Source organism: Indicator indicator, chromosome 31 (genome assembly GCF_027791375.1).
Source record: "Indicator indicator isolate 239-I01 chromosome 31, UM_Iind_1.1, whole genome shotgun sequence".
NCBI lineage: Eukaryota > Metazoa > Chordata > Aves > Piciformes > Indicatoridae > Indicator > Indicator indicator.
Window position 1 is genome coordinate 2,591,769 of NC_072040.1, and position 267,390 is coordinate 2,859,158.

A 267,390-nucleotide genomic window follows, 5' to 3' on the forward strand; every position below is an offset into this window, starting at 1 on the left:
AGAAAACTGAGGTATGATTGTATTAAACCTTCCCTCTGCTCCAAGCCCTCCATCATGCTGGGAACAGCATGTGCTTGTGGGGTGCTGAGCACTGGTCCTTCTGAGGAAGTAGGCACCATACAAGATGAAAATCTGGCAGAGGGTCAGGCTGGGAAAGGCTCCTCTTAACTAAACTTACTATTTAAGTAATGTTTACTACTGCCCTTCTCTTGAGTTGCCTTCCAGGCAAGCAGGGTTACAGCTCCATGTGCTGGGTAGGTATGAGGCTTTTTTTTCCCTTTTTTTCCCCTTTTTTGCAGAAAGAATTTTGAGCTCAAGGAATGAAGAGAGGAACCTGCAATTCTCTCATGCAGGTGAAATTAGAGAGAAAGATATGACTCATTGGTGGGGTAAATTGAGCCTGCCAGCTGGGCTTCATTCAGCTGAAAAATATGCCCCCGTGGCTGCAGAGAAGCCAACCAGAACTAACCAGAGGGGTGCAAATCTTCCAGTCAAACTGCAAATTGGGAACAACAAAGCAAATCATTCAGGTAGAAGGCATGCAAAATGCAATTGGTTCTCCTGTGCTTTACCTTGAATGGATTAAATCTGGCACTCAGCGCGCGAACCCACAAGCGCTTGAACAGTGGTAAGCTGGCATGAGGCTGGCTATAATTAGAAGTGATATCTGCTCAGAATTTGAGTGCCAAATGTGCCTTCAGGTGTGTTCATTCTCCATCTTGCTTTTTAGTCCAGGCCTGACACATTTGGGATCCTTGCCACAGGAACGGTACCAAATGACTCACTCACAGCAGTCGTCGTGCGCTGAGGACTGCGTCCTACAGAACCAGTGGGCCTGGAGTTCAACAGGAGAGGCAGAACCTCAGGAGACTGACATATGGTCACTTGGGTCACACAGGCTCCTTCAGACCTAAACATTTACCTGCATTTTTGCTTGCTTGCTTTCCTTTCATTTTCTTTCCCTCTTTCTTTCTGTCTTTCCTTCCTTATTTGTTTTTCTTTCCTTCTTTCTTTTCTTTCCTTTTTTTTGTTTTCTTTCCTTCTTTCCTTTCCTTTTTTTGTTTCTTTCTTTCCTTTCTTTCCTTCTTTCCTTTCCTTCTTTCTTTCCTTTCCTTCTTTCTTTTCTTTCCTTCTTTCTTTTCTTTCCTTCTTTCTTTTCTTTCCTTCTTTCTTTTCTTTCCTTCTTTCTTTTCTTTCCTTCTTTCTTCTTTTCTTTCCTTCTTTCTTTTCTTTCCTTCTTTCTTTTCTTTCCTTCTTTCCTTTCTTCTTTCCCTCTTTCTTTTCTTTCCCTCTTTCTTTTCTTTCCCTCTTTCTTTTCTTTCCCTCTTTCTTTTCTTTCCCTCTTTCTTTTCTTTCCCTCTTTCTTTTCTTTCCCTCTTTCTTTTCTTTCCCTCTTTCTTTTCTTTCCCTCTTTCTTTTCTTTCCCTCTTTCTTTCCTTTCCCTCTTTCTTTCCTTTCCCTCTTTCTTTCCTTTCCCTCTCCCTCCCTTTCCTCTCTCCCTCCCTTTCCTCTCTCCCTCCCTTTCCTCTCTCCCTCCCTTTCCTCTCTCCCTCCCTTTCCTCTCTCCCTCCCTTTCCTCTCTCCCTCCCTTTCCTCTCTCCCTCCCTTTCCTCTCTCCCTCCCTTTCCTCTCTCCCTCCCTTTCCTCTCTCCCTCCCTTTCCTCTCTCCCTCCCTTTCCTCTCTCCCTCCCTTTCCTCTCTCCCTCCCTTTCCTCTCTCCCTCCCTTTCCTCTCTCCCTCCCTTTCCTCTCTCCCTCCCTTTCCTCTCTCCCTCCCTTTCCTCTCTCCCTCCCTTTCCTCTCTCCCTCCCTTCCCTTCCTTTTCTCCAGTTGTGGCTTCTCTGGACTGGTTCCTACCTTATTTCGTTCACCTCCTTTAGTCTTGGACAGTCCCCATTCTCAAATTCCTTTTATTAGCAGCAGGCACCACCAGCTCTCTCTTTTCTCTTATCTCCCTAACAGTGTCTGAGGTTTTACAGCCCCTCTGGAGGCTCAGCTGTAAAGACTGGAATGCTCCCTGCTCCTTTGCCTCTAGTTGCTCTCTTGGTTGCTGGTGTAAAATAAGGGACAGATCTACAAAACCACTTAGAGACTGCAGAGGTGAGTTCTGCAGAACCTGGCTGCGAGGCCTTCTATTGGGGTCCTTCTAGGTCTACTGACAGAGTCCTGCTGGGTCTCCTGATGGAGTTCTTCTAGATGCTCTGATGGAGTTCTTCTAGGTGATCTTCTTGTGGAGTCCTGCTGGTCTTCTGGTGGAGTCCTTCTAGTCCTTCTAGTGGAGTCCACAGCCCAACAGCAACCATCAACAGAAGAGAAGGTACAGGAGTTTGGGCTCACCTGCTGAAAGAGGTAATAGAAGGGAGCACAACGTCTCCTGCCTCATGGAGAGGCTTGTTTTTCTTTTCCAGGAAAACCCTGGGGGCCTGGGCTGGGCTTGGTTGGTTGTACCTTGATATGAAGTGGTTGGTGCTGCGTGCACTCAGCCCAGGGATTTACAAAGATGTGCTCAGATTCAGTGCCATCAATGAAACCCAGCTGAGCTGAGGTTCACTCTGACCACAGTCCAGATTGGCCAGCTTGATTTTAACATGTTAGGCAAATTAAAATGCAATTCCCTTTATTTTGTCAGTCAAAGCATCTTTTAACACCTGGTGGGGTTTTAGAAACCATTTTATGGTCTTTGTAGCATCTTGTGTGCTGTTGCACCTGGGATGTCTGGGACAGAGTGATCTACTCTTCACACAATTCCCCTCAGATCAGATTGATAATATGTATTGAATGATGTTGCTTAAATCAATGCAAATTGATTGAAGGCCTTAGAGCATCTGGAAGATAACAGGAGACCAATTTCCTGAAGGGATATTCATGGCTGTTTTTAGTGCTGCACAACTTCTGCCCAAAAGGGAAAAAGCAACAACTTGCAGGTTGTTTGAGAGAATGGCAAGGCTGGGATAGAAATCACAGTCACAGAGTGGTGGGGGTTGGAAGGGACCTCTGGAGAGGTCTACTCCACCCCCTAAAGCAGGTTCACCTAGAGAAGGGCATGTAGGAGCACATCTAGGTGGGTTTTGAATGTGTCCAGAGATGGAGACTCCGCTACCTCTTTGGGCAGCCTGTTCCAGGCTGTGTCACCCTTAAATTAAAGAAGTTCCTCCTCATGTTTAGATGAACTTCTGATGTTCAAGTTTGTGCCCTTGTCCTGTCACTGGACACAGATGAAAAAAGCCTGGTCCCATCCTCCTGACACCACCCCTTTAAATGTTGATCAGTATTGGGGAGATTCCCCCACTCAGTCTTCTCTTTTCCAGCCTAAAAGGGAGAACCTCTGTGAGATAGGCAACAAGACAGGCTCCCTGACTGCTCTTACCCCTCTGATTTCTTCTAACTCCTCTAACTGCAATAAATTCTGTTGACCATCAGATTATGACCAGTAGGGAGTCTGAAAGGAAAAAAAAAATGGTGATCTTAATGAGGCAGCAGGGAGGGGAGAGAAGAAGGGAGGGGTTTTCATCCTCCAGACATGGGGCTGTTTATTTTGCAACCAGATCATATGGAAAGCTGTCTGGCAGAAAGGGACCTGGGGGTTCTAATGGACAAGCAATTGAATATGAGCAAGCAGGTGGCCAAGAAAGCCAATGGGATCCTGGCCTGTATTAGAAATGCTGTGTCCAGCAGGGGTAGGGAGGTGATTGCCCCTTGTACTCAACTCTGGTGACGCCACACCTTGAGTATTCTGTGCAGTTTTGGGCACCTCAATACAAGAGAGATGTGGAGGTGCTGGAGCCAGAGCAGAGGAGGGCAAGGAAGCTGTGAAGAGTCTGGAGAATAAATCTGATGAACAGCAACTGAAGGAGCTGGGTATGGTTAGTTTGGAAAAGAGGAGGCTGAGGGGAGACCTCATTGCTCTCTACAGCTACCTGAAAGGACATTGTGGAGAGGTTGGTGCTGGTCTCTTCTCACAGGTAATTAGTGATAGAACAAGAGGCAATGGCCTCCAGATGCAATTGGGTAGGTTTAGACTGGACATTAGGCAACGTTTTTTCATGGACAAAGTGGTCAGGTGTTGGAATGTGCTGCCCAGGGAGGTGGTTAGGTCACCAGCCCTAGATGTGATTCAAGGTGGTTCGGATGTGGTGCTTGGGGCTACAGTTTAGGGGTGAGCCTTGTAGAGTAGAGTTCTGGGTTGGGCTTGGTGATCCTGAAGGTCTTTTCCAACCTGAATGTTTCTGTGATTCTGTGAAAGCCAGGGAATGGGGAGAGCCAATCTGCCCCCTCTGAATTCCCCTCCACCCTGTTCCCAGTCAGAGGCAGCTCAGGGAGCTGTCGTCGTGATAAAGCTTACAAGCAAATTGGACAGGGTGTCAGGCTGGCTCTGAAATATGACAAATTAACAGCCAGGGCTGCTCCTGCCCTGCTTACAGACACTTCATTTAGAAGTTATCATGTAACTGGATGCTTTCTGTAATTCCTGATGATGCTGATTGTGATAAATGGCAAGATTCAGGTCAGAATTTGAGGCCCTTCCTGAGGCTGAAGGTTAAGGCAGGAAACAGTTGTCAACAACGGCGCCGCTTAACTTCGGGCCCCAAATGAGGAAAGATCTCACAATAACAATAAAACCCTCAGTCACTGAGCAATGTAATTAAATTAAGCTAATTACATTACAATTAGCAAATCTTTAATTTATTTTTAATGCACTGATTAAGCATCGTGTGGCAACCATAAAGCTTTCTGAGCAGTAATCCTGTTGGGTAGGCATTGACACCAATCTGGGGGTCATGGCTTGATGCTGGAGCATCTCCTGAAGTAAGAAAGAATTGCTTTTTATATCTGGCTTGAAAAAAAGTGTCCATATGAGTATTTTGGGCAGGTGATTTATTCACTTCCTTCCCTTTACCTTGAGGGCTGAAAATGGGAAAATGAATGCTCCACACTCTAGCCCACTTTGCTTGTGACCTGGACTATTTGCCTGTTCATTGGTTTGGTTGGTTGGGTTTTACAGCTGGCAGTTGGCTTAAAGGTCCCAAAGGAGCCTGGTTTTGGGTATTCCATATTGCTCCTCATTTCTGTAGGACTTCCAGTGAGAAAGGGCTGGGGAATGTGGCTCCTTGCAAGCTCTACATCCCAAATGTAGCTGCATCTTGCACCAGAAGAAAGAGGAAAAGTATCATAGAAGCATAGAGTTGTTTTGATTGGAAGAGAGCTTCAGGGTCATCAAATCCAGCCACTAACCTAACACCACTAAACAATGTCCCTTAGCACATTTATACTTCTTTTTAGTCCCTTCAGGGATGATTTCACCAGTTCCCTGGGCAGCCTGTTCCAGGACTTGACAACCCTTTTGGAGAAGAAACTGGATCCAGAAGAAAATTAGGGACCTGAGTGTGAAGGTCCCTGAACTGAACCTATGTTCATCTCCAATATAGTCTTACAAGCACACAGACATTGCATGTCCTTCAGTCTTTGCTGCTGAAGCTCCTGAAGCATCTACTGCCATTTTGGAACATGCCTAACCAGTGCTTCTCCTTGACCAGGCTGTGCAGTGTGGTACTTATCTGACATGAAGTCAGATTAGAAACCATGAGCAGTGTGTCCCTCCACTTATCTTGCTGCAGGGCTCAGTCTCACAAGGACACTTCCAACCCATGTGCTGCCTTCTGCCAGATCTGCTCCTCCTTTGATTGTTAGGCCAAAAGCTTCTTCCTTCTTATCATGTTTTGTCTTTCTTAACCCAATATATATATTTCCTATCAAGTGTGACTGCATTGCGAAGAGGAGGGAGGGCAGAGTGTTCTTTCTACCTCAAAAGTCCTATCAACAGGATGCTGGAGAGCTCTCCACACAGAGGAGCAAATCTCAGGCAGAAAAGGGGACAAAGCATTCAGGATGGGACTGATCAACTGTTGCAAAAGCTTTCAGTGACCTGGATCCTTTTTCTGACCACCCTGTGTTTCCCTGCTCGGTTCTACAGGAAAGAGAGATCTTTCTGAAAGAGGCATCCAGACTGGGGAAGCACACAATGTCAAATAACTCAGCTCTGGAGAGAAGAGGGATTTGAATTGCTCTCCTGTCATCCATCCTCAGGGTTTTCCTGGATGTAGGCTACAGTGGCTCTGTGCTCAGCCTGCTGCTTTTAAAGCACAAGCTTGGAACTCTTTGGATCAGGGACAAGGGCTGTGATCCTGGAGGACAGAAGGCTCTGGGGAGACCTTCTGGTGGCCTTTCAGTGTTTAAAGGTGTCAAAAAAAGCTGGGGACAGACTTTTCATCAGGGTCTGTTGTGACAGGACAAGGGGTGATGGTTTGAAACTAAAAGATAGATTCAGAATAGATACAAGGAAAAAAAAATTAAGCTGAGGGTGGTGAGACACTGGCCCAGGTTGCCCAGAGAGGTGGGAGATGCCCCATCCCTGGAACCGTCAGAGATCAGGTTGCTTGGGGCTCTAGTTGCAAATGTCCCTGCTGACTGCAGAGGGCTTGGGCTAGATGATCTTTAAAGGTCCCTTCCAACCCAAACCATTCTATAATTCCAGCCTGTCCTCCAGCTGTGCACTTCCCTTGCCTGCTGCCCGGAGGAGGCGAAGGCGAAGGGGGTGCAGGAACCAGCACATCCCCTGCCCTACACAGCTACTCCCTCTCTGCTGGAGCCATGCTGGGATGGTAGGAGCTCAGCTATAGGGAAAGATTGGGCTTTTTGCCCTGTGTCAGCTTTACTAATGTGAAGCACCTTCCCAGCTCCCAGGACATGAGCTATTATCTCTGCAGGGCTTTCTGCTGCTCAGAGTAGATGTATCTGCTCCCCTGCCGCTCGCCCCGGGCTGCCTCGTGTGGCAAGCACCAAGGCACGGACACAGACACCTCTTGCAGCTCAGGTTGTTTTTTGGATCTGGTCCTTGCTGCTAAGGGACCAGATGTAAATTTCTTCACCCACTCAGCATCAGTCAGAGGCAGCCATTCCCTGCAGGCACCCTGACGCGTCACTGCCACATTCAATACACCCCAAGGAACTGGCTGAGCTGAAGGAGCTGAGGACAGAACCTGCTTAACATTGGGACTATTTGGGGGGTTACTTCCCCCCCCCTTGTATAAAATTACTCTGTCAGCACTGAATAATTATTTTTACAAAGGAAAAAAATGTGTTGCTTTACATCTCCCAAGGAAGCAGAGCCATTGCTCAGCTCAGTGTGTGGAGTGGTCCTTGTTTTGTTTGTGTACGACCTCAAACAACTGCTGTGTTTATTTTTTTCCCTGACAATCTCTCTAATAACACAGGAAAAAAGAAGAAAGGCACAGACTGTGTCCCCCTCATTTTTTGTGGGGGGGGGGGAGGGGGAAGAGGGGGAGGATTTTTCTTGTTTTGTTGTGAGAATTGAAATAATTCATGTTTCTCCTCTGTGGAATGAATTCCCAACCATAATACTGCACGTTGAGTGTATCTGGAAAGGATGCTGCCTTGTTCGATGAACTGAATTGTGCACACAGTTGGAGGCTCTGACAGTGCCAGCATCAGTGAATGCAAGTTGCATAAAAAAGAGGCAGCATCATTCATGACACTAATGAACAGTCCTCCCTCGTCTATCAGAGAAACCTTTCCCAGGGATAACACTTCTCCCAGCGTTTTCTTAGCCATGAAGGAAGAGATTGTGTCGGGTCTTTGCTTCTGGAGGGAACTACCAGGAGGATTCTGAGGCTGGGAACAGGAATCAATGTTTCTGTGATGCTATATTGGCTAAATACTTAGCCCACAGGAAAAAAAAAAAAAAAGAAAGAAAAAAGGGTAAAAAAAGAGAAAAGATTTTGTTCTGACTGCACAGTGAACTTCTTGTTTTGCTTTGCTGCTACAAGATTGTGAAAATGGTGTGAAATTTGAGGGGGCATATTTGATTCTGGGCAAGTCTGCCAGCCAGTTCTAGTCATTTATCACAAGGTAGCTGGTTCCCTCACACAATCCTACAGCTTTAAGTAACTGTAACTTCATTGATTTCAGTGGAATCTCGAGAGTAAAAGGGGAAAATTGGTGTGACACAGCAGTGATTCAGCTTTAATGTATTTCCTCATTCTTCTCCAGGTATTTATTATCCTTTAAGAGACATCCACTTTAAATCTTTCTTATGACTTGGGGGAAAAAAAATAAAACAAAAAAAGCCTCCTAAGATATGAACAAAACCAATGCACACAGCAGAAGGATCTCTGGGGGTCCATTCTAGCAAATGACAATTAGACAAGATCTAAACTAGGGGTTAGTGATTAAGGGCATGATTCTTTCCTTAGACTACTGAAATAAAAATCTAGATGCAGTTTTGTCAGGAAAGGATGGTTTGGCTTGAATAGCTTAATTAAAATGGTTGGTTAAATATGGCCTCTGCCTACTTATTTGTAAGCATATATTAAATCTCCCCTAGGAAGTCTCATCAGGGCAACCTTACTGCTGTAGACTAGACCTCAGCACACAGTTCCAGCTGGCTTTTCCTCCTCTTTTTCTGGGTCCCTTAAACATTTCATACCTCAATCTCTACCTATTGGAAGATAGGAGGAGAAGAAATTGTGCCAGGGGAGGTTTAGGTTGGAGATTAAGAAAAATTTCTTTATGTATATGGCGGTCAGGCTTTGGAATAGGCTGCCCAGGAAGGTGGTGGAGTCACCATCCCTGGAGGTGTGTGGCCATGGCACTTGGGGCCATGGTTTAGTGGCCACGGTGGTGTTGGATTGAAGATTAGACTCAATTATCTTAGAGAACAGAAACAGTTCTGTGATTCTATGATTCTACGATCCAGCTTTCTCCACCTCCTCAAGACATGCTGGCATCTCTGACAGAGATGGATTTAAGTAAAAATTGAAAAATAAAAGGGGGAGGGGGGAAGAGATCTATGTCATGACTGAAGAGCTTGATGTGAGTCATTTACAGCAGTGCATTTCAGGACTATGACTAATTTACAGGCTACTTCTCTTTACATTTATGACATACCGTGTGGTAGTATCAGGCACGAGGCTTTTGTCACTGGAGGAAATCTCTTTAAAGGACCAGAGCAAATCCCTGACATTGGTGCAGTGTCTGTAATTCCTGATCTCCCTCGCATGACTGATTCCTACAGGAGGGAAGCTTTTGTGATCCATGCATTAGCAATAACCAGCTCCAGCTCCAGTAATTAAACGCTTTAAATCTACCGTCCCCTATAGATCCACTTTGATTTCTTGCTTGCTTCCTGCTCTTGCTACTGGCCTCCAGAAATTAACACTTTGGTAGGCTGTGGAAAAACCAACTTTCCCCAATTCCTGCTGGAAAATGGACCCTTGTTAGAAAGCAAGCCATTTAGCAGCAGAGAGTTTGCATTAACAGAGTAATGATATTATGTTTGCAGTCACTGCACAGTGCGATGCCAAGTCCAGCAGAGCTGCTGCTTGGTGCTGTTTTCTCAGAAAGTTTTGGTTATTTCATTACAGTCTCACAGCATATCAGAGGTTGGAAGGGACCTCAAGAGATCATCAGGTCCAACCCCCCTGCCAGAGCAGGATCACTTAGGGTAGTCCACACAGGAATGCATCCAGGTGGCTTTTGAAAGTCTCCAGAGAAGGAGACTCCACAACCCCCCTGGGCAGCCTGTTCCAGTGCTCTGTCACCCTCACTGTAAAGAAGTTTCTCCTCTATGTTCAAGTTTGAACCCATTGTTCCTTGTCTTGTCACTGTGAAGCACCACCATTGAGTTTAACAGAACTAGGGGGTTGGTATGTATGAAGCATCTTCTAGTGGGTAACAGACATCGGTAGCTTAGAAGGTTGTTTCAAGTTGTGTCTTCACTCTCTGAGCAGTTAAGACCATTGGTAGCTCTGGAAGAATGTTGATTCATGACCTGGGACATTTTTGCTGGAGCAGGTGCTTGGATTTTGTCTGTTGTGTCAGAGGCCAAACTGAAAATCATTGTTGCCCCTCTCCAGCTTTGCAGATCAGCTTCATGTCTGGAGGAGAAATCAAGGCTTCAGTCTCTAATATGTTTGTTTACAAAAGGCACCAATCTTATCTTCCACAGGAATGTGAAAGCTTAAAACTCACTTTTTCTTTACCTTTTTCTTTTTTCCCCCCCTCCTTTGTTCCCAAACCCTGAGCTTTTCACCTGAGAAACCCTTCTAGGTCAAAGCTCCTCCTCTGAGACCATATGACCTTTAAAGGTGGGTTTGAACCTTTTTTTTTTTCTTTTCTTTTTTTTTTTTTTTTTTAGTGCAGCTGCTCTGCAATACAAATGAACCTCAAAGCTTTAGCAGCCAGACAAAGAAGAGGTCTTTAACCCACACAGGCTCTGTGAGGAGGGGGTGGGGGGGCAGTCATTTATGCTTAAATGACCCCTAATGGGCAAGTGATGAGTCCTGCTCAGCACAACAATATTAATGGGCAGGCAGGAGCACAGAGCAAGGGGTAGGATGGATGTTTGCATGCTTCCATACCTTACAAAGCAAAAAAGGGGTGGGCAAACTTAGCTGTCCCTTTCCCAGAGGACAGCCAATGGCAGCTGATACTTGGGAAGCAGTGTTGCTTTTGTCCATTTGCTTCAGTGACAAGAAAAAGGTTTCTAAATTAATATTCAATTAGATAAGTTTAGATTTATTTGGGTGGTGGAGCCCAGCTGATAGGAAGGTGAGGACAAGTAGAAAATTTACTTTATTACCACTGGTCTGGTGTCCATTTCCATGGAAACAGAAATGGAAGCAGGAACCAAACACAAGCAGTCACAGCCCTGGTTAATTGCCCATGGCTGCTTTCTGTTTCCACTTCTATGGTGCTGAACTCTGTTTTCTACTGACCCTGTTACTATAAAGCAGTGCATGTGAGAGGGGACTGCTGAGGGGAGACTGGGCAAGGGAAGGTGGAGATAGCAAAGATCTGAGCAGCAGTGAGCTGGCTCTCCAGGCTGATCAGTGGAGAAATCTCCTTTGAGGTTTGTTTTATCCAAGCTGACCACTGAAAAAAAAAAAATCTCCTTTGGGGTTTCTTATATCCAGGCTGACCAGTGGAGAAATCTCCTTTGAGGTTTGTTTTATCCAAGCTGACCACTGAAAAAAAATCTCCTTTGGGGTTTCTTATATCCAGGCTGACCAGTGGAGAAATCTCCTTTGAGGTTTGTTTTACTTGACTGGAAAAAAACCCAACCAAACAACCTGAGAAGTTACATCAGCAAATTGAGTTTTAATTAAGTAATTGCTATGAGCCTGGTGATGGAACAACTCATAATGAAGATGAGAGTAAATCTGGAATTGCTCCATGGAAGGCAGTGGCAGACTAAGAGGTACTAAGAGCAAAAGTATTAACAGAAAGTGGTTTCTGTGGTTGCTGGAGCAGTGACAGAAGTTTTTCCTGACTTGGCAAGCTCTGATAGGTCTGCCAAGCAATGACATCCAGAGGTAGGCCACCATATTCAATGATGAAAGTTGATTATGGCAAACAAACCACAAGCAAATCTATTCCCAAGCTGAGAAGCTGTCATGTGTGTTCATTAGGCACCTCTGAGCCACCAAAGCTGGCCTGAAACCAGGAGCAAAAATTAACTCTCTGTCCTTGATGTTTCTCCAACTAGATCCCTCAGCAGGAAGCAAAGGTCCCCAGAGGTTCAGCTTCATGGAAGCCAAAACAGGCCTTGGGTCTTTTGAGGTTTACCCTTCACTTGCAATCATAGAATAGCTTGGGTTGGAAGGGACCTCCAAAGCTCACCCAGTCCAATCTGCCTGCAGTCAGCAGGGACATCCTCTGCTAGATCAGGTTGCTCAGAGCCTTGTCCAGCCTGACCTTGAATACCTCCAGGGATGGGGCCTCAACTACCTCCCTGGGCAATCTGTTCAGGCTGGTGGCTGTCCTGTGACAGATTTATTGCTGATCTAGGACAGCTTGTTCTAACCTAAGTAGGCTATAAACTAACAGAAAACTGCTCTTTGGGAGAGTTTGAGAAGATTTGTGCAAAAAATAAGCAGAGGGTTTGGTGTGGGTTTTTTTTTCTTCTTCAAATGCTTTGTGGACAGACTACTGAAAACAATCCAGCATTGCCTTTTGATATGGAAAATAAGGAGAAAACAGCAGTGAAAAAAAAAAAAACCAAAGCTCTGTGTTATAAGGTGGATCTCCTTAAGCTATGAAACAAGGTAGGCTCAAAGCAGAGCAGCTTCTTCCTTCTGATCTCACGTCCCACCAGCCTTCAGTGACAGTCTGCAAACACTCAGTGCACTCCTGCTACTCTACCTCTCCAGGCTGCCCTTTTGAGTGACACTGCCTGCCTTTGCATGTTAAACTTGGATCCACCAACTAGCAGGAAATGGCAGTGGAATTGTCCATCAAAAATATCCCAAGCATCAAAACTTCTCGAAGAAGAGAGACAGCAGCTACTGGAGAGAGTCCAAGAGAGGGCACAAAGATGCTGAGGGGCCTGGAGCATCTCTGGAGCATCTCTTATGTGAAAGGTTGAGAGCCCTAGGGCTGTTTAGCTTAGTGAAGAGCAGCCTGAGGGGGAATCTACTCAATGCTCAGCAAGGGGTAAAGGGTGGAGGGCAAGAGGAAGGGGCCAGACTCACATCAGTGATGCCCAGTGCCAGGACAAGGGGCAATTGGGCACAAATTAGAACTCAGAAGGTTCCATCTGAACAGGAGGAGAACCTTGGGTGCTGGGTCCTTGGAGCAGGCTGTCCAGAGAGGTTGTGGAGTCTCCTGCTCTGGAGAGATTCCAAACCCAGCTGGGCACTGTGCCCCTGGGCAAGCTGCTGTGGGTGCCCAGTCCTCTAGCAGGAGGATTGGACTGGGTGATCTCCAGAGGTCTCTTCCACCTCTACCATGCTGGGATTTGGTGAAGCACAACCCTGTACAAACACCACTGTGCCAGGATGTGGGACTGGACCTCACCTAGTGTTTTCTTCCTCAGGTAAATCTTTTCCTCCATTTTAACACTGCCTGGGATACCATGGAGAGGGAATGGTGTTTTTAAGCCAGGCAATTTGTTCCTAGCTTTTGGAAGAGCTTTCCTGATAGTCCAATTTTATATTGCTTGATAGATTGAGAGAGAATTGTTTCAGGTGTGCAGAGTCAAAAGATCAGGTGTAAGTGGTGAGGGATGTCTGGCTGCAGCTGGAGTGTGGACAGGCCAGATGGCTGTTGAGGAAGGAGGTGGAAACCCAGGGAATTCTAATGATGAGAAACTCTGGGATGCAGAAAAGTGAAGGTTTCTGGGAGATTTAGCAATCAGCCTGCATGCAGCTAGTGCAGGACATTCTCTCTCACACACAGCTGCACTCTGTGGCGTGGCAGAGCTGAAGGATCTGTGGCACGTCTGTGAAATTAAAGTCAGAGCAAAAATGTCAGCTTGGAATCACACTGAGTGAAAGCTGTGTGAGGAAGAGTGAGGAACACTGGTGGTGCTGATTTCCAGCATTCTTAAAATGCCCACCTTAAAATCATGTTAGCTCTGAGTTGAAATCTGCATCTACAGACAAGCAAACCCCAGAGGAAAACACAGATCTCTGTGAGCCAGAAAGCTCACTCTCTTTTTTCTCCCACCTTATTCACCCTGCTGGCTTGGTGGTGCTTTACCATCCTTCTGCACACATGTGAGAGACCATTCCTGGCATAAGATCAAGCCAGGCTCAGTGTGTAAATGGCTTAGCTCTGTGCTGTCAGTTGCATATAGTTTTCTGTAGATTTTGGTTGCCTACCTACTGCCAGTGACCCTCAGTAGGGTGCAGAGAAGATGAGCTCTGACAAGTTGGTGGTAGAAGTCCCATCCTTGGAACCATTCCAGGTCAGGTTGTTTGGGGCTCTGAGCAACCCTAGTTGAAGATGTCACTGCTCACTGCAGGGGCTGGAACTAGGTGACCTATAGAGGTCCCTTCCAAGCCAAACCATTCTGTGATTCTGTGATTGCATGAAGTTGGGGCAGCCACATTCCCATCTAGGCTAAGTGAGCTATGGGCTGTGCTCTGGGCAGCACAAGCCCTCTCCAGCTGACACTTCATCAGATACATCCAACTCCTGTCTGCCTGTGGCTTTGCTCAGCAGACACATTCACAGAGCAGCAGCCTGAAGTGAAGGCAGGGGATGTCTTCAGTGAGGTCAGACATCTGGTGCACTTCAGGCATCAAGCACCATGGTGGTAGCTTTGGGATTGTCTCATGCCTAGAACAGATTGGGTTTCCCAGCCTTCCTGGTCCTTCCTCCCGTGCTCCTTGGCCATTTTGGATGGTTACTGCAGATGAGGGTCAGCTCAGTCACACTGACTGTTGATGAACATACAACTTCCTTGATGTTTGATATAAGAAAAAGAAGAAACCCAAACATGAGAGCTTTCCATGGGAAACTCTAGGTAGCACCTGGTACCTGCTGTAAGGTATGCAGTTTGCTGTGTGGAATGTGACTGAGCTCCTGGGAATGACAGCAATAAACCTAACATGTGGAGGCTGCAAAGTCCAAACCCTGGATTTCTTCTGAGTAGGAAGGCACAACCTAGGGACTTACTTGACTTCCCACATACTCCTCAAATATTGGAGTCCTGGAACACCTTGTCTCTCAGTGGCCAAGCAGTGAAGATGTTATTGAACCTTACACTGTGCTACTCAGACGTTTACTGTGAGGCCATATTGAATGAGTCTGGGTTTTCAATTCTTCACAGGAGCTGCTTCTGCTTTGTTCTGTCACTATGAAAGGACAGGAAGACTTCCAGAGCTGTAGAGCTCCCAAAACAGGAGAGTGACTTGATTTCAAAGTGAAGAGCAGGTAGCAGCCAGTACCAGGAGCCTTGCAGGTTAATTGGGTATCCTGACCCAGACAAAACTCAAAAGAGAGAGCAGTTCAATTCTTTCATTTGGTACATGGAAAAAAAATAAAAATCTGCTGTTTGTGTTGCACAGAGTTCAGTTTAATCAGCCCTGAAAGCTATTGTATCATGAAGTGGATCACCCCTTCCCAGGAAGGAGGAGGAGAACTATAGGGGAGGCTCATGAGAATTGAAAGGTGGTAAGTCTGGAAAAAAAAAAAGAAGAAAGAAAGAAAGAAAAAGGAAAAAGTGAAGTTAGTGATTTTGAAAGGCACCAGATTAGCAGCAGAGGAAATGGCCTCCTTTATTTAATCATTCCTAAGTGCTTTGAGATAGATTCTTATTCCTTTTATCTTGATGAGGAGCACATCTCCACGATGGGCACAGCATCTGCTGGGGCAGCTGTGCAGGAGAGATAGAGGCCAAGCCATAGGTAAAGCCAGCCAGACCTGTCAGCAGCAGGAAGAGGATAAGCACAGCCCTTGTTCCTCTGCCACCGTCTCCCCTATCTACACATCTCGAGGTCAGCGTAGGAGGAAACAGCCTGCAAAGGGAAAAGGTGTTCAGAGCAGTGTGCTGGAGCAGATCTGCAGCTGAAAGCTAAAATAAACTGAGTGCTACCAGAACACTCTGAGATGAATGCTGATGCCTTCCCTTGGAGGAGGAATGTTCAGGGGGCTGTCAAAAACAGGTATTTGGGATGCCATAAACACAGCCCATGCCATCTCCAGAGCCATCTCCTGGACACTCTGCTGAGACCAAGTGCCCAGCTGGTACCTGAAGCTCAGTATCTTTTGGAGAGTGCACTCCAGCCAAGCTCAGAAGCTGGTGCAGGGTCTAGAGAACAAATCTCATGAGGAGCAGCTGAGGGAACTGGGGTGGTTTAGTCTGGAGAAGGCTGAAGGAAGACCTCAGGTGTAGAGAGACCTCTCCACAGCTACCTGAAAGGAGTTTGTAGTAAGGGTCTCTCCTCCCTAGTTTTAAGAGATAGAAGAAGAGGAAATGGCCTGAAAGTGTGCTGGGGTGGGGGTTAGACTGAATGTTAGGGAAAGATATTTTACTGAAAGGGTGGCCAGGTGTTGGAACAGGCTGCCCAGGGAGTTAGTGGACCATCCTGGAGGTGTTAATAAACCATGTAGCCATGGAACTCAGGGACATAGTTTAGTGGGCATGGTGGTGTTAGTTCAATGGTTGGATCAATGATCTTAGAAGTCTTTTCCAGATGAAAGAATTCTATGATTTTATGTGCCTACAGACTTGTAGTGAGGACTCAAGCTGGTACTCTAAGTGACTTGGGAGGATCACCAGCCTGCAGTCAGAGCCCTTAGCTTTGGGCTTACTTCTGGTGGAGCTGGATGGTGCTGGCTCACTCCAGGTGAACTTGTTAGACCTTGATCCTGTGTCAGATACCACTGGTAGTTCACAGAGAATGCCTCAGCAGTGGTGCCAGAGCGATATCTGACCACCCTGATACCTAAATTAAGGATGAAGGCATCCAAGGTGAGACAGAAAGGGATACTTAGATGGGTGTGAGATGGCTGTGAGTTACTGCATTCTTTAGTCCCCTGGAGCTGGATTCAGGGACAGTGTTTCTTGGCTATCCTCATATGAAGAGGTTTTCCATTAATGGAGTGTTTGGGCTTTTTTTTTTCCACACGTGGGTGAGCACAAGACAGGAGAGGAATAATATTGGAGGGTGGTAAGAGCCCTAGGCATGCCTTCCAAAGTCAGGTATGTAGGAAGAGAGCTTTATGTGGAGGAAAAATGTGATGTCACTCTCCATCTTCCAGGAGTGGTTAATGGCTCTTACCTGCATGCTTTCTTCAAAGGACCTCGCTGACAGATTTGCTTTGGGCAGAAGCTGCTGTGCAGTTGGAAGTGCACTCCTGTGCTCCTCTCCCACTTTCGACCTTGCCTCGTCAGCCTCCTTGTGAACTGCCTCCAACCCTGCTCCTGGAGCAGGTCAGAGCTTGTTACCTCTCACCTCTCCTGCCCTGGGAAGCCTGAGGAGCAGCTGTAAGTGTGTGGTTGCTCTTCAGGGCTGTGTGAGAGTGGCTGTCACTTAAGGTGCCTATGGCTGAGTGTGGCTTGTTCAAAGCAGCAGCAGCAGCTCTGGGCTGTCTGCTTCTCGCTGTAGTTAGTCAAGAACAAAAAAAGAGTGGGTGTGCTTGTGGCTGTGGCTTGCTTTTCTCACCCTCAAAGGCTATGGGTAGCATGGAAACAAAAACTAGAGATTGTCCCATCTGCTGCTTGTACTGACCTTCGGATTTGTCAATTCTTGACCAAGGGGGCAAAAAAAAAAAAAAACCCCACCCAAACCAAAAAAACCCAAACCAGCAGAGTAGACTGAGGGCAGAACAAATGGGATCTAATGATCCTGTGTAAAAATCCTATGATTTGGTTTTGTTATAAACAAAAACATCTCTATGAAATGCCCAGTGGCAGGTGCCCACCTAAGACTATATGGCATTCAGGTGATCTAAACATGCACAGCTCTCTGCACCCCATTAGTTGTTGCTAATTCTATCTCAGCCCGTGGGGCTAATGACTAACTTCAGATCTAGTTCTTGCTTACTGCAGGGGGGGTTGGATTAGATGACCTCCAGAGGTCCTTTCCAACCCAGTGCATTCTATGATCCTAGAATTCCATGATTCTTTGATTCCAGATCAGTAAAATCTTAGCTCCCTGTTGGCAGATTTCCTTTATTACAAGTGCTTCTATTCCTGTGGGTATCAAAATGACTCCAACACCCCATAATTAGATCTCATCTCAGCCTAATATATGTGAATGTGCCTTATGGATTTCCTCTGCAGCTTCATTAGCTCTGAGCCAAGAGAGATAAGACGTTGGACAGACAGGAAGCTCTTGGTGCCACAGCTTGTTGCAGAACTGGCTTGGTGGCTTGAATGTAAAAATAAATGGGAAAGCTTCTCCTTGATAAGGTCCTTTCATCACAACCACAACATGAACGCATTAGGGGCTAATTTTCTTTCCCACCTCTGTAGGCAGAGAACTTTGGCCCAGGAAGGATGTTATGAAATTCCACACCCATTTCCTGGAGGTGGGAAATAGAGAGGTGGATCTGTGATCTGATCTCCAGCCTCAGCAGGATGACTTTCCAGAGCTGTGACACATGTGTATTAACGAAGGACTCTCTCCATGCAGGCTTCACACTCAGACCTGAATGACATCCACCTGAAGAATCAAAATGGTTCTGCATCTCCAGGAGCCTGAAAACACAAAATCCAGCAGCTCCCTGAGGAAGCAGTTTGTAAGTAGTAAATAAGGACTTGGTGGATGCAGGCAACAGAGAGAAGACTCCAGAACAGATTTGCTCTCCTCCTGGAACAAAAGCTTCTGCTCCAAGGAGGCCCAGGTCCAGGACTGTTATTGGATTGTTCTTCTCCTGCTGAGCCCTGTATTATGCCTTTCCAGTAGCTCCTCTGGTTCTGAGGCTAATCTGAAAGATCAAAAAGAGACAAAGACATGATCATCCTCCAGCTCTGCACTGGCCAAGACAGTTTTGGCTGACTGACTTAGTACAGATGGTCATCAGCCTCTGATCCAGCTCCTGGACTGCCTGGACCTGATCTCACAGCCCTGCAGCCAGATACTCCATCCAGAGTCAGTGCACCTGATGACACTGCTGTTGCTTGGCTGAGCAACACCGAGAGACACATCTGTAGGGATCCTGACACAGTGTAGGAAAACAGAGGAGGAAATATATTTGTCCAAGTAGAGAAAGTTTTCTTTATAGGCAGTCCAAACTGGACTGCTCTGACCTTGCTACCAAAGGCATTTCTCTGTGTTTGAAACAAGCTGCCTTTGTTCATCTTGGTTTGAACTGATTTGCACATGCCACCTGCTCATGTAATTATTCTTGGTCTTTTCTGAGAGCTCTTGCCCAGTGGACAGAGACAAAACTTTGGCTTTGTATCCAGAATTAATGTTCCCAAGACTCCTACAATACCTCTTGGAGTATTTTCTGTTGCTTAATATATCATCTGGTTTTGAAGTCCATCCTTCCAGCAGCTACCACCTAAACCACAAGGCTGATCTCAAGGCTCTCCTCTTAGCTTTCTCTCTAAATTGTATCATGTAAACTATTTCTGCAGACAGGTTTGATACCAGAAGAAAAGCTGCCTGTAAAAAAACAACAAAACCCAACAGCTTCTCACTGGTGGCAGCTGACTGGTGACATTCTGTCTTCCAAATCTAACTCAGCTTTCTTTGTTTGCTTCAGAAAAGAATCTAAATCCAAGGTTTGGCAAAAAAAAAAAAAAAAACACAACCCCAAACCTACTGAATACCACTCCCAGACATAACCTTCAGACCATGAATTTTCAGGAATAAGACTCCAGTTCTTTGGCCAAAGCTGAAGCAATGTCTAGTTATCCTGGTGCTCTATCTAGCATGTCAGTGACTCCTGTGTTATTGTGATGTTTTGGTAAAGGTGGTGCACCTCCAGGAGCCTCCATCTCTAGAGTCCTCAGCACAAGAAGGATGTGGACCTGTTGGTGCATGCGCATAGGAGGCCACAGCAATGCTGGGAGGGCTGGAAGCCCTCTGCTGTGAGGCCAGGCTGAGAGAGTTGGGGTTGGTCAGCTTGGAGAAGAACCCAGGGAGGTTCTTCTTGGAGAAGGGAAGAACCCAGAGGCTCCTTCTGGTGGCCTCTCAGTACTTAAAGAGGGTAGTCAGAAAGATGGGAACAAACTTTTGAGCAGGGCCTGTTGTGACAGGACAAGGGTTGATGGTTTGAAACTAAAAGAGGGAGATTTAGAATACACAGAAGGAAGAAAAAAAATAATACTGAAGATGGTGAGACACTGGCCCAGGTTGTCCAGAGAAGAGGTGGGAGATGCCCCATCCTTGGAACCATCCCAGGTCAGGTTGTGTGGGGCTCTGAACAACCTGATCTGGTGGAAGATGTCTCTGCTAACTGCAGGGGATTTGGACTGGATGACCTCTAGAAGTCCCTTCCAACCCAAGCCATTTTATGATTCTAAGGTTGTGTTTGATTTTTGCATTTGTGTGCTAGGACCTCTCTCACCAATTTGGAGTTTCCAGCCCAGCTGTCAACTACAGCTGCATTTTCCTGGTGCTTATGGAGGATCTGCAACAGCTTCTGAGAATGTTAATTGTGATTCTCACTCAGCTATATTTGAAGAAATCTGTGCTGGAATAGGAACTCCCCTGAGCTGTAAAACACTTAGGCACTGCGACTCAGCTCAGCCTCTGTTTGCTCTTCTGCTGTTTTGTTTTCTGTGGAGCCACACCAGAGTCAACCCAGGCAGAGGTTTTGGCCCTGACTATGTCTTCAGAGTGACATCCAGTTCTTCCCCTGGTGTTTCACAGGGAAAAACCACTCCAGTTCCTGCCTTTTGCTTTGTGGTTGCAGCTTTCTTGCTCTTTCATCTGCAAACTTTGGCTTGGTGCATTGAGAATGATGTCACCAAACAGGAGCCCAAGCTCCAGCTGATCCTTTTGTACAAACAGTTTCTGCTCTGGTTTAATTTATGGCAGTGGCTGAATAGCTGCTTTGGGTTTACCAGCTCTGCTCTGTCAGCTCTTAATGAAGGTGAATTTCATGGAGGGCTTGTTTTTCTTTCTGGCACTGGGACCTGCTTTGCTCAGTATAAACAGAATCCTTTTGTTCCCCAATGGGATTTCCATGGAATTATTTTTTGTGTTGAATGCTAAATATTGGAATGGGTGAAATTTGGAGATGGAGTTGGTGCTTCCTTTTATTTATTGCAAATGAGCCATCACTCAACCAGGGTAATCGATCAGCACTCCTGAATGGTCAGAGCAGTCACAGAACCCGGGATCCCAGCATGGCAGGGGTTGGAAAGGACCGCTGGAGATCTCCCAGTCCAACTCCCCTGCTTAAGCAGGGCACCCACAGCAGCTTGCCCAGGATCAAAATGCCCAGGGGGGTTTGGAATCTCTCCAGAGAAGGAGACTCCACAACCTCTCTGGGCAGACTGCTCCAGGGCTGCAGCACCCTCACACCAAAGGAGTTTTTCCTCCTGTTCTTCTGGAACTTCCCGTGCTGCAGTTTGTGTCCATTGCCCCTTGTCCTGTCACAGGGCACCACTGAAAGGAGCCTGGCCCCTTCTTCTTGACCCCCACTCTTCAGATATTTGTAGACATCAATAAGATGAGGGGTCTGGAGCACAGCCCTGTGAGGAGAGGTTGAGGGAGCTGGGATCGTTTAGCCTGGAGAAGAGGAGGCTCAGGGGAGACCTTACTGCTCTCTACAGCTACCTGAAAGGACATTGTAGAGAGGTTGGTGTTGGTCTCTCCTCCCAGGCAACCAGTGGCAGAACAAGAGGACACAGCCTCAAGCTGCACCAGGGGAAGTTTAGGCTTGAGGTGAGGAGAAAGAGTAATTGGCCATGGAATGTGCTGCCCAGGGAGGTGGTGGAGTCAAGGTCCCTGGAGGCGTTCAAAAAAGCTTGGATGTGGCACTTGGAGCCAGGGTTTAGTTGTCAGGAGGTGTTAGGTATTAGGTAATGGGTTGGACTTGATGATCTCTGAGGTCTTTTCCAACCTGGTTGATTCTATGAGTCTGTGAAGACCTCCTCTCAGTCTTCTCTTCCCCAGACCGAGCAGCCCCAGGTCTCTCAGCCTTTCCTCATCACACTCCAGTCCCTTCATCATCCTCATAGCCCCATAGTTTTTGAAGAAAGATGGCAGAGCCTCCCAAAGAAGGAACCAAGGAGCTGGCCTGGGTGATCTTATGGAACATCATAACCTGTAAGCATCAGAACAGCAGGGAGCATGTTCCAGCCCAGAAAATCCCCTCTGCTAGAGACTCCATTTGCACTCCAGCACTGTTCCCTTGCAGGGCCTATAAAGCAGATTGCTAACAAAAAGGTTATTCAGAAGGTTCCTTTCAATAAGCCCAAAGGTAACAAGTATCCACTGAGCAGATGTCATGAGACTGAGCCCCGCTCTGGAAAACTGCCGAGCTATTTCCAAACGAGCCTTGCTTATTAACCTAGAGCACAATGCTCAAAGTCTTCTGAAAGAAAACTTTCCAGATGCCACCTGCATCTGAGATGCTAATGGGATGAGTGCCAGGAAGCCCCCACTAATGCTGGAAATGCTCTTAAGGAGCAGCTACAACTGATTGGGCTGGCACAAACAAATCAAAAACTAATTTATGTATCCCTGCAGCTGCATCTCCAGCCAAAGCAGAGGCAGGAGTCAGGACCAATTCACAGCTGACTAATGTTGCCTCCTTCTTTGCAAGATTTCTGGCATTTAAGTGTAATTAAGATTTATTGTTTGCTAACTCGCAGGTCAGGACAAGCACTGCAACATGGATAACTTTTTGTTGACTAGGAAAATGCCTGCTAGGAGGAATCAGCAAACCCTCCAAGCAGAACATGACAGAAACAAATAACAGAGTTATCCTCATTTCTCCTGGCTGTGGTGAGCCCAGCAGGATCAGGAGAGGCTGAGTATGATAGCACTGGGGAGTGGGTTATGGAAAGCCTCTGCAGATGGTGGTGTGGATGTTAGGAAGAGTTAGGTTGGGTGTTAGGAAGAATCAGGTTGGATGTTAGGAAGAATCAGGTTGGATGTTAGGAAGAGTTAGGTTGGGTGTTAGGAAGAGTTAGGTTGGGTGTTAGGAAGAGTCAGGTTGGATGTTAGGAAGAGTTAGGTTGGGTGTTAGGAAGAGTCAGGTTGGATGTTAGGAAGAATCAGGTTGGATGTTAGGAAGAATCAGATTGGATGTTAGGAAAAATCAGATTGGATGTTAGGAAGAATCAGGCTGGATATTAGGAAGAATTTCTTTGCTGAAAGAGTGGTGAAACATTGGAACAGGCTGCCCAGGGAGGTGGTGGAGTCACCACCCTTGGAGGTGTTCAGGCAAGGAGTAGATGTGGCTCTGGGACATGGTCTAGTGGTCATGGAGGGGCTGGGTAGAAGTTGGACTTGATGATCTTAGAGGTGTTTTCCAACCTGAATGACTCTCTGGGGTAGAAATGGCTGAGTGTATGCAGTGTGGGTTATAGTAGGCATAAAACCTGTTTGGTTTTGCTCCAGAACAGAGTTGCTTGTCATCACCAATGCTATGCCCTTGCTTTTCTGCCCCCTGATTGGCGCCAGACAGAGAGGCCTCTGCTAGCATGACCAGGTAAGTGGGCGAAGGGACCCACCACAGCTTGCCATCTAACAAAGGAGATAAGACAGGGATCAGTTATTGCTGCAGCTTGGCTGCAGAGGTGATAAGGTGAGTCAGAAGATGATGAGTTAGACCACCACTGGTCTGTGGCTTGCATCAGCAGCAGGTTTAGTTTGTTCATTGCCAAAGTGATGCACTAGGTGATGGCTGGGCACCAAACGTGCTCAGGGCCAGAATCAGCATCAGGGATGGTGAACTCCTTTGGGATTTGTGTGGGATTTTGATTAGTACAGACAGCCTGAATTTGAAGCTCAGAGTCCAGCTATCTAATATTTGAGAGCAGTTCTCATTCTTAGAGCAGTACTTCATGTTTCTGTGTTCCTTACAGCTGAGAATTTCCAAGCACTTTTGGACACTGATAACTTCAACTTCCTGATGCACCTGAGAGTTACCTGTATGTGACCATCACTGCTTGGCAAAGGAGCAACTGGAGGCACAGGAGATGCTGGATTAGATCCCTTTTTGGAGTGCATCTGAAGTGTTTGTTGTCATGTGTGGAAAGAGGAGAGAGAGGTTTTCCCCTTGGGTTTTCAGTCTGCCTAACATTTGGGTTTGGGATGTAATGAGATGAGATTTGGTGTAAGGTTTGTCTCAGGATGTGATAAGGGAGATTTGGTGTAAGGCTTCTCTGGGGTATCACAGGAGCAGCAGAGCAAAGCTGGGAGCAAAGCTCAGCTTTCCTCTGCTCCTGCAGCCAAGCCTCATCACCAGGGATAGACCTACCTCAAATCTTTTGTAGTCCTCTACAAGAAACCTCCATCAAATCAGGGTCTCTACACCTCCATTCTCTCAATCCTCCTCCTTCTCTCTTTCACCTCAAATCTCTTCACAAGCAGAGTCTAACCTGCCGAGGGGGGACACAGGTCAGAGATGAAGCTGTGTGGATCCACTTCTGCAAACAGAACTGCCTGTGTCACATCCTGGCACCACAGGATGGAGCAGGAGCAGGTCTGAAGGTAATGGCAACCATCCCTGGGCAAGCTGCTGCAGGTGCCCTGCTTTAACAGGTGGGTTGGACTGGTTGATCCCCAGAGGTCCCCTTCAACCCACCACCATTCTGTGATTATCACTTTTGGCCACTTCAGCATCCAGCCAAGAGCTGACTAATTCCAGGAGCCTCTCCTACAGTTCCTTTGCTGTCCAGGAGGTAGTTGTGAGATGCTCTGAGCAGAGAGGAATGCACATCCAATGTTTTGATCTGTGGAGGAACATTTTTCCTAATATTTGTTCAAAGACTTTTTCTTTTCTTTTCCCCTCAACTTTGTAACATGACTCTGAAGCTGGCCAGGCCATATTTTTAAAGGAGACACTCTGTGTGTGTTTTTTAAGACCTTTTTTGGGAAGGGAGATGATGAAGGGTTACATATTTTTTAACTTCAAAACCCAGATGTTCTTTACCAGAGGAGAAACAGAATAACATCCAGTAATAGCTTGGGAAACAATGGCAATATTTAATTAACCTTTAGAAATGGCTAATCTGTGAATCTGCACGTGTCAGCTCATCTTTAGAACAGAGTGACTGTGTGTGCCTGGGCCAAAATCAACATGCTTGGTCGGTGGATTTCTTCCACTGGGGATTCACATGAAGAACACATAGGAAAAAAAAAAGGAAAGAAAAAATAAAGTTTGGGTTTGGGTTTTTGTTTTGTTTTGTTGGAGTTTTTCTGTTTGTTTGTTTTTTGTTTGTTTTTTTTTCCCAGTTGTTTGGCTTGCAGCATTCATGTGCTGCAGATGACCTCGCCGGGCTTGATGTAGGCTGGTGTGCCACAAATCCAAGATCTGCATGTTCAAGGCTTTGGCTCTTAGCCCTTAGTCATTGGACCAGACAGGCTGCAGGTCTTGTGGGACCATTAAAAGCTTCAGTTTAGCAAGGGGGCTGTTACCTCTTCATCACTGACTCCCTCTGTCCCTCTAGCTTGGCTGCCATCAGCACTTATCTTCAGCACACACTCCACCTGCCAAATCCTCTCTTTTTTTTTTTTCGAATCTGCAGGAGAGAGAAAGGGTCTGTGAGCATCCATCTCCTTTGGAGTCCCCCCCTCCCCACCTCCACTGCCTGTCTGATGGGAGTCCCCTGCTAAAATGGGATGGGCTAGAGCCCTCCTCCAGCTGGCTGCCAGGGCTGCAAGGTGCAGGCAGCTCGCAGGGTCTCTCAGCATGCAGGAGAGGTATCTGAAGCATAAGGCTGGTGGTGCATGCAGGAGGAGTGGCAAGTACACCAGAAGGTGAAGAGATGGCTGGAAGCAACACTAATGCCCCTCCATCTGGAAAGATGAGTGCTGTTTAGTACGTCTGGAAAGCATTATTTCTGCAAATAGCTCAACCTCTTTCAGCTCAGAGGCAGGGATCCCAGCCTGCTGCCAAGCTTAGATCTCCCTGATGGCAATGTGGCAGGGGAGACGGTGAACAAGTGTACTAATGGCATAAAGCAGGGGGAAAACAGCATCCAATACATCAGCTTCAGGTACATCAGGCATCTGCCCTTCTCCCAGAAGGCTGCCTGTGACTTCAAATTGCATTAAGACACACACTTGTGTTTTATATCACGGGATCAGCCCATATGATAAAAGTTTAATTGGGTGGGTGTGAAAGGGAATTTAGACGTGGCTCAGCTGATCCTTCCTAGTGATTTAGCCTTGCAGCCAGGGAGAGATGGGAAAGGACCAGCTCTAACCTACCAGTGCCCCTGAATTCTTGTCTGAATTGTAGTCCTGCAAAGATCCAGCTCCTCTGAAAACACTGAGAGCTGCTTTTTCATGCTGTTTTTTTCACATTGCTTTTTCATGTTGCTTTCCACCAAATGCTTGCCCCAAGCTTGTTCACAATCTTGATTCAAACTGAGAGATCACCCAGCAAACCTCACCAGGCCTATGGCTCAGGAGCAAACCCCCAAATCAGTCTGCAAGGCTTTCCTCTAACTATTTTTGAATGGTTGGGAGATGTGGGTGCAAGTCCCAGTAAAACACTGGCTTAGCTTTTAGCCGCATTAAGCCAACAGTCTCCACACATCTCTCAGGGACACATTCCTCATGTGGATTTCTTTTGAGCAGGACAGTTTCCAAGCTCCTTCTCAGCAGCCTGCTTTCCAGTGCTATATATTCATGATCAAACTGGGGATGCTGTGCCTGGTAATGAACAAGTTGTAATGCAGCTGATGTGTGAGGGTCTTGTGGGTATTCTCCTGGGTCACTGTTGACCAAACCATCTGATATGTGCCAAGTTTGGATGGGACATGTGGTGTGAAAAAAAAAAGCAGCTCATGAAGGCTTTCTGGAGAAGGTTGCTTTGTTTTTATTCACAGCAGATTTGGACCTTGAAGTTCAATAAATCACAGAATTGTGAGGGGGGTTGGAAGGGACCTCCAGAGATCCTCGAGTTTCACAGGTTCCCAATGCATTTTCAGACTCTCTTGGGTTGGACTCCAGGACCCTGAAATCCAGGTTTGGAAAAGCAATCTATTGCTAGACCATAAAAATAAAGGCACCATCCCCACTCTCTAAGCAGCTCCAGGAGAATTTTGTCACAGTGGTAGGTTTGTGCATTTTCTCACAGATTTGTAGGTGTTTACCTCAACAATTTCTGTATGGTGCTTCTTTTCCACATCTCTCTCCTGTACCAAACGTGAGCCTGTTCCAAAATGTGTGCTGAATTTTGTGGGACTTGCTGTTCAGTCTGGAGAAGAGAAGGCTCTGAGGAGACCTTCTTGTGGCCTTCCAGTATCTGAAAGGGGCTACAAGAAAGCTGGGGAGGGACTTTTTAGGGTGTCAGGGAGTTATAGGACTGGAGGGAATGGAAGAAAAATAGAGCAGGGTACATTCAGATTGGATGTTAGGAAGAAATTCTTCACCATGAGGGTGGTGAGACACTGGAACAGGTTGGTAGAAGCCCAGGGAGGTGGTGGAAGCCTCATCCCAGGCTAAGTATGGCTCTGAGCAACCTGATTTAGTGAGAGGTGTCCCTGCCCATGGCAGGTTGGAGGTTCCAGGTTGGAACTGGATGATCCTTGAGGTCCCTTCCAACCCTAACAATTCTATGACTCCCCGTAGATCCTGTGTGGGTATGGAAGAGTTTGTAGGTCAGGGCAGGTGTTTGTTTCCTTTTTAGACTCCAAAATGAACCTAAAAATTGGCTGTGGTGATTTAAGGTAACTGCATATGCAAACACATGTAGTCACTGGCTGTGTATCATGGGGGGTTTAATGGAAGAAATAAAAATGCAAGGGATGAGTTGATAACAGCAACAACCAAACCTTAATAACCTCATTTTTCCTTGCTTTAAACAAGGACTTTACTTTTTCTTTCAAACCAAAAAACCAAAAAACCCACCCACCCAGTGTTCACCAGCATTTTTTCTTTGCTGCTCAATTTTTTTGTTTCCTTAATCATAATTGTGGAGATTTTTACTTTTTGTTGTTGTTGTTGTTTTTGGTTTTTTTCCCTTTCTTTTTGTTTTCTTCAATATTTTGAACTGTGCAAGTGAAGCCTTCTGGTGAAAAATATGATAGGAAATCTCCAGTACTAAAGAGAGAGGGGGAAAAAAAGTGACTGAGGCATTTTGTGAAGGATTGGGGTATTTTTTTTTTGGTTCAAAAAGGGTTCTTTTCAAGTGAAAAGGCATGTCGTGCAAAAAATTCAATTAGTTCTAGTTTCAAGATCCCTATGGGCCATATCCTGAATAGTTATTGAGACAAAGCTCCCATTGAAGTCACTGGGCATACTTCCTGATTAAAGCCTTCAGGACTAGGTCAACTGGGAGTTTTGCCTGAGTAAGCACTTCAGGATTTGAGTGTAAACACAGCCATTGGGGAATAAATGGGTTAATACAGCAGCCTGGTGCCTTCCCTGCACTGGGAAGGTCTGCTTTACATAAGGGATGTGGGTCCCTCTTCTTCTTCCTCCTCCTCATGAGGATGGCAGACATCTTATTCTCCATCACCCACTGTGCTGCTGCCCTCTCCTTCGTGTCACCAAAGTGTGGTTGCCTGGTCCTGCTCCTTCCCTCTTCCCCTCCAAGAGTGAAGCCATTGAGGCCACCTCACTTTTTTTTTTGTTGTTTTTTTTGCAGTACAGTACCCAGGGAGGGATCCCCCTGCCCCCTCCCAGCCAAGCCCATTCCTCCCCATCCAGGCTGAGTTAGTCATGTCTGACTTCTCCTATTCACATTATGGCTACCCTTGTTGCTTTTTGGGTTTTGTTTTGCTTCCTTACTGTTGTTGTTTTTCAGCCAAAGCTGTCATTTATCATGAGAACAAGAGCAGCCATGTGTTGATTTTTCTGGATTCCTTTTGGACAGTGTCCCAGTGCTAATGAAGGCCCTTCCAAAGTGCTAAAGAGCTGGTGCCAAAATCAGTTACAGTGAAAACAATAGGGGAGTGGTGCACAGACAGCAGCTCCAGTGTGTGTGTGCGTGCATGCGTGTGTGAGCCGAGGGAGCACTTACAATTGTGAGTTTGGGGGGCGGGGGGGGGTGTGTGTGTCCCCCTCCTCCCCCTCTCTCCCCAGCCTAGCCCTTAAGGATAATGAATTCAACTGAACTGAGGGGCTTGGGTTTGCCTTTGCTCAGACAGAGTCTGAGGCATGCTGCAAAGGGAAAATAAATAAATAAATGTTCACACATTATGTCCTGGCTGGTCTGGGTAATCACACACACACACACACACACACACACACACACACACACAAATAAAATCAGTGTTGTACCTAAGCTGTGACAATGATGAGGAAGCTTCTGCAAGAGGACCTTGAAATTCAGAGCCTTAGCTCATTGATCTAAAAACTTTTATTTATTTATTTTATTATTTTTTAAAATTTTCGTTAAAGGGTTCCTGCAAATGAATGTAACAAACCTAGGGAATGGGTAAAATCAGGTTGGATGTTAGGAAGATGTTCTTCCCCAGCAGGGTGGTGAGACACTGGCACAGGTTGCCCAGGGAGGTGGTGGAAGCCTCATCCCTGGAGATTTTTGCAGCCAGGCTGGATGTGGCTGTGAGCAACCTGCTGTAGTGTGAGGTGTCCCTGCCCATGGCAGGTGGGTTGGGACTGGTTGAGGTCCCTTCCAACCCTGACAATTCTATGATTATCATTATTATTTTAAATACACTTTAAAACCAGAACTACTCTGCTTCTCAGACTTTACAAGCTGCTGCTTCTACAGCACAGGCAACATCCTACAACATCAAGCAGCAGATATTTCCTGCTCCTCTTCTGTTAAGGTGAAGGGCAGTGATGGAAATACTTTTGCTGGGACCCTGGAGGTGCGTGAAACCAAGACAGAACCATGCAGGAGGTGCCTAAATCTCCCCAAACTCTCTCCAAATGTGAGTGGACAGCTGAACACAGGTGGTCCCAGCACAGCTACTGGGACAGGGAGAATTTTCACCCCCTAGGAAGGTGACAGTCACTGCATTTTCCTGTTGTGATTCATCTTGGGGGATTTATGCCTTTTCTGACCCAGAACCGTGGGTGATTCTGCAGCCCAGCCAGCGCCGTCCCCCAGCCCAGTTTCTAGCCTTGTGCTCCATCTACCGGCTACCAGCCCCGGGCACCACCACGCTGCTTCTGCCTCTTGCTGCTGCTGCTGCCTCTTGCTGCTGCTGCTGCCTCTTGCTGCTGCTGCTGCCTCTTGCTGCTGCTGCATTTGGGGCACAGGCACCCAGAGCAGGAAACCTTTCCCTGCTCCAGAGCATCCCACAGCTGCTGGCCCCGTGGCTGCTTCCACCGCCCTGTGGGTGCTGAGCAGGGGTTGGAGAGCCCTGTGGAGCACATGGCAGCCCAAACCAGTCACAACGGAGTGGTAAGGCTGAGTGCTGGGTTCAGTTGTGGACTTCTTACTGCAAGAAGGATATTGAGGTGCTGGAGTGGGTCCAGAGAAGGGTAATGAAGCTGGTGAAGGGTCTGGAGAACAGGGCTGGTGACAGGCAGCTGAGGGAACTCCAGATTGTTTGGACTGAAGAAAAGGAGCCTCAGGGGAGACCTTCTGGATCTCTACATCTCCCTGAAAGGATGTTGCAGAAAGATGGGGGTCACTCTCTTCTCCCCATTTACAAGTGACAGGACAAGAGGAAACAGCCTCAAATTGAGCCAGGTTGGACATGAGGAACAATTTCTTCCCCAGAAAGGGTTGTCAAGCCCTTGGCCACGCTGCCCAGGGCAGTGGTGAAGTCCCCATCCCTGGAGGGGTTTCAAACCTGTCTAGATGTGTTGCTAAGGGAGATGGTTTAGTGGTGACCTGGCAGTGCTGGGTTAAGGGTTGGACTTGATGTGAAAAGTGTCTTCCACCCCAAACAATTCTATGATCCTCTGTGTAGATAGACACACAGATCTGTGTGTGTGTGCTGATGCATCTTGCAGCTGACAGGGATCCAGCCACTTTTGCTGTGTTTCTGCAGCCCCCATTTCTCTTTATTAAACCCCAAATGGTTTAATCAAAACAGTGTTTACTCAACATGGCTGGGAAGCAATTCTTTCATTACCAGATGCCAATCCTTCTTCTGTGCTTTTCAGTTGTGAGCAAGCCAGTCAGTGTTTACAGGCAGATGCTGGTGATTTGGAAAGGCTGTTCTGTGACAGTCACCACCAAAGCAAGCTTTATTCCAAAAAGATACAGATCTGGAGGGCTTTGATAGAAAATCTCCATAGTTTGGGCAAATCAGTTTAATTCTCCTCAGTATCAGGTGATGGAATGAGAAGAAATTGTCTGAAATTGTGCCAGTGGAAGGTTAGGTTGGAGATTAGGAACAATTTCTTTGCTGCAAGAGTGGTCAGGGATTGGAACAGGCTGCCCAGGGAGGTGGTGGAGTCCCCATCCCTGGAGGGGTTCAAGAAACCTGTGGCCATGGCACTTGGGGCCATGGTTTGATGGCCATGGTGGTGTTGGGTTGATGTTGGACTGGATGATCTCAGAAGGCTTTTCCAACTGAAACAACTCTGTGGCATCCACAGCTTCCCTAGGCAACCTGTTCCACTGTCTCCCCACCCTCACTGGAAAGAATTTCTTCCTAATCTCCAGTCTAAATCTGTCCTCCTCAAGCTTCAATCCATTCCCTCTCCTCCTGTCACCACAGCCCTTGTACAAAGTCCTGCAGGTGAGGTCTCATAAGAGGAGAGCAGAGGGGCAGAATCACCTCCCTTGTCCTCCTGCTCATACCTCCTTAACCCCCTTGGCACCACCAAGCTATGTCAGATGTGACATTAATGCATGTAGATGTTTCAGGAGAGCTCCAATTCCTCAGCTGTCTCCTTGCCTTTCACCTTCTTATTCCAGCATCTCAGCAGAGCAACAGATGGTCCATTGCAGGCCATTTGCAGTGACTGTGTGGTGTCCCAAAGTAGGGCCACAGCCTTAGAGCTAAAAGGGACTTGAAGTTTCCTCACCCCATAAGAATTTCAAATGATGCCTCAGTTTGCTCTGCCACAGAAGAAAACCTGTTTGCCCACAGCTGAAGGGTGAAATCTGCAGGCTTTAAAGATCACCTCTCACCATATGGACTATCCCATACCCTTATAATCAGAGAGCATGGAGGGTTTGAAGCACACAAGCACACAAATGTCCTCATTTTTTGTCTCTGTGCCTTTGGATCCTGAACTTGGGATGACTGAAACAGTGACTGGCTTGAAAGTAATCTCTCTTCTCATTATTCATTGCTATCCTTGGCACATTTAACCCTTTGTAGAGGCTGGTTTCAGTTGTGTGCTCTGTCAATGCACCTTATGAGCACAGGCATTGCAGGGACCAAAAGTTTTAATACACAAAAAGGATTAGAATAATAATAATAATAATAATAATAAAATCTCTAGAAGATTTTAACTCTCTCACTGAAGTTTGCAATGCTGCTGTAGGTGACCCTGCTTTAGCAGGCAGGTTGGGCTAGATGATCTCTAGAGGTCCCTTCCACCCTCCACCATTCTCTGATTCTCTGATTCTGGGAAACATCTCCATTTGATAGACTAACACAAAATATTTCTGAAGGTCTGAATCAAGTCTATAACTGCACAGAACGTTCTTTGGGCCAGCTTTTGTAGGCAGGACACAGTTTTACCTGGCTGCTGAGTGCAGATCTAAAGCTGTGTGGTTTCCTTTGCCTAAGCCTGCTCCCAGGGACCTCCATGCCCAAAGGTACTTTGAAGCTTGGACCCTAATTCACCTTGTGGACATCCATAACTCTTAGGGAAGTAAGTCAAGCACCTTGATCCTTCCTGCTCCTGGGTTTGTGTTTTTCCAGCGGACCAGCTAAAGTGAATTCTTCAGCATGGGCATCTTCCCAGGGAGAACATTGGCCAGATGAGAGCTGTGGCTTGGATCCACAGCAGTGTTTTGAGCTTGATGCATGGGTTAAGGCTTCCTGTACAGCACAGGAGGTCTTCTGACGAGTTTGTTCTGTCCCTATTTGATGTAAAATGGGTTTAAAATTCTCAGTAAAAGGGGATCCAATGAAGATCTTCCTTCCTCCTCTCTAATGTCCCTATGAGGGCCACTTTCTGTTGCTGTAGAAGATAGATATTTGCACCTTGTGTGGATGTGCTGAGCACTGAATCCCATCTGTATTTTGCAGTCCTCAGATGGGACTGAGAAATGGGTTTATTTGCCTTTTTTTTTCCCTAGGTGCCTCAGGTCCTTCCTTATCTACAGCTTTACAGCCTGCAGACTGGAAGTGATCCAGCCTCTTGACTCTAAGGATTGACTTTGTGCCACAGCCTCTTCACATCTGTCTTCTATGGGATGTCCAAGGTCACAGCCCAAGCAAAGGGATGATTCAAGCCTGTGATCTGAACCCTTAGACCAGAATTTGAGTGTAAAGAGTTACACTGTGTGATGGCAGCTTCTGAGGGGCTGCTAAATGTTTCCCCATGAGAAAGGAGGCAAGAGAAGGATACTCAGGTAAGTATCTTAAATATAGTTTCACATCACTTCTTTCATTCCTCAGCAGGTTGTCTGCACAGCTCAACATAGCCAGGTCCATGGATAAGGTAAAATGAACTGGGAGATTTCAGATGGGAAAGACTTTGTGGCAGGAGAGGAGATGGCTGAGGGAAATATGCTGATTGGGCCAGACAGGAGAAGCAGGTGTGCTAATTGAGAGAGTCTGGGCTGTGGGGGCAAACCCTGTCATTGGGAGCTGCACTCACCAGGTGAACTCATCCTGGAAACCTTCGGTCTTTCATGTCCTATCCTCCTGGGGAATTCGTAACCCAAATCAGCTGACAGACTTCCCTTATCTGATGCAGAGCAAGCAGGAGCCTGGGGATGGGTAGCTCAGACAGCAGCATGCTGAGCAGCAAAGCATGGGAGGAGAGCTAGGGGAAAAAGCTACTAAATGTTGCCTCTCCTTCACCTGGAAGTGCTCTCATTCCTGAAGTGTCTGTGGAGCTGATCACCCTTCTGCAGCATGAAGCTTCAGCCTGGGCCAGCTGTAAGGCAGGCAGGTCTGTGAATTCCATCTAGGAGCCTTAGGAGAGCCCTGGAAAGCTAGGGTGTGCCCAAGACTCTGACTGGCTTTGGTGGTGCCCATCCTTTGCATAATTTCTTACCACAAGGGCATGGCAAGAAAGTTCTCATCAGTTTTATGAGGACTAAAGTCAGGCTTAGAAGGGTGTAATAAAGACCAGAGCATGGGGTACCTGGTGTGACAGCACTTTCCTGTTTTCTATTCCTTTTTCCTTTCCAAGCTGAGTCACCACACAGCTGTGTGTGCAGCACTGGTGGGAACACAAACCACAGAGTGGTTATAGACCTCAACTGGGTTGGGTGATTTGGCTCAGAAGGTAGAGGCTAATGGGTTGTGCATTACCTGGGTCTGAAAACAAGTGAAGAACTACAGAGGGCTGTGGTGGGACTTACCTTGTTTAACATCTCTACTAATGGCCTGGAGGAGATGACAGATTTGCAAGTGATAACAAAATGGGAGACAAGGGATGGAACTGAGGACCCATTGATATGCTTGAGGTCAAGGTCACCATCCAGATAGACATAGACAGGACAAGAGCTCTGGCAGGGGGGGTAGGCTAGATGATCTTTGGAGGTCCCTTCCAGCCCCTAACATTCTGTGATTCTGTGAAACTTACGAAATTCAGTAAGGACAAACACCAAATCCTTCAGCTTGCAGGGATACTGGCTGAAGATGCTCCAGCTGGGGAACAGCTCTGCTGAGAAGGACCCAAAACAGCTACTAACCATGCTCGTGGTGGGGATGGCCACCACTCATGGCTGCAGGTCCTCTCCATGGTTAGTGCCTGCCCTTTTCTCCCCAAAACTGAGGCTGCTACCTCCTCATGGATTGGGAGAGTGGTTTGACTTTGAAGTTATGCCAGAGGATTGAGTAGGGGCTAGGTGGGATGCAGCCCTGCCTCCAAAAGGACTAGCTGCAGGGGTGAGTGATCATAACTTAGGGCTTCACCTGGGGAAATGGGAGACAAGAAAGTATTTCTTCAAAACTCTTCAAAAAATGTTGGAACAGGCTTTCCCAGAGAGGTGGTGGATGTTCCATCCCTGGAAATGTTCCAGACCAGCTTGGACAGGGCTCTGAGCAACCTCATGTACTTGCAGGTGCATTTGGAAGGAGGTTGGACTAGATGACCTTTGAAGATCCTTTCCAACCCAACCCATTCTGTGATAAAACAGGGTGAAAAAATATTTATACTTTTCTGAATGGTGAGTAGGGTGCCAAGTGTGAAGCCCAGAGGTGCCAAGGAACTGTGCCATTGGCTCTTCTACCTTTGCTGCACAAAGGCCTCTTCTGATCCTGCTCTGGCCCTTGTAGACCTTCTTGTGAGGTGGGAGGGAGGATTTTGAATGATGACTAAGGTACTAAATGTGAAGCCCAGAGGTGATGAGGAACTGTGTCGCTTGTTCTTCTACCTTTGCTGCACAAAGACCTCTTTTTGATCATGCTCTGGCCCTTGCAGACCTCCTCAGTGAGGTGGGAGAGGGGATTTGCTGTGTCTGGGCAGCCCACTTGGAAGAAAGGAGGGGCCTTAGGTGAATTGTCTTTAAGTGAATGAGGGTGGAAATGTGGCCTTAGGTGCTGAGCTAGGTCATTGTGTCCTCTGAGCAACTCTGGGCTCCTGTGCTTTTGGATTCAAACCAGTTTGCCAGTGGAGTCAAGCTGCTGAAAGTCAACAGGCTTGAAGAGCTGGATGCAGCTCCCTCATTTCCCTTCTCTCAGTGCCCTTATGTGTGCTGCTTGAGTCCTATGGGAGGGATTAACCATTTTTGCCAGGCAAGAGATCTACAGAACAAGGAAGGCTGATGGGGAGGGAAGGAGAGCAATATAATTTATAAAAAGCTCTTAGAAGCAACAGCCTTAGCTTTCTGCCACCATGGAGTATGGCTGGAAATAGCAGGTAATGGGACCAGTGTCCCTTTAAGGATTCTGGAGGTTACTAATGGATATAGGTCATGGTGACAGCCTTAAATAAACCTTCAGTAATAAACAAATCATTTTGAGTTTTCACAAGATTACCATCACTGGAAAGCTGCTCCAGTAGGGCTAAGAATGCGTGAAGGAAATGAGCATGAGAGATCATATACATCATACTGTCAGAGCCCAAGAAAAGGGCAAAAAAAGATCTTTCAAGGAGGCTCATCCTGTATTCCTGATAAAGGCTGGTAAGAATGTGCATTAATATTAATCCTCTATTTTACAATGAGCTCCTCACTGCCTCGACACAAAGTGTAACACTGCGTCGGAGGGGAGTGAAAACAAAACTTGGGAGGAGAGATCTCAGTGGGCAAAAGTCTCCTGCTCCCAGGATCTGGAGATTGAAGGCACCAAGAGGGCTCCAAGGAATCATCATCTGTCCAAAATCACGGTGAGAATGATATGGAAGCCTGTACCTGACAAAAATTCCATCTCTCCTTGCTTCCTGCAGTACATTCCTTATGTATTGCAGCTTTACTTTGGGGTTAGTTATTTACATTTAATTTAAATGGAGTTCACAGTTCTTAAATAGAGTTCATAGTCCTTACCTGCTCTGAAAGTGCTTCCACTCTGATAGCTTTAGTGCTGCCTTCTGGTGAAGGAGGAGGCACATTTAAGCAGAAATATTGCTGCTTCTGACTGGATGCTTCCGTATTTCTTCCTGTAATCAATGCCTGCACTTGGTGCTCCTACCACAGCACCTGGAAACCTGAACTGGAGGTCAGCTGAATCAAGATGTGATTAAAATAAGACTTCCTTCTTCAGTGGAAAAACAAACAAACAAACAAACAAAACAACAACAACGACAACAAAACCCCACAAACCCAAAAGCCTTCTCTAAACTGAGTACCACTTCATTATCTACATAAGTCGCATTCTGGAATACAAACATCTCGTGGATTGGTTTTTAAACCTTTGCTAGATAGCTCCTCAGAAATTCCTCCACCTCCAAAAAAGGAGGAAAAAAAGAGAGATGCTGTGGGTGCAGTGGGTAAGTAATAGAATGCACTGCTGGAGGGAAAAAAAAAGGTGAAAAAAGGGAGAGTTGAGAGATCTTTGTGGATAATGACCTGCCAATGATTGTAAATACAAGGTGACATCTTTAAAGATAAGGACATTCACACATCGATTAGACAAATCAGTTAAGCAAGGCCATGCGGATATACAGCTGGAGAGTGAGGACTGGAATATCCCACTGTATGGAGCACACAGATGAGTGCAGATGTGGTGATGCCTTCCTCCTGGTGTCCATAAATAACCAGCAGCAGCATAAACCTGCTCTTGCCCACAGCCCAGGCATCCCAGTAATGTGAATTGATTGTTAGCATTTTGCTTTGGAGACAGATTAATTAAGGCTGAATCATATGGCAGCCCTTACAGAAAAGTACTGTACCTGTGACATCTAAATTGATACCAAACGAATTCATCACCAGCAGGGTAATTGCAATGAGCATCTAATGAATTAATAACAGCTCCTTTATGATTCACACACACACATACACATGCACAGAGGAGGGCAAAGTTGCTGCTGCCACATGCAAGAGTGAGATCCCTGATCTTTTAGCTCTCTATGGAAGTCCCTGCTGGTTTCCAGGGAGCTTGTGCCTACTGCTGGGCAAAATGGAAGCAGAGAAACTAGAATCATAGAGTCAGTAAGGTTGGAGAAGACCTCTAAGATCATCAAGTCCAATCCAGCACCTCCATGACCACTAGACTATGTCCCCAAATGCCACGGCTGTTTGTTTTGTGAACTCCTTCAGTGGTGGTGACAAGGTACAGTAACACCCAGGTGGGTGTCTGGCACAAAGCTGTGACCCTTCCTTTCTTTCCTTCCTTTCCTTCCTTTCCTTCCTTTCCTTCCTTTCCTTCCTTTCCTTCCTTTCCTTCCTTTCCTTCCTTTCCTTCCTTTCCTTCCTTTCCTTCCTTTCCTTCCTTTCCTTCCTTTCCTTCCTTTCCTTCCTTTCCTTCCTTTCCTTCCTTTCCTTCCTTTCCTTCCTTCCCTCCCTTTCCTCCCTTCCCTCCCTTCCCTTCTTCCTTCCTTCCCTCCTTCCTTCCTTCCCTCCCTCCCTCCCTCCCTCCGTCAGAAGTGGGGACAACATTTTCACGTAGTTTTGAAGTCACTCTGGATGGACTTTGGATTCTTTTTTGGAAGGTCTACAGATGGGATGTGGAGGCTGGGCACCTGCATGGTACTTGTGCTGTAGCAGCAGAGCTCTCCTGTAAGGGGCTGTTTGTTCCAGGAGCCTCTTTTCAGTAGCAGGAGCTCTGAGTTCTCCTCTCATCTGTTCATCAGCCTCTGCAGGTTATCACTACTCAGAGGGAGGAGGTGGTCAGGGTTAGAAATGCTAACAGATAGCACAGACAGGCATGAACGAAGAACTGAAAGTGTTGGGCTCAACCCTTTCCTCCAGGTGACAAATAAATTACTTTCCCACCATTTACATTTCTTTTCCCTCTGCTACCTGTACCCATCCCTTATCTCCTGAGTCTCTTGAAAGCTAACCTAGACTTTTCCTTTCTCAGCAACTTCTGTCTGCCTTTGACTTCAGCCTCTGTGAAAGTGCCTCTGATGGCCATCACTTGACTTCCCTTGAAGGTCCCATCCATTACTTTGTTGTGGGACTGAAATAAGGCACCTTCACCCACTAACAAAGTGCTGGTCAAGGCCAGCATGACCTTCTCTGGCTGCTGCCAAGGATTCTTGCTATTTTCATTTTCCTCATTCTGCCTGTGACTACTGAGTTACCAATGATAACTCGAATGATCAATTTCTCATTGATTACTCCCTCCTGAGACATCTCTGACCGTGCTTCCTGCCTTCTCATCCTTCCCTTTATGGCCAGGCCTTCAGTGATTCTTTGTTATTTTGGCTCTGACTTTGGCCTGTTCTTGTATTCATCATCTGGTCATCTCCTGAGCTGTCCATGCTGATAGCTCATGTGGTCATCTCCTTGTCCTTGACCCACTGCCTGGCCATTCTGTTTCGTCTTCCACAGCTCTGGTGTTGCTGTGTTGTCCTCATCAACTCAAACTCAGCTTTGTGTCAACTGAATTCTGCTTTTATCTTTCACTTTCCTTCCCTGTCCATTACTAGTATGAATTCCCTAAGCTGCCTGGCAAAGTGGCATGACTCAACTCTCACCAGATTGTTGTGATAGTGCCCAGACTCTGGGGCTTGCAAGTTCTTATCTTACTGGGACTGAGAGCAGGCTAAACCCTGTTCCTGGCTTTAAGCATCTAACTCTGCATTTCAAGAGCAAACCTCATGCCTGGCACCAGGAAGGATTCCTCATTCTAAGTCTAGCTCTGGAAGTGGTCTTTTCTCTGCCCAATCCTTCTCAGCAGCTGCTATGTGTCCTTGTGTCCCACTGAAGGACTCTGTCTTCACCTGGTTTACATTTTGGTTCCTCAAGGGCACATGACAGATGCAGTCAGGAAAATAAATAAATCTCTGCATATGCACACACTGAGGTTGCTTAAAAGTCTGAAACCTGACTCATCTCTTCTGCATAATACCAGAACCATGTGGCTCTAGGTGAGGTTCATCTCCATCCATTCCACTGCCTCCATTTCCTCCTCCTTCTTCTGGCTTTGGGCTCTGTTCAAAGCCACTGAAGAACACAGGAAATATATTCTCTGCAGCACTGAGCTGTCTTTGAAACCCCAAGTCTCCTTCAGCTCACTTCAGTGCACTTGGTCTTGTCATAAGAAGGCTCTTGCTATGACAAAGGCTTCTCTCTTTGTTCCCATCCCTGCCTCTAAACATCTTTCTGCCATCTCAGGGTCTCCTGTGCACGTTCCATGCCTGATTCCTTTGTTTGGCTGTTGGCTCTTCTTCCCTCCCTCCTTCACCTGCAGACTAGCTGGAGTAAAGTGCTTCTCCTTGCTTCTGCTGACCCCCTTGGCATTGTGTGTTCAGAGCAGAGCCATGAAGATCTCTATTGCAGCTGGTGTGGGCTTGTGGCCTCCTGAGTGAATAGAGAGTGGCATTCAACGGCACAATGCTTTTCATAGGAACAATTTCATCATATCCAGCACAACTGTGAGTTTACACCTGCAATCTTTGACCCATTTTTCATCTCTTCTTTCTCTTGTCCCCCTCCCATGGATGTACTTGGCTGATGCTGAGAGGAACAGGCAGTGCAGTAACTCAGTTCTTCCTCCTCCTTCCCAGCTCTCTTGCGATACCTTAGCAGAGCTGTGCAGCCTGGGACCCTTTCTTCCTCCAAATCAGTAGCTCCTTATTCTGGGCAAAAACGTGTTCACCATCTGGCAAATTATCTTCCTGGCCTACCACACCCACATAGAAAACTGGAAGGGAGCTCAAAAGGTCATGGAGCCTATTGCTTGCCCCAGGGCAGGATGAGCCCCATCAACAACGTTCCCAGCAGATGTTTGTCTAACTTGTTCTTAAAACCTTCAAATGTGGAGCTTTGCTGAGCTCCTCACGCAGTGCTCAATTCACCTTGCAAATTCTTAATGATCCTCAGTGCCCTGAGCTCCTCAATTACAACCTCTCACATTCCCCCATTAAATTCAACCTGCTTATCTGCCCCTTCAAAGGCTCTGCACAGCTCTGGCTCCATCTGTCCCTGGTTCTTTATGAGAGTGTCTTCACAGGGTGTCTGGGTGCCTTTGCCCTCTTACTGATTAGCTATTTAAGCCTCATATCTCTCCTCACTTCCCTTCTCCACCCACCCATCTCCCTATCTCCATCTGTCTGGCATCCCTTTGCCCCCCAAAACCCCTCTCTCCATCAGGCTTCCATTTGCACTTTCAGGCACTTTCCCCTCAAACTCCTATCTTTTGTCCAGGAGCAGACTCTAGGCCACTTAAAAACGTGCTTTTTAAAGGACAACCCCCTCCTCCTCCCAGCCCAGGAGCTACCATTCAGCCTGCCACCCTGTGCACCCAGGCAAGTGGAGGGTTTTGTTTGCCTTCAGCAGCCTGTAAACTCATTTTGGGTGGGGCTGTTTGCTGCCCTTTGTTCTGCGCCGTGTTGAATGTGCTGACAGCGCTGAACTCACCATAATTAATAGCACAAACACAGCTTGGCAAGGGATGGATCAAAGGAAGGAGAAAGGGAAGGCAGAGGGAAGAGGAGGTTTTGTTTAAAGCAGCAAGGAAGCTTCAGGATAAATGTATCCCGTTGGGATGTGCTGAACACCTGTTAGGAAGAGGTTAGGGATGAGACTGTTGAGTGAAGGAGGTCTCTGCTTCTCCCTAAAATGCTCAGAATAAAAATCCATTTGACACTTCGCATGCATTAGTTTGGAGTGAGGGAGGCAAGCAGCAAACCAGTGAAACCAGTACAGAAAGGGTGGCTACCAAGAAGATGGAGGCTTCCTTTGATGAGGAGTCCCATGGAAAAGACAAAGGGTGATGGGAACAAGTTACTGCTGGGGAGATTCCCATTGGACTCCAGAAAAATATTCTTCACCATGAGAGCAGTCAGACACTGGAGTCATCCCCCAGGGGAAGCAGTGGAGTCCCCTACATTGCTCAGTTTCAAGACTCAGCCTGCCAGGGTGCCAGGCCAGCTGATTTCAGTTCCACCATCACCTAGGACCAGCTGATCCTTGGGGTCCCTTCCCACCTGGCATGCTGTGATCCAAATGGAAGCAGGAAAAGCACCACTGACCCTTTGCCACAGGGTTTGCCTGAGGCTGGGCATTCAAGCTGGCTTGCATGTGTCCACTTTGCTCTGCTTCTCTTAAGTTACAACCCATTCAGTGCTGGCCACATTCTCACAGTGCTAAGACTTCTGTAAAGCTGAAGCAGACCTACAAAGTATTTCAGACTTCAGGTGACAGCCTGCTCCTGGGTGGAACTGCTGAGCAAGCACAGGCAATGCAGGAAACATCATCCCATCAGCCTTCCTTCAGCAGCACCAAGATGGTCTGAGATGGGAGAGACCAAAGCTGGTGCAAGACAGGGAATGGAAATCCAGCATGGGACATGGTGTAGACTGCAGTTGTGAGGGTTTCAGAGTCCTTATGCACCAATCACTAACTGTGGAGCAGGAGCACAAGGACAAAATGGCTCAAAAAGGCCTGTCCTACAGATCTGGGAGGGCCAGGACCTCCAGGGAACTGTGCAAGGAGTTGAATCATCTTCTTCAGTGCTGGAACACATCAGTTCACATCATGAAACATGGCTCAAGAAGGGAGGGGGAGCTCCCACCAGGAACAGGAGGATTTAGATGGGGCAGAAGCCTGGCACAGGCAGTCGGAGAGTGCACCTCTCCTCACAGAAGCTGTGTCAGGAAAGCAAGGAGCTTGCTTTGTAAGGGAAAAAAGAAGCAATTTGGGGAAGTGCTGCAGCACACACATCAATCTGTCCCTTTGCTGTTATTATTATTAGAAGTTTCAGTTTACATTTCCTGCCCCTTTCTTTTTGTGAAGGATCACATCATCAGATCCTGCAACCTGCTGGCTTGGACAAACTCAGACACCACTGCTGCTGCCATGCAAGGAGCACCAATGTGGATGGAAGCAGTAAGTTCCATGGGCAAGAAGGGAAGGGGACTGCTTGGTTGTGCTTGCTGCCCTCCCAGCACTTCACTGACCCACTCCAGGTAAAAGAACCATGGAATCATAGAACAATTGTGGTTGGAAAAGACCTTGAAGATCCTTGAGTCCAACCACACCTAACTCTCCCAAGCCTGGTGCTACACCACTGGGTAAAAGCAGCCCAGAACCCAAGGACTGTTTTCACTTCTAGCTCTCAAGCAGATCACTTGGAGGTTGCTTTTGTTCCAGCAGGATCTGCCTCTTGGAGGTAACTAAAATTCCATGTGGGATGCTGCTTTTGCTTTTGTTCCACTGGTCAGAAAGTTCACCTCAGCATTTCCTAGGAGCAAACTCCTGATTTTTATTTGCCTGACAATATTTTTGCTTTGATAGGAGCACTTTGCTTTGACTGGAGCTTCAGTTTGATAGCTCAAAACATATTAAGGAATGAGTTTTAACTGCAAATGATTCAGACCTGACTCAAAAGAAGTTACTTACAAAAAAAGATTTGGAAGATAGGGGGAAAAAGAAGGCTAATTATTAAAAAAAAATATCATGTACCCCTCTGGTCAGAACTCAGAGTCTTTTAGTAAGATTTTCCACTGCTAAGTGTATATATTTGTGATAATGTTAATATAAAGCCCAGGTTTAGGTTCTCTCATCATTTAAATAACCATATTCAGGGCACAGAGACTTCCAAGTAAAAGACTTTTGTGCCTGGGAAAAAAAAAAAAAAAGGAGTTGAAAGACAATCTGGCTCACAGGCTAACTGAAGAGATGATGTGTTCCCAAAAGAGATGATGTGGGGAGGGGGAAATGCACAGCAGAGAGGAACTGGAAGAGAGGGAGGGAGAGGGAGGATGAGTGCATTAGGGAAATTGCCAATAGGATGGTTGGGAAAAGATTAATTACGGCAGCAGCAGCACAGCAAAGACAAAAGGACTGACTCTGCCCGATGGCCACATAAGGTGGGATTGTGGGGAAAGGATGAGATCAGATATCAAGTTCTTCTTTAAGGTACAGTGGTGGCAGCCTGTGCTGCTCAGCTGACATCAGTGGTATCCCTCCAGCTTTACATCTGCTCCAGGGAGAGGAATTTACCTCCCCTCTGACTCGTACCTAGTGTGTCACACTCCTCCAAGTCAGATTCCCCGCTGGGTCTGAGGTGCCTCTTTGGAAAATGGTGGAATTCTCCCAACTTCAAGAAAGCTGATGAGAAACTTTTTAAGGTGTCAGGTAATGATAGGACTAGGGGGAATGGAACAAAACTAGAAATGGGTAGATTCAGATTGGATGTCAGGAAGAAATTCTTCCCCATGAGGGTGGTGAGAGACTGGAACAGGTAGGTAGTGGAAGCCTCATCCCTGGAGGTTTTTAAGGCCAGGCTGTATGTGGCTGTGAGCAACCTGCTGTAGTGTGAGGTGTCCCTGCCCATGGCAGGGGGGCTGGAACTGAATGATCCTGGAGGTTCCTTCCAACCCTGACAATTCTGTGATTCTGAAAAGGATGGAGATTGTTCTAGTGACACTTGGCTCTGTGTTTAATTTCACCCTTTAGAGGCTAGATTACCTCTGTGGCTTTGTCCATAGCTTCTCAGCACTCCCCTGTAGTTTCCCAGGCATGTGTTCCAGAGAACATCCATGGGAATCTTGAGGGCCTGGTGTAGTCCTCAACAGCAAGCACTCAGTCAGTGAGCCACATGCCAAGTGGGCTTCATGAAGTTAAATGAGGAAGGAGCAGAGAGTTCAAAGGATGGCTGCTCTTCTAATTAAGGGTGTCTGTGGTGTCACACTGCTCCTTGGAATTACACCTGTGCCTACAGCTCAGCAGAGCATCCAGCCCTCCTTCACACAACTGATTAATGATTCTTCTGCACATGCATTTGAACCTTGAGGAGTTTCATTTCCTGATGATAATTTTCCTTATCTCTGCTGTCAGTGAGGGAGTGTCTCTTTGTCCAGGGCAGAACCTGGCAAGAGGGGAGGCAGGGCTGTGGGTGGCTGCTAGCACCACCAGCACATCTCAGAGAAGTCCCAAGGGACATCCCATCTTGTACTGCAGCAGCTTACAGCACCACTGCTCCCACCTGGAGACATGCTGGGATGGAGGTGAGGAGAAAAGGAACTGCAAGGACAGTGATGGTGGCTTTGGGCTCCTGTGTGCTGAAGGAGTTTGGAATTGTTGTGCCACTCTTTGGGGTCCATTTCTATCTGCAGAGCAGTCACAGCATGCTTCAGCCACCCACCACATCTCCACATTTGCAGCTGCAATCTTCCAAAGGGAACAGGATATTTAAACACAAGGACAAAAGGAAAATCTTCTTTGGTGTGAGGGTGCTGGAGCCCTGGAGCAGGCTGCCCAGAGAGGTTGTGGAGTCTCCTTCTCTGGAGAGCTTCCAAGCCCTCCTCATTGTGATCCTGGGCAAGCTGCTGTGGGTGCCTTGCTTTAGCAGGGGAGTTGGACTGGATGATCTCCAGAGATCATCTGGAATTCTGTGACATGTCCCTGAATGCCACCCCACCTTCAGAGACTCAGTGTTTGGGTTGCATCTTCTGAGTGTGTGCCCTGTTTGCACACCACTTGGTTCTCCCCAGGGCTGGCATTTTCTGCACATTTCATGCCTCTCTGCCAGGCTGAGTTTTATCTGCAAGCACATAACTGTGCTTGAAGTCCACCGGAAGCCAAGCCCTGCTCTCAGCCAGCCTCAGGCCCATCCATGGGCATCTGCAGGAGTCTTGAGTTGAGGATCCAGTTCTGCCCAAAGGGGCTGATGAAAAGTCAGAGGCTGACAGATGAAGTCTTTTCTCTTTTATTCCTCAGGACACAAAGAGTTATTTATTTAAAAGACAGGCTTAGCATTATTGTAATTAGTTTCACAATGGGTGCCTGGATGTTCCAGCCTGGACCAGGGACCTCTTGTTCTAGTCACTAATCTTGCCACTGTGACCTTTGCTTCATTTAATACCTGGGTGTAGCCTTCTGATGCTTCTTTCTCTCTCTCTCTTTTTTTTTTTCTTTTTTCTTTTTTCCTTTTTCTAAGACAAATTTACATTTTGGAGTCCATTCACATGTGCTAACCTAGTTATGAGCCAGTTTCACTCTTCATGAACTTCCTGCCTGCAGGCATTTTTTGGTAAATTGCTGTAATATGATAACTGGAAATCCTTTTTGCTATCTCCAAACAGGAAACAAACATCCTGTTGTGAGAATTAGAATTATGCATGATGCTTCTTTTGTCATTTACTCCATCTTGATAACATATTTGATGCAGGAGAGGCTTCTAGGGCACTGGCTGACCAGCCATAAATCAGCCTGGAGGAGAGAAGTGTGCTGAATCCCCCTTGAATAGCACTTAGATCATTCTTGTTCAGCTTGAGTGTTGCTAATCTTTTGCCTTTGAGACTGATGAGGAATTAGAGAGATCAGAAAACAGTTAGAAATTCGACAGCCTGCATTTGGTTGATTTTTCAGGTGGAGGCTCAAATAATTTGTACTTTCTGTCCCCTACTGCTTTGATTTCCTTAAATGTCAGAAGTGTCTGCCTCCAGAGTGCACCTGGGATAGTTTTCTGGGAGCTGGGCAGCAAACTCTTTGGTATCTGAGGTCTTGAGGTGTGTGCTCTGCTCCCCATCCTTACATTCCTCTCTTATATTAATAAAGTTCTTCTCAGTCTTCCTAACTTTCCATTTGTTTTTCTCTGTTGGAATTACAGATACAGGATATAATTTCCTCAAGAGAATCTTTCCCTCTTTGCTTTGCTTTGCACTTAATTTAAGGTTTGGTTCTTTTCTCCTTTCTTTTCAGTTGCATACATTAACCTCAAAACATTGCTGGAGGTCTTCTGCAGATGTTGTCATTTGGGGTGTCAACAGACATTCCAAAGGATTGCTTCTCATTTTGCAGAGTCAGTGATGAGCTTCATTTAAGTAAGGGAGAGGTTCAGCAACAGCTCTCTGATTTCTGAAGAGTGTCTTGATGGTGATTTGTGACAGAGGAGCTTTGCAGTCTCTCCCAGTTACATAACACCAGAGAGGTTGCACTAATGGCAATGTTTGGATTCCTGCCCTCATTACTGAGAGATCCTTGGACCAAACCCCTGGGGCAAAAAACTTTTGCCTGATATTCCTCTCTGAGTGAAGCTACAGCATTATTTATGGGTCTGGACTTCTTTGCTATACTAATCATAATATTATGAGAGAAACAATTCCAGTTTGGCATAGGTTTATAAACACTGCTGAAATGTTTTAAGTGCTTGCAGCAGCTGTAGGACTGACTTTTTTTCTTTCCTTTGGACCATTTCTCTCTATGGTTTTGTGTTTTGGATAGTTGAACAGAAGCAGCTTTCAGAAGAGTGAATGCAAGGCTGTGTGCTTACACGAGGTAAGATCTGAGCCTGGAGAAGAGATCACTGCTCTGCCTTTATTCAGATGATGCTGGTCAAACTGGCTTCAAGCTGTTTAAATCCTGCCTGCAAGTGTTTGCCCCCTCCCTGGAAGTGTTCAAGGCCAGGTTGGACCAGGACTTGAGCAACCTGGGCTGGTGGGAGGCGTCCCTGCCCCTGGCAGGAGGGTTGGAACTGGATGAGCTTTAAGGTCCCTTCCAACCCAAACCACTCTATAAAAACCAGGATTTTTGAGCCTGGGTAGGGCCCTTCAGCCGAACACTGAGGTGTCTCTCAAAACAGACTCTTTTCCTTTTTTACCTCCTCTGTTCTAAGAATACAACTGAAATATTTCACCCAGGCACTTTTTCTGAGAAGTGGCTGGTGGTTAAAGACCAGAGCTGTGACTCAGCTCCATGGGGCTCTGATCCTATGTCTGCCTTTGAGTCATTCTGCTTTGCCTACCCTGATGGGTTCAGGCAATCACACCTCTGCTTCACCCCCACACCAAGCTGGCCACATGTGGGCCAGCCCTGGAGCAGCTGCATTGCTGGGGTGCTGACCACACACACACACACACACACACACAAAACCATCTCCTGCCTCTTACTGTGGCTTATTACAAGCTCATGGCCAAAGCTCTGATTGCACAAACCACTCACTGCAACCTTAATCTCTCCAAAACCTGCAAGACACATCCCACACACCTTGGGGAGCAGGAGCTCTGGGAACACTTCATAGGAAGGAGGTAGTTATGACTTATCTCCTCACTCTGTTGCCAAAGGAAGCAGGTCTGGGCATTTGTCTGGTTCCCAAGGCAACTGAGCAATATTGACTTTATCATCCTTTGATGATTTGCTTATTGCCACAGCTGGGAACTCCAATTACTCGGAAGTCCCCATGGCTGGAGGGTCTTGCTGCTGATCATGAGTGCAAAATGCACTTGAGCTGATCAGGAACCACAGCTGGGCCACTTGGAGATTGTCACCTTGGACCTGTGCCTACAGAGCTCCTGGGCTTGAGCTGGTTCCTGTCCATCAGAAGGCAGGCAAAGCAGCTGTACAACCATCAGCACCTGTAGGTCCCTCAGCTCTCAAATCAGGCAAGCTACCAAGCTATCTTCCTTCTGGCACTGGCTTGGGAAAAGAGGTTTCTTACTCTTGAGCTTTGATTCCTGGTCTTTACTGCCCTAATCTGATCTTGAACATACTCTCCATTCATGTTCAGAAATGACTGCAAGAGCAGCATGCTTTAACAGCAGTTAAAGAAGAAATGTCTTTGCCTCAAAAAGCTTTCTGATAAGGCTCCAGTTCTGCATCTTGCTGCCAGTGGGCATGTCCCAACACCTCTCTGGAACCTCAGGCTTGTTCCTCCTTGTGGTTCTAAACCACAAAGTCTTGTCAGCAGAGCTTTGTTTTGCTCTTTGTGTAAGTGCACAGAGGAACACTCCCCTGGAGTTCAGCAGGGGTTGTATAGTGGTGAACACTCCCCTGGAGTTCAGCAGGGGCTGTATGGTGGTGAACACTCCCCTGGAGTTCAGCAGGGGTTGTATAGTGGTGAACACTCCCCTGGGGTTCAGCAGGGGTTGTATAGTGGTGAACACTCCCCTGGAGTTCAGCAGGGGTTGTGTAGTGGTGAACACTCCCCTGGGGTTCAGCAGGGGTTGTATAGTGGTGAACACTCCCCTGGGGTTCAGCAGGGGCTGGGGTTTCATTTGTGTAGTGCTGAACCTCCTCCAAGGAGCTCCTGCAGCTCTGTTCGTGGGGGTAATGCCACACCAGATATGTGCAAATGAGTTTTGATGTTTTATCAGCTTGCTTTATGGTTGCAGCTACTCACCCAGCAACTGTTTTCATCTCCACAACCATCTTGCTGTGGGACTGGCTTTGGCAGTGTGGAGGGTGGTGAGATCAGTCACTGGCTGGAAACCCCTGCAGCCTCTGCCTACTGGATAGGCTAAGGGCAAAACTTTCTCTCTTACTCTGAATTTCTCGGAATTAGTGCAAATTCATTTTCATTTTTGCATCCTTTTTGCATTTGGTTGGAACTTTGTCACCTTCAACTCCCACATCCCTTGTTCATACGTTCCACCTCAGCTTCTGTAGTTTTGGTGCTGAGAAAGAACCATCCTCCATCCTCACTGTGGGTACTAGCAGGAGAAAGTGCTGGTTGCTTTCTGTGGAAGTGTTAGAGCAATTCCAGTCGTTCAGGGAGAACACTGAGCAAAGAATGAGTCTGATTTCTTGAAAACAATTAGTGCAACATCTCAGTGAGGTGAATGAGGACACCACGATGAGGGTGCTGAGACACTGAACAGGCTGCCCAGGGAGGTGGTGGAAGCCTTGTCCCTGGAGGTTTTTAAGGCCAGGCTGGATGTGGCTGTGAGCAACCTGCTGTGGTGTGAGGTGTCCCTGCCCATGGCAGGGGGTTGGAACTGGCTGAGCCTTGAGGTCCCTTCCAACCCTGACAATTCTGTGTGACCTTTAAAGGTCCCTTCCAATCCAAACCAATCTATGATCCTAGGAGTCTAAATACGGATTTGGAAACAATGGATTTGGGTTTGAGGCCAAGTTTCAAAGGACTTTAGATGAAGAAAAGCACAGACAGCTCCCTAATCCTATTTTCAGTTTAATGGACACAACCATGTATATGTTGCCTTCCAAATGGTCAATTTCACAAAGCAGAGAGCTGCTCTGAGTCCCTAAACCAGGGGAATAAATGTGCACACAGGAAAATGAGAGAGAGAGCAGGAAGCCAGCCCCAGAAGTTCAAAGGGAGAACAGTAGAAGTATTCAGTAGGGAAGCAAAATGGTACAAGGAGAAATGCATAGAGAACAGAAGGAAATTTTGCAGGATTCCAGGTGTAAAGCCTCCCCCAGCTATGCTATTAATCCTTTGATTAGCTGGGAGAATTCTCAGCAGCAATGCAGGAAAGGCAGAAGTGTTCAATCAATACTTTTGTTGGGTATTTGGGGAGAAGCCAGATGATTCAGGACAGAATGATGATGAAATGCTTTCCCTCCTAGCAGTAACTAAGGGAATGTGTTAAACAGCAGATACTAAAGTTAGATACATTAAAATTAGTGGGTCTGGATAATTTGCATCTGAGATTTTAAGATCAATAGTGGAGGAGCACCGCAGACTATTAATTTTGATTTTTAACAAGCCACAGAGCACTGGGGATGGTTCTAGAGGCCTACAAGAAAGCTAATGTTGTGCCAATATTTTAAAAAGGTAAATTCAGTGACCCAGGTAATTATGGGCTTGTCAGCTTGCCTTCGATCCCAGGCAAAATAATGGAAGGGCTGATAGGGGCCTGAGTAATAAGGAATTAAAAGAAGGAGATAGAATTAATGCCAATCAGGGTGGTTCCTGTCAAACTGACTTGATACCACTCACAGTCAGATTTCACATGGGGGTGATTTCATTTACAGCTGTGGTGCAACAGATTTGGCCTCCTCTGAGGTGTTTGTGTGCCTTGAAACTTTGGTTATGCAGACGGAGGCCAGCTCCTCAAACAGTGGTTAAAGAGGGAAGTTAGGAGGAGTTTGGGCATCTGCATCTCCAATGGCAATCCTGAAAGCTCAGCTGGGTGGCTGACCAGAACTGCCTGCATCTCCTCTGTTTCCAGCTGGAGAAGTTTCCAAGGCAACTGAGGTTCTGCTTTTGTGCACTCCCAGAAGACATCTCACTCCTGACAGGGTCGAGTGGTTCACTGTCAATGTCATAACTACACATTTGTCTGCCTGGCTCCCCCACACAGAGCTTGGCCCAAGGAGTGTGCTTGTGGCACACTTGAAGCCTCAGCCTGTGCATGAAATGCAAAAGCAGCTGCAGCCTCCCTGGAAAGGTCTTTTCTTCAATTACTCTGTGGGTAAAACACTCACTTGCCCGGGTTAGAAAAACTCAAGATTGAATTCTTTCCTCTCTTGAAAATATTTCAAACCACTTATCTTCCCTGGATCTCACCATGTGCTGGTGGATGGTGGTGATGGAGAGAGGAGGCACTGAACACACTCAAACCAAAGCTGAGTCCCAGTCACAATTGCTCTCAACATGAGGACCAATGAATCTTGAGTATAAATTCTGTAAGGAGGAGTGATGTGAAGCAGCAGCAGGGTGGAGAACACCTTGTGACTGCTCCAGAATCAGCCTACAGGTGCAATGCACCCCAGCATGGGGGGGCAGGGAGGGACATCTGGAGATCCCCTGTTCCAACCCCCCTGCTAAAACACAGCCAGGAATCACAATGTTCAGGTGGGTTTGGAACCTGAGAAGGACTCCACAACCTCTCTGGGCAGCCTGCTCCAAGGCTCCAGTACCATCATACCAAAGAAGTTTCTCCTCCTGTTCAGATGGAACCTGCTGGATTCCAGTCTGTGCCTGGTGCCCCTTGTCCAGTCTCTGGGCACTGATGAAGAGAACCTGGCCCCATCTTCTTGCTCCCCACTCTTTAGCTCTTGCTGGGTATTGAGAAGATCACTTCTGGGTCTGCTCTTGTCCAGGCTAAACCTCAGCCTTTCCTACTCACAGTGACGCTCCGGTGCCTTCGTCTTCATAGCCTCCACTGGATTCTCTCCAGTCTTTATTGAGCTCTCCCTGAACAGTCTCTCTGTCTCTCTTGGAATGGAGTTCAATTTTATCCAAGGTTCATGCACAGTCAACACAGATCCTTACAGAAGCCATTTTGTCCTACCCCTTGAGAAGTCTCCAAGACCTTTCAGAAGAATTCCTGTGTTTGGGTTCTGTCACTGGCCAGCTAAGTTAAGAGTGCACACACAGGAAGAAGTCCCACCATAGACACATACACATCAAACAGAGGAGACTCTTGAGTTCACCAAGAGTAAGAGCCAGCAGCAGCATCATTCTAGTAGTGGGGAAAGAGTTCTAGACACAATCAAGCAAGGAATAAAGCATTGCCTTTTGTCAGTCAAGGATGCTGATCAATTGTTTACCAAAAGCTACTTTGGATTTGGGGAATTTTTCTTTATCTGTCTGTCTGTTTGTCTATCTATCTACCTATCTATCTATCCATCTATCTATCTATCTATCTATCTATCTATCTATCTATCTATCTATCTATCTATCTATCTAATCATCCATCTATCCATCCATCCATCTATCTATCTATCTATCTATCTATCTATCTATCTATCTATCTATCTATCTATCTATCTATCTATCTAATCATCCATCTATCCATCCATCCATCTATCTATCTATCTATCTATCTATCTATCTATCTATCTATCTATCTATCTATCTAATCATCCATCTATCCATCCATCTATCTATCCATCTATCTATCTATCTATCTATCTATCTATCTATCTATCTATCTATCCATCTATCTATCTATCTATCTATCTATCTATCTATCTATCTATCTATCTATCTATCCATGAATCCATGAATCCATGAATCCATCCATCCATCCATCCATCCATCCATCCATCCATCCATCCATCAATCCACCTCTCCCCAAATCAATTCTTTTGTCTATCACAGCTGCTGAAGCAGGAATTAATTCTGGCAGCTCCCAGGACCTGTCTTGTAGAAGAGGTCATGACCAGATGATCACCCTGGTTCCCTCTGGTCTTAAGAGATCCAGCAGAAAGCATTGAGGACAAACAAGCTGAAAACCCAAGGCCATGCAGTAAGAAGCTTTCCCTGCCCAGGAAAGCAGATAATCTAAATAGACAAGACAGGCTGGGGTGAGAAAAAGGATGTGTTATCTCTGTTTCACAGATGGGAAACAGAGGCACAGAGAGATTAAGTGATTTACACAAGGCTTGTGTCAGAGCCAGGAATGGGAGCCAGATCTCCTGCATTCTGTGTCACTACCTTAACAACAAGACCATCTTTTCTCTTTCTTACCACAGCCTTCAGAGGGAGAGGCCTGGACTCTCTTACACACAGCATTGCACCATTGCCTGCAGAGTAATCTGATAAAATACTTCCATGTAGCATACATCTGGTGCTCTGATTTCTCCTCTTCTGCCAGACTGGCTCCTCTTCCCTTCCTTCATCTTCCCTTTCATCCTCCCTTTCCTTTGTTTTCCCTGTCTCTGCTAGAGGAGAGTGGTGTCAATTACACCAGACAAAAGAAAGAGCACACCCAGCCTGCCTAACCTTTCCATGGACAGCCAGAAATATCCGTTGGAAGCATCTCTCCTAAGCCTGGGAAGAAGAAATAAGAACAAGGCATCTGAGATTTGCTGCTTCTATTATGCCCAAATCTGAGCACATTTCCAAGGCAGTCAGGAATGACCTCAATGGGGTCTGCTTAGCTGACTTGGCTGGGTTCAGCTATGCAGAAATCCTTCAATCTCTCCCTTCTCTATCTTCTCATTCCACACATGGTCCTGGCCTTCCTTTTCTAAGCCTCTTTTGGTTAAAAAAAAAAAAAAAATCCATTTTTGATACTGGTGGCAGGCCCCTGAGATGGGATAGTACCTGTAAATACCCAGACTGTTGTGGTGGTGCTTCTGAGGGTGCTGATTCCTCTCCTGCTCTATGAAATTCTTGGAATCAGGTCTCCTTTCAGCACTTCAAAATCTTGCCAGCTTGCAAGACTCAGGAAGAGGAGTTCATGGTGTTCATCTGCAGAAGAGAAGAATATCTGAGAGGGTATAAAAACACTTCCAATGTGGCTACAGATAGAGGAGGGTCAGCCACAGCTGGCTAAGGGAGGACAATTTGCCCTGAACCCTGTGTTTGGAGAGGTTAGAGAGGGCCCCAGCTAATTGCCTAATGAGATACAAGAGGTCATAACCTTCACTTCTGCCCTGGGGTCCCTGGAGCTGCTGCTGTTGCTTGGCCCAGCACTGTGGTCATCTCCATGGCATGGGGGACAACAGGCAGCCAGCAGTGGTGCTCAAAGCCCATGCATGGCAGCCAAAGCTCTCCTCCAGCAGGATGCAGCTAGGAAGGCAGAGCCTGACACGAATGTGTGCAGCAAAAGTGACCCTGCTGATTGATGTAGCTCTGGGCTCTGCTGTGTCAGAAAAAGTTCTGGTCAAAACTCAGAGGACCTGAACCTCTTTCCAGCTAGGTGCACAGTGGGAATGGGTTCCCAGAATCAGGTAATCCTCCTATTAAGGGAGGCAAGAAGGAGAGTGCTGTGAGAATTACAGTGCCTTTTTATGGGAAGATCAATGGCACGTGCTCAGCTAGAATGCTGGGTTTAGGGAAGGGTAGTTTCACCTCATAAAAGATTATATGGCTGACATATCTTTAAGCCCAGAGAAGAGCCACAAAAACCCATGATGAAGAGGAAGGGAAAGGCTCTGAGATGAAGATATGGACGATTGAGTAGTGGAAGGTGGCAAGTCAGAGATGTCACTGCAGGATATAAAGTAATGGATGGTACCAAGGGCTTACGTGGTCAGCCCTGTGTTACCCTCTCTTGTCATAAATATCAGAGGGACACTCAGAAATAAAAGCAACAGGTTGAAATCTGAACCACAAAATGCTTTTTTAACACAGTGTCTCTGCTGTGGTGGCCTTGAAGGGGGGAAAAAAAAAAACCTTCAAAGGGAGAGATGTTAGCAGCATTAACAAATGTTAGACACGGCGATCGATGCCGCCTACATCTGCAGTTAAACTGTGCAGGGCAAAAGTTCATCTCTTTGCTCATATTTTCATGCAATATCATTTTAATAACTCAAATCCCTGCTTCAGGGCTCGTGGCAGGGAATGCTTCCCCCCTGGCAGTGCAACTGGCCTGCTGGGCACCTGTTGGGATGGCCATTTGTCCTCTGCAGGAAGAGGGTCTTCTGCATGTGTTCCCAGCAAGCAGGATTTCAGGAGAGCTGGACCTCTGAGCTCATCTGCTCTGGCACTCCATGCTGGCATGGGGAAGCTGAGGGGTGGCTGGCCTAGGCCTGAGCTCCCCAGGCTCTTTCTGGTGTCTCTCCTTGCCAAAGCTGGGCCTTGCAAAAGGCAGGCTGAGCTTGGCAGCGGCACATGGCATGTTCGGGCAGCTTCCAGGCTTCACCCAAAGTGCCCTGCCCTGCCCTGCCCTGCCCTGCGAGGCACCACCTGTGCTAAAGCCACCCCAGGCAGGAAATGGAAGAACAAATAAGGGCTAATTCAATTAAAAACAAAAATAAACCCTTGAAGGGAACAGCGTGGAGTCTTCTCCACACGCCATCTGCGTAGGAGCAGCGGGGGTGGTGCGTGATTCCATACGGAGATTGGGATGGAAGCTGGAGCAAATTGGAGGCTGATCTGTATCAGTGCTGAGGGCAGGCTTTAGACAAGTGAAGAGCAGTTCCTGCAGCAGAAGCAGATAATGTTGTCAAGTTGGTTCCCCAACCAAGGATTCGAGCAAACACTCCCCAGACTCGAGCTGACTCTCCACAACCTGTATTGCTTCCTGCACACTCACTTAAATCTGCCCTAGCCCCTTCCTGTCCCACCACTGGTTTCCTCCTTCCTCCCCAGGGTGGTATTAGAGTCTGCCCACTAACCCATGCCAGCAGGTGGAATTTATAGATTTATCATCCTTTTGGTAACTTCCCTCCCTGCTCCCCATGAAATGCAATCACCTCCTGAGCACTGGAAACACAAAATCCAAAACATTGCTCTCCATAGAGCACAGGGAGGTGGCAATTCCCTGTCCCATGGCACTGCTGCAGGCACTTCAAGAGGTTTGCAAATGATTTGTTTTTTTTTTTAAAGAGAAAAACCCCAAACCACCATACACAGGCATTAGGAGTTTTATACAGGCTGTGCAAACAGGTCGTGGCCCTTAATGAGGCTCTTCATTAAGCAAAGTGGCCACAGTCACATGGAGAAACTGCAATGAGCATTTCCTCTAAGCATTTAGAGACCACAGAGAGCTGGGGCCATCCATGAGCAGGTGTGGATGAAAAGCTCGTGCTGCAGGGCTTCCTTGTGCCTGGCTTCTCCATCCTCATGTGCTCCACACACAGTTTGCTGCTTTGCTTTTCTTCCTAGCAAACAGCAGGTACAGATATTTTAGAGGCATGGAGCATCTCTGTGAGGAGGAAAGGCTGAGAGCCCTGGGGCTGTTTAGTCTGGAGGAGAGCAGCTTGAGAGGGAATCTGATCAATGCTCAGCAAGAGCTCAGCTGTGGGGGGCAAGAGGATGAGACCAGCTTCTTTTGAGTGGTGCCTGGTGGTGGGCACAAACTAGAATCCGGGAGATTCTATCTGAATGTGAGGAGAAACTTTGGTATGAGGGTGCTGGAGCCCTGGAGAAGGCTACACAGAAAGGCTGTGGAATCTCTTTCTCTGGCCATTGTGATCCTGGGGAAGCTGCTGTGGTAGCCCTGCTTTAGCAGGGGGTTGGACTGGATGATCTCCAGAGGTCTCTTCCAACCCCACCCTGCTGGGATTCCAGGATTTGAGATTTCTCAGGCAGGGAAGTACTTGCCTGTTCAGAAAGGAGTTGCCTCTTGCTCTCATTGCCAAAGCCAAACTGACCACCCCAAGGGTGCCTTTTCCTTGCTCCCAAGCTTGGGAGAGCCCTGTGTGGGGACAGGAGCAGGAACACCACTGCTGGGAACTGCTCCATGGGGCTGCCCTTGAGCTGCTGGGCAAAGTCACACCAGGGAGAGTGACAGCTTGGCAACTCCACTCCCTCCAGCTAGCTCCATTTCCTACTGCCCATGAGCTGACACCTGGGGGGTGACAGGAAGATTGATGCGTTTTTGTATATCAGGTATTATTCAAGAATAAATAAAATTTTTTGGGGAAAAAAAAAACAACCAACACCTAGCCCTCTGAGAACAATAGAAGGAATTGATTGAGGAATTATGTAGGAGGGACATTCAGGTCATTAGGCACCAACAATAATTTATATATTTATTTTTTCTTTCTTTTCATTGTTAGTTTCTCACTGGCAGAGAGAGAAAGAAAAATGGGAGTCACCCCAGGTGATAGAAGCAGCAGAGGGACAGTTTCAGGGAGGGTTTACTCTTCCTTCATTGATATGGTAGAGCAGAGCAAAGAGCCCCAGGGATTATGCGAGGGTTAAATACCTTGGGTGAGTTCTACTTCACAGACACCTTCAGGCAAATGCTGTTTCAGCTGGGTAGCCTGAGAGGGGCAAGTTCAAATGTGTTGCTCTGAGCACATGTCAGGCTCTGCCCTTAAACATGAAGCAACCCTGCTGGGTTGGTTCACTACGTGGGCATCAGAAAAACCAAACCACAGGGCTCTGCTCCTTCAGCACAGACAAATTCTTGTCTTGAGATACTCTTCCTTTGGTAAATCCAGGGTGGCTTGAACTTCCAGGGCCAGCACACACCCTCTGTCCCAGGGCATGCCCTGTGCTCCTGACTCACAGACTGGTGGGGTTTGGAAGGGACTCCAGAGATCATTTAGTCCAACCAGCCCCAGGTCTTTCAGACTTTCCTTGTCAGAGAGGTTCTCCAGTCCCCCCATCTTCATAGGCTTCTGCTGGAGTCTCTCCAGCATAGAATCATAGAATTGCCTGGCTGGAAAAGACCTGAAGATCATTGAGCCCAACTATAACCTAACTTCTGCCTGTACCCAACTGTTAGACCATGTCTGTAAGCTCCCTGCCTCTCTTGAGCTGGGGAGTACAGAACTGGGCACCACACTCCAGGCACAACCTCACCAGTGAAGAGTAGAGGGGGAGGAGAACCTCCCTGGATCTGCTGGTCACACTCCTCTTCATGCACCCCAGGAGACCTGGGCCCTTCTGGGCTCCAGCACTCGTTACCTACCAGCACTTCCCCAGAGAGCTGCTTCCAGCAGGTCAAGCCCTCACCTGCACTGCTGCAGAAGGTTCTTCCTCCTTGTGTGCAGGGCTCTGCACTTGCCTTTGTTGAACTTCTTGAGGTTCCTCTCTGCCCCAGCTCTCTAGATCTCACTGAATGGGCAGCAAAGGAAAGCTTTCAGCTTAAGCCAGACCTGCTCTGCCTGCACACCCACAGAGGAGTTTGTCTTCAAACCACCAAGAGAGGGAGTTTGCGAGGAAGTTGGACAAACCTGCCCACTGAGCCAGTTGTCTGCTGCCCTCTTAACATGGAAGCTAAAAAGATTTCAACAAACAAACTATTCTGGGCTTTAGACCTGACTCAACTTTTGATTCATTTCCTTCTTTCCTTCAGCCACTTCCAAACCCTCCATTCTCTGGCCCTGAAGTCAAAGGATGCTGCAGTGCACAGGAACTGTAAAATTTATCCCCTCAGTAACTGCTTAAATCTCATCTCTAATCCTCTAAACTCCTGGGTTGGGGGTAGTTTAAATTGTTGTAAATATCTCTGAGGTGGATTATGCTGCTTAATTGCTACTAAGGGAGTAATAATATTATGTGCATGTGCATATATAATATAATGTACATGGAGAGAGACACAGCCACAGACAGAAAATCTGCCTGGCAAAGAAGCTATTAAATAATAGTTTAAACTCCTCAGGATTTGGGAAAGCCTGTTAAAGGGATTAGACACTAAATCCAAAACTGGACAAGGGGTAGAGGCAAGAATTTCCACGGACACCAAGGGTGGCAACCCACCATTTCCTCTGATTCCAGGCAAATATTTTCTTTATTCATGGTCTGTAGCACTTCATGAGAGAAGCCAACCTTTTCCATTCAGTTAACCCCAATTATGTACAAGACACTTAGATTTGAGGAAGCCTGGGTGCTGCTCTCACAAGTAGCTGGAAGCAGAATATCCATCAGTAACATTTCTTCTGTTGCGGAGGAAATAGTTTCCCATCATCCAAACATCAGAGCTCTGAGTCCAGCTGTCCTAAGAAAAATAATTTAGATCTGAAAAAAAAAAAGCCAAACCAAACCTACATAAATAAATAGCTAAATATAACTTCCTACATGGGAGTGGTCCTGCTGAGTTAATTGGGACCACTGCACACGTGCAGATGCTTGGACATCTGAGGCCAAAGGTTTGCAGTCAGATACAAACCTTCCAAAGAAAGTATCTGTCAGAGGAACTGTTAATATATTAAGAAGATTTCAACTTCCAAAATAGTCAGGAAAGACACTGAGTTGTTGGAGCAGGTCCAGAGGAGGCCATGAAGATGATCAGAGGGCTGGAGCATCTGCCCTATAGGCTAAGAGAGTTGGGGTTGTTCATCTTGGAGAAGGCTCTGGGGAGAACTTATAGCAATCTTCCAGTACCTGAAGGGGGCTACAGGAGAGCTGGGGAGGGATTTTTTACAATGGCTTGTAGTGATAGGATGAGAGGGAATGGATTGAAGCTTGAGGAGGGGAGATTGAGACTGGAGATTAGGAAGAAATTCTTTCCAGTGAGGGTGGGGAGACTCTGGAACAGGTTGCCCAGGGAGGCTGTGGATGCCTCCTCCCTGGAGGTGTTCAAGGCCAGGCTGGATGAGGCCTTGAGAAACCTGGGCTGGTGGAAGGTGTCCCTGCTCATGGTAGGGAGCTTGGAATTAGATGGTCCCTTCCAACCCAAACCATTCTATGATTCATAAGAAGAAACATTGTGACAGTTGTTTGCCATGAAGATGGATGCCAAGAGTTCAAGGAATCCAGAAAACAAATCCAAAGGATTGGAAGGAACTGATTTAAAAAGAAGTTTAGTGAAAAGGTTGATTATTGAGCATAAAGCTGAAGGGAAACTTCTTGTGCATGACCAAACCCCAAACACTAGGATCTTACAGATGTAATGGAGAGAGATGCATCAGTGGTCAGCCTGTGAGGGCTGGTTCCTGCCCAAACTCCATTGCCTACATAGAAGCAAGGGGCTCATTGCACCTGTAAGTTTCAGCTTGAGCATGAACATGGATTCAGTTCCAGAGGAACTATGCCTTAAGGCACCACTTGTCTTTTATCATCTGAAATAAAGCTACTTTATTACAAATACAGTAATTGGGTGTGAATTATTGCCCTCTTCCTAGGCACAGTGGATCTGGTTTTTAGCCTGGTGCTTACATTGTGATTAAACAAGTTTGGTCTTGTTCTGTGGGAAGAAGAAGCAGCATCTCACAATGATTTCCAACCTTGCCTTTCTCATAAATAAAACACAAGTAGAGAATCTTTACTGCAGGAGTGGTCAGGCACTGGAACAGGCTGCTCAGGGAGGTGGTGGAGTCCCCATCCCTGAAGGTGTTCAAGAAACCTGTGGCCATGGCATCTGGGGACATGGTTTGATGGCCATGGTGGTGTTGGCTTGACAGTTGGACTTGATAATCTCAGAGGTCCTTTGCAAACCTCTGTGGTTCTAGGGATCTCCTCAAAGTGTGTAGCTGAACTTAAGGCAAGAAGAGATCAGAATATTAGCCCCAAAGCTAATGGCTGTGGCCTTTAGCTTTTTGTTGAGAGATTGTATACTAAAAAAGGGAATCTGCAGTGTGCTTGAAACCAGCAAGAACTTCTGTAAGGTTGCTTGAGGAGCCCATCCTAGCCTTGAGAGGCATTGTAGAAAGCAAGTGCACACCAATTCTCAGTCACAGGGCAGATGGAGTGCTGCTCCAGCTTGCATTTTTGAGGGGAAGGAGGAAGAAAAAGGGCAAGTATTGATGTTTGTGCAAGAAGATAAGTTAAAAAAAAAGAAAAAATAAAGAAGAAATAATCTTCAGAGCAAAAGGCCAGGTAGGAAAACAAATCCTTGATGGAAAATAACCTGCCCACGAGGCCAGGTGCAGTCCTGTTCAGAGCCACAGAGGCAAAGCAGAAAAGCTGGCCCACAAGCAGCCAGAGCAGGCACTGCTGCTGAAAGGTTATCAAGATATTTCCCAAGGACTGGGATGTCTTCCAGGCATGTTTCACCTTGAAATAGAGACAGAGATTCAGCCAGGATGGCACCTGGGCAGCCACTGCACCAAGGGTGAGGGGAAGCAGCAGCCAAGACAGTGAGTGGAGAGAGGAGGCAGCAGTGCTGCACTCGGTGCAGGGCCTGGGAGCCAACCTCCACACAGGCAAATGCTTCCTTCCCCAAAGCCTGAGTGACCTCTTCCAGGCACAGCAAACTGCCCCTTCCCAAGTGCCTGCAAGGAAGGATGTCTTACCTGGCTGCAGAAGCAAAAAATAGCCTCAGCTCCTGGTGCCAAAGAGAAATGTTGGGGAATGCTATTGGATGAAGGAAGGAACCAGCTCGCTGCAATCTTGGACACCAGCAGGTAGCTGCAGATGGTGGAATGTGCTGTGTTGGATTGAACCTGCAGTGGAAGAACACTTCTGCTGCCAACAAGATGTGCTAACAGGACTCACAGGGATCAGGGCTGTGGATGATGGCATCCTGCAGCAGAGCTGCAGAGGCACTGCAATGGCAGCAGCCCTGGATCACAGCCTTGTTTGTTTGCTGTCAGCAGCCAAGGGATTCGAGCCAAAGTCAAACAACTGAGAATGATCCAACCCACAGTAATGACAAGAATATTGCAGCAGGCTATAGCATCACACCCAGGACACTTAAAAGCCATTGTCCTGGTTTAGGTTGGACACCAGGAATAATTTCTTACCCAAAAGGGTTGTCAAGCTGCCCAGGGCTTGGTGGAATCCTCATCCCTACAGGGGTTTGCAAACCATGGAGATGTGGTGCTGAGGGTCATGGTTTAGTGGTGAGCTGGCAGTGCTGGGTTAAGGGTTGCACTTGATGATCTTCAAGGTCTAGTCTAACCAAAATGATTCTGACTTCTATTCCAATCAAAACGACTTCATGACTCTGTGACCTCCAGTTTGAGTGCCGCAGCTGTGGAACGCAGGCTGAGCACACCAGCCCACTGGTGAGCAGTGTGTAGGGCTTGGGGGAAGAGAAGTAATGCTCCAGGATGGTGAGGACCTGCTGTATTCCCACAGCTCTGGAGCAAGGTTGGAGGAGACTTTCCAAAGAAGCCCTCCTAAACTGCCCTGTCCTGGTGTGGCTTAGGCAGGGGACACATGGAGCAGCTGAGTGCCACCAAAATGAAACATTTTGGCCAGCTGAGGAGTTTCAAATCCAAAATCCCCATTTGCTTTCAAGGAGGGTTTTAAATTCTGCACAATCAGAGCAGGTCTTTGGTCATACTGTATCTTCCCCCATCACAGGCAGGCAGCTGGGAAAGTGGTTAAAATCCCCAGCTGTGGCTTTAAGAAGGTTCAAGAAGCAAACAAACATGCAGCAAGCTATCCTTGAACTCTGAAGGAACTCTGTCTAATATCAGCCCTTATAACACTCAATGTCAAGATGCATCTCTGGAGCATTGCCTATGGCTAGCAGCACTGGGTGGAAGGAAGGGGAAGAAAAGAAAGATGTGCAGGAAGGATATAGCTGTGTCCTGGTTTGAGATAGACCAGAACTGATTCTGGTCACTGCTGTCAGGCTCTGCTCACTGAGGCACTTTCTGAGGTTCAAGGCAGCTTTGCTCAGCCAGGGGCTGCTGCTAGCAGGGAGAAGCTGATGGGGACAGCTCCTGCCAAGGGGCTGCAGAAAAGCTCTGCCTAAGACTTGCTCTTCTGCACACCAAGGGCACTGCCACAGCTTGTGCCACACCTTGAGGGGGCAGCAAGGCAGAGGTGGCAGCTGTGGGGAGGAGCAGAAAGGACAGGAGGCCCTCAAGTGCCCACCAAGGGATTGCAGCCCATGGATGGCATCTTCAGGAGCGAGCTGAGGGTCAAGCCTCTTCTTCAGAGCAGTGATGGTGAATGTGACATTGGTAACTGGGAGGTCAGTGACTCTCTACGTGGCCAAGGGAAGGTCTTTTTACTTCCTTAAGCCTTCACTTCCCTGTCTGGAGAAGAATTGCTGCAATATTTACTATGCAAAACCTGCCCTTGCAAATGGGCATTATCATGGTCTGAAGTGAATGTGACAAGCAGCAAGCTGTGATGAACTGCTTCCTCATCCCTGTACTGGGAGCACAAGGCTGGGATTGTGTGGGAGCTGTGGGAACACAGCACATGACCAGAATTGGGTATGGGGAGCAGCAGTATGGGCAGGCAGAAGGAGAAAGCCTGAATGTTGCCCTGCCTGGAGTTCCTGCCTGAACACCAGAGAACAAGGTCAGCTGTGATTGCACCCAATGCAGAGGGCAAGTCCTAATCTCCTTCCATCTAGACTCTCTCTTCCTGGCTGTCTCATGTTGTCCTGTAGGGGTTTGGGGGGATCAAAAGTCACCTCAGTATGACTCTGTTTCCATTTCAGCCAGACAATAACAGGGACTGTGCTCAGGTGGCCAGGCTCATTTCAGGGTGGCTGTCCCAACGGCAGGCAGGGTGCCAGCAGCTGACGTGAGCAGGGCAGCTCCGTGGGGCCAGGCTCAGCACCAGGCGTGGTGCCGCTCGCCCTGTGGCTCTGCTTGGCACAGGGCACTGAGTCACCTCAGCACTCACCACTGCTCCACCCTTGCCATTGGTTTCTAACATCTTACCCTGGCAGGAGCTCAGGAATCCAGGAGCACCCAGATGCTGGTGCAGGCTCCTGTTCCATTTCCTTCCCTTTATGGCAGCCATGGATTTCCTGTGCTTCCCTCCCTTTCCTCCCCTGCTTCTTTATGGAGGTGACCATTGCATAGCTCTGAGAGAAGGGATCACCAGGCATGGCCATGGCCCCACAGCCCCTCTGTGTGCCTGCAGGAGCAAACTCATTAGGCAGAGGCTTTTAATTGCTGTGTTTGTTTTAGCAGTGCTACAGCAGGCCCTGGCACTGCAGAGCTCTGTCAGGCTGGGGAGCTCTGTGCCTGTCGCCTGCCTTTCCCCATCTGCTGCAAATCAGCCAGGGAGACTCTCAGTCTAGAGCAAGAGTCTTGTGAGAAGTGGCTGGGGGAACTGAGGTTCCTTAGCCGAGAATGAGAGGTTGAGGAGACATCTTCTGGCTCTCTACAGCTCCCTTGAAAGAGGTTGGAGCCAGCTGGGGGCCAGTTTCTTCTCCCAAGGAACAAGCAGTAGGACAAAAGGAAACAGCCTCAAGTTGCATCAGGGGAGGTTTAGGTTGGACATTAGGAAAAATTTCATCCCCCAAAGAGTTATCAAGCCCTGGACCAGGCTGCTCAGGACAGCGGTGGAGTCCCCATTCCTGGGGGGATTTCCAAGCCATGTAGGAGTGGTGCTGAGGGACTGCAAACAGACTGGTCCCATGCCCCTGACACCCACCCTGTAAGTAGTTGTAAGCACTTATGGGATTGCCCTTCAGTATTCTCTTCTCCAGACCAGAAAGATCCAACAACTCTCTCAGTCTCTCTTCATAAGAGAGAGGTTCTAGTCTCCTAATCATCTTCAGAGCCCTTTCTCTACCCTCTCCAGCAAGTCCCTGTCCTTGAACCAGGGAGGAACTCATCCCTGCTGCTCTTGCTTGTCCTCAATGCAATGAGCCTGGGCTAAGAGATCTCCTCTCCCACATGCAAAGCTGTGATTCCTCACCCATAAAGTCCACCAAACCATTTTAGCTGCCAGTTCTTTATTTTCTTTATATATATATATTTTTTTTTTTAATTTTTTTTTTCCAGGAAGGGAGTGATAAATCTGTAAGAGTGACAACAAATTTTTCCAGGACTACCTGCACAAGCATCACTCATGCCTGAAGGGCTCTCATTGCATTTGTTGCTGATTCAATTTAAAAAAAAAAAAAACAAACAAATCCAAATCTACACAGGGGAGTTTTTGGAGTTTAAAGAAATTGTGTTTTTTATTTACAGGCAAGGAAATGGATGCCTTTAACACTCTAACAGTGCTGTTTGCAGCAGCTGCTTTAGCTTGTGGAGTAGAGAGAGAGAGAGCAGTCTCTGAGACAGTGATTTTAGTCTCCAGAGCACCAGCAATCTGTTTGTCCTTGCTTAACTTCTGTGCCATGCCCCAGCTCACATTTGGAGCTATATTTTATCTCCAGGTTCCTATTATTTCTTACAGGTTAGCACAACATACGACCTATGACATGGCAGCTGTAAAGCAAGCAGCCCCCATGCGATTTTCCTCCTGGCTTTTCATATCTCAACACCCTGGCCCTTCAATTTAGTCTCCCAGGTGCTGACAGCTGGTAATGCTCTTAACTGCTCTCTCCTGTGGGTAAGTTATGGAGATTTCCTAACTGAGGTTTAATTGTATAACTTCCCTTCACTTGAAGTGCCAAAGGTCCCAGCCACCCCTTCCTCCTCCGGGCTGCTTACACTGCTGCTGATAATACTGTGTGGGGATGGTGAACCTAAACCCCTGCTGAGTGTCTTCTAAGACATTTATTGCCTTCTTCATTACAATCTGACCAACCAGAGCTGGCCCAGAGGACACAAGCACCCAGTTTTTAGCTTGCATCTTCTATATATATCACACCAAACAGCCCCTCCCCATGTTGGTCAAGTTTGTCACTGAGGCTGGCCCAGAGGACACAACCCCCCCAGTTTTTAGTGATGTCCAATGATAGGACAAAGGGCAAGGGGTGCAAGCTGGAGCAGAGGAGGTTCCAACTGAGCATGAGGAAAAATTATTTCACTGTGAGGGTGACAAAACACTGGAATGGGCTGCCCAGAGAGGCTGTGGAGTTTCCATCTCTGAAGACAAAACCCACCTGGATGTGTTCCTGTGTGACCTGCCCTGGGTGATCCTGCTCTGGTAGGGGGGTTGGACTGGATGATCTTTCAAGGTCCCTTCCAACCCCTAATGTTCTGCGATTTGTGCCCTGATTCCAAAAATCATGTCTGATCATGCTTGACTGCTGCTTTCTTGCTTCATTCTCAGAGAGTTTCAAGCACAGCCATGTCTGAGGCAGGCACTGGCTGGTGATGTGCTGCCAAACTGGGGCTTAGAGAGATGGCAAAAGTGAATCTTGCTGGCTCTGTGGTGATGAAACCTACAGAAAAGGGACAATGCAATGCTTTCAGCAAACCCAAAGTAGCATCATAGGATCAAATAATAGTAGGGGTTGGAAGGGACCTCTGGAGATCATCCAGTCCAACCCTGCTGCTAATGCAGGGTCACATAGATCAGGTTGCACAGGAACATGTCCAAGTGAGAAGGAGACTCCACAACCTCTCTGGGCAGCCTGCTCCAGGGTTCTGTCACCCTCAAAGTAAAGAAGTTTCTCCTGAAGTTCAAGTGAAACCTCCTGTGTTCTGGTCTGCACCTACTGCCCCTTGTCCTGTCACTGGCCACAGCCCTGTCCTCATGGCCTCCACCCTTGATCAGCACTGAGAAGATCCCCCCTGTCTTTTCTTCTCCAGGCTAAACAGCCCCAGGTATCAGCCTCTCCTCTTAAGAGGGATGCTCCAAACCCTTCATCATCTTTGTGGCTCTCCATTGGAGTCTCCAGCAGCAGATTCACCCCCTGCATCCCTCCTGCAGCTATGGGAGTGGTGCAGCATTTTGCTGAACTTCCCATCCTTGGTGCTCACACAGAAATTCAGGCTTCTTGCCTCTGTTCCAGTGAGTAGCTTCATCTTCTTGAACTGGGCAATAGGTGTTTGGGAGAGGTGTGCTGGGAATTGCTGCTGCAGGGGATCCACAGAGCTAACCTGCTGCTCACCCCCACTGCCTAAGGATCTCCTGATTAAACTCATGGCTTAAATCCTGTCTGTCTTGATAGACAAGGTCATGGTTGTGCAGCCTCAAGTGCCACCTAGAGTCTTACTCCATGTACCTTCTACCCACATGGCTCTTAAGACCGTGTGGGAGGTCAGGTTGGTGGGGCAAGATCAGCAAAGTGATCTTCAGTGGCCTAAGCAATGCCAACAGTGCAATGACCACAATGAACATTCAGTAGCTGGGATGAGCTGACCATCATCACTGGAAACCTCCTGTTTTCTGCTCCCATTTCCTCACCATCTCTCTCTCTCCTGTTTAGCAGACAGGAGCCAGAGGTATGCTAGCCACAGGTGGCTACAAGCAGAACTTTGGGGCCAGTTCTTGTCCCTCAGCTCCCACACTGTGCCCACCACCTCCTCTGAATGATCTGTGGGATCACTTTCCTTGGGGGAAAAGGAGACAGCTAAGGAAGCTGAAGGAGCATTTCACTTCTCCTTCTGGGAACATGCTGTGCTGCTTCAGCTGTTCCACTCACAATATCTCCTCCCTGCCAGGTCCCACTGGATGCAAACAGGAGGCCTGCTCCATCCCATTCCCCCTGCAAAGCTATGCTTGTTCCCTGTCCCTGTTCCTGTCCCTGCCTGGGGAGGCACACAGTAAGCTAAGATGGAGTTTCCTGTCCTGATTCCTGTCCCTCTTGGTGTGCACAGCTTCCTGTGCTCCTTCTGGCCCCTCACTCCAAAATGGCCATTGAGGGGCCAGACGAGGGAAACAAAGCTGCTGAAGGATCTAGAGGACAGGTCTTGTGAGGAGCTCCTGAGGGACCTGAGGTTGTTCAACCTGGAGAAAAGGAGGCTGAGGAAAGGCTTCTTCATTGCTCTGTACAACTCCCTGAAAAGAGAGTGGAGCCAGGTGGGGATCAGTCTCTTCTCCCAAGGAACAAGAGACAGGACAAGAGGAAATGGCCTCAGGTTACACCAGGGGAGGTTTAAGTTGGACATGAGGAACAAGCCCTGGACCAGGCTGCCCAGGGCAGTGGTGGAGTCCCCATCCCTGCATGGGTTTCAAAGCTGTGTAGATGTGGTGCTGAGAGAGATGGTTTAGTGGTGAGCTGGCAGTGTTGGGTGAAGGGTTGGACTTAATGATCTGAGAGGACTCTTCCAACCAAAACGATTCTATGCTTCCTTTCTCCTGTCTCTCCTGAGCTACTGCATTAAACTGGAAAGAGCTTTATGAGACCTAGGTATTCTGGCAGTGACAATGAGCCCCCATGGTGCCTGGAAGGGAAACCACTCCCTTTTTCTGGGTTCTCTGGAATTACAGTGCATGGGAATTCCTGAAATCCCAGGAGGAATTACACTGCTGAGAGCTGTGTGGAAAGGAAAAAAAAAGCTTCCTCCCACAGATCCTGGTATTTCCCATCTATGGGATTCCTCAGCATTCTGAGTCTGATTTTGTTTGCAGCTGCATTGCAGAGAAAAGCTTTTCCCTCACCTAGAAGAATCAGTGGGCCCAGAGTGGATCTTGATTCCCATTCCAATGAAGGGCTGCTCCACCCCCAAAACACACTCATGTGACTGGATTGATTCCTAGCTTGATTTTAGTTCAATGGGTACAGTTCCCTGCAGGGATACACTTAGATCAGTCCAAGAGTGTGTAAATGATGCACCTTTGGATATTTCTCCACCATTTATCTGAATAAGGTGTCAAGGGATCTCCCTTGACAGGTAAAAACCCACAGGCAGAAAGCCCATTCCTGGGGGTGCTCTGCAGCTCTCACAGACTGGGCACTGCAGGAGAGTACTGCATCCAGTTCTGGTGGCCCCAGCACAAGAAGAACAACAGACTGTTGGAACAGGTCTGGAGGAGTCCATGAAGATGATCAGAGGGCTGAAGAATTTTCCCTGTGGAGGACAGGTTGAGGGAGTTGTGTTGTTCAGCATGGTGAAGAGAAGGCTTTGGGGAGACCTTAGAGCAGCCTTCCAGTACCTGAAGGGGGCTACAGGAAAGCTGGGAAGGGACTTTTTGCAAGAGCTTGTAGTGATAGGATGAGGGGGAATGGATTGAAGCTGGAAGAGGGCAGATTTAGACTGGAGATTAGCAAGAAATTCTTTCCAGTGAGGGTGGGGAGACACTGGAACAGGTTGCCCAGGGAGGTTGTGGATGCTTCCTCCCTGGAGGTGTTCAAGACCAGGTTGGATGAGACCTTGAGCAATGTGGTGTAGTGGGAGGTGTCCCTGCTCATGGCAGTGAGGTTGGAACTGGATGATCTTCAAGGCCCCTTCCAACTCAAGCCATTCTGTATTTCATTATCCCCACCCCAGGAGGCAGTTCCATGCTTTGTTGTATGGGAAGGAGACATTTGCACTCAGCAGGCTGTGGTGCTTGGGAAAACTCTAATAAAATCAGTGGTATCATATTTGAATTGTGGTGGGGGTTTTTATTTGGGCTTTTTTTCCCCTTCAAATGGATAGGTTGTAAAGCTGCAGGGGCCAATCTGTGGGTAACCTCTTGAGCAGAAGCAGAAAGAGGGGAATGACCTCCCCCATCACTCAGGAATATGGATTTGGAAAGCTCTGTGACTATTTTATGGGGGATTATATGCCAATACCTGAGTTTGGGAGACTTCTGCTCTCTCACCATGGATGAAGGCCATGGACAGGTCTGCCACAGAGCAGGGTAATGGAAATATAAGCAATGGCTTCCAGGGTTGAGGCCAGAAGCCTGGAGGCTGTGGTCATTCTTCCAGGAATGATGTGCAGACTTGATTGACCAGAAACATCTCTGAGAAAGAGAGAGACCCAAAGAGGTCAATTCCCTCTCTCCAGTGGCTCTGGCTGTTTTCTTTACATTAAAAAGAAAAATGGGATGCTCCAGGCCTTTGTGTCATTTGATAGTCTAAGGAATCTTTCCTCAGCTTACTGTGTGCTATAAACCAGGATTGGGGGCATTTGGCCCCTGAATTTTTCACTTGGGTGTTTTGTTCTCCTGCTCACAGTCATTTACTGCACAATATCAACTTCTACATCCTCTGTGTGGTTTAGACTTTTATTTTCTTTTCTTTTAAATTGAGAATTTTATATTAATAAACCATGGAATCTTGATACCAGTGTTTGCTAGCACCACAGGCACATACAACATCACAGTTATATTTTCTGCTTTCTCTTTTTTTTCTTTCCTTCTCTCCTTGCTTCTCTCCTTCCTTTCCAAGCCAGTTATTATTTTTTTTTAATATATTTTTTTCCCCCATGCTTTCTTTAAACCTTTGAACACCTGGAGGTTCCCAGTCACCTTCAGGTAAGATCAGAGTAACTGTGTCGATTTAAAGACTCTGCAAGACAAAATGCAGCACCAGAAGAGTCTGATGGGAGGTAGGTGAAGAGAGAATATCTTTGTCTTTGTCTCTGTCTGTCTCTGTCTCTGTCTCTGTCTCTGTCTCTGTCTCTGTCTCTGTCTCTATCTCTATCTCTATGTCTATGTCTATGTCTATGTCTATCTCTATCTCTCTATCTCTATCTCTATCTCTCTATATCTCTATCTCTATCTCTATCTCTATCTCTATCTCTATCTCTATCTCTATCTCTATCTCTATCTCTATCTCTCTATCTCTATCTCTATCTCTATCTCTATCTCTATCTCTATCTCTATCTCTATCTCTATCTCTATCTCTATCTATCTCTATCCCATCTCTATCTCCATCTCTTTCTCTATCTCTATCTCTATCCCATCTCTATCTCCATCTCTTTCTCTATCTCCATCTCCATCTCTCTCTCATTTCTATCTCTATCTCTATCATCTCTATCTCTATCTCTATCTCTATCTCTATCTCTATCTCTATCTCTATCTCTATCTCTATCTCTATCTCTATCTCTATCATCTCAATCTCCATCTCTATCTCTATCTCTCTCTATCTCTCTCTCTATCTGTCTCTCTATCTCTATCTCTATCTCTATCTCTATCTCTATCATCTCCATCTCTATCTCCACCTCTTTCTCTATCTCCATCTCCATCTCTCTGTATATATATATCTATTATCTCTATCTCTCTATCTCTATCTCTATCTCTGTCTTTATCTCCTGTCATTATCTACCTTCATCTCTATCTATATCATCATTTATGTCATCATCCATACTATCTATCTCTATCTCTGTCTCCACCATCTCTGCTTCTACATCTACCCAGAACGGCCTAGGTTGGGGGAGACCTCAGAGATCATCTGCTCCAACCTCCACACCTACTCAGTAATAATAATAAAAAAAAAAATCATCATTTTGATGTCATTCAGCAGAAATGTAGGGTAAATGAGATTGGAAGGCTTAATGCACAAAGGAAATGTCAGTGCTAATCTATAGAGAGTCCCTTTAGCCCTGCTTGTCATAAATTCAGAGCAGGAGAGTTTGCAGGCTGCCTTGGGAAGGGGAAAATTGAGGGATTAAACCAAACATAACTCAATCTTTCTGTGCCTCCAATCCTTATTTTTTGGGGTATTTCCCTCTGTACAGTTTTATTAAAGGGACATATATCTTCAGCAAGAAATTGCAAACATCAGACCATGAAAGTTGGGCTGTCTTGCAGCCAGGCTTCCACAGGTGGGCTCTAACTCAAGTCAGCTGTGCTGGTTTAAAGCTGTGCTAGTGTCCTTTATTGCCAGCACTGAGCTGCTTGGATTACTCACTCTTGTGCCTTCTATGGGAATATAGGAAGAGACAGGCTGGCTTTGTCTGCCTCCTGACAGAGAGGCTCTGTATCTACTCGTCCTCAGCAATCAGATCATAAAATTAGAGCTTAGTGATTGTTGCTGCTCTTTGCTTTTTTTTCCTTTTTCTTTCCCCCTGAATGAACATTAAATTTGTTTTGCTTCCCAGGTTTCCAGCCCCAAAGGAGTGTGTGGATCTTTGGATAACATAAAGGGCAGCTTAGGTCTGATTTTTTTCTGGATGAAGGGTTTGATCTTGCAGCAGGATTCACAAGGGCAGTGCCTTCTGCTCGTCCCTTCAGACTGCAGCCTGCCCGGTGCCAGGTCCTGCCCAAGCTCTTAGCACAGGAAATGTGCATTCAACTGCATGTCTAATTTGCTCACAAATTTTCCACCAGTGTTGGACCAAATCACGCTGCAAACACCATGCCTAGTTATGTGCCTAACTCAGCATTTGCACACCAAATTGCCTAATGAGCATGTGCAATTATGGCAATTAGACTTGTGAATTAAGCATGCAAATACCCTAGCATTTGGGTTAGAGACTCACTAGAAGCAGCATCTCCTCTTTTAAATGGGATGGAAAAGGACATTCACCTTTCCCACTGTGACCACCTTTGGCTCAGGGAGGAAAGACTGGGAGCTGTGGGTGGAGATCTACAGATGTAATGAGGCAATGGTTTGAAACTGGAGCAGGGCAGACTTAGGTTGGACATCAGGAGGAAGTTCTGCGCAATGAGAGTGGTGAGATGCTGGAACAGGTTGCCCAGGGATGTGGTTGAGGCTCCATCCCTGGAAACATTCAAGATCAGGCTCGGTGTGGCCCTGGGCAGCCTGATCTAGTTAGAGGTGTCCCTGCTGACTGCAGGGGGTTGGACAAGATGCCCAAGGTGACCTGGTGCAATCTGTGACTCAGGCTTTAGGTGTTTCTGCTTTCCTGCCCCATGTGTCTCCTGCAGGTAATGAAATACCAGCTCACTCTCACTGAGCATATCTTGTCTTGAGGGCTTGGTTGTGCTGTGTGCAAGGCAGGGGCTGCTGTAAAAGTGGACAACTTTTCTTCCAGTATCATTCTTTCTTCTATAAATGAAGTGCAATGCAGAACTACCCTCCCTAATGCTGCTTGAAGGCTCCACAAGCTGCTGAAGGGGTTGTTTTTTTTATCAGAATTCCAGGATGAGGCATTCCCATCCTCCCACGGGAAGGCACTGCCCACTGGCTGCCACACAGACCCCGGTGGGAAGCTTGACTCTGGATGGGGAATTTTGCCTCTGTGGTGGCTGCTTGAGTGCAATAAGGTTTAACAAGCAGAGAGGTGAGCAGGTGGCCAGAGATAAACAGGTGAGGGAGCAAAGGCTTTGAGGGAAACCATCACTACCCCCTCCCCTTCAAATTCCTGCTTCATTAAGGTGATTTCAAACTCGCTGTGAAATCAAGGACTCGGTAGCTGATCAGCGCAAACAAAAATAATCCAGGTGGCAAGCCTGATGAGATATGACCTTGTTCAAAATCAATAGACTGTTCCCCTTCCACCCAGCACAACCGACTCTCGAATGAGTTTACTTCAACGGAGGCATTTCCCTCACAACATTAACATTTTAATTGCTTGTGCAGGATTCTCTGGAAAATTAACCCAGCGCTGCCGGTGGAGCGCTGGCAGAGGCTGCCGGGCGGCAGGGCTGGGAGCGGTGTGCGGGGAGCTGCAAACACTTGCTGCCACCTAAAGGAGAGAAACCTCCCGAAGAACACCGAAAGCTGCTGCCTCTGCCTCCTGTCACGGCTTCTTAAAACAAAGAGTCTTCCTTTGCTCTCCCCAGCCTGCCTCCTTGCTGCCTTCTGAAGGGCTGTCTCACTGCCGAAGCAGGACAGCCCCCATCAGCAGGGAATCGTAACACATCTCAAGGTGGAAGGCACTCCAGCATCATCAGGTCACAGAAGCCCAGGATTGCTTTGGTTGGAAGAGGCCTCAAAGATCATCCAGTCCAATCATTAACCCAGCACTGCCAGGTCACCACTAAACCACGTCCCTCAGCACCACATCTACACAGCTTTGAAACCCCTGCAGGGACAGGGACTCCACCACTGCCCTGGGCAGCCTGCTCCAGGACTTGACAACCCTTCTGGGGAAGAAATTTTTCATAACATCCAACCTAAACCTCCCCTGGTGAAACTTCAGGCTGTTTCCTCTTCTTCTGTCATTTGTTCCTCGAGAGAGGAGACCAATCCCCACCTGGATCCAGCCTCCTTACAAGCAGGTGTAGTGGCCAAGAAGATCTCCTCTCTCTTCCTTTTCTCCAGACTAAACACTCCCAGTTCCCTCAGCTGCTCCTCACAAGACTTGTGCTCTAGATGCCCCCTTGCCATCTTTGCTGTCCTTCTCTGGACGTGCTCCAGCCCCTCAATGTCCTTCCCTTAGTGAGGGGCCCAAAACTGAACCCAGTACCCAAGGAGTGGCCTCACCAATGCTGAGTACAGGGAGATTACCCTTGACCTGGTCCTGCTGGTCACACTGTTCCTGATCCAGGCCAGCATGCTGGTGGCCTTCATGGCCACCTTGGCACACACTGGCTTATATTCAGCCAACTGTTGGTCAACACTCCCAGGTCCTTTTCCCCCAGGCAGCTTTTTCCAGCTAGTCCAACTCCTTGCTGCTTGCAGGACTACCTCATACTAAACCAACTGACTGAGAGTGTCACACAGATGCTCCTTGAACTCTGCAGGGCTTGGTGCCATGACCAGTTCTCTGGGGAAGTCTGCTCCAGTGTCTGGCCACCTTCTCACATGTACTCTGCTGCCAGACCAGTAATGACATGGTTGAGCACACAGGAGTGGGTACCTGGCAACTTTGGAAGTTTTTCCACCTTCTTTGTGTGTCCACAGGGTCTCTTGTGGCAGAGCCATGAATCACAGAATCCCAGCATGGTGTGGATTGGAAGTGACCTCTGGGGATCATCCAATCCAACCCCCCTGCTAAAGCAGTGTCACCCACAGCAGGTTGACCAGGATCACATTCAGGCAGGTTTGGAATCTCTCCAGAGAAGGAGACTCCGCAGCTATAATTAGATGCAGCCAGGTCATGTACCAGAGATCTGCAGTGCTCAGGGAAGGCTCTGCCAGGGAGTGGCACCCCTGTGAGCTAAGCACCATCTGGGGTGGGATACAGGGCCATGGCATCACTCCTGCTGCCAGATCCTGTGTGGCAGGGCCAGCTGGAAACAGCAAGAAAGCTCAGGCTGAGACATCAGCAGTGGATGGATGGGGAGGGTGGGTGGCAGCTGAGTAGGTGGTCTTCAGCTCATGTCAGGTTTTACTTCATTATCTAATGTAGATTGCATAAATTCCAAGGGGACAGGACTGAGATCTGCTTCAGCCTGGCTGAATAGCTTACCTGCTGGTGTTAAGAAGCAGGCTTCTCCTGAACAGTCTTTTCCTGGCTCCATAAATCCCACCTTCCTGGCTGCACAGAGGAGACAGGCAGAAGAAGAAACTATTCACAGGGAAGATATTCCCACTGAGTATTCCAAACCAGTTCATGAGCAAAGCCTGTGAAAATAAAGGGATGGTGGGGAGGGGAAGGCAATCCCCCTGCCTGGTTCCTTTCTGCCCTTTACCTTCTGATTCTGAAACACCTTTGGAAGTGTTGGATAGTGTTTATGGCATAGGGTAATTTGGGTTGGAAAAGGTCTTCAAGATGACCAAGCCCAGCTGTAAACCCAACACTGCCAAGTCCCACTGAACCATGTCCCACAGCTGCCCAGGGAGGCTGTGGATGTCCCATCCCTGGAGGTGTTCAAGGCCAGGCTGGATGAGGCCTTGAGCAACCTGGGCTGGTGGGACGTGTCCCTGCTCCTGGTAGGGAGCTTGGAATTAGATGATCTTTAAGGTCTCTTCCAACCCAAACCATTCTATGGAAGTGCCACATCTACAGACCTTTGAAATGCCTCCAGGGCATTAATAACTTAGAGACAGAAGGTGTGGCTTTTCCTAAGGCCACTGGTGATACCACTATGAGTGTCCTCCAGCCCTGTGGAGGAGCAGGACTTCCAAACTGAGCTCTTCTCCAAGCAGGTGATGCTTGCAGGGGCAGAGGCAGTGTATTGTCTGGATGCCAGGTGATGTTGAGAGGGTGCTGTGGCCTCCTGTGAGTCAGTGCCTGGCTCCTCACCCCATGCACCTTGATGATGATAGTCCCACCTGGTGAATTCTGTGGAGTGACTTTGATGGACCGTGGCAGAGGGGAGAACCAGCCAGAACATTTGCCTTCCTTCTCTTTTCTTAGCATAAGGAGGCATGGCTGGAGCTGAAGGCTGTGTAAGGTGCTAACATACATCCCAGGGGGAAAGCTGTCTGTGAAGAACAGAAAAGGTGGGCTCAAGGGAATATGGGTCTGTGATTAATCTGTTCAGCCACTGGGTGCCAATGTTGGCTCATGTTTGATAATCTGAGACATTTTTCTATGAGAAGAGGACTTCCTGATATCTCAAAGAAGATGTAAATTTGTCAGGCTGAGGAGCCTGGGAAATGTCCCCCAGAGAATGGGAATTTTATTCTGAGAGGAGCTGGAGAGGCAGTGCCAGGAGGGTGACTGCAAGGTGGGGGGAGCTAGAGGAGCCTGGGTTAACAAAAGAAAAAGAAGGGCTCATAATGAAATGGACTTGCTGAGAGTTATGAATCTGCGAGTCTGTCTTGCAGCAATGAATGATGAACCACTGCCTTAACTTTGGATGAAATTATGGGTTGCCTCTGCAAAGGTTCATTACTCACCATTAGAAACAGGCCTGCCAAGTCATTACTGGGGTAGGCAGGAGCTGAACAGTTCAGCTTTGAGTGAACTGGAGGCAGGGGCTGGTTAAGAAGGGAGCTGAGGTCTGGTCTGTGCTGCAGTGAGTTGGGACTCACCAGAGAAGAACATCCTCTGATTGGAGGCTTCCTTTTCCAGCCCCTCCTCTTGAGAAAATCTTTTTGCTGACTGTGATCTGTGCATGATGGACTTAAAAAACACATTAGGGACCAATTTGTCTCCCAGATACCCAGAAATGGCCCCATCCAAACCCCTGAGGGCAGAGCATGGCCATGCTCAGCTGCCATTCTTCACTTGGCAGCCTTCAGCTGAGGCTGATGCTTTGCCTCTGTGTAGTTGAGGGCAGGAGAACATCCACAAGAAACACATTTACCTCCCTTTAAAAAACTTGCTGTTGATAGCCAGAAGCTTCTGTGCCTTTGATGTGATACAAGATTTTGAAGCCAACTGGGACACATTTTAATTGTTGTTGCAGGAAGCTAAGGGCTGGAGGAGGAGGAAAGGCTGAAAGACCTGGAGCTGTTTAGCCTGGAGAAGAGCAGCCCCACAGGGGATCTGATCAATATGATCATTATCAAGGGGATCAGAGTCAAGAGGCTGGTGCCAGACTCTTCTCAGTGGTGCCCAGGCACAGGACAAGGGGCAATAGGCACCAAGTGGAACCCAGGAGGTTCCATCTGAACAGGAGAAACTTCTTTGGTGTGAGGGTGCTGGAGGCCTGGAGCAGGCTGCCCAGAGAGGTTGTGAGGTCTCCTTCTCTGGAGAGATTCCAACCCCCCCTGGCCACTGTGCTCCTGGGCAAGCTGTTGTGGGTGCCCTGCTGGAGCAGGGGGTTGGACTGGATGATCCCCAGAAGTCCCTTCCATTCCCCACCATGTTCTGCCTCTGAGGTTCTGTGATGTTGGGGGATACCCAAGAAAGCACAGCTGATGCTCCCTGCCTGGGAAGAGATCAGCTCTTTAAAATGATGTCCAGATAGCAGCTAAAGGACACTCCATGGTTCCATGCTCTCTGCACCTGACCATACAGGACAGGGAAAGAGAAGGATGTGGAAATTAGGGATGGAATAATTATATTTGCTGCTAAATTGATTTTTCTCCCAAAACATTCATTTTGATCAAAACAAGAATACTTTGAAGGTGGTGTGGGATCTATCTGAGTTATTTTGGGTCAAAATCTTGCCTTTAATCCTATTAAAAAAAAAGAGAGAAATGGAAAGCTACTTGCTCTGCCCTCATCTCCACCCCCAAAGTCTGAAATGCTTTGATTTTATTTTTCTTTCCTTTCAGTCACTCCAACATTTGCAACTTTACATCAACTCTTATTTACTACAGATCTCAAAGATCAAACTCATCAGTTTTTCAGTTTGTCCTACTTGAAACATTCCCCCCCCCAAAAAAAAAAAAAATCATTGGCACAGTCTCAGTTTCCTGCAAAATATGAGCACTTCTGGTCAGGATTGACTGAACTTCCTTGAAACAAACAAAAAAGACATTTATTCACACAGCTGGAGATGGAGAGAGAAAAAACATCTGGGTATGAGAAGGGGGAGAAAATGTGCATTGGAAGGGAAAAAGGGAAAAAAACAGTAAAAGGACAAAAGGTTATGAAGTAGAAAAAGAAAAAGGATTGATATGGGGGTTGGAGAGTGTGTCCAGGGATTATGTGAGGAGGGCTATAGAAAGTGGGCCTTGAAAGAGAAATGTAAATATGGTGGTGGAAAGGAGGAGGGGAAGACTGAGATGAAACAAGAGAAAAGACATGGGGAGAAATGGAAATGGAATAAAACACAATAAACAAATGGGAAGGAAAAACAATGAAACCATCTCCCATTCAAATGAGAGAAAGCAGGGAATAAAGAAGGAGACATCTAGCCTAAGAACAAAGCTGAGGAAGCTGATGAGAGTGAGAGGTGTGCTGAAGAAGACACAGAAATGGAAAAATCCTGCAGAAATATATTGCAGAGAAGGAAAACAAGGTCCTGGTTTGAATCCTGACCCCTTCTCCCTCACGCCAGCAGAGCAGCTCCTGGCCCCTGTGGCTGCGGCGTCCCCGTGCTGAAATCCACATGTGGGCCAGGCTGAGGTGGAGGGAGAGCTGGAAGTAACATGTCAGCACCTAGGGCTTGTGTTAATTCGGTGCATCAGCACCTTGGCTGCCACCAGCTCATTGTTTCCAGATGGTGCCTGAGCTCTGAGCTGGTATTTAAGGCAGTCAGGGCTGCCCTCATTAAGCTTCCTTAGGGTAGGAATGAATCCACCTTTCATGTGTGCAGAGTGCAGTGGCACAGAACCATAGGCTGCTGTGGGTTGGAAGGGACCTTTAAAGGTCTTCTAGTCCAACTCCCTGCAGCCAGCAGGGACATCTGCAGCTAGAGCAGGTTGAGAATTTGTCAAGGGAGCTATGATGCTGCAACACCAGAGCACAGGGCTTGAAGAAATGAGAACAGGAGGTCTGTTGGCCTGACTTCAGAGAATGACACAGCATGGTGGGAGCTGGAAGGGACCTCTGCAGATCATCCACTTCAACCCTTCTGCTAAAGCAGGGCACCCACAGCAGCTTGCCCAGGATCATAATGGCCAGGAGGGGTTGGAATCTCTGCAGAGACTGAAACTCCACAACCTCTCTGAGCAGCGTGCTCCAAGGATCCAGCATCCTCACACCAAGGAAGTTTCTCCTCCTGTTCACTTTGTGTCCATTTGTGCTTCCTTACAAACACTGGAACAGAGTAGGAAGGAGAAGAAAAGTGCCTGAGCACAACATGGGAGCATTAGATTAGACTTTAGAGGAACCTTTATCTTGGCAAAGCCCAAGAGCAAGTTTCCCAGTTACAGAATAAGCAACACTGAAAGTCTTTTACCAAGATGGACATCTGTCAGGAATGGCTGAGTGCTTGATCCAGTGTTGAGGCAGAGCAGCAGCCAGCCACTCCTCCAGATGCTCCCCAAACTGATTTTCTCTTCGTGACACAACAGTCACCTTGCCATTTTCTCTGGTTTCAAATTTCCCAGGAACAACCCAGGAATTATCATTCTGATTCAGTTCATTTGCTTGTGGCCCCACATTTGACAATCACCCACCAGCAAACACCTTCCCTGTGAACTGTTACAAACCTGTCAGTAGTTATTACTGCCTTTACTGAGCCATGAAAAATCATTTCCTCTCTAATTCCACAAAGCAAATGAGCCTGAGGACTCTTCTTGCTTGCATCATGACGTGTAGATGAACACTGCTGGCTGAACCTCAGCTTGGCCCATCTAAAAATACAGAAAATGATATTCACATTCAGCTTTAGGCTGTGATTTTATGACCAGCCTGTGGGCTTTGCCCTCTGGCCCAGTGGATTTACCTACATGCAGCATTTAGCTCCTTATAATGATGCAGACACCAATCAAAATCAGATGTCATTAACCTGAGCAGACATGGGGCTTATTTTGAAGTAGACTAAGGAAGCCCTCAAAACGAATTTTCAGGACATAACTTTGCATTTCAGGGGGGGGCTAAAGTAGTTTCCTGCATTCAGACTATAAAGAAGTTGAGACTATTTTGGTTTTAAATATAAATTTCTGTTGCTTGAGTTCAAGTTGGTAACACAGGAGAAATTTAAGTCCAATGAAATCATTGGGAAGATATCACAGGCTCATCCATTTGCAAGTCCTCCTGGAAAAGGGCTAGGAAAGGACTACTGAAGGTAATCCTCCCAACTGCTTTCTGATCTCCCTCTGTACACATTCCTTGCTCGTAAGCACTGAGTTCAGTGCAGTCATCAAAACTGTGTCCTGGTTTTTTGAAGATGTTTTCCATCTCATCTCTTATCCAAAGCTTCCTCCCTATAGGCTCAAGGAGGGCTCAGCTCATTTCTCTCTCCCATCCTCCCAAGTGTCAACTTTGTCCTCAGCTGTTCAGCACTCTCTGGCAGCAGCAGCATCCTTCTAACTCTACATTATTCTTTCTGGATAGAATTTCTCAAGATCTAGTAAAATCTCTAACTGGAAATGTGGTAAGGAGCTGCCTTGCTACCATTTTCCAGTCCTGGACCTTTCTGCAGTACTCACCCAACCCCTGCCATGAAGCACTAGCACACAGCTGGGACAAGGGTTTGCTATTTACATAACCATTCCTTAACCCTTCCAGAATCATAGAATTGTCAGGGTTGGAAGGGACCTCAAAGATTAACCAGTTCCAAACCCCTGCCATGGGCAGAAATTTTCTTCTTTCTTGCCCTTTCCTTACCCTTGCAATAAATCACAAGCACAAACCCAAAAGCCTGGGGTAGTATCATGTATTAACAGGCAAGCCTGAAAAGGGAGGTTACAGACATGGTTTTTATTGCAGCTCTTCAGTTTGATCTAGAGTAAAGATGATGCCAAAAGAGAATTAAAAGAACAAATTGTTTGCCAGCCTTGAGGCTGCTTTTGTAAAAGGCAAACACATGCTTTGGAATCTCATGGGCTGAATTCTACACTGAAAGCAAGGTTTAACCAACCATTACCTTGCTTGCTGTTGCTCTGCAAGCCTTTGATTAATTGATTCAGCCCTCTCCTTACTCATGTGACTTAAAGCAAGGGATGGGGAGCAAGATCATTTGTTCTGGGCAACTGAAATGAAAGAGCAATTGTACCAGCAGAAGACAAACCAGGTTAGAATTGAGGGATAGATCATTATCCAAAGAGTATTTGATAATTTTGGGGCTTTGCATTGTAATTCTACTTTTGTCCTATCGTTAATGACCAAAAAGGTGGGGGGGGTGGGGAGGGGGTGGGGTGGGGAATAATAAATGAAGGATTTGTCTTCTCTTGGAGAAACTAACTCATACTAATAATGCTTCTGGTCTCCTTGAGAAGGAAGGCCCAAAGAGAATAGCCAAAATTAAACCAGAACACTAAAAGGTAACAGCAAAGGACAAAGATGTTAATTAGAGGTCAAATCCTGAAGCACTAAACTCATTAAAAAGTGTAGGCACTACCTAAGGGGCAACCACTGGATTCCAAGATCTGGCTTTGCTCTGCACAGGCAATCCTCAGGTCTTCAGCATCTTGGCAGAAAAGGTGCTGAGACCTGGCACCCAGCTCCTCACCAGGTTATTCTGAGGGGAGGTGAGGATTTCAGTTCCCCAAGTGAAGGAGACGTGGTGCTGAGGGAACGTGGTTTAGTGGTGACCTGGCATCGCTGCTTTACTGGGATGGGAAATGCTGGGAAACGAACGAGAACTGGGAAAACATCGAGCCTCGGGGAAGCACCAGCAGAGGTCAGCACAGCCGGGAGAATGGAGCAGACACCGCCGGGATGCTGCTGCCGCCGGGATGCTGCTGCCACCGGGATGCTGTTAGCACCGGGATGCTGCTAGCACGGGGATGCTGCTGCCGCCGGGATGCTGCTGCCACCGGGATGCTGTTAGCACCGGGATGCTGCTAGCACGGGGATGCTGCTGCCGCCGGGATGCTGCTGCTGCTACCTCCAGGATTTGGAGTTAGGTCCTGCTAAGTGACTTAACAGCATGCATCCTAGCATCATCATTTGGGCTGGAAAGATAATTGGGTCCAACCATTAATCCTACTCTGCCAAGTCCGCCATTAAACCATATCCCCTAGGACCTCATCATACATTCCTGGACAAACCACCAGCAGGTTCCTGTTTCTGACCTTGTGTATGTGCTTTTCCAATTCAAGCAACACAGCACTTTATATGAGGGAAAAAAAAATGCCTCACCTGAATTCTTTCACATCAATACAACTCTCTCCACAATCCATATAAAATGAAACCATTACATTTCTCACTGTGTGCTAAGCAGCCCAACCTGGTGCAGCTTTCTCTTTCAGGACACCAACTCACACAGATGATCACAGATATAAACTCCAGAACATCATTCATCAGATTTCATCAGTAAAACCTTCCTTCATGGAGCTGTTTCTCCCCAGGAAGCTCTGTTTCATAAATCATTTTCTATCTGGATTCCTTAATTTAAAGCTGTTGGAGAGAGCTGGATTTCCCTAATGCAAGGTGATACATCATGACTTTTTTCTCCTGAGAACAATGCTGAAACTTGGGCTCCTTCCAAATGATGGTAAATGAGAATAAAAAGCAAGATGTAAGGATGTCTGTGAGGTGCAGAAACATACAGAGAGCCTGTCTCATCCCCTTCTGAAGCAGAGCAGTGCAGAATCTTGGCATGTAGCAGAGTTGTGTGAACTTGGTTTCTTCCCCAAGAGGGTTGTTAAGCCCTGGCCCAGGCTGCCCAGGGCAGTGGTGGAGTTCCCACCCTCAGAGGGGTTTCAAAGCTGTGTAGATGTGGTGTTGAGGGACATGGGTTAGTGGTGGCCTGGCAGTGCTGGGTTAACAGTTGGACTTGATGGTCTGAAAGGTCTCCTCCCACCAAAACTATTCCATGACTCTGTGATTTCATGAAGTGGAACACTGTCTATGGTCATCTGAAATACTGGACAACTTGAAATGCCCAAGGGAAAGTCATCTTATAGCAGAGGTGCAAAGATCAGTGTAAAGTCTGGATGGAGGTCAGAGTGGCAGTCCTATGGCAGCAAGGCTTCCAGCAGGCATTGCAAGAGGCTGCCCAGGAAAGCAGTGGAGTCACCATCCCTGGAGTTGTGTTCAAAAGCCAGGCAGACATGGCCCTGGAGGTGTTCAAAAGCCATGGAGACATGGCATTTCAGGGCATGGTTTGGTGGGCATGCTGCTGTTGGGTAGAAGGTTGGACTTGCTGATCTTAGAGGTCTTTTCCAACCTTACTGATTCTATGAATAGGACAGAGTGCTGCAGGGGGTAACTGCAGTTTGCATTCTTAATCTGCTGGCTCTTGGAAAGGAACAAGGTCACACAGCAAGGAAAGACTTGGGCAGTTTGAGTATCTCAGGTGGGGATCCTGATACTCACTTTCCAATGCCCAACATGCAGCTGTTTCCCCCAAATCCATCCTTAGCAGGACAGGCAGGGAGGTGGAGGGTCAAGCTGGGAGTCCACCTTAGGTTCCTCTCATGAAAGGAGCTTGGGTTTTCATGGCATGGTACATCCTGCTCCTCAAAACTTGTGCCCCAAGTTTTGCCTCTGGGCCTTTTGGAACCTCTTTGTATCCCTGAGTCAAGTAACTCAGCTTCTATCATCAAGGTACCGCAGAGAAAATTATAATAGGACATCATTTTATAATTAAGAATGGAAATTCAGTCTCCCAAATGGTCATGAAATTAATCCCATCTCATCTAGGGTTTTCAGAATGAGAAACCCAGCCTAATGCATCTCCTGACAGTAGCAACAAAATCATCATCCATCACTTTGCACCAGGGAAGTCCCTTCATTTGCTTCATTTTCAGTCTGGGAATACCATCTCCCCACAACTGACTGAACACCAGAAAAACAGCCCTTCAGATAAATGGCCTCCTGGGGACAGATATCTTTAGATACTGCATTGCTTTCCTATATTAGGATTATATGCATTATGTTTCCCATAAGATGAATAAAGCCTGCATACAGCAGAAATCACCCTGTGTGTATCCACTTTATGATCAGGATAAACCTACTACATTAGCTTCAGTGTGGGAATTCTGCCTGGAGACCAGGAAACCACTGGAGGACAGGGGAAAATCTACTTTATTGCACTGCAAAGTAAACGTGATGGAGTATGCAGCTGACAGCCTTCAGCAGACAAAAAGCTGCTGGAGCAACCCTGAGCAAACACTGAGCACAGGATCCATTTGAAATAAGCTTGGTGTTGTCTCCAGATGTCGAGCACAACGATGCAGTGAATAAATAATATTGAGGTTGGGAACCTTTCTAGAGGAAGAAATTCAAATATTCTCCAGCAGAGAGATTCTCTGCCTCATGTTTGTGGAGGCAAAAAAAAATACCCCAACTTTACTCAGCTAATGCTTGCTTTTGTTGTCTAAGAAGATATCTGGAGAAGAGGAGGCCGAGGGGACACCTCATTGCTCTCTGCAACTACCTGCAAGGAGGTTGGAGTGAGGTGGGGGTTGGTCTCTTCTCCCTAGTATCAGGTGACAGGACAAGAGGAAATGGCCTGAAGCTTAAGTTTTATCTTGGAGACTTCCAGCTTCACTTAGAAAAAAGCAAGAGCATGTAGAAGCTGATGTTCAAACATCTGGCAGAGCTTGCTCAAGCCAGCAACAGGGCTTCAGAGCACTGATCCGAGGTATTGCAGGGACCAGCAATAAAACCTGGCTTCATTAAACTGTTTGTGTCACAGCAATGATCTTTGGTCTCTCCTTCTTGAATCATAGAATTATAGAATGGTTTGGATTGGGAGGGGTGAGGGATCTTGAAGATCATCCAGTCCCAACCCCTGCCATGGGCAGGAACATTTTCCACTAGACCATGTTGCTCAAAGACCCATCCAGCCTTGCCTTGAACACCTCCTGGGGTGGGCTATCCACAATCTCCCTGGGCAACCTGTTCCAATGTCTCACCACCCTCACAATGAAGAACTTTTTCCTCCTTACATCTTACCTGAAACTCCTTTTCAGTTTAAAGTCATCACCCCTCATCCTCTCACAGCAAGCCCTTGTAAAAAGTCTTTCTTGCAGACCCCCTTTAGGTACTTGAAGGTTGCTCTAAGGTCTCCCAGGAGCGTTCTCTTCTCCCAGCCTATCTTCACAGGAGAGGTGCTCCAGCCCTCTAAAGAACTGTAGTTAAATAGTAGCACCACTGCTAATCTGGTATCAAGGAACTCTCTTCAGTTTTCTCATTCTGTATGTCAGAAATGGATATTAAACATCACCACATCTCTGAAAAACACCACATCTCAGTTCAATTTAAATAAGGAAAATGTAACTCCACACTTCACTGGGTGCTGGAGCACCCCATGCATCACTGTAGATGGGGAGAGGTCAGCAGTTGCTTTTTATACTCTTTATTCTGGGGAAGCATTTCTCCAGACATCACTTTTCATTAAAGAGCCTTGGCCACATGCATCATTCTGCAAAATGTAGAGTGGGTGTAATAAATCATCCTACCAGAGGGAGATGCCACCACACATCACACTAAAGAAGTGCTGCCTCATGGTTTTGTTCAGTGTTGAGCAGAGGTAGATGTTGCACATCACATCACAAGAACAGGGCCTGGCAGTGATCAGCCTGGACTGGGGCAAGGATGAGTGTTTCAGATGCTGAGCTGGAATGGCACAGGACTAAAATCATCTTATTGCTTAGTGACAAATGTTTGTTAAATAATTCATCATTGTTACCCTCTCTGTGTCCAGTTAGCTGAGTCACACCCCCTGGTTTCTGCCAGAGGTGTAGCTGAGGATGGTGTTTTCTAAGGCCACCACGTAACTTCCCATGCTGATAGGGCACAGGATGAAACCTTGCTGCCCAGAACACAGCAACATTTCCTTCAGCTTTCTATCCCTAGCTTCTTTCTTTCCTTTCAACACTTTTAGGGGTCTTTCTTCAGAGAGTTCCAGAAGAAGAACTCTCTCTCATTGCCCTCTATAGCTCCCTGAAAGGAGGTTGCAGGAGGTTAGTCTCTTCTCTCTAGTTTCAGCTGATAGAACAAGAGGAAATTGCCTGAAATTGTACCAGGGGAGGGTTAGGTTGCAGATTAGGAAAAATTTCTGTCTGCAAGAGTGGTCAGGGATAGGAACAGGCTGCCCAGGGAGGTGGTGGGGTTACTCTTTCAGGAGGTTTCAAGAAAGGTGTAGACATGGCACCTGGGAGCATGGTTTAATGGTCATGGCTGGTGTTAGGTAGATGGTTGGACTGGATGATCTTAGAGGGCTGCTCCATTTGACAACAGTTGTATGATTTACAGATTTCCCCCACTCAGAAAGAAGGTCTCCCACTAACTATCAGAGCTGCTTGGAGATAAGCCATGATGTGATGCAGTCACCTGGGGAACACCTGGAAGGGATGTGGTGACAAAGTGCATGCACCTATTGGCTGAAGGTTTGTGACCAATGACAGGAAATTCCTCCACTTTTACACAGCTTGGCTTCAACTTCTCAGCAACATACAAACCCAAAGCTGAGCTGGCACCCACAGGGAAGGAAAAGGTCACACAAAATGTGGCTTTTCAGTCACAGCACCTTGCAGCCACAAGTGGATGGTCTGGCCACCACCTAAGCTTTTACCTAAGAGGGACAGCCCACAAAGAGTTCTCAGCTCTATTCCTTTGCTTCCACCTCCCCCTTTGTGTAACTTCAAGCCCACTGTGAAGCTGCTGAGAAGGAGAATTCAGTGCAGATGTGTTTGTTTTCCCTGTGGTCCTCTTCAGACCTCAGCAGCTATTCAGAAATACCTGATGGCCCACATTCCTGGCCACGTGGGAGATGGCCATAGATGTCTGCTAATGAGTTTATGATTTCAGATTTAGTTTCCATCTCTTACCTCTCTATCTGCTGCTCATAATAATGAGCTCTGGGACATGATTCACTGGGAGGAGAGGGAGCCCTTAGCATTTTTTTTCCTCATTCCCACTAACCAAAGTAGTACTGGGACACAATTGTGTGAGTAATCTCAGAGGTGCTTCTGCTGCATCCTTTCAAGCAGCAAAGAGCAGATTTTCAAAGATATGAGGAAGTCTCTACTTGTTTCCTACTCTGAGAGAGGCAAAATGGTCTGAAGTCAAAAAGTTTGTTGTTTTGTTGTTTTGTTTTGTTTTTTTTTTTTAACATCATCCCTTTTGGGGACACTCAAAGTAAATCTGAGGCTTCTTTGAAGTTTGAGAAGCATCTTTCAAAGGAAGAGGTCAAAACCAGCAGAGAGCACGAACACACCACCAATGTATAAATTAGACACAACTTGTGCTAAGGCCATGCAGGGGGAAACACAGCTTTCAAAAATGGCCTTAATTACTTCTTTCTTCATCTCAGATCACTTTGTATCCCTAGAGGGAAGAATGTCTGATATAAAGAGGAGGGCTTGTTGTATTTTGTAAAGATTGCCATTGTTTGGAGTGATTCAAAAGATGAAAAGGAGCCCAGTGTGAGAAAAACAAGGGAGATCAGGCAGCCCAAGCCCACTGAAAAGGCTTAGGGAGGCATCATGCAATTTCTGAAATAACATCTGTTCCAATTAACCTTTTGTCCCTGAGAGTCTGAGCTCTCCATGAGGTTGGAACACAAGGTAGTTATCAAACTGTCCCCTGGCTCACAGCCCGTCAGGTGCATGGAGGCCATGGAGGTGTTCAAAAATGTGTAGACATGGCTCTTCAGGACATGGCTTAGTGGGCATGGGGGTGTTGGGTTGGTGGTTGGACTGGATGATCTTAGAGGGCTTTTCCAACCTTACTGATTCTGTGATGCTAGGGTGAGATACAAGGCTTGGCATCAGTGAAGAAAACGGCAAGAGAAAATAGCAGCAATCTCCAAACCAAGAAGCTCCTCTGAAAAAGAAACCAGCCAAAGCTGTGTCTTCTTAACAGGGCTCAGTATATGTCAGGAGAGCATATTTCACAGAATCCCAGAACCACAGAATATTAGAGGTTGGAAGGGATCTCAAAGGATCCTCTAGTCCAAGCCCACTGCCAGAGCAGGATCACCTAAAGCTATCACACAGGAACGTGCCCTGGTGGGTTTGGAATTGCTCCAGAGAAGGAGAGATGATTTCAATGCTGTGTTCACTGAAGTTGGGACCATATGCAAGTAAGACGGCACAATACCTGAAGCTCAAATCCTACCTACATCTGAGGAGGCTTCAATTTGATCATCTTGAATCCCTTCCTCCTCCTGTGCTCAGTCAAAGTGGCAGCAGTCTGTCCAGAAAGCGATGCTTTCTCCATCCTTCTTGGTGGCAGTGCAGTATTTTTTGTCCAGTAGGTAAATATTCATAACAAGGACTTCTTCCCAGCTGAAAAGTCTAACCTCTAGACTGTGGAATATTTCCAACAGCTCCAGTTCCAGCACACAGCTTATTTATTTATGCTGTTCAGACTGGAAGGACTTCAACTGAATGACAGAGAGTCACATTCACAAGTGTGTTGTGTAGTCTGCTGATGAGAGCAGTTGCCCAGGAGAGATGATGTCAGGTATCTGCAAGCAAAAGAGGAGCTGAGATAAGTGTCCTTCAATCCATGATGTCCCAGTGTCTGGCTAACCCACTCTCTGTTAAACTACTTGGGTGAAAATGAATTTCATCAGCTCTGCCTCTTTCTTGATGGTCTCCAGAGGTCCTTTCCAACCCCTACCATTCTCTTATTCTATGACCTCTAAGACCAGATCTGATCATTCCTGTCAAAGCATTCCTATTGCCTTGTGCCTGCTGTGGCTTGGGGAGGAGTTAGGTGAGACAGCACTGAACCCTCCCACACTCATTTTTCAGGACATCAGTGGGAAATACCTTTGGCAGAAGCATAGGTGCTAAGCAACTGAGAGGTTGTTTTGCAAGCTTCAGATCTTACAAAGGCAGATGGAAGCCTGTGTCCCTTGGTGGCATTGGAGTCTGCTCTTCAAACACAACCAAAGGCTGCACAGCACGAGGGGAATGTCATAAGCTGGGTCCTGGCAAAGTGTGGTTTTGAGCAGATGTCTGATGCCTCCAGCCAAGGTCAGAAAGGGTGAATAAAATCACAGCATCTTTTGCCAGGTGGAGAAGACTCAATCTGGAGGCTGAGCAGTGCACAACACAACTCCATTAGAATCACCCAGTGTGAAAGCTACAGGGTGATTCAGTGGTGCCAGGAAGCACTGAAGAAAGGACAAAAAGCAGCCAAAAGCCACAGAAGGGGAGAAAGTTCCCAGAAGCACTCCAAGAAAAGTGCAGATGGGTTTAAGCCTCTCTGATTTCTGCATTTGAGTCACATCCTAGGATCTGGATGCCCTTGAGCCACAACACTGATGATTATTCTTCCTGCTGCTATCAGCACATCCAAGGTCACTTGCTCTGCTTCATCTCAGCTGGGTCAGGAAGGCATTGCTGACTCACCATGCTTCAGGAAAACATGGGAGGTGCATTAGAGGCAAGTGAAGTCACATCATCTATTACAGAAGCTAAAAACAAGACCCTCTGGTGACTGGTCAGTGATCCTCACATAGAACAATAGACTCACAGAATTGTTTTGGTTGGAAAAGTCTTTTAAGATCATCAAGTCCAACTGTCAGCCTAAGACCACCATGGCCATTAAACCATGTCCCAAAGTGCCACATCCACACACTTCTTGAACTCCTCCAGGAACCTCCACCACCTCCCTGGGCAGCCTGTTCCTCATGTCTATGATTTAGGCTGGAGATTAGGAAGAAACTCTTTCCAGTGACAGTGGTAAAACACTGGAACAGGTTGCCCAGGGAGGTTGTGGCTGCCCCCTCCCTGAAGGTGTTCAAGGCCAGGTTGGATGAGACCTTGAGCAGTCTGGTCTGGTGGGAGGTGTCTCTGCCCATGGCAGGGGGATGGAACTCAATGATGTTTGAGGTTCCTTCCCACCCAGACCATTCTATGCTTCTATGATGGAAGCAGAGACAGGGTGACCTACTCTTCATGCCAGGCCTCATACTGGTCCCTGATACAGGCAGTTTACATAACTTCTTATTTTGAGTACAAATGTTCCCAATGAACTGAACAAGAGAAGAATTAGGACAATGCTGAGGACTTGTGAGAATCCCACCTAAAGCATTGTCAAGAACTGACCATCCAGCATGAGCCAGAGAAAGAACAGATGACCTGAAATCTCATCACCAAAATCCTATTAAGATACAACACTTCTCCTGTGTAGCTGGAGAAGATAAGAAAGCAAGCCTGGAGAGAGCAAAATATGGCTCTGAGTGTTTTGTGCTTCCCTTTCTTGATGCAATTTGAAGAGCTGCAGAGAGAAAGACGCAAGAAAAGCCAAAGGGGACCATCTAGACAGAACTCCAGCCAGTAATTCTTCTAGGCTTTGCACTCCAGTTCTGCTCTCCAGTGTTTGTCATATCTACAAGTAGAGTGGGGAATTATTCATCTTTCTCCATGTTTTCCTCTCCCTATTTAGATGTGTTGATTTTTCTCTTCTACTCTTCTGTGTGTGGTTGAAAAATTACTTTTGCACTCTTATCCCAAAACCACAGCACCTCTGACTTCCACACTCACCAGATCAAGGTTTACAAGCCCATGCTGCTGAATCCTGCCAGAGGCTACAGAAACTCTGAGGGTAGCCAAGTTGCTCAAGGGGGAGGGAAGAGAATTTTGCAAGAATTATCTTGTGGGGGCTGTAGTTAGGGCTTGGCTGTAGGAGATACAAAGCTGCCAGCTCCTTTTGGACCAATTGCACCAACTGCTCCACAGCAAACACTCAATAAAGCTGTGATAGCTGCTGAGCTGCACTGCTGCTGGTGACACCACTCATCATTCTCTCCCTCTTACCACCTGCTGGTTCTATGGATAGCCTGCCTTTTGCTTTCCACTCAGGTTAGGACTTTGAGGACCCTAATTCTTCTTTGGAGCCATAATCTCTAGCACCAGTGGAGACCTCCTTGCTCTCTACAACTCCCTGAAAGGAGGTTGGAGTCAGGGGGGAGTCAGTCTCTCCTCTCAAAGAACAACTGATAGGATGGGAGGGAACAGCCTCAAGTTGCTCCAGGGAGGAGCAATTTCTTCAGAGAAAGGGTTGTCAAGGCCTGGGCAAGGCTGCCCAGAGCAGTGGTGGAGTCCCCAGCCCTGGAGGGGTTTCAAAGCTGGATAGATGTGGTGCTGAGGGACGTGGTTTAGACTCAAAGATCTGAAAGGTCTCTTCCAACCAAACCAATCCCATGATTCTGTGATTCCATGGAAATGAGCACTGACAGCCCTTTTGTGGAGGGACACACCTCTGCCTTCCATGGGATCTTTGCCAGAGGACAGACATCTCCATCACTCTGCACGTCTTTAGATCTGAAAGTTAGGAAGAGTCCAGTGCAAAGTCTGACTCTAAAGCAGGACCCCAGGGTGACTGATCCAGGCCAAACTGTCCTGCCAGGGGGATTGCCTTTCCCTGACAGCTGAGAGCTGCAGGCAGCAGCTGTATGGTGTAGAACCACAGCATTATGTCCAGCAGGCATAACACAAAGTGAATGAACAATTCTACTGACTTATACTGGTCTCTTCTCACAGGTAATTAGTGATAGAACAAGATGGAATGGCCTCAAGTTATGACTGGGGAGGTTTAGACTGGACATTAGGAAACATTTTTTCCCAGCCAGAGTGGTCAGGCCCTGGAATGTGCTGCCCAGGGAGGTGGCGGAGGCACCAAGCCTGGAAGTGTTTAAAGATGCTTGAGGATATGGTTTAGGGGTGAACCAGAGCAGGGTTCTGGGTTGGACTTGGTGATCCTGAGGGTCTTCTCCAACCTGAATGTTTCTGTGACTTTGTGATTCTCTTGGAGTGAATGAATGAATGAATGAATTGTAATCCCAGATCCAGGAAATGTGGAGCTGGGGAGCCTGCTGTGAAACTGTTAATAAAGAAATATGTTTGCTGCAAATGGCAGCATAGCCCTTCTTTAAAATCAAATGTTTGATAGATTTGGGGCTCAGATCTGATTTCAGACACAGAATATACATCACAACTTCTCCTGGAAAAGCAGCTGCTAAGCCTGGCCACATCTGTACACAGGGGTTGATTTTGCAACACATGCAGGGAGAGGCACCTGAGAAACTGAGAGCAGTGAAAAAACTGATAATGTGGTCTTGACACCACAGAGTGTGAAGGGAATTCAGAGTGAATAGAGGCAGTTAAAGTGAAAATGTAAGTGAGTGCAGGGCTCTGAGTTAATAGCCACAGCATCTTCAGTCCTTTCTTCCTCCAAAGTCAGTAGGTAATGCAGCAGCAATTCAATGTTTGCTGGAGAGCTCATTAGTGCTAATGGCATCATGGTATCAAGCAGAGCTGAAGGGTCACCTTCAAAGAAGTCACCACTGAAGGTGACTGGGAGGCAGTTTTATCACCTGGAAATAAAATGAAACTGAAAATTGAAAGCTCAGACTAGAAATCCCAAGGTATTTTCTCTCAGAAAGACAGGACACTGTGGTTTCCAAAATGAACCTTGGCCTCTGGGATCTCAGCCACTTCGTCTGTGTGAGTCAAACAGAGCCAAGCACCCCAGAAACTGCAGTCTGTGTCACATCTACCACTCCAGAGTCCCACCAGGAGCACCACGGGAGGACAAAAGGCATCTTCAACTTCCCTGTTCTTCTCCTGTCAACCTGGCAGGAGACAGGAAGGGTTCAACACGGAGCTGCCAGCCCTCCCAGCCTTCCAGGTCCAGGATTAGGATAGCAGATGGCTGCAAATGCAGAATCCAACACTGGCGTCCATGGTGAGGGCATCCAGGTCCCTGGTGTCCTAAGACTGAGACTCTGAGCTCAGGCTGCTGTGAGGAGCTACACATCAGGAAAGAACCTGGTCCTTCAAAGCCTGTCAGAGGCTGGTTAAAACAATACAGGCTGATTTTGATGAATTATCTAATTCTGATGAATAATAGGATTGAGAATCTGGCTTCCAGCTCAGTTTATGGCCCAGGGTATGATGTTCTGGTAGCTCAGTGGAGCTTACAAGCAAAGAATATTCATGGATTTTCTTTTGGTCAAATTTTATTTAGGATATATCTATTCATAATAAAAATAGAAACCTTGGGGATATTTAGGGTAAAAAATTAGAAAACTATTTAGACTATGCTCCTGGATTTCTGGCTCTAGAGGTTTGCTGTGCTCAAGGTTACTACAGGTAATAACTTTGTCCTTTGCAAATCAACACACCTATACCAAAACCCAAGGCAAACCAACTTCAGTTTTGTTCAACTGAAGCAAAACTGCAGCTCCTAAAAGATAATTTAAGTGCCAGAAGAGCACTGGAGTGATGGCTAGATAGATTCTGAACTCCAACCCAGGCTGGAGAACCTATTGGAATTGTCACTAGCAGGTTTTTTGCCAAGAAAGGCAGCAGCAGGGATTAAATTGTGACTCTGTTTCTTGTGGGGTGGTAGCCAGACTGAATTATTAAGGGCATCAAATCCCAGAGAAGAACAAAAATTGCCTTGGAGTAAAGGTGATCTAAATGGAGAGCTTTAATTTTAAAGCCTTTGAACTGCAGGGGTGGATTAAGGTCCTGTTTGAAAGATTAACTCTGCTGCCTCAGCTCTGGCTTTGTTTCAAACGACAGACCCAAGTGCAGGCAACTTCCAGCTCTAAGACAAGTGTGGGTTCAACTCATGGTGCCTGACCATGGCACCTGCTGCAAGCTGTGGGGACGTTAAATCTCCTTTTTTTTTTCAATGAGAAAAGGCTGCATTGGAAGTTGCATTGCCAAGATGATAAGAGCAGAGTATGGAAGAGCTGCCTGGGTTTTTTCCTCATTTGAAATCCTCTGTGCCTGAATATAGGAGTCCTGAATCTAAAGCAACCATTGCTTTTCAAGGAACAGGAGGGAAAGAGAACAAGATTATGTGGGTGGGAGAAAAAAAGAAAAGGATATTCCCAGGTACCTTACTCTCATCCATCCCTAACAGATCTGCAGCCCTTCCCAGCTCAGTGAGCCACAAAAGAACTCTGTGTCCTTCCTGCTGCCTCCTCCTTCACACTTCATTTGCTGGAGAGGCTGAAGCAACACAGCAGGCATCAGCACGGGCACCTCTGTGCCCAGCTTTGGATTTAGGGAGTGGTAAGAAGGAAGCATCTCTCCTAGCATCCTTGATCACAGAAATACTTATCTGAAAGGGAAGCAAATCACAGTGCTGTCTAGTCACACCTGAGGACACAGTGTGCAGCCAAGGGCAGGCAGGTCCCTGAGCAGCATGCTGAGCTGGCTAGGTCAGTGCTGTGTCTGAGCAGCTCACTGACTTGCTTGGTTTCCCAACGAGAAATGCCTCTCCCTGGCTTTGTCAGAGCAGGGCAGAGCAAGCTTTGTTCTGTCAGCCTTGAACTGCTCCCCATTTGGGTTCTTGGAGCTCCTGCTCTGGGAGATGTTTTTATGGTGCCAGGCATTCAGCTCAGGGAGTTCTGCACAACCTTGCAAATCCTGCATGTACAGTGGGATTGCTTGCATCAGAATTTCTAGAGTTTGAAGGCAAATGCTTGCTAAGAGAGCACCACCAGCAGCTAGACCCCAGCAGCTCTGCTCTGTCTGGGTTGGAGAGCCTGAAGCCTGTCTTTCCAACCTTGATAAATTCACTCTCTACAGTCTAAGAGAAATGTGCTGTCATCAAGGGCAGCTCTAAAGCCTCCTGTGCTGGTACTGGTAGTCTCCTGTTTTGTTGGTTTTTATTTTCCCTACTTCCACTGCAATTAGAGAAGACAAAGCAGCCTTCTTCTTCCTAGGCCTGCTGGAGGATCAGAGAGCCCAGTGGGGACACCTGTAGGGTATGCTGGCAGGTGACACAGGACTGATGAGCTCCACAACCAGCTTTGATTTTTTTTTCCTCATCTTTTCCTTATCTTTATGATTCTAAGAAGTCTTAAAATTAACATCACAAAAAGATTGAGGGACCGAAGCCTCTTTCACTGGAGCTGAAGACAACATTATGCTTCAGGATGAGGATGAGGACACATTCAGCTAGCCAAAGGCTCCCTGCAGATTCCTCTGAAGACACAGTCTACACAAACACTTCCTTGGAAGCAGTTGGGTTTCTTTCCCTGTTGGAAACAGGATGCTGTGCTAGATGGACCATGCCTCATCCACCACGGCAGCTTCTGTGCTCTTGTCTGCTCCAGAGATGCTTCAGTAAACTGTGTGAGGAATCTGGGGCCAAATGTGACAATGACTCCTAAAAAACCCAACCTGTTCTGCACAGATAGGTTACAGAATTTGCCTGTGGCCAGCACCACTGACCACAGTTCCTAACATGGAAAAGATGAATGCATAAATGCTCTGCTGGCAGAGAAAGAGGCATGCAGAAGCAGCACCCTGAATAGAAGCAGCATGGTGACATCTAAAGAGAAGAAAAGCAGGAGAGGAAGTCTGAGTAGAAGTGAATTAACAACAGCAGAACTTAAAACCTCTGCTTGTAAAAGCTGCTAACATGTCTGAGAGCTTCAAGCTTCCCACATCTCTTTGATCTCTTCCCTTGGTTGGTTTTAAATGTTTTAAAGAAGTTTTGTTGCCTCTATTAGAAGGAAGCTGGCAAAGATGTGTGTTCAAATCAAATTTTAAGTGTGTTTTTTTTTTTTTTAACTGGGAGATGGCTGTGAATTCAGATTTGGCTTTCACAAGTGTTATTCTCAGGCTAACATTCATAGCAACTGAATATTGACCCTTGCAAACAGCCCAGGCTGATCCTCTTTGCCAGGTTTAGAAAATGGAAGATTTCTTTGGGAAAATGCACCCAAATCATCTTCCTCATATCTAAATCTCCCACATTTTACCCACAGCCTGCCCTTGAACTTTGAAAAGACAGCATGCTGCTGTATTCAGCTCCTCAACCCACTTCCCATCTGCCACAGAGTCCAGTCTGGGACTTGCCCAGTACCTGTCCCAGCAGCAGTGGTGCCAATGGTGCCCTCATTGCCGTCAGGGGTTGGGTTCCACATGGGTTTGTGTCTCTGTGTCTCTATCCCATGGCATTGTTCTTCTTCCCATCCCAGTTGGGTTAGTTTCTTTCCCACCTCCTCAGTCTCTCTCCCTTCTTCCTTATCTCTTCCTTTTGGGAAGGCACAGGGATCCCTGGGGAGCCTCTGGCAGTTGTCTGGTGGCTGGCTCTACCCTAATCCATGAAATTAGTCAATAATGGAATTCAACAGGAGATAGTTCTGGAAAACTGGATGTGTCCATAGCTGTCTTCTGGTGGTGCAGAAGAAGGCAAATTACCAAGTCCATCCTTTTTCTCTGTAACAGGGTACCACAGCAGCCTTGATTGTGGTGTTGTTAGCAAACTCAGGCACAGAACTACACAGTGGTGATCAATGTTCAGCATCTTGAATATGATTAGAGGGGGAAAAAACCCCAAACCCAACATTTTTTCTCCACTCACTTTGCCATTTCCATCATCCCATCTCAGTCATCTGAGATTCTCTCCTCTCTTGTGATGAGGTGGCACCATGCCCAGAAAGGCAATAGCTCTTGTTTAGTCTTTTCCTTGCATGCTTTGGAATGAGGCCACAGATGAAGCTTGCTAATTTGCATTTTGATATTTCTCCTTCCCCCAGCCTTGGTTTTTTTTTTTTTCCCCTCCTTACCCCTTCTACTCTTCTTCCCCAGTCCGAGAATTTCAAGATAGCTTTTCAGGGGGGATTGTTTTCCATGCTTTCATCTCTGCCTCCCTCAGCTGCCCTATTGTAAATGGCTTTGTTTTTCTTTAATGGATTTTCTTGTAGTGGTGAATAATTGTTTGGTTCACTGCTTCGTTGTTCATGCTTCATTTGCCTCATGTTCAAACTTTTGCTCTCCCTTGAGCCATTCACTTTTGTTGCTTCTGCTTTGCTCTGCAGCCTGTGGCTAAGACGAGTGCTGAGCCTGGAGTTCAGGGCTGGGGCTTCTCCAGGCAGCAGCTGTGCCTGGCTTTACTTCTGGTTTGCTGGTTTCTATAGCATGAAAGCAGCATTTTCCCAGTGGTGTTTTGTACATCTAGCTGGTGAGAAGGAACATGGAGCAGGTGGCTTGGCCTGCAGCAGCTCAGGGGATTGGCAGCTGGTGGCAGTAGAACAGGCAGAAATTTTGTGCCTTTGTGATAAAAGCTGGAGCGCAACTGCAGACCACAGACAGGAGCTGGTCCTGCTTTGGGTTGGAACAGAACTGATTCTGCTCAGGGCTGTCCCTTCCCAGCTCAGCCTCTGCTCACTGAGGCACTTTCTGAAGTTCAGGACAGATTTGCTCAGCCAGGAGCTGCTGCTAGCAGGCAGAAGCTGATGGGGACAGCTCCTGCCAAGGCCTGGGCTGCACAAAGCCTCTGCCTGAGACTTGCTCCTCTGCACACCAAGGGCACTGCCACAGCTTGTGCCACACCTTGGGGGGCAGCAAGGCAGAGGTGGCAGCTGTGGGGAGGAGCAGCCAGGACAGGTGACCCTCAAGTGCCCACCAAGGGATTGCAGCCCATGGATGGCATCTTCAGGAGAGAGCTGAGGGATCCTCAGGGTCAAGCCTCTTTTTTCCTAGCTGGTATCCCAGGAGGACTCTGTCCCTTCTGCCTTCCATCCTGATCCCTGTGTTCCTGAATCCAGCTCCTCAATCCAGTTCCCATTTGCCACAGAGTCCAGTCTGGGACTTGCCCAGTGCCTGCCCCCAGCAGCAGTGGTGCCAGTGGTGCCCTCATTGCCATCAGGGGTTGGGTTCCACATGGGTTTGTGTCTCTGTGTCTCTATCCCATGGCATTGTTCTTCCCATCCCAGCTGGGTTAGTTTCTTTCCCACCCCATCGATGAGTCTCTCTCCCTTCTTCCCTTTCTCTTCCCTTTGGGAAGGCATAGGGATTCCTGGAGAGCCTCTGGTTTTCCTCTGGTGATCAGCCCTAACTCTTCACTACCTGCTGATTGAATCTCTCCTCAGCTTTAGGCTATAGTTCTTCAAAGTGTTCCTCAGTACTTGCAAGTCCTTGAGGCATGGCCTTTCCTCTATGTTTCTATTATTCTTTGGGGTGAGCTTTATTTCCTCCAAGGGCATAATACATAGAAGTGAAGGCCATTGAAAGATTTTCTTTCCCAATTTCCTTTTCCTTTTTTTTTGACTTGTTTGTTGGTTGGTTGCTTCCCCCTCCTCCCCTCCCCATTGAAAGTGGAAGGTGAGAGGGAATTGAAGGACAGAATCCAGAAGAGGGAAGGAAGCCTCTCCTGTGTTTCCCAGAGCGAAGCAGCTGCAAGTCTTCTTGACCTTCATGTGGACTGTACAAAAGAAAGGCAAAGTTGTCCCCCCCTCCCTTTCACCCTTTCAACACTGTCAATGAGTCAGCCCAATTAGTGCTAGGCATACAGAGTGGCAGGGTTCTGTTTAGTCACAAACATCTTCAGCTCTGCTGAATGAACAGCAACTAATTCAGACTTCCTCAGACTGCAGGACCAGCTCCTATTAACAGTAATTAGAGTGAAGTATGTGCAGTGAGGGACAACAGCTGTAAATGATGGTGAGATGGCAAGCCTCCTTTCAGTCCCTCCCAAATGGTTATCCTCACTTTGCAGCTTGAAGTATCTGCCTGCAAAACATCTTCCAGTAGCTCCAAACTTGGCTTTGAGGGGATAAAAAAAACTTAAAAGCACATCTGCTGTTTCAGGACACTTGAACTGACTGGAACCAACAGAATCTTCAGAATATGTCACCATGAACAAAGGAAAAAGAAAGGTAAAAGCCCCTGAGTAGAAGAAAAATCACTTTTTGGAAGCCACAAAGTAGGATCACAGATTTGATTGAAGTACTAAGAATGTATGGCTCCAAAAATAGCCAGAATCAGGAGGGGGGCTTAATTGTTTGGGGAACTTACACCAGTCACCCTATGAAGCTGTATTTCAGCTTCCTGATCACCTCTGGAAGGAGAAGGAGAAGGAGAAGGAGAAGGAGAAGGAGAAGGAGAAGGAGAAGGAGAATGAGAAGGAGAAGGAGAAGGAGAAGGAGAAGGAGAAGGAGAAGGAGAAGGAGAAGGAGAAGGAGAAGGAGAAGGAGAAGGAGAGGGAGAGGGAGAGGGAGAGGGAGAGGGAGAAGGAGAAGGAGAAGGAGAAGGAGAAGGAGAAGGAGAAGGAGAAGGAGAAGGAGAAGGAGAAGGAGAAGGAGAGGGAGAGGGAGAGGGAGAAGGAGAAGGAGAAAGAGAAGGAGAAGGAGAAGGAGAAGGAGAAGGAGAAGGAGAAGGAGAAGGAGGAGAAAGAGGAGGAGGAGGAGGAGGAGGAAGGATCCCACCATCTAAGGTGAAGATGGAAGGATGAATGACCCTTTGGACATCACAAATCAGAATGCTTAGCTTTTAGTTATTTTCTCTCTCCTCTCCCAAGCACAACAGATTTATAGATTCATAGAATGGGTTGGGTTGAAAGGGACTTTAAAGATCATCCAGTTCCAACCCCCTGCCAAGGACAGGGACACTTTCCCCCAGCCCAGGTTGCTCAAGGCCTCTTCCAGCCTGGCCTTGAACACCACCAAGGAGGGGACATCCACAGCTTCCCTGGGCAACCTGTTCCAGTGTCTCCCCACCCTCGCTGGAAAGAATTTCTTCCTAATCTCCAGTCTAAATCTCTCCTCACCAAGCTTCAATCCATTCCCTCTCATCCTATCACTTCAAGCCTTTGTAGAAAGTCCCTCTCCAGCTTTCTCCTCAGAGCCTTCTTTTCTCCAGGCTGAGCAGCCCCAACTCTTGCAGCCATCATTGAACAATCCTCATTCTCACAAAAGTGCTGTTTCACACAAGATCTTCAGGATCAATGAGAGATTCTAGGAGCTGAAATTTAGCCTGACAGGGGTGGGGGGGTGTGGAGAAACCACACAAACCACCACCACCCCCCCCCCAAAAAAAAAAGAGAGCTTTGCAACACATCCCCTTATTTCTGAATAAATGACCTCAATGCATGTGTAAAGCAGGAGCTGGCCTTGAAGAAATGGTAAAAGCACTGCCAGCTGGACTGGAACATGGCTCCTTTGTTCCAAATGTTTATTCTGGATCTAAATGAATGTAGGAGATTTTTTTTTTTTCCCCATCCTCCTAATAATGAAGTGAATATCTGCCCTCCCCCAGGGAACCAACAGTGACCAAGAGGCAAGCAGTTGTCAGACACTGCCTGCAGCAAAGCTTCCAGCTGCTCCAGCTCGAGGCACGCTGAAGAAAAGACGATTAGGTCTCTGGGGACGTGGATAATAGACAAAAATGATAATGTCTGTGGACAAAAGTAGAGGACAGTAGTGCTTTCTGGGATTAAGAATGAAAAAAAATAAAATAATGGTTTTGTTATAGCCTGCAAAATGGTTGCTGAGCCTGGTTTTAGGCTGACCCCTGACCTGGAGGGGAATAATGGATGGCCCATCTGCTTGACACGCAGGAATCCTCAGGCACCACTTTGTCCTATTATGTCAAAACTGGTGCTGGAATTATGAATGTGCTCCCATTTGTCTCTCCTTTGTTGCAGGAAACAAAGGTACCAGATACTTAAAACTCTCCCCAACTCCCTCCATGTATCATTCCACCTGCATAGGGGTGAAATAGAAGGAGGTCTTGCCCAGGCAGCCTTACCTCTGCCCCTGTTTCCATTACCAAGGAAGCCATCCATCTCTGCTCAGAGCAGACATTGCTCCAATCACCTATGGATGGCCTGAGAACTGTTAATAGGATGTGGAGCCTTTCATTACTGAGCAGGTCATCTGAACCTGGGCCAGCTGGGGAGAGGCTGAAGGGCATTGTTGTTTGTCAGATGTGTGAAACAAATGAGGGAATTCATTCTGCTCTGTTTCTTATCACCAACACCATTCTCAGCTCTCTCAGCATCTGGGGACATGATTGTGCCCTTCCAGTATCTCAAGCAGGGCTACAAGAATGCTGGAGAGGGACTTTTTAGGATGTCAGGTAATGATAGGACTGGGGAGAATGGAACAAAACTAGAAATGGGTAGATTTAGATTGGATGTTAGGAAGAAATTCTTCCCCATGAGGGTGGTGAGAGACTGGCACAGGTTGCCCAGGGAGGTGGTGGAAGCCTCATCCCTGGAGGGTTTTAAGGCCAGGCTGGATGTGGCTTGAGTAACCTGCTCTGGTGTGAGGTGTTCCTGCCCACGGCAGGGGGGTTGGAACTGGCTGATCCTTGAGGTCCCTTCCAACCCTGACAATTCTGTGATTCTATGATTTAAGAGAGTCTGACCTGTTTTGGCCCTACAGCAGCATTGTTCAGGTTGAGGTTGAACCATGCTGAACATGGAGATAGTGCTGGGGTTCCTGTGTCATGACTCTATTGTGCTACACAATTCCATGGCCATCAACCCCTACAGCTTGCATGTGAAACTGGAACCAAAATTCTGGAGCTGGGGCTTCCATCTGGCATTTCTTTCACAGATTGGAGTAGAACATCTGCAATCCCAAGTAATGTCACTGATGCCCAGGAGGGTTGCTTGGTTTATAGAGGTGAAGAGAGGAACCTAGAAATAAGAGAACACTTCTCCCTGGATCATAACATCCACCAGGAGCAGGAAGTGGTTCTTGTACCAGGTGGTTTTCAGTACATTTTTTTGTTTGCTTTTTTTGTTTACATTTTTTCGTCTGTTATGGGGAAGATCTTTCTCCTAGGCCTGATCCAAGGAGGTGGCATTGTTCATAGGGAATAGGACAGGGATCTGCAGTTGCTGGCATAAAGTCACCATTGCCTGAAGTGTCCCTCTGTTTGTTCTTTCTGTGCAATCTGTTCCTCTTGGTACTGTTGCTGGAAGCATTTATTCTGAGTATCTCTTTTATACAACCTCATCCTGTCCTTTGCCCTGCAGCAAGCCTGGGCAGGTAGAAGTAAATTGGCTCTCAGTTGTATTCCCAAGCCTTGTGAGTCTCCTCCTGGTTGCCCAAATGCACCCTCCAGCATCATCCAGCACCTGAGAGGATGCAGTCAAAGATTTCTCTCCAAGGAGAAGCAGCAGCAGCATGGATTCTAAAGGCATGATGAAATCTGCTGAGTAACACAGAGGGTAATTATTTCAATTCCCTTTTGTGTAATTGGGAGCAGACATCTTGCAGAAGACCTTTGCATGATGCACACCCCCAAAATCAGCAGCACATAATGTCCCTCATCATTAAGGAGCTGAGCTGGCTGGTGGTGGGAACGGGAAGAGGGCACAGGAATGCAGCTGCTGGGCTGAGGAGCTCTCATGGATGAAGCACTCATCCATGGTGCTTCCCTGTGCAATGTGAAAACAGCACCTGCTGGCTGGCCCAGTGATCCTTGAAAGCTGCTTGCAGATGACCTGAGAGAGAGATGAAGAAAGACAGAGACAGGAACAAAACCCAAACAAATGGTGAACCCCAGGGAAGAGTCCTCCATAACTGCCACTCTAAAGCTGAGGAAAAAGCTCAGCAGCAATGGTGGGATTGTGAGCTCTAGGAAAGCAGCTGGATGAGCTCAGGCTGTGAGAGCTGGGGCTGTTCAGCCTGGAGAAGAGAAGACTCCAGGGAGACCTCAGAGAAGCCTTCCAGTACCTGAAGAGAGCCTACAAGAAAGCTGAGGGCAGACTTTTTACAAGGGCTTGTAGTGATAGAACGAGGGACAATGGGTCTGAGCTGAAAGAGGGGAGATTGAGACTGGAGGTTAGGAAGAAATTATTTAGAGCAAGGGTTGGGAGACACTGGAACAGGTTGCCCAGGGAGGCTGTGGATGCCTCCTCCCTGGAGGAGTTCAAGGCCAGGTTGGACAAGGTCTGGAGCAATTTGGTCTGGTGGGAGGAGTCCCTGCTCATGGCAGGGGGTTGGAACTGGATGATCTTTAATCTCCCTTCCAACCCACACCATTCTATGATTCTGTGATCTCAAAGGTCTCTTCCAGCCTCAGCATTTCTATGACTCTATGCCAAGCAATGTCTGGGCTACCAAGTGACACGGCTGGGAGAGTTTCACTCAGATAAATGTCCCTAGCTATGATGTCACTGTATAATTATATTTATTTGATGAAGGGTGACAGCTAGAGAAATCTGACTCGCTTGTAGGAGCTTGAGAAACAAGCTCAGCAACAACACCTCGCATTTCCAGAGCATTTCTTTCATGTCTGGAAGACAGAATGCACTTAATCCTTTAGCAGCAGATGCATTCTGCAGGGAAGTTTGGATCCAGAGAAGTTTAAATGCCTCATCTGAATTCACACCAGAGTTCTGACTCAGAGCTGAGAAGATGATTTAGAGTAGCTGAGGCCTCACCTTCTTTTTAACCATTCACCTACAATCTGGTTTGAGAGAACAGTTTTGCCTGTGGATTAAAATACACAAACTCGGCTTAACATTAAACCACTCAACCTCAGTCTGACGTTAAACCACACCAACTCAGTTTAACATTAGAATATAGAAACTCAGTTTAAGTTATGCTACATGGCTAACTTGACTTCACACCAACTTCTTGGTGCCATTTGCTTGTTCAACTCCCTGAGATAAACAGACAAAAAGAAGCTCAAAATACTCCTGTCCTTATCATGGCTTATAGGGAGATGAATCATGAGTGGTAAGAAGGCGTGACACGTCTGCTGACATTTTAATACAACATTTCCCAGCAAATACCAAATCCTGGCCTCCAGATTTGTAAATCCAGGGACAAAAGCCACCAGGCCACTACAAAGCAGCAGCTTTTCTGTTCTAACATCTGCCCTTCGACCACAGCACTTCTGCTCCCTTCTCTATCAGGCCACAAAAGAAGAACTTGTCCTTGAGACCCAGCTGCCCTTGACTTGATACCTCAAAGCAGGAGGATTTGTAGCTCTTCTCAGGCAGTTGTCATCTCAGGCTGAGCTGCAGATGCTGCTCCTTTCAGGACTTTGCTAGGCTGCCTCCTCCAGTGGCATCCCGCAGTGATGAGCTGCACAGGTTAATTGTAACTGGGAGAAAACAGAGTGTTGGCAGCATTTTTATGTCTGTTACCTTTCAGTGTGGATATTTCTTGTCTTTGTGGTAATCTAAAGGCAAATCCAGGTCCCAACATCTGTTTTTTGTTTGTTTGTTTGTTTGTTTTTTGACCTTTTAAATTTTATGTGCTCAACACATTGCCTCTGTTAGTTGGAGCTTTCCCATTTAGAACGTGCTGGTTCTCCTCACAGCTTTAACCTTTGCTTTATCCTGCCCTAGACTTTTTCAGCATCTGCCAGGCCCTTTCTGAGACAAAAGTGACCAACAGGGATTCTGATATTTACCACAAAGCTCTGCTCATGCACAACTGTTCTAAAACCTGCCATTGGCTTCAACAGAGCTTTGACCTTGGCAGCTGCACTCAGTGAAACAGCATTTCCCTGCATTCATCTTATCTGCTTACTTGCTCTGTATTTCTTTTCCTAGGGATTGTAGAATCCTCTCTAACTGTCTTTGCTGATTTCAGTAATGACTGATATCTGTTCAGTTTCCCTTTTTTATGCTGTTATTGATCCCCATTCTCCAGATGTTTAGCCACGAGCTCAGAGAAGTAAGCTGCAGAGCATCACAAATGAGCTGGGGATCAGAACAGGTTATTGATTCTCACCCAAACGCTTTGCAGCCTTTAAGCAAACACTTATTTGGCCTTTCCAAAATGGTGGAAATCTTTCAGCTTAGCATGGAGGTGCCTTAAATACCAGCTGGTGTTCAGCCAGCTCTACCCAAGAGTGCATAAATGCAAACCGAGGGAAAATGACAAGGTCTTTATGGGGCAGCATGTGTCTGATCTTCAGCACGTTCAAGATGCAAGACTCACTAACCTCAAAGTGGCCTTTTGAAAGCTGTAGTTGTCTTGAAAAGCTTTATTAGATATTACTGTATGTTGTTTCAAGTGAGCCTCAGGGCTTTGCATGATGGTAGTGTCAGGCTAACCAGATTTATAGATGCTGAAGTCTCCAAACTCCTTTTAAATATGACAATTTGGCAAACAATCCAATCCTTCCGTCTTGTGTAGTGCTACCTTCTGCCAGCTGCTTAACCATTAGTGTGCTCAGAAAGATCCTTGCCCTCTTCCTCTTTAATTACCTGGGCTTCTGTAACAGATAATTCTTTCTTGGTCACAGCCTTGTTCTTCATCCAGCATATCATATGGGATGGAAACAGGCTCCTGCTTCCTTCCAAATGCCAAAGAGGAGCAGCTATTGAACATCTCCTGAGTCAGTATTTATGATTCACTGAGTGCAAGAAATAAGGGAGAAACAGAATGTGCTTGTTTGAAAGGAACACAGCCTACATTTGGGAAATCCAGTGATATTATTAGTGATAAATGGCTATTATATAAGATTTTTTAGCAGTTTGTCACTCCTAGCAACAGCCTGGCTGTCACAGTCTGATGTGCCCAATATGATACTAAGTTTCTGCAGTAGTACTTCTTTTCCTCTTCTCTATCCACAGCTGCACCACTTCTGGTTTGGTGCTCAATGCTGGTTTGTTTCTCAGCATGGGTTTGGTTCTCTGTGCTGTTGGTTTGGTGCTCAGCACTGATTTGGTGCTCAGCATTGATTTGGTGCTCAGCATTGATTTGGTGCTCAGCATTGGTTTGGTGTCCAATGCTGCCAGAACCTTCAGTGTGAGAAGGATCGCCAGTAGCCATGGTGGGTTGCCTGGTGTTCTCCAAAGCAATGCTGTCTCCTCCTAAAATAGCAGCTGTAAGCTTGATTGCTGACTTGAGAGTCACTCATCAGATTCTTCAGGCATGTTGATGAGGTCCTACAGCTTCATCAAAAGCCATCTCTGCGATATTCAAGTCTGTCACAAAGTTTTCAGAAGGAAAGTGACACAGAGGGTTCTACCCAAGGTTTTTACATGAGAAATCCTGTATGGGACACTTCCACTTTTTTCTCTTCTACTATTTTCCCCATGCTCCAGAACTCAGCATTATGAGTCTGCAGTAAGCCCTCATCAACAGTAAACTCTGCACTTTTCTGACTCCATCTGACCCCAAAAGCAGCAGCAACATTACATTATTCCTTTTGCTTAACACTTAATGGAGCATTTGAGCAGAATACAGGAAAGACAAATTGCCAAAGTATGCTTTAAGTGTCCTGTGACAGAAACACAAGTGACACTTGGCCAGGGCAGGCTTTTCTCTTCACTCCCCAAGAGATGTCAATCAAGATGTCTTGCTCCCTGACAGACCGTCCATCTACTGGAAATACTTAAGAAGATTTGGATCACTCTTTTCCCTGTGTTAACAGCATCAACAATGAGCTCTTTATCTAGGGGTCAGCAGGTCAGGAGCCCGTCAGCTTGGATTACTCATTGTCTCACTGCAGGGTCCCCTTTCCCTGCCCAGCAGCACAGCATGCAGCCTGCATTTCTCCTGGGATCTCTTCTGGAGGGGAACAAGTGGATATCTCCCAAACAAAACCCGGGAGTGGTTTGATGCTTCCATCAATCAAAGGCAGTTCCTGTGGGTGTTATGGCCAGGGCAGTGTTTGCCTTGCTACTCAGGCCAGGCTTCCAGTAGATACCCAGTATGATGGACCTCTTCCAGTACCAGAATGGGGCCTGCAAGAAAACTGGAGAGGGACTTTTTACAAGGACTGGTAGTGATAGGACAAGAGACAATGGCTTTGAGCTGGAAGAGGGGAGATTGAGACTGGAGATTAGGAAGAAATTCTTTACAGTGAGGGTGGGGAGACACTGGAACAGGTTGCACAGGGAGGTTGATGTCTCCTTCCTGGAGGTGTTCAAGGTCAGGCTGGATGAGGAATCCCCAGGGTCAAGCTGCTTCTTCCCTGGCCAGTGTCCCAGGAGGCCTCTGTCCAGGCTGCCTTCCATCCCAATCCACAAGTTCTTTAATCCAGTTCCAGAATCCAGCTCCTGAACCTGATTCCTGTCTTGCAGAATTTTCTCAGGACCACATTCCTCCTAGTAGAGGCACAACACCATCTTCCAGAGCCAGTGATTCAAGGTATGTGGGCTTGTAGGGGAAAGCTGATCTAGGAAAAATCACTGTTGAGTCAAGAAACCTCATTTGGAGTACACAAAGAATGGGAGTCTATGCAGTAGAGCCTTTGATTTCAGTTTGTAATTCTTGCTGCTTCATCTCTGGCCTTTATCCATCACCCACCCAGCACAAGCTCCATAGACTTAATCTGGGATCCATCACTGTCCCCTCAGTGGTGCTTTAGCTTGACAGCATTAGAGCCAGACACCTTCTTCTGTGCTGCCAGGTGAGCAGGGATGATGTAAGGCAGCAGAAACTTGTCAGATCCCATAGCTAAGTACAACTCAGATTTCAAAGCCAGGAAAATAAACTCCTGAATGGCTGTCATGCTTCAAGGCTGAGGAATACTGATTCCAGTTTAAAGCATCAGAAATGCTCTTGGCTCTGTCTCAATGCCTTATTTTGTGGTGTCACTTCTGACTGTTAGAAGACAAAACAGCCTTTGCTTTAGGAGGGTTGTTTAACAAGGAAAAGCCTGGCTTTCAGAAAAGTGAAACATAACTGGAGCCTTGGAGATTCATAGCCTATTTGCCATAATGATATTCTGATCTCCTTTTACACTTGCTTTAGACACCTCAGAAATCACATTAAAGAATTAGGATCTATCACATTTCCATGCTCTGGGCTATCAGTGCTGTCCTCCTTCTATGGAGCAGGAAACTTAGGGAAATCAGAATAATGATTTTGTTCACTGTCATTCAGCAGTTATGTGAAGTAAATAGGATAACACAGGATCCCAGGGTCACAGGATGTTAGGAGTTGGAAGTAAGCTCCAGAGAGCATCAGGTCCAACCTCCCTGCCAGGGCAGGACCACAGAATCCAGCACAGATCACACAGGAACACATCCAGATGGGTCTGGAAAGTCTCCAGAGAAGGAGACTCCACAACCTCTCTGGGCAGCCTGTTCCAGTGCTCTGGGACCCTCACAATGAAGAAATTCCTCCTCATGTTGAGGTGTGCTATAGTTTATATCCATTGCCCTTTGTCCTATCACAGGGTGCAACTGAGCAGAGCCTGTCCCCTGATAAATGGGAACAAGATTCAGACCTCCTCAGGCCCAGGACTGGGTTGCCAGTACTGCAAGATTCTCTTTTTACTATGAAAAGTAGTAACAACTGATACTGAATTAATGTAAAACTACCCTGAGAACTCACACATTCCATCAGGCTGTGGCAAGGCAGCAGGATATTGGGATAACAAGTGGTTGGTGCATTCTCAGAGCACTTCATCTGGGAAGTGTTGCTGTGCCATTGAGCTTCAAAGCCAGAGGAAAGCAGCTAAATTAACAGTGAGAATATTCATACCCTGGACATTAGGGTTCTCTGCTGAGAGGTGGCAACTTTCTGTGTTCATGGCATATCTTCAGCCATCCCTCTGGGCCTCAAAAAGAAACCAGGGATTTCATTTTGTTGCTTCCAGTGTGTCACACCAATGGGTTCCCCCCAGCAGCTTCCAAATGCCTAGGTGGTAGCTGCTGTACATGCCCTGTTCTCATGCCCTATGGTGAGATGTCTGCTCTAAGGATCTCTCTCAGAGCAGAGAGAAAATGTTGTTTCTGGGATAGACATTGAAAACCTCCTGTTTGCAAGCATGTTTGTTTGCAAACCTCCAACCCCCCTGTTTTGAAAAGGCCTCGACTGATTTTAATGAGCCCAGAAAAGGTTTGGCCTGATTTTAATGAGCCCACACTCCATGTGAGCCCATCCTGATCCAGAAATGCTTGCTCACTCTGCCCTCCTCTGGAAGCCATGAGCTGACACACAGGCAACCAGGGAATCTGCAGTCCCCTGCTCCCTGTTGTGCCAAGGCAGCTGAAGCAGATCCTGAGACCAGGCAGGTTTTCATCTCCCTAGATGAGGAAAGGCTGAGAGCCCTGAGGCTTCGTAGCCTGGAGAGGAGAAGACTCAGAGAGGATCTGATCAATGCATATAAATATCTGAGGGCTGGGGGTCAGGAAGGAAGGGGCAGGCTCTGCTCACTTGCACCTTGTGACAGGATGAGGGGCAGTGGATGGAAACCACAGCACAGGAAGTTCCACCTCAACATGAGGAAGAATTTCTGTACTGTAAGGGTCACAGAGCACTGGAGCAGGCTGCCCAGAGAGGTTGTGGAGTCTCCTTCTCTGGAGACTTTCAAGCCCTGTCTGGATGTGTCCCTGTGTGACCTGTGCTGGATTCTATGGTCCTGCTCTGGCAGGGGGGTTGGACCCAGACATCTCTAGAGGTCCCTTCCAAACCCTAATATCCGTGATCCTATGGATTTAGGAGTAGTAGTTTGGTCAGATGATTATTACACTTTTTGATACCAGAGATGACTAATTCTGTGTAAACACAGAAAGAAAATAGAGGAAAAAAACCCACCCCACACTAAACCCAAAGCTGAATCTCCTGTCTCTGTCTTGTAGCTACCAACACCTTATAGGAAATTATTATTTAAAGAGGTTCCATAAAGAAATTAGCAAGAAATATGAGTTTGGAGCAAGCAAAAGCAGAGAAACAATAATTGGTCTGGGAAAAACCTCCATTAGTGGAAATCCTTAAACATTTGGGATTGATTTTGTAACATCTTCATTAATGACTGTGGGCTAAGAAGCTGGCAGGTACTAATGAAGTTTGGTGGTGACACAAAGCTCAACAGAGAAGCAGGCTGTAATATCGTGCAGGAGAAAGCTAAATGACTTGGGGAGTAGAGGATTAGAAATGGGATGAAATTTAATTGCATAATGTGCAAAGTCATGCACTTAACGAGCTTTTTCAACCTGAACTTCTGCAAATTGGGAGTTTCAGATGCAAATGACAGAGAAAGAGGGAGACCCTGGGGCACTGGTTGATTGCAGGAGGATTGTGAGCCACCAGTAGAGTGTGGTCATGGGAAAAAAAAGGCAAAACAAGTGGCACAGCTAGAAAATACCTTTCTTGGTGTAACCAGAATCACACAGAATCATTCAGGTTGGGAAAAGACCCCCGGGATGTGTTTGTGTCATTGTGTGAGGCACTAATCACAAATCATGTCAAGTTTCCCAAACATTCCTCATGTGAAAGGGACAGTTTAAGGTAGGAATTGATGTCAGATCAGCTCCTGGGGGTTTGCAGAGACAGGAATTTTCTTCTGTGAGGATGCAAAGACAATATAACTACATGAAAGCCCCTACCAGAATCACAGAAGGGCTTGGGTTGGAAGGGACCTTAAAGATCATCTAGTGCCAACTCCCCTGCCATGGGCAGGGATACCTTCCACTAGCCCAGGTTGCTCAGGGCCTCATCCAGCCTGGCCTTGACACCTCCAGAGAGGGGCCATGCTCAACCTCCCTGGGCAACATGTTCCAGTGCCTCCCCACCCTCACTGTAAGGGATTTCTTCCTAACCTCCAGTCTAAATCTCCTCAAGCCTCAATCCTTTCCCCCTCCTCCTGTCACTACACACCCTTGTAAAAAGTAATTTCTGCATCCTTTGCAGTGATCACAGAACGGTTTGGGTTGGAAGGAACCTTAAAGATCATCTAGTTCCAACTCCCCTGCCACGGGCAGGGGAACACCTTCCATGAGATAAGGTTGCTCAGGGTCCTGTCCAGCCTGCCCTTGATCTGCTACTGTGTTGAGTGGACCCTTGCAGGGAGGAAAGTCAGCAGACATCTCTGGGCATTCCGAACCACAGTGCTAATTTTTTGGGGTGAGGACATATTTCTCCCCAAAGAGAGTGATCTTTTCACACCAAAAGAGGCAAACTGATTTTTCCACTAAGTGCTGTCAACTAATAATGTTTTCTTCACTAGGACATCAATACACCAACAAATGTTCTTTGGGAGACCTCTTTTGGGCAGATATATTCCACCAGTCCCATGGCTTAGAGTGGAGCAGTTTCTTTGAAGATCTAAAACATTGTCTTCCTTCTGATCCTGCTAGAGTCTGGCAATTTCTATCTTTTTGCTTGCGAAGTCCCTCTATCCAAATCCCCTCTATCCAAAGTCCCTCTATCCAAAGTCCCTGAGAACTTACTTCTTCTTGAAGACATTTAATTTCTTCTTATTTTTTAAATGCTTCCCAGCTCTTCCAGTCCTGGAATTTGAGAAGGGATTTGGTTTTTTAAAGGTGGTTGTTCTTTTTTTGTTGTTGGGTTGTTTCGTTGTTTTTTTTTTTTTTGAGTCCCTGCTGTTTTTTCCCCAGGTTTTCCATTTGTCTCTAGCATTTCAGAGGTGCTGAGAAGCACATGGTTTCCCACAAAGGCTGGGACAAGGAGATGCTTTGCCCTCAAACCAGCACAACCACAGTGCCATGGAAAAAAATAGAGGCGAGAGGAGAGATACTGCAACTTTGTCACACACAAGTGCCCATGTTGAGCCTCTCCATCACCTGGTGTTTCACCCATGCAGAGCACTTGACACCTCCTGAAGGGTGCTGCATGTCTGGGGCACCTCAGGTTTAACAGCTGGACTTGGCCAGCCTCTGCTCTGCAAGGAGATGTCCAAGCTATGGGGAGAGACTGCAATTTAAGGATGGTTTCAAGGCTTTTGTGCAATGCAGACACAGCAGGCACCACATCACAGGAGTTGTGACAGACCAATCATCTCACCTTAGCATCAGTCTGGAGCAAAGTGCTGCAATCCATGGGATGGATGGGCAGTCCTCTGTCAGGAAGGGCCAGTCGTCATCCTCCCTGGCAAATCACAGCCCAAAGTTAAATCTTGACCTTTTACTAAAGGAGAAGGGAGACTAATTGAGCCCGACTAGTTAGGCAATGACTGAGCTTTAACATCTGGTTTGTGAGTTTCTGAGGCTTGATGTCTCTCCTGAGATGGTGCCCTGGCAGCTGTCATAGGCTGAAAAAGTACATGACAGAGGGCTTGCTGCCAGGATCAGATCTCCTCTCTAGAATCCTAGAATCCTAGAATTGCTTTGGTTGGAACAGACCTTTAAGATCATTGTGTCTAAACATTAGGCCAGCACTGCCAGGTCACCACTAGCTCATGTCCCTCAGCACCATGTCTATGCAGTTTTGAAATCCCACCAGGGATGGGGATTCCACCACTGCCTATTCCAGGACTGGACAACCCTTTTGAGGAAGAAATTTTTCCTCATGTTCAAATTAAACCTCCCCTAGCACAACTTGAGGCTATTAATCTTGTCCTATCACTTTTTTCCCAGGAAAAGACCAACCCCCACCTGGCTCCAACCTCCTTTGAGGGAATGGTAGAGAGCCAGAAGGTCTCCCCACAGCTTCCTTTCCTCCAGCATGAACAACCTCAGTTCCCTCAGTCTCTCTTCATAAGGATCCTTTAGACCTTTCACCACTTTATTTTTTTTCACCTTCTAGCACTTTGCAAACATCTCCTGGAAGCACGTTTCACGTGCACACGCTGGAAAAAGGAAGTATTTGCAGCAGGGTGTGTGAGACATGCGAGAGTGACAAGGGAACAGATTTTCTCTCTCTTACAGGCACTCACAGGAGCACACACCCAGAGTTGGGTCCCAAAGCCATTAAAATCTCAGCCGTAGGGGGGAGATTTCTCAGGACGTGTGAAGTGACAGTCCTTGGCACCTCTCCAGCCAGCCCTCCCGCAGGTCCCTGCTGCATGAGAACAAGCTGATTAACACTTTTCCCTACCCTGAAGCTAGAGGCACTTAAGGGAAGGGGATGTTCCTTTCATCCTGCAGCTGCAGCGCGGGTAGGGCAGCGCCGCAGACTAGGTAATGAGAATTTTCCACCAGTTTCACCTTCCCCTTTCCAACTGTTTTTTCTCGCTCTTCATTGCCCCTCCTCTCTCCATCTTCAATGTACCCCCTCATTAGTGACCGAAAAAAAATCCAACAAACCACCAACCCATAGCTGGTACGTGCAGAAGTGCCAAGCTGCTGCTGACCAGACTCGGCATCCCTGGCTGCATCTGCTTGTGCCTCTGCCAGGCAGGACTGCGGCTGATTTAAGCAGCTTTCTTCTTGGCAATTGAGTTAAACCTGCTGTGCACAGCCAGGACTTGGGAGAAGGAAGATGAATGCACATTTTAATGACTGAATCAGCATATATTGGACATGGGGATAGCAGCAGCCTCCCCTCCCTGGGGGCTCCCCAGCTCTGACAAGCGAACAGTCTCCGCCTGTTAAAAGGCAGAGAATGGCTGCGTGTCCCTCTGCTTGATGTATACTGGGGCTGGACTGCAGCGGGGCTCCTCAGTAACATGAAAGCATGCCCAGTGTTTGGCAAGATGATGTGGATCCTGTTTAGACCTCGGTTCCAGTGCTGCATCCCAGGAGGGCTAAAGCCACGCTGTGGAGTGGCTGCATCCTTCACGTGGTCGCTGTGTGAAGTGGGGCTGGAAAGCATCAGCTGCTGACAGCTGGAATTGCTCTTTGCTACACAACACTTGCTCCTCTGGCTGGCTACTGGACATTAGCACAGCTCTGTCACAGTCAGAGGGGTTCTCCTGATTTGTATCTTGCCCAGGGTTGCAGTCATACTGCATTGCCTCTATTTTAGTGCATCTGTGCAGGTACATTCACAGCACAAATCACAGAATGGTTTGGGTTGGAAGGGACCTTCAAGATTGTCCAGTTCCAATCCCTCTGCCAGGGGCAGGAACACCTTCTGACCTGTTCCAGTGTCTCACCACCCTCACTGTCAAGAATTTCTTCATATTCTCCAGTCTAAATGTCCCCTCCTCCATTGCTCCTCATCTTATCACTACAAGCCCTTGTAAAAAGACCCTCCCTATCTTTCTTGTAGCCCCCTTCAGGTACTAGAAGGCTGCTGTAAGGTTTCCTCAGAACCTTCTCCAGGCTGAACAGCCCCAACTCTCTCAGGTGAGGTTCTCCAACCCTCTGATCATCTTTATGGCCTCCTCTGGCCCCTCTCCAGCAGTTCCATGTCCCTCATGCTGAGGGCACAAGAACTGGAGGCAGTGCTGCAGGTGGGGTCTTACTGGAGCAGAGTGGCAGAATCCCCTCCCTGTGCTGCTGCTCTCAGTGACCCAGATGCAGGACCTTGCACCTGGCCTTGTTGACCTGCATGAGGCAGGGATGGGCCCACATCCCAAGCCTGTCTAGATCCTGTCAGCTGGACCACACAGCTCGGTGTCATCTACAGACTTGCAGAGGGTGCCTCAATGCCCCTGTCCATGGCACTGACAGAGATGTTGACCTGCACTGGTCCCACTATAGGCAATTCTCAACAGACAGACTTCAGCTACCCAGAATAAGCCTGTGCCCTCCATCTGCTTTTGTTTCCAACAACAACAAAAAACTCCACCCTGCAGTTATTCAGCCACAAATGTGAAATTATTCTATAGCCTCAGTGACATGGAGATAATTGAATTTATACTGCACATATGCTTGTTTACACATGCAGGAGCTCACAGTCATTATTGCCCTTGCTGATTTATGTCACTGCCACCCCAAGCTGCATACATTTGTGTACATCACTCATTGTAAAATACTGCAGAAATAAATCATCACCTAACAAACCAAACCACCAGTGGAGTCTCCTGTTAGTCCCCTCGTCTCTAACTGTTCCAGTCAAACTGCCAACCTTCAAACCATTCTTTTTTAAAGTCACTTCACAAGTTATATTATTGCATTTTGAGCTCAACAGTTAAAACTGTCTTGGATAAATAAGAGCAAGCTGCAGTAGGAGGAAAATGGGCAACAGACTTTGGTAAGTGAAGGAATCCTGAAGTTAACACACTGGAGAATTAACTTTAAAGAGAAGATATATTTAAAGCCATCTAAAACCTTCTTGCTGGACACCTTCTCAACCATTTGCCTCCCTGTGAGCCTTTTTTTGCCACTCCTGCCTACCTTAGCTTAGGTTGTCTTACTTCTGGATCATGAATAACATCAGCTCTGATATTCAGTTTCTTAGGCTAAGTTTTGCCAAGCTGTTCTTTAGAGGTTGTATGTTTTGGGGTTGTTCAGCCTGGAGAAGAGATCTTCCTGTGGCTTTCCAGTACTTAAAGAGGCCAATAAGAAGGTTGGGAACAGACTTTTTAACAAGTCCTCTTGTGACAAGCCTAGGGGTGATGGTTTTAAACTAAAAGAGGGAGATTCAGATTAGATATAAAGAACAAATTTTTGACACTGAGGGTGGTGAGCCACTGGCCCAGGTTGCCCAGAGAGGTGGTAGATCCCCCTATCCTGGCAATACTGCAGGTCAGTTTGTTTAGGAATCTGAGCAACCTCTTCTGGTTCCAGATGTCCCTGCTGACTGCAGTGGGGTTGGAGTAAATGAGCTTTAAAGGCCCCTTCCATTCTGTGACTATGATTTAGGTACTAGCTATGCCAAACATGGTGTCTCATCATTTATTGCCCTGTGCAAAAGGACACTTAATGCTTTAGCAAGACAGTGCCTTTGCTGCTTAGACAGAGCAGCACTGACTCGGTGAGTTATTGAACTCAACAGCAGCAGGTCCCTGGGTGATTTAAATCTCAAGAAGCTCACTGAAGTCAGCACCAACTAAAGATGTGAGGCCAGATCTGCACCTGACTTAGACAGCACATCTGGACCTAAAGTCGGCATTTCCAGCACACAGATAATCAGGCCATGAGAGAGACACTTGCAGTTTGTGGAATGCCAGTTGCTCTTTAGTACCAAGTAACTCAGCCTGGATCTACACCATGAACTTCACAGGTCCCAGATGAACCGGCTCCGGGATTTAGCCTAGTTCAGAGTTAAGCAAGAGCCAATGGGGGGATTCTGGAGAACTCAGTTCTCAGAGATCAGCTTTACCTGACTTCTGCTGCTGGCCTCCAGGTCTGTGCTAGATCTCCTCACCAACTCCTGGAATTCCCAGGGAGTTAGGAACATTTCAGCTTCACCTCTCTACCTGCTCAAGGCCACAACTTTGCTGGTGTCCCAGTTACAAACTATTCTGAGAGTAGCAGAGGAGACAATTATATATAACCTCAGCATGAAGAGTGAATCCTCTCCCATCAAGAGTAAAAATGGCAAAAACTGGACCTTTCTCTTTAAATAAGTCATAGGAACAAGCCATTTGCATATGTTTTGCATTCCTGATTATAAATTTTTAAGTATTTTAAAGGTTCAGGAGGCCTGGGAGGATTTATAACATGAATCCCTCTGAACTGTGATCTAAGAGTTCCTTGTCCCTTAAGAATAATGATTTCTTGGGTTTAAGCGGTTTGAGCATTGTTATTTTTGAAATCTGCTGGGACTTCCAGTGCAGTTATTTTTCAAAGGCAATAATACCAGATGGTAATTGTGGATTAGGAAATAAAAAAAAAAAAAAAAAAAAAAAAAAAGAATGAGCTCCCAATTAATTATTAAAATTGGCTGTTAATTTTAGAAACTTGCAGCAAATTGCTATCAGAAGAAAATTTAAAGATGCAGGGTCATCCAATATTGCCTCCTTTCTCAAATTCCCTGTTCCGGCTGTAAAGAACACCTTAAATATGGGAGAAATCAGGTTGGGAAAAGAAAATGATACTAAAAATATATTAAATTGCATCAAAGATCTGTTCCCCTCCTCGTATATGAAGGCCATTCACAAACACTAATCAATATATTTCTGGGTAATGTAGAATCATAGAATCACAGAATTATAGAATGGTTTGGGTTGGAAGAGACCTCCAAAGAGCATCCAGCCTAACCCCCTCTGCAGTCAGCAGGGGATCCTCAACCAGATCAGGCTGCCCAGAGCCCTGTCAAGCCTCATCTTGAATATCTCCAAGGATGGGGCCCAACCAACTCCCTGGGAAAATTGTTCCAGTGTTCCACTACCTTCATGGTACAGAACTTGTTCCTAACATCCCATGTAAATCTGTTCTTCTCTCATTTCAAACCATTGTCCCTCATCCTATCACTGCAAGCCTTTGTAAACAGTTCCTCTCCACTTCAATTGTTTGGGGATTTGTGTGAATGAGAAAATAATATCAGAGCTGCAAAAAAAAATAAAATTCAAAGCAGCTCCTAGCTTCATGGCACTGCTTGGGAGTCAAAAATATAGCAGGAGGATCAGTGTTTAATGTCACTGAGTGAAGACAAAATGTTCTGCTGCAAAGAGAGTAGATTCAATAGGAACTATTTATCATACCCAGACCATGGAGCAAGCAGCCTCTCTGCCCTTCCCTGGCTGCTTTTATAGTTCATGTACACAGCTCCTTTCTGCTGTGCTGAAAATACACATTCTCCTCCCAAGTTTGTTATTTCACTGCTCTTCATTAAAGGCGAGAATCAATACGTGTGATGACAGGGAGGGCCAGGTTAGAATAAATTTAATAGCAAAGTTCTGTTTTACTTTCAGAAAAGGCTGAATAAAACATCCTCCCCCTTCCAAACTGATCTGTTCCAATGCCTTCAGTGACAAACTGTGGTTATGGGCACATTTTTCTCCCCTTAGCTCTGCATATTCAACACGTCAAATGAGAAAGGGCTGCAGCTCCAGCCTGTCCACATCAGAAAGGGAGTTCCTAGTTTCCCAGGCATGCCTTTGGGAGAATGAAGGTTTAGTACCTTCAGCAGCACTGTTTCTGAAGCCATAGCTTCAGAAGTGTAATGACCTCATCACCCTCTACAATTACCTCAAAGAAGGCTGGACTAAGGTGGGGGTTGGTCTCTTCTCACATACAACAAGTAACAGGACAAGATGAAATGGCCTCAAGTTGTGAGGGGCCTCAAGAGAGGTTCAAGTTGGATATTAGGAAAAATTTCTTCACAGAAAGGGTACTCAGGCATTGGAACAGCCTGCCTAGGGAGGTGTTGGGGTCAGCATCCCTGAAGGTGTTTAGAACATGTGTGGATGTGGTGCTGAGGGATGTGGATTAGTGGTAGCAATTGTGGTGGGATTGTGAGCTCTAGGTGAGTGGCTGTACTTCGTGATCTCAGAGGTCTCATCCAAACACAACAGTTCTATGATTCTACAAATCCAGAGGATGAGAAAACCTGAAGCATGCTTTCAGAGTATAGAGTAGGCTTTGCAGAAAGAAAGTGATGATGTTGTGATGAGAAAGAAACCTCAGAATATTTGAGGTGGGACCACTATAAGGCTCTGCTGTAATGTGTGTAGAGACTTGTTTCTGCCATAGGATTGCCCTACATAGAGTCATAGAATGGTTTGGGTTTGCAGGAACCTTAAAGATCATCCAGTTCCAACCCCCTTGCCATGGGCAGGACACCTTCCACCAGCCCAGGTTACTCAAGGCTTCATCCAAGCTGGCCTTGAACACCTCCAGGGAAGGAGCATCCACAGCCTCCTTGGGCAACCTGTCAATGACCTAACAACAACAACATTAAGGGGGAAAAAAAAGACCTCCCAACCTTAATTAACAAACCAGATAAAAATAGGAAATCTCTAAATATTAAGCATACATCAAATTTGGCAGCTGCTTTGAGTGCCTGAGGCAGTTGGTTTATAGAGTAATGCTCATTCCACTTAATGTTATTAACAATTCCCAGGGAAGCACTGCATAGTTACAGTAGCTACTGCATTAATCTTTATCATATGTGCAAGGGTGGAAGCTTGCCACAGGATGATGAAAACAGAGTCCATATTAGTTTATTTCCAAACTGATCTCTCTGCAGAAAACCAGGATCTAGTGATACCACTTCCTGGCTGACTGCTAACTTCCCTGGGCCTGGGAGATCTCTCCCATCAAGTGCTGGGACAAACACTCTTGTGAGAGTTTGGAGGAGCACTCTGCCTCGGAGCTGTTGCTTCATCTCTCCCAGTCAGTGAGACTGGGTCACAGGATATTAATACTACATCTCCCAGTTTTAACCATGTGAGTGGTTTTGCATGCAAATCATTGTTAAAGCACAATCTTCTCCGTGGATTTCCTTGGCCTTTGCTCAGGAATATTGTGGGATTTCCTCTAAACCCAAGTGACTCTGTCTGCATGTAAACTCTTCCAGATAGGACGAAACCACTCTTCCTCTTCCAAAGCCTCTGGCTCTTCCCCTTCCAAGGGAAAGCAAAGCTGAAAGTGTTCCTCTTGTGTTCACCTTCTCCAAGTCAATACATAAAAACATAAGAGCAGCCAGTACTGGATCATATCAAAGGTCTATCTAGGCCAGTGCCTATGTCCAGCAGTGATCAGAAGTGGAGAGCTAAGGAAAAAGTATAAAAGCAGGGCAAGGATATAATCATTCTTTCCCAAATATTCCCCCAGCCTTCAGCAATCTGTGGAACAGGGACTTCTTGAGCCAAAGGTCATGACTTGGTGTTTAAAAGTCCTTAATGGATTTTTCCTCCAACAATTTTCTGAAGCCTGAATTCCCATGGAAATGAATTCTCCATCTTCACTAAATCTTTTATGAAGAAGGATGCCCTTTGGTTTGATTCAAACTAGCCCCTAGTGGGTTTCATTTCTCTTACTCCTTGAGCTGGAAAGGATATTGAGATACTGTTCCATTTAATCTTCCCCATGATGCTCATAATTATGAGGTATTATAAATTATGATGAAAACACACCACTATTTTATCTACATTTACTCATCTCTTTTTTTTTTCCCATGGTGAGGACTCCTGCTGTCCTCAGCCATTTCTTATTCAGATGTTGCTCTGTATCTTTATCATTTATCACCCAGTTCTTCACTATGCAAGATCCTTCAGTAGCTGACTCAAAAGAGGTGTTCAAAAAAGACCAAGCCAGTCAGCTGACTTTGATTCAACACTTCCCAGGAATTATATTCCACAATGTATGGGGTAACAGAAGAAGAAATGCATTTTGCTGGTACATTTAGTTTGGCTCACTGTGTTGATAAGAGCATCTGAGTGTGAATTTGGTTGCCAAGGCCAAAAGTCTTCCATGTGCAGTTTAGCACAGGTCTCATGATGTTCATACAGAAAGTGATTTTTCAGGACCTGATTTAATGAGAGGAGTTGTCTCCTCCTGTCCTTTCTCCAGCACTGGCTAGAGCTCACAGATCCCTGTAAAGAGGGAGAGGTGATAGCTTGTGAAGTAGACAGATGGCCTGTGGAGCTCCTTGTCAAAGAACGCTGCATTATGGAATGATCTAAAAGTGTATAGGTGTTCTAAGAGATACTATGAAAGTTCAAGGAGGACAAACTCATCCTAAAAACACAGGCACCACATTGCTGGAGAAATCCCTGAACTTAACATGTTTGGGAGAGGGGCTGAGGGAGTGCAGAGGTGAAGCTTGTCTTTGTTTTATGTCCATCACTAGACATTTGTTGTGACTGCTGGTGGTGACAACAGCCTGAAGCTAGATGTACCTGGAGTCTGACCCAGATGAACTTCTCCCACCTGCCCAGGCTGCCATGTTCATTAAGGGAAGCCATCAATAATGCATCACCCACGGAAATCGCCCTTCCCGCGGCTGCTGCCAATGCTGCAGGAGGTTGTGCCCTCCTCGAGCTTCACCCAGAGAGGGATGATGCGAGAAAACAAGACAGGGAGGACCCTGGCACCCGCTGAAAGCCTGCTCTGCTGAGCTCGCAGCGCCTGGCGCTGCTGCTTTCCCGCAGCTCCTTTGTCACCACTCCCTCGGCGCTGGAGGGGCCGGGGGGCCGAGCCCGCGGACTGGGAGCGCTGGGAGGCAGCCGGGCGGGCGGCAGGAGGGTTTAGGACCCAGGGGGACGGCAGCAGCCGAGTGGAAGGACCCAGGCTTTGGCGCACACGCCTCCTACCAAAAAAAAAAAAAAAAAAAAAAAAAATCCAAGCCAAGCCCAAGCCCCGCGGATGCCGCTCGCTCATTCACAGTTTTCTAGAGAGATCCGAGCCCGAGCCGGGCAGCCGGGAGACCGCTCCTCAGCCACCCAGCTCAGCAGCGAGGACAGCGGCAGGGAACAGCCCCTCCCGCCCCGCAGCCCCGCCGGCTGCCGGCCGTTCTCAGGTATTTCCTCCGCCTTTGCTCGGGTTGCGGCCGGGCTCCCCGGGACCCCCCCCCACCCCCGCCATGAAAACCGCCGCCGGCAGCGTCGGGCCCCAGCTGCGGCGTTTCAGCACCGCGGGGCGGACAGCTCCGGGCCGGCCCCGCCCGGCTCTGCTGGCTGGTCCTGAGTGATCCTCACTGATCCTGACTCATCTCTGCCAGGTCTCTGCCTGACCCTGCCCGATCATGAGTGGTTTTGCCCGATCCCTGCTGCGTGGTCCTGAGTGATCTCTGCCTGCTCTACCTGATCCTACCCGATCCTGCTTGGTCCTGCATGACCCTGCCTGATTCTGCCTGGTCCTGCTTGATCCTGAGCAATACTGCCTGATGCCTGGCAGATTCCTGCTGCCTGGTTCTGAGTGATCCTGCCTAGTCCCTGCCTGCCCTGCCTGATCCTGACTGTTCCCTGCCTGATCTTGCCCTGATCCTTCCTAATCCTGCCTGATCCTGCCTTGTCTTGCCCTGATCTCTGTCTGATCCCTGCTTGTTCCTGGCCTGGTCCCTGCCTGCTACCTCCTGCTTGCTGTCTGCCTTGTCTGTCCTAGTCCTTGCCTGCGCTGCTCCCTGCCTGTGATGACTCTGTCCACCCTGCCTCCTGCTCCCTGCCTCTCTCACCTCTCCTGCCTCAGTTTCCCTGCCCCCTGTCTGCTCTGCTTGCCCTACCTGCCTCCTCCCCCTGCTCATTGCCTTCTCTGTCTCAAAGTCCACTGCCTTCTGCCTGCCTAGCTCCCTGACTACTGCTTTCTCCCTACTAAGCTCCCTGCCTGCCCTGCCTCAGTTTCTCTGCCTCCTGCCTGCTCTAGTTGCCCTATCTGCCTCCTTTCCCTGCTGATTGCCTCCTCTGTTTCCATGTCCTTTGCTCCATTCCTTCCTGCTCCATTCCTTCCCTGCTCACTGTCTCTTTTGCCTCTTAGCTGGCCTGTTCCCTCCCTGCTTTCTTATTCTGTTCTCTGCCTCCCCTGGCTGCCTCTCCTGCTTGTCCTGCCTCAATGCTCTCTACCTCCCTTGTTCTCTCTGCTCTGCCTCTCTTCCTTGTGCTGATCTCTGTATGTCCTACTTCCCCTGCCAGCCCTGTTTCTTCTCTCTGCCCTGCCTGCTCTACTTCACTTAACTCTCCTTTCTCCTCAGCTTCCCCTGCCTCTCCTCCCTGCTTCCTGCCTCCTATTTGCCCTGCCTCTTCTGCCTCCAGTTGTCTTTGCCCTGCTGCTCTGCCTTATGCCTTCCTGATTTATGCCTTCCTATTTTATGCTTTCTCCGTCTACTCTCCTCCCTGCCCTGCTCCCTTGCCTCCTTTCCTCCCTGCCCCTTTTTCCTCCCATTCCCCATTTTCCTGCCCCCTTTTCCCCCTCCTGTCTTCCTTCTTCATCACCAGCCTCCATACTTCCCAAAAGAGAACACTGGGGGCTGGAAGAAATGAGGTCAGCAGCCCAGGATCTGGGCAAGTAAGGGAAAGAGCACAAGTTGAAAGGGCAATTCCAGATCCAGTTTGAGAGCTTGGGACATGTGGCCAGGATGGAGGGGAAAGGGTTAAAAGTGGGAGTTAAGGAACCAAGTAAAGACTCCAGCCAAGTGTTGACAGATAGGAGCTTGCCAAACAGCAGCAGATACCTGTTTGCTCCTAAGCAAATTGATGTCTGTTTTGACCAGGGTCATTCAACCCAAAGTTGGGGGAAGGGTTAAGGGGAGGGGGGAATATACCAGAGGAGTTAAGTGTTTTGCTTTCTGATGAGTAATGGGTAGAAGGAAGAAGTGAGGTGATTTACTCCTACCCTGTGACTCCTCTGCTGCAGGAAGTCAGGAATTAAGTTGTCGTCTTTGCAAGCTGTGAGTGACGCTCAGAAAGGGTTTCATACAAAAAATAAACATGAAGCAAATAATGGCTGGAGAAACACCATGTGTGCTGCTGGCCTGACTTTAGTTCTATTTGCGATGGTTTAATCCTGGAAGGATGGAGAAGGTCACAGGAAAAAGGGAGCTTTCCCTTTGCAAAATGCTGATTCCTCAATCTACACAAGCTCCAGGAACAACAAAGTTAAGGAGCAGATGGCTACCTATTGTCCATCACTAAGCAGTGACTGGATCATATTTGGAAGGGAAAAAAATTAAATTACAGGGAGGCTGCTTTCATGTGCTTTTGGAGTAAATCAGATCTGAGCAGGGATTTTCTCCAGCACTGGGAGTTAGTGCAATGCCACCATCCAAACGACACATTACGTAACAGCATTATGCCATGCACTGCATAGCAAAGGTAAAGCTTTGCTTCCTTATGCCATGAGATAACCTTACAGAGCTCTCCACGGCTTGCAGCTTGAAGTTTAGAGGTGTTTAGAAATGTCGTCAGCAGAATCAGGTCTGATGTGCATCGGTTACAAAACACTGCTGATTGCTGTAGGAATTCTGTTGACTCATCCGGCTCGGAACTCTGGAGTCTTTTCTACAGAAGCATTCCTACCAAAGTCTGTTCTTGTGAGGCACATGCAAACCAGTGAAAGAGATTGCAATCCATTGCCCAAACCTTCTTACTTTGTGATATCATCATTCCTAACTGAAAACCTGCTGCAGAGAGTAGATGCTCTTAAACTGAGCAGCCTTGAGTGCTGCTCAGTAGTAGTTTGAGCAGTGCAATTGAGTTCAGCAATGGAGGAGCTGCAGAATCCACCCCAGAGCACTGAGTCATAATTCTTTAACCTCTGTGTGCTTTGAAGACAGAGGATGTTTCTTTGAAACATAGAACAGCAGCCTCCTCATCCTCCAAAAGAAGAGCAGGTCAGTCAAAACACAAATGTTCATAAGATGATGGAGAAAATTTCCTTCAAACTAAGTCTAAGCTAATGCAATCATCAATTCCAGTCTGCTCTTGATGAAACAGTTACGCTATTTTTTGTCTGGGAATTATTATTTTCTCTCTCAACCCATTGCTGTGGTGTCTGGCACATACACAAACAAGATATGACATCAGACCTTGCTATTAAATAAGAAGCAGCATCAGTCTTTTTTAGAGTGGGAAGTTCAGTGAACAGAATTTCACACAGCTGTTGGGAGAGGAGCTTTAAGTCCCTTTGTTACTAATGTTACTCTGAGGATTTAGTTTGGGGATTTCCAAATAGGGTTTGGGGTTTGGTTTGTGGGTTGCTTCTGTTTGGTTGGTCTTGAGTTTGTTTAACAAGACTACTAGAATAGAAATAAACTCCTTAAGTCTGATTTGTTCCTCCACTGGGAAAACAAACCCAATTTGATATTGTAATATCAAATTACAATAAACTGAATTTCTATGAGTTAGGGATAAATGTCTGGGTGCAGATCTCAAGAGGGTACAGCAAAAGGCTACAAAGATGATTAGGGGGCTGGAACATCTCTCTTATGAAAAAAGGCTGAGGGACTTGGGGCTATTTAGTCTGGAGAAGAGAAGACTGAAAGGGAATCTTATCAATGTTTATAAATACTGAAGGGGTGGGTGTCAGGGGGATGGAGCCAGTCTTTTCTCAGTGGTGGCCAGGGAGAGGACAAGGGGTAATGGGCACAAATCTTAACATCAAAAGTTCCATCTAAACATGAGCAGGACCTTTTTTATGTTGAGGGTGGTGAAGCACTGGAACAGGCTGTCCAGAGAACTAGTGGAGCCTCCATCTCTGGAATCAGTGAAAACCTGCGTGGACATTGTAATCCAGGGCAACCTGCTGTGGGTGACCCTTCAAGAGGGCTGGACTAGATGGTCTCTAGAGGTCCCTTTCAAGCTCTATCATTCTTTGATGAGAGAAAACATAACAGTGATGCTTGTTAATACCAGGTGAGGATCAAACCCCAGTGCCCTCCCCATTTGAAAGGGTAACAAAATTCCATATGGCTTACAGCTTTGGAATGAAGGGAAAACACTTGGTGGAAAGAGGCAACTAAAATCCTTCTGGAACTGGAGTAGATGGGGAAGGGCCAAATGGGCATGAGGAGAGTGCTTCAAGAGGCAAATGGTGTTGGAGGAACAGCCAAGAAGGCAGGAACAAAACGATCCAGACAAGCTTCATAATTACTGAGAGCAGGTTTTTGGCCAGGGGATATAGAGCAAATAGAGGGTGAATGCTGATCCAGAAGCTGTCATTGAAGAGGGAGAAGTAAAGCATATTGAGATCTTTGGATAGGAAGTGCTACATTTGCTTCCTTCATTGGTTTCCTTGTAGTGAATTAGTGTTACTAGATAGTTTATTATTAACTATATTTAGTTTTTGAGGACCAGGCCAAAATAGAAGTTGTTTTGTCTGGAGACTGAATCTCACTTTTAATATTTTACCCATCCTAAATCCATTGTCTCTCTCATGTCATTCTCTGGTTGGGACTGAAATGAGTACGTTGAAGTGGCATGTGACACTACAATTTTAGGGGAAATTTTCCTTTTTTATTTCTTTCTTTTTTTTTTTCTGTATTAGTACATTGTGATTCAAATCTCTGTTAATTATTTTTCCTTGTTTAAAGCTGGGGCTTGTTCCTTTGGAGGGATGATTTATTGTAAGTGACTGTGAAAAGACGTCAGGAGAGCAAATAGTCCTTTGGGAACAGAGTCACAACAGAGAAAAACAGCTGTTGAGACTGTAACAAAGAGTCTAGTGTGCCAACACACAGCAGTGAAAGTCAAGATAGGAAGAAAAAGGCCAACATCTTCATCAGGAAAAAAAGGAAAACAACAAAAAAAACCCAGAGCAGAGATGTAAACATCTGAAACATTGGCAGGTGGATGAGAGCTATACTCAACATCAGAAGAGAAGGAGAAATTGCTGTGTGTGGGAAGGGTTGCAAATGGAGAAGGTGCTGCTCTACCTTTGGGAATGAGAATAAATCAGTACCATTTGAGGAAGCACAATGACAATTTGGGGAGCTATAAAACGTTGAATTTATTGTCAAAGGTAAGGAGTGGGAGAACCAAATCATCCCCTGATGTAAATCAGACTCCTTGAAGCCAGTTGTGCTCGAGTGGCTTGCTAACCCCGTGATTTGTGTTATGATTCAGATGGCAACAACATTGTTCAGACATAGTTTGGATTCTTTTGCAACATAAAACATCACCTCCATAAAGTATTTTAGGGCAGGGTAACCTATAGATGCTCTCCTGCAAGCTCTAACCCATGGCTGCAGCTCAGCTCACTACCAGAAAACACTGAAATCCACTAAAATGTGCATCTTTTGTTAGCCTGAGCATTTGTAAGTTGCTTTTTTTGGCAAAAATATCTGGCAGGAGAGGATTGTACCTCCCTCATCTTGGGATTGTCCTGGCCATGAAGGATGCTAATCCATTTAAATAAAGTAAAATCAGAAGGAAACTTTAAACACAGACTGACAGAATGGTAGGGATTGGAAGGGACCTCTGAAGATCATTAATGAAAATATGTAGCAATTTTTTTTTGTCATTAAATGCTTGGGGATCCTATTGAGAAAATCTGACTTTATCTCTTTGTTCTAATCCCATTTTCTTCTGGAACACACACAGCTGACCTTTCATGAATTTGTCTTATTTCCAAAGAAACACCTTGGAGGCGGGAGCCAGAAAAGGAGCAGAGGAAGGAAAGGTTTTACTCTCATAAAATCTTGGTGAATAGATGAATCCCACTGAAAGGTCACAGTTAACTGCCAAAGTTCTTGGACCTGTTAGAACAGGCTTAGAGGAGGCCACAACAATGACCTGAAGACTGAAACCCTTCTGCTGTGAGGACAGGCTGAGAGAGCTGGGATTGCTCAGACTGGAGAGGAGAAGGCTCTGGGAAGAGCTTCTTGTGGTCAGTACATAAACAACCCCAGTTCCCTCAGCTGCTCCTCACAAGACTTGTGCTCCAGACCCCTCACATACAATCCACCTTTAATCCAACTCTCATGTCTTCAAGAATTGAATACCCTACACCTAGAGATTGTGCCTCCAAACTTTAGGGCTTTTTTTCCTTTCTTTTTTTCTGGCATTATTAGCACTCTGTGGTGTCTTCTCCAAGGCAACCAGGCTTCTTTCCTCCCAGCTTTGCCCTTTCCCAAGTTTTCCCAGGCTAATCCATCAGCAGATACTCTGCCCTTCCCCTTCTCCACTCCAGCTCCACAATGAATAGAGAAAGAGGCTGCTTAACAAGCCCTTCTTTCTGTCACCCACCAACAAATCTGACTCCTATTGCTGTTAAATGAAAAGCTCCTCTCCCACCACAAAAGTCCTTTGAGCAAACTAGGCAGAAACTCTCTATTCAAAATTTGGGATCTTGTCCTGGGGCTGCAGCTGTGACACCTAAAATGCAGTTTTAATCCATGACCAGGGAATTTGGGCATCCCTTATCAGATTGACTTCCAGGTCCTACAACATAACTTTGAGGAGGAAATGCTGTGGCTGCTGCTCTGCCCCTTTGTTTGATATGAGAATGTTGGACCCAGGGGAGCAGCTGAGTGAAATGGTTGTTTTACTATAAATAATTCATAACTTTCCAAACAGCTTTCTTCAAATACAATAAAGTGTGTCTGTCACTGAGGGATTCCCTTTTAATTTTTAAACCCAAATATTCTTTTCTTTCTTTCTTTCTTTCTTTTTTTTTTTAAATTAGAGAGGGAGGTGAGTTGAGCAGCGGGGGGTTGTGTGTGCTCGTCTGGGTTTTTGGGTTGTGGGTTTTTTGTTGGTTTGTTGGCTTTTGGGTTTTGTTTTTTTTTTTGGTGATGGGTGAAAACTAGGATGGATCTTGATCTTTCTTCACACACACTTCACACTGGAACAGACTTTGATCTTATTTCACACAAGTGTAGCTACACAGCCTCTGCTGACAGCCTCTTGCTAATTATGTCACTGCAGCGTGAGGGATTCGCTGTACCGTTTTGCTCAGACATAACAGCTTAAGCAGCTTTTCTTCTACCACTTGTAAAAACAAATTCTAGGAAACCGAAGTAGAGGAATGACAATGAAATTCTGAACTAGGTACTCAAGAAAGCTACAAAATACTAGGAAAAATTTTGGAATAAAATACAACTTTTTTTCAATTAAAACACCAACCCTGTCGGTTTAGATCCATCAGAAGCCTTATTCATGACAAGTTTCCCATGCAGATGCATGAAGCCTCAATGGGAAATATTTCCAGTGAGGTTTTACCAAGTAGAAAGTACCCTTGATTCTAGTGGAGTTCTGGGGATTTTTAGTCAGATTTATGACCAGCTCAGGGGCTGATTCAAAGGAAGCTGCAAGCTGAGAGGATGGGTGATATATAAGGAATATATTTAGGTGAATATTAAGGACTGCAGCATCTCTGTGAGGAGGAAAGGCTGAGAGCCCTGGGGCTGTTGAGCCTCAAGAAGAGCAGCCCCAGAGGGGATCTGAACAATGCTCAGCAAGAGCTAAAGAGTGGAGGCCAGGAGGATGGGGCCAGACTCTTCTCAGTGGTGCCCAGTGACAGGACAAGGGGCAATGGGCACAAAACGGGAACCCAGGAGGTTTGAACTTAACTTCTTCGGAGCGAGGGTGGTGGAGCCCTGGAGTAGACTGCCCAAAGAGGCTGTGGAATCTCCTTCTCTGGAGAGCTTCCAACCCCCCCTGGCCATTGTGATCCTGTGCAAGCTGCTGTGAGTGACCCTTCTTTAGCAGGGGGTGTTGGGTTGGATGATCTCCAGGGGTCCAAATTGCACCATTCCATGATTTGGTGATAAAGCCAAATAAAAGAATTGTTATACTTCATATGATCAGTGTAAATCTGCATACTCTTAGAGGTCTTTTCCAACCAAAATGATTCTGTGAGTCTATGAGTCTATGATTCTATGATATGAAGCACACAAACCAGTTCTACCACTCTCTAAATCTCAGTAATGCATTCCTGTAGCTTTACATACGTATTGAATCATTCTTTCATGCTTTTTCTTTTAGTAAGTGATGGAGTAGCCACCACTTTCCTTTGGATGGATTATGCCAGATGTGAACTGCCTGTTACTCTTTCTGCAAGAATAAGGAAAGTTCTTCACTTCCATTTGTTAAATAGCAGTGAGAAGTTTCTGAATGGCTCAGGCTGACAGCAGACCATCAATTGAATGGGAGCAGCACTTCTCCTACTGACATACCTGAAGTTAAGGGTTTGGACACGAGGTTTGTGCAGAGATGACCCATTTACAAGCTGGGCTTAGCCCAGAAACTATAGAAAAAGCCCGCCTGGAACTGAATGAGAACCCAGACATTTTGCACCAGGACATCCAGCAGGTCAGGGACATGATCATCACCAGGCCTGACATTGGGTTTTTACGTACGGATGATGCCTTCATCTTGAGATTTCTCCGAGCCAGAAAGTTTCACCAAACGGAGGCCTTCAGACTGCTGGCTCAGTACTTCCAGTACCGCCAGTTAAACCTGGATATGTTCAAAAACTTCAAGGCAGACGACCCAGGAATCAAACGGGCTCTGACCGATGGCTTCCCGGGCGTGCTGGAAAATCGCGACCACTGCGGCAGGAAGATCCTTCTGCTTTTTGCAGCCAACTGGGACCAGAGTAGGTAAATGTAGATAGTGTCCTTATCTTCTTACGCACCCTCACTCTCGGCTCCCGCCGGCGTATTTCTGACCATACTTGAAGCAGCAAGGCTGTTTTGAGTCCAATATTTGAGTCCATTTCAGTTGGTCTTTCATCTGCTCTGATCACATCTCATTCTTCAGACATAACACTCCTGAGTGTGTCAGATAAGTAGCTCCCGGGTTTTTTTTTTTTTTCCACAAACATTCCCATCTTTTAGCCACATCATGTCTGTTTGCTGTACATACATCAGTGCCTTCTCTATAATTTCCTCAGCAGCACCACAGACCAACCAAGCAGGCTGACAGAAAGCAAGTGCCTCAAAACATATGGGGGTTCCTTATAGCTGTTCTGGTGCAGAAGGAACTGACCATATTTATTCTCTCTCCAGACTTCTTAACAGATCTCTTTTTTCCCCTTTTTTTATGTTTTAACCCTTTCAGGACTTACAGCCTGTGTTATGAGGTCTCCACAAGCTGCAGCAGAATTTCTACATTCTCTGCTTGCTGTACATTTGCCAGTTTGAGCAGTGGGAGAGCCATGCAAAGCTCCATATTTTCTGTTCAGGTCATTTCCTTACAGAATGGTATGAACAAAGATATCTCCCAGCCATTGTTAAAAAAACCAAAAAGATGGCCTGGAATGTTAATGTGATTAGTCAGCTTTCACTAACTGTTTGAGGTGGCAGAGAAAGGGGCTAGTCCAGGAACATCATGTTCACATTGTCCTCTTCATCAGAAGTTCTTCCATTCCATCTTTCCTCCCTCTGTGGTGAAATGGAGAAATTCAACCAGTGCCACATGTTTTAATCCAAATTAGACCAAAGAACAGAACTCAGATTCCAGTTTTGAATATCATAAATTCTGATGAGCTCCAGGTAGGATTTTCTCATGGTCTAAAGTTGTCCATGGAAGTGTCTCATCCTTAAGAGTCAACAGGTTGGAGCTTTGACTTTATGTTCTAGAAATGATTGGAGAACTGTACATAAAAGCCAGCAATTCTTCATGATAGCTTTTTTCTGGGAAAACCTTTCAACTCCACATGAAAACAGAGTTCAGAAGGGTTTCTAATTTTCCTTTGCCTGTGCAGATCTAGCAAATAAATGTTGTGGAAAGAGAACTTTGCATTAGGCAAAAGTATTGGGCGAAAACCACAACTGAAGCTGGTGCTAGATGTCCTATTGACTAGAAAGGGGCCAGGAGTTGACCTCCTGCCTTTCTTCCAGCCTCAAACCCATTCCTCTAGCAATTGGCCTGGAAAGAAAGAGGAATGAACAGGTATCCTGGATTAATTGAAGGTTTCAGCTTTAGAGGGCAGAAGCAATGAGGCTCTGCTAGCTGCATTAAGGGATTTTGGTATTATATAGAGCCAGCTTTGGGATTCTGATCCCTCAGCAAAATGAATCCTTGTGATTAACCTTGTACATCAGGTCCTGCTCTAGGAAAGATGAGACTGCTGCTGCCTAAGGCTCCTGCAAAGAGATTTGGAAAGGACTGGATTCTAGCTCAAATTTTCTCCATCTGTGTATATGTGTGCATCTGTGTGTGCCTGTCCCCATCCCTGGAGGGGTTTCAAAGCTGTGTAGATGTGGTGCTGAGGGACGTGGTGCAGTGGTGAACTGGCAGTGCTGGGTTAAGGGTTGGACTTGGTGATCTTAAAGGTCTCTTTCAACCAAAATGATTCTTTAATTCCTCTATGGATTCCAATGCCAAGAAGTGTAATTTCTGTGGGCTTTAGTAGCATTCCAAGTACAGCAGGGGTTTGCAATAGGATTTAGCCTGTAAGTAGACAGAGGGATGGCCTCTTCCTTTTTTACTGTCTGAAGGCACAGACAAGAGCAAAAGCTGTTAAGGACCAGGACATAGTGAGTGCAATGTCCCATCAAGCAGCAGGGAAGCAGGTTATGAATCAGAAGAAATATATTTTCGTGTATATTCCCCCAAAACCTTGAAGAAACAGGCATTGTGTATCTCTCTCTCACATGTGTCCTGAGGAACCCTTCTGGAGACATGTGTTTGGTGATGCCAAGATGTTTCCAAGCTCCCATTTCAGCTGAGTGCTAATGAAATCAATGCATACAGTGCTGTGATGCTGACATGCAGGAGCAAAGAGCTCAGCCTTCAGCATGCCTTTCTTAACTTTAATCTCATTTGCAGCTGGCTCTCTTCTCTTTCTTATGATTAAATCAGCATTTAGAAGGGGTGATTTACAAAGAAACCATAATTTGTAAAGGATCACTCTAAATCAGCATAGCTAGAATACATAAACTGATTTTCAGCCCAGACATTCTTACCAGATATATTCTTGGGAATAATCCTTACCAAGGAAACAGAAGCAGCATCAAAACTTTTTGGTCTTACAAATACATTGATTTTTGAAAGAAAATGCCATATTTGTGCCATATGACTGCTGGGACAAATCAAATTCAAGGTATTTTTAAGGGATCCCCTGTATCAAAGACAAAACCTCCTTTTAGAGGCTTTTAGAAACATTTGCAATTTCATCTTCAAGAATGTCATTGATCTCACATCTCTAGAAACCAGGTTTTCACAGAATCACAGAATTACTGACACTGGAACAGACCTCTGAGATCATCAAGCCCAGCCTATGACCTAACACCACCACATTTCCTCTCCAGTCTCACTGTTTCCATCTTCACCTTCAAGTTGGTGGGGTTTTATTCTTGTGTGTGTGTGTGCTGTTTAAAGGCACCACAAAAATATGACAGCTTCCTGTGTTTGCACTTTTGTGTCCTGACCACATCATTGTTTAACCTACTTTTGAATTCACTGAGGATGGAGCACTGTAGGGCACGTTACTGCCAGGCAAGAAGGCGATAGAACATTTGCTGCTCTCCAGCAGTGGTTCTTGTGCCCACTTTTAACCATGCTGAATGTTAACAGCCAACCCATGTTTCCCTGAGGACAAAACATCCTTGTGTTGACCACAAGGTAAAGAACATACTTGTGGGCAGCCAGCACAGCAAAGATAATGCTCTGTAAATGCTGTGCTACCTTCATGTCCTGCAGGGTATTTATGCTGCCAAGGCTTAAACAGATTGAACTTCTTTGCTCTCAGAATCAGGAAGATTTTGTCTTCATCATTCTTTTCTGGGCCTTTCCTGCCCTTTTAGCTTTCTTGCTAATGTGCAGATGGGTGACCTGAACATAAGCTTTCACTAATAAATCATCGTGTGGCAACACCATCTCTTCTGTTCTGTACTTCCCTGCTCTTAGAGATGATTGTCGCTGTTTTCTTAGCTTCTCTATCACATTTGGAACTCATGTTCAACTCAAATCAGCTTCCAAGTCACTGTTTCCTAAAATACAGACACCAGTGGTAAATGTGTCATCTGTTCTCACCCATAATGTGGGCACAGTCTAGCATGTGATTCAGGCTCTTCTGCAGAGCTAAAGCTGCCCTCCTCATCTCTTCTCATTGCATGGGTTTGTGACGTCTGCAAAGCTCAGTGACAAGAATTTAATTTTTGTTTCCACATCATTAAAAAAAAAAAATATATATATATTGACCATAACCTGCTTGATAATTAGGGAAAAGCCCACAAGGAATGATAATTCCTATGGCAAAATCACTAGGTGGGATCTGTCATGCTGCCAGGGTTTCCTTTGTTTAGCATGTGCTGCACTGGTTCAGTTTTGGTCTATTTTTAAGTTCAGCTTCTTAGAGATGATGTCAGCCCTTTCACTCGAGGCCCTGCACAGTGTATTTTGGACCTGTTAGTCAATGTTAATCACATGTGATACAGAACGGAAAACTTCAGGGGGACTGAACAAGTGGAAATGAGCAGATGGGCAGAAAAGCAAGTGATCAGATCACTTCCACACAGAGGGAGAGGGAAAATGTTGAGCTGTATTATTACTGCACACTTGAGAACTCACTTTGATCAGAGTTCAGTCCTCAGAGGTGCCCAACAATCCAAACACAAAGTGAGAACTCACATCCAGGTGGGATTTGAATGTCTCCAGAGAAGGAGACTCCACAACTTCTCTGGGCAGCCTGCTCCAGGGCTCTGGCAGCCTTGCAAGGAAAAAGTTTTTCCTTATATTCATGTGGAACCTCCTGGGTTCCAGCTTGCCCCCATTGCCCCTTGTCATGTCCTTGGACTTCCCTGAGCAGAGCCTGGCTCCATCCTCCCCACACTGCCCTGCACATCTCTATCAACAACAAGGGCAGCCCTCAGGCTCCTCTGCTCCAAGTTCCAAGCCCCAGCTCCCTCAGCCTGGCCTCACAGGGAGATGTTCCACTGCCCTCAGCATCTTTGTGGCTCTGTGCTGGACTCTTTCAAGCAGTTCTCTGAGGTCCTCCTTGAACTGAGGGGCCCCAGAACTGGAACAATATTGCAGATGTGGCCTCACCAGGGCAGAACAGAGGGGGAGGAGAACCTCTCTCAACCTGTTAACCACACCCCTCCTAAAACACCCCAGGGTGCCTTGGCCTTCTTGGCCACAAGGGCACATTGCCCATTGCCTTTTGCAAGAAACTGGTGATTAATTTCTGCCTTCATGTCTGGACTTCTGTGTCTTAGAAGTTGTCACATAGCTCAAAAAAATCTGTAAGTTAGATGAATAAAACTGGCTGCTAGCCATAAATTCTCTTTTATTAACCAAGGAATCTCAAATGTCAGTTACTCACCATTCTGTAGGAAAGTGTGCTGAGCCAGGCTAAAGGGCAAGGGAACACTCTGAAATAGTGGGAAACCAACAGCTCTAAATACTGTAAAGGATCACAGCAGAAAAAATGATGTCCTTGCTGAGAATGCTCGTGGTGGTGTAATTACATGGATGTTAGCAGCAGCAGATCCTGTTGGTATAAATGAATATGTTTCAAATGCTGATTATTCCAATATCTTTCAAGGATAATCTCCAATGTTTAATAGAATATGAAGGAATAAACATCGGTTGAGGCTGATTTATGGTCACAGGCAAACTGTGGCAACAACTCAGCCTCATAGCTGTTTATTATGAGAGATTACAGCTGAAATATGGCCAACCTGACACCAGAATGATTTCTACACTGCAAGTCTTTGGGTTTGCTTAGAATCATAGAATCCTAGAATGGTTTGCGTTGGAAGGGACCTTTCAAAGTCATCAAGTTGAGTCCTGCAGTCAGCAGAGACATCATCAACTAGAGCGGATTACTCAGAGCCCCACACAACCTGACCTGGAGTGATTCCAGGCTTGGGGAATCTCCCTACCTCCAGGGATGGCAACTCCACCACCTTCCTGTTCCAGTGCCTGAGAACCCCTTCTGTGAAGGAATTTTTCCTAATATCCAAACTGAACCTCCCTTGGCACAATTTGAGGCTGTTTCCTCTTGTCCTGTCCCTTGATGCATGTGAGAAGAGACCAAGTTCCAGAACACTCCAACCTCCTTTCAGGGAGTTGTAGAGAGCAAGAAGGTCTCCCTTTAACCTCCTTTTCTGAAGATTGAACAACCCCAGTTCCCTCAGCCATTTCTTATAAGAATTGTGTTCAAAGCCCTTCACCAGCTTGGTTGCTCTTGTTTGGACATTCCAGGACCTCAACGAAGGAGCTTAGAAGCTCACTGTACTGAAAAATAATTCCAATTACATCAATAAATTACTGAGCCAGTCTGAAATGGCAGCAGAATTCAGGGTAGCTGAGGAAGGAAGCATAGCATGGGCAGAATACTCATTTGGAGGAGTAACAGCTGTGCAAATTAAATGTTGGACAAAGATGACAAAGAGGAGCTCTGTCTTGAAATGTTTTAATTTGCTTGGAGGCAGCAATTTAATTCAGTTAGTACCATTTTTTATGGAAGCTGCATTTGGGAAGGCAATTGCAACCCATATGAGTGGCAGAAGGATGACACACACAAATGACAGTCCTGGGCAGAGCTGAGGAGGGACTCAAAGGAGAGAGAAAATGTCTGAAAAAGAGAAAGAAAAACAACAGCTGGGGAAGTTATGAAGCATATGTTGAAAGATGAGAGAGGCTTGACTGAAAGGAGAGGGGAAAAATATCAGTGGAAGGGGGATAAAGCAATCAAGAAGCTATTGAGGAGGGGGAGGAGAATGTAACTGGAGAGAGTCAAGCAAAGAGCTGACTAAAGAGCTGTGGCCAATGTCCTGGGGTTGGGTTGGATTTGATAATCTTGAAGAGCTTTTCCAACCTAAATTATTCTGTGAAAGAAGTGGTACAAGCCCCTGTCTGCCACAGGGCAGAGCACACAGAGGTGTAGGGGAAAGGAAGGAGGAGTGAAGACATTCCAGTAAAACAGGCGAAAACCTGAACTGCTAAAGCTCTTCTGCACAAGAGCTTTTGGCCTCTTTTAACAAGGGGAGCATCATAATTAATATGCCATGACTGGAGACTGGATTCCTAAAGAGAAGAAAATGGAAACACTCTTTGAGGACGAGGAATTTTTTTGCCTTAAATCCTGATTGCACTCTGATGGTTTTCATGTTTAATAAGTGCAGCAACCACAGGGGCAGCAAAAACCAGCTATCCCTTGTCCCCAGACCATGATAATCTTAGCTCTGAAAACTTCCTGGAGAGTCCATTTGTAGCAGGGGACAGAGGGCAGAGGCAGCCAGTTAGCCTCCTGCTGGAATCGTTTCCTATCTAACTGCCTGTTTGCTGCTCGTGCTGAGCAAATCTGCATCAGTCCAGATTAATTTTTAAGGGGAAGGTAACATGCAAATATCTTCCTAGGTGCTTTCTCTTTACAGAAAGATGGGATCACTTTGCCACTTCTCCACTGCAGACACGCAGTGGTTGGCACCTTATTTGCATACATTAACATATTTGGTGCCAGTTATCTGTCACATATGAGATAGAAATCACAGCACCAAGTAATGTTTTGATGCTACATGATTAACAGCAATCTATTTGAAAAATAGATAGGGATTATTTGTATAACACCCCATAACATCTCTTTAGAGAGCCATAATTCAGAGTTTGATTGAAATTGTGAGATTCTAAGCTCTTGACTATCATAATAGAATGACAGAATCACAGCATGGTGAGGGTTGGTCCAACCCCCTGCTAAAGCATCCAGTCCAACCCCTCCACAGCAGCTTGCACAGGATCACAATGTCCAGGTGGGTTTGGAATCTCTCCAAGGAATCTCTCCAAGAGAAGGAGAGGGCACTCTCACCATATCAATATACATAAGAAGAAATATTTTCTTTTCAGAAGCAAATTAGCCCATTTTCTATTTTAACCTTGCCAACCTCCTGTGTATCAAACCCTTTGTTAGGGACCTGCAGTTGGCCACTGTTGCAACAAGGATCTGAGGTCAGAGGAACCTTTGGTCTGATCCAATAAAACCATTTTTGTGAACCCTTTTAAAACACGCAAACTCTCACATAATTCACTGGCTCCCCTTGCCAGTGCTAAACCTTTCACTCTTCCCTTTCTTCTGACTTCCTTTCACAGTAAATCCAGGAGATTCCAGCTTGGAGAGGAGAAGGCTCTGGCAAAATTTTATTGCACCTTTTCAGTACTTACAGGGGCTGATAAAGATGGGGACAGATGTTAGCAGGGCCTGTTGTGACAGGACAAGGGGTAATGGGTTTAAACCTAAAAGAGGGAGATTTAGATTAGACAGAAGACAGACATTTTTTACACTGAGTGTGGTGAGACCCTGGCCCATGTTGCCCAGAGAGATATAGATGCCCCATCCCTGGAACCATTCCAGGTCAGGTTGTTTGGGGTTCTGACCTACCTGCTCACGGCAGGGGGTTAGAGTAGGTGACCTTGAAAGGTCCCTTCCAACCCAAACCATTCTATGATTCTATATTTATTAAATATGCACAGATCAGTCTGCAGGCTATATGTGGTGGCCTTGAGAGAGCCAGGGTATGTCCTAGCACACATAATTTCTTTTGTATAGGTATTTCTAATCAGAGAAATCCACAGCAGAGTGTGATAACCTTATCTAAGGCATCTCCATCCTCTCTTGTTATCTTGGACCTGTGATCCCCTAAGCTGTTCTCTGTTTCTGAGTAAGAATGCATTGCCTTGTTTTCCCAGGGATAATCCTACCCCTCTGTCGTGCAAGTACAAAGGAGAAATGTGATTTATATTGAAAGGGAGAGAGGCTGCTGAAAAATCCTGCTTCCAAATGCATTGCAATATTCATTTGAGAATGGAGATATATAAAAAAAAAAAAAAAGGAGGAGGAATAAACCCTGAACTAGGAAGAGACGGTAGGAAATCTTTCCATTTCTGAGGGTCTCATTTACATGTAAACCACTTTCAGCTGGCTACTGCAATTTAAATTCAGTTTCACTCTGATAAAACCTTCAATTCTGTTTGAATAAGAGAGCTTTGTAAGTCTGGGGAAAATGGCAATTTTTGTGGGCTGGAGCTGCCTTTCCTTTTCCCAGCACCACATCATTGTTCCCTGCTAAAATGTGTGAACAGGTACAGGTACATTGGCTTTCTTTCAGAGAACATTTCCTATGACTCATTTAAAAGTGATTCAGGATCATTTGGGGGTTTACTTCAAAAAGAGGCATATCAGATGTAGACTCTGTTAAAAGCCCTCCTGAGACACCAGACATGCCTGCCATTACTGGTTTTGTCCTGGCTGACGTGTTTGTCCCTACTGGAATTTCCTTGCCCCTTGGTTTGTTAAATAAGATATTCACCACTGGTTAACAGAGAAAATACTGACTGGGCATTAAAGGATCTGGGGCAAGGGATGGACTCCAAACGGAATGATACAAATCCTCCTATAGCTAAAAGCTTACCTTAAGCAACAGTGGTAGTGAAAAGTTCCTTCCCCATTTCCCTGGGGATAAAAGTAAATGAAGTCATAGATTCACAGAATGGTTTGGGTTGGAAGGGACCTTACATATCATCCAGTTCCAACCCCCACCATGGGCAGGGGTACCTCCCACCAGCCCAGGTTGCTCAGGGTCTCATCCAGCCTGGTCTTGAACACCTCCAGGGAGGGGACATCCACAACCTCCCTGGGCAGCCTGTGCCAGTGTCTCCCCACCCTCACTGGAAAGAATTTCTTCCTCATCTCCAGTCTGAGACTCCCCTCCTCAAGCTTCAACCCATTCCCCCTCCTGCTATCCCTGCAGGCCCCTGTGAAATGTCCCTTCTCAGCTTTCCTGTAGGCTGCTTCAGGTCCCCGGAGAGCCTCTGGAAGGCCTCCCCTTATTCTGAGATCCCAGCTCTCAAACAGAATTGCATTTCTGAAAACCAGAAAACGTTTGCAAAGATCAAGCTGATTCAGGACCTGAAGAGGTAACTGGGGCACTCTGTGGAGCCCTCATCACTGGGGATTTCTTTGTTACTGAAGAAGTCAGAGACACTCATGCTGGTGCAGAGCAGGAGATGCAAACAATGCTCTCAGGTAACTTGGGCTGTCCAGGGAGGTGGTTGAGGCTCCATCCCTGGAGGTGTTTAAGGCCAGGCTGGATGAGGCTCTGGCCAGCCTGATGTAGTGTGAGGTGTCCCTGCCCATGGCAGGGGGGTTGGAACTATCTAATTCATCTAGATCATCTGATGCTTGTGGTCCCTTCCAACCCTGACTGATTCTGTGATTCTATGATTCTATGATTCTGTGATTCTATGATTCTATGAACTTCCTATCCCCCACTCCTAGGATTCATTTTGCTTTGTCAAAAGCCTCTGAGGAGGATAAAACTCCGAAAATGCTTTACAGCATCCTGCAATTTAAGAACATGAACATCCTGTCAGTAAGATCTGGCATGGAAAAGTCCAATAGATTCTTTCATATCTAAGAAACATTGTGGAAAAGCGAGGTTCCCATCTGGGATTCTGGATGTGTGCTGGGTCATTTGTGCCTCAATTAGAGCTGAAAATGGATAGTTCTGGTATTTTATAGCGTTCCATTGTTGTTGTTTCTTACAATGGAGCTGTGGTTCCCCCTCACCGTGTGCCAAGGGAGATAATGGTCACAGAACTTCTTGTCTCCAAGGTCTGTTGCAGCCTCCCTGCTGGATGAGAACCTCTGTGACACCACCAAATAAAGCAGGCATCCTGATTTGGTGTAAAGCTTGCTACATCCACTGGGATGGGAGCAGTGCAGGATTTCTAGGTAGGCAGCCCAGCTGGAAACAGTGGGAAATATTTGTAGGGTGGGTATCAAGAGGAAGGGGCCAGTCTCCTTTCAGTGGTGTCCTGTGGCAGGGCAGGGGGCAATAGATACAAACTGGAACACAGGAAGTTCCACCTCAACATAAGGAAAAAAATCTCTAATCTCAGGGTGCTGGAGCCCTGGAGTAGGCTGCCGAGGGAGGCTGTGGATTCTCCTTCTTTGCACACTTTCAAGACCCATCTGGGTGTGTTCCTGTGTGACCTGCCCCAGATGGTCCTGCTCTGGCAGGGGGTTTGGACTCAATGATCTCCAGAGGTCCCTTCCAACCCCTACCATTCTGTGACTCCATGATCCTCAGCAATAATATTCCTTTGGTGAGGTAAGAGATGTGACAAAAAAGGAAACAGAAAGTGCTGTAGGTTAGTGAAGGTCAGCCAAAAAATTATGGAAAACTCTTGAATGACCTAGAAGAGCAGAATTTATTATGCAAAAAAAAGCCTATATGCCCTGCAAGAACATTTTGGGGTCTAATATGTGGCAACATCTTGTATGCAGATCCTTTCTGCTCCCTTAGCTGAGAAGTCTCTTCTGTTTTTCCAATTATTTTTAACCTTTTAAGAAAAAAAAATAAAACAACCACATCAGGTCATTAGGGACAGCACAATTAAGAAGTGTACTTATTGTGCAGTGGTGGTCAGAAAAGTTAATTAGGTGTTCAGCTGCATTAAGAATGAGATGGAAAATAAATGGGAAAAGATAACACATTCTTTTAGCTATGCTGATATTCCAAACTCAACTGGAATACTGAATTCACTTTGCATTGTATCAGTCCAGGAAGAGGGGGATGTAAAAGATTAACCGTCCAAAATAAAAATATAGAACAATGAAAGGAATTCATTAATGTTATGAACAGGTGAGGTAATCACATCAGGAGGGAGCATAAGCTCCAGGATTATTTCAGATGGAAAGATGCTGAAGAGGCAGTGGAAACAGAGGTAGAGGAGATGTGAAGGCATCACACGGAGAAAACGTGACAGCAGGGAGACTGAATCGGTGGTGTCATCTGTGCCTCCTTCTAATAACAGAACAAAGAAGCTGTATAATTGCTTTCTGTGATTAAGCAGGAGCCTCATGATGTTCCAAAGAAAATCCTTTCCCTTTCTGTAACGAAAAATTAACTTGTGGAATGCAACAGTGCAAGAAATTGGGCAAATAGCTTAGTGTGATGCCAGGATGGATTGCAATGTCAAGAGAGAATAAGAAAAGGCTAGTGATCAGAAAATAAACAAACCAACAGAGGTCATCAATCCTAATGCTCCTTCCCATAACTCATTCATGTCCCAGCATTTGTTTTGCTCATGATTACTACAGTTGTGCTTCGAGAGAATGCTGCCCCAAGATTGGTAAAATCACAACAAGAGACTGAAAACTACATCTCAAACAGTGTAGAATGGTTTGGGTTGGAAGGACCTTTAAAGGTCATCTAGTCCAGCACACCTGCACTCAGCAGAGTCATCTTCAACTAGATCAGGACCTGACCATGAGTCTGTTCCTATGTGCCATCTCCTAAAATTGGAGACCACTAAGGGGAAACCCCCACAAGTTCCTGACTGGGCTCATGCTGAAATGTTCTCTTTGCCCACCTGCCCCATGCTCCTCCCAGGGCACCCTGCATTTGGGACTACCTAGGCAAATTACAGCAGTGACTCTGCAGAACTGATTTATTGATTGCATTTAGGGGTTGTAGTGTGAAGCTTTTAGTAATTTCCACAGCATGGTAACACACTCCCTGTGACTGTCACTTAGTCCTTCTCAGCACAGAAATAAGCACAGTGTGCAAGCTCTGGGTACTAAAAAGGCAAGAAAATAGTTAAACCCTGAAGAAATAAAACCAATCCACATCCAGAGGGACAATCATAATTGCACCTGAGGTTCAGTTCTGGCCTTTGCTTTCAGTAGCAGACTGCAGAGCAGAGCTGCTTGCTGCTCCAGAGAGGCTTCACCCTGCCTGGCACTGAGCTCTGCTGGAGCCCAGCCAAACCATTAGCCCCAGGGCTGGGCTGCCCTCCTGCACCCTGCTGCACTCCAGCTAAGCTCATGCTGTGCTGGGTTGCACTTGGTTTGCCTGCTCCATTTGGGATCAAGTTTCTGGAGATTGGGGAGGGATTTTTTTTAGAACTCTCAGGAGTGTAACAGTTTTATACTTTAACTGGGACTGATGCCCTGCTAGATGGTGAGAGAGGTCACATGCTCCCAGAATCCCAATATGGTGGGGGCTGGAAGGGATCTCTGGAGATCATCCAGTTAGATCCCTGCTAAAAGCAGGGGCACCTCTCTGGGCAGCCTGCTCCAGGGCTCCAGCACACTCACACCAAAGGAGTTTTTCCTCATATTTAGTTGGAACCTCCTGAGTTCCAGTTTGTGCCCATTGCCATTTGTCCAGTTGCTGGGCACAACTGAAGAGTTTGGCCCCATCTTTTCAGCCCCCACCCTTTCAGCCCCCACCTTTTAGCTCTTGTTGAGCATTGAGAAGATCCTCTCTCAGGCTGCTCTTCTCCAGGCTAAAGAGCCCCAGGTCTCTCAGCCTTTCCTCCTCACAGAGATGCTGCAGTCCACTTAACATCTTTAGAACCTCACTCCAGCAGTTCCCTGTCTCTCTTGAACTGGGGAGCCCACAGCTGGATGCAATACACCAGATGTGGCCTGAGTAGGGCAGAGTAGAGGAAAACAACCTTCCTGGACCTGCTGGCCACATTCTTCCTAATGCACCCCAGGATACTGTTGGCCACAAGACCACATTGCTGGCTCATGGGGACCTTGTTGCTTACCAGCACTTCCAGGTCCTTCTCCAACCCTGGGCTGAGTCAAAAGGAAGAGCAGATGTCACCTCCCCAAACCTGTGTGTATATCTCTGGTGGAAGCTGGTCCTACAGAGGTCTATAGACCCCCTCCATCTGCACTCTCCCTCCCCAAACACAGGAGCTGCAGAGGTTTTTCAGCTGATTGCTGACAAGAAAGGGTCCTTGTGCAGCTTCATTAACATCAGGGACAAAGCATTCATCTGGTGAGGGTGCCCACAGCATGAATGGGTCTGTGTAGGAGGAGATGCATAACAGACCTCCATGTGCAGCCTGTAATTCCAGGGCTGTTGGTTGCTATGGAGTTCAGCTGAAGTGGAAAGTGGCAGCAACAAAAAAAAAAAAAAAAAACAAACAACCAACCCCAAACAATTCATAATGCTTGGAGAGAGAAAACCTTCAGGAGAAGCATAACACGGGGAAGAAAGCCTCTGAGAGGCAATTTTTGCAGGGGAAAAAGAATAAAGTGATGCAGTTTTCCTTCTGCAACTTGGTGCATTTTCCTTTCACTAGCAGTGGCAGAGGCTCACAGGTCACTGCTAGCAGGAGGTGGGGATTGGTCTCTTCTCCCTAGGATCAGGTGATAGACAAGAGGAATTGGCTTCAGGTTGTACCAGGGGAGGTTTACATTCGATATTAGGAAGAGTTTCTTTGCTGCAAGAGTGGTCAGGGATTGGGACAGGCTGCCCAGGGAGATGGTGGAGTCACCACCCCTGGAGGTGCTCAAGAAACAAAGAAACATGTGGACATGGCACCTGGGGACATGGTTGGACTCGATGATCTTGGAGGTCTTTTCCAACCCAAAGAATTCTATGATTGAATGATCCTGTGATTCTATAATTCTATGCTTCTATGACTGCCCTCCATTCAGTTACAACCTAGGCAGGTCTCAACTTGGTGATTGGGCAGGTCTCAACTTGCATCATTGGGCTAAACATTTCAGAAACAAACAGCCTGATAGACTTTTTCTCTATCCAGTCTGTTAGCCTGGATGTAAAGTTATTTGGGATTTTTATTTACAGCCTTACACAGCTGCTGTGGAGAAAAACTTGCTGTCACTTCATTACAAAACAGGAGAGATGCCTGAAGCTGACGTACTGGGACAGCCTAAGATACCTACACTAGTTGTGACAGAGGAATAATTTGGAGCTCTGACATTAACTTGGTGCAATCTGTGTTTTACTCAGGAGGAGTTTTCTCTATATATATTCTGTTTCTAGACAGAAATGCAAAAAAATCCATTAACTTTGGCATGCCAAGGTGTTGGGTAAGAATTTTTTCCATGCTGGTGAATTGTTCATTTTTTAAATTATTATTTTAGTTTTTTGTTTTGTTTTAGTTTGTTTTGGTTTGTTTGGGGTTGGGTTTTTTTTAATTTTTTTTTTTTTCCCCCCAGAGAATTAGTGTAAATAGCTTGGAATTGTTCTAGGAAGGAAGTTATTCATGGCTGGTCAAAATATTTGTTGTGAACATTTGCTGTGCATGCAACCCATTTTCTCCCCGGACAGCAGACAAGCCTTGGTGATTTCTTTGCACATGGGAGCTATTCAGACCTCAGACAGATGAGGCAAACAAGCTCTTTTCAGCACGTGAATCAGTTGTGAGCTGCTCTCCTTGACTGTTCATCTTCTCTGCTGCAAGATCAGTCAAGTGAGTCACCAGGTCTATCCACCAGTCCTCATTCTGCAGCTTATTCTTCCTGGCTCTTCTTCAGCCATAGGCTGCCCTGTGTTGTGTGGGCTTCATATAGCATTATAGAATGGATCGAGTTGGAAGGGACCTTAAAGATTATCTAGTCCCAAGCCCCCTGCCGTGGGCAGGGACATCTCCCACTAAACCAAGATGCTCAAAAGGAGGGGTCACGAGAAGGTCATCAAACGTGAAGATCAGGTCCTGCAGTGTTTGGACTGACCTCCCTCTGATGCCAGAGAGGCAGGGGAGCTACTCCAGAGCATGAGTTTGAATCAAGATGTGGCTCCCCAAGGACTGTGTCAGTAATTTCCAGCACTGTTTTTTCAGCAGGAGGAAGTGCATTAAAAATCAGAGGTTTTCTAGGAACATGCCAGTGCTCAGCTGCTCAGAGAGAGCAATGTCAGAAGCCTTTGCTGATGCAATCTGCTCCAAAATGCTGCCTTGCAGTGTGACTTATCTGACCCCTTATTTTCCAGCAGTCCTTCTGCTTTGTTATCCATGTATCCCTTTAACATGACTAGTGGCAGAGACACGCAAATAGATCATTTAATTTCCCTTCAATGTCTTTATCCCCTTTAATTGTTCCCATTGCACCCTGGTACTCCACTGAGCCTTTTGGTTCTCTCACAGCCTGCTTACACCTCTTATAATTAAGTAATTTCTTCTTATTTATTTTCATGTTATGCCTTTGGCTAATCTCCCCACCAAATCCCTCAGCTGAACCATCTTCAGTTTTGTTCCTTACCACTGGCTTCTGTTGGGCTAACTTCCCATTTTCCAAAGGATATTTGAAGAACCCCTTTTGTGCTCCCTTTCCACTCAGCCAAAGCAGACAGGGCACTCTCCCTCCCTTCTTTTTGTCTTTCTGGGGCTTGTACAAATCTTTTGTAACTCATTAATAGGCTCCACACTGAATCCTTACAGCACCTCACACATTTCCCTCTGTGTGATAGTAATTTATTTCACGTTTGGAGTGTCTGAGAGGGTTAAATTAGTGGGGAGCAGGGCTGGAGGAGGGAAGAGGACATTTGGCAGAGGAACAAAAGAGATGGACTAATAGAAAGTGGTTCACTGTTCATGCATAGAAAATTATTTGGATGCAAATCAGTCCCACAGCTAAATGATGTGTCTCAAAGCCTCAGGATGAGGGAGCAGAGGGCTTCAGCCTCAAGTGGCACTCTGACTTCTCTCCAGACCCAGCATTCCCAAAGCAGTGTGCTTGCAAACAGCCCACCTGTGGAGGACTTGTGTGCTACTTCAGGTCTCATACTCATCTGAAGAACATCTTTGTGTTCTCTTTGAGTTATTTCTTACACCATGTCTTAAAAATGCAAATACATTGAGGTGGGGAGGGATTTGGGCAGATTAGTTACACCCTAAGAAGATGGTGTCACAACTCTCAGGCAAGTAATTTCTAGTGAAAGCACAGGGAAGGGCAGTTGACTAGTTGCTTGAACGGTGTAACTGATGTAGAAACCCAAACAGAGATTGGAATACCTCAGCATAGAGTCTGAGGGGAAGATCTTGTCCTCAGTCAGATGAAATCTTTTGTTGTGATTTAGAGTTTAAGCAGATTACAGAACTACTGGAGAGAGTCCAGCAGAGGCTCCAAAGATGCTGAGGGGCCTGGAGCATCTCTGTGAGGAGGGAAGGCTGAGAGCCCTGGGGGTCTTTAGCCTGGAGAAGAGCAGCCCCAGAGGGGATCTTCTGTACAGGGTGGGGGCCAGGAGACTGGGGCCAGACTCTTGCCAGTGGTGCCCTGGGACAGGACAAGAGGTAGTGGGCACAAACTGGAACCCAGGAGGTTCCATATGAACAGAAGGAGAAACTTCTTTGGTGTGAGGGTGCTGGAGCCCTGGAGCAGGCTGCCCTGAGAGGTTGTGGAGTCTCCTTCTCCGAAGGGATTCCAACCCACCCTGGCCATTGTGCTCCTGCTGTGGATGGCCCTGCTTTAGCAGGGGGGTTGGACTGGATGATCTCCAGAGGTCCCATCCAACCCTCACCATGTTGGGATTCTGTGATTTTATGAAATTTTGCCTAAAAATAAATAGCAGTTGTCAATCCAGTTGGCATCCCTTCACCTCGCACTGCTGAGCAAAGGACTGCTTCTGCTTGTCTGTTCAGCACAGCCTCCCCACATGATTTGGAAAGGTCAAGATCCTGTTGCTGCAAACGAGGGAGGAGTGGGCTGGTACCCAGCAGCAACAAAGTTCAATGTCTTTAAACTTTCTCTATTGCAAGTTGCCTCAGCAACTTTAGAGAAGCATCTAACTTAGGCAGAGCCACAGTTCAGAAACAGCACTTTCCAAGGGAGCATTCAAAGAATGTCCATTTCCACTTGAAGCTTGCTGAGAGAAAAGAGAAAGACTACGAAAACACTTCAACATTTACTCCTAACAGAAATTTACCCAGTGTTGTGCCATTGAGGGGTCGAGGTCTGGACAGCAGAGGTTTGTTTTGACTGCACATCTTGGGTCTGGTTTTGGTTTTGGTTTTTGCTCTCAGGCAGAATTTGAAACAACCCTCTTGTAGGCTTAGATGACTTGTTGAAAATTAAAGAAAACAGCAGAAAAGGATTAAAGGGAAATCTCCGTGAGAGCACATGGTGTGAGCTTTCCCTGTACCAGGCTTCAGGTCTCATCACAATTTGAGCTTTCCTTGTTTGCTGCTCTCTCAAAGAGTCTGTTGTTTGTAAATCATCTTAAGGGGAAGAACAGATGATGAGGGGCCTGATCCAGCTTATTCAGGTGTAAAGATGGAACAACTCATGAGTGTGTCCAGCTCAGTTCTGTAAATTCCAGGAGATGCAGCCCAGGCTCTTCAGTACAGACTTTCACCATTTTCTTCTCTATCTCTTGCTGTCCATTTGGGGCCTCCAAGGTTTCTATTATTTTCCCAGAGCTGATGGAAGCATTGCAGCCAGCCTGTGCTACCTGATAATTAATGAAGAGTTCCTATTTTGAGTGAATTCAACTATTTTCCATGTTGCATTTGTTTCCCAGAAACAAAGCAACAGCCAAACTTTCATTGTGCAAAGCTTTGGATGGTTCCCTCTGTTCAAGCAGGAAGCCAGTTCTGTTGTAAGCATAACATTTAGATTAACTCTGCACTGCTTTATTTCCTTTGCTGATTTTCCTCTTTGTAGTTGAGAGAAAAGAAAGGAAAACAAACAAACAAGCAAACAAAAACCTGGTACAGAACATCTGAAGGAGCAGGGAATTAAACTGATAGCCTGAATCTGTTTCATTTCACCACACAGAAATATTTTCCCCCAAGTAGTTTAGCTGCAACCTATTGTAAGCAATGCCAGAAGAATCAGAAAGATTTAATCCAGGGTTTATTTTATCCACCAGTGAGCAGGACTTATCACATCCAACAGAGGAATGTGAGTTCCAGAGCGGGAGAGCTTTAGTGACACCTCTGAAACAACTCTCTTTTCAGAAGAATTCTACCAGAATAAATCCCTGTCCCATCCCCAGCAAAGCTGAGCATCTTGAGGGCTGAAGATAACTGCAAACATTGATGATTTTGTTTCTTGTTTTTTCTTCTTCTTTGGCTTTAGGAACTCCTTCATCGATATCCTTCGGGCTATCCTACTCTCCTTGGAGGTGCTCATTGAAGATCAGGAGCTTCAGATAAATGGCTTCATTCTAATTATAGATTGGAGCAACTTCTCCTTCAAGCAAGCCTCCAAGCTTACACCATCTATCCTCAAACTGGCCATTGAAGGGTTGCAGGTAGGTGATGAACAACACATCTACACACAACCTGCCTTGCAGGCACTGGTCAGGGTGAAGGGTGGTGGAAGAAAATAATCCTGAATGCTGTAGTGTCCCATCCACTCTCAACCTAGATTGATTTTCAGGCACTTCATTTTGACTTCCTTGCTTTTATTTCAGCTGTAAGCCAGTGTAACCAGTCTGTGTGTTACTCACTGCAGCATTAAGAAGGAGATTGGAGGTTTAATCCACCAGAGAATTCAGAGGGATTAAAATCCAGCAGCATCTGCCTCCTGCAGTGTGCACTCCAGATGCAAGCACATCTGTCTGCAGAGGGAGGGAGGCAGGTCCCTCAGCAGATGGAAAAATGATGTCATGTTCACACAGATGCATTGGAGTTGGAGGGAAATGAGGAAGAGGGAGGACAGGCTCCCTGTTGTGTCCTCATTCTGACTGCCTTCATTTGTCACTCAGGATCCTGTTAGGTTGTGCCTCCAACTGCTCAGGGGCTGTGCATCCGCTCAGTGCTCACAGATAAACAGGAGCAAGCTCAAACCATGTGCTGCTAGGTGGGAAGTGAGGACAAGGCAGCTGGGGCAAGGACAAGTGGTGGTGCTTGGAGAAGACATCAGCCTTTTCCACAAGAGTCTGAGCCCAGCTCTGCTGGTAGAGCTGAAATGGATTTTTAGGTCTGAAGTAGACTGTTCCAACTTTATCAATTCAGAGAATCAGAGAATGGGTTGGGTTGGAAGGGCCCTTTAAAGGTCATCTACTTCAGCCCCTGCACTAAGCAGGGACAGTCCCAACTAGACCAAGTTGCACAAAGCCTCATTAAGCCTGAACTTGAATGTCTCCAGTCATGGGGCCTCTACCACCTCCCTGGGCAACCTAATCCAGTGTTCCACCATCCTCATAGTAAAGAACTTCCTCCTAATGTTCAAGGAACACTGAGGTTGAGAGGACCTCTGGAGATCTCCTTTCCCAACCTCATTCTCAAAGCAGAACTGACTTCAGTCTTAGATCAAGTTGCTTAAAGACCAGATTTCATGTAGCTAAATATTTTAAAGGAGAGATTTTATAAGTCATTGTTTTCCTGTTTTATTTTTAGTACTCCTCTGGTATCCTGCAGTCATAAACACCCCAGGAATAGTCTTCCTTGCTGCATGTGTATTTTAACTCTAATATATAGACCAGAAAGAACAATTTGCTCAACTAATGTTTTTTTGACTAACAAATTGTCTACAATTAGATCATGATTATCTCTATTTTATGCTATTATTCAAATGTGAGGTAGAGAAATCTGCCAGCAGCTTTAATCCTCTGTTCTCCTTTGTGGGGAATGTTCGTCTCCTCTAACATATTGGAAAGTCAAGCTGTGCAATTAGTCCCTAGGACAACATCTTGTCTTCTCCTGCTGCTGCTATCACTTCATCTGCTTTCCTTCACAGAATAACAATTGCTGGTTAAAAAAAAAAAAAACCAACAAAACCAAAAACCACCTTCCAGGCAGAACAAAGAGGGAAAGGCAAGGAACATTCTTCAGGAAATCAAACTCCAGCAAGGTGTCCTTGTGCCTGTCCAAACTGTGCACTTCCACCCCTCCAGTAAAGGCCAGTCCAGCCTTCATCCCATCTAATTTCTGACCATGGCACTGCCAGGGACATGTCCATCCTTATGGCAGCTTAGAATCATAGAATTGTTTTGGTTGGAATAGACCTTTATGATCAAGCCCAATCATTTACCCAGCACTGCCAGGTCACTACTAAACCACGGCCCTCAGCATCACATCTGCACAGCTTTGAAAACCCTGCAGGGATGGAGACTCCACCACTGCCCTGGGCAGCCTGTTCCAGGCCTTGACAGCCCTTCTGGGGAAGAAATTGTTCCTCATGTCCAACATAAAACTCCCCTAGCACAACTTGAGGCCATTTCCTCTTGTCTTCTTGCTTGTGAGAAGAGACCAACCCCCACCTGGCTTCAGCCTCCTTTCACAGAGTTGTAGAGAGCAATGAGGTCTCCCTTCAGCCTCCTTTTCTGCAGACTGAACAACCCCAGCTCCATCAGCTGCTTCTGGTGTCATTACTGGTCTTACGATGGTGTCATCAGCTTGACATCCTGTGCTGGGCAGTTTCAGGAGGTTGCCTTTCTTGTTGATGAGTGAGCATTCCATTTCTCATTGCAACTCACCTTAGTGTTGCCTTCTCCACAATCAGTAGAACTGTGAAAAGTACAGGTTGGGCTAATGTGTCCTAGACTTTTCCAACTCCTGGCAGGCTTGATGAGTTGTAGGAGTTGTGAATGTTGCACTCTGATTTACCAGGTTTGGAAGCAAGTCATTCATGCCTACAAAGCCCATATTTAGCCAGCAGTGTTGGTGGAGGTTTTTTAAGGTATGGGATTTTTGGCTCTCATCATTGCTGTTGAAATAGCTTCATTAAGACCTTGTTCTATTATTATTTTAAAAGAGCTTCTGCTGTCCTAATGTAAAATTGATGGAAAAATGTAACTGACATGCAGTGGAGACCTGCGCAGAGGGAAAAAAAGGAGTCAGAAAATGAGTGGCATATCGTGGTCACTGAAAGTGCTAAAGACAGGTTCTGCTCTCATGAGATGATGATGTCAGAAAGAAATTGAGATTGTTTTAGTTCCTTCTGGTTTTTCCCAGCTAAGGCACCCTGCACACCCTGATACTCAGCCAGGCAGATTACATGGCTATCCCAGCCCTCCTTTCAGAGAGGTTTTGGCTCATATCTAGTCCTGTGTGAGTCTAGTGAAGTGGATGGAAGGAAAATAATTCTCTCTTTCAGTTTCTGGTGGGATTGAAGCCATATGTTCATGTGTTGCTATCTGAGACAGGAAATTCTAGTCTCTCTGTCTGTAATGGCAATTTAAATACCATAGCTGAACCCTTTTCCCATAGCTCTGTAATCTCTCATCTGATTCAGTATCTCAGACCATCCCTTTCTGAAACCCAGAGCTCTAAACCAATAAGTAGTAGTACACTTAGTAATTTACATTTGTGCTTTTGGCTCTTTTTCTTACTTGCAAATTGCTTTAAGCCAATTAATATATTGACAGGTCATGGGTTTGTGGGGGTTTTGTGGGTTTTTGTTTTGGTTTGTTTAGATTTGGGTTTTTTTGCATTTTACTCAGTTTATTATTTTCTCCTCAACTTGCTGCTGCAGAGCATTATCAGTAGGGGAGGAGAACAAACATTACAGAGATATAAAAATGTTAATTTGTCCTGTGTTGCAAGACCAACACTAGTCAAATCAGATAGCCCTGGGTGCAGAGATAAGTTGCTATTAGATGCTCAGTTCCAAACGCTGTCAAGGGTGTGAATGCTCAGGGAGGGGAGGTTTGAGTTACATCACTGCGTGGCTGAAGTAGAGGTCAGGGCGAGGTCACATCTGGAATCTTGTGTCCAGTGCTGGGCCCCTCAGTTCAAGAAGGACCTCAGAGAACTGCTTGAAAGAGTCCAGCACAGAGCCACGAAGATGCTGAGGGCAATGGAACATCTCCCTGTGAGGCCAGGCTGAGGGAGCTGGGGCTTGGAGCAGAGGAGCCTGAGGGCTGCCCTCATTGCTGTGGATAGAGATGTGCAGGGCAGTGTGGGGAGGACGGAGCCAGGCTCTGCTCAGGGATGTCCAGTGACAGGACAAGGGGCACTGGGGACAAGCTGGAGCAGAGGAGGTTCCACATGAATATAAGGAAAAACTTTGTGAGGCTGCTGGAGCCCTGGAGCAGGCTGCCCAGATCTCCTTCTCTGGAGACATTCAAAACCCACCTGGATGTGTTCCTGTGTGACGGCCCCCCCCCCCCCGCTCAGGGGGGTTGGACTGGATGATCTTCTGAGGTCCCTTCCAACCCCTGACATGCTGTGTTTCTGTGAATCTGTGGCTGAAAGCACATTCTGCTGACTATTACTCTTTGTTCTGTTCCTCTTTCTGTCTATATTACATCACACAAGCCAGTTCATTAGAACTATCTCTGGAGAGAAGGAGGCTGAGGAGGCTGCTCTACAGCTACCTAAGCAAAAAACAGTAACAGGGAATGACCAAGATCATCAAACAGAGATTTGTCCCCAGATTTTCTTTGGTAATAGCCTGGCAGAAGTTCTGATAACAGTATCCATCAGGAGATCCATGAAAGTTCTTCTATTTTTTTACATTATCTTCAGTTTCTCATCATCCAGTGAAAATTGGAAACTGGTATATCTCAGAGGACAGGGAAATGAAAGGAAATCAATGATGCCTGACTTAAGGACACCATAATCAGAGAGTGATATTGATGAAATTCTTCTGGGGAGGGGGGAAAAAAAAAAAGAAAGGTTTTCAAATAAGGGAAACTTGGCTAAGCCTCTCTTACCAAACTGCCCATGGTACCTCTACCCAGAATAGCTCCAATGCTGAGATCAAGTCAGATAATCAGGCTGACAGCTTTGTTTGGACATTATTAGAGGTTATCCCACTTTAAAATCTGGGATGAGATACAAGATTAGGGAAAAATCTCAGCCTGCTTACAGTGATATGAAGCAGTTTGATCTGTAATATTAGCAACAGATTTAAAGAAGCTAAATTTGTATTATTAATTATTTTTTTAATTCCTTCCTGCTGTAATTCTGTAGGATTGAGAAACTTAATGTCAATTAAATTATAGCAGCAGATTCCTTATCTCTTGACATTAACTTACACTATCAGACATTTTTCATGTTGTGCTTCAGAAGGAAGAACTAAAAGAGGAAATATGCTCCAAATGCAGACAGAAATGTGGAGCTTGAAGGAAAGGCTGCATCAAGAGAGGTTCAGACCAGCGTGACCTGGGTTAATGGGCATGATCAAATCTTTGCTGTGGTCAAACTGGAGATCTGAACAGAGTCCAGATAGTCCTCATGGAGACTTTGTTGCTTCCAAATCCACTGTTTGTATGAAATGTAAAGATATTTACACAGATAGTTGGATGAAACCCTCTCCACTATTTGCCCATTCAAAACATGCCAATTCTTTTCCCATTAAATGCTGCCTCAGAGGTTCCCAAATCTGTTCTCCAGCTATTTTTTTTCCTCAATATTAGAATGTGCTTCTTGCTAGAAACTTTGGTTGATCTACTGAACATGAAGTCACTGCAACTGATGAGCACTTAGCACCCATTGAGAGAAGGTCACTCTGATTCATTCCAGAAACCCTCATGCTATCTGTGTCCAACAGCTGTTGGGCTACATGGAGCAAGTACCCTTGGAGCTGTCACTGAGGATGCCTTTGAAATTTTAGGAAACAAGAAAAGGGATTGACTCATTATGTATAAAATAAAGGTAGATAAACAGACTTTGCTCCCTGCAAAAGAAGACCTGTGCTCATTGTGTGCCTATCATCTCCAGGGAGCTGACTGCAACGAGGAAAAAGAAACATACAGGAGGCTGTAGACTCACATTTGTCACTTGAAAATTGGAATTAATTGCTTAGTAGAATTGATCAGCCCAGCTGTGTTTGCCAGTTGGAGGCTTTGGGGCTTTTGGCTGTGAGTAAAAGATAAACTGCAATGTGGGCAGCCCAAGAAGCTGGATGTGTTAAGTGGAAAGTCTTCTTTTAATGCCAGCTATTGTATTGCAGTAAAGGCCTCACTCAGCTGCTGATAAGAATTGGACAGGAAGAAAATTCTCATTGAGCCCTGGCAAGGAAATGGAAAAGTTTATTGCAGTAAGTCTGCTGAGAATTGAGAGTAGCTTTTTCTTACTGGGGGCCAGTACAAAGGCAGCTGGAGCTACCACCAGCCATGCTCAGTGGTGAGGGGTTTGGAGAGCAGATCTCACAAGGAGAGGCTGAGGGAGCTGGGATTGTTTAGCCTGAAGGAGAGGTGACTGAAAGCAGACCTCATTGCTCTCTGCAGCTACCTGAAAGGAGGCTGGAGTGAGGCAGGTGTTGGCCTCTTCTCCCAAGTAACTAATGACAGGACAAGTGGAAATGGCCTTAAGCTGCTCCAGGGGAGGGATAGGTTGGGGATTAGGAAGAATTTCTTTCCAGCAAGAGTCAGGGATTGGAACAGGCTGCCCAGGGAGTTGGTGGAGCCACTATCCCTGGAGGTGTTCAAGAAAGGTGTGGCCATGGCACTTTGGGACATGGTCTAGTGGTCATGGGGGTGTTGGGTAGAAGGTTGAACCTGATGATCTTTGAGGCCTTTTCCAAGCTTTGATTCTGTGATTCACTCTGGTTGGTTCTTTTTACCCATGTAGAGCTTAACACTTGCTACAAGCATTCCTGAACAGCAGGGGTTCCTTGATGCAAAAATGTCAGCCAGAAACATCTCAGATATCACAATCTTCCAAGGAAAAATGAAAATATCAAAAGAAAACTTCATCCTGCTTCCTACTCCCCTCCTCTCTCCCCCTTTGCCCCTTGCTGAGCTTTGATTTTGACAAATTGTTGTTTTCTGAGGGAAAAAAGCATCTCAGTGGAAATTCCTCCAGCAGCTGAGTGACTGCCCTGTCATCCAAACCTTCCTACCATCCTTTCAGGATGAGTTTTGCATCCCTTTCTGTTAGACACACACTAGAACATCTGAATGCCTACTCTCATTTTTGCTCTGAGCACACTCCCACTGCTTCCAACTGTTTGCAGCAGAACCAGTTTCAAGCACAGGCAAAATGCAATAAAGATCATTTCCATTTCAGAGGAGCCTGATCAACCCCACACTACTTGCAATGAAAATGCAGCTAAGCAAAAGCAGGGCTAAGACAAATACAATTACAATGCAAATACTCTTCAAAGAGCAGATACAAATCCCTTTCTTTTTGAGAAGAAAGGCAGCAGCATGACTATGTGAATGAATGCTTGTGCATTGCTTAAGAATTATGGAGGATAACAGGAGAACTTCCAATAAGCTGCAACTGGAATTCAGGCTTGCCTGGGCTTATAGAGTCATATCAATCTTATTTTATTTTCCAAGAGAATTTAGGAGCAGCTTTGAATTAGTAGGAGTGTGCTCAGTAGGATGTGTGCTCAGGGTCTGTAGAGATGGTTTCTGGTGGGTTGGTGGGAATGGGTGTCTGGAGTGTCATAGAAACACAGAATCCTAAACTTGTTTTGGTTGGAAGAGACCTTTCAGACCATCAAGCCCAACACTTATCCCAACACTGCCAGGTCACCACTGCACCACGTCCCTCAGCACCACATCTATCCAGCTTTGAAACCCCTTCAGGGATGGGGACTCCACCACTGCTCTGGGCAGCCTGAGCCAGGGCTTGGCAACCCTCTTGGTAAAGAAATTGTTCCTCCTGTCCAACCTAAAGCCCCTCTGGTGCAACTTGAGGCTGTTTCCTCTTGTCCTATCGCTTGTTACTTGGGAAAAGAGTCTGGCCCCATCCTCTTGCCCCCCATCCTTTAGCTCTTGCTGAGCATTGAAGATCCCCTCTCAGGCTGCTCTTCTCCAGGCTGAACAGCCCCAGGTGCCTCAGCCTGTCAAAGCACCCAGCCATTATTTAGCTTTTCCCCCTTCTCTCCCTCCCTGCTCTGTCTCTGCCTTTGCTAGCTCTTCCTCCTCTAAACACACAGAGACCAATAAAGCTGTGAGGCAAAGCAGGCATGCAAGGTGTGCTTTTTGTGGTGCTGAGCCCAGAGATTCAAACACCCCAGCTCTAATTAACCATTCCAGAAATTTCCCCCCTCCAATTTGTTATCCATGCCTGAGCGAATGTTAATGGGGTCACACAGCTCTTTGAACTGCTGCTGACAGAACAATAAAGAGTTCCTGTGGTTTTCAAGGAACAGCACAGGATAATTTTGCTTGCTTTGCAAGGGCATTTCTTAATGATATCATTATACCCTCTAAACTCCTGGTCCACTCTCTGAAACTCACAACACTTCAAATGACAAGTTCCCTTCCCTTCTCCCTGGGAGAATTAGATCTCAATTATAATTTATAATGTGTTACTTACTCAGTGAATATTCTTTTCCTGTGCCTCTGAGAGGTGTCAGCCATGGTATTTTAATGAAGCACACCCCCCCCTTTTATAGAGCCTCTCTCTTCCAAAACTGGAATAACAGCATTTAAAGGGCTAGACCTCTCAGAGAATCTTTTGGTTGGAAAAGACCTTTAAGATCATGGAGTCCAACCATCAACCCACCACCAGCATGGCCATTAAACCATGACCCCAAGCCTGGGTTAGTGAAGAAGGCAAGCAGATAAATTCCATTTGAGCTGGCTTAAAAGACAATGAAAATAACTTAGATTTGTCTCCCTTCCAGAGATAACTTATGCCTGAGCTGTATTGCCTGAGAACATATAAATAACCTCACTAGCAAATTCCTGCCATCTGTGATCAACTCCATTCAAATGTTTGAAGGATTTTACTTTGAGTGCTGACACCATTTTGAGGTTGTCTGTTTTGCAAAGATATTTAAGGCAAATTAGCTCAGTAATGTTGGTTAAGCTAACAAAAGGAGTGAATGTTGTCATTAGCTACAGATATTTGGTGTCTGACTCTCAGGATTGCTCAGCATTGTGTGTGTAGAGGGAAAAGAAGAACCACAGAATCATTCCAACCCCACCTGGCCATTGTGATCCTGGGCAAGCTGCTGTGGGTGACCCTGCTTTAGCAGTAGGCTTGGACTGGATGATTTCCAGAGGTCCTTTCCAACCACAGCAGTTCCACGTGGGGTGTGAGCCCCACAGAAGTGCAGTTATTGATGGCATGTTTAAATTCTAGATCTAGCAGATGCAAATCTTGGAAGCAGAATGGATGGCAAGTCCCCTCTCTGTGGGGCTGGTGTTATCAAGGGGGCTGTGATTGAAGTCTGAGAGCCATTGCTCTGAAAAATTAAAGCAGGACAGGGAATCATGATATTTTGCCACTGTCACTAGTGGAACCTGTTAGTCCCTAGTATGAGGGTGAGGAGGTAGCAGATGAAGCTGCTAGGAATCAGGTGTGGAGCAAACAAAGGCAGGCAGCTCTCCCTGCAGTGTGCTGGAGACCTGAAAGCCCTTGTCTGGAAGGATATGTGAATGCCACATGACTCCAGGAGATACTGGACAGGTTAATGCTAGAGAAATACTCTGAGGGTGAGTAAGGAGACAGGAATTACACCTGACTCTAAAAGCTGAGAACCACTGAAGGTTGGGAGTGTGTTGGGTGAAGACACATGTACCTGTTCCTCCTCTTCCCTCAGCAGCTGTGAGGGGCAGCTGGCCTACAGAGAGCACACAAGGCCAGCTGGCTCTTTGGTCTGCCTGGCACAGCTGCCCTCTGCTCCAGAAGGAGCAAAATTGCATCTGTCCTCAGTGGTTCCTTCAAGCCTAGTCATGACAAGAGGCACAAACCGTTTGTTTCATAGAGGCCAAAAGAACTAAGCAGAAGTGCTCCTAAACGTTGCTCTGGGGTGCAACCCATGTCAGGAGGGTGGGCTGCAGTGGTGGTACTGCAGGGCTAACCCAAATCAGGCCATGCCCTGCTGGGTTATACTGAAACACACAAAACCAGCTCAGTATGGACCCAATGAACAGCCATGCAGCCCCTCACACAGACACTGCAGTTTGCTCAGGCAGTCTCTCTGTCCATGGTGTTCCTGGCACAGCAGTGTATCCCTTTCCCCACCAAACACCAATTTATTTCCAATTTCTAATATGAGGGAGGGGTTTACAAAGATCATCTTCTGGCTTGCCTGGGTAAATAATGATCTGATTCTGTCTAATATGCTTTAAATGAGCAACCAACCAACCACCATCCTTCTCTGATCACTCACAAAAGAGGGAAAAAAACACATCCCAGAATGAAATAAAAATGTCTGAGCCAATGGTGGGTAAGGTAAGAGGAAATCATTAGATGTATACAGCCCATCTTCTCTGAGCTAGATGCTGCATTCTGAAACAAAGCTCTACTTGGAGGCATCAGTAATAATTTCCATTTATTTTCTGCTCCAGTGATATGTAAAGCTGCAGTTTTGATAAGGCTTGCCAAGTGCTTCTGTTGATTTACATAAAAGGTTCACAGGAGGCAGAAATATTTGCCTGAAGGATAAAAATAAACATATTCAAGCAAACAAGATGCTCGTAAAAATGTAGTTAAGGCTGAAATTTAGTGGAAGGCTGATTGTGTTTCTGCCTGTGCTTAGCTAAGCATGACCACAGCAGAGCTCAGGGGATCAAAAGCACGGAGCATCAGAAATCCCCACTGGTGGAATCACAGAATTGTTTGGGTTGGAAAAGCCCTCTAAGATGATCAGGTCCAACCATCAACCCAACACCACCACGGCCATTAAAGCATGCCCCCAAGTGCCATGGCCACAAGTCTCATGACCACCTCCAGGGATGGGGACTCCACCACCTCCCTGGGCAGCCTGTTCCAATCCCTAACCACTCCTTCAGCAAAGATTTTTTTCCTAATCTCCAACCTAACCCCTCCCTGGCACAATTTCTCTCTCCTTCTACCACCTGATCCTAGGAAGAAGAAATCAAGCCCCACATCACTTCAACCTCCTTTTGAGTTTGAAAAACTGAGTGTACTTTGGGTGCTGTGAGTTCCTTGTGCCTTGGGTTTTATTCATAGATTCATAGAATGGTTTGGGTTGAAGGGACCTTGAAGATCATCCAGTTCCAACCCTGAGCCACAAAGATGAAGGGCTGGAACACTTCCCCTATGGGGACAGGCTGAGAGAATTGGGGTTGTCCAGCCTGGAGAAGAGAAGGCTCTGGGCAGACCTCAGAGCAGCCTTCCAGTACCTGTAGGGGCATACAAGAAATCTGGGGAGGAACTTTATACAAAGGCTTGTAGTGCCAGGATGAGAGGGAATGGATCAAAGCTTGAGGAAAGGAAATTGAGACTGGAAGAAATTCTTTCCAGTGAGCGTGGGGAGACACTGGAACAGGTTGCCCAGGGAGGCTGTGGATGCCCCCTCCCTGGAGGTGTTCAAGGCCAGGCCTTGAGCAATCTTAACAACTGAGGATGAGAGACAAATGACCATGTTTATTTTAAAAGGAAACACATCTGCTCCTGTACTGGGACAAGGAGGTTTTGAATAGAGAAAGGTCTAAATGAGGCATCTGACAGGGTTTTGTTATCCAGGTTGTCCTTGTGCCTCCTCAGCCAGCTCTTTTATCATAACAAATGGATTAATAAGGAGTATTGATCCATGGCTGTATCCTACAGGAGTAGGTGCACTATAAATTAATGGCTGGGCTTGATGATCTGAAAGGTCTCTTCCAACCAGAATTATTTGGTGACTCTATAAATGGAGAATGGAGAGGATGGAGTCTCTTTTTCTAAGGATGAAAACAGGGCTAATAAAGTGATTAATGAAATAACCTCCTGCCTTTTGATTGCAATGAGAGATCTCAATGGGGGGAAAAGTGGTTCTGTGAGTATGAAGCAAACAAACCTTCAACCCTCCCAGAGAAAAGAAGAGATGAGGAGCAGCACAGAGGTGCTCATCCTGCTATGAGTGGAAAGGAGGAAAAATGAGTTTGAATTTGATGGGAATTGCCAGTGTGTCACCAAGGATGGGCAGTGAATTTGTTTTGTGCTCTGCCTTGTGCTCAGCCTATGAGGATTTTAAAGGCTCCTGCAGGCCCAGAGCCATTTTTGCTGAGGCAGCAGCCTGTCAGCAGGCAGCTGGGCTGCAGGGCACTCAGTCAATGGTACTGCAATTATTTACAAAGACGATCAAGTAACCTCTAATTCTTTGGATCTTAGTCCTTGTTCACCTCCCCCAGCTTCCTTTCAAATGCAAGGCTAAAGAGAATGGAGGTAAAGGTAGAAATGCTCTCATTGGGGGTTTAATCTCTTTGCCAAATAGACATAAAATATAAAGAAAAAAAATTACCTGGGCACTTTCTCCACTTTTATTTCCCAAATCCTAGACAAAGAGAAATTATAGATCTGATTGTAGGTGAAAAGTAAGGAAATAATGATCTAAATGCTTCTGCTTGTCCTGAAATGGAACTGATTTTTTGGTCTTTGCATCCTTTTAAAGTACATTTCTGGGAATCACAAACTGTGTGGAGGCTTTAGAAATCTCTGAGGTGGATTTTCCCTCTGGTGAGGGCAGTGAAAGAGGAGGTGATGTGGTGGAGGAGGGTTGGCTCAGCCACCCGTGGCAGCTCATTGCAGTGGTTGGGGATGATGTTGGCAGGTGGTTCAAGCAAAGGTGGTGGGTCAAGAGATGGAGACCTGAGCAGCAATCACTGCTGGGAGATCAGAGTTTACAAGTCCTGACCACAGAGCACAGAGAGCTGACAGAGGAGAACCTGGAAGAGCAGGGAAATTGGAAGATTTAGGGAGAAGGAGGTTTGGGGCTGGAAACTGGAGAAACTGCCAGAGCTGGGTGGACTTCTGGATGGCTTTTGAGGGTAGAGTGGTCTGGTATGCACTGGGAAGTTCTGATCTAAGATATAACCATGAATAACCATGAATTGGATTTTGGGAGTAACAACAGCTGTGGACTGGGGTGCAGTTAGACAAGAGACAAAAGACCTTCGAGCCTGCTAGACCAAAAATGACAGAGAAAGCTTCAGAGGAGGTGTGGAGATAACTATGGGGTATCACTCAGGCATTCTTGCTGTGAGCCTGGTTTGGGCTGGGGAATCTCAGGTCTACTGTACCACTCCATATCCTTCAGCAGAGGAACCTGCCTTTATCCACACCACCAGGACCACCTGTCAAGAGGCTTGCAAGAGGTTTGCAAGAGCAGTCAAGCATTTAGTCAAGGTTAATAATTCATGACACCACAGAAGGAGTATATCCATATCTCACTGGGAGAGCTAAATATGGAAGATTGTGGGGTTTTTGCAACAGAGGGAGTTAGCCTCACTTTTTCACTCTCTCAGTTTGCATGTGGAGCTGAAAGGATCTTCTCACTACATCCAAAGGGAAATATCAACAGTATGCTAGCTGGGTAGCATCCATATGATCAGCGGGGTCTTTTCTTCTCACTCTCTACATCTTGGTCTGGCACTATCTGGCCTTGGTCACTCCTGGGAGTGTCCTTCTAGTGCCCAGAAGAGGACAGTCTTCTACTGAATCATCAGTCGTTGGTGCAGTGTGTGTGTGTTTGCACATGACAGCTTTGCTACAGCAGGGCTCTGCTCTCAAGTTAGCTAATTGGAGTTGAAAGCAGTGTCAGCTCCAGAGCAGGTTCTGTGGATAACTCTGTGCCTGCCTCTGCTGCACTCTCCTGCCACTCAAGCCTCTTACAGTTAAGAAACCAGCAACTCCATAAGCCACTGAACATCCTAAGGAACTGATGTTTATCTGTATTTTGCCTGCATATTTATTTATAATTATAATTTATTTATAATTATCTATATATTTGGAAATTGCTGAGATTGAAAGGATTCCCTCTTTGGAATCTCAAACCCGACAATAAGTGGACAATAATTGCTCACTTGGATCAATAATTGCATGTCTAGAGCACAGGTCTTGTGAGGAGCAGCTGAGGGAACTGGGGTTGTTCAACCTGGAGAAAAAGAGGCTCAGGGGGACACCTTCTGGCTCTTTACAACTCCCTGAAAGGAAGTTGGAGCCAGATAGGGGTTGATCCCTTCTGCTTAGTATCAGGACAAGAGGAAACAGCCTCAAGTTGCACCAGGGGAGGTTTAGGTTGGACATGAGGAGCAATTTCTTCCCCAAAAGGGTTGTCAAGCCCTGGATCAGGGTGCTCAGTGCAGTGGTGGAGTCCCCATCCCTGGAGGGATTTCAAAGGTGTGTAGATGTGATGCTGAGGGACATAGTTTAGTGGTGACCTGGCAGTGCTGGATTAAGAGTTGGACTTGATGATCTGAAAGGTCTCTTCCAACATAAAAGACTCTGTAATTCTATGGTAATTACAGAGCTCCTGTTTGCCACCAGTCATGGAAGGTGCTTTGGGTCTTTTTTCCCCAGCTGAACGAGGTTCTAACTATGTGATAAAACCTGTGGACCTCTTCTGTGTAGGTTTTGTTTAGTAAGCTCTTCCTTTAACCAAAACTGCAAGATTTGGCCTCCTGAAGAAGCAGCAGAGTGGAAATTTTACAACAGACTTTGCAACAAACCTGCCCAGATCAATCACAGGCACATTTTGGGTACAGTTGCCCTGATTTCATTGAAACCACAGCTTTGCAGTTTCATGTATTTTGAAAGTAAGATGATGTGCACCCAGCACTCCTCAGGCCATCTACAGCTCACTCAGTCATTTCCCAGCTGTTTTCATTTCAAAAGTTCCAGATAACTCCACAGCACTTAATGTTTCCGGCAGTTCTTTTTTTGCCTTCCTTAAATATTGATCATCCACCCTACAGGGAAGGAAATAAAATAATTCATGAGCTCTATTTTGCAGTAGATACAGAAATATGAAAAAGAAATGTCCTATTTTTTAATTTAGAAAACCAAGGGTCATTTTCTCTTGGCTCCTTTTCCCTTCCATCTACCAGCATCAAGATTTTGTTTTGCCAACAGCAAGATCTGAGGAGCAAATGTACTGCTTACACCAATTCCCACAACTGACAACAAGGGCAAAAGCTTTTGCTGACTTCAGGCCCAAGAATTTCAACCTAGTGAGTTCATTTTGAACTATTTGCTCTTCTCAGAGTTTGGAATCACAGGGGGATTGGCACAAAAGTGGGACTCCAGAAAGCTGCTGATGCTGCTGCTGCTGTGGTTTTGAACTGCAGATCCTCATTTACAATTTCTTTGGGTAATGCATTTATCATAGACAAGAGAAGAGTTTTGCATCACTGAAGTTTATGCATTTTCCCTCTGTTGGCTAATCACTCTCCTTCTTTCTATCTTGAATCACCATTACCTGCAGCTTGCAAGTAAGCAAATGCTTCTGAAATAAGATTATTACTGCATTTCACACAGAGTCACACATAACGGTGAAGGTTGGAAGGGGCCACCCAGTCCAACCCTTCTGCTAAAGCAGGGTCACCCACAGCAGCTTGCACAGGGGCACAAAGTCCAAGTGGGTTTGGAAGCTCTCCAGAGAAGGAGACTCCACAATCTCTCTGGGCAGCCTGCTCCAGGGCTCCAGCACCCTCAAAGTCAAGAGGTTTTTCCTTCTGTTCTTATACAGCTATTCAAAAAGGTGTGGAAAGAAGCCCAGACCAACTGAAAGCAATCCCATAGCCAGACTTGTTAATGAGCTAAGAACAAGTAACTCTAATTAAACAGATGCCCTTTCTGCTGCAAAGATGTGGTGCTTCTCACTTCCTTAGCTGTGGATGTCTTGCCAGGGCAGGGTGGAACAGCAGGGCTGGAGAGGTGCCTGAGTGAAAGGGAGAAGTTGTACAGTGGTAAAGAGTTGTTTCAGATGTCATGGGAGGGACTTCTCTCTTTAACCTGTCCCTGTTGAATCATCCTGTGGGGGGTCCTGTGTGAATTTATGATGGGGACAGAGTTTTACTGAAGGGGGAGACAGGCAGCTTGTTGCTGATATTCAGCATGGAAACATTTTTGGCAGCTTTCTGCACCTAGGACAGGGTGTGAGGTTCAGGCAGGACTGGAAGCAAAAAGAACCTCCCCTATGGAAGTCTAGAGGAGTTCTTGAGAGACACCCAAGCTGCTCACTGCCTCTCTGAGCCATTTTCCCTGTCTGCCAGGGCACTTGCTGGGATATCTCACCTTTCCTCAGAGAGCAGGAGGACATGATTAAAAAATGTCACTCCTGAGAGCACAGATGCTCTGCTTTCACCATCCAGTCACTGGTGTTTCCACCAAATGCTCTGTCATTTCCTGGGCAGACCTCAAGAGGCCTGAGTTCTGCTCCTGTAGCCACGTTTGTGTTCAGTGCTCCTCTTCACTTGGGCAAAATCCCTCATTTTTTGCCTGAGGCTCATTAACCTGGGTTAATAAACTCTCATTATCCAAGGTTCCCTCAATCAGCTGCTGAATTGATGATGAGCCTTCCAGTACATGGCCACATCAGAGTGAGAGGTTTCACATCATGTAATTAAAATCCCCATTATTCTGGCATGAAGGTGACTGAGCTGACACAGAGCAAACTATGCCTACTAATTCAGAAACTAACGCTGCAGAGTGAAGCACTCAACACTCCTCTCAGCCAGAGGTCTTCCTCATGCCTGCACAGGACACAGCTAAACAACTCCAGATGCTGGAAGGGCCAAAACAAAGCATTTGAAAGGGATGAGTGAGTCAGGAGGTGCATAGTATAGAAGGGATAGAAGATGTCTAAGATAATCAGCTTGGTAGGGAGCTAAATGAGAGAGGTGTGAAGGAAGCAATTGGAGCACATCCACTGTGTTAAGTGGGCTTGAGGTTGTGTGCAGTCAAGGGATACACTCTGTGGTGAGGTGTAGTCATGACTTTGGTACACCTGGGCTTGTCTTGGTCACTCATTTCCTTCCCTTTTCCAAGTCAGGTTGTTTTTCTAAATATCTAATATGTGGAACTGTCTTGGGAGGTGCCACAGAATCATAGAGTCACTGAATCATTCAATCAGTGAATCATAGAATCATTCAATCAGTGAATCACAGAATCACTGAATCAGTGAATCATTCAATCAGTGAATCATAGAATCATTCAATCAGTGAATCACAGAATCATTCAATCAGTGAATCATAGAATCATTCAATCAGTGAATCACAGAATCACTGAATCAGTGAATCATTCAATCAGTGAATCACAGAATCATAGAATCAGTCAATCAGTGAATCACAGAATCATTCAATCAGTGAATCATAGAATCATTCAATCAGTGAATCACAGAATCACTGAATCAGTGAATCATTCAATCAGTGAATCATAGAATCATTCAATCAGTGAATCACAGAATCACTGAATCATTCAATCAGTGAATCATAGAATCATTCAATCAGTGAATCACAGAATCACTGAATCAGTGAATCATTCAATCAGTGAATCACAGAATCATAGAATCAGTCAATCAGTGAATCACAGAATCATTCAATCAGTGAATCATAGAATCATTCAATCAGTGAATCACAGAATCACTGAATCAGTGAATCATTCAATCAGTGAATCATAGAATCATTCAATCAGTGAATCACAGAATCATTCAATCAGTGAATCACAGAATCATTCAATCAGTCAATCATAGAATCATTCAATCAGTGAATCACAGAATCATTCAATCAGTGAATCACAGAATCATTCAATCAGTCAATCATAGAATCATTCAATCAGTCAATCATAGAATCATTCAATCAGTGAATCACAGAATCACTGAATCAGTGAATCATTCAATCAGTGAATCACAGAATCACTGAATCAGTGAATCATTCAGTCAGTGAATCATTCAATCAGTGAATCATTCAATCAGTGAATCATAGAATCATTCAATCAGTGAATCAGTGAATCATTCAATCAGTGAATCATAGAATCATTCAATCAGTGAATCACAGAATCATTCAGTGAATCATAGAATCATTCAATCAGTGAATCATAGAATCATTCAATCAGTGAATCACAGAATCATTCAATCAGTGAATCATAGAATCACTGAATCAGTGAATCATTCAATCTGAATCATTGAAACATAGAACCATTGATTCTATGAGACTATGATTCAATGATTCTATGATTCTATGTTTCATACAATCATAGCATCGCAGAATCATTGAATCACAAAATGGTTTTGGTTGGAAAAAACCTTTAAGATCAAGTCCAACCACAGTCCACCTCTAGTGACTCCACAACATTCTGTTGTTGTTGTGGTGGTCCTGCTGTTACTACTTGAAATGAGTTGGTGTCAAATTTTGTCACCTTGGTGTGTTAAAAACTGGACAGCAGTTGCTGGGGGAATGGAGATCCTTCACTGAGGGAAGGAGGGTTTCACTTTGCCCATGCTGTCAGAGAAATCCTTTCTTGTTTACCTATGTAAACAATTAAATGCTCCTGTAAGGATGGTGAAGTGTTTATAAAGGGCTTCCTGTGGCTTCCCAGTCTGGAGCCTCTTTACTTTGCAGCACAGATGGTGCTCCCAGGGCCAAAGCAGAGGAGCATTTAAGTGCTCCCTGCAGGCCAGACAACAGAGAGAAATGTGGAGGCAGGGGGTTTGCCTCTGGTGAGGATGTTCACATCCTGATTCCAAGGGAAGGCTGTGCCTGGGCCCGTTTACCCTGTGCAAGCAGAGGAGACTCTATCTCTTTGCTGGTTTAACCATTACCTTGTTTTAGCCAGGGACTTTTAAAAGCACTGCAGCCCTCCAGCATTCTGGATATCTGCAGTGAATTGCTTCTACTAGGAGAGTGAATCAAACTTCATGGATTTTATGGCTTGTTAGGGTTTTTTGGTTTGTTTTTTTTTGTGTTTTTTTTTCTTTGTTATTTTTTTTTTTTACCTAAACCCAAAGGGCTTTCTGGATGAGACTTTCTCTTTTACAATAGATTATTTTCTTTTAATGAGTGCTTGTTTCTATCTTCACCTGTTTTGATATTCTGTTGAGTAGCTCTCAACGTGCAGTGTTTGTTAGTCTGACACTGGGAGTTTAGAAAATACACTTTATGGCATTCCCAGGAGTAAAGACAGCTACAAAAACAAAGAGCAGTGGGATAAGAGGGGTATTGTGCCTTCTAGGAGGTACTGCAGTCCTCCTGACCTCTTCAGAGTCAGCAGTTCACCCTAGCACTCCAGACAGCTAAGCATAACAAACTGTAAAGGATTGGTAAACCTAAGGGAGCTTCAGTGCCCTTCTCATCCCTTTCACTCTACACTGAGTCCTGCTAAACTCTTGGCAGTATCAGAGGAGTCAGAATTACTGCTGCAGAATGTCACAGAAGGGGAAGTGCTGAGCCCTCAGATGGTGCTTCTGGAGCATAGAATTACAGAATGGGTTGAGTTAGAAGGGACCTTGAAGACTATTTACTTCCAACCCCCCTGCCATGGGCAGGGACATCTTCCACTAGCCCACGTGGCTCACGGCCTTATCCAACCTGTCCTGGGACAATTCCAAGGATGGGGCATCCACAGCCTCTCTGGGCAACCTGTTCCAGTGTCTCACCACCTTCACCATGAAGAACTTCTCCCTTACATCTACTCTAAATCTTCCCTCATTCAGTTTAAAGCCATTATCCTTTCTCTTATGCCCTTGCAGGAAGTCCAGGTAAAAATGCACAGGTGCTAGATTTTAACATTTTTTAACTTAAACTCATTAAAATAGATTTTTGAAGCAACTTAGAGAATAAACTTCTAATTTAACTTCTAATCAGTAAGACTTTACATGTTCTCATATTTAATTTGGGGGAGGCAAAAAGTGACCCACCAGAGCTCAGCTTCCAGCTGGCCCTGCTGGCTTCATGTTTCTCCAGGAGGCTCAGATATTTCTGTGGTATGTGCTATTTATTTAGAAGAATACTTCATAAAGCATCAGGGAGCAATGAAGCTTCTGACCTCTGCCTCTCAAAACACATGGGGAGTCAATCAAAAAGAAAGACAAAGCACACTTTGAAATGTATTGTCCAGGATTTTGCTTCCACAAACTCAGCTGAAGCCAGGAGAAAGCTGTGGGTGATGGGAAGGATGAAGGAATGGCAACAATAGGGGCGGAGAGGGCACTTTCTGAAGTTCAGGGCAGCTTTGCTCAGCCAGGGGCTGCTTCTAGCAGGGAGAAGCTGATGGGGACAGCTCCTGCCAAGGGGCTGCAGAAAAGCTCTGCCTGAGACTTGCTCCTCTGCACACCAAGGGCACTGCCACAGCTTGTGCCACACCTTGGGGGGCAGCAAGGCAGAGGTGGCAGCTGTGGGAAGGAGAGGACAGGACAGGAGACCCTCAGTTGCCCACCAAGGGATTGCAGCCCATGGATGGCATCTTCAGGAGAGAGCTGAGGGATCCCCAGGGTCAAGCTTCTTCTTCCCCAGACCTGCCATGGGGAGCTGAGTGCTGCTCCTCTGCTGTAAACACTGGGGCTGTGCCAGCCCCTGGCTGCACTGGCACTGAACAAGGCTGATGCTCTCCCAGGAAAGACTCTGCCAGTGCTTGAAACTCTCTTGTGTGGTTCCAGAACGTTTTAACTGCAGCTGTCCTTTATCTGTACTGCCACTGCTGGTACTGCTAACTTCTGTAGGGTGCTTGGTTATCTGTCTCGCATCTCTTTCTTAGAAGACAGGAGCAGGTTCAACTCTACAAACCACATCAAAAGGGGGTTTCAAAGTAGGGAGAAAGAGGATGAAAGATGAAACCCTGTTTACTAAACCCAGAGGCACCCTGCAGAGCTGTGATGTGGCTGGATGACTAAACCAGCTCTCCTTGCTTGCAGTGTGCTCTTTCCAGGAGCAGATGGCTTCTGATTATGACCAGGGGATCTGAAGCCAGAGAAAGGATCCAGCTGTGAGAATGCCCTTGAGGAGAACACATTTCCTAGCTTCTCCTTCCTCCTTCTTGTCTCCTTTTCCTCACTGCTGCTTCCTTCCAGTCTGGTCTCTGCAAGCAGTGTGGGAGATTTTACCCTGTCCTGTGCAGGGGAAAGAGGCTGCTCCTGCTGCTATTCAGGGAGATGCAGAGAAAATGCTCTTTCATGTTTCCACTCCAAGCACAGCAGCAGTGGGGGTAACAAACCGGTCAAGGCTAGATGGATGGAATCAGCAATTACTTACTACTAAGTTCTTTACCAGGAGGTTGGTGAGATGCTGGAACAGGCTGACCAGGGAGGTTGTGGATACCTCATCCCTGGAAGTGTTTGAAGCAATGCTGGATGAGGCCTTGAGCAGCCTGCTCTAGCAGGAAGTGTCTCTGCCCATGGCAGAAGGGTTAGAAGATGATCTTTAAGGTCCCTTCTAGCTCAAGCCATTCTGTGATATTTTAAGGTCCTCCTGCAAGTTTTTGATTTCCCCACAGCTTCTTTTCCTAGGCACACCATCACTGATTTTTAAAGGCAATTCAGAATCTCAAAGACCATCAGTTTCCAGTGCTCAGTGAACCCCTGGGATGTGCCTTGATGTCTTGCAGTCCCTTAGATCTCAGCTGTAAGGTCCATTTCTTCCATGGCTGTCACACACCCAATGGCTCAGGTGCCTCAGCTGCTCAGCCTACTCCTCTTCCCCATGTGTCCATCTGGTGCAGCAGTGTTGCTTGCACCCAGGATGAGCCCACTGCACATTGCCATGACTGCTCCCAACCTTCATCCCTGCTAGCATCATCTCACAAACCATACTGGACTTGCTGCTTTGCTCTGTCTGCCTCAAGACACCTGTGAGGCCAAAGTGACTCTGACAGTTGGCTGACAAGCACAGGCATCTTCTCCTCAGAGTTCCTGTGACCTCCCATGCATCACAACAAGGGACAAGTGATAGGACAAAAGAGCTTCAGCTTGCACCAGGGCAGGTTTAAATTGGATATTATGAGATATTTCTTTACCAGAAAGCTTGTCAAGGCCTAGAAGAGGCTGCCTAGGGCAGTGGTGGAGTTCCCATCCCTGGAGGGGTATCAAGGCTGTGGAGATAGGGTGCTGAAGGACATGGTTTAGTGCTGGGTTGGTGGTTTGACTTGATGGTCTTAAAGGTCTCTTCCAACTTAAAGCCATTCCACGATTCCATCACTGGTGCCAGAGTCACTTCACAACATTAAATCCAGACCTGGTTGTCACCTATAGTCCCAGAGTCACTTCACAACATTAAATCCAGACCTGGTTGTCACCTACAGTCCCATGCCAAGCATCTGAAAGGTGTCCAGCTGGACTATTAGCTTCTCACTGATGCTTGCAGACCCATGGTGGCTCTGGTGGCAATCTCCAATGGTTTTCCCAATTGCTGGATTTCCAGCAGGATTGCTTTACCTCCTGCCAGCAATCCCCTAGCACTGCTAGCTGGCTGCCCAGTGGGCAGTGTAAGTGCAGACCCTTCCCCCAGCTGCTGCCTTCCTGTGCCAGTTATGGATTTCAGCAACAGAGAGGTTTTAATTGAGTTGATGGACCTAAGTGGGATTAATATGCATCAGGGCACGTGTGAAATACTGTAGCAGTTAGCAGGGAATGCAGCCTCTCTGATGACTTCTGTTCACCCAGCACATTCCTGATAACAAGGAAATCCTTCATTCTTGGAACAACAGGTCAATGCAGGGAGTTAATGATATAGATTTTCCTCTCCTCTGAACAGATTATTTTCTTTTGTTTATTGCTGCCATTTATGCTCATAATATGGGGTTTGTGGCAAAGCATCTCATAAATAAGCCTAACCCTTCTGCCTCTTAGGCCGTAATAAATCCTGTGGCATATTTTAAAGATGATAAAAGCTTCAGCTTTAAATGGAAACTGCAACCTGGAGCCCTGAGTAACTAGAGATCAGGCAGCAGTGAGTGTGGAAGGCAGCTCAGCAAGTGGAAGGCAGGAAAAGTCTAACAGCTTCAGCCTAACTCATCATTGAGACCTTCTCACTCTCTAGGAGACCACCTCACTCTCAACAACTCCCTGAAAGGAGGTTGGAGTCAGGTGGAGCTCAGTCTCTTCTCCCAAGGAACAAGCAAAAGGACAAGAGGAAATGGCCTTGAGTTGCACCAGGTGAAGTTTAGGTCAGACACAAGGAACAATTTCTTCCCCCAAAGGGTTGTCAAGCCCTGGCACAGGCTGCCCAGGGCAGTGGAGGAGTCCCCATCCCTGGAGGGGTTTCAAAGCTTTGTAGAAGTGCTGAGGGACGTGGGTTAGTGGTGAGCTGGCAGTGCTGGGTTAAGGATTGGACTTGATGTTCTTAAAGGTCTGTTCCAACCTCAACAGTTCTGTGATTCTATGGTTCTATACTGACTCTCATTGCTGGATGTGCTCATTCTGCTGGTGGGCACTTGTTCTTCAGAAGGTCCCATGTTGTTCTTCAGAAGGTCCCACGTTCACGTCTGGCTAAAGGGAAAACACAACTTCCCTATCACACACACCACACCGAGAGCAGCTCCCCCACACACAACCCCCCACAGCTCAGGGGGAGGCAAACAGCACTGCTGTAAGTGCTGGTGTCAGGGGAAGGGCTGGAGGGATGTCACTTCTCTTGGAAACCTGCCATTGCATGGAGACCTTCTGGTGATGATGAGCAACCAAAAGCTTGTAGGTCACAGCCGGCCAAGGGCTCGGTATCCCGGGGAGAGCAAAGCATCACAGCTGACCTGAAGTGTTCACACACTTCAGCCAGCAACACCTCCAGGCCAGGCTTGCACATTTTACAGCTTCTAATTAAGCCCTAAACTGCTTTCAGCTTTGATGATCTCGCTGCTGCTCTCCCCTTCCCCCTGGCTGATTTCAGACATCCATGGTCAGTGAGAGACAGGAATAGAAGCGACTCAGCTTGCAGTCACCTCACCTAGGAGAGCTGGGTAGAAACAGGCTTCTGAGCTACAGTTTACACCACAAACCAGCACACTGGAGACAATTTAGCCTAGCTTGCTGGAGCTGGCTGCAGAGATCATAGCAAGTTCTAAACTAACTCTGAAAAATAGCCTCCAGCTAATTCATGTCCTTTCTTGTTCTGCTGCTTGATTCCTGTGACCCAATCCACCCCTCCTTGGCTTAGTCTCTGACTTTCTCTCTTCCTGCTCCACCAGAAGCTCCCTGCTCTGGCCTCATCCAATCCAACCTAATCTAGAGCAGAATGGGGGCATCCTGGTCACATGCATGGATGGGCTGCTTCCAGAGCAGTGTGTCTCTGCTCTTTGGGTTGCTGGGCTTTAAAAATCACCTTTTGAATTCCACTCTTAGAATCATAGAATGCTTTGGGTTGAGAGGGACCTTCAAAGGTCATCCAGTCAGCAGGGACATCTGCATCTAGAGCGGGTTGCTCAGAGCCCCATCCGACTTGACCTAGAATGGTTTCAGGGATGGGGCATCTACCACCTCTCTGGGCAACCTGGGCTAGGGTCTCACCACCCTCACTGTAAAAAAAAATTCTTCCATCTAGTCTAAATCTCCCTCTTTTAGTTTAAACCATCACCCCTTGTCCTGTCACAACAGGCCCTGCTAAAAAAGTCTGTCCCCAGGTTTCTTCTCAGCCTCTTTAAGTTCTGAAAGGCTGCAATAAGCTCTCCCTGGAACCTTTTCTTCTCCAGAGTGAACAGCATTTATCTCTTCTCTGTGTATCTCCTCAGCCAGGCTCCTGGATAAAGCTGCTGCTTCCCTCTCAACATCATTTATTCATCTTCTTTTTCAATTCCTTTTTTTCCCGGAGGGAGCCTCAGTCTGTACCTTAGGTGTGTGAAACACCTGGAAATCAACAGGAGGACACACCAAATGAAAAAGCAGCAGCTGGGATTGATGGCAGCCCAGCAAAGTTGCTGCCTCTGGGAAATTTTCTGTACCCAAGTTATTCCAAGCTGGTTCAGCAAAGGGTTTCTCACCAAAAAAAAAAAAAAGGTAGTGAAGAAAATCCCCCTTCTGCCCCAAGGTTACAAGTTATTTTGTCAGGCCAGACGATGTGACAGCATGATCCTTTCAGGACAAATCAAAGTTTACTGAGCAAATCTGTGTTCTCTAACCTGATTTATTGGTGCCATCTGCCAACACCCATGAACAGATGCTCTCCAGGACCTCACTAATGCTCAGTAATGACTGGGAGAAACCCACTGCGAGTGCCTGGATTTTGCAAGTGTAGCAGGAGGGACAACGAACAGCACCAAGAATCTCCAGGAGAAGACATCCCAGTGTTCATCTTTCAGTCCCACTTCTCTGACAGCACAACTTCAGACTGTACTCATCCACATACATGGGCAAGAGGTGTAAAAATAATACCAAGCATGAAGTGTCAAACCCAAGCACTCTTCTTTTCCTGGGGTTTTGCTCCCTTTTTTTTTTTTTTGGTTGGTTGGTTGGTTTGGTTGCTGTTTGCTTCAAAGGAAAGAATGTTTTGGTGTGAGCAGTTATGGCCACAGCTTACCTCCAATTAATGAGTTTTTCCCTGACTGCAAGAATTCTTGTCAGGGCTGTACTCCAGCAGGTCAGAGCTGCCATTTTTCTGGCACTAATATATTTTTTTTTTTTTTTTTTAAATGGTTTTCCCCTACTCTGCAGCTATTTCCAAGCCCTGGATACTCTGAGGGCATGCCAAGGTAGAAGCAAAGGAGTTTGCAATTATTGCCACTGGCAACATTCATTTTGCATTCCTGTCTCCTCAAAAACACAGGGGAGCAAAAAAAAAAAACCAAAAAGCTAAGGGAAAGATGAGCAGCTTGTCCAGACAGAGATCTGAAACGTGCCTGGGCTCAGAGCAGCCACCAGAGCAGGCAGCTGGGACCAGCCCTGGCTCCCACAGCCCCTGGGACTGCTCAGAGAGGCACAGGAGCATCCCATTCTCAGGTCCCTGTAGCTTCCAGCCCTCCCACTGCCTCCTGCCTGCAGGATTTCCCCAGCTGAGCCTTCACCTCTCAGCAGCTGAGTTAAAGCTAGAAGCTGAAGCTGTAGCCATGGGGGGAACACTTTGCCTTCTCTCCTGGTGCACACTATGAGACAGCCTGCTCCATCCTTGTGGTGAATGGAGATACATCTAGTTGGTGGCCAGTCACAAGTGGTGTTCTCCAGGGCTCAACATTGGGACCAGTTTTGTTTAATATCTGTACCAGTGATCTGGATGAGGGCATCAAGGCACCCTCAGTAAGTCTGCAGGGGATAGCAATCTAGATGGCAGTGTTCTGCTTGAGAGAAGAAGGATCTACAGAGGGATCTGGACAGGCTGGATCAATGGGGCAAGGCCAGGAGGTTCAACAAGGCCAAGGGCCAGGTCCTGCATTCAGGCTACAACAGCCCCATAAATGCTCCAGGCTTGGTGCAGAGCAACTGGAAACCATCTGGTGGAAAAGGACCTGGGGGTGCTGGTCACCAGCCAGCTGAAAATGAGCCAACATGTGCCCAGGTGGCCAAGAAGGCCAGCAGCATCCTGGCCTGGATCAGGAATAGTGTGACCAGCATGGGTAGAGCAGGGATTGTCCTCCTGTACTCAGCACTAGAGGTATTTGAAAGCCATGCAGATGTGGTGCTGAGGGCCATGGGTTAGTGGTGAGCTGGCAGTGCTGGGTTAAGGGCTGGACTTGATGAGCTGAAAGGTCTCTTCCAACCCAAATGATTCTATGATTCTGTATTGTGGCATTCATTCCAAGGTGCTGAGGGTTTGCAGCCCCAGAATTAGTTTGGTTCAGATTTCCCTCCACAGGAGATCTCCACAATATTTCCCTCTGATCCGCAAGCTTGGAGACATTTAGAATCATAGAATTGTTTTGGTTGGAAAAGATCTTTAGTATCATCAAGTCCAAGCATCACCCCAACACCACCATGCCCACTAAGCCACATCCTAAAGTGCCACATCCACAGCTTTCTGGAACACCTCCAGGGATGGGGACTCCACCACCTCCCTCGGCAGCCTGTGCCTATCCTTGACCACTCCTGCAGCAGAGAAATTTTTCCTAATCGCCAAACTAACCCTTCCCTGGCACAACTTGAGGCCATTTCCTCTCACCCTGAGGCCATTTCCTTTTGTTATTTCATCTCTGAGCAACATGCCAGCATGTCCAGTCTGGTTTTAGATGAAGTCATGGTAGTGCCCACAGATAATTAGACCAACTCCTGCACGCTGTATTTTCTTTATATCATTGGAATCAAATGTAACTAAATCCTCAGGACTGGGTAGTTTTTAAGAAGGAATCAGGTTAAGAAAAGGCTCCATGATCCCAGGCTCCTTTTCACAGTAGGCTCCACAAAACCATACCTCATTATAAAATGCACCTTCCCAAGGAATCACAAGCCATGAGAAATCAAAAGAGAATTCCTAAAAGCAAAAGCTCTCCAGCAGAAAATCAATTTCAGCTACTTTCACCTTGCCCCAGGGAAAGCAGCAGAGACACTGAGCAGGGTGTGGGAAATGTCTCATACATCTTCCTGGAACCTGCCAAGGCAGACCTCCAGATGGGAGCTTTCCTATCCAAGACAGCTCTGCTCTAATTAGGGACTTCTGCAGAATTGCTGTGTTGAGGTTCCAAACAGTGTCTGGATGATTCCCATATCAAATTTCTCTGGGTTTGGGAAAAAAAAAAAACATATCTATAATAAAATCAAAAGATTGTCTTTGTCCTTGCTCTAATTGACAGCCTTACAAACACAGGTAGACTAAGGGATGAAGGTCAAACTGATCTTGTTAACAGGGCAAGGAACAAAAAATGAGCAGAAATTATGCTGGGGGAGAAAAAAAAAAGGTTTTTGGTGGCTGTTGCCTTTGTGCATTTGTTGGGTGTGCCTTCAGCATGAAAAGAAAGCAACTGCCTTTAAATAAAGCTATGATGTGAGGGCCTTTTCCTGTAGCAACCTCCTGAGGTACCAGCCAGAATCTAGTGTATGGTCTCAGCAATCTCTGTTGGGTGGACAGCAAATTCTTTTTCTGTATAGGAGAGTGCTCCTTCTCCTTAGTCAATTCCAGAGGCACTCTGCCAGTTCAGAGAATCACAGAATGGTCTGGGTTGGAAGGGACCTCCAAAGGGCATCCAAGCCCTCTGCACTCAGCAGGGACATCCTCCACTAGAGCAGGTTGCAAGAGCCTTGTCAAGCCTCACCTTGAGTATCTCCAGGGATGGGGCCTCAGCCACCTCCCTGGGCAGCCTGTTGCAGTGCTCCACTACCCTCATGGTGCAGAACTTGTTCCTAACACCCAGTCTGAATCTGCTCTGCTCTAGTTTGAAGCCATTGTCCCTTGTTTTATCACCACAGAACTTTGTAAACAGTCTCTCTCCAGCTGAAACCTCTGGCTGGTTCTTCTAATCCTCAGCTTTCAGACCTTCCTGCCTACTGAGGTATCATTAAGGTTGGTCAACATGTTCTACAAAACCTAAGCTGCCCCTTGGAACTGAAGTCTGACATTTCTCATCAAAGACTCTGATTAATATGGCCTCTGCCTTCCAGGGGAAAGACAAAACAATTCTTCTTCCTTTTTTTCCAGGTGAACATAAATCTCTGTGTCTTAAAATTATTCCCTTGTTTCCCATCTCTCATTCCTTTACTGTTCTTTGCTTCAGACTCAGGCTCTGTATCTTCTGTGCTGACCTTGCTGCTATGGTACAACCTGGGACAGCTGCCAAAGAGCACAGGAGTCCAGAGCTTCTCCTTCAGAGATACAGCTTGTGGGCTGGCAGCTGGCTTGGCAAACAGAGAAATAAAACAAAACCCAAAAGGCAAATACTGGACATCCCAATGCTTAATTATTTATTTAGTTATTTGTTTTCAGACTATTCTGTGAAAGGTTTCAAATCTTCCAATTTTCATTCCCACGTGGGAGGAAAGCAACTGAAGGATTTTGCACGAGATGGGCATTTGTGGCTCTGCTTTCCTGTAATCCTCAATTTTAGGGTGAAAAAGAAAATCCCTTTGGGATTCACTGCACAGTTGTGTTGGCCAATGGTTTTTCTGGATGCTGTCTCAAACTCTCTGTAGTTGCTTCTCAGCAAAGCCTGCTGTGATCTGCAGTAGCTGACATCACAGAACCAATTAGAAAAGCCTCCTAGGATCAATTAGTCCAACCTAAGACCACCATGGCCACTAAACCATGTCCCCCAGTGCCATGTCCACACCTTTCTTGAACACCTCCAGGGATGGTGACTCCACCAGCTCCTTGGGCAGCCTGTTTCAGAGCCTGTCAGTCAGAGCTGGGTGGCTCAGCTCTCATGACTATTCCAGCAGCAATGGAGTACAGTTGTCTCTGTCACGAATGAACACCTCAGCAGAGCATGTGTCACCCTTGAAAAGCTCAGCCCACAGTTTATTGGGATCTCAAATGGGATGTCACACTGCTGGGCCTGCTGTGCAGTGGCCTGGCTACCCTCTAGTCATGTACAGATCCGCCAGTATGGAGATTTGGAATGGTTTCAGGACTCTGACCTGAGGTGTAAATGGCAAAAGGAAAACCATCACTTAGTGCCTGGGGTTGCTCACAAGCATCACCTGAGCATGGTTTGGGATGGATGCTAGGACAATCCATGGCCAGTACTAAAGAGCATAGCCATAGAGTCCTGCCAGTCTGCCCTGGGTGGTTGGAGGCAGTGGAATACCTCCAGAATTGCTAAATCCAGGGGGCAAAAGTGACCTTGAAGCAGCACAGAAGCTCACAAACCCACCCCACATCCTCACCAGCTGTACTCAACCTCTGCTGCTCTGAAGGAAGGTGAGAGAAAGCCCCAGGAGACCCTGTGCTAATTGTGGGGAAACGAAGCTGCCTGAGTGCCCAAGCCCTGAAGGAACAGACCTGGTTATGCTCTGTCTGCATGTGCTGAGCCATGGGGGTCAGGGGCACAGGCAGGAGGAAGACAGCTTCATCAGAATCTCCCTTCACAGGGCAGAGACAGGCAGCCCTGGTCTCACTGGAAGTGTGTAGGTTGCAAGGGAGAACTTCCCCCTTAGAGACACAGCTTGTGGGATGGCAGCTGGCCTGAGAAACAGAGAATTAAAACAACCCAAAAAATGGCAAATATGGAACGTTCTAATATTCCTTAATGTATATTTTTAGACTATTTTGAGTAACCCCCCCAATTCTTTACATTTTCATTCCCATGTGGGATGAAAGCAACTGAAGATGTGAAGAGTGGGCAGAGCACTGGATGGGAATGAGATTTATCAGAGCCCTGGAGCAGGCTGCCCAGAGAGATTGTGAGGTCTCCTTCTCTGCAGAGATTCCAACCCCCCCTGGCCATTGTGATCCTGGGCGCTTGGGTGCCCTGCTTGAACAGGGGGATTGGACTGGATGATGTGCAGAGATCCCTTCCAACCTTCACCATGCTGGGATTCTGTGTCTCTCTCCTTTCACCCACATTTTAAATCCTGGTGGATTTGCCTCGGTGTCATTTTCCTCTCTGCCCCAACTCTTTCACCACCTGGGCTTTCAACCATGCTTGATGTCCATCAGAATGAGTGCAGTGCCTGTCTGTGGAAACAGAACTAGCAAGGGAGATAGAGGTCAGCCAAGGAACATGGCAGATTTGGGCTGCAGTGGTCAGCAGCACTAATTAATTTTGTTTGGAGCTTAGCTTTTAGAAATTCCATTCCAACCCCCCCCTGCAGGAGCAGGGTCACCAACACACAAACACTCCCTGGCTCTTCCCTGCCTGCCTGCCATTTGTCAGCTGAGAGTGGAGGTGCAAAATACCCCTCCCCCCACCCCAATACGCAATAACCTCTAAAGCCCCACCAGCAACCTCCTCTTTTTGTTAAGCAGGCTGAGCAGAGCAGAGCAGGACACCCTTGCAAACACCTCCCCTGGGGACGCTACCTGCATGCTGATGGCAGGGGACTGAGCGCAGCCTGCGCTGGGCTCCGGCAGTTTCCATGGCGCTGTCATGGTGCTCCCTCCCTACACCTTCACTTATCAGCATTTCCCACCCATCCTCCTCCCTGCAGCAGGCTGCTTGCTCACCCCGAAAGGTCAGGCATTGTGAGGCTGCTTTGAGCAGGGAGGCCGAGGGGTGAAGAGGTGAGCTGTGTGCAGCCCTGTGCGTGGGAACCGGGGGCTCTGCCTGACGCCGCACAATGAGGAATTAGAGAGCTTCCCCTGGAGGGAGAGATGCTCATCAACACCCCCAGCCCCCTCCTCACTTCCCATCCTGGCCAAGTCAGATGCCACGATGGGGTTAAAAACTGCTCAGGCTGGGAAGCCTACTCCAAATCCTCAGTAATGAGGTGGCAGTGCGTGCAGGGGAGGTGGGGTTGTGCCTGCCTGGAAGGGGAGCGATGCAAACCTGCAGCAGGCTGCCCAGAGAGGTTGTGGAGTCTCCCTCTCCGAGGAGATTCCAACCCCACCTGGCCCTTGTGATCCTGGGCAAGCTGTGTGGGTGCCCCTGCTCCAGCAGGGGGTTTGGACTGGATGATTTGTTCCTTTCAACCCCCACCATTCTATGAGTCTATAATTTCCAGGCATCCTTCTTTCTCCATCTTACCCCCTCCCAGCAAACCCTTTGCAGATGGGAAGAGGCAGACTCCTTCCCTTGCCTTTCATGCTGTTGGCTGTTGCTGTAAGCACTGCACCCACTGACTGCCTCCCTTCTCTTTCTCTCCACAGGACAGCTTCCCTGCCCGTTTTGGAGGAGTCCATTTTGTCAACCAGCCCTGGTACATCCATGCCCTGTACACCCTAATCAAACCTTTCCTCAAAGACAAGACAAGGAAAAGGGTAATTAGCTGGGCATGGGGTGGGGGAGAGGAAGCTGGAGTAGCTGAGTAGCTGCTTGCTTTTTGTCCTGATTTTCTCTCTTCTTTATTTACTTTTTTTGGGTATGGCTTCAGAGAACTGCTGCTGTTATTAAAACTTAAGAGGCTGCAATGATCTGAGTTGAACCAATACCAACCAGGGACCAGAAAGTTGGTTCTTCTGAACAAAGCATAGGGGATGTTGGGTTGGTGGGCACGGTGGTGTTGGGCTGGAGGTTGGACTTGATGATCTTAAAGGTCTCTTCCAACCTTCATGATTCTGTGAGTCCATGTTTCAATGGGATATGCTCAGGAACAGAGAGCATGGCAGTGTGGAGGGGGGATCAGGCCTGGCTGAGGTCAGCTGCAGTGAGGGAAACTTCCCCTCTCTATCCCCTTGCAGTGGTAACAATCAGTCATTACTCCTGGTACTTAAGGAAGTGTCATGTGCCAAAAGCAAGCAAATTGGGGTGTTCAGAAGTGTTTAGTACCATCCTCAGCTGCACCCCCTGAATCTAACCCCCTTGTCCTGCCTGCCCATGCCCACAGTTCACCAATCCCCACCTGAAGGTGTAGTTAATGCTGCTCCACACCTCGTCAGCACTGCTGTTACTGCACTTAACCAAGTATGGAACCTGTGATGACTTGGAGCTTCCTTTCCCTTTGTTAAAGATCTTTCTCCATGGGAACAACCTGAACAGCCTTCACCAGCTCATACACCCTGAATGCCTGCCCTCTGAATTTGGGGGGACTCTCCCTCCCTACGACATGGGGACGTGGGCTAGGACGTTGCTGGGTCCCGACTACAGCGATGAGAACGAGTACACCCACACCTCCTACAACGCCATGCACGTCAAGCATGCTGCCTCCAACCTGGAGAGGGAGGCCTCCCCCAAGCCCATGAAAAGGTCAGTGCTGCACTGGGCATCCCCTCTTATTTGCCTCCCCAAATGGCTTTGGAATAAATGGAGCAGAAGGGCTCAGCCGGCTCTGGGAGTGGCTGCAAAATGCTAGATGTGGATCACAGGACGTTAGGAGTTGGAAGGGAGCTCCAGAGATCACCAAGTCCAACCCCCTGCCAGAGCAGGACCATAGAATCCAGCACAGATCACACAGGAACACATCCAGATGGGGCCTGAAATTCTCCAGAGAAGGAGACTCTGGGCAGCCTGTTCCAGTGCTCTGTGACCCTCACAGTGAAGAAGTTCCTCCTCATGCTGAGGTGGAACCTCCTGTGCTGGAGTTTATATCCATTGCCCCTTGTCCTATCACAGGGTGCAACTGAGCAGAGCCTGCCCTCTCCCTCTTGACCCCCAGCCCTCATATATTTATAAACATTTATTGAATCCCCTCTCAGTCTTCTCTTCTCCAGGCTAAGCAGCCCCAGGGCTCTCAGCCTCTCCTCACCAGGCAGTGCTCCAGTCCCTTCAGCATCCTGGTAGCTCTCTCTTGGACTCTCTCAAGTAAATCCCTGTGTCCCTCTTGAACAGGGGATGGTAAGGAGCACTTCACACTTATGGTGTGGTGGGAGAAAGCAGAGGGAATGGAGAGAAGCTTTTTTGTCCCTTGTGGTGGTAGGACAAGGGATGATGGTTTTAAACTAGAGCAGTCTTCCTAGACACTAGGGAGTAGCTCTTTGCTCTGAGGGTGCTGAGACACTGGAACAAGTTGCCCAGAGAAGCTGTGGATACCTCATCCCTGGAAGTGTTTAAGACCAGGTTGGATGAGGCTTTGAGCAGCCTGGGCTAGTGTGAGGTGTCCCTGCCCATGGCAGGGTGTTTGGAACTGGATGATCTTTAAGGTCCCTTCCAACCCAAACCATTCTGTGAGGAAAGGCAACTCTGTGAGGCAGCCTGTCTGTGGAACTGTAATTACTCCCTTGATTACTATGCAGGTACTATGCAGGAAAACAAGGGAAATGAATGAGCCACAGCACAGAGCATTCCAGAAGGTATCTCCGAGTGAGGTGCTCTGCTGCACGGCATAGTGTGGCCAGCAGCACCACTGCACTGCTGAGCCCTCTGACTTGCTGATGCTTTGCTGCTGGTGTCCTCAGTGTCAGCAGCAAGGTTTATCTCCTCGGAAATGCAGCTTCTGAACGATGAGCACCACTGCCCTCTAAAGGGAACATGAGGGTGGTCTGCTCGGCTCTTGCTTCTTCTGTTCCCTCCTTCTCCACCTGGCCCTCCTAAGGCAGCAGAGCTGCTCTTTTATGAGCTCTGATTTTCACATCTAGTGGTTGTGCATTCAGCTCTGGATGAACAAAACTACACCCCTTGAGAATATAAAATCATAGAATCGTTTTGGTTGGAAGAGACCTTTAAAAGAGCCCAGCATTGCCAGGTCACCACCAAACCATGTCCCTCAGTACCACATCTCCATGGCTTGAAACCCCTCCAGGGATGGGGACTCCACCACTGCCCTGGGCAGCCTGGGCCAGGGCAGAAATAGTTCCTCATGTCCAACCTAAATCCCCTGTGGTGCAGCTTGAGGACATTTCCTCTTGTCCTATCTCTTGTTCCTTGGGAGAAGAGACCAACTCCCCGCTGGCCACCACCTCCTTTGAGAGAATTGTAGAGAGTGATGCTGAGGGTACCACCCCCAGTAACCATGCAGTGGGCATGGGGGGGTGAGGATGGCTGGGTATCTAGCAGAGGGGTGTGGGTGGTGATGGCAGAGCTGGTGGTGGGGCTGGTTGCCCCGCAGGAGTGTGACACCCACCCTCACCTCCCCCTCCGGAGTGCTGTCCCTGCAGGCCCCCAGCAAGTGGCGCTCAGAGCCCTGTGGCAGGGAGCAGCCAGCCCTGTGCCACAGCACAACCGAAGCTGACAAGGCAGACAAGCCACGATGGCATGCAATGAATTTTAAAAGTCTTTCATCTTCAAAAGAAAAAGGAGAGGGGAGAGGAAAGGAGAGGAAAGGGGAGGGGAGGGGAGGGGAGGGGAGAGGAGAGAGGAGAGAGGAGAGAGGAGAGGAGAGAGGAGAGAGGAGAGAGGAGAGAGGAGAGAGGAGAGAGGAGAGAGGAGAGAGGAGAGAGGAGAGAGGAGAGAGGAGAGAGGAGAGAGGAGAGAGGAGAGAGGAGAGAGGAGAGAGGAGAGAGGAGAGAGGAGAGAGGAGAGAGGAGAGAGGAGGAGAGGAGAGGAGAGGAGAGGAGAGGAGAGGAGAGGAGAGGAGAGGAGAGGAGAGGAGAGGAGAGGAGAGGAGAGGAGAGGAGAGGAGAGGAGAGGAGAGGAGAGGAGAGGAGAGGAGAGGAGAGGAGAGGAGAGGAGAGGAGAGGAGAGGAGAGGAGAGGAGAGGAGAGGAGAGGAGAGGAGAGGAGAGGAGAGGAGAGGAGAGGAGAGGAGAGGAGAGGGGAAAGGAAAGGGGAAAGGAAAGGGGAAAGGAAAGGAAAGGGGAAAGGAAAGGAAAGGGGAAAGGAAAGGAAAGGGGAAAGGAAAGGAAAGGGGAAAGGAAAGGAAAGGGGAAAGGAAAGGAAAGGGGAAAGGAAAGGAAAGGGGAAAGGAAAGGAAAGGGAAAGGAAAGGGGAAAGGAAAGGAAAGGGGAAAGGAAAGGAAAGGGGAAAGGAAAGGGGAAAGGAAAGGAAAGGGGAAAGGAAAGGAAAGGGGAAAGGAAAGGGGAAAGGAAAGGAAAGGGGAAAGGAAAGGAAAGGGGAACGGAAAGGAAAGGGGAAAGGAAAGGAAAGGGGAAAGGAAAGGAAAGGGGAAAGGAAAGGAAAGGGGAAAGGAAAGGAAAGGGGAAAGGAAAGGAAAGGGGAAAGGAAAGGAAAGGGGAAAGGAAAGGAAAGGGGAAAGGAAAGGAAAGGGGAAAGGAAAGGAAAGGGGAAAGGAAAGGAAAGGGGAAAGGAAAGGAAAGGGGAAAGGAAAGGAAAGGGGAAAGGAAAGGAAAGGGGAAAGGAAAGGAAAGGAAAAAGGAAAGGAAAGGAAAGGAAAAAGGAAAGGAAAGGAAAGGAAAAAGGAAAGGAAAGGAAAGGAAAAAGGAAAGGAAAGGAAAGGAAAAAAAAAAGCAGAGAAGGAAAATAAAAGCATTCAGAAGCCCTCAGCTGCCAGTGTCCCTCCACTCACAGGGCCACCAGGACACAGGGCTCTGACCCTCTGACCCTGGAGAGGGTTGCAGTCCTGGCATGAAGAGAGCTGCCCAGCTGCACCATCACAAGTTCTCACTGCTGGCTGCCAGGCTGGGTTTACAGAGCCTGGCCCAGAGAATTGGTTTCACCATAACTATGTATTGATGTGTTTTCAGTATTAGCAATGGAATCATAGAATCACAGAGTGGAAGGGGTTGGATGGCAGCTCTGGAGATCTCCCAGTCCAACTCCTTTGCTCAAGCAGGGCACCCACAGCAGCTTGCCCAGGAGCACAATGCCCAGGGGGGTGGGAAGCTCTCCAGAGATGGAGACTCCACAACCTCTCTGGGCAGCCTCATCACCTCCACTCTTTAGCTCTTGCTGAGCATTGCTCAGATCCCCTCTGGGACTGCTCTTCTCCAGGCTCAACAGCCCCAGGGCTCTCAGCCTTTCATGCTCACAGAGATGCTCCAGTTCCCCTCAGCATCTTTGGAGCCTCCACTGTACTCTCTCCACCAACTCCCTGTCTCTCCTGGAATGGGGGAGCCCAGAACTGGACTCAGGATTCCAGATGTGGCCTCACCAGGGCAGAATAGAAAGGGAGAAGAATCTCACTCCCTGGCTACACACTTCTTAATGCACCCCAGAACACCATTTGCCTTCATGATGGTTTTGGAAGGTGCTAATTAAAGATTCCACTATTATTAATAATGAGCTGTTGAGAGTGTGCCATTTATGTGGCTTTCTAGAGAGAAACCTGCAGGGTTTTACCCTCTGAAGCCTTCAGAGCTGTCTCAGGTAAATCTTGGCTGCAGGTCAGGCCCTCAGCTGCAAAGAAGGGAGGATCTCAGCCTGTCCTCAGGGGAGAACCTCGGCTTGGAGAGGAGTTCAGAGCCAGAACCCCCTGCCTGGAGGCAAAGCCTCCTTTTGTCATCTGCTCACTCATAGTGAAGTGCATTAATACAAATAGGGTGAGGGGATGAATCCAATTTGTCATCTGGCCTCTGGGCAGGCAGGGGCTAACTTTTAGCCTAATTTGGTTACTGGGTGTGTAAGTGAACCATCTGATCTTCTACCTCCTGGTCATCACTAGCTGTTAGAGGTGAAAAGTTCACTGCCTCCACAGATTCTCTCCTAAGAGCATTTGCTTTGATTCTTCTCCCCCTGAAATTGCATTTTAGCCTAACTGGAGGTAAAAGCCAACACTTAGGGGGTAGGATTGAGGGCTTTGTTAGACTGATTAGATCAGATTCAGTTTCTGAAGACTGTGAAAAGGTCTACAGGCTTCTACCAGCATTTACCTCTCTCTATATATCCTCCCCTTCTTGTCTCTTTAGGCTCAGACATCCCTAACACAGGAGGTTTAGGTGGGACATGAGGAAAAATTTTCTACCCAAAAGGGTTTTCAAGGCCTGGCCCAGGCTGCCCAGGGCAGTGGTGGAGTCCCCATCCCTGCAGGGTTTCAAAGCTATGTAGATGTGGTGCTGAGGGCCGTGGTGCAGTGGGGACCTGGCAGTGCTGGCTTAATTGTCACTTCTTGATGTCTCAACTTGATCCCCAGGCCAAGGGACAAAGACTGTTCCCTGCCTTCTCTTGCTCCCTGTGCAGTCACTGAGCACAGCCTGGGGGCTGGCTGCCCCTCCTCTGCCCTCCCAGGCATCAAAGGAGGCCTCACTTTTAACCTGCTGCCAGTGCAAGCAGCTCTGAAACCCAAATGAGAAACACTGCAGAGAAAGGAAATTGTCCCTAACAGAAAAAAGAAAAAAATGTATTCTGGCCAAGCAACCTGTGCTGGTGAATCACATGGATGGAATCAAAGCTTAATTAAGGGATATTGCAATCAAATGTAGCATTCAAAATTCCTCTTAGGACAAGAGGGGTTGCAAGAACATTCCCATCACCAAGTCAAGCTCATGAGAGGCTCAGGAAATTCAGAGTTAGGGTAAACAAAACTTTTAAAGTAGAACTCATAAAGTAGAGCCAAGTTGTGAAAAGGAACAGTTCATGCATCAAGACTCCTTTAACCTCTGGTGTGAGGGAGAAACTTGGGCACCTAAGGGCGCGGTGACCTACCTAGGGCTCATCAAAGGGTCCCAGCTCAGGCATTCTGCAAACGCAGCCAGGAAATCCTGTTGGAATGTGCTGCTCCAGGTGGCTGGGTCAGAGCAGCTGCGTTGTCACATCCTAGAACAGAACAAAAGGATTTCAGAGTCCAGGTGAGGGCTCGTCAAGCTTGCCTCCTGCTGTCAGTGTTTTCAAAAGGAGACTGATTGTTGGGTCTCAGGGTCAGGGGTCAGGGCTGGGCTGGCTACCAGAGGCTCTCCAGGAACCCCTCTGCCTTCCCAAAGGGAAGAAGGGAGAGAGACTGATGGGGTGAGAAAGAAACTAACCCATCTGGGATGGAAAGAAGAACAATGCCATGGAACAGAGAGACAGAGACACAAACCAATGTGGAACCCAACCCCTGATGGCAGTGAGGGCACCACTGGCACCACTGCTGCTGGGGGCAGGCACTGGGCATCCTATGATTCTATTGGTCTGGAGAAAAGGAGGTTCAGGGGAGACCTTCTCAATTTCTACAACTCCCTGAAAGGAGGTAGGAGCCAGGTGGGTGCTGCTCAAGTGGTCCTGCTTTGCAGGGGGGTTGAAGTCCATCTCTGGAGGTCCCTTCCAACCCCTGGCATTTCGTGATGCTATGATTCTGATTCTGTGATGAGAAACAAAACTGATACCCAACAGACATCAGCTCCTGTGAGCTGATTCACTCCAGCTCAAGAGCCTTCTGAAAGCAGTGGAGCTAGAAGGCCTGCATCCAGTCCTCTCAACATGGTTTTGGACTGCACTGGAGATAGCTGCGGTAAAATGACCACACACAAAGCCATCTGCTCTGAGCTATTGGTGTTCATACCTCTGCAGTGCTGTCATTTGAAGTGTGTGGCTGACCTGTTGGAGAAACAGCTGGAGAATGTTGATTTTCCAGACTTCCAAATCTTCTTGCTGAACAGTAAAACAACCATGGGGGGTTGAGTGGTGCTTTAAATGGAGCACATGCAGAGGGGACCTCAGCTTCAGAAGTGAGGCTGAGAATTCACTTCTCCAGCAGCAGCAGGGCAGGGATCCTGGCCCTGTACCGGGCACTGCTGGGGCTGCACCTTCAATACTGGGCTCAGTTTTGGGCCTCTTGCCACAAGAAGGACATTGAGAGGCTGGAGTGGGTCCAGAGAAGGGCAGCGAAGCTAAAGATTCTGGTGAACAGGGCTGGGGAGGAGCAGCTGTGGGGACTGGGGATGTTTAGTCTGGAGTTAAAAAGGCTGAGGGGAGACCTCATTGCTCTCTACAACCCCCTGAAAGGAAGCTGGAGCCAGGTGGGGGTTGGGATCTTCTCTCTAGTAGCAGGAGGGGAAATGGTCTGAAATTGTGCCAGGGGAGGGTTAGGTTGGAGATGAGGAAAAATTTCATTGCTGCAAGAGTGGTCAGGGACTGGAACAGGCTGCCCAGGGAGGTGGTGGAGTCCCCATCCCTGGATGTGTTCAAGAAAGGTGTGGCCATGGCACTTGGGGCCATGGTTTAGTGGCCATGGTGGGGTTGGGTTGGGCTCCATGATCTCAGAGGGCTTTTCCAACTGCAACACTTCTATGACTCCATGCCTCTCTCTCCTTGCTCCCAGGTCCCAGTCTGTGGTGGAAGCCGGCACGCTGAAACACGAAGACCCTGGGGAAAATGAAAACACCCAACCCCTGCTGGCTCTGGACTGAGCTCCCACGTGCCCAGCACACACAGCAGATCCATTAACAGACTTCCCCTCTCCCAGAACCCCACAGAGCACACACACCACACACACATCCCTCCTGAGAACAAGTCCTTCATGTTTCTTGGCCAAGGAACAACTGCCACCAGCCACCTGTCCAGGCATCCAACCAAGAGACACTGAGACTCTGCTACTGAAGCAGGAGTCTGGGCCACATACAAAGAATTTGTTTCCTTTTTCTTTCTGTTTTCTTTGGATTTATGACACTAAAAGATTGGAAATGATGGGGCCGCATTCTCTGGTTAAAGAAATCAGAGTGTGTCACCAGTGCTCCTGAAGACTCCGGCTTCAGGATGGAAGGGGGGAAGCTCAGTCCTAGAGAAGCAAAGTTTAGAACCATAGAACTGCTGAGGCTGGGAGAGACCTTTGAGATCATCCCTGGAGATGGTCAAGAAATGCAGCATGGACATGGCATTGCAGGACATGGCTTAGTGGCCATGGTGGACTTAGGTCAGTGGTTGGACTTGATCTTAGAGGTCTTTTCCAACTGAAGCCATTCTACGATCAAGGCCAGCTGCTCACCCAGAGCTTGCAGTCCCAGCACTACAGCTAAGCCATTAAGGGTTAACCATTCAGGTTGAGGGTGTTTTAAAGAAAGGCAGCTGAAAACACCTCTCTGGCTCAGGAGGGCAGAACCAGCAGCATCCACAGTGCTCCAAGTTTTACAGAAGGAGTTTGCATCAAAAAATAGAGAGGAAAAAAAAAACAACCAACAAAGACTCAGTGCCAGCACGATGCCATTCAACAGGACACCTTGTGACCACCTCATCCTTGCTGCTCACAGAGGGTCACATTTCAGTACCTACCAAAAACAAATCCTCACTTATTGCAGCCCTGCTCACTCTGCCAGCTAAGTGGCAGGAGCTGTGCAAGGCAGCAGAGACAGGTGGTTTGAAATGCAATTATTTCAGTTTAATGATGCATTTTTCCACAGCAACCCAGGAGCCTGTTAGATCCATGTGTGTGTGAGGTGGGGGAGCAAGGGAGACCCATTGGACACATTCACCAGGGAGCAATGGTTTGGTTCAGATGGTTTCATGTAGGTGCCAACAGCAAAGGAAAGCTCTGCAGAGCCATTTCCCCCCCTTCCCTCCTGCAGGCAGTGGGAGGTGTAGCCAGCAGGGTTCCGCTGATTGCAGAGGCATGCTGAGAAGAAGGAAAACTTGCAGTTAACTACTGAGTACAAGCTTCTCCTAGAAGGAAACGTGAAGGGGCAGAGGAAGTGAAATGCCAAAGATCAGTTTGTTACCTCTCTGTTTGTTCCAGCTGCAAAGAGAGTCCCATCCCCTTCATTACAATGGAAAACAGATCAAAGAAATAAAAGCAACCTGGTTATCAAACTGCATGTGCAGTGACTTTATTGCCTACAACAGTCACAAACCACACCTTGAGTCTTCAGGTCAGTGGCCACACACTGACAATTTGCTAGAACAAGCAGCTGGCAACACCACATCAAAGGCAGCAGTGCAAACCATCCCTGTAAAGTGAGATGATAATGGGCACAAGAGCTCTCCCCCTGCCTCTGGAACCTCTACTAACTCCACAAGCACACAGGAGGGATCAAAATGTTCAAGTGGACACAGGCAGCCCCAAGAGGTTGACTAACAAAATCCTGTCTTTATCTACAACCACATTTGATGCTTGCACAGGGCAGAGAGGACTTCATGCCAGATGCTAATCAATACTCTTGGGACTCACCCCCTTGGTTTTGTGCAGCATAGCCTCACACAGACTGACCTCCTGCAGCACCATGTCATGGATACAAGGCCTGGCTTCTGTGACACAGAGCCAGCCTTTGAGGCAGTGGATGTCCCAGCAAGGCAGCACAGGAGTTAGAGAAGGAAGCAGAAGCTTGCAGGAACATACAATCATAGAATGGTTTTGCCTGGAAGAGAGCTTTAAAGATCAAGTCCAACCCTTAACCCAGCACTGCCAGCTCACCACTAACCCATGGCCCTCAGCACCACATCTACACAGCTTTGAAACCCCTGCAGGGATGGGGATTCCACCACTGCCCCAAGCAGCCTGGGCCAAAAACCCTTATGGGGAAGAAATTGTTCTGTGTCCTGGGGAAGAAACTGTTGTGTGTCCTGTGTCTAGTCTCAGTGTTATTTTTGATGCAGGCAACACATTCAAGCCCCAATCATCCTGGCTGTCTAAAAGTGACTCTTGATCAGAGAGGGCTGATCAGTCTAAGAGTCACAAAAAGGCAGTTAAAGTGCACCCCTCCAGGAGCTGGCTCCACTAACTGGTGGTACAAACCCACTGAGCATTAACCAATGCAGGTGACTCCTCAGTGTCTTCTGGATGATTAATCACAGAATAGGTTGGGTTGGAAGGGACCTTAAAGCTCATCTAGTTGGGCAGGGACACCTTCTACTAGACCAAGCTGCTCAGGGCCCTATCCAACCTGGCCTTGAACACCTCCAGGGAAGGGACAGGCATGAAGCCAAAGCAGTGGAGGCTGTGTGACCTCCATGCCTCCTTGCTTAGTGTTTGCCTCTCACAGGCCTCAGGAACGGTGCTGCTGCTCCTGAGGAGCCCTGAGCACCCCAGCACCACCTACCCCCACCCTGCTGGGTGCCAAACATCCACAGTGCAACCTCAGGTCTGTCTTGTTAGTGTTCTTAGAAGGTAAGGGGGTGGAGGGGGTTCCTGCACCTTGTAGTAGCCATTACACAGACCCCAAGGATCAGCCAACTGCTTCAACAGCCAACCAGGTTTGTCTCCTGAAAACAAAGCTTTTAACCACAAAGTCCATCCTGCATGGCAAGGACAGAGCACACTGCAAACAGTGCTGGGACAGGACCACTCCACACCTTTCAGGGCAAGGAGAACACCATGAGCTGAACTCAAGGATCCCTCCAGCACCCCATAGGCAGCTGGCAGCAGAAGTCAACTAAAGTTTAATAACCTGAAGCTCTTTGTTCTGCATTTTGGGCAGGAGACCAAGTCAGACCTTGTCCTCCTGCCCAAGGCACAAGAAATTCTTCATCTATATTTTTCTTCTGCTGAATGACCACCCAAGAGCAGCCTGGAAGCAGTCCCTGGCAGGGGGTGCCCCAGCCCCTTTGTGGCTGTCACAAGTGTTTGTAAGGACAGGAGAAGCAGCAGCAATCCACTGCACTCAAAGATCCCAGCCTACAGCAGTCACATTTGCTCAGCATCCTCCAACATCACATCACCCAGCTGGAAGGTGCCTGCTGACTAGGAGAACTATTGTGGTTCAGAAGAACAAAGCTTCACCAAGCAGCTGATCATGAAAGGTTCTGGTTGCAGCTCCAGGAAGGGAAGAGAATCAAGGCCATGCTTGGCAAGAGTGAAGTCTGTTCAGCTGTAGTGTTTTCCTTCTGCTGATAGCTTAGAGATGCACTTGAGGAGCTATTGCCCTTTAAAAAACAGTGGCTGGGTAAGGATTTGTTCGTGACTAGGCTAGAAAAATAGAGTTAGGTAGAAAAAATAATAACACAGAGCACAGAGGATCTGTTCACATTCTCCATGGCTGCTCAGAGAGGGCCACGTTGCATGCCTGAAGCAGCTGAGCCCACAGCTCCACCCTGCTCTGCAGAGCTGGCTGTGTGCAAGGCTCTGTGAAGAACTCCCAACTGCAGCCCAGATCAAAGCATTCCCAGATGGAGCACCCGGGCCAGGCAGGCTGGGGTGGTGCATTTCACACCAGCGAGGCACAGAGCTCTGCACCTTCCTCAGGCTGAAGCCTCAGCCCCAGAGCTCTCTGGTTGGCAAACTTGCAGCCACACAAAAACACCAACAGGTATCAGTGCTGTGTCAGTATGAAACAGAACAAAACATGGCTCTTTTTTGGCTATTTTCCTCCTTTTTTTCCCCCTTTCCTCTTTTTTTTTCCATTTTTTTCTCTTTTCCTCTTGTTTATGATTTTTTTAAATTTTCCTCTATTTTTTCTTATCCTCTTTACTTTTCCTCTTCCTCTTTTTCTTTTATTTTCTGCCTTTCCTCTTTATTTTCTCCTTTTCCTCTTTATTTTCTTCATTTCCTTTTTATTTCCTTCTTTTCCTCTTTATCTCCTTCTTTTCCTCTTTGTCTTTTTTCCTCTTTATTGCCTTTTTTCCTCTTTAATTGTCTTCTTTTCCTCTTAATTTTTTTCTTTAATTGTCCTTTCCTCTTTATTGTCTTCTTTTCCTCTTTAATTTTTATTTTCCTCTTTTTTTTCATTTTCCTTTTACATTTTTTTATCTTTTTTTAATCCATTTTCCTTTTTAAAAAAATTTTCTCTTTATTTTAATTTTCAAGAAATTTTCTCTTTTTTTTTTCATTTTCCTTTTTAAAAAAATTTTCTCTTCATTTTCATTTTCAAGAAATTTTCTCTCTTTTTTTTTTTCATTTTCCTTTTAAAAAAATTTTTCAATTTTTTTGGGGGTGGGTTTTTTTTTTTCCTTTTTAAATCAAGTCCTCTGTGAGCGCAGAGCGTCACATCCTTTGTACCTCTTCTAACCCTTATCAATGCTCATATCCTTTATATGCTGGAGAAATGTATCCCACTTGCACACTCCAGAGGGGTTAAAGCTTCTCTGCTGCAAGACCTCAGAAGGAAGCCCTTAAATAGCAGGCAGGGTTCTCCTCTCCTGGGCTGTCAGCTCAGGGTGCCACACGTCCACGATGAAAATCAGGCGAGAGGCTGCAGCATCCTGCCAGACTTCGTGTTCAAAAGAGTCATCAAAAATCAGAACTTTCCCTTCTTCCCAGGTCCTGCAATGTAAAAAAAAAAAAAAAAAATAAAAGAACAAAAAGCAGAGGCTTGAGTGGAGTGTTTGAAGCACTGTGGAGCTGGTAGCAGGCAAGCTGGCAGCAGCTCTGGAGCTGCTCTGTGATGTATGAGAATGATTCCAAGAGCCTGGGCTGCAGAGCCAGGGGTTCACTGCCCAACAGAAAGGATTCTGCAGCAGCTGAGTTTTAACTGAAATAAACTCCAGAAAGATCAGGCTCATGGACCTTCATACTGTGGAGGCTTTGTTTCCCCTCACTGAATCAGAATTGGGGATTGGAAGGGACCTCTGGAACTCACCCAGTCCAACCCCTGCTGAAGCAGGGCACCCACAGCAGCTTGCCCCAGATGGGAAGTGTACAATGGCCAAGGGGGGGTTGGAAGCTCTCCAGAGAAGGAGACTCCACAACCTCTCTGAGCAGCCTGCTCCAGGCCTCCAGCACCCTCACACCAAAGTTTCTCCTCCTGTTCAGGTGGAACCTCCTGGGTGCCATTTTGTGCCCACTCCCCCTTGTCCTGTCCCTGGGCACCACTGAGAAGAGTCAGGCCCCAGCCTCTTGCCCCCCACTCTATCTCTTGCTGAGCATTGCTCAGATCCCCTCTGGGGCTGCTCTTCTCCAGGCTCAGCAGCCCCAAGGCTCTCAGCCTTTGATCCTCACAGAGATGCTCCAGGGCCCTCAGCAGCTTTGCAGCCTCCCTTGGACTCTCTCCACTAGTTCCCTGTCTCTCCTGAGCTGGGAGTCCACAATACTCCAAATGTGGCCCCAGGGGGCAGAATAGAGAGGGGGAGAAGAACCTCCCTTGACCTGCTGGCCACACTCTCAATGCACTCTGCACAGCCATGACCATTCCCATTTAGAACCTTCATTAGTGATACACTTTGAATGTGTTGAGGCCCTATAAGCATGGGGAAGGTTTAATGCTGGTGTAGTCAATCAGCTTCCCTCAGCACATACCTGCTTGAGGAGGGATGGCAACTGAGAGCAGGACCAGCAATGTGGCCAGAGGGTTTGAAAACAAAGCACTGAACTCAGTCTGCCTCTTCCAAACATCAGCAGAGCAGAATTAGGCTCTGATCATGCTTCAGATTTCAGGGATGTTAACAGTCTTGGTCCCATAGATCCATTCAAAACACTGAGTCTAAAGATTGCTCTTCAGAAGAGTGGTTTTTAGGGGTCGCGTTTTTTGGGGGGGGGGGGGGGGGTTTATGAGTTGTGTTGTTGGTTTGGTTGGTTTTGTTGTTTTTTTTTTTTTTTCCCCAAGCCTGGAAAATCCTTCCTTGAAGAGCCTGAAAGCAGAACTCAGTTAAGGACAATAAAACCTCCAAGCAGGCAGATGAAGTAGCTTGAGAGGTTAGAGCCCAGGCTCTGGTGTTTGCATCACAAAGGGCTGGGCTGTTTTGCACAAGAAAGGAGAAGTCATAAAGCTGACAGAACTATTAGCCCCTTTGGAAGAGATGACATTAGCATGCCAAGAAGTGTTTTCTAGAAGCCTTCCTGGTGTGAGAAACCTCACAGGGGGACCACAGGGATGGTTTTATTCTGCTCTGGTGCTCAGCCACTTTGGGCTGGTGACTCCATCACCGTTCCAGGTGAGATCTTGGACTGGTTTCTGCATGAAGCTGGAACTCTGCACCTCAAAACAGGATCACCTTGCCTGAGAGAGATGCTCACTTTGGATAACCAGATGTGATTTACAGTATCCAGCACTTCAAGGGGGCTACAGGAAGCTGGTGATGGAATGAGGGGAATGGATTGAAGCTGGAACAGGACAGATTTAGACTGGATATTAGGAAGAAATTATTTCCAGTGAGGGTGGGGAGATGCTGGAACAGGTTGCCCAGGGAGGTTGTGGATGTCCCTTCCCTGGAGGTGTTCAAGGCCAGACTGGATGAGGCCTTGAGGGACTTGGTCTAGTGGGTTGGGACTGGGTGACCTTCCAGGTCCCTTCCAACCTAAACCAATCTGTGTTTCCCCTACCATTTTTTGTGCACTGTGCCCTACACTTCACAGAGCTGGAGCTTCACAATGGCTCAGTGACCTCCAGTAGCTGTAGCTGTTCAACATTGAGGTGAAGCAGCTCCCAACAGCTGCAAAAAGGCTCCCCTGTAAGTGCAGGAACCATCTTCTCATCACCAGCTGAGTTGTGCTGTGATAGTGCCCCTCTAAACACTGCTCTGGGTGGCACAGAGGTAAGCAACCACAAAACTCTCCCTGTTTCTGCTGGACAGGAGGCCAGGCAAGCCCTGTGACCTACACCACACCTCCCGTGTGAAACCACTGCTTTGAACCACCAGAAGGAAGGGAGGATGGCCAGGGCAGGATTTCCTCCTGGCACCATTCCCTTCCCCAGGAGTTCCTCACCTCCCCTTTGATGGGGGATGGGATGTACAGACCCCCTTCTTTGTCAGCTGGAGGAACACTTTCAGTGCTTTCATGGAAAGCCTCAACTCTGCCTCTGAATGCAGAGCCCTTGCCAAGAGCAACTAAACCAAACACATTCCAGCCCAGGCTGCAGTCAGCTCCTGAATGTTTTGCATTTCAAATGAAAGAGTTTGATGCATGAGGCTGAGCCAGGTTGAGGAGCCTGGACAATGAGGTGCTCTGTCTGCAGTTCCTCCACTCCTGACTCTGAGGGAGTGCTGCTAACAAGGGGGAGGTCACTGAGTTCATTTTCCACAGGACTGCCCTTTCATAGGATCACAGAACAGTTTTGGTTGGAAAAGACCTCTCAGATCATCAAGACCCCTGCCAGGTCACCACCCAACCATGTCCCTCAGCACCACATCTGCACAGCTTTGAAAGCCCCACAGGGATGGAGACTCCACCACTGCCCTGGGCAGCCTGTTCCAGGCCTTGACAACCCTTTCCATGAAGAAATTGTTCCTCATGTCCAACCTAAACCTCCCGTGGGGCCACTTGAGGCTGCTTCCTCTTGTCTTTATCTCTTGTTCACTAGAAGAAGAGCCCAACCCCCACCTGGCTCCAGCCTTTTTGTCTCCATAAGCTCCTGGGGCCTTGTTTGAGAACTGATACTGAGATGTTTGCACCCAGAGCTTAAACAGCACACACCCCACCTCCTGACCAGCAAAGCACACCATGGTTTGGTCTTCCATTGCATGCAGTGCCAGCCCTTTTCCAGCCTGGAGGAAGCAGGGCAGGAGAGGCCCCCAGGAGCCCCCCATACCTGTTGTGCTGGGCACAGCGGATCCTGCAGCCCTCCTTGGGGATCACCAAGCCCAAGTGCATCCGCAGCCGGCAGTTGGTGGGTCCTGTGTGGGGCCAGACGTGGGTCCCTGGGTGCATGACTGAGTATTTGATCTGCAAGAGAGAGGCAGGGCTGCAACACCTTCAGCTGCACCACCACTCTGAGAGCCTCAGGCCCTCATTGCATCTCCTCTCTGCTGCTGCTGGGTGGGAAAGAGCAATGGGACCTCTTGTTAAGATTCTCAGCAACAGCTGCGCTTTCTCACACCCCTGGAGGCACTGAGAACCACCAAACCCAAGTCTTGGGGGGTGGCTCTGCCTCCAGGGGAAAGTGCAGGGTCTTCATCTTGCCCAAAAGAACCACATTTCAACCTGAAAACAACCATCTCCTGTCTACAGTCAGCAGAGTGTCTTCTTCCCTAAGGAAAGCTCACAGCCACTTGTCATTTAGGAGGATGGACCACAGCAGGGTCCAAACCCAAGCCTTGTGGGGTGGGTTTGAACCAAGGGGAAAGTGCAGGGTCTTCATTTTACCCAAAAGCAGCAGCAGGATTCATATTTCAACCTGAAAAGAATGACCTCTTGTCTACAGTCAGCAGAGTGTCCTCTTCCCTAAGGAAAGCTCACAGCCACTTGTCATTTAGGAGGATGGACCACAGCAGGGACAAAGCTGAGCCATTCAGGCTCTGCTCAGACGACAACATGGCTGTGAAGGTCACTGTCAGCCTTGAGCAGCCAGGAGATGGTGGAGCTGAAGGTCATGAGAGGAGGGAGAAAGGCAAAAAGCAGGACTGCCACCTACAGCTGCAGGAGAGCAGACTTGGGCACCGTGAGGGCTCTGCAGGGAAAACTCCCATGGGATACAGTGCTGGAGGGAAGAAAGGTTGAGGACAACTGGTTGATCTTTAGGGTTCACCTCATCCAAGCTCCCAGCCATGTGCAGAGAGCATGGTGACCCAGGCAACACTCAAGCACTACACAGGAGGTAGAAGCAGCATTTGGTCACCCAGGAAGGCTGTAAGAGACTCTGAGCATGCCAGGGATGAGGTTAGGGAAGTCAGAGCTCTCCCAGTGGTGAATCTGGAGGTGGAAGGGAAGGACAAGAAGAAAGTTTCTGCAAGGACATCAGCAGTAAAAGGAAGCCTGTGGGGGAAACATGGACACATGGGGCTGCTGCTCTGTGTGGCAGGAGATCTGATGGCAAAGGACATGGAAAAGGCTGAGGAACTGTTTGCCAGCTTTGCCTCAGCCTTTGCTGGTATAACTGACCTGCAGGCATCTCAGAGAGTGGAAAAGATTGGAGCCAAGATGACCTCTTCAGTGGGGAAGGATCAGGTTAGGAACATTTACACTAACCACCAGCCTGCTCAGTGGGTCCTGAGGGGATCCACCCATGAGTGCTGTTATGAGCCCCCTCTCAATCACCTTTGAGAGGTGATGGCAACCAGCAGAAGTGTCTGAGAATTGCCAGAAAGCAAATGTTCCTGACTCCAAGAAGGGCAGGGAAGAAGATCTGAGGCACTACAGGCTAGGCAGTGTCACCTGGATTCACCTGGGAATGTGGTGGAGCAAATAATGCTGGGAACCACTTCCAAACACATGAAGGAAAAGGAGATGACTGGGAGCAATCAGCTTGGGTTTGTGAAAGGGAGGTTGTACTTCAGGAGCTGTCTGTGGGGAGAGGATGGATGAAGGATGAGTGGATGCTGTTCATCCCAGCTTTAGTAAGACCTCCAACACCACCAGAAACATCCTCAGTGACAAACTGATGACACAGAAGTGGGGTGAGCTGAGTGGGGAGGACTGAAAACTGGCACCTCAGCCAGGATCAAAGAGTTGAGCCCAGAGGCACAAAGTCCAGCTGGAGACCACTCAGATGAGGTACTGGGGCTCAGTGCTGGGCTCAGGACCAGGGCTCAGTACTGGGTCCAACACTGCTTAATGACTCAGGGGAAGGGACAGAGAGCATCAGCCTCTGCAAGCTTGCAGGTGATAGAAGATTGGAGAGGAGTGGCTGACAAACTACTTTCTTTTGCTGCCACTCCTAGGGACCTTGGCAGGCTGGAGAAAGGAGCAAACAGGAAGCTTGTGACATTCAGTGAAGAGAATGGTGAAGTGCTGCACCTGGGAGGAATAATTCCAGGTACCAATACAGGCTGGCAGACAGCTGCCTGGAAAGCAGCTTCCCAGCAAAGGACTGTGAGGCCCTCACAGACAACAGCTGGAAGATGAGTGCTGGCTCAGTGTGTCCTTGCAGCAAAGAACACCAACAGCCTCCAGGGCTGTGTGAGGGAGAGCTTCGGCAGCAGGTTAAGGGAGGTGACTCTCTGCCTCTACTCAGAGTTGCTGAGATGTGGCCAAGCTCTGGCACAGGCTGCCCAGGGAAGCAGTGGAGTCACCATCCCTTGAGGTGTTCAAAACATGAGCACTCTGGGCCATGGTTCAGTGGCCTGGTGGTGCTGGGCTGGACTCAGGGAGTCTGGGACTCTGTCTCGAGTGCTGAGTCCATTCCAGTGCCACCTACCATGAGGGACACATGGACATAGTGGAGCAAGGCCAGTGAAGGGCTGTAGAGGTGACCAAGGGATTGAAGCACCTGGCACACACGAGGGCAAGCTGAGAGAGCTGGGACTGCTCAGGGAGGGGATGTGATCAGAGCAGATCAATACCTGGTGGGAGCAGTGCAGAGGCCGCGGGCAGGCTCTTCGCAGCGGTGTGCAGTGAAAGACAAAGAGGCAATGGACACAGAGTGAATTCACACACAACAGAACATGGCTGTGCTGGACACTGCACCTGGGGGCTGCCCAGAGGGGCTGCAGAGTCTCTGTCCTTAGGGGCACTCACAGAGTCCTGAGCAAGCTGCTCTAGTTCCTCACCCTTGGAGCACAGTGTCAGATTCGGTGATCTCCAAAAGCCTCTTCCCACCTCAGCCTGTCTGTGATTGTACGGCCACCCAGCAGACACCAAGGGCTGGGTTAGAAGTGTCTGCATCTGAGAAATCTGCACAGCTGGCTGGGCTAGGGCACCTTTGGTCAGTCTTAGGGTCTAAGGGGTTGCCTGATCTCCAGCTGTAAGCAGAATCAGCAGCAGACAGCATGAGTCTGACTCCTCAGCTGTTGCCACCACCTGAGAGTTTGTCTTACCAGCAGCTTCTCATGACAGCAAGAGATCAGCTCCAGTGGTCCTGGTGAACACAGGTGCTTGAGGCACCATCACACAGAGCAAGGTCATGCATCCCTCTGTACACATTCCTCAGGATCATCTGCTCCCAGCATTAGGAATTTGCAAAGATGAAGGAATTTTCCAGTTACCTGCCCTCTTCTGCAGCCAGTAGCTTCTGGGAACCTTTCCAACAAGGCACAAGTTTTTGGCACACTTTTACAGGCATTCTCATTTTTCCTTCCTGGAGAAAACAAGGGACAGAACACAGGGGAGAGCAGTGAGTGAACATTCCCTTCTTTGCTGCTTTGCAGAAGGGTAGCAAAGCTCTCTGAGAGCTGAGTAAATGTTGAAGGCCAGGCTGGATGAGGCCTTGAGCAACCTGGGCTACTGGGAGGTGTTCCTGCTCATGGTAGGGAGGTTGGAACTGGATGATCTTTAAGGTCCCTTCCAACCCAAACCATTCTGTGATTCTGTAACACTGAGGATGTGCCTACTCCCCTGTTCCCATCTTCCCTCCAGCTGCTCTGTGCTCTGCCTTACCAGGCAAAGTGTTGCCAGCCTTGCCAGGAGGGGAGTGTTACCCACAAGGGATTCTTGGAAGTGCTGAGACAACATAGTTGAGAACAAAGAACTCTTATTCACTGCTGCAGAGCTCCCAGATGATCTTTTATCCATTGCCTCCTTCTGGAGGTTGAAAAACAGTTGAGGGGAAGATGGTGTTGCTGCTCCTTCTTATGCTGCATTAGCCTGAGACACTGGAAAGGGGGAAAAGACAGGAAAGAGAGGAAGTTTTACCTTGTTGCCACAGGGTGAACTGGCTCCAGTCTCCTTTCTCTCGCAGGTTCTCATCTTCAGGCAGGAAGAAGTTGCTTTTTTTATCCATCACAGCAAGGCCCTCATCCCGAATCAGCTTCCAGTTCTTCTCCAGGGACTGGTGGGAGAGCTGTGTTACTGCACTGGGAGGTTGCTGCATTTGCTTTCAGCACTGCTTTCATTTTCCCCTGCCAGTATTAACTCTTGTTTTGTTTGTTGTTAATTTTAAAAGCACTAAAGCCAAGTGTTCATCATCATTGTCAAGATCCTTTATATTCACACTCCCTTCTGACACATTAAGGCAGGGAAAAAAAAAACCAACTTCCACAGCATCCCTCAGGTTCAATTACATCAGGATCATAAAATTTCAATAATCCCCAGCCCCTCTGCAGACTCAGCCTTACCTTGCCTTGCCTTTTGATTAGCTGAAGGGCTCTTTAACAGATCACTTTGTACAGCAAGCTAGCAAAAGAGAACTGATCTGCTCAAAGTCAGGACCTGGGAGCTCTCCTGTGCCTAGGAAACCACCTGGAACTCCAGGCAAGAGCAGAGCATTGTGGTTCAGAGAGGACAAATGTAAACACCCAAGCTGAAAGTCAGGATGTAAAACAGACTGGTGGGGCCTTGCTGTGAGTAATGGGGAACTCCTGGGTTGGAATTCCTGAAGGGGGGAGTTCAAACACAGCTCTGCCTTGATCTCCCTGGTTTCACAGCCTCAAGCATACCTTGACTGGTGAGAACACTAAGCTCCACTAAACCATAATGACTAAGCCCAGGATTTGGACTGAAAGCTCTTGAGCCAGGGGCTGGTATCTACAAGATGTAAACCTGCTTAGCCTTCATCAAAGCAGGGATTCAAGCCTCAGGTTAGAGCAACAAATTCCTGCTGCATTTGGTGCAACATCCTGACTCCAAGGGAGGAAATCAGGTGGCAACCAGCAGTGGGTTCATGTGTAGCTGCCTCCCAGCAGCTGGCTCCCATAAACCTCCATATGGCTTGTTAGACACAGCTCCTAACAGCCAGGGGAGTTTACAGCTGCTTCACATCTGGCAGCAGTGTAAATTTTATTGGCAAAGATAGGACTGCATGCAGAGAGGGACTCCTTGGCACTGGTTCTGCCTTACCTTCACCAGTTCTGTGTAGCCAGTCTCCCTTGCTGTCCACCAAGGCTGAGCCTTCAGCCCCTTGACGTTGTAGAGGGAGCGCTGCCAGACTGATGCGAAGTGACCTCTCTGGTACCCAAGCTCATACCACTTGTATGCCTGCAAGATTGCAGCAGTTCACAACCAAACTCCTACCAGCCAAGCTCCCACAGAACAAAGGAAAACCAAACCAACAACTTCCTTTGTTTTGGGAAGGAAACAAACACTCTCTTTGGATGCTGGAGTTGTTTTTCTGATGTAATGTAGGAACGAACACCTTGAAGTAAAAATAAAAAAACAAGAAACAAGCCCCAAGCCCCCAGCTAGCAACCCCAAAATAGATCAACCCAACCCAAAATTAGCCATCCAGGGCAATATTCTCACAACAGTCACACCAAAGACAGGTCAGTAATCCAGGTGCTGTCCTTGGGAGGTCCCAGCCTAAGGTTTCTCACCTTGGCCATTCTTGTTTTGCCTGTTTCAGCTCCCTGCCTATGAAGTGAAGAAGGTGAGTGCCTTCTGCTGCCAGGGATGATGAGCACACTGCTGGCTTTGTGGATCTAAACTGTTACTTAATTATCTAATTCACTGGAGTTTCTTCAAGTATTTGTTGCCACACCAGAACTGATCACCTGAGAGAACCCCACTGAGGTTAACTCAAGCCCTTTGCTTGCTTTCCTCTCCCTTTCCACAACTTGCTTTGCCCATGCAGAGCAGCAAAACAAGGGCCTGCAAAGGAAGGAAATGGGATGCTTGGAAACAGAAGACCCAGCATGAGCAGCACTGTGATGAACCACAGAGAGAGAAGGTCACAAACAGCTGCCACCTTCCTGGCCCCCACTGCTGCTACATGAGAGGCCAGGACAGCTAAGCAGGGAGATATGAAAGATGAAGTGATCTAAGTAGGGAAATGTGAAGAAGTCCAGAGCAGAGGGACTGAAGCAGGCAGCAATCCCTGTCTGATCCTTAAAAATAGTCCAGGATGCTTCAGAACTCAGCCTTTAAAGCAAGGACATCTTAACTGCGTACATCTTTGTCTCCCATCCTCTGCAAGGCATCTCCCAGGTGAAAATAGAAGCGGCCATCATCTGTGCCAGGGTCACCAGACTCAAGCCCTTCCTGAAAAACAAAACCAAAACAAACCAAAAGTGTCAGAGAAACTTCATTAGGACTTTTCTGAAAGAGTTGATTGGATTGTGGCCAGCAGACTGCCAGTTCTGGGCAGGAGACAGGCCACAGAGTAGAGCCACCATGGCTGAATGAATACCAGCCTGCAGCAAAAGGCTACTGAGAAATGCTACCACTGGCCTCCCCCCTCTGTCCCTCCAAGACAGAGCTGTATTCAGAGACTGACACTTGGCCCTGGCCCTGTATCATAGAAACAATTTGGTTGGAAGAGACCTTTAAGACCACTGAGTGCAATCATTAACCCAGCACTGCCAGGTCACCACTGCACCATGTCCCTCAGCACCACATCTACACAGCTTTGAAACCCCTCCAGGGGTGGGGATTGCACCCCTGCCCTGGGCAGCCTGGTTCAGAGCTTGACAACCCTTCTGGGGCAGAGATTGCTCCTCATGTCCAACCTGAACCTCTCCTGGTGCAATTTGAGGCTATTTCCTCTTGTCTTATTGGTTGTTACTTGTGAGAAGAAACCAACCCCCACCTGGCTTCAGCACTCCTTTCCTCCAGGGTGAACACCCCCAAGTCCCTCAGCTGCTCCTCCCCAGCCCTGTTCTCCAGACCCTTCCTCAGCTTTGTTGCCCTTCTCTGGACACACTCCAGCCCCTCAATGGCCTTCCTGGATGAGTGCCACACAAACATCTGAGAAAGCTGGATGAAGGTTTTACTTTGTGTCCTTTCTCCCCAGACGCCAAACTGTGGCCTGTGCTGAGCATGCTTCTACCTTGCCATGCCTTACACATCACAGTTGTATTTTTACAGGTAAAACACTTCCTGTAGGTGAGAAAAATACCTTGAGATAGGGAATGCTCTCTGCTATCTTGTTCTCTGCCTTCAGGATGAAGCCATAATGCACCTTGGCAAAGCCATCGTCTGGAGCCAGGCTCAGAACCTGTTTGAGAGCAACGGAATGAAATGTTCATTATGGATCTATGGAAAATGACAGAGCTTCTCACTAATTAGTGATGCAGTGACACCTCCCATTGCAAACCCCTGATAACTTCCTGCCCTGGCTGTACTGATTTTCCCTCATTCACTTTTGTGCTCCTCCACAAACTTCTTTTATTAGCCAAACTTTAAAGACTCATATTGCTTCAGCTGGAATAATTCCAGCTCTCTGCTGTCCATCTTTCTCCAAGCCCTCCCTTGAGTTCCAACAGGTTACACTACAGAATTAACACCACTCCTGCACACTTCAGTTACAGGTTTGACTAATCTGAAGGAAAGCAGCTGCCCTGGAACCTGTCTCCAGCATGGTCACAGGAAGGGCAGTGCAGAGCTGTACCTGAAGTGGTTTCAAGTTTGATGGGTTTGTACTGGTGGCAAACTGGTGCTGGTAAGAGAAAACAGACTGTGCTGTGAAGGATGGTGAGTACAGGGCAGAAGGAACCTGTGCCATGTCTGCATCACATAATGGGAGGAACCATGGAAGCACAGAACATTAGTGGGTGGAAGGCACCTCTGGAGACCAGAGCAGGATCACCCAGAGCAGGGCACACAGGAACACATCCAGATGGGTCTTGAAAGCCTCCAGATAAGGAGACTCCACAACCTCTCTGGGCAGCCTGCTCCAGGGCTCTGTCACCCTCACAGTAAAGAAGCCTTTCCTCATGTTGAGATAGAGTTAGGGGTGCAAAGGGCTTTCTCAGCATGACAGTGAGTTACAGAATTCTCTGGAAGAACTTCCACTTGGCCTGGCCAAGAAAAGCTCTCAGATGGTAATGCAAGGCTTAATGCAGTAGCAATTCCCTGTGCTTTCACACTAGAAGGTGATGGATAAGCTTGAGAAGTAGTTCCATGTGAACATCATGGGGTCAACAAGGCCAACTGCAAGGACCTTCCTAGTATCAGGTGACAGAACAAGAGGAAATGGCCTGAAATTGTGCCAGGGGAGGGTTAGGTTGGAGATCAGGAAGAATTTCTTTCCTGCAAGAGTGGTCAGGGATTGGAACAGGCTGCCCAGGAAGGTGGTGGAGTCCCCATCCCTGGAGATGTTCAAGAAAGGTGTGGCCATGGCACTTGGGGCCATGGTTAGTGGCCATGGTGGTGTTGGGGTGATGGTTGGACTGGGTGATCTTAGAGGCCTTTTCCAACTGAAACAACTCTATGAGTCTATGGGTTGGGGCAATACCAAGCTTTGAATCTATCTGAAGTCCCTGAGATGACACACTGGGAGCAGACAGTGAGCCAGGCAAGCCAGAGCAAGGATGAGCTTGATCCCTAGCATAAGAATGTTCCCTCCTCATGCATCTTCTGCCTTCTGACCACAGCCTTCCGCCTGCAATTATTCTGAGCCACCAATCTGTACCTGCAGGGTGCAATAAATGACTGACAGAAATATTTATTAGCTGCATAATTTGCTTACAGCCCCTTTAACTATAGGATGAAGCTCTCTGATTAATTAAGACAGAGAGGAATCCTCTGCATCAGGACTCATTTCAGCTATGCCGACTCGCATTAAGGTTTGATCTCCACTCAGAGCCCCTCAAGAGAAGCAAAGAGATAACAATCAGCAGAAATTACCCTGGAAGTATTTAATGTAAATTGTCTTACTCCATGGCTGTTGCTGCATGCAATATTAATTATGTTTAGAAATAAGTTTTACTAAACTGCTCATAGCCCATTAAATATTAATCACGAAGAGAGGAATTAACCTCTGGGGCTATCAGTGGCTAATTAGCCAGGGCAGAGTTACTGGGGTGATGTGGATAATCCTGCTTTTGGTACCTGAGATAGCTCAGGCAGGGCTGTGCACTGAGCTGGGCAGACATGCCTCAGCCAGGCAGGCAGAAAAATGCTCTTAGCAGAGGAACTGCTCCTGCAGAGGTCTCTTCTGCTGTGTTTTATCATGATCTGTAGATACTTGGAAAGAAGAACACCACCAAATGCTACTTAGAATCATAGTCAAGCCCACTGACAGAATCATAAAATCAGGGAATCACAGAATTGTTTGGGTTGGAAAAGGCCTCTGAGATCATCCATAAAGTCCAACCATCACCCCAACACCACCATGGCCACTAAACCATGTCCCCAAGTGCCATGGCCACACCTTTCTTGAACACCTCCAGGGATGGGGACTCCACTACCTCCCTGGACAGCCTGTGCCAATCCCTGACCACTCTTGCAGGAAAGAAATTCTTCCTGATCTCCAACCTAACCCTGCCCTGGCACAATTTCAGGCCATTTCCTCTCCTTCTAACACTTGATACTGGGGAGAAGAGACCAAGCCCCACCTGCCTCCAACCTCCTTTCAGGGAGCTGTAGGGAGCAGCTAAAAATTCAGAGCAAGAAATCTTTAGTACATGAATGCAACTAATATTTCCCTAGGCTGGGAAAGAAACTCACCTCTTCATACACCTTCTTGGCCTTGCTGTTATCTCCTATCAAGAGGTAACCAACCCCAAGGTCATTCTTGAATGAGGTATCACTGGGAAAGAGTTGAACCAACTTCTGCAGAGTAAGCAGGGAACCCCTCATGCGACCTGGTGTGATGGGAGAAGAGAATTACAACAGCAGCCAGAACCTTGCACAGCATCTAAAAAACCACCAAGCTGGGGTCAAATGTTCCAGAAGCAGAACCTGAAAAGCCCTTGTGCAAGTCAGCCAGGAGCAGATTCAGCTGCTGGCTTGTGCCTGGGGGGTGCAGCTGTAGAAGGACTGATTTCAGCTGGCTGTGTGTGAGCATCATGCAGTGCTGTGGTAGCCTCTAGTGGAGAACTGCTCATAGTGTAGCAGTGACAACATCACCTCAGCTTTGGCTGCTCTTTCACACACAGACGTCAAAGGGCTTGGCCAAAACTGCACCAACACAGCCAAATAAACTTGAAATTAATGATGCATTGATTCAATAGTATCTGAAATCATGCCAAAGAATGCATGAGACATGAAATAACTGCAATAATAGCTGAAATGAGAGCTGAAAGAACAGAAACATGAAACAAGGGAGACATGAAATAATGGAGACATGAAATAACAGAGACATGAAACAATAGAAACTTGAAATAATAGAAACAAACACGAAATAATAGAAACAATAGAAACATGAAATAATAGAAATAAATAAGAGAAACTTGAAATAATAGAAACAAACATGAAATAATAGAAACAGAAACATGAAATAATAGAAATAAATAAGGGAAACTTGAAATAATAGAAACAAACATGAAATAATAGAAACAATAGAAACATGAAAATAGAAATAAAAGAAACAAACATGAAATAATAGAAACAATAGAAACATGAAATAATAGAAACAATAGAAACATGAAATAATAGAAACAATAGAAACATGAAATAATAGAAATAATAGAAACATGAAATAATAGAAATATTAAGTAATAGAAATGTGAAATAATAGAAATATGAAATAATTGAAATAGAAATATGAAACATGCAATAATAGTGCTTCTTGTACATTCCAGAATTGAGATCTGAACTTTCAGGTGCCACAGAATCATAACCTGGTTTGGGTATGGGACCTTTAGAGGTCACCCAGTCCAACCCCCTGCAGTCAGCAGGGACATCTGCAACTAGAGCAGGTTGCTCAGAGCCCCAAGCAACCTGAGCTGGGATGGTTCCAGGGATGGGACTCATGGGAACCCCATAGTTAAATTTGGACTTTGCAGGCAACAATGAAGAGACAGAGAGCATGTGAGGTGTCCTGAGGGACATCATTATGCAGAACCTTTGGAGGCAACAGCCACAGACCATGGGTCAGCCTACAGATTTACCCTAGATGGGGCATCCACCACCTCTCTGGGCAACCTGGGGCCAGTGACATCCCCAAGTTCAACCTCATTCTTCTCTGTCTTTACTGAACATTTATTCTGGGCATATTCACTCTGCATATGCTGGTAACTTCCTCTTGGTTTCTCTCAGCTTCAGCAGAGAAAAAAAAAAAAAGTAGTAAATTCTCTTCTTTTTTCCCTCTCAAAAGAAACATTTTTGGCCAGCTCCCATCACAGCTTCTCCCAGCACCCAGGCCACTGTTGTCCATGTGCACTATTTCCATAAAGGCAATGCCATGCACCAGCTTCCTAGGCAAATGTTCAAGCAGTCAAAACTGTTCTTCAGAAGCATGAAGAGATTAGGAACAGAAAAAGCCCTACTGAAACTCTGAGGAAACTGGCACTTTCAAGTCCTTCAGGATCTCCTGCAGACCTTGCTCACACAACTCACCCCCCTCACATCTTACCAAGGAACTGCTGCCTGTCTGCTTCTCGTTTCAAGCTCAGCTTTACCAGGTCTGAAGGGACATTTGGCAGATGAACCACCTCATCATAGGTGTTGATGGCTTTCTGCAGCATCTCATTGCTTCTCATCTTCTCAGCTAAGTCATCTTCAGACTGGAAAGAATCACAAAGCCCTGATTAGAACCCATCAAAACCCACAACACCCCAAAAGATCTTTGGTTTCCCTTCAAAGGCAAACCATGCAGTATTTAGACTCTGGGAACAAATGGAGAGTTTCCTTTAATTTGGATAATTCTGGCGTTAACAATGGAAGATCTTGTTGGGTTGTGCTTTGTGGTTAATTCTTGGCCTGCTGGAAAGCAGCTCCATGGAGAAGGATCTCAGAGTCCTGCTCCATCACCCTTAAAGAAGTTCCTCCTCATGTTCAGAAGGAATTTCTGCTGTTCAAGTGTGTGCCTGTTACACCTTGTGCTGGAAAAATCCTGGTCCCATCCTCCTGACACCCTCCCTTTAAGTGTTCATTTACCAGCTGTAGCAAACAGTAGGTAATAGCTGAGTTCTGCCTGTTGCATGAGCTGGGGTTGATCTCTGATTGTTCACCCAACAGTTTCCATGAGCTCTCCAGGATGGTTCTTAGTTTTGCCTTAACTTACAGCATTTCCCACCAGACTAAAAGTTGGATGAAAGCTTCTGAAGTAGCTGGGGAAGGACAGAGGACTGGAACAGATCCCCTGTGGCAGAGCACACAGCCCTCTGATTTCCCAAGGAAACATCCATAAAATTAGATGTGGAGTCTGAGTGGGGTTTGGAATTGTATTGTTGAAAAAAAAAAAAAAAGGTTGATTTAACCACTTTGAACATTTCTGGCTTTGTCTCAGTACCTGTGCTTTCCCATATCTTGCTCGAGGACTCTCTGGATATTGATTCACTAAAGCTTCAAAGGCCCTCAAAGCTTCTTCCACTTTTCCCTGGGAAGCAGAGAGATTTATCAACAGCTCTAGCTGACAAAAATGCTGCAGGATGCATGACCTAATCACACATTTGTTTCCCCAATTATAAAAACTCAACAACCAAAAGCAAGGCAGAAATGCAGCCTGAATTGACAGTTTGCACCCATTTCTGTTAGGATTGGCTGCTTATTGAAGTGATAATTCAGTATTGTTTTAATATTTTCTATGGTTAAAATGCCAGCTTTGGGTTTACTTTACCTCTTCTGAGGGAAAATGAACTGCTGAGGTGACACTGACCTGCCTATAACATAGAAGGGTTCTGTTGCTGAGAGCAAAATCCAAACTGACTGACAGAGAACAGAGACGAAGCTCTCAACACAGATGGAAATTTCCTCTCTGCATATCTCACATGAAGAACAGCATCACAACTGCAGTTCTTCCAAACTAAAGTTCTTCTGGAGTTCTCCTAGAGGTCTTCTAGAGCCCTCCTAGAGGTCTTCTAATTCTTCTTCCAATTCTTCTTCTAGAGTCCTTCTAATCTTCCTAAGTCTCCCTCTAAGTCTCCCTCTAAGTCTCCCTCTAAGTCTCCCTGAGTCCCTCTAGAGGTTCTTCTAATCCTTCTAAGTCTCCTTCTAAATCTTCTGGAGTCCTTCTAATCCTTCTAAGTCTCCTTCTAGAGACCTTCCAATTCTTCTAGAGTTCTTCTAAATCTTATTCTGGAGTCCCTCTAGAGTCCCTCTAATCCTTCTTCTCCAGTTCTCCTCCCAGCTGACTTCAGTACTCAAATGGACAACAGTGGCAGGCCAGAGCTGTCTTGCAGCCTTGTTCCCTGTGGTTTCTCTCAGCAGTTTTTGGTGACAGGAATTCATGGCTACACTAAATCTTTTCAAGGTGAGCAAACAGACATGGACAGACCTGGAGTTATGGTCCTTAAAGAACTTCAGCTGAAGCAGAAATGAACCTTGAAGGCCAAGCATGCTCTGAATATTTAAGGTTTCCAAAAGGTGGTTCCAGAGAAAGGTATCTTAAAGCAATTCTCCCCTTTTCCAGGTTCATTTTATTCATTTTTGTCCTGAGGGAAACACTCAAACCTTACCTTTTTCCTGAGCCTTTCTGCAGCATCTAGCTCAGCTTTAATGGTCTTGTCAAACTTGTTTAAGAGCTTTGGCTTCTTCTTCTTTTTAGCTAGAAGAGATACAAAAGCCACACAGTTGATCACTTCTGCTGTGGAGGAGGCTTTAACAAGTGACTAAGGCTGTGCTGGTGAAGTGTCTGAGTTTCAAACATGGCACTTTCAGCATTCACTGAAAAGAAATTGTTTCCTTGTCACAGTCACAGGGAAAAAGCAATCTGCAGTCACTCAAACTGGAATAGGCTGTCCCAGGGCAGTGGTGGAATCTCCATACCTAGAGTGGTTTCAAAGCTGTGTAGAGGTGGTGCTGAGGGCCATGGGTTAGTGGTGACCTGGCAGGGCTGGGTTAAGGGTTGGACTCAATTATCTGAAAGGTCTTTTCCACCCAGAACACCTCTGTGATTCCATAACCTCTTTGCCCCCCTCCATCACCAAGAACTATTATCTTCCCAGTTGCAGTAGAGTTCTCCATCAGCTTCAGAGCAGCAGGGGATCAATATGAAAAGCTGGAGAGGAGCTGTTCACATCAATATTATTCAGCTGCTAGGCACCACCACAAGACAGTAAACATTACATAATGAGCAACCATTTCCATCTCCCCACCTCTTCCTACCTTCAAGGATTCTCCAGGGAGCATTCAGTGCAACCATCAAGCATTCCTCTATATTAACCAGATAGCCTCCTAGCTCCCTGCAGGACTATGGCCATAAATTACTCATTGCCTCCTTCTAGTGTAATAATCTTTTAGCAGATGTGACCCAATACATTAAATCCAATGTTACAAAAGAAGCAAACTTGTCTGTTTTCAATGGAAAATAAAAAATTAAACCCCAAACAACATGACATTTTCCTTCAGTGACTCAGGGAGTTCAGTGTGTGGCTGGAGTTAATGCAGGAGCACACAACTGCTGGGGTGATTTGCAGTCTAGGACTGGTGGAGCATTAAAATGATGATAATTCTTTGATATATCCCACTAGGGTTGTGCAACAACACCACTGAGGATTTTTAAATCCCAGAATCATAGAAACATCTTGGCTTTGAGGCCATCAAGTCCCACTCTAAACCCAGCACTGCCAGGTCACCACCAAACCATGTCCCTCAGCACCACATCCGCACAGCTTTGAAACTCCACTAGGGATGGGGACTGCACCACTGCCCTGGGACAGCCTTCACAACCCTTTGGGGGAAGAGATTTTTCCTCATATCCAAACCTCTCCTGGTGCAACTTGAGGTCATTTCCTCTTGTCCTCTGGCTTGTTCCTTGAGAGACTAACCCCCAGCTGTCTCAAGTTTCCTTTCAGGGACTTGTAGAGAGCCAGTGCTGAGTACAGGCAGACTTTGACATAAGAAGGTGGATTTGAGTTCTCTCCTATTGTCATTTCCACCTTAAGGGAGCAGGGAGCATTCCCATAACTTGACAGTAGCCAAAACCCAACCATGCTGTGCTAGATTCACTGACCTGTTAGAACAGTAGAAGAAAATGTCATGCCTGGGGGCAGGCTTTTCAGCAGTGCCTGTTGTGACAGGGCAAGGGGTGATGGTTTAAACTAAAAGAGGAAGGATTCAGACTTGAGAGAAGGAAGAAAGTTTTTACACTGAGGGTGCTGAGACCCAGGCCCAGGTTGCCCAGAGAGGTGTAGATGCCCTGGAACCACTGTGGGTCAGGTTTTTTGGGGTTCTGAGCAACCTGCTCTAGTTGAAGATGTCCTTGCCCACTGTGAAGGGGTTGGTCTAGGTGAGGTTTCAAAGTCCCTTCCAACCCAAAGCATGATTCTATGCCAGTATCTGGGGGCAGAAAGTCAATGAGGAAAAATATTTCAGCTCTTTGGCCAAAGGGTTGCTTGATTCCAGCCTTTGAATGAAGCCTAAAAGACTTCACGATGAAAAGGGAGCAGCAACTAAATACTTCCCCAAACTGAAATTATCATTCTCTAATTGTTTCTTACGACCAACATCTCTACCCAGCCAACAGCCACTTCAGAGAGGGGACCCTGCAGAATACTTTTTACTGCAAGGGAAATTGTTCTGGGATAACTGCAGCTAGAGATTGATGATGGTCATTAGATTCCATGGCTTTATTAGTCCCTCAAATGCCCCAGATTTTATTGTCTGATTGCTTCCCTAGGTAAGTTGATTAGGGAGGTTTTGCTTGTTCTACCAGCAGACTTCAGAAAGATCTTTCAATTCTTGTGGTGCTGCTGCCTCTGAATTGTCTGGATGCAGTTAGCTGGGTTTGTACCTTCTAAGATATCATTTCTGGAAGTCCATAAAGCAAGTGGCTCCCTTGCACTCTGTCTCACCTAATGAGCTTCCCAAACAACAGGACAATGACAGGAGGCTTCCATCATCATCAAATTCTCGTTCAAGTGCTCACTGAGAGGCAACACAATTTCCAAACCTCATCTGGGTAATGATGTGGGCCCAGTATGAGGAAGAAGGACAATTGCTTGAGCAAATTTGGAATTCCAGGTAAAAGCAGTCAGTCTGCTAAGTGTTCATCTGTGGTTTGCAGCTCGTAACTGAAAGATTCCAACTTGGACTGGGAAGGTCAGAGTATCTCAGGGGAGGAGACAAGGGGAATCACACAGAATTCCAGTATGGTGGGGGCTGGAAGGGACCTCTGGAGATCATCCAGTTCAACCCTTTGCTAAAGCACCCACAGCAGCTTGCCCAGGATCACAATGGCCAGGTGGGTTTGAAGTCTCTCTAGAGAAGGAGGCTCCACAACCTCTCTGGGCAGCCTGCTCCAGGGCTCCAGCACCCTCACACCAAACTTTTGCCTCCTGCTCAGATGGAACCTCCTGGGTCCCAATTTGTGCCTGTTACCTCTTGTGCAGTCACTGGACACCACTGAAGAGTTTGGCTCCATCCTCTTGCCCCCTGCCCTTTAGCTCCTGACCAGCACTGAGATCCCAACATCATCATTGTGAGGCCAGTGCTGTTGGCAAAGCCACACTCCTCCCCATCAAACCTCTTCTGCATGCTCCTTCCTGAACTCAGGCAGGCAGAACCCCTCACTGGGTGAACACAGAGCTGACAAGGACTGATTTTGGTGCCACCTGTCTCCCCCAGCTTAGCCCAGCAGGCAGTGCTGAGCCCAGCTGTTGGGGCCAGGCAGCCCAGGTTGCCTGGTGCCCAGAGACACCAGAGGAAGGTAGTGAGGCTGTGACCTCCTGAACCCTAAAGCATGAGTAGAACACTGAATATTTTACTCCTCAAACAGCAGCAGCTCTTAAGAGCAGCCTGTGACCACCTAAGAGGGGGAAGACACTGCTGTCGGCTTTGGGAATGGCTGTGTGTTCATTTAGAGAGGCAGCTGCACTCTGGGTGCTTGCTCAGCTCCAGCTGATCCTCAAACGTCCTACAGGAGCTAAGCTTCACCACTATTCAGCCTGATTCAAGTCAGTCCTCGCAGAAAGCAAGCTTTGGACTTGCAGGATGTTACTTCCAGGCTTACCTTTCTCTGGTTTGTCTTGGCCAGCTTCTTTTTCACTTTTCCCTAGAACATTAAAAACATCATTTCACTGACATTGACTTGTGTGAAGAGAAACAAGAAAACAACAGCCTAACCTCAAAATAATTGGGCCAACAGGACTTTTACATTACTTATTTTTCACCCCCCCAAGCAATCACAGATTACTTTCTGAACCACAAAAAGCCTTTCTCTGTGGTTGCTTCAAATATTATGTGTGATTGCTTGTGGCAGAAAACAGTTCAGAAACCTTCCCCTTTAGATATTCAGTAGATTTTGGTGGTACACACATGATAAAAGCACAGAAAAAAATGTTCACTAATTAAAAAATTCTTGGAACTCTATTTCTCTCTCTTTCATTCTCTCTCTTCTCTTTCTTTCTCTCTTTCCTTCTTCCCCTCCTTCCTTTCTCCCTCCTTCCCCCTCCCTTCCTTTCTCTCCCTCTCTGTCTCTCCCTCTCCCTCCCTGTCTCTCCCTCTCCATCCTTCCCCCTCCCTTCCTTTCTCTCCCTGTCTCTCCCTCTCCCTCTCTGTCTCTCCCTCCCTGTCTCTCCCTCTCCCTCTCTGTCTCTCCCTCCCTGTCTCTTCCTCTCCCTCCCTGCCTCTCCCTCTCCCTCCCTGCCTCTCCCTCTCCCTCCCTGTCTCTCCCTCTATCTCCCTCCTCTCTCCTTCTCCCTTTCTCTCTCTCTGATTATGTGATTAAAAGGCAAAACATGTATGTGACTACAAGGTAAAAACCATGATCCAATATTCCTTCCCCATAAACTTAACAGCAAAGACTCAAAAAAGAGGCCAGGAGGCTTTTTAGCTATAGTTATTTGCATAGACTGAATGGTTTGGGTTGGGAAGGACCTGAAAGATCATCTAGTTCCAAAATATTTGGTGGTTTATATTCTAACCAAGTTTTCAACAGCTAAGTAGAACATTTAGGGGGGAAATAATGACAGTAGAAAGACAAGAGATATTCTTCTGTGTTTTATTGCAGCCAAACATTAAAACAGATTAAATACACATTTCTTTAATAGCCTGCTTGACCTTGCTCAGAGCTTGGCATAGTTTTGTAAACATGAAGCACATAAAAATCACATAACCCAGTTACAAAATGCTTAAAAAGTTTGATCACAGCATAATAAACTCTCACAGTCCCAGGATTCTACCCACAGGCTGCCACTTTGAAGATACAAAAGGGGAAAAAAAGTCCTGGATTCACCACTCTGAAACCACTCCCACAGAATATGGCTTTGTAAAGATTATTGCTCTGCAATTCACAGCTCATTTCACCAGGGACAGCAACAACGACAACAAAAACCCCACCCCGAAGCACATCACAGTCTAAGAGGATTATTGCTCTCCTGAAAAGTCTAAAGGACTCACTTTGGGACACCTGTGTTTGCTGAGCAGACTCTCAGCTCCACTCACACACAGCCCTGACTGCAACCCCAAAGGGAAAAGGCCAGCACAGGATCTCCCTCCCACTACCACTGCAAGCAGCTAAGAACCTGACTCCAGAAGAGCCTTAGAGAAAGGAGACAGCTCCCTGGCAACCACTGCCAGGCTCACCAAACTCATTTCTCTTCTGAAAAAGGATCTTATTTCCCCCCACCATTATTTTTAGTTCTCCTCACTATTATTTTTATTTCTTCTAATAGTTTATTTCTCCCCCTACCATGTTTATTTCTCCCCCTATTTATTTTTCCCCCTATTTCTTCTATTATTTTATTTCTTCCCCTCTTATTTTAATTTCTCCCCTGCTATTTTACTTTTCCCCTAATTATTTTAATTCCCCCCTATTATTTTACTTCCCCCCCATTATTTTTATTTCTTCTACTATTTGATTTCTCCCCCTACTATGTTTATTTCTCCCCCTATTTATTTCTCCCCATATTTCTTCTATTATTTTATTTCTTCCCCTCTTATTTTAATCTCTCCCCTGTAATTTTACTTTTTCCCCCATTATTTTAATTTCTCCCCTATTATTTTACTTTTCCCCCTATTATTTTTATTTCTTCTGTTATTTCATTTCTCCCCCTACTATGTTTATTTCTCCCCCTACTAATTTTATTTCTTCTATTATTTTATTTCTTCCCCTCTTATTTTTATCTCTCCCGTTATTTTACTTTCCCCCTATTATTTTAATTTCCCTCCTATTATTTTACTTTCCCCCCTATTTTAAATTTCCCCCTATTATTTCAATTTCCCCCTTTAATTTAATTTCCCCCCCATTATTGTAATTTCCCCCTATTCATTTCCCCCCTATTATTTTTTCTCCCTATTTATTTCCCCCCCACCTATTTTAATTTCCCTCCACTATTCTCTCTCCTTATTATTTTTTCCTATTATTTTTATTTCTTCTCTTATTATTGTATTTCTCTCCCTATTATTTTATTTCCTCTCCTATTATTTTAATTTCTATTATTTTAATTTCTAGGTTTTTTTTTTTTCTTCTTTTTCTTCTCCTATTATTTTTATTATTTTTTTTCCCTCCTATTATTTTATTTCTCCTAAGCTCCTGTACCAGGCTTGGAAATGTCCTTAAAAATCACAGCAATTATTCCTGAGCCAAAGAAAAAAAAAAAAAGAACATCTGCAAAACTCCAAAGGATTAAAATATGTCTTTGTCACTGTGGAACAGCAGCACAGAATGGGTTAAAAAATACCCCAATTATAGCAGGAATGGAAATCACACAAAGGCTCCATTCTGACATCCTTTTCTTTTTTTTTTTTTTTCCAATTTTCTTAAAACTTTCAACCTCCAAAGCTTTTTGCTTCCAAAGAAAATGTACAAGTCAAGTATTGGCACAAATTTGACTTCTTTCTTCAGCTTTGAGCCCATCTTACTGGGAGGCAAACCAGAAGGAATTTCCCTGAACTCAGTATGATCCCAGTGGTGTTGCAATCTACACTGACTCCCTGCCTGCCTATGGTGGGAGTTTTTAGCCATTTTTGCTTGGAAAAAAAAAAAACAACAAAACAATAAACCCACATCTGCCTAAATAAAAACCTTTTAGATCAGCTTTTTTTTTTTTTTTGCTTTTTTTTCTGAATGAAGTATTTTAGTAAACTGCCCTTTTCCTAGTCTCAACTAATCAAGTGATGGAATAAATTGCTTTTTACTAGTCTGAAGGAATGAATTCATTTAGTAAACTGCCTTTTAACTAGTCTGAATGAAGAAAATAAGTTAGCAATCTGCCTTTCAATAGTCTGAATGAAGAAAATAAAGTAGTAATCTGCCTTTCAATAGTCTGAATGAAAAAAATCATTTAGTAATCTGCCTTTTAATAGTCTGAATGAACAAAATCATTTAGTAATCTGCCTTTTAATAGTCTGAATGAAGAACATAAATTAGTAATCTGCCTTTTATTAGTCTGAATGAATAAAAGAATCAAGTAAACTGCCCCTTTACTCATCTGAATTAATTTAGTAAACAGCCTTTTAATAGTCTGAATGAGTAAAATCATTTAGTAAATTGCCCTCTTCCTAGTCAGAATTAATAAAATAACTTTGTCAACTGCCCTTTTATTAGACTGAATTAATAAAATAATTTAGTATCATTTGCCTTTTAATAGCCTGAATGAATAAAGTAATGTAGTAAATTGCCCTCTTCTAGTCTGAATGAACAAAACAATTTAGTAATCTCTCTTTTAATAGTCTGAATGAATGAAATAATTTGGTAAACTGCCATTTACTAGTCTGGATTAATGGAATAGTTTAGTAATCTGCCCTTTTATTAGTCTGAATGAATGAAATAATTTAGTAATCTGCCTTTTAATAGCCTGAATGAATGAAATAATTTAGTAATCTGCCTTTTAATAGTCTGAATGAATGAAATAATTTAGTAATCTGCCTTTTAATAGTCTCAATGAAAAAAAGTAATTCACTAAACTGCTTTTCACTAGTCTGACTTAATAAAATAAATTTAGTAGTCTGCCTTTTAACAGTCTGAATGAATAAGGTAATTTAGTAAACTGCCATTTAGTCGGAATTAATAAAATAATTAAGTAATCTGCCTTTCACTACTCTGAATTAATAAAATAATTCAGTAATCTGTCTTTTCCTAGTCTGAATGAATAAAATAGTTCAGCAAACTGCTTTTTCCTAGTCTGGATGACTAAAATAAGTTAGTAAACTGCCTCTTAATAGTCTGAATGACTAAAATAATTTAGCAAACTGCCTTCTAATAGTCTGAATGACTAAAGTAACTGAGTAAACTCTCTCCTTACTAGTCTGAACTAAACACAAACATTTTATCCCGTTAAAAACCAGCTGAAATTCAAGGAGTGTAACTGTTGACATAACATCAGTGCAAAGAAAACAAAACCCCAACCCCAACAACCACAAACCCCAAAGATCTGAAGCCAAACTTCACAGCAGGGTGTGTGCTTGAGTAGTGTTCAACAAGCTGCAGTTAAGATCAGCACTTACAAACCACTTCAAAAAAACAAAAATAAAAGAAATCCGTGATTAGCACAGGTTTTGTTTGACCAAACTGCTCTGTACAGAGACCACAACAACAGGTATAGATTAAAATAGGAAAGAAAAAACATCAAAAAACAAACAACCCTGCACTTGCTGCTGCTTTATAAATAGAATATTAAAACAATGGCTTGAACAGATGAAAAATGCAGCTCAGAATTGCAACTCTGCCACAAACACAGAAGATATAAAAAAAAAAAAAAAAGGAATTCACTAAACTTGACCAAGAGAAGGGGGGGGGGGGGGGGGGGGGGAAGAGATAAAATAAAATAAAAAAAAATCATGACAAGACTGCAAATTAAACACCCAAGTGTTAAAAAAAAAATAAAAGCTCACTAAAATGACAGTTGGCTACAACCCATTTACAATATCTTAGTGTTTGCTCCCCAAACCCTGAACTGCTTGGTAATTACAGCATAGGATCTATCAGAACCATCTGCTCCCCTTTTTGTTTTGTGTTTTTGTTTTTTGTAGAGTATGGTTTAGGGCTGGTCCTCCTGATGTAGGGATTTTTTCTTTTGAAGCTTTAAGTATCTGAAAAAATAAGGGGAAATCTCTATTAAAGGACCAACCAAAACACAGCTTACTCTAAAAAACAACAAACCTCCTCCCACCCCCCCCCCAAAAAAAAAAAAAATCCTAAATGTTCCAAAAAAATAAAAATAAGACTGCAACTTTGGAGCAGGAGAATTAATTTCTAAGAGCTAGCAGAATAAATCTACACAAAGTTGCTGGCTAAGGTGGGAAATGTCAACTTTTAAATATTTATCTAAGCACTGATTGATTTTTTTTTTTTCTCTTTCTTCAGCATATGGCACTTCCTTTACCTTGCAAAGGAAATCCGGGCCATGGCACAAATACATTAAACCAATTTTCTATTTTTTTTTAAATAAATTACAACAAATTTAAATTAAATTAAAACAAATACAATTTATACTGGAGACGAGGAAGAAGTTCTTTCCAGTGAGGGTGGGGAGACACTGGAACAGGTTTGCCCAGGGAGGTTGTGGATGCTCCCTCCCTGGAGTTGTTCAAGGCCAGGTTGGATGAAGCCTTGAGCAACCTGGGCTGGTGGAAGGTGTCCCTGCCCATGGCAGAGGGTTGGAACTGGATGGTGTTTAAGGTCCTTTCCAACCCAAACCATTCTATGAATCGGTGATTTTTTTTTTTTTTTAAGTCAAGGACACTTGGACAAAAGGAGGCATGGAATGAGGAAGGGACAAAGTTTTCCAAGTGAGTACTTTGCTACACATAAAAGGTTCCAGCAGCTGGTAAAGTAAGTGCTGGGGTATAAAAATGTCAAAGGTATGAGATGAAAAGGGAGGGCAGAACAACCCTTCAGTGGTTTATGTCTAAACACAGACAACAAGGACCAAAATGCAAATGCAGAGAGTCAAGGAATCCTCAAACCTGCAACAGGTCTCCCTTAAAATGTGTCTCCAACAAGCATCACTCCATCACCACTACAGCACTTTATGTGCCACTACAAAAGAGGATTCACCAAGAATCCCAAATCAGAGCAATTCCAAGCTGCTCTATCATACAGAAATACAAACTGCAGCTGAGTTACACCAGGAAAGGAATACTGGCCCTGGGCAGCCTGCTCTAGTTGGAGGTGTCCCTGCTGACTGCAGGGGTGTTGGACAAGATGAACTCTGAGGCTCCCTTCCAACCCAAGCCAACCTGTGAAGCTGTAACCTGATACAAAATGATTCCATGAATTGATACTGCAGGAGAATAAGGACTTGCTGATGACATAGTTGAGCATCTCAGATTGTAAAACACTGCCTCAAGTTATCACCCAGACCCACAGCTCATACATGTCCAGACTGCACATTTATAAAGCAAAAAGCTGCTCTTCACTCAGAAGACTTCTTGGCTGCCTCTACTACACTGAACTTTCATACTGCTGATGCTGAAACACCAGGAAATACCAGTTCTGAATACCTAGGGAAATGGCATCACATGGGCAAAGAAGAAAAGACAACCACCCCCCCACACTCAATCCTCCATCACAAATAATTCATAGAAATCCCTGGTAAATCCAAACTTCATCATCGTCTAAGAGGAAAATGTGAGAGTAAATCAATTTTGACTGGATACTAGGAAGAAATTCTTCCCAGGGAGGGTGGGGAGACACTGGAACAGGTTTGCCCAGGGAGGTTGTGGATGCCTCGTCCCTGGAGGTGTTCAAGGCCAGGCTGGATGAGGCTTTCAGCAACCAAGCCTAGTTGAAAGGTTGGAGGAGATGATCTCTAAGGAGATGATCCCTTCCAACCTAAACCATTCCAGGATTCATTTCCTGCAAGGAAAGCCAAATCCCCACAGAACTACCTATGCACCACACCACCTAAGAGCTTCTCCATCCTGCAAAGATGAACTAACCCAGGGGTCCTGAGGCTAATCAGAACAGAAGCCTAACTGCCAGGGCTCCAGGACTGCAGCTTCTGCCATGTACTGCCCAGAGGCACAACACACTCCACACAACCACCTCCTTAGGAAGAACAAAGCAGCATCTTGCAATAATTAACTCCAAAAGGCAGATGAAAATGTAACAGTATGCAGCCTGCGAATGTGGAAGCTATTTAGCCACTCTGCAAATCCCCTAGTTTGGCTGTCAGGTGACAGATGGAAGAGCTCTGACAATCAGTTGTGTCAAGAGAAACGTGATGGCATGGCAAACCAGCCCTGTCTGCACCTCAGTACCCACTGAGCATGCCACAGGCAGCCTCTGACAGATCTGACTGGTGCCCAGAGCAGTGCCTGGATCACACCCAGGACGGGGCACCTGCAAAGCAAGTACCTACGCATTTTGAGACCTCAAGTGTTTCCATTTCCCTTTACAGCAAAAGCACTCAGCTCTGACTGACATCACTGCAGGTTAAGTTGTACATTAAAACTACCCTCAGTTTTATTTGGAATGCTTCTACCCCTGACTCTTCTCCTTTCCCTGAGACCCTGAATCCCCTCTTCTCCTTGAGACCCTGAATCTCTTCCTCTCCTCTGAGACCCTGAATCCCCTCCTCTCCTCTGAGACCCTGAATCTCCTCCTCTCCTGAGACCCTGAATCCCCTCCTCTCCTCAGAGACCCTGAATCCCCTCCTCTCCTCTGAGACCCTGAATCCCCTCCTCTCCTGAGACCCTGAATCCCCTCCTCTCCTCAGAGACCCTGAATCCCCTCCTCTCCTGAGACCCTGAATCCCCTCCTCTCCCCCAGCCCCTGAATCTCTATACCCAGTAATTATTACAAGCATTTATCCAGTATAAGATAAAAATGTAAAACTTGTCATTCTTACAAGTATTGATCCCTCTAATATAAAATTTACTGCCTCAAAACCAAGCAGCAGCTTTAAATGACAGCAGAGCTATCCCTTCACTCCTCTCCACAATGCCAGTTGTTTACAAGCTTCCCAGCTAGCTAAAGATTCATTTTTTTGGGGAATGAAAAGGGGAAAAAAAAAAGCCAAGCTGAACTTACCCACTGCATCATCATTCAAATAATCCTCAGCTTGAGCAGGAATTTCTGTAAATCAGAAGTGCACAAACAACAATTAAAAGTGGGCAGGTATCTAAGGAGTTACAAAGAGTTGTGGGGTTTTTTTCATAGAAGCATGGATTGATTGGGTTGGAAACAGCACTGCAAAAGAAATCCTCAAGCTTCACACACCCTAATATGGCCAATTTTATCAGTATCAGTTTTTCTCAACTGGGAGCACACTCAAGAGGATGGGGACAGGCTCTTGTCAGTGGTGCCCAGGGACAGGACAAGGGACAGCAGGCACAAACTGGAACCCAGGAGGTTCCATCTGAACAGGAGGAGAAAATTCCTTGGTGTGAGGGTGCTGGAGCCCTGGAGCAGGCTGCCCAGAGAGGTTTCAGAGTCTCCTTGTCTGGAGAGCTTCCAACCCCTCCTGGCCATTGTGCTCCTGGGCAAGCTGCTGTGGGTGCCCTGCTTGAGCAGGGCTTGGACTGGACTTGCTCCAACAGTTCATGCAAGAGATAATTGACAAACCTGATTCCTCTGGTTCTGTGGCCACGTCATCTTCTGTATGCTTGCTTTCTACTGTGACAAAGGAAAGAAGTGGGGAAAGTCACACATGGTGTGGTCATCATTTTTCAGTTCTCTTCCCCACCAGCCACCCACTAAAATTAGAATCAAACAAGAAGGAAGACTTCAACTGCAGAGCAACCAACTGGGTTGATTTCAGTGCAGATAAAAGTTGAGCTCCTATTTATAAATGACTTCCATTGTTAGGACATCCCCCCCAGAGTGATTTTGCTTGCAATTGTTGTGTCAAACACAGAAGTATGGGATGGTCTGGGTTGGAAGGGACCTCGAAAGGTCATCCAGTCCAGCCCCCTCTGCATTAAGCAGGGACATCCTCAACCAGATCAGGTTGCCCAGAGCCTTCTCAAGCCTCACTTTGAATATCTCCAGGGATGAAGCCACAACTACCTCCCTGGGCAACCTGTTGCAGTGTTTGTTTTGGGGGTTTTGTGTATTAACAAATAAAAAAGGAAGGGAAAAAATGTTTTCTTTCACAGCCTATAAAAAGTCCTACCTGGTGGCTCTTTATCAACATCAAAATCTTCAATAATTTCATCTGTAAGATAAAGTGAAAGTACAGAATGAGCTTTCTTCTCTTTTCCACCAGATTTCAAAATGTCTTTATTTCATCAAACACTTTATGATCACAATTACAAAATATTCACCTGGTTCTGTGGCTTCATTCACCTCCTCTGGAATGTACTCAGCAGCTAAGGAAATAGTCAGTGATGAAGGAAACACAATGGAGAGAAATAATGAATCATGCAATCAGTCAGGCTGGAAAAAACCTTGAAGATCATGGAACACAACCCAACTACCATGACCACTAAACCATGTCCTGAAGCACCACATCTAGAGCTTCTCAAACACCTCCAGTGATGCTGACTCCACCACCTCCCAGGGCAGCCTGTTCCAACCCCTCAGCACTCCCTCAGTGAAGAAGTTTTTCCTCATGTCCAGCCTAAACCTTCCCTGGCACAGCTTCAACCCCCTGCCTCTCGTGCTATCACTGGGTACTTGGGAGAAGAGACCAACCCCAGCCTCCCTCCAACTTCCTTTCAGGGAGCTCTAAGATCTCCCCTCAGCCTTCTCCAGACTAAATCACCCCAGCTCCCTCAGCTGCTCCTCCAAACCCCTCCCCAGCCTCAGTGCTCTTCTCTGGACATGCTCCAGCCCCTCAATGTCTTTCCTATGCTGTGGAGCCCAGAACTGCACCCAGTGCTCAAGCTGTGGCCTCACCAGGGCAGAGTACAGCAGCACAGTCACTGCCCTGCTCCTGCTGGACACACTGGTTTTGATCCAGGCCAGGATGCTGTTGGCCTTCTTGGCCACCTGGGCACATTGCTGGCTCATCTTCAGCCAGCCAACCACCAGCATCCCCAGACCCTTTTCCACCAAGCTGCTTTCAAGCCACTCTGCCCCAAGCCTTTAGCATTGCTTCAATCTATTCCCTCTCATCCATGTTCATGCAGGTCTTTGTATTATTTCAGAACATAAACTAAAACACAGCTGTAATAATTTACTAAGGAAACGATGCTGAACGCTCAGTTCCAGTGGCTGAGTTTTGGGGTGGCATTTGTTTGTCTTGATTTGGGGTCAAAATTCAATGAAGCTTCAATAAAAGAAACTAAGGCTGTGGGCTGTACCTGTGTCGTGTTCCACTGCATCTTCTAGAGCCAGGTCAGAGTCACCTTAAATAAAAATATTTGGTATTTTATATTCTAATCAAGTTTTCAACAGCTAAGTAGAAGAGAAGTTAAAAAGGTCACAGATTTAGGTCCAGAATAACAGAACTAAACACAGGGATTTAATACTACAAGGTTTTACCGGGCACTAAGTCACACAATTGAATAAATTCATAGAGACATAAAATGGTTTGTGCTGGAATGGACCTTACAGATCATCCAGTTCCCAACCCCCTGCCATGGGCAGGGATACCTCCCACTAGCCCAGGTTGTATGATATTATAGAGTTTGAAAGAAACAAAATCATACCTGGAGTCTCATATGGTTCAGCCTCCATTGCTCCAAGATCATCACCCCCAAACTCAGCATCTGAGAAAGAAACAAACAAAGATATATTTAGAAATTTTAACATTATGGAAGAAGAGTCAAATTTCTAAGCAGAAATTTTAAGCAATTTTCTTCTAATGCCAGCCAGACGTTGATAGAGATTGGAAGAAGACTATTTTTAATCTGATTTTCATATAAAATATTGAGGCTTTCTCTACACACAAACTCCAGACATATTTGCTCAGCAAAAATGGTAAAGCTCAGTCATGGTTTTTGCTGAGACACATTTCCATCTGTCTGCTCTTATCTCTGGTCAAATTGAATTAATAGATTTAGTCATTCAGATACCTTTCTGAACTGAGCCTGGTGCTTCATATGCTTCTAGCACTTCATTCTCCAATCCCTGGAGCAAGTCATCTGTGGCAGGAGCTTCAAAAGTTTCTCCATGTATTTCTTCCTCTGCTTGCCACTGGTCATTTATGCTTTCCCCAAGATCTTCATGTCTCTCTCCTAAGCAGCGACACAGACTGTTAGAGAACACAAACTCTCTGGGACATTCTCCCACCAGCAAACAGTCAGTTTTCAGCACATCCTTCATGTTTCTCAATTAAGCTGCAAAAGGGATGAGGTGGGTGACAGGAGATGACTCTGTCTGTACCTGCCAGCAGTCGAAACCCAAAGTATCTGCACTGAAGCCATCTCTGCTTACCCATTCCTGCACTCTATGCTCAGGGCAGTGGTGGAGTCGTCATCCCTGGAGGGGCTTCAAAGCTGTGTAGGTGTGGTGCTGAGGGAAATGGTTTAGTGGTGACCTGTTAAGGGTTGGACTTGGGGATCTCAAGGGTCTGGTGATCTTAAGGGTCTCTTCCAACCAAAACAATTCTGTAACTCCATGATTTTGAGGAAGTTTCTGTCACCTGATTGATTTGAGCTACTGCCTTCAAACACCTCGGGCTGAAAGGCCACTGGGTTAGGATTTGGTGACTGAACTTTCTGAATTTTCTTGAGAACGAGAAATGAACTGATCAGAAGGTTTTGTGCAGGCAGAAGTACTCTAAGTGCACACCAAAGCCAGGCTCTGAGCTTCACCTAGCCTGTGGCAGCATTTATGAACTCTTCAGTGATTTCTAAGCATTAATGCATTACCAGGCTGGGAATGGAGATCTTCATGAACCACAGACTGAACTTCCTCCTCCAGTTGCATGTCAGCATTCTTGTGCTCTACAAGGATCACAAATTGCAGTGAAGGTAAATGCAAAAGGCAAAGTCGAAACATTAGCTCAAGGCTTGCAGCTTTCAGTAACCTCCATAAAATTCTTATTCAATTCATAAAGTTCCACAGAGATTGACTTTATAGAATGGTTTGGGTTGGAAGAGACCTTGAAGATCATCCAGTTCCAACCCCCTGCCATGGGCAGGGACACCTCCCACCAGCCCAGGTTGCTCAAAGCCTTATCCAGCCTGGCCTTGAACACCTCCAGGGAGGAAGCATCCACAGCCTCCCTGGACAACCTGTTCCTGACTTGGAGCAGCTGTGGAACCCATGCAATTACAAAAGCAGTTTGATTTTGGTTACTCTCCAAGTGTTGCATCAGTCACATCAGATTCATTATCAACAGTGATCCCTGTTAAATAAACTGCAGTGGATAAGCAACACACAAATACACAGCTTTATTTTACCACCCAAAGAACTAACCCAATGCATTCCCATGCTAAGGAAACCCAATTCCTGCTCAACACAAGCATCACATCTTTTGCTTCACCAGTGCTTTACAAAAGCCTTACCTGATTCCATGTAGGGCTTCTCATCAGGCTGGATGCTCTCCTCAGGTTCTGGGGATGCTGGCTGTGCTGGGACAGATCTTTCTTTAAGGCCTGCATTTTTCAGTCACAAAGTTAACTTCATGCTCTTTTGGATCTAACTCAATTACAAACTAAGAAAGCTGTTTCAATTAAGTTAACTGATGTTAAACTCTCCTAAAGGTATTCAAACAATGAATCCTAATTACAGGGCTGTCCTGACAGACACAGACTGAAGTGTATTCAGCTAGGCAACAAACCTGTTTTGAAGACAAACATATAAAGAAGGAGGAAGAAAGGGACAGAAAATGAAGCACTTGCCTTTATTTCAAAGGAACTGAACAAATAACCAGGGTTATTCTCAACATTTATTCAGTATCCAGAAGGAAAACAGACAGCAGCTTTTCATCACTGGCTTCCCTTTGAGCAAAATGTGCTTCACATGATCAATTTTATAGGTTTTTATGAAGAATTAATTGGGACTTCAGAACGAGAAGAGGGATTTCAGTTCCATAACTCTTAGATGATTTAAGAGCTCTGTAGGTTCTTCGAAACGAGGCAATCCCTCTCCAGTTTCTTCTGGCTACAGCAAAAAGTATGACTGATGGAATTTCACCAGTAAGATTCACAGAATAGTTTGGGTTGGAAGGGACCTTAAAGGTCATTCAGTTCCAGCCCCTCTGCCATGGGAAGGGACACTGGACCAGGTTGCTCAAGGCCTCATCCAGTCTGATCTTAAACACTTTTGGGGAGTAAGCATCCACAACCTCCCTGGGCAACCTGTTCCAGTGTCTCCCTACCCTCTTTGTCAGTAATTTCTTCCTAATCTCCAGTCTAAATTTCCTCTCCTCAAGCCTCAATCCACTGCCTCTCATTCAGAGTCTCTCTAGATCAAAACACAATGAAAAGCAAGCAACCAAACCCAGCAATGATCAACACCATGGCAAGAGGCAAAAGTAAGTCACAGCCTTGAAAGATCATGGCACATCCAACAACAGCACATCCTCAGGAAAGAATGTCTTGGCCTTAGCCTAATCCTCCTCTCAACTATCATTTAGGATGAATTCAACTTAAACAAGAGAGGTTCAGACTGGGAAAAACCCCAAATCACTTAGCCATCCATGTGAGCACCCACACCCCTACATCCCACCATGAGGAGAGTCAGATCAGAGCAATGAGGGCACAAAGAGCTTGTGTGTCCCCATCCTTGGGGGTTTGGAACACCACACTGAGTAATCTGGCCATACCTCTGAGCTGAGCCCTGCTTTCAGCAGGATGTTGGGAAAAAGATCACCTGATGGAACTCTCCTCTAACTCTACATTATTTTTCCTAGGTTTAGAATTAAGTCTGAGTTCCAAGGTTAATACAAAGCTACTTTCTTAAATAAAAGACACACATGCACACTGCCCAAACCCAACTAGCTTCTCAAGAGCTGTATGAACAGAAATAAAGAGGAAGAATAGCACTGAAAAAAAGCAGCAGCTGTGCTGTAAAGAAAACTCCTGTACTGCATTCTGCTTCAAGTAACTGAAGACTTAAAATAAAAAAAAAAAATCATGTTTCTATCAGAGTCAAACATCTCAGCACAAAAATCTCTTTATTGTGTGGCTATCTGAAGAGCCTGAAGGGCTACTCAAATAAAATGTTCTTTGGGGTAAAAAAAAAAACAACCAACCAACCAACCACCCTGAAACGACCAAAAAATCCCACAAAAATCCCAAACTAAACCAAAAAAAAAAATCCCCAAAACTCAACCAACCAAAAGAAATGAACAAAAGAACAACATAACCCAAACCAAACAGCAAAGAAACAAAAAAAAAAAAACCAAATCAAAACATATAAAAGAAAACCAAAACACCACACAAAACCCCAAAACTAAAACAAAAGCAGCCAACAAAAATAACCCACAAAAAGAACAAAACCCAAATAAAAACAAACAAAACCCACAAAAACCCAAACAAAACCAACAAAAACCCCAAACAAAAACAAAGCCCAAACAAAACAAAAAAAAAGTAAAAATCCCCGAAAAACCCCAAAACACCCCACAAAACCCTAAAATCAAAACAAAAAAACCCAACTAACCAAAAACCCCAAACCTAGAAAACCCCAAACAAAACAAAAATCCTCAAAACAAACCCAAAACAACCAAAAAGCCCCACAAAAACCCCAAACCAAACCAAAACCCCCAACCAACCAAAAAAACCCAAACCCCACAAAAACCAAAGAACAACCAAACCCAAACAAACCCAAAACAACCAACCCCCCCCAAACTAAAACAAGAAAACCCCAACCAACGAAAAAACCCACAAAGAACAACAACAAAACCTAAACCAAACCCAACCAAAACCCCCCACAAACAAACACCCACCCCCCAGATTTTCTTTAGAACCAGACAAACTTTGGGTCATAGATACAAGAAGAGATTAATCAGAAATAAAACTCATTGCAAGTTTGGCTCCCAGTCAGCTCCAAGCTTTGTCACATCAGGGGTGAACACAAAAAGTCATTTGCACTGCACCACTGTGCAACCCTTCTTGAGAAGTGTGATGTGAGAGGTCCTCTGTCAAGGTCTTAGCACTTAACAAAGATGAATGAACACATCCATCACCACCAAAACCTACAGGAGACAGCTCATTATGCAAGTTCATTTATTAGATCTCCATTCTGTCAGGTGTTTTGCTAAGCAGGATTGTGTTTAGAACACAGCAATCTCCTCCACAGCTTGGTGTATCCCCTCTGCTCACTGTCCCAGCCAGAGGCACAAGCTGCTGGACTATTTTCTGTGGCTTTCAGTTATGACCAACCATTCAAATTTCCTTGAGAACAAAATAAAATCAGATGGCAGCTTCCTCTGGTAGCACATCTTACACCTGTAGTGATCAAAGCATCTTACACAGACATAGATGTGCTGTACTTAAAGAGATAAGCACAATGTCAACTGCTCCAGCCAATACCTAAGCAAAACCACAACCAGAATCAACCTCCAGGGTTTTAACCTTACACCAGCATCCTGTGCTTTAATGCCCCTCCTTAGCTTTGCTTTCTTTAAAGCAGGACAACAAGAAATTTTCCACTTTCATTACAAATTGGGTTCTGAATCTTGTGCAATTTTATTGTGCAATGAATATTTCGATAGAAGCAAAATTATTTGTCTAGCAAGATCAGCAAACACTCAGCTCCCACATAAACTTGCAAGCAGAGATGCAATAACAGCCCCAAAGGATCTCTGAAGAAATGTTTTTGTGACTTGGTTTTTGTTCTAAAAGAGGCTGCTGGAGAAAAAATAAAATCAGTCCTCGGGGCTCAAACTATGGATGCTATGAGAGCAAGCTATCACAGGAGCTTGCTTACAGAAGTACCATGGGCTTCAAAAGTGGTGTTGGAAGAAAATGAGAGCTGCAAATGAAATACACAAGCTGGTCTCTAAGCAAGTTCAACCACAACACAGCAGCAGTTGCATAATCACTTCTTAAAATGGGATTGAAACCCAACCATTAATTTCCACTAGTATTCAGTTTAATTTCCAGTAGTATTCAGCTTAATTTCCAGTAATATTCATCCCTAATTTCCAGTAGTATTCATTGTCAGAGCTGCTCAGAAAAGACTAGCACACAGTTAACTGAAAAATTACAATGAATCAAGTTTTCAGACCTTAAAAAAAAAAAAGAAAGAATTAAGGGAAGGAAGGGAAAAAAAGCAGAATGTATTGTCACAGGATGAAGAAATAAAAGTGGTGTGACATTCTGGTTGAGTATTGATAGAATGGTTTGGGTTGGAAGGGACCTTAAAGATCCATCCAGTTCCAACCACCTGCCATGGGCAGGGACACCTCCCACCAGCCCAGGTTGCTCCAGTCCTCATCCAACCTGGTCTTGAACACCTCCAGGGAAGGGACATCCACAACCTCCCTGGGCAACCTGTTCCAGTGCTTCACCACCCTCACTGGAAAGAATTCCTTCTTAATCTCCAGTCCAAATCTCCACTCCTCAAGCTTCAATCCATTAACAGAAGCCTCAGCAATAAATGCAACACTGAAGTTGATTTGAGTTAGTATAAAATGATTTTCTCACATCTAATCAGGAGAGGAAAACCAAAAAATTTAGCAGGGAATAATCTACATTTCCCTGCTAAATTCCTATGACAATACATTCCACTAATGCTCACAGATTGCATCAGGTTGGAAGGGACCCTCAAAGGTCATCTTGTCCAAACCCTTGCAGTCAGCAGGGACACCTCCAACTAGATCAGGCTGCCCGGGGCCACATCAAGTTTGCTCCTCTTGGTTGTTTTTGTGTAGCAGAAATATTTCCTTGTGAGTTTCCACTCTTGTGTGTCCAGCTAATGCTTTTAACACTGCCTTTAAGTTTGCATTCGATACACAACACCACACTTTCACCTCTGGATCAAGAAAACAGCATTTGAATACAAGGGGGGGAAAAACAAAGGAAAAAAAAAACCCAAACCACCAGATTCAGAGTCTGCTTGGAGTCACTGGCATCAGTTTGACCTGGTTTCAGTACATATAGGTAGCCAGGTGCATGGACATCAGAGTTCTGCAGCAGACACCTTTGCTTTGTGTTTACAGCAGCACACACTCAAACCAGCCCTCAGAAAATGACTCTACAGAACCTTTGCTCACACTTATTGCCAGAGAACATTAGCTTCTTATTGCCATAGTTACCACATTCAGACCAATATGCTGAAGCTCTCTTTTCTTGAGGTCTGGTCCTCCTTAGCAGAAGCAGAGCTCTGGTTATTCCTTTTCTTTCTTGTCTTCCTTGGATGGGTTTTTAAGTACCTTTTTTGTCTCTTTGTCCTTCCCCACCAGGAGGGCACCATCCTTGTCACTGGTTGATTTTTTTGTAGTCTCCTTGGATTTGGCATTTTTCTCTAGGCCTTTTTCCTTCCCTCTGTCTCTTTTAGCCTTGTCAGAATCTTTCTTTCCTTTATCCACATCAGCAGCTTTCTTGTCCTTTCGATCAGTGGCATCCTTGGCTTTCCTGGCTTTCTTTCTTTCCACCTCATCTTTGATTTCCTCCTTCTTGGATTCCCGCTTCTCCCTTAATTTCTTGAGTGGTTCTTTAACAGCTTCTTTTACTTTTTTTTTTTTTCCCAGATTTCCATTTAAAAAAGGGGAAATGTTCAATAAGAGAACCATTCTCAGATCACAAACCATCTTATGAGCAACTATCTAAAAGTGCTGATCAAAATTCTTCATGTTAGCTGCCAGCTTAAACTTTGATCAGTAATTATTTGAGCTTTAAGCAATTCAAACCAATTAGTTTGGACTTTTAGCAGTCTTTCACACCATGCAGCCACCCACTGATGTCAGCTTACTGCAACTGCACCCAATGAAGCATTAATGTAGGGAGAAACCATCCCAAAGAAGCACTAATTTAGGGAAAACCATGCCTCAACTAGCTTACTGTTAACAACTTCTGCAGTTTTGTCTGTGAGCATGAAAATCTCAGTAAATGTGGGGTTTCTGACAATGGAGTGACAAATGGAGGCTCCAGAAACATCAAGAGCATCACCAAAAGAAATGTTTTCCAGCATTTTCTTAGCTTTCAAAAGCTATAAAGCATTAAACCAGCTCAAATGTACCCACATTTCACTCACATTGCTACCTGAGGTGAAGCCAAGACTTAATAATGTATCTGAGGTATGTTTTTTTTTTTTACAACAATAAGTACACAGGGATTAAGAAGAAACAGCAATGTCCTGGTGAGTTAAGTCTACTCCAAAAAAGTTCCCTGGGTTTGTTAATATTCAGTGAAACCAAAGTAAAAACTCCCTGGGCAACCTGTTCCAGTCTCTCACTCCCCTCACCTGACAGAATTTCTTTCCAAGTCTAAATCTGCTCTCCTCCAGCTTCAATCCATTCTCTCTCATCTATCCCTATACAAGCCCTTGTCAAAAGTCCCTCCCCAGCTCCCCTGTAGCCCCTTTCAGGTACTGGAAGGCTGCTCTAAGGTCTCCCTGGAGTCTTCTCCAGGCTGAACAGACCAAACAACCCAAACAAAAGAATGATTCTATGATTCAAACTGAGCACATCTGAAAAGTGAAGCACCTGAAGCCTGTTTGGTGCTTTGGTGTTTTGCTGGAGGCTAATTTGCCTTCTCAGTCTGTGTTGAACTGAACACATTTAAAGGATCTTGTCCTGTTCCTATAGGAATCTAAAGATAAATAAATATGTGGCATAAATCATCTTCAAGCTGTCCTCTTGCTTTTGGAAAGTTTCTAGTATCAGTCCTGCAAATAACACTACAGGGGAAGTTACTGGATTTTACTTCAGAAAGAGATGAAACTCTTTAAGTACAGACTTCAGCAGAAATTAAGGTGCTCAAGTCCAGTTATAACTTAGTAATGGCATCACGAAAGGTAACTCCAGGAGGATTTCACCCAGGGCAAAAATCTGCACACACATCAGAACCTTTATTAAACATGCAGAATACAAAGTTATCACAAACTCCTCACGATCCAAACTGCTGTAAAAAAAAAAAAAAAAAGATACAAACAGACTGAATCTCTAGTTAGGAAAGCACTCACATTGTCACGAAATTACAACTGGTAGTTAAAAAAAAAAAATCTTACTGAGCAATGGAGAGGAAAATGATTTGCTGCACCATCAGACAACAGGCAGTATTAGTAAACAGGATTACATCCTGCACTCTGTGCTTGCCAGGCACATGCATTTCAGACAGCATCATCTGCATAAAGTTCCACAAGAGGAATAAAAACCACATCAAAAAATACCTTTGGCTTTAGCTTTTTTCTTGGCTACCCCTCCTGGCTCCTCACCTGATTTGTTGCAAAACGGAAATAGGTTATGAACATATCTGTGGTGTTCAACAAACAGGACAGATTTTTCCAGTCTGCCAGACTACGGCAAAAGTTCTCTTTAGGTAGCACACTGTAGTGCTATGGAGAGATACCAAATGTTAACTGAAGAAGGACAAAGCATCCTCAGTAACCAAACCTCCACAGCACTGGGAAGGAAGATGAATCAAGACCAAAAAAAGTACCACATTACCATATTAACTTTGAGCTAGCTCAGTTCTCTCCAGCCAAGGTGATGCCATGTGATTATGACCAGTATCCCAGTTTATTCCTTGGGGAACGTGCCAGTTCCCTCTCCAACCCACTAATTTCCATTTCTACATCATTTTAGATTTCATAAACATATTAACTCAAAAGATCTTCAAGCATGCATGGATCATATTAATCATGTTCTTACAATTCATTCCAATCTGTGTGTCTTCATAGAGTGGGAAAGATGTGTTTGGGCAAAGGTTGCTCAGATTCCCTCATTCCACTGCTTTCCAGTTCAGTACTTACTGCTTTGCTTCAAACTAGTTAAGACTGCTGAAAGGTTTTATTAGAGAAATAAACTTCAATCTCCAAAGCCAGGTGCTTTCCCCATTAAAACTAACAGATTGTGAGGTCACTCACCAGCATGATTTTTAATCTAGGTTTCATAAAGCTTTTATATAGTTTTTTATACCTAGATATTTTGTACCTAGCTCCATAAGAGGCAAAAAGCCTTCCCCAAAACTGCAAATTATAATTAATCTCACCTTTCTGACAGCATAAAAAGAAGCTGGATTACCACCATCATGCTCTTGTGGATTAAGATTGAAATCACATAAACACAACACCTTGATCCACAAGAATTATGTACATTGATACCCAAAAACCAGCTGGAAATTTATGACAATTTTTTTTTAAATCATAAATAATCTTATTAAGCTAGAAAAGCTACTCCCATGTCTCTATAGTATATATATATAAAAATATACACACATATACATACATATAGAAAATATATATCTGCTTTAGACAAAAAAAATAATTAAAATAAAATAAAAACTTCACATCCAAGTAAGAACTTTTACGTAATGCTTAGTGGCATAGTAAGGAAGTGATTCTTTGAAGCCCAGATTAATACAAACATTCTATTTCTGCAATGAAATCCTGCCATTTCCTTGATTTTTCCTTCAAGAACAACCTCCACAAAAAGAAACCCCCAAGTGAGAGCCCAGCTTTGGAATTCTGGTATTGCAAGAAACATAGATGAACACTCTTTGTATTCAGCAAAATAAGCACAGCAAAACAAAAATAGAATCAATCATAGAATGGCTCAGGTTGGAAGGGATCTGAGAGATCATCTACTCCAACCTCCCTGCCATGGGGAGGGACACCTCTCAACTAGACTCAGCTGCTCAAGGTCTCATCCAGCCTGGCCTTGACCACCTCCAGGGAGGAGGCATCCACGACCTCCCCAGGCAACCTGTTCCAGTGTCTCACCACCCTCACTGGAAATAATTTCTTCCTAATCTCCAGCCTAAATCTGCCCTCCTCAAGCTTCAGCGCATCCCCCCTTGTTCTATCACTCCCAGCCCTTGTCAAAAGTCCCTCCCCAGCTCTCCTGCAGCCCCCTTCAGGTACTGGAAAGCTGCTCTAAGGTCTTCCTGGAGCCTTCTCTTCTCCATGCTGAACTGCCCCAACTGTCTCAGCCTGCCCCTATAGGGAAGCTTCTCCAGCTCTCTGATCATCTTTGTGGTCTCCTCTGGCCACAAGGAGATGTAACCATCACCCATTTCAGAAGCCCTTTTAGTCCCTGATACAAGCTGCAGGACACAATTACCAACTCCCTTTGCTGCACCAATAACTCTTTGAGAGCAGACAGAATTTGTCCGCATTAGCAATTTTGGGACCAACAGCCATAAAACAGTTCCACAGGAAGAAAAGAATCAACTTTTCAACTGCATTAAGTTCTTGAATTCATCAAGGAATAGAAGACATTAAAATTTAAAAAAAAAAAAAATCTAATTTCCAATTAGCCTTTAATACATTCAGGATTACAATAGAAATACATCATCACAGCTTCCCACTTCCATCAAAGGCCCACCTCAAAAAAACCCCAAACAAACAAAAAATCATTGAATTCAGAACAGCCCTTGTGGTACGATTGTCATATTTAAGAAAAAAAAAAAAAGACTGAATATTTAGCTTGAAGACAGAATAAACCACATCATGACAGCATAAATCTTCTGAATACAACAGCTTTTAGCTAACAGAAATAAATCTTTCTGCCAAGGTTTCAAGCACTTGCCAAGGAAGCGCTCTGATGTTGACAGCGAGAAAGAATCTAATCTGAGAACTCAAGGACTGACAAAATAAGTGATTTATTACAAGGTGGCTTTCAGGAGAGAATTATCATTGTCATGTCTCTAGTGAGGATTAACAGAGAGATGTATTTACAGGAAGCAGTCATGCCAGGGTGCTGTACAATCAAAGCTGGTACAGAACGCTCAAGGTCGTGTTTGCTAGGGGGACAAACGCCACCGGGTTAACAGCAGAGGTTGTTACACTGAGCTTGGTTAGGTTCTGGGCACAAACTGAAGCAACATACAGAAACCAACTACACAATGGCAGGTACAGGTTTTATTCTACATATTTACACAGCTGTGGGAAGATTTCTCATCCTGTCACGAAACAAAAAAAAAGAAGGTCACTGGAAAGCTTGCAACTAGCGAGACTACATCGCATGGCTGGCTTGAGTTCAAGCTTTAGAGCGTCCGCTTGGGAGTCTCCCCTCAATGCCATCAATTCCTGTCACATTAAGACTGATGGTTTCATGGACATTTTCCTTTCCAAAGCCAATCAGATTAGTCTTTCAGTCACTGGTTCTGTAAATCCAAAATAACACAGGTCTTTTTGCCCTGAACCCCTTCATTCTGTGACGTGTCATCAACATCATCTGCAGCTTCGCTCTCTTCTTCTTCTAGTATTTCAAAAGGAGTCAATACATCATAGAGAAATGAGAGAAAGCCATAAAACCAATCAGAGCTTTCCTCTGCTAAAATATTAAGGACTTCCTCAAGGGAATCAATATTCTCATTACTGCCATCTTTGGTCAGGCCTACACAAGAATAGAGGAAAGAGAGAGAGAGGGAAGGGGAAAAAAGAGACAGCAGTTAGGTGGAAAGAGGAAACTGTACAAGGAGGATCTGTGAAAGACATAAGTCTTTACAGGAATGCTAATTAGGAAATAGAAAGATGTTAAGAAAGTTGAACCTTTCAAAGTACAGACTGAAATTTGCACAATAAACATGCACAGTATCATGCCCAAAGTGGCATCTTTGCTTTCCCTGCTTCCTAGACCTAAACCCAAATCCATTTACACTCAATTCTCTTGCCACAGCATTTACCTTACTCTTTTTCATTCTTTAACAAGAATCCTCCACTACTTAAAAAGATCCAATTGCCCTTTTAATTTAATTTTTCTTCTTTAATAACCCCTCATGTTTAAATTTGAGAGCTTGCAACTGATAGCTGAGAACAACATTGAAAAGCAAATGGTATTCAACCAAACTCATCGCAGACATCCCATGCAGAATGCTGATTTTGCTTAGAAGTGAGAATTTGGATTGCTGGGGTTGGGAGTGGGGGTAGGTGGGTGTTGTTTTGCAGTTTGCTTGTTTGGGGTTTTTAACCTGCTTCTCAATCACTTTTTTTTCCTATGACATTTATTCTGTATGATGTATTTGAGCCTCAGGAAAGCTGGGGCTACACAGAAGAGTAGATAAAAAGGAACGGGCAGGCAATATAAAGGGTGTAGGAATACAAAGAACATCTACAGCAGGCTGAAGACAGCTGAGATGGTCAGACCAGGTCTGACCTGGCCTTGAACACCTCCAGGGAGGGGACATCTACAGCCTCCCTGAGCAACCTCTTCCAGAGTCTCACCACCCTCATTCTAAAGGATTTCTTCCTAATCTCCAGTCTAAATCTGCCTTCCTCAAGCTTCAGTCCATTCATCTCATCCTATCACTTGCAAGCCCTTGTAGAAGTCCCTTCCCAGCTTTTCTGTAGTCCTCTTCAGGTACTGGAAGGCTGTTCCTGGTCTCCCTGGAACCTTCTCTTCTGTAGACTGAACAGCCCCAACTCTCTCAGCCTGTCTCCATAGGGGAGGTTCTCCAACCCTCTGAGAGATGTCAGTTACTGAAGCTTTAAAGCAGGAAATGGAGGCAATTGCCCCACTTCTAACCAGAACAAACCTTCATTTATATTGGTAGGAGATGCAGAGGAGTGGGCTAAGGGTGAAGACAGATTGTTGAGACATAAAATTAAGTGAACATGTTGCACATGCAGACTACAAAGCAGTATTAGGTGCAGCTTGATGAAGCATTCCATAGAGGAGCTCATGGCAGAGACACTGAACACATTTCCACACATTTTTCTTACAGCACACTGTGAAAGCATCAATGATAATTCTGAGGAAACCTCCAAGTCCATGATGTTCCACATCCTTCTACCTGGATGTCCAGAACCTCTACTTGAGTGACCAGCCATTCTCTTTAATTTTTCACTGGATAGCTCAAAGGTTTAAAAATGACAGCCTGAATCCAGGAGGCAATCAAGGGATTATCAATACCTCTCTCCAACTTCTTCCATGGTTTAGTTCTATAAAAATTAAATTTTATAGACTTTACTTTATGCACAGTAGTCAGGCAGCATTTTAATTTCTGTTCCAAATTTGGCCCAAGCCAGATGTTAAAAGAGCTAACCCAAAGTGAATATATCGACTGAAGAAGGAAGTAATTTAAAGGATGAAAACCTGAATCTAAAATAAACAAACAAACAAACAAACCCAAGCTGTAAACATGGAAATATTTGTATCAGTCTAGTCTGCTGGAATCTGGCAGGGAAAAAAAAAAAATCAAAACAAACCCAGAACTCATAAAAGACCCCAAGCTTTAGATGGCATTTCTGCAAGCAGATGAAGAACCACACAGAAGCAAGCTCCTGCTCTTGCACCAAGTCAAAAAGAAGACTCTTGGGCAACCACCTTTGTCAAATCATCATAGAATGGCTTAGGTTGGAAGGGACCTTGAAGATCATCTTCTCCAACCCTCCTTGCATGGGCAGGGATACCTCTCAACTAGACTTAGCTGTCCAAGGCCTCATCCAACCTGGCCTTGAACAGCCCCAGGGAGGGGGCATCCACAACATCTGTGGGCAACCTGTTTCAGTGCCTCACCACCCTACCTGTAAAGAAATTCATGCCAAGAACTCGAGGTCCAGCAGGATGCAATAATGAGAAGACATCAACTGGGGCAAGAGGTGTTCTTTGATGCTCAGGGGTGGAGCAGCAGTGACAGAACCACTATGAGCTTCCCAAAGGCAGAGGCAATGTCTCATGATGGGCCTCTGCTGGCTTGGAAGGCATTGCAGAGGGAAAGGGCAAGGGCAGGTGGGGAAAGGACCTGCCTTGAAGGCACTTCTTGCACATGGTCTTAAAATGATGCAAATACCTCAAGAGAATTTAATCATCAAACCTCCTCTGACATCAACAAGTAAAAAGAACAAATTATCATAGCTTATAGGTACAAGAAATCAAAACCAGAAGAATAAAAATGCATTAGAGGAGTGCCTAAGGAGCACAGAAAACTGCTAAGCTACCAGCAACTAAACCACCCTTGGAAATGAAAAACAACCTCATGCTGGTAGAAGCATTTCCCCAAATTAACTTAAATTCCATTTATATTTATCATTAACATGGCAATTAAATCTTTACACTTGTAGCAAAACCTAAAGATTATGGAAGTGGACAATATTAAACTGCTGTACAGTCCAGAATTTCAGTACACAGGGGGGTTACAAAGAGCTGAGGAAAAGATTAAACCAGCAGATTTCCTCCTAGCATTAAATTTCAGAGCTGCCCCCTTTTTAAGTCAATATTAAACTAGGAGAGAAAATGGTGGTTTGACCCAGACATCACCTCAGAATGGTTTGACTTGGAAGGGACCTTAAAAGGTCATCCAAGCCCTCTGCAGGGACATCCACACCTTGAGTAGATTACTCAGAGCCCTAAAGAACCTGACCTGGAATGGTGCCAGGGTGAGGCATCCCTGACGAGGCTGACATCTGGGCAACCTGGGCCAGGGTCTCACCACCTCCAGTGTGAAAAATTCTTCCTTCTGTCTGGTCTAAACATCTCTCTCTTTGTTTCAAACCATCACCCCTTGTCCTGCCACAACAGGTCCTGAGAAAGTATCTGTCCCCAGCTCTTTTACTGGCCCCTTTTAAGTCCTGAAAGGCCACCAGAAGGTCTCCCTGGAGCCCTCTCTTCTCCAGGCTGAAGAACCCCAAGTCTCTCAGCTTTCATCCCTCCCAGCACTGCTGTGACCTCCTCTGGCCCTGCTCCATTAGGCTTCCACTTCTGCTGTGCTGAGGACTCTGGAGCTGGCTCCAGCACTGCAGGTGGGGTGTGAGCAGAGCAGAGGGGCAGAATCCCCTCCCTGCTCCTGCTGCCCACACTGCTGGGGACACAGCTCAAGGGAGGCCATTCTGGGAGGTGAGATCCTTGAACTTCAGTGAGATTAAATCACATCTCTAAGCATGCCTTCAAAAATAACTAAACCAACATTTTCATCCATGACCTTCTGACATCCCATTTGAAGTGTGAGGTTGAAATGCATGATAAGACCAACTCATAATAGAAACACTGTCACCAACTGGCAGAATTCCCAGAAGTATCAAGCTGCATAATCCAGGCATGGAACAAAGCAGCAGCATGGTTCCAGCCACCACCTTGGCAATCTGCATCCAACCAGTGTGACCCACAGGAGATTGATTGATAACCACTTTTGGGTTTTGGGTTTTTTTGGTTGTTCTTGGTTTGGTGTTTTTTTTTTTTTACACTACATAACAGACAAAGAAAAATTAAGGTTATAACCATCCAAAGTGTTATCTTATGCACCATTTATAATTAACACCCAGTTTGTAGTTCTCAAGTCACTCAGAGCACTTGGGAGATTCTTGGGGGTGTCTCTCACATTCACACCACTGCAGGCTGGGTCAGTGATTGTGGTTGCAGGGTTGTTCATGAACCATAAAGGGATTAAACAAATGAACACCCCTTAAAATAAAAAACCAACACTTGCTTATTTCTGCAAATTAAGTGGAGAAAAAAGGAAACTGATTTAAGGAATATGAGTTTTAAATAGCAAAGCAGAACATCCTGATATACTCTTGATATATTACAGATGGCTTTGACTAATCTGAGGCATTCCACTCTGCCCTCTGCTCAAGTTATTTTTGACCATGCTGGGGTTTTTGTTGTTGTTATTGTTTTCTTTATTTAATTTGAAAGGTTTGTGTGCTTCTACAGGTTTACATCTGAACAACTCAAAGAAAAGCAAATTTTCTAACATCAGGTCTTCAAGAAATATCTCCCCAATGCCTGATGATGAAGCTGAAGGTGGTGGTGTTTTAACTGCTAGAAGATGTAGGTAGAAGGACACCTAGTGATTGAAATTTCTGTTTTGAAGCTAAATAGTGAGCAGAAAGACATTCACCCAGACTACAAGGAATAGAAGCCTAAACCCAGTATTTCAGTGTTCAAGAAGAAAAATCCACCTCAGGTAGGATGTCTGAAGGACAAAGAAAAAGAACAGATTTGTGGAAGACTCAGAGTAGAGGAAAGACAGCACAAAACAGAGTCACCTAAAAAGTAAAAAGGCCTGTTGGAAGTCATCTTAAAATGAACCTGGCTTAACTTGTCAATAGAAACAATGCTTTTAACTCCTGAAGTACCTTAAACCCTGCATATGATCAATTTTCAACAGCCAATACAGCAGCAACCACCCCATTTCAAACCCATCCTGTGAGGAATTCAATGTTTTCCACTTCCTCTGTGAGGAGAAAGAACACAACTTGCTCCAAGTTCAGAGAATTCACAGATTCATAGAATGGGTTGGGTTGGAAGGGACCTTAAACATCATCCCGTTCCACCCCCCTGCCATGGGCAGGGACACCTACCACCAGCACAGGTTGCTCAAGGCTTCATCCAATCTGGCCTTGAACACCTCCAGGGAGGGGACATCCACAACCTCCCTGGGCAACCTGTTCCAGTGTCTCACCACCCTCACTGGAAAGAATTTCTTCTTAATATCCACTCTAATTCTCCCCTCCTCAAGCTTCAATCCATTCCTTCTCCTCCTATCACTACAAGCCCTTGTAAATAGTTCCTTCCTGGCTTTCTTCTAGTCCCCCTTCAGGTACTGGAAGGCTGCAAGTTGTAGATACAATCCTACAACTTGCATTAAGAAAAACCTCACCACACTTATGTCTGAGTTCTCCAACTCAGAAAGCACAGAAACCTTGTTCTGACATTAAACTAACCCAAAATACAGATGTGCCAACTCAACTACACAAATCATTCCAGCTGTTTGTACTTGCCTAGCAATACTTTAGCATCTTCCACATCAAAATCTCCATCTCCATCAGCATCATATATCCCAAGCTTGCCTGAAAATGCAAAGAGAGGAAGAAGAGGGAATTAGGGATGCAGCAATTTGTCTCCAGCAGTGTTTTCAACATGCAATGGCTGGCTGCCAAAGATCATTTGATATCCATGCCACCCTTACTCTTCTTCATCACGTTTTAAAGTTCCAGGAAAATAACAGGACTATTTTAAGTTCCTTTCTACATTTCCTAGACTTTAGGCTGGACACAAGTTAGTCTTTTTTTCCACAGATTTATTTTGGTGCTCACAGTCTGTAAACAAATCTGTAATTAATTTCTGTGCTTTATGCCAACTGGCTTTGCTCAGAATAAAACCTATGCTCATGAAGAACAACATTCAATATGTTTGAGGGAGAAGCAACAAACCAAGAAGTAATCAAACAACCCTTTGTTTTTCCAGTTATATGCTTCTTGACATTCTAAGTCTCAGGAAAAAAAAAGCAGGTGGATAATTTTTAATGTCAGGTTAGGAGAAGGTAAGTCACCTTTTTATGAACAACTGATTCATGGGATCACAGAAAGGTTTGGATTGGAAGGGACCTTAAAGATCATCCAGTTCCAACCTTCTGCCGTGGGCAGGGACAGCTTCCACTAGACCAGGTTGCTCAAGGCCTCATCCAACCTGGCTTTGAACACTTCCAGGTTTGGAGCCTCCACATCAACTCTGGGCAACCTGTTCCAGTGTCTCACCACCCTTATGGGATAGAATTTCTTCCTCATCTCTAATTTACATCCAGCTTCGTCCAGCTTGAAGCCATGATCCCTCATCCTGTCACTCCATGCCTTTGTACAAAGTCCCTCTCCAGCTCTCCTGCAAATTACAGAAGGCTGCTCGGAGGTCTCCCTGGAGCCTTCTCCATTCACTGCAGACAAAAGTTGTTCATCCTTTTATTGGTGCCTACTACATCATACTTCTCACTTTGATTTTTGAAACTGCAGCTTTGCCAGACCTAAGAATATGCAAAAAGAGAACCCAGTTTCTACTCACAAAGAATTTTTAGCACAGAACCCTGGATTCCAGGTTTAGAAGTGTCCTGGGATCAGCAAGGCAGCAGAGAGCTGCCTAATTAATTTTGATAAAATCCTGACATAACTTTTAATAACATTAAAACTCTGCACAGTTGGCAGCAGAACTTCAAGTCCTTGCACTTTGCCAGTTTATCCTTGTATTTGGTATTCTCTACATGAAAGGAGGACTTGGATTGCCATTAAAATAAAATTTAGTTCTTAATGCAATATTTCAAAAATCAGCTTCAAGGAATAAAAAGTTCAGATTTGGGTCTAGAATAGACAAAAAAACGAGACCATCAGCATTGTATGGAAGCAATCAATTAGAAAGGATCTTAACTGAGTTATGGTTCAGCACAAGACTGGTGGAATAAATGCAATTCTCTAGAAATCAGAACTGTATCATCTTCAAAACAATGACGAATGAGGCAGATGAGAAATGGCTAAGTAGGCAAAAATATTAATTCTCTAAAGAATTAAATACATAAAAAAAGACCAAAAAACAAAGCAAAAATGTTCAGCCAAGGGACTGTAAAGCAAAGTTATTTCTCCAGTATCCTACCTTGTAGGACCTCTGACAAGTTATAACGGAAATCCTTTGCCTTGGCTGCATGCATGGTAAAAATACAGAAACCATTAATTGCATCCCTAGAGCCAGTTACCTTGCAAACCAGAAGCTTCTCTTCAAGTCAGTCCAAATAGAAAAAAAAAACAACCAACCACAACCTATTTATCAAGAAATGTATAAAGCTGTAAAGCTTCTAAACACAGCAAAAGTGTGAATTGAATCCTGCAACATCAAGGACAACAGCTCTGCTCCTGGACACATCTGGAAATGGGGACATCAACTTTCACCTTTAGGTATTCTCTCAACAACTTTATCTTCATGTTGTCATGCTGAGGTACAGCTGGCACTGTTAAGCTCATAAGCTTAAAATTCATAGAATGGGTTGGGTTGGAAGGGACCTGAAACATCATCCAGTTCCACCTCCCCGCCATGGGCAGGGACACCTCTCACCAGCCCAGGTTGCTCAAGGCCTCATCCAGCCTGGCTTTGACCACCTCCAGGGAGGAGGCATCCACAACCTCCCTGGGCAGCCTGTTCCAGTGTCTCCCCACCCTTATTAGCAAGAATTTCTTCCTACTCTCCAGTCTGAATCTGCCCTCCTCAAGTTCCAATCCAGTGCCCCTTGTCGTATCACTACAAGCCCTTGTCAGAAGTCCCTTCCCAGCTTTCTTGTAGTCCCTTTAAGGGACTGGAAATGAGGTCATTCAACAGCTCATTCATGAGAGGATGAGTGGTCAGCTGTCCTGACTGTGCAGGCACCCCAGGCCACCACAGCAGTGCATTAGCTGCCATTAGCTGCCACTTCCAACCACTGCTGCAAGCTCCTGAGAGCTTTAATCAAATCAATGACATATTTAGCTGACATTTCAAATGAACTCCAGCAAACATGTCACAGACAGAGCCAGATCTACCCTTGGAGATTTCATTCTTTAATGCATGCAGGGTTTTAATAACCTTTTTCAGTCACAGGAGAATCCCATTTTAGCATCATAGATCCATACAGTGGTTTGGATTGGAAGGGATCTTAAAGCTCCTCGAGTTCCAACTCCTGCCATGAGCAGGAACACCTTCCACTAGCCCAGGTTGCTCAAGGCCTCATCCAACCTGGTCTTGAACAGATCCAAGGAGGGGACATCCACAACCTCCCTGGGCAACCTGTTCCACTGTCTCACCACACTGACTGTAAATAATTTCTTTCTAATATCCAATATCATGATAGAGTTCAGCATTAAACTACACTTTCTGAACTGCATTGCTTGTTCTTATCATGTAGCTCACTTGCAAACACTGATGTGGGACCCCTAGAAATTCAAAATGGTCCCCATTTAACACAGATAATAATCATTAGAAGCATCTTAAGGTTTAAAATTCTTACCTAGAACTTCTTCATAATCTACCAGTTCAAACCAGACAACTGCTACTGATGTCCAAACTCCCAGCAAAGCAATTACCATAAACCAGGTGAAAAATGAGCTTCCAGAGAACCCATCTCTCTTTCCATTCCTGCTTCCTCCATGCTTAGTCTCTGTTAAAACAGAAAAAAAATTAAGAATAAAGGATTTGTGAAAGAATTAGAAAATGATGGTTGAGGATACAATTATAAATCATCTTTTTTAGGACTACAGAGAATACAAGAGATTGGAATAACACTTTGTTCTTTCCTTTGTAAACTTCATAGAATGGCTCAGGTTGGAAAGGATCTCAGAGATCACCACCTCCAACCTCCCCACCACAGGCAGGGACACCTCTGAACTAGACTAAGCTGCTCGAGGTCTCATCCAACCTGCCCTTGAACATCTACAGGGAGGAGGCATCCACAACACCCTGGGCAACCTGTTCCAGAGCCTCACCACCCTCCTACTGAAGAACTTCTTCCTCAGCTCCAGTCTAACCCTACTCTCCCTCAGCTTCAAACCATTCCCCCTTGTCCTGTCTCTAGACACCCTTGGGAAAAGTCTCTCTGCAGCCTTTCTGTAGGATCCTTTCAGGAAGGCAGCTCTAGAAGACCCCCAGGGTCTTCTCTTCTCCAGGCTGAGCCCCCCCCAGCTCCCTCAGCCTATCCTCACAGCTCCAGCCCTTGGATCATCGTTGCGGCCCTAGTCCGGACTCACTCCAACAGCTTCACCACTGTCACTTTCCACATCACTGTGAATCACGGTGGGAAGCTCGATGGTTATCTGAGTAAAAGCTCCAAAATCCCACATGTCATTCATCTTAACAGCTCAGCTGGAAATCCCCCCCCCCTTCCTCCCCTTTCCTGTGTGTTTACGCAGAGCTTAACATTTTTGAGATGCTTTGCATTCGTGCCAGCAGCTCTCAAAGTGCCACCAGAGGGCAACACGACCAGCAGGAACAGACTGGAAGACGAATTCCAAAGCTGGTTGAAATGAGCTGATAGAATCCACATGAAAATTCAAATAGCCTGAGAAGGCTCAAAAAATCTAAACCATAGGAAGGATAAGACTCCAAGTTCAAACACACTGCCAACTAAACATCTTCCCTGTTGCTCTGAAACAAGGAGAGGTTGACTACGTGCTTAATACCTCTAGACTTCAGTCAAACGGAACATACAAGTAAAAGAATCACAGGGTTGGAAGGGACCTCAAGGATCATTTACACTTCTAACCCCCCTGCCATGGGCAGGGACACTTTCCACTAGATCAGGCTGCCCAAAGCCACATCCAGCCTGGCTTTAAACACTTCCAGGAATGAGGCTTCCACCACCTCCTTGGGCAACCTGTTCCAGTGTCTCAGCACCCTCATGGTGAGGACCTTCTTCCTAACCTCTAACAATCCGATTCTGTTACAAAAATATCACTCAGAACACAGAGTGAGGTGTTTTTATTCCTCAGTTTCCCATCTTAGAGGAACATTTTCAAAACCCTTGAAAAGTTCTGCTAAGAACCCAAGCACAGCAGGTAGGACACAAATGGAAGTTGCGTAACACAACCTTCAGCTGCAGGCTGCGCAGCTAACCCTGCACACAGGGTCAGAACAGAGCACTGCAAGGGCTGAGGCTGCTCAGAGCTCATGGCCAAGAGTTAATTCTCAATTCAAGCCCTTTCCCTGCACATGCTGCAGAAGTAGGTCACTTGCCATATCTGGTAAGCCTCTGCTTACATCGCCAGATGTCCTTCTGCAGACATCAGAGAGCCTTAAAGCAGGCTCTGTTCCTCAGTGGTGAATCCTTAAATGCCCCTCACCTCCCCCACCCCACATTAAGGTCATGAGTAGGTAGAAACCATATCAAAATCTTTTTCCTTTAGCTTCTAGGGGAGGCTACTAGTAATTTTACATGCCCCCCAAATAAAATTAAAGTCAAACATTGAAGACAAAACAACATCTCTTACGGTAACAGCTGCGCTCCTCAGGCTAAAATTAAATTACAATTAAGCACAGACATGAAAAACCTCTACTCCAGAGAGCACTGAATCAAACAGAGGCAAACCTGGAACAGACTGGAACAGCAAACTGGCTAGAAAACACCAAACACACCACACTAAGCCACTTGTCTGGCTGCTTACAAAATCAGACCTAGCCAAGTATTTGCAGCCATGCCTTTCCCTTCCATTCCCACGGAGGTTAGGAGGGTACCTGTGTCGTCAGCCATAACATTAGTGCTCCACTTCCAGGCAGAGAGAGAGGGTTGAGAGCTCCAAAAATGAAGGTTGAAGGCAGAGTGAGAAAGGATTTATCCTTGCTGTAGTCCTGCAGTGGGAGCAAACAAGTTTCCTAAAGCCAGCTCAGCTGGAACCCGAAACTGGACCCAGGAGGAACCTCTCTTCCAAATCTATTCTGGGAGCAGTTATCCTCAGGAGCCAAATGCTTTTCAGAACTCATATGGCAATCCAGTTCTGACGACAATCAAATTCACTCACTCCTCCTCACACAGCATCCTGGGTAGAGATCCTTTCCCCTCCCCTTAATCCTCCAAAGGCAGCAGCAAATGAAATGGAGCACACTGTGTTGGAGTATTTCTTCTCCAATTTATGCCCCAGTGCCTGAGCTCTAAGGACATTAAATCCACCAGTGTAAGCTGGAACACAAGTCTGGACACAGGGCTTGCCTGCTTGCATTTGTTAGGTTGGCCCTCACCCAGGAAAGTTTCTCCATGTTGGCATTCCTCTGCCAGGCTTCCCGAGGAGCCTGCACAGGCTACTCCTGTGCCACTCACCAGCTATTTTAAGAAGAAAAGTCAGCTCATTTCTAAAATGGAGTTTGGAGGCTCCTGAAAGAGTTACTTGAAACCAGCTGCACACGTTCTTGCCACAGAATTTGCAGATCAGAACTGTTCTCCTGGTACAGCTCACGTGTGCTCCCAGCAGACCCAAAGGAGGGTTACCAACTGTTTTGCCACAGCAAAGCCTGGAGAGCTACACCAGACCTTTGTCCTGCTGGGAGTCAGACCAGAACTGAGTCTGCTGACTGCTGTCCCTTCCCAGCTCAGCCTCTGCTCACTGAGGCACTTTCTGAAGTTCAGGACAGCTTTGCTCAGCCAGGAGCTGCTGCTAGCAGGCAGAAGCTGATAGGGACAACTCCTGCCAAAGCCTGGGCTGCACAAAGCCTCTGCCTGAGACTTGCTCCTCTGCACATCAAGGGCACAGCCACAGCTTGTGCCACACCTTGGGGGGCAGCAAGGCAGAGGTGGCAGCTGTGGGAAGGAGAGGACAGGACAGGTGACCCTCAACTGCCCACCAAGGGACCGCAGCCCATGGATGGCATCTTCAGGAGAGAGCTGAGGGATCCCCAGGGTCAAGCCTCTTCTGCCCTGGCTGGTGTCCCAGGAGGACTCTGTCCCTTCTGCCTTCCATCCTGATCCCTGTGTTCCTGAATCCAGTACCAGAATCCAGCTCCCGAATCCAGTCCCAATCTGCCATGGAGTCCAGTCTGGGACTTGCCCAGTGCCTGTCCCCAGCAGCAGTGGTGCCAGTGGTGCCCTCACTGCCATCAGGGGTTGGGTTCCACATTGGTTTGTGTCTCTGTGTCTCTATCCCATGGCATTGTTCTTCTTTCCATCCCAGCTGGGTTAGTTTCATTCCCACCCCATCACTCCCTCTCCCTGCTTCCCTTTGGGAAGGCAGAAGGGTTCCTGGAGAACCTCTGGCACTCACTTGGTGGCCAGCCCAGCTCTGACCCTTGAGTGACACACATCAAAAAAAATCAGAAAATGAACTTGGGAACAATCCACTCTTAAAAGAAGCATCACAAAAATGACTGCTTTGTTGGGTTTTATTAAAAAAAAAAAAAAAAGAAAATAAACAAAAACCAAAGAAACAACCCAGCAGTTTTTTATCTCTTAAACAGTCACGATTAAGGACAGAAAGCAAGTTAATGAGAATCTTTGTCCTGGGAGGTTGCTCAGCTTGGCAAGATGGCAAAGGCATTTTCTCAAGCACAGCACAACAGTGAATGCTGCTCCCAGCGCCGGCTCAGTGCACTTTGGAGAGAGCAGCTGTTGGCCACCAGAAGAGCTGCTCCTGTGAACAGCTTTCCTCTGGAGTGCTCTCTAGCTAATGGTGGCTGCTGAAGACAGAGGAGCTGAACACTGAATGCACAGCTAAATGTGCAAAGAAAACCCTGCAGCTGCACCTGCTCCTCTCCAGGCCAGAAGGATGAGCACTTTCAAAAGCCAGCCCAGTTTTGTCTGGTCTGTGTTTTGGGTGTCGTTTTTTGGTGGTCAGATGAACATTTTTGTAAATAGTTCTTCAAATTGGATTTGTTACAAGGGACAAAAAAACAAACCAACAACCAGCCACAGATGTGCACACAGCTTAAATAACTAAGAACAACATTTCTTAAAGCTTGAAAGTCATATAATGATCACTGGCCAGCAAGAGGAATGGATTTAAAGCAGTCTTTAATGCATCCAACGCATCCTATCTGGATTCCTTTTGTGTTTTTAAACCTCTTCTCCACAAACTTAGAGATAGCAAAGTGACAGGCACAGAGAGTTAACATTTGAGGACAGAAAAAAAAATACTGTAAAGACAGAACACAAAATATTTTGTGTTCTCTATTGACCTAATCTGGGCAGATGGATACAGCAAAGCACAGCTTCCCACATGCTGATGTTTGTCCCAAACACTTGAGTCAATTTTCTGACTAAAATGTTTTGTGTTTGTGTGTATACAAACACAAAATGGAATTAAATGCCCAGAACTGAAGGCACAACTTGCCTCCTGCAAACCTATTTGATTTAAACATCAAGTTAAGAAGCTCAGGGTTAGGACTAAGAGCTCATACAGAAATCTCAGTTTGTTTCCTGCTACAGGATCACAGATCTGTATCAGCTGTAACACCAAGGAAGACAAAAAAAATGAAGAATGATTTGAGCTGTGCAAATCCCAGGATGCCATCATGGTGGGGGTTGGAAGGGACCTCTGGAGATCATCCAGTCCAAACCCCTGCTAAAGCAGAGCACCCACAGGAGGCTGCCCACAATCATAATGTCTAAATAGGTTTGGAATCTCTCCACAGGAGACTCCACAACCTCTCAGGGCAGCCTGCTCCAGGGCTCCAGCACCCTCACACCAAAGAAGTTTCTCCTCTTGTTCAGATGGAACCTCCTGGGCTCCAGTTTGTGCCCAGTGCCCCTCGTCCTGTCATTGGGCACTGCTGTCAAAAGTTTGGCCCCAGCCTCTTGTCCCCCAGCCTTCATCTCTTGCTGAGCATTGCTCAGATCCCCTCTGGGGCTGCTCTTCTCCAGGCTCAACAACCCCAGGGCTCGCAGCCTTTGCTTCTCACAGAGATGCTTCAGCCCCCTCAGCATCTTTGCAGCCTCCTCTGTACTCTTTCCACTAGTTTTTGGTTTTTTTTTCTGTCATTCTAGAACTGCGGAGCCCAGAACTGGACCCAGCACTCCAGATGTGGCCTCACCAGGGCAGAGTAGAAGGGGAGAAGAACCTCTCTTGACCTGATGGTCACACTCATCTCAACACTCCCCAGAAGACCATTTGCCTTCTTGGCCAGGATGACTTGAACTGTCCTGCTGCTATTTTGCTTAACCAGCTCTTACACAGAACATTTGGAAATCTGAAGTGACAAAATCTACCTCTTTTGTATTTGAGTGATTCCATGCAGCCAATAATCCTACTGAATTCCTGGGATAATTCAATATTTGGTTGTATGCAGGACAGGGCAGAGTTCAGGAAAGGTTAAATGTGGAGAGGAAATACAAGAAATACTTAAACCCAGAACATGCAAATTTTGCTGGTGGTGACCTTTAAAAAAAAGTTTCTCTTACATAAGGTTGAAAATCCTCATCTGTGCAGAGCTGCTGGCATTAATTTTAGGTATTTTTTTTTTCCTTGTTCTACTTTCCTATCCTGTAATGTGGGTCACACCAATTTGTTTTAGCAACAAGTCCTAATTAAGCCACACACAAAAAAAAAATAAAAAGAAAAGAAAACAGCTGATGTTTCAGATCTTTCAGTTCTTCTCATCACAGGATGATGAAGAGGTTTGGGTTGGAAGGGACCTTTAAGATCACCCAGTTGCAACTCCCCTGCCATGGGCAGGGACACTTCCTGCTAGCCCAAGCTGCTCAAGGCCTCATCCAGCTTGACCTTGAACACTTCTCATGGTCTGAAAGAGTTTCAAATAAAGAAAATGCAACTCTGGTTGTCATGCAAGTGCCTACAGCTCTGCTATTCACAAGTGTTTGCTCACGGGGGGGAAAAACCAAACAACAACAAAAAAACATTATAAAATCATTTATTCAATGCCTAAAACTTACCAAAGTTTGAAGTCTGCTACTGAATCAATTTAATTGGGTGTTAGTTGAGAGAGGAGCAATGCATCTGCAGCTCCTACAGAACCCCTAAGAGATTATAGCTATCTTATACCTGCAGTCTTCTAAAATAATTGTTAAAACATGTTGCTAGGCGATCTCAGTTGCAAAATTATTGCTCTTTATCCAACTTTCTTGCTTCAAAAGATGGAGCTGTGTCCTCCTGTTACTATGGGAGGCAGAAGTACCACACTTACAAATGATGAGACTTTAGTTAACACTAAAACCAAAACCAAACCAAACAAACCCTAATAAAACCACTAGTGTAGTAAGTGAAAAATGTTGTATTAGTAATTCATGAATTAGCATCAAACAGACCTCAGGAAGTAAGACTGTGCAAGAACAACACTGCTACTCAGTAGTTACAACACCCCTAGCTATTAAATTTTCACACAAACAACTCAGTAGTAGCATTTGTTACGCAAAGTTAAGTCCATGCATGGTAACAGTGCAACTCCAGATGAAGGAGGCTTCAATCTGTTCAGGAGCTCTAACAGGGCTGAAGCACACACTGCAGCCTGTTCAGCCTCAGTGGATGCTCATTTGCATACTTCATTTCCAGCATGTTTAAAGAGTTATCATTTCCACTTCAAAGCACAGCTCCAACAACTCCTCCGTGCAAAGAGTGAGTCCCTAGGGTGCAGTTAGGAAAAAAGCCTGCTGCAGGCAATCACACAGGTTACCAGTTTGTGATCTCCACCAGGGAAGAACCACTCAGGGCAAATCAGAACTTCACAGCTCAAGTTCTCTACAATGAAGAAGTCAACACAGGAATTAGCACAGGAATGCTTCTGATGTCTTTCAAGGTGATTGAGAAAGGTCCAGCTGAAAAGGAACTTTTATTCTTTTCATACAATAAAGGAAGTTTCAGTTGAAAGACAGAGCAACATGAAAATCTCACCTCTTTATGCACTCTGTAGTTAGAAACCACCTTAACTTCCCTGCCTTCTACTGCTAGGAAGCCTTTACTGCAGCCCTTACACATCCAACCAAACCATTTGCCCTCTATGTTCACACCACAGCTCCATGATCAAACACAGAATCACACAATGGGTTGGAAGGGATCTTAAAGATCATCCAGTTCCAACCCCCTGCCATGGGGCACCTCCCACCAGCCCAGGTTGCTCAAAGCCTCATCCAATCTGGCCTTGAACACCTTCAGGGAAGAGGCATCCACAATCTCCCTGGGCAACCTGTTCCAGGGTCTCCCCACCTTTACATAAAGCTCTAGATTCAACCTCATCTATCCTTGATGCCCAAGCACTGTGTCACCTCTGTCCTTCCACCCAAATGACTTTCCATCAACCTGTGCAGAGCCAGTCTGGGGAACAAAGCAGAGTCAGCTTCTGGCTTATCATTTCCCTGGGGGGTTCACCTACACCTGCACAGCTACTGACTGTGGTACAGAGAAGGGGAATTGAGAAGAGGAAGCCCGAAGAGCAACCTCAGACTAGATTAAACTGCAGACCTAGAGCACTCAACTCTGCAAATACATCAACTCCTTAATCCCTCAAAGGGATAAACCTCCCTGGAGTAGCTACCACCTGGCTGGGGAACTTTCCTGTGTGTTCTCCAAGTAAAAGCCAAAAGCTAAGAAAACACAGATTGGTTTAAGATTATCAAGTCCAACCATCATCTAGTTCTACCAAGTCTGGTGCTTAACCACATCCCTCAGCACCACATCTGTATGTCTTGTAAACACCTCCAGGGTGATGAATCCACCACTACTTCAACTTTCTGTTTCTTGAGATGATTAGTGATACTTTAGGTCCTCAACCTGGCATTTTACACAATCTCTGTCCTCAGCAGGGAGTTGAAAAGGTTACTTCTTATTCACCATTTAAACTCTTAGTGAAATGCTCATAAAGTAGATGAGCACAAACATCCTTGTAGATGTCATGTGCAAGGCTCCTCCATGTCTGAAACAGCTCACCAGTACCCAGACCCCTGCCCTAGTCCTGCTGATAGAGACCAAGATGTTAAAATGTTCTGCAGAAGGGCCACCCTGACCAAGCCACGGGGCAGACACAGATGAGTCACACAAGAGGCTGCCTGGGTTTTGGTGGTTTTGCTATTTTTATTAGCACATTCTAGGGTTTCCTGAAGATTTAGGGAAGAAACACAAACAGAGAGTTATCATTTTGACACTCTGTCACTGTCATGAGTAATTCATACTTTGAAATGAAACTATGAAATCACAGTTAGCTAATGGCTTAGGTTGGAAGGAATCTCAAGAGATCATCTGCTGCATGATGCTCTGAACCCATTCCAGTGTCTCACCACCCTGGTACTGAAGAGCTTCTTCCTCAGCTCCAGTCTAACCCTGCTCTGCCTCAGCTTCAAACCATTCCCCTTTGTCCTTGTAATCAATGGAAGGATTAGATTAAGAAAGTTTAGAAGGCCCCAAAAAATGAGTCAAAGGAGTTGCATTTGGATATAAGGAGACTACATGGTTAAAGCAGGGGAAAGTGACATCAAACATCTTCTAGGACCTGGCAGAGAAAAGTAGGGATGTTAGAAGATAATCTCTAACAGTCTGGAAATTAAAGAAAATTTCTCAAAGCAACAGTAGACTTCTTGAACTTTAATCTGTGTGCCGACAGCACAGCCTCAGAACTAGCAGAGGTAGGATTTGGGGTTTGTCAGCTTGTGTTAGAAATCTGGGGTCTGGATGGTGCCTAGTTGCTGGAGTAGTGCTCTCCCCCTTGCCATTAGAAACACAAAGATAACAGCCAGCCACTGCTGCAGTGAAAATTTTATTTAAAGAAGTCCTTGCTTACTGTGAGACAAAAGACACCCCCACAGCACCACAACAACAGAGGCCATCCCCACAGCACCACAACAACAGAGGCCATCCCCACAGCACCACAACAACAGAGGCCATCCCCACAGCACCACAACAACAGAGGCCATCCCCACAGCACCACAACAACAGAGGCCATCCCCTCTTCACTCTTACTCCCACAATTCAGCACTGCTTACAAAATAAGCCATCTGCACTTCAGAAGTAGCTGGGCTGCTGACCTCACTCTTGCTGGAAGGATTCTCCTCCACCATCTGCTAATGCCCAAGACAGTTCCAAATTTCCTGTCTCATTAAGTATGGGGCAGTTAATTCCTGGCCAGGTGACATGCACTTGCTCCTGTACCACAACTGTTCCTCATCTAATGAAGCTTTAAAGTAGCATTCCAGCAGGTATCTGTTACTTCATCTGGCTTGTTTAAATTTGATTTTGTTTCTTTAGAGAAGCCAGTTCTTACAATAACTAGTGACAAGAAGCCAAACTTTTCCAGCAAAGATAATAACAAACATGTTTCCCTCTTCAAACATTCCCAAACTGTCTAATTTTGACCCAGTTTTTTGCTTCTGCTCTCCCAATGACAACGCTGGCACCTTCACACAGTTCTGTCAATGTCACTTTCGAAGAGGTGTCCATCAGTAGCAGCACAAAGCTTTAATACAAAGATTTGGGGGTTTATTAGGACTGATTTCACAGCTTCTAGTAAATGACTTTTGAAACTGAAAGGTGTTCCTGAGAAATACTTAGTTCCACATCTGGCACTTCAATGAATCTGAAAATACTGACACCAACTCCAGCTAGGACTCCTTCAGACTGAAGCTGCTGCTAAGATTACTGTCAATATTTTCTGAAGTGGAAACCCAAAAGCAGATGACTCCCTTCAGAAGCAGGCATTGCCTTCAGCTCACAGACTTTCAGATGTGCTGTCAACCTCAGTGGTTTCAGACCCATGAGCAATGCCTTGGCAAGAAGCCACATCCTCTGCTATGAACTGCTGCGAAAGTGAATACTACATTACCAAGAACTACCTCAGACTTGAGGTTTCCATACCTCAAAGCCATCTCAAATCTACCTCCCCTTGAACTGTGGAAGGCTTTGCTAGCTGCTGTGAAGACTCTGCTCCAAGCTTTTATTCCCCCAGGAGTAATCATCCGTTACCTCCTCCTGCAGCTGCAACTATGGAAACAGCATCAGCCTCATGCTGTAATTTCTACTTTTGTCCAAGGGATTCTAACTAGGAGCTCCTGAAACTAACACAAGAATTTAAGAGGTTACATCTTAGCAGAGAGCCTAACACATTACTCATATTGCTTCACCCCCTCAGATAACAGTAAACAGAGTCCCCAGTGCAATGACACAAAGCAGAAATCTTCTAGTACAAAGAGAGGAGATTTTACTCAGAGTGCAAATAAAAACCCACAAGATACTTTCTGATTTAGTAAGAGATTCAGTTTCCTGATAAAATCATGGTCTTAAACCTTGACAAATCTTTAACGTGGTTTTAAAAACACTAATGGGACCATGTTTAGTGTTCAAAACTACATCAAGGATGAATGTTATTCATCCATCATCATTTTATAGGCTTAATACTGCTTGATGATGATGAGAGCACCTCCAGGCCAAGTCAAAAGTCCAAGATAGACTCTAGATAGCAATGGAAAGATTTAAAAGAAACTAGACAAACCACTACTCCGAACACTGCAATATCATCTCTAAACTCTTTTATGCTTAAGTATATTTGAAATCCCTCTTGCAATTCATCATGTGACAGGTAAGCTAATCCTACATGGTTCATCCTTTAATCAACAATGTTCTCCATGTTATTGCTATACTCCAAGATGAGCCACAGATATTACTTCAGTGTTGCCAGAACATTTCATCACTGGAGCTCTGTGCATGTCAAGCTCAAAACCAAAGAAGTTAGAAGGAGAAAACACTCAATCTCTGATATGACAGCATTTCCTTTCTTGACTGCAGTGTGTAGGGCTGCAGAGGGGCTCCAGAAAAATGTTTGTGGTTTTTTTTTTCCCCTCTTTGAAGCATGTTTTGCTATGCTTAGAAATGCTACTTGCACAAAAGCTTGCTCTACCTTATCTGCCCACACACACAGCTGTTTATGAACAGCCAGGTTTGCTAAGTTGTTCTGTATTGGGGGTGGGGAATGGTTGTCTCAAAACCCCTTATGCTTCCATTTTTGCCAAGATTATTCCTCCTAGCTTCTAGACTCACAGCAACCATCAGCTTGGATGCTCCATCTACAGCAAATAGAATAGCTTTAGATCAGTGTTGATAAACAGGTCAGAACACAAGAGTAATGACTTCATCAGCATCAGATATAGGGCATCTCAGTTCTGCCCATGGCTTCCAGAGCTTTTCACCTCTAAGAGCACTTTCCCAGGATATCTACAAGGTGCTGAGACCTGCCCTGGGAAGATGACCTGTGTGTCACTCACCTCAACCCTTATGAGGAGCTTTCATGGAATCACAGAATGGTTTTGATTGGAAGAAACCCTTAAAATCACGGAGTCAAACCCTTAACCCAGCACTACTAGGTCACCACTAAACCAGGTCCCTCAGCACCACATCTCCACAGCTTTAACCCTCCCCCAGGGATGGGGATCCACCACTGCCCTAGGCAGCCTGTTCCAGGCCTTGGCAACTCTTTTAGGGGAGAAATTTTCTTTTTCTAGCATCCAACCTAAACCTCCTCTGGTGCAACTTGAGGTCGTCTTCTGTTGTCCTGGTACTTGTTCCTTGGAGGAGCCCGACCCACACCTGGCTCCAGTCTCCTTTCAGGGAGTTGCAGAGAGCAATGAGGTCTCTCCTTAGCCTCCTTCTCCAGACTGAACAGCCCCAGCACCCGCAGCTGCTCCTCACCAGCCCTGTTCTCCAGACCCTCCACCGGATTCATTGCCCTCTCTGGACAGGCTCCATCCTGGGTATCTCCATCTCCTAGGCCCGGCCACGCAAGCTTCTCCTCCACGTGAATCCCAGGAAAGGGAAGGGCGGAAACTGAAGGTTCAGACCTGGGTCATCCATCCCTGCCCCCCTGCCCGGTTCCCGCGGCGCCGGAGGAGCGCAGCCCGGCAGAACGGGAGGGGGACGCGGCGGAAGCTGCTCCACCGGGAGAGAACGGAACAACAGCCCTTCGCTTCACCCGGTGAGCGGCGGCATGGGCCCCATGGACGCCTCCACCGCCCCGAGGAGCCCCCCGCCCTTTATCCCTCCGGCTGCGGCTCCGCTCCCGTCGCCGCTCACCTCTCTTGGAGCCGGGGCTGGGGCTGCCACCAGTGCCTCGGGAGCTCTTGCGTGAGGCCATGGCACTCCTGTCAGGCAAAGAGGGGGAGGAGGAGGAGGAGACGCGGGAGGGGGGCGGTGGCTGCGCGCTCGGCGGTTACGGGGCGGAGCCGCGGCGAGAACGAGCCCGGGACCCGCCGCCACCACCTGAACCCCGCGTGCGGCGGCTCCCCGCGGCCACGGCGGCGCAAGTCCCGCCCGCCGCCAGCCAATCGCGGGGCGCAGGGGAGGAAGGGGGTGGGGCGGCTGTCGGCCCCCATTGGTGGGTGGTGCGAAAGCGGGCGGGGCTTTCCCGGTGCGCGCACCCGCCGCTTTCCCCGCCGCTTTCCCCGCCGCCGGCGCCTTTGAACGTGGCAGCGCGGGAGCGCGCGGAGGCCTCTCGCGAGGGTTGGGCGGTGGGGGTCGGTGCGGGACGGCGAGTTTGGGCCTTTCGCCCGCGGCCGCCACCGCCCCCCTTCCCCTCTCCGCCTCGCTCCGTTCCCTGCTCGCAGGGGAAGGGGCTCAGGCCCTGAGCAGCCCAGAGGGGAGCGGAAGCGGCTGCCGGTGTGGGGAGGGGGTCTGTAGTGGTCCCGATGCTTCGAGATCGGTGAGGGAAAGGAGAACGGAAAGCTGGGAGGGTGTTGGGGTATCCCTGTGTTGGCCCGGGAGGTTGGCTGACGGTCCGGTCGGAGCTCTGTGACCGGCAGGAACCGAGCCCGGTGGGCAAGGAGGAGCCGCTGGGGATGCGGGCGGACGAGGCCGGGCCCTCGGGGTGCGCTGTCGGTGAGGGGCCCCAGCAAGCCGAGGACAGCAAACCAGGGAGGGTAAAGCTGGCTCAAGGGAGTTGTCTGTTTCAACAGAAACTGCTGGAATCATCCTGTCCTGCTTCTCAGGCCGGCCTCTGCTGTGTGCAGGCGGTGGTAGTGCATCCAGTTACGTGCCAAAGGGATGGGCAATAGCTCCTTAGGCCGTTCAGAAAGGCCCTCTCCAGCCATCACGGTGAAAGAGTTTGAAGTCGGTCACATCAGTTCTCCACGAAGCTTTAAGAATACTTGCCTGTTGGACGAGATGACCTCTGAGGGTCCCTTCCAACCCAATGCAATCTGCGACTCGGAATCTTGTCACTTGTTCTAGGGACAGTAATGCTTCGTTTGCTTCAGATTTGCCAGGGTGGCTCTGGCAGCAGAGGCTTTGATGATCCCTGCTGATCTGAAATGTAATGAAGATTGATGCAAATCTCTAAAATGCCACTTTGGGAGAGATGATGGAGAGAAAAGCAAACACTGTGGGTAGGTGAAGGCACATGGGAATGGCTTGTCAGTGTGTCATCTGCTCAGCTGGTTTAGAGCTCGTGTTTGGTATGTTGTAAGGTTACACAGTAATCCATGAGAAGATAAATATATTTAGGGTTTTTTGTAGGAGGGTAAGGAGGCAGAAAAAGAATGTTTGCAAGGCAAAGGCAAGAAAACAAAGCCAGAAAAAACAGGATGAATAAATCATAGAATGGCTCAACCACTGCCCTGGGCAGCCTGCTCCAGAGGTTGACAGCCCTTTTGGGGAAGAAATTGTTCCTCATCTCCAACCTAAACCTCCCCTGGTGCAACTTGAGGTCTTTTTTTCTTCTCTTGTTCCTTGGGAAAAGATGCCAACCCCCACCTGGCTCCAACCTCCTTTCAGGAAGTTGTAGAGAGCAATGAGGTCTCCCCTCAGCCTCTTCTCCAGACTAAAAAAAAAACAGCTCCCTCAACTGCTGCTAGCAAGACATCCTCAAGACCCTTCACTAGCTTAGTTGCCCTTCTCTGGATCTGCTGCAGCACTTCAATGTCCTTACAGGAAGGTGCCCACAACTCAACTCAGTATTTGAGGTGTGGCCTCACCAGTGCTGAGTTCAGGGGGCTGATCCCTGCTGTACTGCTGGCCACACTGGTTTTGATCCAAGCCAGGATGCTGTTGGCCTTCTTGGCCACCTGGGCACACTGCTGTGGGTGTGTTACCCACTGAGTGTGTGTACAGAGCAGTCTGGGCAGGAACGAAGGCAAGCTCAAGAGCCATGGAAGGCAGGGCAGGGAGTGGGAGGCAGAGGTGTTTGGTGTGACCGGAATGGGAACAGGGAGCTGGAATAGGTGTGTTTGCTCAGAGCCTGTTTGCAGAAGGTCTTTGTGGAGCCTTGAGTTGCCAGCTGTCAATTCCATCTGGCAGGTGTGAGTGAGTGCCTTCCTCTGGGGAGCAGGCAGCAATAACTCACCTGACAAGGAGTATCCTGTATGTGTGGTGGTCACAATGGTACCTCCTGCCAGTTGGGAGGAGAGGCTTTGCAGCAGAAGTGTACCATTGGCCTGGTGAAAAGTTCTGGTGAGTGGATTTAGGAAATCAGCTGCGCAGGAGGGTTGTCATTCACTCAGTAATTCATACCACTGTGAACTTCAGCTCTGCTCCTTTCTCCATCCAGTTAGTCAAGCTGGTCAGGTTTAAGACTAAAGCCAGGAAGACTGGTGTTTAAAACAGCAAGGTCAAAAGCCCTAAAATAAAAAACTTCAAGCAGAGTCTCCCAACCTTACACCTGCTGAGGTTACTTCATTTTTGAGGGCGTTCAGCTTCTCTTGCCTTGCTTGGTGTGGCATGGAGGCAGGGTGCCAAGCCCTGTCTATTGTACAGTCAACAACAGACTGGCATTCAGAGTGTGAGTGGGGCCCAGCTCCACAAGCTGGCAGATGCCTGTCACTTGTCTGACATCTGACTTTGCCTCTCAGGATCATTGTTTCTCATCAGTTCAGAAGATGACTTCATTTGCCCATATGTTCCTGTTTATAATACGCCTTGGTGTACTTTCTCCCATGTTCTCCTTGCTCCTTCATGTTCCACCTCAAAACTCTCTTGCCCACAAAAAAAAACCAAAAACCGAAAAACAAACCAACAACTAGCTGATGGTGAGGGCTGGTGCACTGCTGCTGTTTCTTAGTACTCCTTGACCACCTGCATGTGGTCCTCTGTGCTTCCTTACAGTTCCTTTTGGACTGGAGCCCATCTTTTGTTGCGGTTGTGTAGCTCCTGTTGTTCTCAGCTGCTCCAGCAATATGGGTGAGAAATGACTGGATGGAGTACTGCCAGTGACAGAATTTAGCCTCTGTTGTTCCTTCTTTGTTTTCTGCATGAAATTCCTGAACCTAGTTCCTGTAGTGGCTCCAAGACAGCATCAAGCAACTGGATCATAGCAACTGTAACTGGTTGGTTCCAGTAAAACTTTGCTGATTTACCTCCTTAAAGTCTCAGATCCTAGGTTCACAGCGTTCTAATTCTGTTAGCTGGTGTGGAACGTACTCTTCTGGGGAGTCTAAGAGAAAACTGCCATTAGATCTTTCTTTGGGGTAAGAACTTAGATTTCTGGTGCTTTGTTCCTTAAGATTCATACTTGGTGTTTGATTTATAGAGTCACAGAATGGTTTGGGTTGGAAGGGACCTGAAAGTTCCAACCCCACCATGGGAAAGGACAACTCTGACCAGCTCAGGTTGCTCAAGGCCTTATGCAACCTGACATTGAACACCTCCAGGGAGGGAGCATCCACAACTTCCCTGGGCAACCCGTTCCAGTGTCTCTCCACCCTCTAAAGAATTTCTTCCTGATTGCGAGTCTAAATCTCCCCTCCTCAAGCTTCAATCCGTTCCCTCTTGTGATCCAAACTTGCACTCATTTGTTAGTGAAAAAAACTGCACCTACTTCCCTTTGTAAAGTCATTACCCTGGAGGGGTTTCAAAGCTTTGCAGATGTGGTGCTGAGGGACATGGGTTAGTGGTGACCTGCAGTGCTGGGTTAAGGGTTGGAGCCGATGATCTGAAAGGTCCCTTCCAACCAAAATGTTCTCTGATTTCACCAGACCATTGCCTTCTTTCTAATAAACTGCAAACCAGGCCAGTATCTGCTGCCAAGAGGTGGAAGATGGTGTTGTGAAGGTCCCATTATGCTGCAGTGTGAGACTGCAACACAGATGTAGAGCAAGATGATGATCTGAACCTACACCACCTATCACAACACATTAACTGAACTGAAGGAGTGGTAAGTCAGGTATTGAAAAGAAGGTTTCTTACTTCAGGAACCTGTTTGCTTTACTGATGCCTGGGCAATGAAATGGCATGAATGTTACTGCAGAAACACAGCCTCTCAACCTGTTGCTTCTTTTTTCCCTTTCTCTCCTACCCAGATCTGTAAAGTATCTAAGCATCCTGGAGAGATTGCAAAGCTGCTCCTTCTGCCGACCCCCAGGACTGTTGAGTAGCTGGGTTTTGTGTGGGGGTTGCTCATGGCAGTTTGTAATCTGCAGGGAGTGGGAGGGGCTGTTTACTTAGTCACTGAATGCTCTGGGTTGGTCTGGGGAGGATTTGTTATCTTACGTTTTATGGGCAGCTTGGAAAAGCTTATCAGTGATGCCTGCAGCATCGAAGGGTGGCTCTGGACTCATGTTCTCTAGCAAATAAAATGTAATTAAATGATGCAAGGAATCAAGTTGCAATGAAGAAAATCTTTGACATTTTTTATATGTTATAATAACTTTATGATGCTGAGCTGATTTGTAAGCTGTGCATTTTGATTTTGTGCTCATTTACAGTGTCTAATGGAGCATGAAGATATTTAATGTAAATGAAGTGACCTTGGAAGGCACCTGCATATTAAAGTCTCTAACAGGACTGTTTTTCACCAAAGAAGCATGGAGAGTAGAATAGGATTTGGTGTAGAGAGGCAGTTCTGTTGTGTCCCTAATCTAGAAATGCTGATTAAACATCTGCTGAAGGAAAAGGTTAAACCCCAATCCTCGGGATCTGTGTTACACAGAGCCAGCTGCCTAGGAGTACACATGTGAGGAACACTCCTTTCTCATCTTTGTAGGTGATCAGGTTGTGCCCTGACATGGGAGCCTGGAGTGCTCATATTACCTTAAGCTGGCTCAGCAAGTGACTGTTCTTGAGTTGCCACATAATCATTCAGCCCCTTAAAGAAAACCTTGTGGTCTGCTCATGTGGTAGGGAATGTGTTACTAATCTAAACCCCTATTACACTGAATTGGAGCTCTTTAGTTTTGAAAGGTGATTCATTACTTCTAGTTCCACAAAGCAGAAGTCTCTTTGTATTAGGAGCTTCATAATTTTCTGGAAATAATGACTTTTTTTTTTCCTCAGGCAGACTCTACTCTTCATTATTTTTTACTGTAAGAAAATCCTGGTATTCATTCCCCTGTCTTTGGTTTTGGTCTTTACTCCTATTGAGCACTTACTTACATAAACTGAAATAACCAAAATGACTCTGTATGGCTTGGATATTAATCATAGAGTGCCTGAGGTTGGAAGGGACCTCAGACATCATCTACTCCAATTCCCCTGGAGCAGAGTAGGTGTAGGTTGGACATCAGGAGGAAGTTCTGCACAATGAGGGGGTGGTGAAATGCTGGAACAGGTTGCCCAGAGATGTGGTTGAGGTTCCATCCCTGGAGACATTCAAGATCAGAGTTGATGTGGCCCTGGGCAGCCTGATGTAGTTGGAGGTGTCCCTGCTGAGTGCAGGGGATTGGACAAGCTGACCTTTCAGGTCATCTCCCTGCACACTCAGCCATTCTGAGAGACTTTACCTGATTGTCTGTTCTGAGAGTTTCAAGAACCTGTGCTGTCTAAAACCCCCACCAAAAGCAGAGGACTGCTGCAGTCACAAGGTTTGTATTAACAGGAAGGATTTACATGGGGCTGCTGAAAGATCAGGTGCTGTTCTGAGGTGCACCTATGTGGTGCTTGGGCATTGGAGAGTCATTCTGCACTTCCTCAGACCTTGGCTGAGATCAGAGGGGACATCTGCTTCTGGAGAAGTGACACAGAGTGCAGAGATGCAGGCTGACCTGGTAGGTTCCCAAATCCAGTTCAGCATTTCACAGACTTAGCACTCAGCTTTGAAGGCAGCGTGTGTAGAAATGAGCTTAGCACAGTTCCTGAGCTAATGAGCTCTGACTCTTGCTGCTGCACAATAACTGGGGCACAGAGCTGCACTAATGCAGCTTTGTTGCTCTGTGGCTTGGCCTTCTTTAGGTTTCTGTGTGGTGTTCTGGCCTCTTGCCATGTTCAGAACCCACTGAGGTCTGTCTGCACGCTGATTTAAAAGGTTGTTTTCAGTGTCCTTTGGATGAGTCCCACATGAGTCTGGCTGCTTTGTTCTACAGAGCTCCTCTTAGTAACTTTTTGGATAGGAAGTGTAGTTCTTCAGCATTTGGTAAAGAATAAAATTACTTTGCTCTAGACAAAGTTGAGTTACACCTTACTGTAGGCCTGCAGTGATAGGACGAGGGGCAATGGTTTAAAATGAGAGAAGAGCAGATTTAGGACCAAGTTCTGCACCAGGAGAGTGCTGGAACACTGCAACAGGTTGCCCAGGGAGGTGGTTGAGGCTCAACCCCTGGAGGTATTCAAGGTGAGGCTCAACAAGGCTCTGGGCAGCCTGATCTAGTGGAGGATGTCTCTGGTGTCTGCAGTGGGGGCTGGACTGGATGCCCTTTGGAGGTCCCTTCCAAACCATTCTATGATTCTGAAACAGTGACAAGAGCTGGTTTAAACTTTTGGGAGTTGCTTTGAGATTTAGTTTTGGGTGATTTTGGTTTGGGTTTTTGTGTGTTTCAACTCTCCTCTCAGATGTGAATTTGCCTTTTTGGCAAGGTGTCGTTTTCCAGTTCATTGCCTTGGAATGCCACGTGAGAAATGTGCATTCACATTACAAACAGCTTTCTCTGGGTAATTGGATAAGTGCAATTTAATGAGAGGAATGAAATGCTTGAAATCAATGTTGGTGTAATTAATCTGTCAAGAAATTAACCTCATGCTGTAACATAGCATTAAGGGAGACAAAATCAAACAAGGAGAGGAATAAATTATCACGTGCCAAACCTTTGTGTTAGAGGTGCTCTCCCTCTGCTAACCCAGCAACTCTTGCAAGCATTCCTGCTTGCTCTGAAAGGCTGAACTGTGTCAGGAAGAACTTTTGTGGATGCATTTCTTCTCTGTAAAGAGAGGCTTGAGGAGTTCAGGCAATTTGCTCGTTGCTCATTAGAGGTCAGTAGTGAAGCACGATGCAAAGTAAGATTTGAAAAATCCCTTAGAGAACTCACTTCTGTTCCAAAGTTATTTTACTGTATTTGAGACAGGAAAAAATAATCTCATTTCCAGGTGGAGAATTTCAGTTTCCCAGGTGCAGAATTTAAATATATTCTCTTGAGAGATTTCGAGTTCAAATGCATGAGGAGATAACTTCTGAACATCGGATTCAACATAAAAGTCACCAATCCCTTTGTAATATATCGTTAAGGAGCTTAGATGATTTTTACAGGCAGAATGAACAGACTGAAATTACAAATTAAAGGTGTGATAATTCACTCTGTGTGCCTCCAAACAGACATACACCATGGGAGAGAAGGTCAAAATGCTGCCTTAAGGACAGGATGTATGATTGTCACTTCAGCTCTGTCAAATCAGTGCTTCAGAGCTATGGTGAGTACAGTCTGGAAGGTTTAGATTTGATGACCTTCAGTTGTATTTTAATGTGGATACCAATGCAGTGCAACACTCACATGGTCATCAGTGTCTCTGATCTTCCAGTTTCAATACACATCATTGAGATCTCTCTCTCCTAAGGCTCATTATGGCCCCACTCCAAACCTTACCATCTTAAGGCTCCACTGCCTCCTACTGACCCTAAAACAGTAGTCCCCAAGAGACCAGCAGTGGAAATGGTGAAGCAGTTGAACAGTTTCAAACCAGTGCTTTCTGGCATTCCTGAATAATTAACATCACCTGAAAAAATGAAATTCCTCTGCAGACATCTAATTCCAGAGTGAGGGATGGCTGTGGCTTTCCCTTCAGTGGCAGGGATAGAATTATGAATGCACTAAATCAAGTAAATGAGACATCATGCAAAGCTGGGTGATTTGTCAGGGTTTAATAATGCAAAATCAATAGAAGCATTCACGTTCTGCTGCTTTCTGAGCATGAGGCAGGTTTCAAAGGATAGCTTTTCAGCTCTTGGGCTGAAGGCAAGTTCCTTTCAAACTGCTCCCTCCCTCATATTTGGAGTACCTCTAGGCCTGAAAGTGAAACCTTGATTAATAATCCATTGGAATTAATTACTGGAATTAATGGCTTTCTTGAATTGCTGACTTGAAAATGATCCAGAGGTACTTCCTCACACCTTCCTTGAGATGCTGCTAACTTGGTGTTGGGGACAATTTAACATCAGGAGTGGGTTTGCATCTCACACAAACACTTGAAATACTCCATAAGGCTGCACTGTCCTGTGGTAGGTGCTGTATAGGAACCTGCTACCCTGAGGTGCCCAAAGAAATAATAAGGTCAGAGTTGGGTTTGAGGAATTTGTTTATAGAAAGAGACTTTCCCCTCCTGAATTTTCTGTATTTCAGATGTTTAGTTCCCATTTGAAATGTTGTGTTGTGTTTGCTGGTCTGTGTCTGTTGCTGACACCAGGTGTCACACTAAGAATGTTTCTGTAGAGAACAAATCCCTTTGCCATTAAAGGAGAAGCAGCTCTTCCCAGCACGTCCTTCTCAGCCCTTAGGAGCTTTTGCATTGATCACTGGGCACCACTGACAAGAGTCTGGCCCCATCCTCTTGGCCCCTGCCCTTTAGCTATTGATCAGCATTGATCAGATCCCTGCTCAGGCTGCTCTTCTCCAGGCTTAACAGCCTCAGGTTTCTCAGTCCTTCCTCCTCACAGAGACGCTCCAGGCCCCTCAGCATCTTTGGAGCTTCCACTGGACTCTCTCCAGCAGTTCCCTGTCTCTCTTGAACTGGGGTGTCCAGAACTGGACACAGTACTCCAGATGTGTCCTGACTAGGGCAGAGCAGAGGTAAAGGAGAATCTTCCTTGCCCTGCTGGCCATACTTTTCTTGATGCACCCCGACACACCATTGGGGACACTGCTGTCCCGTGGTAAGCTTATTGTCCACCAGCACTCCCAGCTGTCCTGGTGCAGGGAGTTGTTCCTCTCCAGGTGCAGGACTCTACACCTGCCTTTGCTGAACTTCATGAGGCTCCTTTCCTCCAACTCTCAGCAAGACCTGGGTGGGCTGGAATGGCAGCACAGCCTGATGGGGTGTCAGCCACTCCTCCCAGCTTTGTATCATCAGCAAACTGGTTGGTGGTACTCTCCATCCCTTCAGCCAGGCCATGGGGGAAGATCTGTTCTAGCTCTATAAATAAAAGCACTTCTCCAAACAGCAGGTTCTGTCCAGCTTCACATGCTCTAAAACTTAGAGTCACAGAAGCAGTTGATGGACTCTGCCTGGAGGATGTGCATGATTTCATGCTGAGCCCTCAACCCCCCTGTGAACCCCTCCTTTGCAGTGAGTTTGATGGGGCACTCCTATGGCACATAGGGCAGTGAGAGAGGTGGAAGAACTGGGACAGTGGGAACAGATCATGCAGTAACTGCCAAGTGATTAGACACTTTGTGTGGGCATGAAAAGCCAAGTCTGTGCCTGAAGTGTTTGCAGTTGGGAGCAGAGGATGTGGATGCAACAGAGGACTTCAAAAGTTGGTGTTTATTTTTCATTTGAGCATTGCTCATCTGAGCAATTTGTTCACCAGCTGTCTTATGCTAGCTCTTACTGATACGTGCAAGAAGTTTGCTTTGGAAGGCTCTGAAAGCTTTCAGAGATAAAGCCTTTCATTCATTCTTCCAGGCTGATGTTCTGAGAGAAGGGTTTAAATCCTCAGCTCCTGCAGTTCTCCAGCAACATGCCACAGACTTGTGTTGAAGGCACTATAAAAACTTGTTTACAAGGACTCAGACAGTGAGAAATGGTTTCATTTGAAAATGCTGCAGAGGAAGTAGGATCTGACAACTCCAGAGCCTGATTTTTTTTTCCCCTGCCTCACAGCAGGGATAATCCACCAGCATAGACATTTCTGTCCCCTCAGAAAGCCCTTACACCTGCTGTGCACATGTGGGCCAGATAGCACAAGATGGATCCAAGGCAATGGATCAATCAATCAATACTATTTCCATCCCATCTACCTGCTCCTTCCTGGGGTTTGAAGGTTTAAATATCACAGAGGAAGGGCTGCTCCAGTTTTTCTTCCATCACTGGTGAGATCAAAGGTGGATCAGGCAGAGCTATGTCCTGTGTTCCTCCTCCGAATGCAAGGCAGGTTGCTGTAGTAGGACTGTCCCCCTGTACTGGGCACTGGTGAGGCCACACATAGAATTTTTGGTTTAGTTTTCAGCTTCTCACTCCAAGAGGGACATCAAGGTGCTGGAGTGGGTCCAGAGAAGGGCAATAAAGCTGGTGAAGGGTCTGGAGAACAGGGCTGAGGGGACTGGGGGTGTTTAATCCAGAGAAAAGGAGGCAGAGGGGAGACCTTCTTGCCCTCTACAGCTCCCTGAAAGGAGGTTGGAGCTAGGTGGGAACTGATCTCTCCTGCCACGTCAAGGCTCTGAGATTCCATTCCTGAGTGGCAGTAGCTACCTGAGAGCTGCTCATTCCCTTTATGATCTAGAATTGTTCTATTTTCTCCTGGCATTACTTCACATTTGTCTTTATTGAACTTCATTTGCTGGTTTATTGCTCAGGATTGTGAAGTCCTTCTGCAACTCCTCTTAGCCACCCTTCATTTTTACTCCTGTGAATGGTTTCAACTTTGTCACTTTGATAATTGTGATCATTTATGAATGTGCCAAGTCACATAAGCTTGAGTATGTCTCCTATGGAGACTCCCTTAGTGAGGCCTCTCTGTTGTGGAAAGAAACCATTTGCTGCTGCCTTTAGTCAGTCAGCTACAGGAAGACTTTTTCTCTTACTCCAAGGCATCTTTCTTTTTCTAGGACCTCTTCATGGGGGTCTTTGTGAATCCTAAAGGTCTTTTCCAACCACAATGGTTCTAAGCTTCATGTACCTCTCCCCAAGTCCTTCACAGAACAAGCAGAGGGAGATGAAGCATCACTTCCCTTCCTGGAGTATCATCTTCTTCCTTTATCAGCTCCTCTCAGATATGAAGATAAGCAACTGATGCAGGATATCCAACCATCTGCAGTGAGCCAGGTGAAAACAAACCAGCTATAATATCACGATACTGCATAACTAATGTAATGTTTGAAAACTTACCAGAAGGGAAGGAGATGTAATATGAATTTTTTAACATGTATTAAAACTTTTAAGAAGCCCTGACACGTGGTGACTGTTAAATATCACTCAGATAAGCTGCAAAGAAATGAGGCTGTCACCTCTAGAGGCAGGCACCTTGGTAGGAGGCAGGGCCAGAGGAATGCCACATGGGGCATCTCCTCACCTCTGACTGCAGGGGGCTTGAACTAGATGACCTTTGGAGGTCCCTTCCAACCCAAACCATTCTATTATTCTATGATAGTAATAAACTAGCACTGTTACAGCTGAGTGCTGCTACCAGCCAGAAACATGTTCTGGGCTCCTGAAGTCTTCTCCATTCCCACAGCACTACCAAAGTGCAGCCTGATTTGATGTTTCTTCTCTGCACCTGCTTATTTCCCTGACAGGCAGCAGGGGATAGAAGTGAGAAATGATCCTCCTTGCTGTTTGAGAACAGGGTCCCCCAGCAACAGAATTAGTTGCTAAACACTGGTACATTTACCTGAATGGGAAGCATTTTCCCCTCAGTTGCCAGTTTCAGAGCCTATAAACACTGAAATTTTCCCATCAAACGTGGAGCAATAACTATCACGCAGTTACTGCCGCTCCTCATGGCTTTCATTGCTCCCATCATCCACAGAAGGGTTTTTGTTACCTGCCCGAGAGAAAACAGTGAGTCATGGCTCCAGATGTGTGTGAGAGGGAAAGGAAATGGAGCAAGTAAATAGCTGAAAACAGGGAAATAAGGAATTGAGTCTTGTAAGAGAGATCATTTTCATGAACTAAAAATGGTTTACAGTGCGGGGAAGAGGATTGACTGGGGGCAGACCTCACTCCCTGCATCTCCCTGAAAGGAGGCGGAGGCAGGTGGGGATTGCTCTCTTCTCCCTAGTAACAAGTGACAGGATAAGAGAAAACAGCCTCAAGTTGCACCAGGGGAGGTTTAGGTTAAACATGAGGAACAATTTCTTCACTGAAAAGGTTCTCAAACACTGGCACAGGCTGCTCAAGGAGGTGGTTGAATCCCCATCCCTGGAGGTGTTGAAAAGATGCAGAGATGTGGTGAGGGCCAGGGTTTAGAACCAGCCTTGGTAGAGTTAGAGAATGGTTGGACTGGATGAAAGCAAAGGTCTTTTCCCACCAAAACGATTGTATGAGAAATGAATTCTGCAGAGAATTAAATGTGTCCATCTGCAGGTCAGCTACATAAACATTTTTCAGGGGCTGGAGAAAAATGTCTTGAATTTTTACACTCACCTGCCTTAATTCACTGCATGAATGTAACAGCTCCAGCCTTGCTATCTGGTTTCATGTTGAGGAACTGCTTGTTTTTATCAGGAAGGTTTCACTGCTTCTCAGTCCCTTCCCTCACACTGACTCAGTTTCTGTTGGAATGTGACTTGGCAAATTTCAGCAGCTGTGAACAGAAGATTTCCCCTTTGCTTGCCCATAAAAGTGCTGACAACTTTTAATTAAATGTGTTTGTGTATCAGCTCTCATAATGCTCCTCTGCTACCTCACTGGAGCCCCTTGGTACCCCCCTAATAAATATTTGAGAGGATTTACTGATTGCAGAGGATAGAGTGGAGCAATGGCTGGAGCACACCAGGCTGGAAAATCAAGGCTCTATTTCTGTCTTCTTACAGGTCTAGAGCTCAGCAGTGAGGCTTGTTCCTGGCTCTCAGTGCAGTCTGCATGAGATCAGGATGCTGCAGTGTGGATCAGGTAGGACAAAGCTTTAGGAAGTGATGCAGCCATCAAGCAGAAGATGAGCCTGACTTTACCTGGCAGAAATGGGTGTGTGTGGAGGTCCAGAGCCTTGGCTCACAGACAGCATCCCTCAGCTGTCCTTGGAGGGGGAATTGTGAGCAGTCTGGGGCACTGCCACAGTGTCCCCTTGTGTCCACAGATCAACAGCCTCCTGTTTCTTGTCTCAGCATTATCTTTTGCCTCTTTCTTGTGTACTTCATTCTGTCAGGCCTCTTTCTTCTATGCTTGCTCTCTTCACAACTGTTACCTTCATTCATCTGCACCACGTTCAGGTTGTGTCTTATGCAGGGACTTAGGATCTCAGATTTTGAGGCATTTATGGACAGAAAGAGCTCGGTTTAAAGTTAGTTCAGAGATTCATGGAATGATTTAGGTTGGAAGGGACCTTAAAGATCATCCCTGCCATGGGCAGGGATACCTTCCAGTGGACCAAGTTGCTCAATGCCTCATCCAACCTGGCCTTGAACATCTCCAGGGAGGGGACATCAATGACCTCCCTGGGCAGCCTCTGCCATCTCACCACTCTCACTGTAAAGAACTTACCTCCAGTCTAAATCTGCTCTCCTCAAGCATCAGTCCATTGCCTCTCATCCTATCACTGCAACCCCTTGTCTAAAGTCCCTTCCTGGCTCTCTTTTAGCCCCCTTCAGATACTGGAAAGCTGCTCTAAGGTCCCTCTGGAGCCTTCTCTTCTCCAGGCTGCAGTTGAGCTTCCTCAGTTAAGGTTCCTCTCCCAAAAGCAATTCTGTATAAACCACTAACAATGTAGCATTGTTGACCAGGTAGTAAACCCCCAAACACAAAGAGGGAAGCTTGATGACCAACAGCTCTCTTCTACCTCTAACTTCTGTTAATGAGCCCTACCAAAAGGCACCACTCATTAAGTCTAAATGCTTAATGATGGTAGTGCCACTAACCAGAGGATGTCTGTGCTCCATCTGGGTTATTACAGAATGCAAGAGAAAGGCTGCACAAATTCTGTGTTTAATTCACTCTTTTCTTCAGCACAATAAAGTGAAATTAAAATCAATGATGGATTGTTTGAGGGAACATTATCATCAGGGCTGAATCCACAAACAATGCACCAAATGAAAAGCTGCTTAATCACATCCTTTGCTCTCCATGTCTGTCAGTTTAGCATGAGCCAATAAATTCAATTTATTTTATTCCAAAGAGAAATGCATTTATTCACTCTGACTTGTTCCTGCCACCTCAGGAACCTTTGATTTTC

General features: G+C 46.3%; 2 protein-coding genes across 2 annotated transcripts; one reads left to right on the forward strand and one right to left on the reverse strand.

Moving 5' to 3' along the window:
* The first annotated feature begins 127,495 nt into the window (after nt 1-127,495).
* Nucleotides 127,496-185,111, forward strand: CLVS1 (clavesin 1). The gene is made up of 5 exons (XM_054394733.1): nt 127,496-127,887; nt 146,079-146,253; nt 177,166-177,276; nt 177,966-178,201; nt 185,024-185,111. Exons 1-5 carry the CDS (start codon nt 127,499-127,501, stop codon nt 185,109-185,111), a joined length of 999 nt encoding a protein of 332 aa, XP_054250708.1. The 5' UTR covers nt 127,496-127,498.
* A 4,468-nt stretch (nt 185,112-189,579) lies between these two features.
* ASPH (aspartate beta-hydroxylase) lies at nt 189,580-242,997 on the reverse strand. Its single transcript, XM_054394677.1, has 16 exons — nt 242,977-242,997; nt 240,758-240,907; nt 237,741-237,809; nt 222,476-222,565; nt 221,837-221,911; nt 206,650-206,738; nt 205,485-205,571; nt 204,606-204,756; nt 202,757-202,893; nt 200,205-200,303; nt 199,259-199,348; nt 198,212-198,349; nt 197,069-197,204; nt 196,423-196,514; nt 193,092-193,225; nt 189,580-189,889 (listed from the first exon to the last, which is right to left on the reverse strand). Exons 1-16 carry the CDS (start codon nt 242,990-242,992, stop codon nt 189,739-189,741), a joined length of 1,704 nt encoding a protein of 567 aa, XP_054250652.1. The 5' UTR covers nt 242,993-242,997; the 3' UTR covers nt 189,580-189,738.
* Between the last annotated feature and the right edge of the window lie 24,393 nt (nt 242,998-267,390).

Excerpts from the sequence above, each read along its gene's own strand:
- ASPH (XM_054394677.1), bottom strand. Across the intron at positions 222,566-237,740 it reads AGATGCTAAAGTATTGCTAG|GCCTTAAAGAAAGATCTGTC; the intron begins GCAAGTACAAAC and ends TGAAAAATGCAG. Across the intron at positions 221,912-222,475 it reads GAAGCCCTACATGGAATCAG|AGCACAAGAATGCTGACATG; the intron begins GTAAGGCTTTTG and ends TGATCCTTGTAG.
- CLVS1 (XM_054394733.1), top strand. The coding sequence starts at position 127,499 with ATGACCCATTTACAAGCTGGGCTTAGCCCAGAAACTATAGAAAAAGCC. Across the intron at positions 127,888-146,078 it reads GCCAACTGGGACCAGAGTAG|GAACTCCTTCATCGATATCC; the intron begins GTAAATGTAGAT and ends CTTTGGCTTTAG. Across the intron at positions 146,254-177,165 it reads TGGCCATTGAAGGGTTGCAG|GACAGCTTCCCTGCCCGTTT; the intron begins GTAGGTGATGAA and ends TTCTCTCCACAG.